Below are 247,825 nucleotides of genomic sequence, written 5' to 3' on the forward strand. Positions count from 1 at the left end.
CTGTGCTGAGCTCCGAGCTGCCTAATGAGGCCGTTTGGATTTCCTGTTGTTCTGGCTTCCCAAGACCCTTAAAGGGCCAGCATCGCTCTAGGAGCGTGCCGGGTGGGACACCAAGCGCTCTGGTGAGGGCGAGCACAGAGGGGCTATCCCTAGGCTTGGCCTGAATGCCAAGGGCAGTGAGAGGGGCTGGTCCAGTACTTCCCGGCCGCCCTCATGCCCTCCAAGAGGACCTGCTCAGAAGTGCCCGCAGCGGAAGCAGGAGCTTCAGAACTGTGTAGCCTGGCCAGAGCATGTGATTGGGGGGAGGGGGAGGCAAGGAGGCCAGGGCTGAGGAAGAAAGGCTGGTGATGTCACCAGTGCCCAGACTGTGAGAACCACTGCAGCACCAGGCAGGAGGGAAACGCCGTGACGTCCTGTTCCCCCCTCACCCTGGAAAATAAACACTTGTTGTCTGAGTGGCCAGCGCCACTTCCGAAGGGGCAGGCTGGCCGGGCTAGAGGCTCAGAAATGGGCCTGAGCCCAGCTTTGAGCAAAGGCCTTCGCCCAAGATGCATGCAGAAAGGCCTGTGGGTCAGGCTGCCCCGAACTCAGCCCCTCTACAGCACACCACCCAAACGGGGCTTACCGGGTGCATTCACCCCCTCTGCACCTTAGGGCTCATCTTTGCACGTGAAGGAGCTGAGAACAGCTAGGGATGCCAGGGAACCCCCTTCCACACTTGCCGGGGGCTGCAGACGGACCGGCGGGGCCGGTGTGGGTGGGGGGCGTCTGCCTCCTGAGTCTCCCTTAGATGTGAGTCACAGCCTAGGCTCTAGGACCTGTCCTAGGTGCCCCTCAGGCTGCCCCAAACTGTGGGTCCCCTGGGCCCCAGGAGGCCTGGCCTGCAGCGCCCTCCCCCACAGACGGGGTGACAACATTGTTGTTCTTATACGGGGCCTTCCGCCTGGAGTTCCGGCTCCGCTAAATGGTGGGAATGAGGGTCCCAGGGACAAAGCCAGCCTGGTTCCCGCAGCCACCTCAGAATGGACGGAATCCCCATTGTGTGCGGGCGCCCTGTGCCCGCCCTCCCCTTGCCCGCGCCGGACATGCCAACAAACAGCTCATTGAGCCCGGGGGAGGGGCGCAGGAGACAACAATGTCCCCCAGCGGGCCAGGGCAGTGAGCTCAGCTGGGGGTGGGGGCTGCCATGGAGGCCGGAGGGCGATGATCTCAGCCTGGGGAGGGCCGGCCTGTGAGACAGGCTGACCCTGGCCTGGCCGCCCCGGTGAGGCTGAGAAGGGATGACGGGGCTGGCCTCGCCCTTGCTGCCCCACCCCCTGGGCCGAGCTGGGAACTGACTGGCGCTTCTCACGCTTAAACTGCCCCCGCCGAGGGCACCCAACAGGCGTAGCAGGGGGGCCCGCAGGACCCAGCAAGCCACCCCAGACCCGAGAGGCTGGTGGACCCTCCCTCTAGCGGTGCCAATTCAGAAGCCCCTCGGCAAGGCCCAAACAGAGCTCTCCCACACCACCAGCCCACACTGGCCACAGCAGGACTTTTGGATCAAGAAGTGAATGCACTTTTCACACCCAGAACCATCTAAAGAGCAGGCAACAGCCTGAAGAGGGAGGGAGGGTCCTATCTCTGGAGGTGTTCAAGCCCTTGGCTATAGAATTTGGGGTTGGTCTAGGTGCCCTTGAGAGCTCACCTCACCCTGAGTTTCTAGGTGTTAAGGCCCCAGCTCATTCCCTTGAGACACCTCTGGATTCCCTTTGTGGGTTTCAGGCCCGAGGTTGGATGAACCTAGGCCTGATTCAATCCTTTATCCTCTTCCAGCCAGGCTGCTAGGCAGGGCCTCAGGACTCTTGAGGGAAAGAGTAGGAAAGTGGCGGGGGGGGGGGGGGGGTGTGGAGAGAGGTATGGCCAAAGCAGCCCCCACTCTCAGTATAGGAGCCAGGGAAGCCCTGAGGCTGGTCGTGTTTGCAGGGCTCTATCTGGAAAGCCAGGGGTGGAAGAAGAGAGTGGCTGCTGGCAAGGAAAATGTGGGGCCTGTCCCAGCAGGTCCTCAGGGGTCTGGCATTCTCAGGTGCCCAGCCATCTCAAGGACAGGACCCAGGCTTTGGTGTATACCTGGCCACCAGCCACAGATGCAGAAGGCTCCTAGTTGCCTCTGGCCTTCCCTCTGTACCTCCCTGCTCCAGACCACCCTGCACCCCACTGCCAGATGGTGGCTGAACACCCTCCTCGGCTCAAGAACCCACAGGTTCCCTAAAGCCCATCAATCAAGTCCGAATTCATCTGTCTGATGGGTCTCCATACCCTACCTGTCTAACCTCACGTCCAACCCTACACATGCGAAGTCTGCTCCAGCTATACCTACTTCATTTCCACTCGTATCCTTTTCCTCTCTCCATTCCGCCTGGCAGGAATGCCCTCTCTTCTCTTTTTCTAAGTTCTGCTCTTTCCTCCAGGTCCAGTGCCTTCCCCTCACTCCCCACAAAGCCTCCCCCATCCCTCTCTGAACCCTGGTTCTGCAGATCATCACATTCCTTTTCATGACCCTCGATTTTACCTCCATGTCCCATTAGGAGATGAATCGGATGTTCCTTTTGGCCTCACTGACCTTAGCCCAGTGCTAGGCACATGGTCAACCTCATTCACAACTGGTTGACTAATGGACCAAACTCTGGATATGCATGTGGCCACACACACAGGCCCTGACCCAGGAAAACTAACCATGGGGGTGCACAGAGCCATGCCCCAAATGGAATGCATCTTTTGACTGTATTCTCTTCTTCTGATGGCAGTTTGATAGACTCACCCCAGGTCTCCCCAGGTTCCTTCTTACCTGGAGAAGGGTTCTGGTAATGGGGGTAAGGGATCAAACCTCTTAGGAGAGGAGGGGAAGCAAGAGACGGGGGAGTTGGCCACGGCCACAGGGCAACACAGGGATCTCAGTGGCAGAATGACACCAGCAATGGGAATGTTCATGATGCCCAAGCAGCACTCATGAGAGTGGGGTGAATGGGCACAAAACCGGGTTGAAGCCTGTCTGTTTCTAAACTTACAGAGACAGCTGAGACTGTTGCTGAAGCCCCTGGTGTTGGAAACCCTGAGTATTCATTTTTGCTCTGGAAATTCTCTGTGAGCTCCCAGACCTTAAATTAAGCCTGTCCCTTTGCTGCAAAGTTAGCGTTGGCTGGACAGCTCCGCAGGGCTTGTTCTGAGAGCAGTAACCAGAGGGCTGGGGGCAGGAGAGGCAAAGTGATATGGACTCACAGTGGCCTAACACCTCCCAAAATCCCCTTGGGGCTGAGAGGAGGCCCAGGTCCTGGTGCCTCTCAGGCCTCTCTGGATTTCTTCCTTGGGGACGGTCCAGACCTAAGGAGAATCCTCTGGGTTGGAGGTTCTTTGCTAATCACAGGCAAGGCAAGTTACTCATTAGCAAGCATCAACATGCAATTCTAATCAACTCCAGGGGAGAGTTCAACTTGGATTAACAACTGGAATACATAATGTAGACACTGTCACAGGAAGTTCTCCCATATGTCTAACCTAAATCCTTCCTGCCACAACTGAAGCCCATTTCCTCTCATTCTGACTGTGGTGGGAGAAGGAGACAGCCGGTCACCATTCTCTGCTTAAGACCCATCACCTACTTGACCATGGCAGTCAGATTCCTCCTCAGCCTTCCTCGGGGAACAGTAACCTGCCTGCTCCGGCAGCTATTCACAGAGCTGGCATGTGTCCCTGGTTTCTTTCTCTGTGCATGAGAGTATTGAAGCACAGCACTTCCTGGTTCTGCCCTGACCCTTCCTCCCAGGGAGGCTGCAGGGGACCATGGCCCATCTGAGTAATCCCCAATCCCAGGTTCTGGGGCCGCAGAGAGGGAGAAGTGTGACCCCATCCGCTATCTCTTACTTGCTTCAAGTCCTGGGTGGCAGCTGGGATCAGAGATCAGAGGTTGTGTGGAGACATGAGGACAGGTCAGAGTTTCTTCCAGGAGATGGCCTGTTCAGCGGAGGAAGGTGAAGTGCACTCAAGGACCCGGAGACATGGAGGGGCCAGGTGCAGCGCTGGGCCTGGATGCTAAAGGGAGGCTAGAGCCAGAAGAGGGGAGTGAAGGCTGAGCAGGCAGGTGGGGCTGGAGAGAGCTTCCCACCTGTCAGAGTTTACAGAGAAGAGAGGTTTCAGGGACAGGTGAGCTGTATGCTGGGGAGGGGACAAGAACAGAGGACAGTGGAGGCCAGCACAGTCAGGGCAGATGATGAGTGGATGAGAAGGAAGAAAATCCTTGGGGTAGAGAAACCAGTCCAAGATGGAGGACTGAGGGGGTGCCTGAACCTTTACTTTCAACTCAGGCTCCGCTCCCCCACCCCACCCTGTCCTTCAGTATGGCTGGCAGAAGGTTCTCTTTTGGCCCCATTGCTCTCAGCAATGCCTTTGCCCTGTGCCCTCTGTCCTCTAGCCCTGTAAGCCCTCTCAGAGTCCCCTCTGTCCTGAGAGACTGGGGCAGGAGGCAAGGGCAGGCTGGGCAAGGCCTGCAGCCTGAGGGTCTCCGCACAGAGGCCTCCCTGAGCCTTCTCTCCCTTCCCCTGGGCCTCCCTCCTCACTTGCTAGGGTGGGGACAGGAAGGAGCTAGGGAAGGGGAAGCCAGGGGCTCTGGGAAAGTTGCCGTGGAGGCTGCCCTAAACCCCGGACTCCTCTGTGGCTGGAAATACCCGCTGCGTGGCTCCTGGCCCTAGCTTTCCAGGTTTCCCCTGGGTTTGGCAAATGAAGCTGGGGAGGCTGCCGGGTCACCACCAATGAAGGCCCTTGCTTCCAGCCAGCAGGTCTCTACCCTGCCCCTCCACTCTCTCCTTCTTTCCTTCTAACCAGCACACAGGAGGCCTACGGAGCACTTCCTTCCTACACAGTTAAAAGAGGCTTCTCAGGTCAGGGGCCCTCAGCTGCTTCTCTCTTGGGCCCATGGTCTCTTCAGGCCAAAGCTGTTCTCATTGAGAAGGAGAGGGCTCAGTCCACAGCAGCTGCCTCAGCCTCAGGCACCATCTGCCCCGGCCTTCTGAGAAGGTAAAGGAGAAGAGTATGGGGCTAGCCCAGGCCCTCAAGCTCTCCTGATCTCATGAGAAGGCAGAGCAGGCACTCTGACTCATGTTTAATGGTCTCACCCACTTGGACATCCTTTCCTTGGGACATTTGGGTCATCAATCATGAGCCATAAGCCAGTGGACAGCCCAGCCCAGTCTGTGTGCCCTCTTGGTGACATGGGGAAGGCTGAGACCCCTGAGCTGCCAGGAGCCTCAATGACCAGGGCAGTTCAGAAGTTGACTTCTCCTCCTACATGCCTCTGCTCTGAAACATCACCATGAAGGAGGAAGGGTGCCAGCTTGAGATCTACATTTGGCCCTGGCTGGAGGGTCATCTGGCCATGGGCAATTGGTTCTTCCAAACCATCTCTTATCCAAACCCATTCTCAAAGCTCCAGTCTTCTCCTTCCAGTTGAGAACCGTGTCACAGCCTCTTCCCACAAAAGGCCCTTCACAGGGCTTTTAACAGTGGAGGTTTTCCAGTGTCCATCTCCTTTCCATGCCCCACCTAGCTTTCCTCTCTTTGTTTCCACCCTCTGCTCCTTTGCCTCATTCTTTATAACCGTTTGCCTTCAGCTCTCCTTTTTCCTTTCTTTCCTCCTGGGACTCATTTGCAAATGCATAGTCAGTCACCCTCCCAGGTGGCTATCATTATTATCCCCATTGCACATATGAGAAAACTGAGGTGTAGAGCTATAGTTAAATTACAAGTCCAAGACCCTAGGGTTGGGAAGTGCCAAGAGCCAGGTTTATGTCATGCTTATTCACTCGACTCAAGCAGAGGGTGGGGAGAAGCCCCATTCCATCTCAACCCTCCTGGGCTGCCTCGCGGAGATTCTTCACAACTCAGTGGCTATCAGCGCCAATGCCCCAGGTGCTACCCCTTCCTCCTTCTCACAGGGGCTCTCACATCTTATCATCAGCCACTGCATTCTGTTCCCCCTGTGAAGCCCCCAAATGAGTCTTCAAGGCCACCACCAAGTCATCATCTTCCTCTCTCCTCCACCAGCCTCAGGCCTGTCCTATGGGGAACCCACTCTGTCCCGCGGGAAAGACCCAGAGCAGGCAGTTCCTTGTAAGGACTCCAGAGAGAGGTGAACGCGGCCCGGCGGGGCGCCGCCTGCCGAGCGGGAATCCCGGCCCTAACCGCTGGCGCCCCTCGAGGGGAGGGGCGAGGGCGGAGGTGGTTCTGCGGCGGCATCTGTCCCAGGCGGGCGGGAAGCTGCTGCATTAAATTGTAAAATCGATTTATTGACCGGCAGGTGCGAGCAGCGGCAGATGGAGAGTAGCGCTGCTGGGGCGCATCTGCGGGGAGCGACGGCATCGATCCTGGCCCCCCTCCGAAACCTGTCGGTCCCTGGTCCTTTCACGTCGGCTCGCTCCCAACTGCAGGGCCAAGGTCCGCGAAGCTGTGGAGCCCGAGCGGCTAGGGTAGCTCGCCGCGCGCCGTCCCCCTCCCCCGCCCGCCCTCGCCTGGCCTCAGGGCCCGGGCTGCGCCCCCACGGCTGCCAGGCCCTGCCAGCCCCACTGCCCCAGTTGGCATGCGGCGGGCCGGGCTGACGCGTGGCAGCGCCCTGCGGCAGATGAGGCACGCGCCGTCCTCATTTCAATGTGAATGGATCGAATGGAGCAGCCATGTGGCAGCAACAGTTTGCAAATCTCCCCGCCTTCTGTGCAGCTCCCCGGCCGCCGCTCCCTGCACGTGGCCCCTTTCCCGCAGCGACCGCAGCGGCGCCCCTCAAGGCTTAAGCGCCCCGCCCTAGCCAGGCTAGCTCCCCCTCCCTTGGCCTGCCCGGCGGGCGCTGTAGCCCGGCCCCTATCGCGCTCCTACCTGGGTGCAGTTCGTCCCGCGGAGAACGCTGTCCCGGGGGTCGGGGTGCAAAATAGCGCTGGAGGCCGGGAAGATGCGACGGCAGCCCTGGGGAGGGCGCGTAGGCTACCAAGTGGGGGAGGGGCCCCGAGGCTCTCCTCGGCCCGAGTCGCACCCTAATCACCAGGGGTCAGCTCGGGTGCAAGGCTGCGAGTCAAACCTTTGCGCCTCCGGGCCCCAGGTGCGGGTTCTGCCTGCTGGGGGGCTGTATGCAGCGGCCAAACGGAGAGGACGGCCAAAGCCGAAGGCCCCTGGGGCGGAGGCTGTGGGCCTGCCTGAAGCCAGGCCTCGACCCTGTGGCTCCAGACGCTGGCAGTATTGCGGGTGCTCGTGGGGATGAGGATCTGTGGACCATCAGAGGGCCCACAGTCAGTCCGGGGAAGCCCAGGTTGGTGGGACCTTGCAATCATGCCCCCTCTCCAGGGCGTGGCCGAGCGTCTGCGGAGGCGTAGGTTCGTCAGACGTCCACGTGGGTCCAATCCCACTGTGATTTGCGGCCTCTGATAGCCTCACAGCCTCATGTTCCTGGGGGTCCCCAGGACACGTGTTGGGTCTTTCCTTCCACAAGTCACGAGTGGGAGAAAAGTGGAGGAGCCCCAGTTGTGGAGCCTCCGCATTTCTATTCCCTGCCTGCAAAGCGACCCTCTCCTGCTCAGCAAATGTGGGCAAAGCTGGACCCCAGCGGGTTGGAGCGCTAGTGGGTAGTCAGGGCCAAGGGCGGCGTCCTAGAGTCATAGGGGAGTAAATGAACTTCTGGGACAGCACCGCATAGCAAATAGGTGCTTCAGGAATGCCGTTTGATGGTGAAGAGAATTTAACCCTTTCCCCCTACAGGTCAGAGAATTTCTATCTCTGGGATCCCTTTCAAGAATTCTTGACTCTGAGGGTAATGATGATACTTTTGTTTGGTCCTTGACTGTTTGCAAAGTGCTTTTGGGCACATCAGTCCGGATGTGTGTGAGGGATAGAGTGTTCCAGATCTACCAATACTGAACGAGATGTCTCCTGTGGGACTGGATGTCTCCCTTGAGGGTCAGGCAAGAGCCAGATCCAGAAAAGGAGCGAGTTTTTTATGAACTCCCAGGCCAGGATTTGGGGGTGGAAGTGGACAGAACTAGGTAGGGCTGGATGCCAGCTCAGAGGAAAGCGAGGGGCACTCTTTGGCACCCTAGGCAGGACTAAGGGATCCGTAGAGGATGGGCAGAGAACCCACTGGTCAGGATCGCTGGGAGGCAAGTCCTGGGCTCCTCCCTCGGGCCTGGGGACTCCGCCCGTCCATAACCTACATTAACTCTGGAGCGCAGCCTGGGCCCATCTGCCGGCCCCCGCCCCACCTCGGTTCCCCACGCCAACCCGTTCGCGCCAGATGGTGGCTGGGAGGGGTGGCCGTGCGTGGGGGACCCCGGAGCCCGTCTCCTCACCTCACCCCTCCCCCAACCCACGCTCCCAACCTCTTGTTTCTCATGCTTCTCCCTCAATCCTTCACCACCACCAAGTTAAAAAAAAAAAAAAATTAGACCATGCTCGGCCTAGGCAGCTGTTGGGCTCCGAGCCGTGCCCCCCGCCCCCCGCAAGACTCCCCCGGGCCCGCGCCGCGTCCCTGCTCCCCCCAGCGCCGATCTTATCGCCCGACGACAACCATCGCTGTGCGGGCGGGCTGACAGCTGAAGCCACAAGGCCCCCGCCGCCCTCAGCGTCGCGGAGAGAGACCGCTCCTCTGCACCCCCCGACACTGAGAGAAGCCGGCCCTCCCCGGTCTAAAGCCTCCGGGGATCACGCCGGTTCCGGGAAAGCAGCTGCACTGCCGCCGCTCGGAGAAGTGGGGCCACCCGGGGGAGCCGAGAAGGCGAGACGGGTGAAGCCGCCTGAAACCCATACGAGTCCGCACGCTTCCAGTTCCACCCTACATTTTGCCCTATGAGGAGAGGACCCGGGTCTGCCCGGCCTCAGCCCCTGGACTCTCTGGTGGCTCGAGCCAACTCTGCAGTCAGGAGAATTCCTCCCTGCTCCAACGGAGCGACAGGACGCGGGCCGAGGCTTGAGGCTGTTGGGGGGTGAAGGTGGGCTCTGGAGCTGAGGCTAAACCCAGGTGAGGAGAGGCGCTGAAGGCGGGGCCAGACCCTTATTACCATACAGCTGAGGACGCGCCCCCCTTCTTCTACCTCGGGGACCACGCCCTCCTACCCCCAGCACGGGTACCACGGCGTCTGGGGACTGGCACGCGCGGAGCCCAGGCGGGAGGCAGAAGGGAGGAGGCACGCGCTGGACACGCCCCCCATAACTGGGGAGGGAGATGCCCAGCAGGTGGAGGGGCCGAGCCCCCGAGTCTTAGATGCTTGGTCCCTCGCCTAGCACGGAGTGGCCACAGAGAGGTTAATGCGTCCTCTGGCTTCCCTGCTGCGCGCGGGGCGGGGGGCGGGGGGGGGGGGTGGACGCTCACAGGTTGGGGGCCGACGACGCCAGGGCTCCCGAAGTTCCGGGAAGGTGAAGGAGACTGGAGTCCTTTAGCACTGGTTTCGCTTTCTGAGCTTAAGTTCTTTTTACCTTCTCCAGGGCTGCAGGTAACTAACGCCGGCCGTGGTCACACCGCCTACGGGGACTCCCCCGTGTCTCCGCCCCCACGACCATCCGGGAACCACTCGCTCACCTCCCGCCCCATTCCCCCTGGCCCTCCCCCTGTCCTCCCACTGCTGGGGTCTCGGCCTGTATCCACGCGATTGCGGAGAACTGGTCACCTCGGCACGCGCTGAGCTGGGGGACCCAGGGGCTGAGAGCGGCACAGAGGGGCGGGGACCTGTGCCTGACTGGCTGGCTGGGAGCGGGGAAGGCGGGGGCGGAGGCCCCCTCCGGGCGGTGCTGGGGCTGTAGCAGCTAGAGGCCCGAGGGGAGGGGAGAGTGACCACGAGTCTGAGTGACAGGCGGGTGAAGAGAGGAGCCAATATATATAAGGAAAGCTCCCGAGAGCGCAGGTTTCAGTAGCGGCGCTGAGCGCAGGCTGGGAACGCGAGGCCAAGAGCTGCAGCTCAAGCCGCCTCAGTGCAGTGTACCCGGACACTAGCCTGCTTACAGCCCCAGGATTAGTCCGAGGACACGTCCTCAGCGCGGCCGCCACCCAGCCGCCCTCACCTGGATTACCTACCGTGGCAGTTGGAGCGGAGCTAGCGAGAAGGAGAGGCGGGAGGAAAACCCCGAGCGGAGCCTGGCTTTTCAGGGACCCCTCTGGCGGTTGGACGCGCGGGAAAGGTTCACAACCGGCGGGTGGAGAGAGCGACGCCCCAGGGAATGGCAGCCGCAACCCGTAGCGCCTCAGGCTGGGCGCTACTGCTGCTGGTGGCACTTTGGCAGGAGGTAACATCCCGCGCCCCCTCCGCCCCCTCCCACCGTGCCCTGGGCCTGAGCCCCTGGCGTCCACCGAGCTGACCGCTCTCCTTCTTCCTTCCCTCGGTCCCTGTGCAATAGCGCGCGGCCGGCTCTGGAGTCTTCCAGCTGCAGCTGCAGGAGTTTGCCAACGAGCGCGGCGTACTCGCCAGCGGGCGGCCGTGCGAACCCGGCTGCCGGACCTTCTTCCGCGTCTGCCTTAAGCACTTCCAGGCGGTCTTCTCACCCGGGCCCTGCACCTTCGGCAGCGTCTCCACGCCTGTGCTGGGCACCAACTCCTTCGCCGTCGGCGACGACAGTAGCGGCGGGGGACGCAACCCTCTCCAACTGCCCTTCAATTTCACCTGGCCGGTGAGCACAGCCTGGGCGCCCTGGGAGGTCACGAAAGCCGAGAGAAGGGGTTTTCCTGGGACCAAAGCCTTCTCCCTAGATTGCCTCGCTCCCCTCCAATAAAAGGGGGGGCACTCTCTCCTGATCCTTCTTTCCGACTCTTTCCTGGGACCTCACCCTCCTGTACGCTCTCACCAGTCTCTCTCTTCCCCGTTCTACGCTCCATCTTCTCCCAGCGCTAGGGATACGACTTTCATCACCTACAACCCCGGGGCGTGCTCCATCTCAGAAAGACTCCCGCGTACATTCCCTCATCCCTCAACTCGCCTCCTACCCGGGGTTCTCTCGCCTTCCTAGCTCGCGCGCGATGCTGAGTGCAGACCCGTTACATAGACCCGGGCGCAGTAACTGTATCCTGCAATTAGATTAATTAAACTGGCTGCCGAAAGGCACCCCCACCATCCCCTGTTCATCTCGCTCTCTCTGTCTTTCCCCGCCCCCTCCTTTCCGTTCCCAGGGTACCTTCTCACTCATCATTGAAGCTTGGCACGCGCCAGGAGACGACCTGCGGCCAGGTGAGTAGCTCGCTCCGCGGCCACAGGGGGGCGACACGGCGCAGCGCCGAAAGAGTTAATCTGTAATAGGCGGGGGAAGTGCGGGGTGGGGGCGTGGGGGGCAGGACGCTTAGCTAGGCCGGGAGCTGCGCCCCGCGCTGGACGCTCGGATTCCGCCCGCTGCCTGGACTCTGAGCACAATTGCGTTTCCTGCGGGTTATTTTTGGCGTGGGAACGCGGGGAGCACGGCGGTGAGAAAGGCCGAAGCTGCCAGCGCCGCTGACGGGCCCCTTCCTGTATTTTACACCTTTCTCGAATTCCGCTCCTTTGGAAAGGGAATAATGGCTTTGGGATGTTGTTCTGACACAGAGGAAAAGGATATTTCAGCAGCACAACAATTCTCACTTTGCAAAGGAAAAAGAAAAGCATTACCCGTCTCTGAGGGCAGAGCCCCTGAATGGGCACCAGAGGACCCCTTGCTCCCAGGGTCCTCAAAGGCCTGGAGAGATTTTCTTTTTCTTTTTTCTCCCCCCCGCCCCCCGCATTTTGACCTCTTTTCCTCTTTCCCCTGCCTATCTGCCTCCAGAACGTTGGGCTATCTTAACATCCTTCTATTGTCCCCTTTTTGAATGGTATCAGGCCCTCTGCACACGCACACACAGCAGCTAAGCAGTGGGACACTTGGGTTCCTCTGGCCTGCGTTTGCTGGCAGGTGGGGTCATCTGGACAACTGGTTTGATCCAGCAGTTGCTGGCACTCTTGGGGACTGGCTGCCCTTCCTTGACCTGGCCCTCTGCCCCTTCAGAGGCCTTGCCACCAGACGCGCTCATCAGCAAGATCACCATCCAGGGCTCCCTAGCTGTGGGCCAGAACTGGTTACCGGATGAGCAGACCAGCCCTCTCACAAGGCTGCGCTACTCTTACCGGGTCATCTGCAGTGACAACTACTATGGGGACAGCTGCTCACGGCTATGCAAGAAGCGCAATGACCACTTCGGCCACTACGTGTGCCAGCCAGATGGCAGCCTGTCCTGCCTGCCCGGCTGGACTGGGGAGTACTGCGAACAGCGTAAGCAGCCAAGCTCCCACCTGCCTGGAGGGGGGTCCCCGGAACAAACACAGTGGCATCTTTTCGGCTGCAGCCTGCCTCCCTTGGAGAGCGGGTCTGTGCTGTCCACTAACTGGGCCTCAGTCACAGCTGGGGATGCTTAGGATGGGCTTGGACTCTGCCCTCCCTCTTCTCAGTGCTCCTGCCCATGGTGCTAAAGCCCACAAAGACCCCAGAATTGCATTCCATCCAGCCTGGATTCTCCTTCCCTGTGCCATCATTTCTCTTTAAGACATCCATGGCTCCTCTGGGAAGCCAGGAGTGGGAAGTGAGCCCAGGAGAGCTGGGGGGCACCCCCAGGGCCAGGAGAGGGAGAGTGGGACTTCAGAGTCATTGTCATCCCACCCTCACCCAGTGCCGCTTTCTCTCCTCAGCTGTCTGTCTTTCGGGCTGTCATGAACAGAATGGCTACTGCAGCAAGCCAGCAGAGTGCATGTGAGTAGTGGACAGGAAGCGGTGACGGGGGGAGCCGTCCCCTGTCCAGGCCCTCACCTCACCCTCAGCTTCTCTTTTGTTCTACAGCTGCCGCCCAGGCTGGCAGGGCCGCCTGTGCAACGAATGCATCCCCCACAACGGCTGTCGCCATGGCACCTGCAGCACCCCCTGGCAATGCACTTGTGATGAGGGGTGGGGAGGCCTATTCTGTGACCAAGGTGAGTCAGGGCAAAGAGAAGGGACGGAGAGCTGGGCAGGGGATGGGAACCAGAGTTGTCACCTGGACCCTTCCTACTCGATGACTGCTGAGTCGGCTTTCCCATTATCCTTCAAGGAGCTTGGGACTGTAAGGATCTTAACAACTGGCTTAGAACGAGATGGTGGGTCCTTCTTCCTTAGGTGCTGGGGAGGAAGGGTGGCTGGAGAAGCCAGGAGGGTGACAAGTTGGCAGCCTGAAGGTTGCACTCATAAATTCCAGCAAGGCCAGAGAGAGGGATGCCGGGCTCAGTTCCTCTTTCTACCTTGTAGTTACCTATTAACCCCCTAAGTGTTTGCTTACCTACCAGAGCTGTTTGAGCAGCTCTCCCCTAAACAGCTGTCTGGTGGGGTGTGCCCACTGGCTGCCCTGAGGCTGTGGGTGAGCTGGGCCTCTGGGCGGAGTGACATCTAACCGCCTTCTCGGTGGGGCAGAAACGGCCTCCCTTGTTTCCCCCAGTAGCACTTGCCAGGCAGCTGCCCAAGCCCACACTGTCTTCCTGGTGTTCAGAGGGCTGGTCACTCCTCTGGTTGCACTGGGGTCTGCCAGCCCCAATGATGGGGGAGGGGGCCTTTTTTCCTTCATCCTCATAGCCAGCTGCAGCACGTGCCTCCCATTTTCAGGGTCAAATGGGGTGGCTGCTGCCATGGAGACACCAGCACAGGCCTGGGTAGGGTGGGCAGGACGCTTGCCAGGATAGAAAGGACTTGCCTGGGCCTTGACTTGCTGGCAACAAGGGGCTTGGAATTCAGCCCCTGTATTCTTTGTGTGTGTGTGTGTGTGTGTGTCACTTTCTACCCCACTGCAATCCCCCCAAACACACACACACACACACACACACACACCTGGTTCCTGCCCTCTCTCTTTCCTCTCCCCACATTTGCTCCCAGGTGACACAGTCATATACTCATCTTATTCAAACAGAGCCCTTACAGTCCCTGTATTTGCTCTGTCTGGTTTTCCCTCCCTGTCCTTCCCAAATAAGAAAACAAATACTTATATTTCAAAACACCCTCGTAACGCATTTCGCTTTAAAAAACGCCTAGCAACCACTTATCGTGGCTCTCGCCTCCCCTCTACTCTTTCCACCTGTTAAAATTGTAGCCCGTTTCCAGGCTTACCTCAGCTGCCCCTCCTCCACGAGGCCTTTTCTGACTTCCTCCTCAACATGTGGTCTTGCTGTGCCTCCTCTTTTTACCTTTATTCTCCCCTGGCTGCAGTGCTTGTGAGCTTACCTTTGGGCAGTTAACTGTGTCCAACTGTGTTTTTTCAACTTTGATTGATGGTACGCCTCAGATGTGGTTCTAGGTGCTTCAATATACCCGATTTCACTGGGGGAAGAGGAAGGGTATTTGGGCCCAGAAGACTCTGAGTTGAACCCTATGGGCCAAACATGGACAGTGAACTTGCACCCCCAGGAGCCTGGAGGTTGGGACCACTCTTTGGCTCTGCTCAGCCGGTCGGTTCCTGTCTCCGCAGATCTCAACTACTGCACCCATCATTCCCCGTGCAAGAATGGGGCGACGTGCTCCAACAGTGGGCAGCGGAGCTATACCTGCACCTGTCGCCCAGGCTACACTGGCGTGGACTGTGAGCTGGAGCTCAGCGAGTGTGACAGCAACCCCTGTCGCAATGGAGGCAGCTGTAAGGTGAGGCCTAGGCCAACGCAGGAAGGCAGAGTTCTGGCCAGGCGACGCCCAGGCATCCCCTCCCCAGGCGGCCAGTGGATGTGCACCCGTGGGCAGGCATTGTGGGCAGGTGGGGCCTAGCCCCCCGCCAGGAATCCCTGCCCCCAAGGGTCTGACTTTGGCCCCTTTCTGCTCTCTTTCCAGGACCAGGAGGACAGCTACCGCTGCCTGTGTCCCCCGGGCTACTATGGCCTGCACTGCGAACACAGCACCTTGAGTTGTGCCGACTCTCCCTGCTTCAATGGGGGCTCCTGTCGGGAGCGCAACCAGGGGACCAGCTATGCCTGTGAATGTCCCCCCAACTTCACTGGCTCCAACTGCGAGAAGAAAGTGGACAGGTGTACCAGCAATCCGTGTGCCAATGGTGCGTCCTGTTGCCTTGCTAACCTGGTGGACTGGCCCTGGGGCCAAGAGAACTTTCTGGTGAGGGAGGGTCAAGAGAGGGGAGAGGCCTTGTCTGTCACTCTGGGCAGGCTGAGACGGATCCCCATCTGCTCCGGATGGTGAAGAGCTTGCTTGATCATCTGGGTGGCTTTGGAAGAGGAGCAGGTTAGCAGTGGGTGCAGGCCTTTGGAGATGGAGCAGTATGCACCCTGCCTGGCTTCCATTCCTATTCCCATGTCCTGACCTGGCTGGGGCAGCCTCTGACCGTCCCCAGGAAGTCCTGGGCTAGAGAGAGGGACCTTGGAGGCCTCGTGTCCCTCCTTGAAAGAGGCTAGCACGGTGAGGGCCCTGCTCCTGGAGGCCTCACCTCTCCCCACGGCTACAGTGAGCCTGGCACAGCATAAGGCGCCTGGAATGTTCAGCATTTTGGGGGGCACCAAGCATGTTGGTTATCTTTGTCTCCTTGGCCTTCTGGTGACCCTCTGTGAGGCAGGCAGACAGCACCGTGCAGGAGAGAAGCCTTAGGAGCTGCAGAGGGATTGGAAGGGCTGAGATGGAATCTGCTCTCTGGCTAATCACTTAGTTAACTCCCTGGAGCCAGTTTCTTCATCACTGAATGGGAAAATATAGAACCCGTCCTCTGTCTTTCATGTTGTGAAGATTAAATGAAACAATAATAGATCTATCTGAGCATTTACGGTACACCAGGCATGTGCTCCTGCCTTCCTGCATCACCTTACCTAACCTTCAGAGATCTCCTATAGAGGAGACAGCATTCTACTCCAATTTAACAAATGAGGAAATGAGGCTTAGAAATAAAATAAAGCAACGGGTGCCAAATCCCCAGCTAGAGAGAGACAGCTGAGATTCAAACCCAAGCATACCTGTTCGATTCTACTGTAAAGCTCTGGAAGATCCTGGTAGTTCTTATACACGAGCCCACTGAGGCGCAGAGGACCAGGCTCACCCTCAACTGCAGGTCTCCTGACTCTTTGTGCAGAGCTCTTTGTAGTGGGATCTGTGAATGCTGGCCGAGTTCCTGGATGACCTTGGTTCCCGGGATGGGGCACCCTCTGCACTGGGGGGGTGGGGGTGGGGGTGGGGGGGTGGGTCCAAGGAGGTTGCTGACTTGTGGCCCACGTGTACCCACAGGGGGCCAGTGCCTGAACCGAGGTCCAAACCGCATGTGCCGCTGCCGTCCTGGATTCACAGGCGCCCACTGTGAAATCCACATCAGCGACTGTGCTCGCAGCCCTTGTGTCCACGGCGGCACTTGCCGCAGCCTGGAGAACGGGTTCGCGTGCACCTGCCCTGCTGGCTTCTCTGGCCGGCGCTGCGAGGTGCGGATGCCCACCGACGCCTGTGCCTCGGGACCCTGCTTCAACGGGGCCACCTGCTACGCCGGCCTCCCCCCGGACAACTTCGTCTGCAACTGCCCCTACGGCTTTGTGGGCAGCCGCTGCGAGTTCCCCATGAGCATGCCCCCCAGCTTCCCCTGGGTGGCCGTCTCCCTGGGCGTGGGACTGGTGGTGCTGCTGGTGCTACTGTGCATGGTGGCAGTGGCGGTGCGGCAGCTGCGGCTCAGGCGGCCCGACGACGGCAGCAGGGAGGCCATGAACAACCTGTCGGACTTCCAGAAGGACAACCTGATCCCCGCCGCCCAGCTCAAGAACACAAACCAGAAGAAGGAGCTGGAAGTGGACTGTGGCCTGGACAAGTCCAACTGTGGCAAACAACAGAACCACACATTGGACTATAATCTGGCCCCAGGACCCCTGGGGCGGGGGATCCTGCCCGGGAAGTATCCCCACAGTGACAAGAGCTTAGGGGAGAAGGCGCCACTGCGGATACACAGGTGAGCGGCACTCAGAGGCCCAGGGCTCACGGTACTGCCTGGGCTCCCCCAGGACAGGTGGGAGGCTAGCACCAGGCCCTTGACTGCTCTTAAGCCAACAGGGGCTCTTGCTGCTGATAGGAGGATACTCCGACAAGATTTCTGCCAGGCTCCCTTTGTCCCTCCTTCCCATTCACTCATTCATTCATTCACAAATGTCAAGTGTCCACACTGTGTCACTTGTGACCCCCATCTTCCCACGGCATGGCTTGCCTCCGGTGGCAAACTGGCCTTTTCCAGGCCTGAGACCCTCTGGGAAGGTTGGGGTCCTGTGGCTCTCTTAAGGCCTGTAGCTAACTGCCCGCCAGGCTAGCACTGGGCATCCCTAGTCCCCATGTCTTCTCCCAGAGTCACCTCTGCCAGTTCCCTTTGGCTTTCCGGGGTCCAGGTTAGTGCCCCACCTCCCTCCAGCCCTCTCTTCATCTCTCCCTCACCAGCCTGTCTTGTGTTCCCTCAGTGAAAGGCCAGAGTGTCGGATATCAGCGATATGCTCCCCCAGGGACTCCATGTACCAGTCTGTGTGCTTGATATCAGAAGAGAGGAACGAATGTGTCATTGCCACAGAGGTGAGTGCTAGGCTGTCCTTCCCTTCTAGCATGTTCCCTCCTGCCTTTAGGGGGTGAGAAAGTGGTCCAGTTACTCTTGACCTTAGGGGCCGCTCCTGAAGGGTGGGTCGGAACCCCTCCTTGGCAGGCTGGGTTCAGTGGCTCTCGGATCCCTGCTGGCCTCGTTGCCACAGAGGGTGTGAAACAGGAGCCGTGGTGGTGAGCCAGCCCCGTCTCTTCCTGCTGTGTTAGTGCTGGGCTGGGCGGCCATGGCACCCGGCCAGCTCCCAGGCGCTGCTTCCCAGCTGCTGGTGGGTGAGGGTGGTTGCCTTGTGCCCCTCCTGCCCCTGCTCACTGGCTTCCTTCACTGGCCCACCTCATGAGCACTGTCTTCCAGGCATGTGTATGTGTTGGGGCAGAAGAGTGGGAGGGCTTTCCCACCTCCTCTTCCCCCCCCCCCCGCCTCACTGGCTTCTCTCAGGGAGTCCCAGGGCAGCCATGGAGGGAGTGCTTGTACCCCAGGGTAACCCACTTTCGTGCTCTCCACATGCTCCCCAGGTATAAGGCAGGAGCCTCCCCAGGACATCCCAGCTTTGCCCCAGCAGCTGGACCTTCCTTCTGCATTGTTTACATTGCATCCTGGATGGGACATTTTTTAATACGCAACGTGCTGCTCTCAGGAGGAAGAGGGAATGGCATGAACTGGACAGACTGTGAACTTGCCAAGAGATGCAGTACCCTTCCACATCTTTGGGTGTCTGTCTGGCATCAGATTGGCAGCCACGCCAGCCAGGGGAACAGAGGAGAGGAGAGGTGCCACTTGGACCCGCCCTGCCAGCAGTGGCCTTCAGAGGGCTCCTTTGGGGCTCTGGCCTATTTTCCAGAGAGAGTGGCAGTGGCCCCGTGGGGCCCGGAGCTGCTGTGGCCTCCACTGGCATCTGTGTTTCCAAAAGTGCCTTGGCCCAGGCTCCATGGCGACAGCTGGGTCCAAATCAGAGAGGAGAGAGGAGGCCAGTAAGGGCAGGGCCGTCTGTGGGCCAGGAAACCATCTGGTTCATCTCTTGGCAGGAGTGTCCCTGCAGGTGAGGTGAGCGCCCTGAGAGGAGCGAGAGAAGCATTTTCTGCCCGTGCCTCCAGCCGCTGCACGTGGGCCTCGCTCCTAACACCATCCCTGCCTCTCCCTGGCCCAGGCTCTCTGGGGAAGGATACTGGCAAGCCTTACCTGGCTTCCACAGCCTCTGGCCCTGGGTGCCTTGGGCTCCTGTGAGCAGATAGGTGGAGGGCCTGCCCCTCTTCCCAGCCAGAGGCAACAGGCCTAACTGGGGAGCTCAGGGCAGTGATGATGGAAATTCCAGTGAGGGAGAAATTGGGTGCTGTCGCCACCTAGGACCTTTCCTCCCTCAAGCCCATTCCTAAGGCCTCGAGCCTGGGCTCTGCCCACACCCACTACTGCCCCCAGACTACCCTTGAAGCCGATCTTCAGAAATCAATAATATGAGTTTTTATTTTGTTTGTTTTTTTTTTTGGTAGTTTATTTTGGAGTCTAGTATTTCGATAATTTAAGAATCAGAAGCACTGACCTTTCTACATTTTATAACATTATTTTGTATATAATGTGTATTTATAATATGGAACAGATGTGTACAGGAGTTTAGTACTTCTTGGGTCCTGTCTTTGTGATGGCAGAGTGGGAATCCTTCTGACTCCCCTTCTCATATTGCTGCCGGCTGCCCCCCATACCCTTGGCACCTGGGAGCACTTGGACTTGGCCTACTGTGCTCTAGGCCCTTGTCCTCTTCTAGTTCTTGGGGAACCTGGCCTCACCCATTTAGTCCCCAGCCTGGGCCAGCCTCCTCTGTCTTATGGCTTGAGGTTGGCTGCAGCCCCCCTTCCCCCTCATGCTCCCACCATTCCTTGGGGGTTATGCCCCCTTAACCTGAATCTATCCCGCTTTTCTCCCTTCAAGTTTGAAAAAGCTTACGGACACCCTAGTCAGCCTGGGGGATACAGGAATTTGGGGGAAGGAGACAAACCTGCCCGTTTTCCTCTTTTCAAAAGGATTCTCTTGTCAGAGAGCAGGGTCTCTGACCATGATGACATCTGGGCTCTTCCTCCTGCTATTGCAGGGTTTTAGATGGACTGGTACCCTGCTCATTTTTAAGCCCCGGCAGGGCACTCGTCTTTGTGCCAGGGGGATCTGCCTTGGGTCTGTCCTCCTTGCAGCTGGGCAAGAGAGCTGGCTCTGGGCGCCTGGTCTGCCTGGAACTGCTAGAGTTGATTGAAGACTGTAGAGAGGGGAGGAGGAAGAAGAGGGAGGCTTCCCTGAGCCCAGGTTTCTCTGGCTGAGGCACTACTGAGAGAGTTTCCAGTCTCTACTTCATGGCTAGCTTCCTCTAAGGCGTAAGATGGTCCCTAGGGTGCCACAGTCTTCTCTCTACAGCCACAAAAATACTCCATGGAGAGCAAGTGATGAAAGAATGAGCCATCGACAGAAAGCTGAGCAGATGCTCCCAGCTCTCAGCCCATCCAGTAAAGCAAAACAGACCCAGCAGATGCCCCCAGTGGAGTCCAAGTATATGCAGCGCTACTTGCCTCCCTTTTCCTTTCTCCCTGACACATAGAGCATGCCCGCCCCTAATCTGGGTGCTTATGCCAGAGACAAGGGAGCAAGAGGCCTAGGCTCATCCACACTCACCCAAGTGCACACGTTCCACGCCTCACCCATTGCTCCCTGTTCCCCTCACTGCACACACAGGGTATCAAACAGGAAAGCATTCAGGGAACGGTTCCCACAGCCTGAGCCGGCAGCAGGGGGAAGAACAACACGACCTCACTCTTCCTGCCCAAAATGAAACAGGAAAGCAGCTCCCGGGCCCTGGGGGGCGGGGGAAACTGGGCTGGGACACGAAGGCGAGATGACGAGGCTCCCATGTGGGGGACAGGTAGGACACCCGCGGGCCTGCACGTCCACACCACCAGGCTGTGCTGGGCTACACAGGCTGCCAGCTCCTCAGAGAAGAGAGCTCTGGAGGGGAGCTGGCTGGCTAAACCCACTCACCGGCTCTGATACCACGCCAGCTTTCTGGGAAAAGAGGGGATCCCTTCATGGACTTGGTTTGGGCAGCTCCAACCTGTAGCTTGTGCCAGGTTCCACCTCTAGTGACATGCAAAAGCTGCGCCGGGCACTTGGGGTGTGAACAGGCCACAGTGGAAGCCCTTCTCTCTCCAGGATTTCCAGGTCACTCCCTGAGGGTCCGGCCCCTTCTCATAGGTAAGGTACCCAAGACTTTCCTGATGGAGTGTGCAGGTGTACAGGAGAGGTCCTAGGCTTGGCAGAAACAAGGCCAGATGATAGGTCTAGACTCACTGTGAAGTGCTCTCCCTGGCTTAGCAAATACCCATGTTTAATCTGCACTGGTATTTCATAAGACAATTCAGAGCGTAGCAGTTCCTTAGCCTGGAAGCAGTGTCCTGTCTAAAGGACAAGTCTGACCCCACGGTGACCGCCAGCTCTGAGGACAGCTGCATTTCCAGAGCCCACTGGCTGGTAACCACCTGGATATCACTGTGGGGCGTCAGGCAGGGAGAGGCTGTGAAGAATGCCTTTATGCTGCTGGCTTAGCTAGCGGTCCCTCTCCTGCCTCAGGGCCAGACTGGTCAGGGGATAGAAGAAAAAGGACAGTGGTTCCTACCTCCCCCCATCCCGGGCTAGATAAGGCCACTAGGTCACTAAACTCAGGTCGCGCGGACGCTCCACCTCTCGTGGGGACCCACAGGGCTCTCCCCTCCTTGACGCTTTCCCCGCCTCTCCCCGCGGGTCCGCAGTTTGGCAACCCAGCCCTCCACCCCACGTGGCCCGCCGCATTCCGGGAAGGGATGGAAGTGATTCACTCAGGGAACTGTGAGTGTCCCTTCCCGGGGAGAGGATGCGCCTGGGAGGTCCCATTGGCCTCCCTCAGGCGGCCGCGCCCTCCCTCGCGCCCAGGGCGCACGGCACGGCCGGATCCCGGCGGGCCTGGAACCCCCAGCGGCGGCGGAAGAGGCAAGTGCGACGCGCTGGCCCGGGTCAGCCCTCCACCTGCCGTCGCCCCGGAGGTCCCCCGGCTCCCCGCCCCCACCCCACCCCCCGCCGAGCTCTTTGTTACAGCCCGACTTCCTGTTTGCGGCCTCCCGACCCCGGCTCACTTCCCGGGCCGGGAAGCCGCTGAAGGCCGCGAGTGTCTCGGAGGCTCCGCGCCCGCTCGGCTCCTCCTTCTGCAGCCCCGAATCCCACCCCCGGCCTGGGAGCCCGCGCCGGGCCGCTGTCGCGGGAAGCCGGCGTAGCTGGCGGGACAGCGGGCGGGACCGCCCGGGCCCCGTTGCCCAGCACCAGGGGGCGCTGCGCGGCCGCGGGGCTGCTCCCGGACCGGAGCCGCCGTCACCCCGCAAGGCACGGGGTCAGCCCTTCTTGGCCCTGGGGGCCACCGGGACGATTCGGAGAGGGAGCAGCCGGATGCGAGTTCAGTGATAGCCTTTGTCGCGCAGAGCTCTCTCCGGCCCCCGGGCCCCTAAGCAGAGGGAGTATACTGGAGAAAGCTCAGAGTGATGCTTTCCCCTAAATATGTTAGAGGATGTCCAGAGAAGCGGCCCATTACCAAACTCTGGGCTGTCGGTGCAGCCAGCGCCCTCCCCACATCGCGGTCCTCTGCGCCCTCTCATCCCAGCCCTCACCTTGAATAGAAGGGAACCGGGTTTGAGTTGGGAGGCTGAAGCTCCCTTCCAGCACCACCTCTCATTGCTAGGTGACCTGGGACAAGTCCATCCATTTCTCCATTCTTTTCGCACTGATTGAGCACCTTTTATTATGTCAGGCATTGGCGATGAAACATGGTCTCTGCCCAAGGAAGCTGGCCGTCTAGTTAATTATCTTTAACCTCTCAGAGGATCATAATACTTCTTGCATATTACTATGAGGTTGAAATGAGTTAGTGTATGAAAAACAGTTTGTGAGCAACGAGTCCCCCCCACAGGTTGTTTAATCCTTATATTTATGCCAGCAAACCACTTTCGGGAGCTTTCACGGTCCAGCTCACAAGATGGGGGTGGGCTAGAGAGGAGCTTGGAGTCTGGCCGGATAGTCCCAGCAGTAGCCCTAGGACCAAGAAGGCAGCTGAGATGCCGGCTTGCCTCCACCCTTTCTTCTCTTTGTGTCCCTGTCTTTAAGGAGCACCACTTGTCTAGGTCAACCTCCTCTGATGTGGGGAGTAGTGGAAGGGAGACCCAGGCTGTGGGAAGTGACAGCAGGACCCCAAGTCCTCAAGAGTCCCCATCCCCTTGGAGATCCGCCACAAGTGGCTTTTGGCCCTAGTGGGCTCAGCACGTTCCCTTCATCCCCAAAGACCCTCTCAGGCCATGATGCAGGGTCCAAAAACAGCCAGCTGCGGCTACAGTCAGACACAGGGTAACTAGCATCTCAGGAGTCTGGATTTAGCAACAGGTCGGCTCTGGGCCCAAGGCTGTCCTGTGTCATGGCACCCCCTGCAGGGCAGAGCCAAAGCCCTGCCAGGCATGGCCAGCTGTCTATCTCCAGTGATCCCTCCTCCTGACTCAGGTTGGAGGCAAAGAAGGCCCTGGGGGTAGGCGGACAGGTGCGTGCCCCTGCACCTGTCGGAGGATTGTTTTCCCTTTCCCACAGGGGCAGATGTCTGGGCCAGGCCCGTCCTACTATGCCTGGACTGTTCAGTTTTACCTCCACCAGTGACTCCCTTCTCTCGGGGCGTCCTCTTCTAACTCTCTGATAAAAGAGATCCAAAAGGTTCTGGGATCTGCCCATTTGCAGTAGGCCCCCGGGGGTGGTGTCCTAGTTGCTGTCATTTAAGGGGCTTTACCTCCTTGGCTCTCAGAGTCTGCCTGGCAGGGCAGTCAGGCCCATTTTGTGCAGTCATACTTCTCCACATGGGCTGTTTTTCTAGGTTCTCTTCTAAAGCCAGGTCCTACCACACTCCAGCATTTCTGTGGGGTCTGATGTTCGACTTTGACTCCATGGGTCTCCCCTCTGTGCAGCCCTGTCACTCCACTGAAGTGCCCCCCACTGCAGTTCTCAGCCCTGAGCCAGCCACTTCCTGCCCCCACAGACTATGCCTTTCTTTCTCCCTGGAATTGGGAGAGGGGCCCCACCATCCCAATGCTCTGTTGGAGCCCTGGCCCCTCGCCTTCCAGGACCAGGCCTGAGGTCAGGGCGCCCTATCAGCTGTGTCTTCCTCCCTCCTTGGCAACTAGAAATGGGCAAGGAGCCAGATTTTCCCACTATCCCATGCACCCCTCTGCCAGGACGTGAGTGAACCCTTACAGCCCCTGCTTTTGTGGGCAGGGGACCAAGTAGTCTTCCCCTGCTTGGCTCTGGATTCAGTTGGCATAACCAGCAGAGCAGCTGTCTTCTCTTCTCTCCCTCTTCTGAGGTGGACTGTATCAAGGCATTCAGCTACTCCTTCCCATACTTTTGCCAGAGCATTGGTGAGACCTATGTCCCTTTTGCACATGGGCCAAGGACCTGAGGATACATTTATTTCTCAGTGGTTTGCAGGAGATATAACTCCTCATAGATGGGGATTGTTTTATTTATTTGTTTGTTTATTTTAGCAATCCCCCCAAGCATACAAAGAAAATCCCTCTCTTTGCTCAAGCAACTCTTCTATTAATAGTGTGCTCGGATTTCTTTACACTAACAATGAAATATCAGAAAGGGAAAGTTAAAAAAAAATCCTCTTTAAAATTGTGTCCAAAAAATACCTAGGAATTGAACTTCCCTGTTGGTGCAGTGGTTAAGAATCTGCCTGCCAACGCAGGGGATACAGGTTCAAGCCCTGGTCTGGGAAGATCCCACATGCCACAGAACAACTAAGCCCGTGTGCCACAACTAACTGAGCCTGTGATCTATAGCCCGTGTGCCACTACTACTGAAGCCCATGCACCTAGAGCCCGTGCTCTGCAACAAGAGAAGCCATCGCAGTGAGAAGTCCACGCACTGCAACAAAGAGTAGCCCCTGCTCGCCGCAACTAGAGAAAGCCTGCGCGCAACAATGAAGACCCAACATAGCCATAAATAAATAAATATAAGGTACTTAAAAAAAAAAACCTAGGAATAAACTTAACTAAGGAGGTGAAAGACCTATATGCTGAAAACTATAAAACACTGATAAAGGAAATTGAAGATGATTCAAAGAAATGGAAAGATATCCTGTGCTCTTGGATTGGAAGAATTAATATTGTTAAAATGGCCATACTACCCAAAGCAATCTACAGATTTAATGCAATCCCTATCAAAGTAACATTTTTCACAGAACTAGAACAAGTAATCCTAAAATTTATATGGAATCACAAAAGACCCAGAATTGCCAAAGCAATCCTGAGGAAAAAAGAACAAAGCTGGAGGCATAACCCTCCCAGACTTCAAACAATACTACAAAGCTACAGTAATCAAAACAGCATGGTTGGGCTTCCCTGGTAGCACAGTGGTTGAGAGTCCACCTGCCGATGCAGGGGACACGGGTTCGTACCCCGGTCTGGGAAGATCCCACGTGCCGCGGAGGGGCTGGGCCCGTGAGCCATGGCCGCTGAGCCTGCGCGTCCAGAGCCTGTGCTCCGCAACGGGAGAGGCCACAACAGTGAGAGGCCCATGTACCGCAAAAAAAAAAAACAAAAAAAAAACCCAGCATGGTTTTGGCACAAAAACAGACATGTAGATCAGTGGAACAGAAAAGAGGGCCCAGAAATAAACCCACACACCTACAGTCAATTAATGTATGACAAAGGAGGCAAGAATATACACTGGAAAAAAAAAAAAGAATATACACTGGAGAAAAGACAGTCTCTTCAGTGAGTGGTGTTGGGAAGGCTGGACAACCACATATAAATCAATGAAATTAGGGACTTCCCTGGTGGTCCATTGGTTAAGTATCCGTCTTCCAATGCAGGGGATGCAGGTTCAATCTCTGGTTGGGGAACTAAGATCCCACATGCCATGGAGCAACCAAGCCTGCATGCTCTAGAGCCCATGTGCCATGACTAGAGAGCCCGCATGCCGCAACTACTGAGCCCATGTGCTCTGGAGTCTGCGTGCCACGACTAGAGAGAAGCCCGTGTGCCGCAATGAAGATCCCACAATTAAGACCTGATGCAGCCAAATAAATAAATAAATAAAATTTAAAAAAATCAATGAAATTAGAATACTCCTTCACACCATATACAAAAATAAACTCAAAATGGTTTAAAGACCTAAATATAAAACATGACATCATAAAACTAGAAGAGAACATAGACAAAACATTCTCAGACATAAATGATAGCAATATTTTCTTAGATCAAGTCTCCAAAGGCAAAAGAAATAAAAGCAACATAAACAAATGGAACCTAATCAAACTTAAAAGCTTTTGCAGGGACTTCCCTGGTGGCGTAGTGGTTAAGAATCTGCCTGCCAGTGCAGGGGACATGGGTTCAATTCCTGGTCTGGGAATATCCCACATGCCATGGAGCAACTCAGCCCGTGCTCCACAACTACTGAGCCTGTGCTCTAGAGTCCATGAACCACAACTACTGAAGCCTGCATGCCACAACTACTGAAGCCCATGAGCCTAGAGCCCGTGCTCCACGAGAGAAGCCACCACAATGAGAAGCCCACGCACTGCAACGAAGAGTAACCCCTGCTCACTGCAACTAGGGAAAGCCTGTGCACAGCAACGAAGACTCAACACAGCCAAAAAAAAAAAAAAAAAAATTTATAGAAAGCTGTTGCACAACAAGGGAAACCATCAACAAAACAAAAAGACAACCTATGGAAGGGGAGAATTTGCAAATAGTGCAACTGACAAAGGGTTAATATCCAAAATATACAAACAGCTCATATAACACAATATCAAGAAACCAAATGACCCAAACAATAAATGGGCAGAAGACCTAAATAGACATTTTTCCAAAGAAGATATACAGATGGCCAACAAGCACATGAAAAGATGCTCAACATCACTAATTATTAGAGAAATGCAAATCAAAACCACAATGAGGTATCACCTCACACTGGTCAGAATAGCCATCATCAAAAAGTCTACAAATAAATGCTGGAGAGGGTGTGGAGCAAAGGAAACCCTCCTACACTGTGGGTGGCAATGTAGATTGGTACAGCCACTATGGAAAACAGTGTGGAAGTTCCTTAAAAAACTAAAAACAGAGCTACCATATGATCCAGCAATCCCACTCCTGGGCATATGTCCGGAAAAAACGAAAACTGTAATTTGAAAGGATACATGCACTCCAATGTTCATAGCAGCTCTATTTATAATAGCTAAGACATGGAAACAACCCAAGTGCCCATCAACAGACAACTGGTTTAAGAAGATGTGAGATATATACATATATATAACACAATGGCATAATAGCCATAAAGAGAATGAAATATTGCCATTTGCAGCAACATGGATGGACCTAGACATTATCATACTAAGTAAGTCAGATAGAGAAAGATATATTATATGATATCACTTATATGTGGAATATAAAAAATAATATAAATGAATCTATATACAAAACAGAAACAGACTCACAGACATAGAAAACAAACTTATGGTTACCTAAGGGGAAAGAAGAGAAATTAGGAGTATGGGATTAAAAGATACAAACTACTATACATAAAATAGGTAACCAACAAGGATTTACTGTATAGCACAAGGAACTATATTCAGTATCTTGTAATAACCTATAATGGAAAATAATCTGATATATATATATATATATATACATAAATAAAACTGAATCACTTTGTTGTACACCTGAAACTAATACAATATTGCAAATTAACTATACTTCAATTAAAAGAATAGTGTGCTCGGGGCACACTATCACCTATTCTGCCTTTTAAAAACTCTCATTTAACATCCTATTTGCTGGTACAATCTGTGAATTGTATGGTAAGAATGGAGGGTGAGAGAGCTGTAGGTTTCCACCACTGAATCAAAAATACTTACCCTGGGGGACTTCCCTGGTGGTCTAGTGGTTAAGAATCTGCCTGCCAATGCAGGGGACTCGAGTTCGATCCCTGGTCCGGGAACTCAGATTCCACATGCTGCCGGGCAACTGAGCCCACATGCAGCAACTACTGAGCCAGCTACTCAAGCCACAACTGCAACGAAAGACCCCACATGCTGCGACTAAGACCCAATGCAGCCAAAAATAAATAAATAAATATTAAAAAAAGAAATTGAATAAAATGTTTAATACTAAAAAAAAAATACCCTGGTCGCTTTCCTGACCCACTCAGTTCTTCTGAGCTGTGTCAGACTGAGAGGTCAGGCAAAGGAAAACACGCTCTTCTGTGCATCTCCTCCACTCTCAATCCCCTACCAGCACTACTTTATTTCTGATACCAGACCTGGGGGTTTTCCACACAGCAAACAATTCTGCAACACCAGCTCGGTGTCCTACAATTTAACTCAAGCCTGGCACTATCTGCCTGGAGATAGCATCAGATCCCACAGATCAATCCCACAAGACTGCCCCCACTTCAGATGCCGATTGCAAGTCCTGGTGTTACCTGTCCTTCTAACTGAATGGCTGTAGATCACAGGTTCCTATGACCCTCTCTTTGGGTTAGATTAATTTGCTAGAGTGGATCACAGAACTTAGGAACACAATTTACTACTAGATTACTTGCTTATTAAAAATGATATAACAAAACCCAAATATATACTTACTATAAATCACCATATCACCTTAGACCATGGTAATACCCTGGATAAAAAGGAAAGTGAAAATTTTGGAGTAAAAATAATATGGAGCAACATGTATTGAGTGCTCACACATGCCAGGTGCTGGCTAAGGTTTCATTTCCTTCAATCCTCATCAGAACCTACAGAGTAGGTACTGTTATTCCCAATTTGACAGTTAAGAAAACTGAGGACCAGAGACAGGGTACCTGGGGTCACCCAGATGGTATAAGGTGGAACTAGGCTCAAATCTGGACAAGCTGGGCTTAGAGCCCATGTCTGAGAAGGTTTTCATCCCTCTGGAATCAGCAGCTTCATGAAGCAACTTCATCATTTAGCTTAACAAATTCGCATGATCCCCTGGCTCCTAAAATGCACCCTTCCCTTGTTTCAGACAGTGGTTCCCACTAACACCAGGAGTTGATTACAGTGACTGGAATGAGGAGGAGGAACAGATCCTAAGGAGATTAGAAGTGACCATCTGAAGGGACAATAGGAAAGATTAATTTGGGAAAGTTTCACAGAAGGAAGACGCCATGTGTACATCATGTCCAAATCATGTGCAACTCTGCAAGGTGGAAATGATACTCTCTCATCACCTCTTGTGAGCTGGTACCTCTGTGGGCATGACATCTGCAGCCCCTCCCTGAGGGGATTTTAGGAGGAAAGATGGGATGGTTGCTGCTGATGTTGGAGAGGAACTGGCTGAGGTGGGTGGTTTACTACCTGGGAGTGTCCCACTGGGAGGGAAGGACATAGATGTTGGCAAAGATAAGCAAGGAATGGGAACAGGTGAGACAAGTTCCTGGGAAGGTGGCCAAGACCTCAGGGCCAACTTTTGTGCAGATTCCTATTTTGAGAGGGTCAAGGTTGAGCCCTTGTCTCGCAGGATTCCTCCTCCTCTGAACCCCAGGGTGCCCTGGCCTTTTCCAAGAGCTTTACTTCTTCTACCTACCTTTGCAGAGAACCTTCCATGAGCCAGGACTGTGTTGGTTCCCCGGGGCCTTCAAAGATGAAGTCTGCTCTCTGGGAGCTCTCAAGTTCGTGGGAGGTAGGATGTCAAATGCTCATCAACAAGGAGGCTCTGGGGTTGGACTGCCTGCCTTGGGCCCCAGGCTATACAACTTGCTGCTGTGTCACTGTGGCAGGTTACCTAAATTTCCTTTGTTCCAGTCTGCTCATCTGTGAAATGATATTTACCTCACAAAGCAGCAGAGAAGTTTATAATTAGAATGGATGTAAAAGCACTTAGCAAACTGCCTAGCTCATGGTAAGCACTCGATAAATGTTTCTGTTATAAGCATGAAGTGGAAGGGACAGAAGTGAGGTAAGGGGTCTGGGAGCACAGAGAAAGGAGTGCCTAACTCTGCCTGGAGCAAGAGCTGGTTACTGATGACCTCACTAAAGGAGTTATTTAAACCAGGGGCTTTGGTCTAGTTAGGAGGAAGTCAGAGAATGGGCATCTTGAAGATGTTGCCCAGGTGATTCTGATATGCTATCTGCCCCTGAGCCACCAAGAACCATTAACTACTCTTTAAAAGTAACTTTATTGTTAAAAATTACATTTCATAAGCCTTGCAAAATAGAGAAAAGAATCACCATCCCCCAATCCATCTCTCATTAGTATATGATGCCCTGTCTTTTTCCTCATGAATTTTGTTTTTGTTGTTTTAATCGTTTTTTTAAAAAATAATTTATTTATTTATTTTTGGCTGCATTGGGTCTTCGTTGCTGCACTAGGGCTTTTCTCTAGTTGTGGCGAGTGGGGGCTACTCTTCGTTGTGGTGTGCGTGCTTCTCATTGCGGTGGTTTCTCTCGTCGCAGAGCACAGGCTCTAGGCGCTTGGGCTTCAGTAGTTGCGGCACGCAGGCTCAGCAGTTGTGGCTTGCGGGCTCCAGAATGCAGGCTCAGTAGTTGTGGTGCATGGGCTCAGCTACTCCACGGCATGTGGGATCTTCCCGGACCAGGGCTCGAACTCGTGTCCCCTGCATTGGCAGGCGGATTCTTAACTACTGTGCTACCAGGGAAATCCCAATCGTTTTAATTATAGTGCATGTGATAGTTCCTGTTTTGCATTTTTGTCTTACTATGCAATCATAAGCATGTTCACTACATTGTTTTCCTAATGGATTTTTACTTTAAACTGTTTTTCCTAAATATAAGTGGTTTATGTTCTCTTAAAAAATTCCCAGTCTGAATTGGTATAAAAAAGAAAGTGCAAGTCTCAGTAGTCCTACTACTGAGAGATAATCACTGAGCATTTTTATGTGTTCTTCTAGATTTTTTTTTTTTTTTTTTTTTGCGGTACGCGGGCCTCTCACTGTTGTGGCCTCTCCCGTTGCAGAGCACAGGCTCCGGACGCGCAGCCTCAGCGGCCATGGCTCACGGGCCCAGCCGCTCCGTGGCATGTGGGATCTTCCCGGACCGGGGCATGAACCCGTGTCCCCTGCATCGGCAGGTGGACTCTCAACCACTGCACCACCAGGGAAGCCCCTAGATTTTTTTGGGGGGAAATAAACACATATATACTTTTTAAGTTTAAAAAGTTATTTTAGGTTATTTTATAATCTGTTTTTTACTTAATTATATATGCATCATAGATAGGTTTCCAAGTCAATAAGTATAGTCATACATAATTGTTTCTAATGACTGCACAGATTTAATCTTATGTCTATATCAAATTTATGTAACTAATCATTTATTGCAGGATTTTTAAGTCGTGTATACATGTGTGTGTGTACTTCTCCACCATGTGGATAATTTACTTAAACATTTAGCTATTTTTGGATATTTAAGTAGCATTTCTTCTTTTGTTTTAGCTATAATAAGTAACAATGCATTGAAAAATCTTGAGGAATATGGCTTTTCCCATATTTTGAATAATTTCATGGAGTGGAAGTATTGGGTCAAAGGGCAGGGACATTTTATGATTCTTGATTTGTATCACCAAGCTGCTTTTTCAAAGGGTTGTTTGTGCCAATTCTGATACTTTCAGCAATGTGTTAGTACCAGTTTCTCACCTCCCACGCCACTATCAAAGGTGGTAGATGGAGGGGGGATATTTTCCCTAAGCAGCAAAGGAGGTGGACTAAAGGAGACAGGATAGAGAGAGGAGAAGAGGGGAGAGTGAACATGGGGAATGGAGGGAAGGAGAAAGAAATAACCAGAAACAACCATTTGCCTGTAATTTTTTCCAGTGGGAAAAGTAATTCATGCTCCTTGTAAGAAACCCACTTTTCCATAAATATTTACATTTAATATGGAAAGTCCTCCTCTGGTGACAGGCTCTGCTAACAGTTTATGTATATTATTCCATATTATTTCTTTTACTAATATTAATATATAACTTGTTTTTAAAGATCTAGCTTCATACTATACACAACATAGTGAAACATTTCTACTGGAGATTATATCTTAGGCAACTTTGGAATGATTCCTTTAAGTGTGCAGATAATTTTTAGTTTGAATATCTAATTAGGATCGAATGAGAAGCAATACTGCCCCTTTTCCCTGCCAGAGGGCTCTCCCTATTCCTCATCAACAGTCCCCTGACCTAAGCAGCAGTCCCTCGGAGCCAGTTCTGCGAGGGCTTCTGCTCCCTCTGTTTCCCTTTCCCCTGGCTGCTGCTTAGGGGGTCAACCCCAGGCGACCTGCGGACCCTCTGTGGGTTGGGAAGCCAGTAGCCAAGGGCGAAGGCCGGTAGCTGCTCACAGCCCTCTGGGGGGCCTTATTGGGCCTTCCTTGCCCTCCACTTCCAGAGCCTCAGTGCCTAAGATTAACCCAACCATTGTTGCAAAACTCTCCTGTCCAGGCAGAACGAAACCCATCGCCTTGGGGCAGGACTGACCTGACTTTTCTGTCTTTATGGCTTCTCTCCGCAGGTCGGGACACCACTGCCAAAGTGACAACAGCAGTTCCAAGCGCTCTGACCTGCTTTTCGCGGAGCCTATTTGGGCTCAGGAAGTCCCACACCTGGCCTGGGGCGTAGCCCTCACGTGACCCGCAAGCTCTGACCGCCCGGTCTGACTCAGTCTTTCAGCTTCCGCAGAACACCTTGTCAGCCCCGTGACTCAGTTTCTCCATTTGCTCACGCGCGCCAACAGCGTGAGGCACCTGTGCGGAAGGCGGAGGTGCCTCGGACGCTTCTCCAGAGTACGTGCTCCCGGACGAAACCCCAGAGACGGGCATTTACGCCGCCCAGAGCCCTCCTTCTGGACGTGTCCTGCACTGGACCTGGTAAAGAGTCCGTGCTGCCTGGGGTGGCAGTGACTCGGCCAGGTGCACTGGCAGGACTGCTTGAAAGACACCCTCCTGGGGCCGGCCCGCCATGGTTCTTGAAGGGCCCAGGCCGTAAAGGGGCTGATGGGGAGACGACCGGTGCCCTCGTCCGTGCCCACTGCCGGCCGCCTGACGCAATCTGTGGCGTCCTTGCTGCACGTCTGAGCTGGGGAAACCTCCCCAGCCGTTGCATCACTCCTGCCGGGTTTGCTACAGAGGTGGAGCCGAACCAATCAGCAGGCGCGCTGGGCCCAGCGCAGGACGCGCACTTACCCATTCAGGGGGCGGCGCGGTCAACCTGGCAGCAAACTCCTAAGGTGATTGGCCAAAATGGAATTTGCCCCGCCCCAATAACCGCGGCAGCTGGCCGCGGTGGGTGGGGCTTCCCGGCCGGAGGGTTTAAAGGGGACCTCGGACCGGGCAGCGCAGCTGGAGCAGCCAAGCAGTGCCAGGCAAGGTAGGTACTTCCGTGGTCCTTCCGTGCCCGCGTCGGAGATCAGCCCCGGAGGCCGCCCAGGCCAGTCCCTGTATCCGGCACCATGAAGCAGGAGTCTGCAGCTCAGAACACCCCGCCCCCCTCGCAGCACCCCCAGGACGACTGCGACCCCCAAGCGTTGTGGATTTTCGGGTACGGCTCCCTGGTGTGGAGGCCCGACTTCGCCTACAGCGACAGCCGTGTGGGCTTCGTGCGCGGCTACAGCCGCCGCTTCTGGCAGGGAGACACCTTCCATCGGGGCAACGACAAGATGGTGAGCATCTGCCCATGCCCGGGTGAATGACGGGGGTGGGGGACAGGATAGTGGGCACCGCGCTGGTGCCCTGGAATGTCAGGGTCTATCTGGGCAGACGGTGACTCCGTCCCGATGGGGGAAATATGTAAACCTTGCTTACATATTTTGGCTTAAATTTGTGTGCCCAGTGGGTCACTGTGTGATGGCTATAGGCTGATCCTGTGGATCACCGTGTTGATGAATATTTCTGATTATCAATCTGGGCCACTGCCATGTGTCTACTCCTGTTACATCTATGCATCATCCCCCTGGATGAGTGGGGGGCTCTCTGAGGCCTGGGACAGAAGGGTTACTAAGAGTTTTCTCTACCAATGATGGCAGAGCTCATTTCTAATTTGTTTTTTTTCAAAATCTCTCTTCCCTCCTCAGCCTGGTCGTGTGGTGACCCTCCTTGAAGATCGTGAGGTAAGTGCCAGAGTCAAGAAAGAGACCCAGCTTGGAGGGGTGCAGACAGACAGAGCTTGTGGATCCTTGGCTGCAGGCTAGATTAGATGCCCCGCTGGCTGAGGGGAAGGGTGGGTCTAGCTAAGTGCTTCTCATAAGAATCACCTGAGGATCTTGTTAAATTACAGATTTTAATAAAATTTAGAGTGGCCTGAAACTCATTCCTAACAAGCTTACAGGTGATGCCATTGTTTCTCAGACCATACTCTGAGTAGGATTTCTGTTCTTTCTGGGGCTAGACCACCTTACCAACCCGTGTTAAGGGAGGATGAGGGCTTGATATATTGCTACTAGAGGGCTCACCAGCGCTCTGCCCACCTCCCTTACAAGCACAGTACTGGGGTGGGACTAGAAGGAGCTGTGTGACTGACCCCAGTGCCCATGTTTTCTCCTAGGGCTGCACTTGGGGTGTGGCGTACCAGGTGCAAGGTGAGCAGGTGAATGAGGCCCTGAAGTACCTGAATGTGCGGGAGGCAGTGCTTGGCAGCTATGATACCAAGGAGGTCACCTTCTACCCTCAAGATACCCCTGACCAACCACTCAAGGCATTGGCCTACGTGGCCACCCCGCAGAACCCTGGTTACCTGGGCCCTGCGCCTGAGGAGGCCATCGCTACGCAGATCCTGGCCTGCCGAGGCTTCTCTGGCCACAACCTTGAGTACTTGCTGCGCCTGGCAGACTTCATGCAGCTCTGTGGGCCCCAGGCACAGGACGAGCACCTAGCAGCCATTGTGGATGCTGTAGGCACCATGCTGCCCTGCTTCTGCCCCACTGAGCAGGCTTTGGCACTGGTCTGAGGGGCTGAGCCCCTACATGGACACAGGGGCCAGGTCCCCACTCCAGTGCACACAGACAGACTTGATATAGCTGGAGCCCACTGAGAAGACTTGGTGGGCCGACAGGGGCCTCTCTTAAGCTCCTGCCTGTCCGCCAGCCCCCAGATCTCCTACCTGACACTGACTTACTACTTGAAACTTTATTTATTGCACCATGTTGGTGTGGTGGGCAGGGTGGGGGGCCTGCCCTAGATATAGGGGCCCTGCTGAGTGGTGCCCCACCCCAGGCGCCTGGTGCCTGACCATATTCCCCCCAGTGCTGCTGCTATCCCCATACTACCCAGGCCTCCACCTCCCCAGGGAGCCTCCAAGAGCCTTGACCCTCTGCCCCCCACTCCAGACCTACCATTCCCTAGCCGCAGAAACAACACCCGCCAAAGGTCCCAGCTTGCTGGTGAGGGTAGGAGGGAGTGAGGAGAGGGGGCCCTACAAGAACTGAGGCCCCTGCCAGCCCTACTCATCCCCCAGGCCCCCAGGGCAGAGCTGGATCTGGAGGCCAGACACAGCTGCTGAGGCTGGGCCTAGACCTCTTACCCATTTGGCTTTGTTTCCCTGCCCTTCTGTCTGTCTGTCTGGGCCACTCCTGTCTGTCTGTCGGTCTATTTCTGGGAAGCTCATCGGTATAGGCCGTGGCACCTTCCCAGTTTGTCCCATACTATAATCCATAAACTGATCTCATTATCGGTGCTGTGCTGGAATGTGGTTTTTTCTTCAGATGGGGGTTTGGGGTGAGTGAGGTGCTGAAGCCCTGGAAGGCTCATAAGAGGGGAAGGGGCTCCCTCTTCATCCCCATGCCTCTGTCCCAGAGAGGGGGCAGCTGAGCAGGCAGGACTACCAGGTTACATCGCTCCTGTGATCGCGATTCACGTCTTAGTGCACACAAAGAATGCCCCCGCTGAGGCATGCAAATTCAGCCTGGGCAGCTCTACTTGGCAGCCCTGTGAGGAGTCCTTGCCACCGACTTGGTACCCGGTGTCTCCTCCCAGCTGCCTTGAAGGGGCTGCTGGGCTTGCAGTTCAGACCAGGTCTTCCTCCAGTTGCAGGGTCAGAAGCTGCCTCTTCCTGACAGTGAGGCTGGACCTCTGGCTTCCTGCTGAAGGAGCCATGTGGGTTAAAGGAGCTTAAAGGGTAAGGTGATGACAACTTGTAAGACCATGCTGACAGTGCAGGCCTGGAGGACCTGGTGGCCCTTTGAATTCTGAGGTCTAGGTGCTCATTCTTGCCTCCTGTGCCTGTGGTGTGGGCTGTGCCTTCTCCGTTACCCTGACCCACCAGGACTCAAGCCCATGATGGGATGAGTTGCCGGGCACCCTCTGGATTGCTGCTTGTTCCCCATCTGCCTGCCCCTGGCTACTCTTCCGTCACCCTGGCCCTCCAGGTGCAAATCCCAGCCCCCAAGGTCTCAGTCTGGCCCTGGGCTCCTCAACTGGGAGTGGCCCCTCAGTGGATTGAGCCTTTACTCCTGGACCTGCAGAATGGGTGCAGGGCTTTTGCAGCAGTAGAGCCTGGCTCCAATCCAGCCCATCCCTCACTTGCCCAGTGACCTCCAGAAAAGTATTCAGCCTCTGAGACTCAGTTTACACTAGGACGCTGTGTGGTATGTGTTGCTGCCCCTCTTGTTGTGGCTGGTGTCCTGGTTTGGTCTGGGTGTCCCCAGCAGGGTCAGCTCCGACCAAGCTGAGTGGCCCTTGTGCCTGGGGAGGGTGCCCATTTGTTGGCAGCCTCATGTTTTGGCCATTGATGGGAGAAGTATGGAGTCCAGCCAGGTTCTTCTGGGAGCTTGGTCAGGACAACACATCCGGAGGAGGCAGCGGGTGGCAGGGAGCCCTGGACAGCCGCCTCCTATGCCACGGTAGGGCCAGACAACCAGTCTGGGTGCTCAGAGCAGAGCCATGCTCTATATGAATGGCGCTGGGGGTTCGGAAGTTTGCTTGCCAGCTGCACATGGGCTCGCATACTTCAAGCCATTCATTCAGCAGGTATTTACTAAGCTGCTGCTACATGCCAAGCACTGATCTAGGCACTGGGGATAGAGCAGAGAAGAAATCCTCCTCCTCAAGGAACTTTGAATCGTGACCATTCAGCATGAAAAGTGTCATGGTGGGAATAGGGCACTCAGCTTAGAAAGGGCTCTTGACCCTGAGAGGTTGAGGGAGGTCAGGGTAGGCTTTCCAGGGGAGAGAATGATGGGGCTGAGAGGGGGTCTCTAGTGATCAGAGGCACGGAACAACTTGTACCAGAGGCGGGTGCAAGGTCAGACCAGCTGGGACAGAGTGGCACGGGGAAGGGGACATGGGGCGGGACAGGTGGCAGGACCTCATCCTGCTGGCTGCTCTGCTGAGCTGTGCTATGGAGGAGGCATTCCTCCTGCGTCGCTGGGGGCCCCTGTGGATTCTGAGTGGGGAAGAGACTGCTTAAAAAGGAATACTGGCTGCTGTGTCAGATTTGAGGAGGAAGGTCAAAGGCCAGGGAGAGGGAAGGTGGCCTGAGCTGAGGGGTGCAGTGGGAATGGACAGGAGGATGGATTTGAGAGCGATTTAGGGAGTGAGGTCGGCAGGATTGGTTGTGGCTGGTTGATGAGTAGAGTGAGGAAGAGGGTAGAGGGCCAGGGTTCCTGGTGCAGAGGCAGAGCTGGAAAGGGTGCAGGTGGAGATCTGTCCTGTGTGAGAGTGTCTGCCCTGCGGGGGCCTGTGGGGCAGTGGCATCCCTGTGGATGTTCAGGAGCAGCTGGATACGGGGGTCTGGGACTCAGGAGAGTACTATGGGCTGGAGTTAGAGGTGTGGGAGCCACACCCATCAAGACGGTCCTTGAAGACCTGGGAGTGGAGAGAAAAGAGAACGAGGCCCAGTCCAACCCTGAGGCCCCCCAGCCCTGGTGGGGTGAGCGAAGCAAGAAGAGTTGGGAAGGGCTTCCCTGTTGGCGCAGTGGTTGAGAATCTGCCTGCTAATGCAGGGGACACGGGTACGAGCCCTGGTCTGGGAGGATCCCACATGCCGCGGAGCAACTAGGCCCGTGTGCCACAACTACTGAGCCTGCGCATCTGGAGCCTGTGCTCCGCAATAAGAAAGGCCGCGATAGTGAGAGGCCCGTGCACCGCGATGAAGAGTGGCCCCCGCTTGCCACAACTAGAGAAAGCCCTCGCACAGAAACGAAGACCCAACACAGCAAAAATAAATAAATAAATTACTAAACTCCTACCCCCAACATCTTCTTTTAAAAAAAAAAAAAAGAGTTGGGAACAAGCAGCTGGAGAGGCAGGAGGAGAAACAGGAAGGCATGGTTTTCTGCGAGCCAGGGTCACACTGCTGAGATGCTAAGGAAAACAAGGACACAGGAGTGTCCACTGGATGAAATGCCAGGCAGTCCTCAGTGGTCTCAGTGAGAGCAGTTTCAGGATCAGTGGTGGGAAACTACAAGGTAGGGCTGAGAAGCTAGTGGGAGGAAAGTAGCTCTCAAGAAAGTTGGCTGCTAAGAGGAGAGAGAAGCAAAGGGGTAACTGAAGGTGTGGGGAGGGCGTAGGAGTCTCAGGACCCCAAGAGCTTTTGTTGATGTGTGATATAGCGATTGACAACATTTAGTGTATTAGGAATTGAGAAGTTTAAAACATATTTATCAATTAAATTTAAAAAATAAATCCATTATATGTTAACATATTTTAAAGGAAAAATGATTCTATTTTCCAGAACAAATTTAGTGAAAGGAGTGGCATTGTTTTATTTTTTATTTATTTATTTTTTTGCGGTATGCGGGCCTCTCACTGCTGTGGCCTCTCCCGTTGCAGAGCACAGGCTCCGGATGCGCAGGCTCAGTGGCCATGGCTCACGGGCCCAGCCACTCCGCGGCATGTGGGATCTTCCCGGACCGGGGCACGAACCCGTGTCCCCTGCATCGGCAGATGGACTCTCAACCACTGCGCCACCAGGGAAGCTCCTGTTTCAAATTTTTAATATCTGACTTTAATAGAAGCAGTTGGATTCTCAGCTGTTTCTGCATTCCTTCTGTGGCAAATTCATATATAGTTCTGGAAAACTCCATTGTACACTTGGAGTCAGTTCTTGGAGGAAGTGTTAGACTTTACCTTGTAGGGAAGTTGAGTTCTGTGGTGATGTTTTAATTTTTTCATGTGTTTTTCCTCCCACAAAAGGGTCTTTGTTTGTTTTTGTTCTTTTTGTTTTGTCTGCTTGTCAAGCAGACAAGTGTTGTGTTCAGGTCTGGGCTTAAGGAGGCTTGTGCTGGTGGCAGGGGAAGGCCGCAGGACGGGCAGGTGCTGGGGAGGCATGAACTAAAAGCAGGAGCAGGGAACATGGGGACGTTGCCTGGCAGCCAGTTGAAAACGGGGGACAGGCAGGAGGGAGGAGACTGGGGAACCCCAGGGTTTTGCTGAGAGGGGGCATAAACAGTTCAGGGGCGTGTGGGCAAACACCACTCTGGCCTCTGAGCACCTTTCTAGGGCTGACAGACTCTTAGGGGTTCTCCAGGTTGCCCCCCACTGGGTTCCAGGAAGGACCACGTTCCTCTGAGGGCTGTCGTTCCCCTGAAAACAGTGGTGGCAGAGAACCAAAGGGTGTGGGGAGATGGACCTCAAAATGGGGAGACCCTGTCTTTCCCCAGGCCTGGCTCTGAGGAGGGTCAGGGTGCTCCAGGGCCAGGTTGGGGTGGCCCTGTCACAAGGAGAGTGTCCCTGAGGGCCAGGCTCAAAGCAGGAGGGTCAGCCTCCTGCCCCACAGCTAGGGTGACCATATATCCCAGTGTGCCCAGGAGGGGCCTAGTTTACTCCTGTTGTCCTGAGGTAATTATTACTTTCACTCTCAAAAGCCTCGAGGTTTGGAGTGTTTAAATGGCATGGTGTCTGTGGAAACTGGGACCGAGCAGGATTGTTTTTTTATTTTGGCTGCGCCATGCGTCATGCAGGGTCTCAGTTCCCCGACCAGGGATCGAACCCCTGACCCCTGCGGTAGAATCGTGGAGTCTTTACCACTGGACCACCAGGGAAGAGGGCCAGGGAAGTCCCCAAGCAGGATTGCTTTATCTGGCGCCTGTCAGAAGAGGCTGACCAAAGCCTCTGACCACACCTGCCCTCTGCCCTCCTTGCCCTGTTCCTGGGCCCTCAACCCCTGCCCAGGGGCCCGTGGAGGCCACTCTCCTCTTCCCTTCCCGGGTGCCTTTGGAGAGTCCCGCCAGGCCTGCCCTTCCCGGTTCAGGCCCGTCCGGGGCATTTCCCTGGGCTGTGAGGGAGAGCGGACACACCCTGAAGGCTCCACCACCACGCCGCTCTCCTGTCACCGGCCCAACCCCTCCAAGAAGGAGAGGGCACCGCGCGCGTCCGCGCCCTCCCCCTGCTGTGCCCGCCCCTCCCGCTTCATCCGGGGACCCTGGCCCGCAGGCGCCCCTCCGGCTCGGCGGCTCCCCGGTCCTTCCCGCCCCCCAGGAAGGTAGAGCCCGGGGTGAGCGCTCCCCTCACCAAACCTTAAACGTGGGCCCAGTCTGCTTCCTCAAACCTTCAGGCGTTCCGCTGTCTTACCGGACCTTGGGGCTCCCTGTCCCGTCCTACCTCCCCCGCCCTAATGCTCACCCTCTTTCCCTGGACAACAGTCATGCTCTCCAAAGGGATCCGCCTTCCCCAGTTTGGTGCCCTCCTGGATATTTATTTCCTACAAAATGTAAAATGCAACTCGGCCCCCGGCGCCTGCTCTCCCCTCCCGCCTCGGCCTCGCGCTCCCCCCGCCACGCCCCTCCATCCCGCCGCCTGCCTGCTGTCTCCTCCCACCTCGGGCTATTTTTGGTCACCAAGGCTTTGCTCCTACTCTTTTCCCCCTGCTAACCACTTTGCCCAGCCCTCTCACATCTTTCTGAACTCAGCGTCGGCCTTGTGCCTGCATAAGCTGCTGTGGACCTGGGCTGGGGCTGGCTGGTGCCCCCCCCCGCCCCCCCTCCCGTTTTGAGCCCAGCCTGTCGTATTGACGTGATCTGCTTGCAGATCTGTCCCCACTAGGCTCAGCACGCCCCCCCTTCCCCAGGGCAGGAACTGAATGTCGCCCAGCTCGTTGCCCAGCTCTGGGGCCCCACGGGAACTCAGGGGACCTATGGGGAACCGGGTTTAATGAGACACCCCTTATGAACGCAATGTCACGTTTCCCCTTGGAGGGAAAGGACCCGTGGAAACCTGTCACCACCAAGGGAGAGTGCCAAGCCGCCTCCTTGGGCTAATATTCAAAGTGAATGTTTCTGTGCACAGCCCAGGAATGTGGGACTGGGAGCCACCGGGGTGAGGGCAGACCCAGCACGTGCCTGACTGGGGCAGTACTGACCCACCCTGGGCTGCCCCCTCTCAGCCCCTCTGTTGGTCTGAGAGAGGTCAGGCCCTAAACACACACCAGAGGAAGGACCGCCCTTTGGCAGGCATGTCAGGGGCAGGGTCGGTGCCCTTGCTAGTCCTCCCTGCTCCGGGCGCTAAGTTGGAGGGCTGTTTGTGCCTGTCTCATGGGAGCTGGACCCTCCTGGGAACAACCTGAGGGTGCTGGTGACTGGGGGAAGAAGGGGACAGTAATGTACCCACCTGCGGCTTCCCCACTGCTGCAGTCAAAGACTCCTGCCAGGCACAGACCCTCCTGGGGCTGTCATGTCCACGCCAGGTCAGGAGGGTGGCTCTGGCTGGGAGGATGCTGAGTCCATGGCGGTGAAAGCTGCTCACGTGGGGTAACCGAGTCATCCATCCACAGGAGTAGGTCCTCATCCGTGGAGGTTTCCACAGGAAGGGAGACCAAGTTCCTGCTCACAGGCTACTTGTACGGACCTGACAGAAGCCTGCAAAACGCCTGCAACATGCAGGGTGACTTCTTGCTTTGTCTTACACCCTCCATTCCCCCACCCTGAAAGCCTCTTCCCTGCCAGCTCTGGCCTGGCTAATTAATCACTCAGACTTCAGCACTCAGTTGAGATGTCCCTCCTCCGGGAAGCCTTCCCTGAACCTTCTCTACCCGACCACCAAGGCCTGGCTTTGGGGCCCTGCTACGCATCTCTGACATCTCTGCTTTTTATCTTGCAGATCTGATGGCACTGTGTTCGTTGTTGGCCTCCCAGTGGACTGTGGGCCCTTGAGGTGCTTCCCAGAGCCTTCACACAGTAGGTGCTCACATTGTGTTTGTTGAACGAAAGCCCACACACTCAGCAAGAAGCAGGCACTGGCGAGGGGAGGATGGGGACTGCGGAGGGCATTCTGTGCTCTCTCCTCACAAAAGGGACTATGCAGCAGAGGTGGGGGGGGCTGGGGGGGGGCGCAGGGGAGGGGAAGAGGCAGACCTACCATGACTACCGCCACCCCAAATCTGCCAGGGCTTCATACCCTGGTCAGGACATTGAACTGCTGTTCAGATGCAAAGAATGAGCACTGGGCTGGGATCCAGAGGTTCCAGTCCTGTTTTAAGTCTGTGTCTTAGACAAGGCACTTTTCTTCTCTCTGGGCCTCCGTCTCCTCAAATGTAAAATGAAGAGCTGCACCAGAAACCCGCTCCCATCCAGTTCCAGTGGCTCCTCTTTTTCAGGAGGGACATGAGCTTGGGGTCGGAGGGACTGAGCTCAAGAACCAGGGCTCCATGTATCCTGTGAGTCCTTGGCCAGGTTATTTAATATCTCTGAGCTGCAATTTCTTCATCTTTAAAGCAGGAATGATAATCATAACTATCTCTTAGATTCTTGGGATTAGATGTGCTATCAGGTGAAAGACTCTTATATACTTTATTTATGTTAAAATATTTATTTAGTTAGTTTGGTTGTACCAGGTCTTAGTTGCGGCATGTGGACTTCTTAGTTGTGGCATGTGGACTCTTAGTTGCGGCATGCATGCGGGATCTAGTTCCCCAACCAGGGATCGAATCCAGGCCCCCTGCATTGGGAGTGCGGAGTATTACCCACTGGACCACCAGGGAAGTCCCTATGTACTTTAAAGCACTATGTGAATGTTGGTTATTGTTTAACACTATTATTTTTCACCAGCACCTAATTAGTTACTGGATTATCTCTAACCTCACTAGAGTGTAATCTCCACAAGGGCCAGAGCCAGCACCTCCCTGTTCATTGCTGTGTCTTTGGTGCCCAGCACTGAGCCTGGCTTATCTCAGGCCCTCAAAAAATATTTGCTGGCCAAATAAATGGATAAATGAAGTTGGCTGAATGACTGTATGAATGAACTCTATTCACTTAGCAGAGCACTGAGGGCAAATCAGGTTGATGGGTAGAGGGAGAAAGGGAAAAGCGGGTGGAGGCAGAGGAGGAAGGGGGTGCTCCCTGGGCTGCCCCACTCTGCTGTGTTGGGGAGGGTGGGTGAAGAAAGGCAGGAGGAGAAATGACAAAAAAAACCCCAAAAACGTGGGGCCATGAGAACAAGGCCACACAATTCTGCTGGGTGCCTTGCAGGTGGCCTCTCCAGATGAGCCCTCTCCCTGGTCAGTGCCCACCTCCACCTCTCACAGCTCCTGCCCTGCCAGCAAGTGGGGAAAGGGACGAGAAAGGAGGACTGACTGAAAGCCAGGCCATTGTGGTTTGTTTACCAATAGCACAGTCCTCCTGGGTCATGATACAGCCAGCAGCATCTGACCCAGCTAAATATATCTCCTCTGCTGGCCTGGACCACACAGCCAGCTCCTGAAGGCCAGGGACCACCCGCTCTTCCCTCTGGTTTGGGCCCTGGGCCTCCTCCTGACCTTTGAGCTCTGTGTCCCCAGGGAGCCAATGGCTAATCAGGTCCCAAACCAAATGCAATTGCTGGCTGAACCCAGGAGGACAGTTTCATTTGGACAGACTCAGGGGACTTAGGGGGGGAAAGTCCAAAATTTCCAGCAATAGGAAACCAAATGGCCCATCTCCCTTCCATGGCATATTTGAGTAATTATGAATGTTTAGGAAGAATATTTATTAATGTTCAGAAGACATTTTACTCTTTTTACAGTATTCCTTAACATTAGTGTGTAAGTGAAAAAAAAAAAGCATACAAAGTTAGACACATAGTATGAATAAAATCATGTATTTAAAAGGCATAGAAATATGTCTGGAAGGAATTACCAGAAACTGTCAACACAGTTTGCCTCCCAGGAGGGGAACTGGGGGCCAGGGGAGGGGATGGAAGAGAGACTTTTTATTCTTATGCCCTTTTGTATGTTTTTGATTTTGAACTGTGCAAATTTATTACTTATTCATAAGTCAGTCAAATATGTAATAAAATGCAGATCTGAAAAAGAAAAGGCCTGGGCACAAAGAGGCTCTGGACATCCCCTCAGAAGTTAAGAGCACTGATTTGGGTGGTGGGCCATGCAGGGTGCTCCCTTTTCTACCCAGAGTTAAAGCTGGCCCCAGGCCCAGGTAAACCGGAACACCAGGCTTGCAAACTGGAGCAGATATTGATGCTCAGAAAAGACATACCTGCCTTAAAATATCTCTCCATAGTGTCTGACATTCCAGTCCATGCCCTTCCCTGAAGTACAGCTTCTCTAAAGTCCCCTTGAAATTATTAAGGTGTATTGGGGGGATGCTACCATTTTATCATGAGAACTGAATTGAAATCCGAAGACACATTGTAAGAAAGCTTTCGTTGTGGGAAATATCTTACTTTCTTCTTGCTTCTGAGTGTTTTCTAAATTTCCCTTAAAAGCATACTTCTTGGACTTCCCTGGTGGCACAGTGGTTAAGAATCCGCCTGCCAGTGCAGGGGACAGGGGTTCAATCCCTGGTCCGGGAAGATCCCACATGCCACGGAGCAACTAAGCCCGTGAGCCACAGCTACTGAGCCTGCGCTCTAGAGCACGCGAGCCACAACTACTGAGCTCGCGTTCTGCAACTACTGAAGCCCACACGCCTAGAGCCCGTGCTATGCAACAAGAGAAGCCGCCGCAGTGGGAAGCCTGCACACTGCAACGAAGAGTAGCCCCCTCTTGCCCCAACTAGAGAAGGCCCACGTGAAGCAAGAAGACCCAACTCAGCCAAAAAAACCCCCACACTTCTGTTCTTTTTTTGTGGTACGCGGGCCTCTCACTGTTGTGGCCTCTCCCGTTGCGGAGCACAGGCTCCGGACGCGCAGGCTCAGCGGCCATGGCTTACGGGCCTAGCCGCTCTGCGGCATGTGGGATCTTCCTGGACCGGGGCACAAACCCGTGTCCCCTGCATCGGCAGGCGGACTCTCAACCACTGCGCCACCAGGGAAGCCCCACACTTCTGTTCTTAAAGTGCTTGTTATAATTATATATCAAATAACACATGATCATAGTAGAAAGTTTGGAAAATACAGAATGGTATAAAGAATTAAAATTCATTCATAATTCCTCCATCCAGGAAAGTTTGCATCCTTCTATTCCTCTTTCTTACTACTCTATTAAAAACGTTTATTAAAAAATAAACTTCAGTTATTTTGTGTCCTACTTTTTCACCTAAGATTAAATTGTGAGCATTTTTTCCTATGTCATCAGATATTCTTAAAGATATGATTTTTAATGGCCACCTAATAGTTCAACATAGTGATGTACAAAATTTATTCAACCCATCCTATATTGTTTCCATTTGGGTTGTTTCCAATATTTTGCTAGGTTCAGTTATGCTGCCATGAAACCTTTGTTTTAGTTGCGTTTAACAGAAAATCCAGTTCCAGTGGGCTCAAGCCATGGACTTATTGGTGAAACTCAAAAGTTATGAGGGGGCTTCCCTGGTGGCGCAGTGGTTGAGAGTCCGCCTGCCAATGCAGGGAACACGGGTTCGTGCCCCAGTCCGGGAGGATCCCACATGCCGTGGAGTGGCTGGGCCCGTGAGCCATGGCCGCTGAGCCTGTGCGTCCGGAGCCTGTGCTCCACAACGGGAGAGGCCACAACAGTGAGAGGCCTGCGTACCACAAAAAAAAAAAAAAAAAAGTTATGAGGAACGGAACTTCTGACAAGGCTCAGTCTGGGCTCCTGCTCCATTACCCAAGGTTCAAAGTTGAGAAGCCTTGCCCTACAGCAAACTTGATTATTCCCTGAAAATAGATCCCTGAAACTAGAGTGGCTGGGTCAAAGGCATGGATATTTCTAAAATTCCTGACACAGATTGTCAGATTGTCCCACACAAGGCCCTAACACTTTACATTCCCACCCTGGATCTGGGTGTGTGAGGCCTAAAGCTTATACAATTTGGGAAAGCCCTCTTTAAGAAAAAGAATACAAATTAAGCACAAAAGTGAATATTTAGAATAGAAAAAGAAAAAGCTTACAAATACCTCAAAAATCATAAAATAACATTATTTATCAATAGATTGAAACATATGAAACTGCCATATTTGTAGATTAAAAAGCAATTTTATGTTGTTCAACCTAAAACTTTTCCTGTATATTTTTGGCTGCATCTCCTTTTTTTTCTTAACAACTTCACTGAAATATAATTCATGTACCATACGATTCACCTTTTAAAGTGTACAATTCAATGGCTTTTACTACATATTCACAGAGGTATGCAGCTATCACCACAATCAATTTTATAACATTTTTATTAGTCCACAAAGAAACCTCACACCTTTACTTCTTATTACCCAATCCCCCAACCCTATGCAACCACTAATTTACTTTCTGTCTATAGATTTGCCCATTCTGGACATTTCACAATCATATAATACCTGGTCTTTTGGTGTTTGGGTTCTTTCACTTAATATAATGTTTGCAAGCCTCATCCTATTTGTAGCACAAATCAGTACTTCATTCCTTTTTATGGCTGAATAATATTCCATTGTATGGATATACCACATTTTATCTGTCCATTCATCAGTTGATGGACATTTGCATTGTTTCCACCTTTTGACTCTTGTGAATACTGCTATGAAGATTCATGTCTAAGTTTTCTTGTAGACATGTTTTCATTTCTCTTGGTACACCTGGAAGTGGAATTGCTGGGTCATATTGTTAGGGTTCTCCAGAGATACAAAACCAATAGGAGATATAGATAGATAGACAGATAGATAGATAGATGATAGATAGGTAGATGATAGCTAGATAGATAGATAGAAATAAATTGGTTCATGTGACTATGGAGGCTGACAGGTCCCAAGGTCTGCAGACCTGCAGGATGAGTCTGCAAGCTGGAGAACCAGGAGAGTCAGTGGTGTAGTTTGGTCCAAAGGCTAGCAGGAAGAGCCACTGTTTCAATTCCAGCTTGAAGGCAGGAGAAAGCCAATGTTCCAGTTTGAAGGCAGTCAGGCAGGAGGACTTCTCTCTTACTGGAGGGAGTGTCAGCCATTTTATTCTATTCAGGTCTTCAGTTGATTGGAGGAGGCCCACTAGCATTAGGGAGAGCCATCTGCTTTACTCAGTCTACTGACTTAAGTGTTAATCTGATCCAGAAAACTCACAGAAACACCCAGAATAATGTTTGACCAAATGTCTGGATACTCTGTGGCCCACTTAAGTTGATACATAAAATTACAGTAACAGTATATGTTTAACTTTTTCAGGGACTGCCAAACTGTTTTCCCAGGCACCTGCAGCATTTTACGTTACCACCAGCAATGAAAGATTGCAATTTCTCCATATCCTCGTTAACACTATTACCGTTTTTTTAAAAAATAAATTTATTTATTTAATTTTTGGCTGCATTGGGTCTTCGCTGCTGCATGCAGGCTTTCTCTAGTTGCTGAGAACAGGGGTTACTCTTTATCGCAGTGCGCAGGCTTCTCACTGTGGTGGCTTCTCTTGTTGCAGAGCACGGGCTATAGGCGCGTGGGCTTCAGTAGTTGCGGCACACGGTCTTCAGTAGTTGTGGCTCGTGGGCTCTAGAGTGCAGGCTCAGTAGTTGTGGCACACGGGCTTCGTTGCTCCATAGCATGTGGGATCTTCCCGGACCAGGGCTCGAACCCCTGTCCCCTGCATTGGCAGGCGCATTCTTAACCACTGTGCCACCAGGGAAGCCCTATTACCATTTTTATTGTAGCCATCCTAGTGGGTGTGAAGGGCTTCAAGAAATAATATTGCAATTTCACTTTCTATAGAAAGAATATAAAGAAAATGTAGTATAGTCTTTTTTTTTTTTTTTTTTGTGGTACGCGGGCCTCTCACTGTTGTGGCCTCTCCCATTGCGGAGCACAGGCTCCAGACGCGCAGGCCCAGCGGCCATGGCTCACGGGCCCAGCCGTTCCGCGGCATGTGGAATCTTCCCGGACCGGGGCACGAACCCGCGTCCCTTGCATCGGCAGGTGTACTCTCTACCACTGCACCACCAGGGAAACCCTAGTATAGTCTTTTTAAAATAGCATATTTGATATAAATTTTTCATTACTGATAGTTTTAGAAAGTGCCCTATTGCCACCTCTGTAACTTCCTCAGAGATGCCTGTTCAGGCTAGGCCTTGCTCACTGATCTCAGGAGGCATGGTCTCCCATGGCAGCTGGTCCAGCCAGCCAGGTCCTCACTGATCTGGTGATCCCACCATGCCAGTCTTTGGGGGCTTACTAGCGATGAAGCCTGGGCCATAGTGGGACAGTGTCTTGTTTAGATCATTCTCCTTAGGGTCAACAATGGGGTCTGGATGCTGGATGAGGGCCACCAAGGGCAAATTGTCACTGGAGGTAGAGGAACAGCCCCAGGACCACCTCTTCCAAGGCACAGAGGGGGTCTCCAAGACTGGAACAGTGTTCCATGCCATCCATGCAAAGGAGGCCTACAAAGTGAGGAGTCCGGAAGCTTAAACTACAGTGTTTCATAGTAAATCAGACTTTGATTCCACCAAGAGTTGGTGCTAAAGCCTGTTTTTGTGTATCTTCCCCAACTCCGGCAGTTTTTTTTTTTAATTAATTAATTATTTGGCTGTGACGCGTCTTAGTTGCGGTATGCGGGATCTTTTCGTTGTGGCGCATGGGCCTCTCTCTAGTTGTGGTGTGCAGGCTCCAGAGCACACGGGCTCAGTAGTCGCAGCACGCGGGTTGCCCCAGGGCATGTGGGATCTTAGTTCCCCCACCAGGGATCGAACCTGCATCCCCTGCATTGGAAGGTGGATTCTTAACAACTGGACCACCAGGGAAGTCCCTGGCAATTGTTATTTAAAAGCAAACCTCAGCCAATCTGATAGGAAAAGCTTGGAATCTCATTGTTTTAGCTCTCATTTCTTTGATTATTAATGAGGGTAAACATTTCCCCATGTGATTATTACCCATTTGCGTATTTGTGTGCATTTTCTATGCATGTACAGTGCCCAGCATGCAGAAAGTGTTTATAAATAGACCTCAAATAAGTGGTTTTGCCCATTTTCCTTTGGGGCATTGTGTTCAAGACTAAGAGCTGTCTGTTCAAAATCTGTTCTCTTCTTCCTTAATTGTATGGCAGCCTCCTTTGCAGTTGGATGGGTCTTTGCATCTAGAGCTCTCTCTGATACAATGTGAGCCAAAGTACTGTGAGCCATTTAAGGGTCTAACTCTTAAGACAGCAGGGGCACCTCCTCTCCAGACTTTCCCCTTCCTATCAGATGTTTCTGCAAACCAGCACTAACCATGCAGATGAGAACAAAGCATGGAGATGGCAGAGAAACAGGATGAAAATAAACTGGGACCTTAAATGATTGTGTAGAACAAATTCAGATTCTTAAGGGAGACATGTGGATTTACATCTGATTTGAGCAGTTGCATTTTGGAGTCTCTCTTACAGAGTGTATGCTGCCCTAACCAATGTAAGCAGTGACATTATTTGATCAGAGGATTTATCGCTCAACCCATGGAGATCTGTAATTGGACAGTCCCTAGGGATGACCAGCCCGTCCCCATAAAGGTGAAGCACGGGGGAGTGGAGATCAGGAGATCAGGTTCAGTGACACTGGCCTTTGAGATCACACAGTTCGTTTTCCTTGCTCTCACTGAACCCTGATGATGGACTACATTTGCTTACATTGCCTTCAGATTGCCTCCAGCTCTTCCTTGGCAGAACTGTTCCTAGGTATGTAAGTTAATCAACATGTTTTTTGGTTTTTTAAAAAAGAGAGAGTAAAATAAAATCCATAAGCTTTAGTGAACTGGTTCAAACCAGAACACGCCTATCTAGAACACTGGGCTTATCCAGGACTCAGGTACTGGAGCCCAGCAGAGGCCAGAGGCACGCACTGAAGGTCAATCACTTTATTCCTAGGAGACCCCGCAGTTCCTCCTTCAGAGTACTTTTCTCTGGTTCAGAAGTTCTGAATCAGGATAAATGGTTTTCAAGCCCCCAAGAATTTGGAAAAGGTAAATTAGAAGAGGGAGGTAAGTTAGATATCAGCACAAAAACACTAAGGGACACAGGTCCTATTCAAAGCAGACTTGAGACGCACACCAGTGCAGCTGCCCGTGTGGTTTAGCATCGGGCACTCGGTAGTCCCAGCGCAGGGGCCTGAGCACCAGATGCTCGTGTGGCCCAGGTTCTCAGGAAAGGTTAAGATACGTTCAGTAGGGTCTGTTTAAGCTGTGATACTCATAAAATCTCTTAAAAAAGAGTCCTAACCAAGATAAATTCTGGTGTTTCAAAGGGTTAAATATCAGCTCTCTGAAAGACTTAAGCTATTCAGAAAGATTCTGCATGATAGAGTTCATGCTGCCCTTTCCAAATCCACGGGGCTGAGGACAAACTGAGACCACTGAAGCCGCGTGGCCCTCACAACCCACTGGATTCAACCCCTAACCCCCGACATGCCCCACTGCCCTCCTCAGACATTCCCAGGCAAGTGGCTTCAAGGGTGCAAGGCATGAAGCTGCCTGGGGTCTTCCAGGACACCTCACCTGGGAAATGTGAAGGGAGCCCCTTCCCTCTTCCCTGGTGAAAGGAACAGCTGCATGTAGGCCTGATTCAGGGTGGGGCTTGGGGTTGTGTGGTGGTAATGGAGGGCATGAGACGTTCTGAGTGCCCTGGGCGATCTCCCAGAGAGTGGCTCTCAGGACCATCAGCCGGGCTGGGGGAGCTTAGAAAACTCCCCACCGTCTCCTGCAACTGTGACCCTCTGTGCCCCTGCTTCCTTTTCCCTTCAGAGGCTGTGCAGCCTAATCCACGGTCCAGGTCAGACCCAGAGAGGCCACCCCAGCCCTTGGTCCAGGCATTCATTCTTGGGCTTTGGGTCCCAGGACCTCAAAATCCCAAAGGGCAGGAGAGCAGAGAGGCATGGGCTCTGCAGGGGTGCCCACTAGAGCCCGTTCCCTGGCCTTTGGGAAGAAACTCTTACCTCTAAGAGAGAGCCTCTCTCTCAGGAATCCTTGTTTCTCTTAACCAAGGTGCCAGGAACTGTAGACCAGGGACTCTGAGAACTGTGGAAAAGATCTTGAGCTTTGTTAACTCCCTATGTCCAGTTCTGCTTTTACCTGGTGTCTTTGTTTTGATGAGCAAGAAAACCCTTAATATAAAAAAAAAAGCAAGATGCTCATTTTTGGCAGCAGTTAGGAGAGGACCAGGAGTACATCCCCCAGCAGCTTGCCGTAAACGGGAAACTGGAATGAGAGTGGATGGGGGCTGTTTTAAAGAGGAAGGGGAAGCCAGCTGAGTCTCAGGACCTGAAGCAAGGAAGAAATAGGAGCACAGGAAGAGTTCAGGGGCCTGGTGACAAGGGAGGCGCCCAGCTTCCTCAGGGACCCAGGAAGTGGGCCTCAGGCTTGTCCTCCCTCCTCTTTCCCTTTCCTTCTACCTCTCCCTAGACCCAGCCCTGGGGACTGTCACCGGGGACTGGCATCTCCGTAGTCCAGCCATGACACTGCCCCAGACACTTCCAGGATGACAAAAGGGGTTGTTTCCATGAGGCCTGACATAGCTCAAGCTCCTGCCACCCCAGAGTCCTTAGAAGCCTCCATGCAGGGGCCTCCCCTCCAGGCAGATGGCTTTCTTAGCAGCACCATTTGCTACCATAGAGCGAGTACCTGGGCACACACAGTTTTAAGACAGCCAGAGGCCCTGCTTTGTCTAGAACAGAGCCTGCCCTCCCTATGCCCTCCACATCCAAGTGGTTTGAAGGCACCATGAAGATGGCTGATTTGGGCAGCCAGCAGTGGCCATGGCTGCCTCCCAAACTGCACGGCTTCCCACACTCTGGCAGTCTCGGAGAAGCATAGGAGACCTGCCAAACTTCACCATGCCCCTGAAAAGGGCTTAGGAGTTAGTTCAGAAAGCTGACTGGCCCTGAGGAGTCTGGTGGTCACGAGAAGGAGACACATGCAGCAGAGAAAATAGCGAGTCCGGGGATCGTAGACCCTCCAGCAATTAAAGAGGCTACAACTTGGTGGAGTCTACACAGGACAGAGGGGCAGCAGCAGATCAGAGATCTTCTCTCTTACCTAACATGTTAACAGAGGTCTACCCAGGGGAAAAAGGCGATGGAGAAAATCATGAATTGATAGGTTTAAAATGAAAAAAGTGAGAAAACATGTATGGGACCTACTTTTCCTGGAAAGGTTAGTTTTTCATTTTCTTTCATCAGGTGGATTGAGTAACCTAAACAATCAAGTTGTGTTTCCTGCACAGAGCTTCCTGGCTGGAGTGGGGGCATACAAGCAGAGATCAGAGTTTATTCTGACTGACATGGCTGGAGGGTGCCCAAAGCCTTGTTATGCCAGGTGTGGTCCAAGGCGAAGCAGCCATCACCTGAGGTGTGTTAGAGATTCAGTTTCAGGTCTCACCCTAGACCTTCTGAAATTCAACCTGCATTTTAAGGAGAGCCGAGGTGATTCATATCTATACTAAAGTTTGATAAGCATTACTTAAAGGGATGATTCAGAAGTTTCAAAAAAAATTTAACTTAAACTTAGTTTAACTCCACACAAAATCTTTAGCTAGCAGTAAAAGCAGAGCTGCTCTGTTTAATTTGGGTGGCCCATATCCCTTTTTGTTTATCACTAACAACAGACCTTGAGGCACATCTGGGGATCTCTAAAACTCCAGGTCCAGGGAATCTCCAGAGACTCCTGAGTGCTTCAACAAAGCCCTAGGCATGGAAACTGTGATAGTAAGCCCAGTGCAGACTCCACATTTCCAGGGCTGCTCATAGGGCAGCCCACAATCTTAAAATCTGCTTACCTAGGGCCCCAGAGCTGGCTCATGTGGCAAGGGAAACCTGTTCGAAAAGATGGCCTCACTGTGATCCAGTGAGATCTGCACTGGAGGACTGGACCTCCAGGCTCCCTGAGGGATGCTCCTTTTAGCAGGCAGGAGCCCTCGCCAGTCTTTTTCTATGTTAAGGGACTGGCTCTTTGGGTTCACAGGTGAGAGCTGTCCATCTCCCACATGAGAGCCGCAGTCTTCAGAGAGTGGACAGGCTAGCATAAGTCATAACTTGGGGACAGGACTCAAGCTGTTAATGAGTTTGAAGCCTTCGCTTTTAAGATTCAAGCCCCATCTGTGAACCCTCAGGTAAGGGAGGGACAGGTGAGGAGGAACATTAAGGCTGCGAGCACCCCTCAATATGAAATGTTAGCTGTGTTTCTACAGGGACTGGATTGAAAATGGGTAAAAGGGGGGTATGGCACCATGTCTGGGGACACAGAAGACTGGAGAGCTCTGATCCAAGACTTACATGCTTTTCAAGAGAGGATACTAGCCTATCTGCAGTTGGGTGAAGCTACGCGAGGATCTGAGTTGTCAGGTCCCTAGAGAGACGACCACTGCTGACCTTGACAAGGTTCTAGAGTCTTGTCACTGGGTAATGAGAACTGGAAAGGATCCATCCTACTGGGCTTGTGGACCAGGAGCCACAGTGGTGACGACAATAGGGCATGGCTAATTGGGAAACTGACACTGGCTTGCTCTGTGTGAGGCCTTGGTCAAGTTTACCAGCAAGAAAAACAAGAGCCAGCACATACGACAGTGCTACTTAAGATCAACAAAATGAAGACAAGGCTCATCACCCTTGTGACGGGGTGAGCAGCAGCTTCTCAGGAGCCAGCCCACCCCAATCAAGGGTGTGCAGGGTTAGCCAAGGCTTGGGAGGCCACACAGCCAGCACATTCGGAACAGCACGAGCCCTGCTCAAAGGTGACGCAAGAGCATATATGAGTGTTTTATTTAACTCAATCAGAGAAACACTGCCAGTGCAGGCTGGGAACTCATTCTTTTCCAGCTGATCAGAGAGCTAAGTTTTCAAAGCCTGGATGTCTTTGGAATCCCTAGTAACATATTTCACTGTTTTCCTTCATGATTCTTACAAGTACAGCTAACTTTGATAACACTGAGTTCGTTTCACAGTTCCTTAGTATTTCTGCTGGCTTAACTGATTGACAGTGGGTACTGGAACTGCAAATGGGGTAGGTTTCTGGGGTTTATATGCACACATCACAGTTTTAGAGGACAATAAAGTTTCTATTAGTTGGGGATTTTATATATTACACACTGCCAGGATAATCTCTCACTTTTGGGTTTTGGGGAAAGAATCCGTCAGTGTTAAGATTACCACTATGTAACTGCCTAATGGTGGACCAGGTCAAGCTGCCTACGCCTAAGTCCTGGAGGCAAGGTCTGGAGTCATAAGGAGCCCACACCCTGAGGGCCGTGGCCCTGGCCTGACAGACACTTGGTCAAACCTCCTCTCTGATGGCTGGAGGCGAATTCCTATGCCCAATTAACGCCCACAGGGCACTCCTCGTCACACTGACCACGTGTCCTGACCACAAGAACGATGATGACAATGTTGGGGCTCTGCTTCCCCTTCATCCTGCCACACTCCCCCAAGAGCCCTACAATGCCCCCAAGGAGAGGCGGCTGCAAAGACCACAGACACCTCAATTTACATAAAATTATCTCACTCCATTTTATTTAAGATTTTTTTTCTCCAGTTAGTAAAAGAAAGATGTGTCTCTCTTTATACATATGTACAAGTTCAGTTATAAAAATAGACAGCACATTCAAAGAGAAAAAAGGCTTGGCATTTTTCTGATTCCCTCTAAATAGCATCTGTACACAGGAGTCTGGGTTTGGGCAGGGGAATCTTATGATTTAAATTAAATGATTCCCCTACCACTCCTACTCCCAAAAAAAAGTTTTAAAAATCAATCTATCTAAACTCAATTCCGCGATTTTCAGGTGTGCAAATTAGAGGCTGGCCCGCCCAGAAGCACCTGCTCCACCAGGGACATCAGGCTGGGGGCAAGCAGAAACACCACCCATGCCAACACCACCCCTTTGCCTCTCCTGGAGGGAAGCAAGCTCAGGCTGGTGGGGCCGGGCTGGGAGGGTGGGTGCTGAGCCTGCCCTCTCTCCATCCTCTCCAGCTCACTCCGCCATCCCTTCCTTTCTCAGTGCAATACAGACAGTGCATACAGCCAAGCAGGGGGCTGAAGGGCAAGGGTGGGGAGACTGTGCATTCAGGAAGGGCAAGGGGAGCCTGCAAGAGGGGCAGTGAGGATGTCCTGCTGATTGAGGTGGCTCCTGGTCTGTTTACTGGCTTCTGGGAGTCCCGGAGTGGGAGCTGCTGCTACTGTTGCTGGTGGGACCTGAAGGTTCTCTGATGCGAACCATGCAGGACAGGGGAGGAAATGCTGGGAAAACAACTGCCTCCAGGCATGCTTCCTCTAGCCTTCTGTCACCCTCACAGACCACTACCTTCTTCTGCACTCGCTGCTCTCCTCAACCATGACACTCTGGCAAATGGGGTTTGGAGACTTGGGGAGTTGCCCACGACTGAGGACGTCACATAAATGATTTCCTCCCTTCCTAGCCCCACAGGAAATCACAGCCCTAAGAGAAGTCTCCACTGTGGAAGGCTCTTCACAGCACTTGCTGAGCCTTTGCAAGGGACATGGCCAGAGCCGAAGAGTGGAATGGGGATGGAGACTGTGGGCCTGAGCATCTAAACAGGGTCTCTGTCAGGCCCTTCCCCAGTATGAGGTTTAAGACTTGCCTATAAATTCCTTTGAGATGCTGTGGGCCTGATCCCTGTCCTTGGGCCTTCTTCCTACAGGCAACCCCAGAGCATTCCTCTTGAGACACAGGTGATCAAAGTGCTCACGCCAACCACCTGCCTGTCTTTCCCTTGCTGCAGCTGGTCATCGCTGCCCTCCGGCTTGGGATGAAAGATGCTGCACTGGGCAAGCCATCCAAAGACCATCTGCAGGCCAGGACTCTAGCCCCCGGTTTGGTTGAAGGAAGCTGGAGGGCCAGGTGGTTACCGTCCTCCAGAGGGGTTGGTGCCTTTGCCCTGTTTCCGGACCAGGGAGTCTGGGGCTAGGCTGCTGGTCAAGTGGAGGCTCTTGGGAGTCCCAGGAACACTATTTCCTTTGCTCAAAGGGGAGCTCAAGGGAGAAGAGGCGCTTGAAGGTCCAAAGTCAGCAAGGCCAGCAGGCCGAACAAGGGACGTCTGCAGAGGACTGCTGGCGGAGATTCCTGTGGGGAGGGAAAGAGAGGCAAGACGAGCGTAAACACCAGTCCTGTCTGAGCGCCTCAGTGCCTGACCTCAGTTGCTGGAGTCTGGTCTGGAGATGAGGTCGTGGGGAAGCCCCCCCCGCCACTCTTCTTAGCATATTTGCTTGCTCTTCCTGTCAACTGTTTTTTCAGTAAGAGAAAAATGATACCTACCCAGCTCTCTCCACATTACCGCATCAACAGGGAGTAAAGATGTCACCTTGGCACTGAAGGGCAGAGCACACATTATATAACATGGGAAAGCCAAGGCTGCAGGATGAGCCGTAACTTACAGGCACTAATGTATTTTCTTACACATTCGTTCTTCCTTTTCAGGACACCACTTGTGATTAGTTGCTTCCCTCTTTATTTTTTTAAAAAATTATTTATGTATTTATTTTTAAATTTTTGGCTGCATTGGGTCTTCGTTGCTATGTGCCAGCTTTCTCTAGTTGCGGTGAGCGGGGGCTACTCTTCCTTGCGGTGCGCGGGCTTCTCACTGCGGTGGCTTCTCTTGTTGCGGAGCACAGGCTCTAGCCGCGAGGGCTTCAGTAGTTGTGGCACGTGGGCTAGGTAGTTGTGGCTCGCAGGCTCTAGAGCACAGGCTCAGTAGCTGCGGCTCACGGGCTTAGTTGCCCCGTGGCATGTGGGATCTTCCTGGACCAGGGCTCGAACCCATGTCCCCTGCATAGGCAGGCAGATTCTTAACCACTGCGCCACCAAGGAAGTCCCAGCTGCTTCCTTCTTAATTTCAGAAGATGCCCTCTACTCCCCAGTCTGGCCAGAGGACGCAAGGCTGCCCACTTTATCCTGTCTACATTCATGCATTCTCCTTGTGTTGGAGGCAGCTACCCCTGCTCTCCAAGCCCTGCCACTTTAAGGACCTGGTTCAAATCTCCCATCTCCAGCAATGGCTTCCTGGGCAACAACTCTTTTGAACATTCCTAAGAATGAATTCTCAGCAGGCAGACTCATGTCTCCTCTCATCCACAGTGGAGCTGTGGGTAATGTCCAGATCAGTCCTTTCCCTTGTTTTCCGTTCCCAGTCACCAAGCACTGTCAATTTTTCTTGTGACACTCTACCCCCTGTTGCCTCCGAGAGAAAGCATGATGAGTGTCATGCTTTGCCCCATCCGTGGGTGAAATCCTGCCATGGCAGCCTTGACTACTGCCATGATTGTTATTTTCCAAGGGTGTGATGAGCTGGCAAGAGATTAAGAAACACTGGGGTAGGCTATCATACTTCATGTTTGTTGAATGAACAGATAAATGAAGGCCGCTATCCCTGGAGGAGGAGAAAGGGGAGGTAGCCTAACACTTACGGAGAACTTTCTACCCAAAAATTCCCCTTACTTGCTGCAGCAGCCCTAAATCCTAAGCCCGCGTTTCCAATGGGGAGAGAGGTCTGTGCATGGTGAGGGTGCCCTTCTCACCGCTCTCAGATGCCCTACATTCCACCGCTACCCTTATCCTCCACAGCTCATGGTCACAATAGCTAGCTACTTCCCTTCTCAAACTTCCCAGAGCCCCTGGTCACACACCGGGTAAGCTCTCGCTCAGCAGGTCCTTCCAACCCTGACTCCCGCTGCTCCTCTTCAGCACAGCCTGACTGACCTGCTCAGTGACCCCCAATGTGCCTTGGTCACTGTTAACTCTCTGTCGCCAGTTTAAATCCTTCACCATCCTTCTCTTTCCTTCTGAATTAGCCTGGCAACTTTGTCATCAAATCCACGGTTCCTCCTTCTTCTGATCTACAACCAGAATTAAGGCCTTCCTTCTTCCTTCATTCAGGACATGCATACTGCCTTGTACTGCTGCTAAACAAATTCTATGCCCAGCTTCCCCTTCTCATTTTCATTATACACTCAGGTGCAGGGTCCATGTGTTATACTCCTATGCACACAGCAGGTATTGTTTTTTTGGTTTTGTTTTGGTTTTTTTTTGGCACCACGCGGCTTGTGGGATCTTAGCTCCCCGACTAGGGATTGAACCTGGGCCCTCGGCAGTGAGAGCACAGAGTCCTAACCACTGGACCACCAGGGAATTCCCTACAGCAGGTGTTTAACCCTAAGGTGATGGAGCACAAGGCTGGGTAAAAGTTAACTTGACTACTGAAATGTAATTATTAAAATGTGGGTCCGGTGGAAAAAAATCAGTTCTCAAAGCAGGAGAAATTCTGTTTAAAATTCAGCTTTCTCTGTTTTCACAGTTACTTACGCTTTGAAGGCAGTACTGTGCCAAGTCACAAGGGCAAGGAGAGAGTCAGGACCACTCAATGCTGAGGCAGAATCCAACATGGGCTTGGGAAGGAGCTTTGGGCCTGGAGGTGTCCTACTTGCTCTACCTGGCGGAATGCTCAGTAGACCCTTCAGACTGTCCCCGACCAGAATGGAGCCCGTAGTCCCCTGGGGCTTCCGCACCTTTAGACACGTTGTACCCGTATGCAGCATAGGCAGCTGCAGAGGCCGCGGCAGCCCCTGCTTTGGCTCCTGCCATTGCAGCAGCACTGCCTGCGGTGGACTTCCGGCTCCGGCCCTTCCCTGCTCCTTTGGCTGTGCTTCCTGAACCTTTGGGGCGGCCTCGGCTTCGGGCTGAATGACCACGTCCTGCAGCTGGCATTTCCTGAATGGAAATTCCTATGGGAACAAATGGGCCAAGAGGGAAAAAAGTTTATTTCTTCATTTGTTAACAGACTCTTCTCCTGGACAGGGAAGATGGCTTTCAGGGTGTTTGTTTCAGGACTCCCAGGGAGGTCTACGCCTCAATTTAATGGCTGGGACACAGCATCACACAGCGTTAGTAAGAACTGTAAATAGCTACAACAGCCTGACACCTCAAGCTGCTTTTCACTTTCTAAGAGTGGTGCCATTACTCCTGAATTTCTTCTTTCAACTAGATCATTACTAAATGAACTCCAGAGACGTGCACCTGTGATTCACCTGCACACTCCAATGTTTGCCTGCCTCGGAGAATCAACTTTTACTCCCAAGGTTTTTTGTTTTTTGTTTTTTTAAATTAATTAATTAATTTATGTTTTGTTTTTGGCTGTGTTGGGTCTTCGTTGCTGCGCGCAGGCTTTCTCTAGTTGCAGCGAGCGGGGACTACTCTTCGTTGCGGTGCGTGGGCTACTCAGTAGCGGTGGCTTCTCTCGTTGCGGAGCACAGGCTCTAGGCCACGCAGGCTTCAGTAGTTGCTGCACACCGGCTCAGCAGTTGTGGCTCGCGGGCTCCAGAACGCAGGCTCAGTAGTTGGTGGCGCATGGGCTTAGTTGCTCCGCGGCATACAGGATCTTCCTGGACCAGGGCTCGAACCCGTGTCCCTGCACTGGCAGGCGGATTCCTAACTACTGCACCACCAGGGAAGTCCCTACTTCCAGGTTTTAAACTTAGAAGTCCTCAAGAAATAGCAGCAACACTGGGCCCCACAGAACAAAGTGAGGAAAGGCCTGGAAAAGCTAACTATAATTAAAAACTGGCAAAAATAAGGGTGAAATATGAAAGACAGGAATGGCTAGAAAACAAAGAAGTTTGAAATCTTTATGAAGTTCTTATTTTTCATTCCCTAAACCTTCTCATTCTCCCTTTCACTTGAATCGACTAATGAAAGAATGAGGCTACCAATTCTTTTTGCTCTACTCCACTCTTCTTTAATGAAAGTAGAAAACAGCATTATCCAAGAAGGAATCAGGACCTCACCCAAGCTGTATGGGACAGCAGCATCACTTACCGTTCACAGTGTCTGACACAGAGCCCGTTATGGAAGCAGGAGAGTTGGTGGCTCGAGACTGAGGGGCTGAGGAGGCTGGGTCATCCACAATGACCAGCATGTCACTGCTGCTCTCGTCGGGGGGAATAGAGCCGGTGTGCAGCTCACTGCTGATGGAGATCTAGAGGCAAAAGGGTCATGATCACCCCCCTCCTAGCACCCGCAGCCCATGGCCCTCGTGCCTACATCAGGATGTGCTTCTCAGGTCTCACCACCATTTGCCTCTCCTGCCTGGCTTCACTCCTGAGAGTTAGACCCCCTGCTTTGGCTCCAAAGAAGGCAGCCTGTCCTCACTTGCTTTTCTTCCCATGGATTCCACATGTAACCCCTTCTATAAGGCAGGAGAACTCCTGGAAAAGCAAAGGCTACCAGGTCAGGACACAGTCCCCACTGCTGTGATGAAGGCATCTAAAAGGAGCCTCACCTCACTGAAAGGGCTGGGCATGGCTGAGTCCACACTAATGAAGGAGTCATCCCCGTCTGCAGAGAGGTTGGAGTTATCAGCCGAAGGAACAAATGGGATCACTAGGTTCACACCCTCCTTTCTCCTTTTCCCATCCAATTCATCTTCCTTTTTCTTCTGGGAACACACAATCAAGAAATATGGAAAAAGGATGAGGATAGGCACCAAGAGAAAAGTGGGGTTGGAGAAGAAAGTGATGACAGAAATTTGACTCTTTGTAAAGTTCTAAGTTTCATTTTATTCAATTAGCATATTATTAAAGGAAGAAAAAATCCTAAGGAAGGAGGAAAGGGATGGCTTAGTAAGAGTTTATGCATATTCTGGCACAATAATACAGAGTTGAAAGGCCAGTCACACTGAACTGGAGCTGTGCCAAACCTAATCCTCACAGGGCGGGGTACATGGTCAGCTTCCAGCACGGCCAAGCTGCAGCACTTCTCAGGGGCTGAACTGATGCAGCCCCACAAGAGGGAGGGCCCGTGCTCTTAGTATATTTTCCGCACATCTGTTTTCACTCTGCCTTCTTTTTAAATATGTATAAGGGGAATGAAGGTTCTTATTACACATAAGGAATACTGAGGTGGCTTTTCATTATTTCCTCAATTTACGCTTAAGGATTGAGCGACTAAGCTACACTAAACAGTTCTAGAGCCAAGTTCAGGAGGGCTTTGTCACAGATGAGAGATGTGGAAGAACAGAAAGTGCTTAGAAAATTCTGGGGATCACACCCATCCACTGCACCTAACGGCATTTGTATCTAGACCTATATTAGGGTTAATACGGTATGTCTTTCTGTAGTTTATATTATCACTGGGTATTTATCTGAAACTTCTTATTCAGAGTAGGGATGGCACCTGATGCAAACTCAGTAAACCCTACAATGTCCTGTTGAAGAAAATCACCCTTTCTTCTTTGACATTGTTTCTGAATAGTAGTAAGCAATGGGTTAGAGATTTGAAAGTGGAGTCATAAAAGAGAACCTGAGAACATGGGTAGAAATAGCAGCCCAGACTAGGAAGAACGTGAGCCTTCATTCCTAAGAATTTTTTTCAACTCTGTAAATATAGTGAGTACCAAGGGCATCCTTCAGGCTAGAAATAGTTCTGCTTAGCAGAAGGTACAATCGAGGGTGTGGATTGAGCTGGTGTGTCTATCAGAAGATGAACATATAATATAGACAGGCTCCTAGGCTGCTGACCATCAGGGCCATACAGCCAAAGGGACACGAGGCCCTATACAAGCTTGCATAAGAGGAAGAAGTGGACCTCCACTTAAAGCACAACCAGCTTTAACATGTGACTAGACAACATGCTTCAGACAAACCAAACAGTCCCGGGAAATGATACATGGACAAATGTCTGACTTGAGGGCCCAGAGCTATGGCAATGTCTGAATTTCAGCGCAACCCAAAGGTAAGCCAAACCCACCAGAAGAAATTAGGAGCCACTTTCTGGAAGGTAATAAAATGGTTTCAAACCAACAGCCTTTATTTATTTATTTTTAAATTAATTAATTAATTATTTATTTGTTCAAACCAACAGTCTTTAGGCATGGTAAGTCTGGGAACCTAGTCAGAACTAATGGGCTGACTCCTGAAACAAGAGTAAGTCCTGGAGACCTCATTTCTGATTTATATATCAGTAAAGATCAGGGGTAAGGATTACTGATATACTTTGGTAGAAACAGCAAGACAGGGAGAAATGTAGGGGAACTACATCCCACTTTGCAGCTAGCCTGGTGGGCTCAAGTAGGAAATGTCAGAAGGGAGACAAAAACAACTCAAATCCTTGGCATGAATTGGAGAAAAAGATGAACAGACTGGCCAGCGATTTATTTTTCCAGTAGTAGATGACAATGAATGGTACACTAGCAGAACTATGGCAGAAAGACTGGATCTAATGACCTCTTAGGTCCTTTCTAAGATTCTACGGAATCTAATAAGGTAACATTCATCTTACATTTATTAGACTTATGCTTTTTAACAGTCCCAACAAATGGTTTCCATAATTACATGTAACCACAAACACATGTAATTATGTCTGTGTGGGGAGTACAGTTCTACCAAGGCTGCATTTCTCCTGCCTGATTCTCTGCCAGGACAGAACTGCTGTATAGCACACGTAGATGGAGCTGGACACCAACCAGTAACCAAGACGACAAGCCTGTACCCTGAAGCCTCTTCTGTAAGGACCACTCTGCACCCCCATCAGTCCCTGTCTACCACCCCAAACTTGACATACCTTCTCTGCGTATTTTTCCCGCTTGCGCTTGCGCTCTTTAACTCGGTTGGTTTCCTCCTGCTGCCGTTTCTCTTCTTGTCGGAGTCTCACTGTCAAGAAAATTTTAAAAAGATCTGATGAAGTATCTGTGGCAATCCTAATCCTCATTCTCTGAAATTAAGGTGGCCATATTCTTTTATATTTATGATTGAAGGTATGACTTCTATCCATCTAAGGCAGATAACTGGTGGTTTTCTAACTTGGAGAATGAACAGAGTTCCTTGGATTCTTAACAGTTTTGGGGTTCAAATCACGATTCAGTGACACTGTCATGGGCCTTTCCTTGCCTTTTATTCTTTTTCCTTTTCTTTTCAGTCTTTTAATATCTCTGCATTGCAGAGTCCTGAAAGGTTTTTAGAAGGTGGTGGCAAATGTGAGCCCCATAAGAAAGGTGCTTCATCACATTTTCTGATGTGATGCTGTCGAAGTCCTCAGAGGTTTACAAGGTAAGTCTGAAACTGAAACCCATTGTTCTCAAAAGCCAGAAGTACTGGGAGAAGCGTTTGTATGTTACATACAGCAGTGTGCTTTTCCAACTTTTCCATAAAAACATTTCTCTGGATAGAATAGAGTAAATTCATTACTGCTGAGGTGTCAAGGGATATAGCCTTCCTGGTACCCATTTATTTGAAGTCATATTACTCTAACAATACACACGAATTTTTCCTTCTACTCCATAATACATCCTTCTTTGGGTTTTAATATAAAATATTAACCAAAAAAATGTTTCTCCCCAGACAGTCTTTGGCTTTGCCTCCCCTTGGCACAGTCAAGGGCGCCTTCCATTTCCAGAAGAGTGGGGCTAAAGAAACATCTCTGTAAGGAGGAGAGAGCGTTAATAAGAGGTCTAGAGTACATACATTTCTTCTCCAATTCTTCATCGTCTAGAAGAAGGCTAACCACCTCTTTGGGTTTCAAGGTATCCGGTTTGAAGTTTCCACCAGAAATCACCATCCGCTGAATCTGAATATCAAAGCAGATCAAAAACCACCACCATCAGGCATCCATTCCCTTATGACAAATATTCAGAAAGAAAGAAACATCTTTCTTAATCTGTTCTCTGGTGAGGCCCCTGGATTTCCTACTTCTTTTTCATTCGTGTGACTGGCTCATCCAGGTCATTTGTCCAACAGAAAGGAGAACTTCTTTTGCTTGCAACTGTTAATTGATAGCTATAAGGTCCAATAATACTGAATCAAGAAGGAAAAGAACCCCAAATAATCATTTCTTTAGAAACCAGCAAATCTGTCACACAACTCAGAGGCCGGTCACACTGAGAGTACTAGGGTGACAGCAAACGCCATTCCTTCTTCCCCTGAATGTGAAACCATGTCAAATAGGAAAAGGCCACGACCTGGGGTCCTCTTCACATGAACAACAGCTGAATGTAGGTTGTAGACACCATTCTGGTAGAAAAGGAGTAAGGAATGGCCAGGGCAGTAGACTGCTTTTGTATGGGACCTTATTTTATTTTCTATTCACAAGAAATTTTAGTGCTTTCATGACCAACGAAAGCCAAGACAGTCTTAGTCTTAGTCCAGTCAATGTGGCTGGACTATTTTCTCTACCAGCACAATACTTCCTTTGCCTTCTGCTTACCTCACTCTTCTCCTTGGCTCGCTGCAGAATGCGTTCTTCAATGGTGCCCTTACAGATGAGTCGGTACACGGTAACCTGCTTTGTCTGCCCCAAGCGGTGGGCCCTGTCCATGGCCTGCTGGTCCACAGTGGGGTTCCAATCGCTATCATAAAAAATCACCTGCATAGGCAGGACGAGAATACAGCAAAAATGAGGCACTCTCAGGGCAATACTAGGAATTCTGACAGCAACCCAGCCACTCATCTATTTCAACAGTCTGATGCCAGATTTTCTTCTACGATATAAAGATGAACAGGTATCTATCTACTCATAAAACCAAGCCATTCCCTCATCTGCCCTGGGCAAAAGAGACATACTCTGAGCGTTTTTCAGGGTTTTCATTTAAAAAGAGGGAGTGGCAACAATATTAATAGTTAACACTCAGGGCTTACTATTTGCCAGTCATTGTACTACATGCTTTATGTGTAATAACTCACTTAAATCCCACTACCACTATGATTTAGGTACTATTTAAAACCCCCTTTTTATAGATGAGGAAACTGAGACACAGAGGAATAAGAGATTTTATCCAAGATCACACTGCCTAAATAAGCAGTGGGCCTGGGATGTGAGGGATGTGAAAGCCTTCTCTTTAACCATAGGCCTACCTTGTAAGAGGCAGACATGGCTTTCCTGGCATTCTCAGGTTCCCATTAACAGGGTCATTTCCTGTCTCTTGAATTCCAGGCAAGAAATGTTTAAAGGGTTCTCTGGAAGTTACTTCTAGTTTGCTAAACAGCAAACACAAACAACAACAAAATGTACTCCCCCCTCCCCTGCCCCACCAGTGAACCTAAAACCAACAGACTCCTGGGTCCTCAGCCCTGAGGCTACTATCAATACAGTAGACCTCCTAAAAGAAAGCCAGTTCAAAATGACCCCTATCTCTCATGCGTCCTCTACATTCAACCAAGTCACCAAATCCAGCCAGTGCTTCTTCAGAAACAAACCTATCCTTTCTACAGTCCACTGTCCTCCTTGACCAGGCCCTCACCACCTACATCTGGCTCACTAATGTTTCTAGACCAGCAGGCTTCTGAGATCTGTCTCTTTCTTCTTCAGTCTACTTTGGGTACCACTGGAGACCACTCCATCTCTCTGTCGATTATGCTGTTACACACCAAGTCCAAGCTCCCCTCAATAATCAGGTCCTGCTATACTAAGACAACTTCATTTTTATTCTTTCCTAACATAAAAGCACCCCTTCCCTTTTGTCAGATAGGTCTCTTTGGTATCCCTCACTTATATTACGTTTGTTTGTACTACTTCTTGCTTAAGCTGATTTTCTGACTAACAATCAATCCTTCAACTCTTCTCTGTTGATTAAGGTTCAGTTTAAGCTTCACCACTTTCAGGAAGACCTCCCTGATTTCTCTTGCCTGTAACAACGTCTCCTTTTCCTATTCCTCATGAATTCCTATTAGAAGTGACACTGGCTGAAACCTTTTGAGCACTTAAAACAGATGTGCATACATATCTCACTAAATTTTCAAAAAAACCTTATATATTTCCTTCATCTTACAAATTAGGAAGAGACTGGCCTGAGTTCACAATCCTAATAGTCTCCTTCCGCAACGTGCACTATTAGCAAAATGTTGCATCACCTATCCTGGTCCAAGTTCCCACTTAACTGCTACCTTCTAAAGGTGAGCAATTGCTTCGTGTGTATTACATATTTTAAAAATCTTCCTGTCTAGTCTTATTTGAGGACAGACACCATCCACCAGTACAAAGTAGAATTTTACAAATATTAGTCAATTGATACTAGAATCTCTAAGGTGTGATCAAAACTAGATAGAGCCTTAAAATGTAGGCTGGGGTTTCTCTGGTGGCGCAGTGGTTGAGAGTCCGCCTGCCGATGCAGGGTACACGGGTTCGTGCCCCGGTCTGGGAAGATCCCACATGCTGCGGAGCAGCTGGGCCTGTGAGCCATGGCCACTGAGCCTGCGCGTCCGGAGCCTGTGCTCCGCAATGGGAGAGGCCACAACAGTGAGAGGCCCCCGTACCGCAAAAAAAAAAAAAAATGTAGGCTGAAGAGTGATTGATTTCTCTTGACACTGTTCCTCTAGATGCTTTTTCCCTTGCTTAACACCATTCCTAAGTAATTTATTTTCTCATTTAAAAATGGAAGCAATTCTTCTGCCATTTTCTTCAGAATTCACTTGAGGTAAAGATGGATAAAAGGCATCAGCATTTTCAATGCTCTTGCCTCTACTAATAAGGACCCCCACTGGCTCTTTCTTCTGGCGCTCCTTTTGTCTTGCTTTCATATTAGGTATAATCCCTCAGTTTTTAGTGTAGGTTAGAATCCTTGAGGAAAAAATTACAAACTGCCTGCCAAAGAAAGAAAATCATTATGAAAGCTTATTGTTAATCCACAGTGTCCACAGATCTAGGATTTGGAAGTACACAATGTTTGTCACTTGTAGAGGAGTTTAGCCACAGGATATTCTGAGCTTCAACAGGATATGAAAAATTTTAGAAAATTCAGTTTAAACTTTCAGGGAGAACAAAGGAAGAGAAGACAGAGTTAATGAAAATGAGACCTCCAGACTTCCCTGGTGGCGCAGTGGATTCCGGGAAGATCCCACATGTCATGGAGCAACTAAGTCCGTATGCCACAACTACTGAGCCTGCGCTCTAGAGCCCACAAGCCACAACTACTGAGCCCACATGACACAACTACTGAAGCCCGTGCACCTAGAGCCTGTGCTCCGCAACAAGAGAAGCCCCCTCTTGCCACAACTAGAGAAAGCCTTTGCGCAGCAACGAAGACCCAATGCAGCCAAAAATAAAATTAATCTTTAAAAAACAAAAAAGGAGACCTCCAATTGGACTGGGGGGGAGGGTCATTATTTGCCCAACATACCTAACATGAGTTAGGTATGAGAGTTGATGTCACATCCCAAAGATAGTACCTTAGTAGTCCAAGCCTAAGGCAATGGTTCAGCATGAATTCACAATGGGGAATTCTATATTATGAATCATTTCATAGGTGTTTCCTCCATATTTACATTTTCTTCCTGGAAGTCTCAGTGGCAACCAAACCTGATTCAACTTGGGTTCTTTTGAGATCATAAACAATAAGATTAAAGCCTAAGAGATAGGCTTGCAATTTAAAGTCCCCCCTTCCCCCAATTTAGTGGCTATCTATCATTCAAATGGATTAAAAGAGGTGAGGAACTGGGAAGAAAGAGAGAATAAAATAAGATTCTACTTAACCCTACCCAATAAGCTATTGATGTTTAAAAAAAAAAAAAAAAAAGATTCTACTTAGAAAAAGACCCAGGGAAAAAGATTATGGAATATGTGTAAGCTAGTGGGTTAAGACAAGAACAGAGAGAACTAAAAACCAAGTTCGATGTATGGTTATTATCTAACTTGACAATAAAATGAACATTGAATCAACCATGACATGAACTCAGGGAGAGGGAGTCAGGGGAGACCATGCCCATTAGAATAGGACAGAGATGACATCTTTGTTTATGGAGCTCAGTGAGACATTCTAGAGAAAATAACAATTAAAGAACTACAACAGCTGACTTAACTAGGAAAGATTAAAGCTAGTCAGTCCACAATGTGTGGCCCAACAATGACTAAGGGGAAATAAATTACTTGTCAGCACCTTTATGAAGTTGTAAACACCAAGCTGGGCGGGCACTGGGAGGGGAAGCAAGGGAAGAAGGTGAGAGCTGAGATGGGGTGGAGGCGCCTGGCTATACAGGTCAATAAGAGGGAGTTTCAGGGGATGAGGGAGTGAAATGGAAAACAGGAAAATTTAGAGGAACAACTGGAAAAAGCTGACCAACACTTGGAGGGTGGAACTCAGTCTTTTTCTCCCCCAAGAGAACAGGTGGAAGTTCAGTCCCTTGGGAGGGCTGAAAGCTGCCCCATGTTGTCTCACAGGACATAAGACTTCTCACACTGTTACTAAGGGACAAAAGCTCTTCAATCTCTCTCTACACATAAACATTTAAAACAGATCTCACACAAACAAAACCAACAGTGCAGTTTATAACAATTTCTCACTAAACAATGTCAAATGCAAAGAGATCCCTACTCCAAGAAGAATACACAAAGAACACCACAGGCAGCGAGGGGCAGTTGCCATTAATTTCACGCTAAAATCATGTTTTTACTACAGAGTGAGCCAGACATAATCCCAATGTTTACAAATACACATTTATAAATGCACTCTCAATCATAAAACATTAAGTTTCTCCTGACATTTTAGGCAGACTAACCTCTCCCTTGTCCATAAATGGTTCTGGGGATCTTCCAAAGCTGAACAAATCTCAGAACAAAGGAAAAATGCCAGGCAGGCAATTAAGCTTATTGTTTCTCTAATAATACACACACAGCAAGTATAACTTAACTCCACACAAAGCTTTATCTAGCAACTCATTTAAATCTTTTGTTTTATTTACTTATTTTTGGCTACATTGGGCCTTCGTTGCTGTGCGCGGGCTTTCTCTAGTTGCAGTGAGCGGGGCCTACTCTTTGTTGTGGTGCGCAGGCTTCTCATTGCGGTATCTTCTCTTGTTGCGGTGCGCAGGCTTCAGTAATTGTGGCGTGTGGGCTTCAGTAGTTGTGGCACACAGGTTCTAGAGCACAAGCTCAGTAGTTGTGGCACACGGACTTAGTTGCTCCGCGGCATGTGGGATCTTCCCAGACCAGGGCTCGAGCCTTTGTCTCTTGCATTGGCAGCTGGATTCTTAACCACTGCGCCACCAGGGAAGCCCACTCATTTCAATCCTGTGGTCTCATTTCTTCTGAGTATTCCAGGAGGTTCTAATTTATGAGTCCCTCAGCCCTCCCCTCAAATTTAAATGTAAATTATTTTGGAACTGGGGACTCAGAATATTCAGAGCCTCTCTCTATGCCCCAGGATATAAAGAGAATTCCTACTTCTACTCCTCTAGCTACGGGGTTAGGGGCCTACTTTGGTTCTTTCTGACTGGCAGGACCAGCTTACCTGCATAAGGCAAACTGTGAAAACCAGAAGCATGATGCAGATCTGCCCCACTCGAACCTGCTTATTTTTTGGCCATTCAAATGAATGACTAGGTGAACTATTCCTTAAGAAACCATAGGCCAAACCTGACATAGGCAGGCTGAGAAGAAGGGAAAGATATTTTTTTTTAATTTATTTTTTATTATTATTTTATTTATTTATTTATTTTTGCGGTACACAGGCCTCTCACTGCTGTAGCATCTCCCATTGCAGAGCACAGGCTCTGGATGCGTAGGTTCAGTGGCCATGGCTCACGGGCCCAGCCGCTCCATGGCATGTGGGATCTTCCCGGACCAGGGCATGAACCCGTGTCCCCTGCATTGGCAGGTGGACTCTCAACCACTGCGCCACCAGGGAAGCCCGGGAAAGATATTTTAATCAAATGAACCAAAGCTAGGCCTCCCCAGGTGACCTCATCCAGCTCCATGGCCTTAAATGTTATCTATGACCTGATGATTCCAAAATACATCTTGAGCCTCAAACTTTCTCTTAAATTCCACGCTCTACCACCTGGGTGACAATGCCACTTAATGTCTGGTTAAGAGTCTTTGAACTTAACAAACCCCAAACCAAACTCTTGATTTCCCCTCTCAAACCCGTTCCTCCCCACACCTTCCCCTTAACCAGTCGTTGGTATCTCCATCATTCCAGTTGCTCAGGTTGAACACCTTGGAGTTCTCCTTGATCCACATGATCCACATCCAATCTAGTAGTAAACCCCATTGGCTGTACCTTAAAAATACATGCAGATTCCAATTACTTCTCATCACCTCCACTGCTTCAATCCTTGTCCAAGTCACCATCGTCTTGTGTCTAATTCCTAACTGAACTTCCTGCTTCTACTTCCTTCCCTATAGTCTTCTCCACCCCACCCCCCTGAAGCCAGAAGGACACATTTAAGCTCAAGCTAAAGTTCTTCCTCTGTTCAAGTTCTTCCAGTAGCCTCCCACCTCAAAATCCTAACCATGGCCTATTAAGCCCCACACAATCTGCTTCTGCCACTCATTTTATACCACTCTGCCCTCATTCATTCTGTTACACCTACAAAGGGCTTGCTTCATTGCTTGATTATGCCAAGGATGTTCTCACCTCAGGGCTTTGTTCTGTACTTATCTCCTTTCCCTGGAATGCTATTCTTTTCTGCCAGATGCATAACTGGCTTGCTTTTCTCACTTTCTTCAGATCTTGGTTCAAATGTCACCTTATCAGAGAGGCTTTACCAGCCCATATAAAACAGCAACCCCTGACCCTGAATTGGGTTTTGAAAAACAATCAGAAAGGGCTTCCCTGGTGGCACAGTGGTTGAGAGTCCGCCTGCCGATGCAGGGGACAGGGGTTCGTGCCCAGGTCCGGGAAAGATCCCACATGCCGCGGAGCGGCTAGGCCCGTGAGCCATGGCCGCTGAGCCTGCGCACCTGGAGCCTGTGCTCCGCAACGGGAGAGGCCACAGGAGTGAGAGGCCTGCGTACCGCAAAAAGAACAATCAGAAGTTTACCAGGTGGAAGAAGACAAAGTGCCCAGGACAAAGATCTATGATGAGGGAGCTGTTAATGTAATATTATGATACAGTATGGTGGGTTCAGGAAACAAGTCAATTGTTATTACCATAACATAAATTTTTTTGTTTTTTCTTTGAAAAATGACGTCTTTGTTTCTGGACAATGCATGCTTTCTTTAACGATTAAAGCACATGTATAATGTATGTTTGAGGCCACAAAACAGGCTGTTGTAGTTAGCACAGAAATCAGGTCAGAGCCAGAATGATTTCCCTGTACCCCAATATGGGAACACTTCTTTCATCCCATCCATCCATCCACTGGACCACTGGAAGTCACAGGCCACAGGCCCTTCAGAGAGCACCGGACACAGCTTTCACCTGTACCTGCCAAGTGCCAAAGGGCACTCCAGATCCCTAGAGCCTAACAGACCCAACCCTTAGCAAACCTGCTAGTCACTGTGAAGTCAGCCCCCGACCCCATCCCCACCCCACCCCCAGCCCGTGCCCCACGCTCAAACAGTTGGAGGGCTGGCTTCAACTCCGGTGAGCTGGTTTGGGACTGGAAAGGAGGGAGAGAGCAGAGGGAGATGGTGGGAAGTAGGGAGGGTGCGCCAGCCTTCCCCTCCTCAGGTTACTGATGTCCCGGATCTCAGAGTCCGTGTCGCCGTCTTTGACCCACTGCCCCCACACTGATGGCTGGACCTGGTGGCAAGACGCCAAGTGGACCCAAATCCGGATCTAGGTGGGAGGTGATGGACTTCATCGTATGGAGAAAGGGGGGTGGGTTGGAATCTGGCGCCTGGTGAGGTGGCGAGTGGCAATGAAGATCTCCGAGTCCCCCCTCAAAATGATGGTTGCATCGCCAGGAAATCCACTGACCCCGAGAGAGAGCAGTACCTCCCCTAGACATAGGCAGAGGCGGCCCATGCCCTGGCGCCACACTGGGCAGGTTCTCACTCTCCCAGTGCCTTGCAGGCAACTGTTGAAAGCCCCTTCTTTTCACCATTCTTCCATGCTAGGCCCCCAACCTCTCCCCGCCTCTGGAACATAAATTTTGGAAGGAGTAACAGTCTTGCAATTAGGCTGGAAAGGGAGATAAAGGCCACAAAATGAAGGGCCTTGTATGTGTAAAAGAGCTTATACTTTATCTTGTAGATGACAGAGACTCCCTGAAGAGTTTTAAGCCAGGGAGTAGCATGGTTAATAAAGAAGGGTATAAAAACTAACAGAGGAGGTATGGGGCTAGGGACTGAGACTGGAGTCCAAAAGATCAGCTAGCAGAAAGTGATGAATCTTGTACTCACATTAAGAGTAAGACTAATTGGGCCCACTGCTGCCAACTCCTAGGCAGCTGTCAGAGAGTCCCCTTTAACCTGGGAGAGAACTTTCACTTTGCTGAATTGAATCTGTGTCTGGGTCAGTTCCTACGTGCTCCTCCCTCTATTTCAAATATGCACTGGCGGGACTTCCCTGCTGGCGCACTGGTTAAGAATCTGCCTGCCAATGCAGGAGACATGGGTTCGATCCTTGGTCCAGGAAGATTCCACATGCCATGGAGCAACTAAGCCCGTGTGCCACAACTACTGAGCCTGAGCTCTAGAACCCGCGAGCCACAATTAATGAGCCCGCGCACTGCAAGTACTGAAGCCTGCACACCTAGAGCCCGTGCTCTGCAACGAGAGAAGCCACCGCAATAAGAAGCCCGCGCACCACAATGAAGAGTAGCCCTTGCTTGCCGCAACTAGGGAAAGCCCACACACATCAACGAAGACCCAACACAGCCAAAAAACAAAACAAAACAAAACAAAAAATATGCATTGGCTTCACTCAGCTGGAGCAAAGCTTGGGATGTGAAGGGGGTTGCCGTGGGGCCTTCCAGACTACATAAATGTAATGACTGAGACCACCCACATGCTAAACAGTGTCTCAAGACCCCTAAAGGAACCAAATAACTCGTCCTCCAATCTGTGCCCAACTTCCCCCATTGGTCACCTCTTGGTATGAGGGAAGCACCCTGGTGCGGCAGGACTACCAGTCTTCACTCCTGGGTTCACGTCCTAGCTTGATCACCACCTGCCTGGCGTTCTCACACAGGTACCTGGGCCTCTCTAAGGATAACTGTGCTTGGGATGTTGAGACAAAGGCTTCCCGGGGTCAGGGGTAGAGGAGGGGAAGTAGGAGATCCAGAGATAAACTCAGGCCCAGTTCCTGGGGGCTGTGCAGAGACACAGGAGAAGAATATCAACCAACCCTGGTGGGGAACAAAGGTGCCAGAGAAGAAGCTACTGCCCCCTGGGAAGCCCCTAAGAGTTTCCACCCCTCTTCCAGCCATGCCTCCAGGACACAGCAGGGCTGAACCAGTGCAAGGCTCTGGAGTACTTCCTCCCCAGTCGGCTCTTCCTCCTCTGAGGCTCCCAATCCCCAACTCTGGCCCTTCAATTCACATCATGTGTGAATTTGTTTTCACCCGCCCTGGGAATCCAGAGCCTTCCCTGGACTCCCATCCCCAGCTTTCCCACAGCAGCAGAGCTGAGCACAGAGCCAGGCAGACAAGGCCTAGGGGAAAGGAGGGTATTTGGGGCCCAGTATAAATAGTGAAGTCCTGGACCTGGCTCTCTCATTTGGGGCTACAAGGGTCACAGGATCCCTGAGGGCTATTAATGTGCAGGCACTGGGGTCACATGTTCCTAGGTGACATTTCACAACCATGAGTGAAGGAAAGATTATTATATTCATTTTACTGAGGAGGAAACTATGGTTTAGAGCAGTCAAGCAACTGTTTCACTTTCACACAGTGAACAGCAGAGCTGGGATTCAAACCCAGGTCTCATTTCTCTAATTTGAAGAAACCCCAAAACTATGGAATCCGCCCTCTATCACACACAAACTGACAACCAAAATAATTCATCAAAAAAAAAAAAAAAAAAAAAAAAGAGTATGACTAACTGGGACAGTATGCTTGAAAACTAGAGTAGAGAACCAAGGGGCAAAGAGAAAGGTTGCTGATATGACACCAAGTGAGCTACCTCATCAGAGAACCCACAAGAACAACACTACCACCAATGACTGCCTTCTCTTAAGATGACTGAGGCTGATGATGTGCACATAAGATACAGAATCTACCCAGTTATGTCTCCAGCAGTCCCCAGGCCCTGGAACCGTGTCCCAGCATGGTTAATTGGCTGAAGTGGTTTAGATGCCGAGGAAGGTACAGCTGAATCCTATGGTTGATATTCTACTTGGTGATGTTACAGAATCTGTTTTTCATTCTTGAAGGCAGGCAGTTCTACAGTGTAGCAGTTAACAAGGAGAAAGAATGAACACAGCCTAGAAGTGGAACCTGAGAAACAGGGGATCTAGTTCCAGCTCTACTGTTGTGAATTTATTCAAGCTTCTTCACCTTTGTACTTCATTCATTTCTCCATGACCCTCCAGAGTTTGCATCCTCCTCATATTTGTGGGGATTCTGATGCTCTGTATTTCGCAGAGAGGTACCACAACAATCACATTAAATGACATTTGCAGAATCATGCCTTCTACAAAACAATTTCCCATTTATGCATTTTTATGTGTCAGGGTTACTGATATTGTTTTTAAATATATTTGTAACCTGGGAATAAATCTGAGATACAAAAGGAATGCTCTTTTCTTCTCCCTTTCAGATGCTGAAGTATTCCTCCAAGAAGATTGGGCATAAAAGGATAGATAATTTGATGGGATGTCTTTTTATTTTATTTTTTAAATCACCAATTTCATTGCTCTCCAACCATGTTTATAAGTTCGGGATACAAAAATATGAGTTTTTCCTATGATGGAATAATGCATAAGAGTAATAAAACAACTTTTTGATTTGTTCACTTATAGCTCCTAAAACAAACACATCTGGTTAGTTGAGTTGACTGGGTTTTTTTTTCCAGTTTGTTTATTCACTGACATATTCCAAGTGTTTAAAACACTATCAGACACATAGGAGGCATTTACTAAATATGTGTTGAATAAATGTGTAAGAAACTTAGAATAAGAGAAGGGAGAGAAAAGCCCAAAAGGAAAGCTAAAATGTTCCAGTTCCAGGCAAAGTGCCACTATTGTCTTTTAACACAATAAGAGACAAAGAAATAAAAAGTCTGTGACATATAATAAAGGATAAGGCCAACCGAACAACGTATTTATAGTAGAAAAACCACATATCCAGTGTATTTTTGTGCTCTTGTTACTTACTGTATCTGCCGCAGTCAGATTGATACCCAGTCCTCCAGCTCGTGTACTTAGCAGGAACACAAAAATGTCATTCCTGCAGAAGAGGGAGGGATATTTTAAGAGGAAAAAATGAAAAAGAAAAATGGCATGTGGCAAAAGAGAGGGATCTCTGGACAAAGAACAGTGTCTAGGCCTAGAAAGAGTTTTGGTGGTTACCCAGACCTGATCCAGGTTTCTCTGACACACTGTACAAAGGTGCTCTGTTGCTAAAATCAAACCATGGTAGTCACCTTCCAATTTGCAGATAAACTCTTGCTGCCCACTAATATTGACTGATAGGGAATATAATTATAAACATTTGGCAAATGTAACAGAAAAATATGCTATGGAAGTAGAGACCTCTCTTTCTGTAACAGTCATATTTTTAGCAAGTCAAACTATTCCCAGTTCATACAGAGGGGACAAATAAGTCAGTATTTCCCCAAAGAATCATGACTTCCAATAATCTGGGAACTAATGATTTTAACTCCAAAGCACTAAAATTCATATGAAGAAAGTTAGTCCCAGAAAAATGACCCGAGGTCAGGAATAAGACTCAGGTTATGACTTCTAAGTATTACGTTGAAGTTAGGATCAATCCATGAAGACAGGCTGAAATTAAAGTACTTTTTGACAAATGCCAACATAACCCTTAACAGAAACAAGACAGTTTTCTCATTTTCCCTCTACATCCTACATCCTATTAAAGAAACCCAGAATTACAAATAAATCAGTAGTGCCACTGTCATTCATTCAGGCAGCAAATATTCACTGAATATCTTCTAGGAACAAGGGCCATGCCAGATCACAAAGAGCAGTCTTCGACTGTAAGATTTATCTATGCATACACATACAACTAGGGGCTTGGTTTGAGCCCAGTTCCTGCAGATAACATAAATATATTTCAAGACTATCTTGCATTTTCATGTTCCTGCCACCTGAGGTTATTTTCCAGAACACTTCTAAGGGAAAGGGACTGCCTTATACTGGTAAACAAACTTTACAGCCCTCTAAATCAAGCTGCTCACCCCCTTTCTCTATGACTATAATGAGGAATAAAAGTAGAAATTCATTTATATCAGTGTTATTCAAATTGCAGGTCACACCTATCATTGGTCAGGTCACACCTATCATTGGTCATGAAATCAGTTTGGTGAGTCTGGACCACATAAATTAAAGAAAGAAATAGAACAGGTTAGAAAATATTATAATACAACAAAGGTCATAAGGATAAGTATTGTTTTGTGATTTCAGATATGGTAGATATGTATTAAATCCCAATGTAAGATGAATTTTATTCTGTGGGTTCCAGTTTAAAAAAAAATAAAGAAAAAAGAAACACACTGACATCAGGATGCTCTCATCCCTTGATGCTGTTCTTCCTTGGTAAAGTCACTTGGCTGCTAAAGGTCTGTTCCCTATGCTATAAAATGAGGATGCTCTGAATATAGTTGAAGTGACTAAATGATGACATATCAATGTCAAACATGAATACCAGTGAAGGAACTATTCTGAAATAAGTATCCTGGTTAATCCCTAAGCTGGGTAGGTCCTAGTAGAAATCTGTCCATTAATTTGCTTTCAATTAAACACAGCTTTCCTAGAGGCAGACATGGATAACAGATCATGTTTGGAGGCTTCTTGTAGGGCATAATTCCAAAAGTATTGTACTCTCATGAAAGTTCTGCTCGTTTATCCTTGAATTTTGTCATAAAGTTTAATATTTCAGAATTTTATTTATAAGATGTCATCTTTCACAGTTAAATCATAAAGGGCAAACCAAAAAGTTAAAAGGCATCTGCCAGTTTACAAACACATTTTCCCATAGATATAGGATGATATAAATGGAAGCTTGATACCTCACAGCCCATGGGAGAATATTTAACCACAATAAGGTTTCAAATAAAAATTGATGTAGCCTTCCAGGGCCATACTAATCTCTATAGAAAAATCCTTCCCACTCTGGCCTTAGGAAGATTGCTCAGTCCCATACATCTCTCTTTCCTGCTCTGTGGACACAGAGGCAGGGGTCAGAGGCTTCTATCCGATATCTGTGTAAGAGCTGATGGAGTCACCCGATGCCTAGGACTTTTTGTTGGTGTGGGGATGGGGGAACAGGGATGGCACAGGGAGGGAGACAGAAGGCAGCTGGGATCTATAGTAAAAGAGTAGAGGCAAAAAGATGGGTCATTTCCATAGTCTGGACAGTCAGAGAGGTAAGTCCCCAGATGTGGTAATCATTCACAAACAAGGACTATATACAGAAAAAAACACTAGAGAAAGGAATATAGATAAAAATAAATTAGTAGCAAAACTTAGAAACATTAACGGTGGAAAATGTTTTTTGGGGGATATTAACTATTTATTGAGAAGATGCTTTTAATGATGAGGTAGATGGTAAGTAGCAACGTTTGGCTGCATTCAGTGTAATTTCATCATACTGTAATGGAAAAATAAGGATTATGGGAACCCTGGGTGATTAAAAATCAAGGAAATTAGTGTCCATCCTGGATCACACTGTTGGATCATATGTAAACAAAAACACATCTAAACTGAACTGTTGAGAAGTTCCTTTCTACTTAATAAATCTAGTATTGATAATGTGAATTAATGTTTTGGGAGCTGACTAAAAGGAAGAAAACAGAATCCCAGAAGGCAACATGATGGTCTGGGTGCCCTCTAGGGGGCTATAAAGGAATCTCAACTCAGGGTCTCTTGGAAGGGGCCATAGAGACCAGGTTTCAGGGGTCTGTGAAGGAGCCTATGAATCATGTAGCAAAGACATGCCTAAGTCTCACTCTTACTCTTCTTTAGTTAATGGCCCCTGAGGCTACTATGCAACAAAATACTCAAATAGTGCTAGGTACCTAGCTGACTGCAGTGAAGACTTGCTGAATGACTGAAAAAGAGCCAGAATTAAAGATACTGGAGCTTTATACTCTCACCAAGAAGGAAAAATCCACACTACACTCATTTTTTCTCATGTTTTCCAAATGGTCACCCGAGTAATCAGATAATCAGGGGGATCCATTTGGCAAACGTCATGGGGTAGGAGGAAGGGAAGCAAAGGCCAAGGCAACCCAGAGCAAAGACCTTGTGAATGGCTTCTAGGATCAGGCACTGGTCACGTGTTCTGAATGTTGCCCAGTCAGGACATCCTGGCCAAACAGTCTTTAGTCTCAGTCAGACTCTTTCCTGGAAGGATCCCTCATAAATAAATCTTGTATAAAGGGAATGTAAATGGCTTTTTATAGGAGTTCTTGTTTACTCTGGCTGACCTTTGAGCCACAGGGCTTTCCAGTTGAAACTACAATTTTTTCTTTTGATGTCTTTTCATTAATAATAATGAAAATATTTGGCAAGTCATGCTTTTTTATTTTCAAAAACACCTGTCTTTTTCTCTATATTGGGCTACTGTTGCCATTCAAATTTGTAAATTTAGATACCATTTGGAGGGACCTGCCTGACAAGCTCCTAATCAGCATAGGCACAGTTCAGATTCTATATGTGAGAGGTAGGAGATTATTTCCTAGCCACAATCCTAACTCTACCATCTAGCTCATATGTAGGAAGGAAAGAAGACTTTAGTCTGTTTTTTCATTTTACCTAATATTAGATGCAGATGAAGGTGTTAAAACGATTGTTACTCAGTATCTAAATAAAACTCATTGCTCCCTAAGTAATTCTTAGAAGTTGTAGAATTTGGATGCTCAAGTAAGGTTTTCCAGGAAAGCAAAAAAACAAGATATTTACTAAGCAGATCTAGTATAATTTAATGGTGAAAATACCCTCTTTTAAAGCTAAGCTTTTCAAGACTAATGTGTGCTACTGTGATTGCCCAAGTAATCACAAGTTAAATAAGAGATTTTAGAAGTAGTAAATTAGACACATCTACTGATTTTTTTCCACTAAAAGGTCACTGTAAAATGTGGTGAGCCCTGGATCTCACAGTCCAGTTTTCTGGGAATTGCTTCAGCTAGAAGAAAAATTGTAGCTCTACAACTCAGAAGCCAAAACTGTTAGAAGTCAACATAATACAGCTCTTATTGGACTCTAAACCAGTAGAATTTTCTACAAAGCAATATGATAATATGCACAGTCTTAAACATTCATATTCCTTTACTCAATAATCTCTCTTGTTTGGATCTCTATTAAGAAAATAATCTAAAATGATGACAAAGCTTTGTAACAAAGATACTCAAGATTTTAACAACAGAAAGGTGGTATATCCAATGTAATGGAATATTGATCATTAAAAATAATGATTACAATGACTTTTTTTAATGATATGTGAAGACCTTTATGATATACTGTTAAGTGGAAGAAATGAGGATACAGTCATCTCTACAATATGGTATCAACATATAAATCTAACTACATACACACATCAAAGACAAGAGGAATAAACCAAAATGTTAACAGTGATGGGATTGTGGGTGATTTTTACTTTCTTCATCAAATATTTCTCAAATTTTCCTCAACAGGCATTTTATATAATATACAATGACCCCAACTGTTACTGGAAAAAAAAAATTAGCTTTGCTATAAATGAGATTCTCAAATGTACAATATCGAACATATTAGTGGAAAAAAACACAAACAGTAATAGGCAAAAGATCTATTACTTAATGGCTTTTCTTCTAACACACAACTCATGCTGCCTCATACCAATGTGCCCAAATCACTGAAGTGCTGGCATTCCTGGAAAAAACATAGGCACCCTGGGGGAAACATACAGTCTATAGATCTTGTATGTAAGATTCTTGTCATTTGGAGCTCTGAAGGTTGGACTAGATAAGGACATAGTGAAATGTAATTCATTTGATTTCAAAATCAAGGAAAGATAAAGATCAGCTGGTAAACTTTTTTGGGGGTGGGGAGAGGTGCACACAGTATGGAGTGCTAGGAGGCACTACTATGATTATACATGTCTCACTCAAATAATCAATTTAAGAATCGGTCGAAAGATTCTGCTAGGTAAGAAGCTAAGTTAGGTCATCTACCACCTGCTTCAGGTAACAAACTAAAATAGGTCTAAAGCAGCTCTTCCCCTCCACTGTTGGTCAAACAGGCACCTGAATGCAGAAGTAGTTTCAACCTAGGAGTTATTGGTCTCAGTATATACTGCAAACCAAAACATCAGGATGTATCTCCTTACCCATGCTGTTATAAAGGACCGTGCAATAGCAAAAATTCTCAATCAGAGGATATTCTATGTTGAACTACGGATTTGTTTTATGCTGAAGTAAAACATGCTTTAAAACTGAAATGAAAGAAACTAAAAATTGCAACCTAAATACAAATGGCTATGTGCTTAATTTTCTACCCAAGAATTCCAAAGTTAAATATTAACAGACTACACAATTAAAGACCAAAAATTCAGAATTGTTCTGACTTACAGAACATTAAGATCTTACTCTATTCCTTAGTTCTCCAGGTCTAAGGAAAATTAAGGGTGGAGTTCAGGAGACCTGTCACTAGCAGACGCCAGCTTTCTCCTTGGAGAGAGCAGTAAGCAGACCCTGCTTATTACAATGAGAACCTGCACTTGGGATAATTACGGCTCTGTAGGCCATCAGCATCCAGCAGGCAGTATCTGAAATTTCATAGGCTCGTTATCAGGTGGGAGAAGTACTATAACTGAGAGCTGCCAGAGGAATAGACTGCACACTACTGCAATCTGTCATACTGCACTGTACTACTACAATATTAGAGGGAAAGCAGGAAAAAGGAGGTATTTTTCTTTAAACTTATACAAAATGAAATGGGTAAGCAAAAACAAAAAGAAAATCAACTGTAAGTCAATACCCAGAGATAGCCATTGTTAACATTTAGGAATATAGCCTTGTGGACTTTTTTCTATGTACATATTATTCACATAAGGATCCTGGTTCATACTCAGAAATCATTTATTTCTTTTATTGCCCAAAGAAACAGGCACTGATTTGGCACTAAAATTACCAACTATTCATTTCCTCTCTCTTTCACAGACACACAAATCTAAACCACTATAAGCAGATCTAGCTACCTCATAAAATAGCAGAAATTATATCATGATTGCTTAACAATCTGAGATGTGTTGGTCTTTCTTTTAACTCACCATCTCAACTAGAGGAAAATCAAATGACCATTTTTGTAATTCCTATTAACATTACCTGGTCTGAAAATCAGCAACCATGTCCCGCCTCTCTGAGATCTTGGATGAGCCATCAAGCCTCATGTAGGTATGCTTCCTGTAAACCACATATTCCTGCCAATCAGAGTAAAAAGATATAATAAGTTTGATACAAATTACTGCATTCTAATTTCCACAAGCATCTACCCACCTCATCCATATTGGGGGCAAGTCATTCTATCCAGAATGAGGAGAAAGCAATCTCAGAAGTATAGGAATTTGGTTCGTAAATGAGTTTATTGTCAGCGTGCGAAAATAGAGAGTACCCTGAAGATTACAACAACTCTCAATTTCATCTTAGAAACTAATCTTATTCCTGCAGATTTCTGTAGGTTTTGTAAAAAAACAAACTAAACAAAACGAAATCTGTAAACCAAAATGGCTTTTCAGTCACTAACCAGATGTCTCTCATGGCTATGGAATAGCCAGTTTTCTTTCAGCAACACCCACCCCAATGGGTTTCTCTCCAGCAAATTCTTGCTGACCAAAGTCCTTGAATTTACAACCTAAGCTCCCTTCTCCCAGCACAGCATACATCACTGTTAAGGGAGGCCTAAGCATCAGAATGAACAGAAGACAAGGTAACTTTCCATGGCAGAGAATGTTCTTGGCATTATCTGTAAGAGGAATTAAAACTTTTAAGAATGGAGAAGAGATTTCAAGAGATAAAATAGAGGGGATGTATCTCCATTCTTGGAAGCTGCAATTCCTCTTACAGATATGTCCAAATGAGCACTGATTTCCTTTCTTTACCCCAATTATATGGATTATGTTTCAAAAAGTCCACTTGCAGAGGGACTGTTACCAAAACCTAATACAGGGACTTCCCTGGTGGCGCAGTGGTTAAGAATCCGTCTGCCAATGCAGGGGACACGGGTTCTAGCCCCAGTCCGGGAAGATCCCACATGCCGCGGAGCAACTAAGCCCGTGTGCCACAACTACTAAGCCCACATGCCTAGAGCCTGTGCTCCACAAGAGAAGCCACCGCAATGAGAAGCCTGTGCACTGCAATGAAGAGTAGCCCCCGCTCGCTGCAACTAGAGAAAGCCCACGCGCAGCAAAGAAGACCCAAGGCAACCAAAAAATAAAAAGCTAATACAGCTGCCTATTTGCAAGAAACACCATGAAGCAGTTTTTTCAGTTCAAAGAAACCTTTTTCCTATTGAAAAAGACTAATCACTTCTACATTTGGCAGATGTTTCTATTAATTAGTTTTCTGTGGTCGAATGTTCTTCCACTGTAGTATCCTCATTATGGACCTCTTATACCTGGCTGGGTACTTCAGCACAGAAGGTTGTTACAGTTTGTTATGACTGGTATAGTGTATGTGGCAGCACTCTTAGAGCAAGTTGATATATGTGTGTGTGTGTGTGTGTGTGTGTGTGTGTGTGTGTGTGTGTGTATATATATATTTCTTTTTCTTCCTTTTTGCACTATTTCCTTCTGTCTCCAGGTGGTTCTTTAAGGGCTTTGGTAATCACAGGGGGGGCAGAAAGTATTCAGTTAAAGCAAGCTTCACATTTAGTGGTAGAGCCCTATAATGGGAATGGGTTAATGGCAGAAGAGTAGGGGGTGTTTGGATGAGGAATACAGGAAAGAAGATGAAAAATGACAGCATGATGATGGTCTTTAGAGGCTCACTATACCTGGGCAACTAATCCAATCTGGAGATGTTGCCATCCAGAACAACAAAATACCTAGATTATAGAGAGACAGTCCACAGATTTGAACTTTAACCAAAAGGTGGGTTTCCTGCATAGGCACTGCACTCTTTTGCCTTTTGAACCAGAACTTCCAACTTTAGTGACAGGACTGATGAATGAACCTTCTTGTAGATCTTGCTGTTCATATCATTTATATATCAAGGTCAGAACAACATTAGAGATATTAATCCTAGGCCATAATCAAACCAACACTGATCATAGACAACCTGTTACTGAGGCAACGGAAGTGAATCTTTCCCATTTGCTGCTTTAAGCCTTTGCTCTCTCACCCAGGGGAATAGTGGGATTTCAGAAGGCTTAGTTGAGTTTAGATCCTATTTCAGTAAATAGCTTCAAAACAACAAGTAAATGGACATGGAAACAGCAGTGAAAAGCAGAACAGAGGAATAGCTATATCCTGACAATACAGAAAAACATCTATAAGATAAAGACTGAGCTAAAAAGGCAATTCAGTATTTCTTTCATTCACAAATTCTGGCTACACCAAAGCTATCCTAGACATCTCTCTAGAACTCTAGGCTATTTGGGAAAGATAGTTAATTTAATCAAATGCTCATCCGGAAAGAAAAGCCTTATTTTTTCCAATTGTTAATTTCAAGAACTGTTCCATTCTTAGTTCAGTTCTCCTATGATCCTAAAAACACCTAATGATTTAACATAAAATGTAATTCTATTTTTTAAAATAAAAAGACAAATTCTAACAACAAATGATTTGATAGTAGTCATAGCATTTTTGAAAAGTTAGTTTAAAAATCTATTTAAAAAAATCTATCCCCACTTAACGATCTCTATATCAAAAAGTTTTCTAATGGTTTTCTAATATCCATCTTAAGAGTCTTGCTTCATATATTCTTTTCAAAGCCAGCAGCTGAGACTGGTTAATTAGTAACTATTTGCTTAGTTTTGCAGTTAAATGTCTTTTATTTCTAAACAAACTTTATTTATTTATGACTGCGTTGAGTCTTCTTTGCTGCTCATAGGGTTTCTCTAGTTGCGGTCAGCGGAGGCTACTCTGTTGCGGTGAGAGTGTTGCGGTGCGCAGGCAGGCCTCTCATTGCAGTGGCTTCTCTTGCTGTGGAGCACAGACTCTAGGCTCGCGGACTCTAGAGCACAGGCTCAGTAGTTGTGCTGCATGTGCTTAATTGCTCCACAGCATGTGGGATCTTCATGGACCAGGGCTCGAACCCATGTCCCCTGCATTGGCAGGCAGATTCTTAACCATTGCACCACCACTGAAGTCCCTTAAATGTCTTTCAAGGATGGCACAGCATTCTCATTCATCCCCCAATAGTCTGATAGTCTGTAAGTAATTCACTCCCATGCCTGAGGATCACTTCTGGATGACTACTGCTTGCTGGATGACTTTACTGTGTTTTGTAGGAACCGTGTCATGTTAGCACTCCTGTGCATTAAGAAGGGCTTATGGTACAGAAAGGCCAACTGTTACCCAGTTCTTCCTGACACTTGGCACTCTGTAGAAACCAAGGGCATTTCTAACCCAAGTCTACTCGGGTTATTTAGGAAAAGCTCAGAAAATGATCCATCAGTATGATTAAATTTCTTGGAACCTTGTAAACCAAGAATTCCTTTCCACTTAAAGCAGCGAAAAGAGAAACCAAATGTAGACCTTCCCCTCCCAGAAGTCTCATAATTTAGTATCCTCCCTTAATTAAATAAATATGAACACCAGTATTCTCAAGTGGATCAATAACCACTAACCAAAGTAAGCTCTAATTCTGCTTGAACTAATAAAATAAAAATTATGGCTTTTAACATTTAGGAAGTCTTTAGACCCATACAGTTCTAGTAGATACTATTTTTAAAAATTATTGAAGAAGTCAAAGGGGTTATGGTCAAGATGTACTCTTGGCATCTGAGTAGTGATTTTCAGCCGGGATTAAAATTCCTGGGTCCCACCCCAGGAATTCTGACTCTGTAGGTCTGGGTTAGGGCCTAGACCGGTTTATTTTTAAAAAGCTCCAAAGATGACTGCAATAGACACCCTATTTCTAGAGCTAAGAACAACCACTCCAGAGGGAAGGCAGGGCAGGGTCCCTTAGAATCATGCTATCTCAGCATGGCTCTCAGATGAGCAACACATGAAGTCTGTTAGAAATGCAGAACTGAGGGGCACACCCCATATCTAGTAAATCGAAATCTGCATTTAAGAGGTGTGACTTGTAAGTACATTTACACTGTTATAGAACATACCCTTATGCTATTTCTAAAGCACTGGAACACTTTTTTCAAGAAAACTCTTATATGGAATCCCTCTAATATAAAATAGATTTAAAAAAAAATTACTATTCTAGCTAACAAAGAAGGGTAGGGAGTCCAGGCCCCACCTGTTTAATGTCTACACCTAGGTCTCCTGTCCTATACCCAACCCCATCAGTTGAAAACCCACTGTCTTAGAATACAAATTGAGAAGACAGGTCAGTTCTGGAACACGTCCCTAAGTCCTACTTTTTAAGCAGTAGCATGTGAACAGAGCTATTAGCATAACTCAAAATAGTTTCAGCAAGTGCCTCTCAATCCTTTAAAGTATACTAAATAAAATCAAACATTCACACACCCAGGGGCGTAAAACAAAGGGTCTAGGTTCACCTTGCAGTAGTGATAATGATGATGACTAGCATCTACTGAACATTTACTAAGTGACAATCACTATTCTGTGTATTTTACCTGGTTTTGCTTATCTAATCCTCACTATAGCCTTTCAGGTAGGTGTTATTATTGTCACTCCCATATCTTACAGATGTTAAGCAAGGTCTCTAAAGTGACACAGGCAGTAGGCATGGAGCTAGGATGGGAACTCAAGTAGACTAGATCCAGAGCCTTTAGCTTAACCCCTCCACCTACTGCTTCCCAGACAGAACAGAAGCTCACTACCACTAGCGGAAAAAAAGGGGAGGGAGAAGCCCCACAAGGTTCTTAATATATTATGACTATAATGATGAAAGGGTAACTGGGCACTTGAAAAAATAAAGGCAAATGTTTATATATCCCTAATGCAAACCTTCCATTCTGAGACTTCTTCTCTATTTCAAAGTTGTCTCTGATGTTCATTTAAACCCAATTTCACTGTCACAAAAAAATTTGAGGGGAAGACTCAGTATGATCCACAAAGCTGCAGACCTAGTGTAACTTTATTTTCCTGGACACGCCCTTTCCATCTTTGGTGTATATCACCAGCAAAAAGTGAGGCTCCCCTCAAGGTCTATTACAACTTCTGTTTTGTCCAAGCAAATTGCACCAAGTAAGTGAAATATGATAGTTATCCTTCCCTTATCTAATATAGAGCCCTCTGGAGCAATCATAAAGCATTCATGGGCCCACCATAATCTGCCTTCACCCTACTTGTTATTCCCCTTTCTTCTAAACCATATGCTCCAGTTACGCTAAACTATTCCCCACTGCCCAATGTCTTGTACCTTCCCACGTCTGTGCCTTTTTACATCTGGCTTCCTTAGTCTGGAGATGCCCTTTTTCCTCACGGTTGAAATTCTATTTAAGTTCAGTTCATATGTTACCGTATGTGAAGCCTTCCCGAAGTGACCCAGTTGGAAATAAATGTATCATCCCTCCTGCTATCTTCAGCTCTCTTTATGCTTTATTTTTGACATTAGTATCAGGGTACACTTGACAGTTATTTGTGTGAGACATATATATACATACATACATAAATCCTTCACTAGATTCATCTCTTAAAGTCAAAGACCACATTTAACTGGTATTTACCTCTGCCTAGCACAGTGCCTCGCTCATAGTTGACATGAAAAAGAAATGGACTAAACAGAATAAATATAGTGTGGTTGTAAGCAAACACATTTATTTCTATTACTTCTAAGACCTAATGAAAATGCTAGTTAACAGTGACCCCAATTTGCTTTTCATTCCACGGAGCAGTTTTAAAATACTCAGTTTCCCTGTATGTTCAGAATCACAGCTCCCAAAGGTTACTTGGAGTTCTAAGAAAAGCCAGCCCATAAATGATAGAATGTCTGTTTGGGATGAATCCTTCCCCAGTGAGGTACTTGCTGACTAGGCAAGTTACACAACCCAGCGTCTCAAATATCATCATTAGCTATGGATTATCTGTATTTAATTCTGTGTTGCATTATTTTCATATATTGGTGTAGTGCAAGATTTGTCTGGGTTTCAGTACTTAACAATCACACATACAGCACCAGTTGGCTGACCCTTTCCAAGTATTTCTGTATCGCATAGAAAATACTGAGGCTTATTTCCTTGAACGACAGACTCAGTTGCTTGATGCAATAGGAATGAATCTCAAAAGAGATGACTCAGAGATAATGTAAGTCATCTGTAGTGAGTTAAAAGCTCTCTGCAACTACTAAACTATGGGGAGGGATGGGGAGTATCCCAAACTATAGGGTAAAATGGTGGTGGGAAAAATTTTGTCTGACATCCAGCTGGATGCCACCATCCCAAAGGCATAGGGGCTATGTCTGTGTCCACAGTACCCCCATCAGGCAAGACCCTGTATGTGACTCAGGAAATAAAAATAAACTTTTAACATAACTTAGTGACCTGTGATATCCTCCCTTATTTATGTCCTTGACTTCTGCCCATGGCACACTAAAAATTCCTGGCCCTGGAAATTAAGTAGTCCCCTTTTTAAATCCCCTATCTGGAAATACTATTTGGATACCATGGGACAAGATGAAATATTTCTGAATATAGAATTCTATTTGGAAGAAGATCTGATATATTCACTTGAAATTTAAATTAAAGTCAGATTTTTGCCCAAGAGAAGGAGGCTATCAATCACTTTAGAAAATACTGAGCAAATACAAAGTGCTTAGAACTAGTATTTTCACAAAATGGAATCCTGGCCATACAAAAGTGTGTGAAGTTTTACTATCTCTTAGTTCTTCTGAGTCACAGAAACAGAAAAACACATAGCCAAGGCTAAGGCACAGAACCAAAAAAACCCAAAAAGCTGTTAGATAAAAGAGATGCTGACACGCTCCACAGCTACACAGCACAGCTTCAACAGTCCCATGTGAGCTCAAATTCCTGCTCTATTGGAAGTTTTTCTTCCATCTTTGATATACAGGGTACAAGATGTCAAGGGAAAAAGAGAATCCTGAAAACATTTTTTTTAATCTAAAAAAACAAACAAGCAAACAAAAACCACAACACTCTGAGAATGAAGAAGCAAGGGTCAAGGTATTTTTTTAAATTAATACTAGGTCATGTTTTAAAGTGGAACATGGCTCTAATGAATGTTTACAATGAAAGCTTCCATCATGAAAGTGACTGAAAAACCCATAATACTCTTTGAAAAGATAATGAAAAGTAGACCTAATCCTGCACTGTCCTAAAATCCACAATACATTTACATTTCTATAAATGATTAGACAAATATTAAACATTGTGGGCACTGTAATTCTATGCCCACAAAATATATTTGGAGGGGTTTCCCTGGTGGTGCAGTGGTTGGGAGTCCGCCTGCTGATGCAGGGGACGCAAGTTCGTGCCCCGGTCCGGGAGGATCCCACATGCTGCGGAGCAGCTGGGCCCGTGAACCATGGCTGCTGAGCCTCCGCATCCGGAGCCTGTGGTCTGCGATGGGAGAGGCCACGGCAGTGAGAGGCCCGCGTACCACACACACACACAAAAAAAAAAATATATATATATATATATATATATTTGGAGGACTAAACTCTTGGAATACAAAATGTGGTTCGTTTGAGTAAATAATATTAAAACAAATAAATAGACTGAAAAAAAGAAACTTTAAAATTTAATGTTGAAGGAAAAAGAATAGTATAGTAGTAAGGAAACTAGACAACAGTTTCATTTTCATTTTTCAGTACAAACAGTTGCAACATTTTCTGGCTTCAACATCCTAGAAGCATGTTACACACATGGCTAAGGAATGTTAGCAGTTGTGAAATTCAGGCTTTGAATCTGCTTTTCCCTAATTAAGAATTCCCCATAGAGCAATGCAACTACATTTAGAGAAGATTCTCAAGCTGCCTTCGTTGCTAAGCCTACCCACAAAGTCCACATCCCCTCTAAAAATCCTGTTGGATTATAGACACACAGGAAGTGACCCTGGTGGGTAGTGTTCACAGCACTCATCGTGAACAAAATCATTATCATACTTTGAATTACTTATCTTAGTGATTCTTGTGAGTACCTAGAAGTGTGCAATATACAGAATAAGGGACTAAAATGCAGGACTGTGTCACTTAACCTACCCACACTTGCCTTCATCTACCAGAGCTAGCTTATTTTTTGGTGGCTCACCCCCTTTTCCTTGGAACTTCCCTTATAATGTCAATCAGCTTTTAAGACTCTATAATATACTGATATATAGCCTTGGGGAAAAAAAAGATTATTAACTCCCTTACAAAATCCTTAGCATATTATATTACCTTTTCTATAATTCTTATCAGTGAAAGATTACTATTTCATCTATACTTTCCTGACTCTTCAGGAAAAGGCAAGTGCACTTTATCTAAAAAGAGTCCCACTGAAAGAAAGTTACTCATATTGTTTTGGCTGTTGACATCATTTAGTTTGAACAAAATTTTTTTTTTGGCTGCATTAGTGTCTTTGTTGCTGCTCAGGCTTTCTCTAGTTGCAGCGAGCGGGGGCCACTCTTCGTTGTGGTGCGTGGGCTTCTCATTGAGGTGGCTTCTTGTTGTGGAGCACGGACTCTAGGTGCACAGGCTTCAGTTGTTGCAGCGCACAGGCTCAGTAGTTGTGGCTCATGGGCTTTAGAGCACAGGCTCAGTAGTTGTGGTGCATGGACTTAGCTGCTCTGCAGTACGTGGGATCTTCCTGGACCAGGGCTCGAACCCAAGCCCCCTGCATTGGCAGGCAGATTCTTAACCACTCTGCTACCAGGGAAGTCCCTGAACAGAATATTAAGGACGCAGGCAGTCCTCTTATTTTGGATTATTGTTGTTAGGACCTTTAACATAGTCAAGATTTACATCAAACACAATGGCTTAATCACCTCTTATGGTGACTCACAGTCACTTATAAGCATTTTTTCCATCATTTAGAAATAGATGACCTACTCACAATACAAAAAGGCAGAAACTTCTGCCTGTTGACAGCATTCCAGAGGCTAAACACTTTTTATTAAACATGAAACAGTGATTAAATTGACCTCAAATATTATTTGTTATGTCTCTTGCTAAAAGAAGTTGCCTGATTATTTAAGAGGCTGCCACTGAATTTAGATAAACTCACTGCAAAATTCAGTGAGCCAGCCTTGGCTTCTGAAGAACCTAAAATTCTCCCCTACTGCTACCCTTCATTCCTTCTGCACTGATAGAATCTCTACTCCCTTATTCCTAGATAGGGATAATAATGTCCAATTTCCACTTATTTATTACCAACTAGTCCCTGGAGTAGCAGGGTTAAAATTTAAAGGCTTATTAAATATGTAAAACACACCAAAAAACATGAGAATATTTATACACTACTGACATCCAGATGCTTTAGCCTCTCAACAGATGGCTTTCCAACTTTCTTGCACGAAAAACTTACTCTAGTGGTCTGTGATTATTTGTCCTCACTTTCACTCCTCTGTTTATATGTCCATGACTTTCTCTCCCTCAAATAATAAGCCACTACTTCAACAAGAAAGCAGAGAGAATGTCAACTCAGAAGTAATAAAAGAAACAAAATCTGCCCTGCACAGTAAGACAGAGCTGTATCTTTCACCATAACCCAATGGCTGTCAACTTTGGTTATATATTAGAATCACCTTGGGAACTTTTTATCCTAATGCCTAGGCCTCATTCCATACTTCTTACATAAGTATCTCTGAGGATGGGACATCAGTATTTTTTAAAGCTCCCCCGAAAGACTGCAAAATGTAGTCAGGTTGAGAACCACTACACTAACTCAGGATGAATAGCTGCTCTCTAATAAGAATTAATCCCAAATCTTGTTTTCCATACAGAATTTCAGAGGACTTTTCAAGAAATTCCTAGGATCTGATCTGCTTTAAAATTCGGGAATTTCTTCACTAGTAAAGGAAGGAAGAAGGGGGATTCTATTTCACTGATACAAGGAAGGAGGAAGGAGTCCTTCGCACACTTTCATATCCACCAGGAGTTGCTTCTCCTCCCCATATAGATGGTCAAATCACGAAGACAAGTTTTGGGTTCCCATTAAGCAGGACTGACATTAGTCATACATCTATGATTCCTACAATTTAAATGTCAAAGCGTCCTAGTCCCCAAAGGTTCTTTCTCCTACCTCCAGCAGGTCTATCATCCTGGTCATCTGGGAGTAGATAAGGACCCTATGTCCTTGAGACTTGAGCCGAGTCAACAGGACATCAAGGGCATACAGCTTTCCACTGTCAGTGATGAGGCTCTCCTTGCCTAGGGAGAAGAAAAGGGGGGAAGCGGGAAATTATATTTAATTGAAGCAGCAAAATCACTCACTGCAAAGCTGTATGCAGCCAAAATTACTGCAACCAGGACGCTTGTCATCACGAGAGCAGGAAAGTACTCTAGAGAAGAATGCAAAGCACTGTTAAATCATATCCAGTAGTGCTCTGGGAAGAAATATCCTGAAGTAGGGAGGTGTAGGTCCCCTCCCAACTGACAGTTCCCAATCAGACATCTGCTGCTAAGGCATCTGAAAGTTTCCCTGCTCCACATTTTTTTTCCCCCGCTCCACATTTTTATTCAAGAGACAGCAGGTACATGTGGACATCTAAGAGTAATATCCATGCCAAACCTGCTGTAAGTGACCTGAGAAATCTGTTTTTCCTTTGTTCATCTTATGTCTAGGTATCTGTTTCTACTAGTCCTGTGGCTACATGGTTTACCTCCCAAAGGCATGAGAATGTAGAGAAACAAGGGCTGCTCTTGCCTGCCCCTAAAGACACTTGAACACCAAGAAATGCACTAAAAACCAAAACCAAAACCAAAATAAAAAAAACCCCTCCCTCTCTTGGATGATTTCAAATAGGTTGGCTGGTAAATGTCATTATCCTAAGCTGTAATTTAATAAAGACACTAGGGCTTATTCAGCTTTTCAGAAAGACTGACTTTGGGTTTCTCTGAAATGGAAGCTGCTTTCACTCACTAATTTGTGCTTCCTCCTTCCTCTTCCTATTAAAAAAAAAAAAAAAAAAGGCATTTCAGCCAAAGATCTTTAGAGAACACTTAACTCACAAATTTTCATCTTATCCATTCAGTATCATTCAACTCCCATCACATTTCAGGAAGTAGAGTTTCCTGTTTGCAGACTGGTCCATAAACATACCCTAAACAATTGCTGCTACCAGGAGGGGAAGAGATGAAACTTAAGGGGCTGGGAGATGTAAGAGTATGTTTGCAAGTGGCTGTGGGATGCAAAAAGAGAGACAGAAAGGCTGGAGAGCTCACATACACAGCTAACTACTAAAAGTAAAAAAAGGAAACTGTTAAGAAAAACATACTGTCTACCTTTAGTTTCAGGTTTGAACCTGTGGTTTTTCCTCTGAACTACAGAAGCTGACTGTTGAGAGCAATCCAAAAGTTTTCAACGGTCATTTCTCTGTTCTCGCCACTATCTGCCAAGTACACAATTAATTGTATAAAACCGAATGAGAACAGATGTGCTGACAGCACCACAACAAATCATCAGCCACTCTGTTTCTGCTACAAAGCTACAGGTCCTGGATGTTTACTCCTCTGCACTGCAGCCTGCCTTTTCCCACCTTCGGAACATTGCCAGGCCACATTTCTTCCTCCACCACCCCCTCCCTGACACTGTGGCACACACCTTTGTTCAGCCTCTTTGTTTGGTCCTGTTTAGATTATTGAAATGCTCTCCTTGTTGGTCTCCTTACCAACGCAATCAAATGACTGCAGCTGGGACAGAACCGATTGCTAAGCCCTCTTGCTGGCACCGGACAAGGAGGCCTATATAAATTCCCAGCCTGATCAGGCAGCAATGCTTTCCTAACAACTTCAAGGGTTTCTTCTTGCCAATTATCCTTCTCCTTTAATTGGGTTCCCTGGGGTCCCTCAATTTTGATAGCTCCTAAACATTCCCTAAAGAGGTACCAATCAGCTTCAGACAGTAAGTTTCTTTTTTTCTCATTAAAAGCATAGGAAAGTGAAAAAAAGAAACCCATATGTTTTTCAGTCACTGAGTGAGAGTGGGCAAGCTAAGCACATCAGATTTCTGCAGCCTGCTTATCTCCTCTTTCCATTCGTATATAGTCCCTCAACACAAATATTTAAGTATATACAAATCTGTCTCGTGCCTGAATATTCAGAAGCTTCAATTTATCTCAAAATCATGATTTAATGGTTTTCATACCTTCCTGCTTCCCACATCTACTTTACTTTGCAAGCAGAACGAACTGATGCTAGGATTAGGAAAACTCAGAGATGAAGATGTACACTTAGAAGAGAACTCTGATGCACCTAAAAGAAGCAAGAAGTCGCACCTGTTGTTAGCTTGTTATTGTTTAGGTGGGGGAGGTGTAAGTGGATGGGCTGAATTTCTTTGGACTTGCCTGAAGGAAAAGGTCCAAGAAGAAAGTGACATCAGCAACAGCCTTAAAACACTTAAGCAGAAAAAAACAGTTTTCTTTCACTGCACACTGTTGCCTTCTGGGCCTGGCATCCATTACCCAATTTTCAGGAGCTACCAAAGTTGCACTGGACAAGAGCACCACCTGTTGCTAAGCAGGGCACAGAGCCAAGAAGAGCACAATTCCCTAGAAATTAGGCTGACTCTGCCAAGTCAAACCTGTGCCCAGCCCCTTCTTTCAAACAGAAGCTCAAAAAATGTTGAAATGAAAAGACCTACGCTACTTTCTTGCAATCTTTCCTACAATCCTACAGTACACAATCTTACAGTATTTTCACTTAGATACAAGCTCTTACTGACCACAGTATAAGATCCTGGTCACTGACAAAATGAATGTATCCAATGGCAGTAAAATTAGGGTAACAGATAAAATAATATCTCCTTTTTCCAAGGAGAGGAGACTTTTGAAGGGATTGTACACACTTCTCTTGGTGAAACACAGAGATTCAAGGTGTGAAATCCAGAAGATTTTGGTCAGTCTCTCAAGGAATATAATAAAACCAACCCTTCCCAGGGAAACAGAAAATGTAAAAGTATAGAGTAAAAAGAGATAAAATACAGGTTCCAATGACCCCTCCACCCCCCACTGCCCTGCCCAGCCAGTCTACCGAGCACAATGGGGTCAGTGAGGAGCTGGTTGGTTCTCACAGTAAACAGCCAGTGAGGCTGGTGCTTTTTATCGATGCAAAAAGAACTCAGACACTTCCTGCTATTTAAACAAGGTCCATTTTTCTTTCAAAGAACAGGAAAAGCCACAAGAGATTCCCACAGCGCCAGCAATAAGCCTTCTCCTTCTGTACTGGGAACTTAGGAGTCAAAATGAAAAAGGGAGAAAGAAGAAATAAGGTGTTATCTTGCTTCTTTTAACACCTGTGCTCATCTTCTGCCGGGGACTCTGTGGTTTCCAAACCTGCTGGCTTCTATTCCTCTATTCCAACTATTATTCAGGCCTGCTTTACACCTGGGCTTTCCCCTTATTTTCTAACAATATACCTTCACCCACTGCTTTCACCTGTTTTAAGTCAGATATGAGGCCATATACATATTGCTCTTGTACACAAAATGGTATCTTCCAGTTCAAAGTACCCCCAAAGCAACTAACAGGTTGACCCAAAGTCCCTCGACGCTTGACAAAGTTAACATTAAATGGAAAAGCCAGGTCTTAAAGCCTTTAACCCAGTTATCTCTTAGAAATAGCAGAGCCTCTTTTGAACCCTTAACTCTAGTTTACGTGCCAGTAAGATGAATACAATCAAAGCATCAGAGAATTTGGACAACTGAAACGAACATGATAGCTTTAAGCTACCACTCCAGTGTGCCTGCAGGTGTAAGCAAGGAACATAAGCCTATGAACCCTGTGTTTGGTTTCCTTAAAAGTAGTCTCACTAAAGCAAAAATGAAAACCTAGTTTCCTTTCAACCCTCGACCTTGACTCTAGTAGGTCTGGGAATCCGCTAGCATTTTGGCACAAAACACTGTTTTTCTTCTGGTTATCATTCAGATCTCTAGTGCTTCGTGCAGGACACTGTTTATGCTACTTAAACTAGGCTTTCTGTGAGTGACGACATTTTCATTCATTCCACTGGCAATGGCACAAGACGACTGTACTCACTCGACCTGAAGCCTTTCCTACCAAGTTTATTTCCCTACACCCCCCGCCCCCACCCCTAAGAGTGGTATTCCTCTCTCAGCTGTAAGCTTGTCACAGGAGAGCATTTAGGCAGAAATCTAAAAAAAATTTCTATTTCCACTCAAGTCACAAATTACTTAAGCATTCTTACCTACAATCACTAAGGGTAAAAGAGGAAATAGAAACCTCAAGAACTTTGAATTCTGAATATCTGAAACCACCACATGGAGTATCTTCCTGGTTCTTCCCTTGCCAAAGCTGGGAACATATGCCAAGAGAAAGGAGGACTCACCTGGAATCCTGATGAAAGACCAGCCATTCTGAGGCCTAATGCTCCACAGTCCTCCAGCTGGTTCTGGAAAGAACTGAGACCGTCGATTTAGCCAGTCTGCCGCCAGTTCAGGGGCCCCATTCAACAAACACTGCTTGGCTGCCAGACTCCCTCCTTCCTTCAGCACTCGCCGCTCATATTCTGCACTTCGGTCATTGCAGTAAGAATCCAATGGCACTGCGGTGACCTGCAGTGAAAGATTCACATGAGATGGCTCTTTCACATTTTCCACACCCACTAAGCCTTTTGGGAACTTTGACTTTGAAATCAGACTAATGTGGATAATTCTTAGACTAGCGGTTTTAACTTCCCTGCTCTGACAAACTAACCTGTCCTTAATAACTGACTTAGTGAGCTTCCCCAGGTAAAAAGCCAACCTCCATAAAATGAATTTTCAACAAACTAAAGATCCAAAGAGTGCTGGAGTTTGCAGATAAACTGGGATACCAGGTCAGGAATAATTCTATCACAAATATATATATATATATAAAATCACTTTGTCATCTCCCTTCATTGCCAGACAGTGCTTTTGGCAAAGTTCTATTAGCCATACACAGGATGGTAAGGCCATAAAGGGAGCTGGAGATAGTCATCATTAAAGAAGTAAAGAGTATCCTCCTGGTGCATCTGAAGCTATCTTTAAGGATTCTGTGGCAAAGCTCGTCAACATTTCTTTTTCCTGTTCCCTGACCAGGTTACTGACTGACAAACGTAATGGAAGATAAGAGAATCTTTCTTTCAGGCCATAAGCTGCGGGGGAGCGTTATGGGGTAGGGATTAGAGAAAGCAATTGCCAGAGAGTAGTGAATTCATTTCCTGGCTAGGGCAGAGGCTTTGCACAAATTCTTATCTCACATTCAAATGCTGCCCCCCAAAGGAACAGAAGGCTCCTGCCAACTTAGAAACACAGGTTTTATCCTTCTTTAATGACCTGGGTCCATTCCCACTATAATAAGCAGCTATGCATTCAGATGTCTGTGAAATCATCTGATAAGGAGTCTGAGGTTACCTTTTGTTAAAATTTGGAGGTTGTGATTACCTGTAAGCCCAGGTTGATAAAAATGTTAAGGTCCCATTATTAGCAGTGAATTGCTCAGAAGAACCATGGAGCTAGACCAAGAGATAGGAAGAATGTGGATATAAGGAGCAAGGGCAGAGGTATGGGAAAGATCAGAACATAAAGTACTGGCTGTACGTAGTTAGGTAGTTCTATTCTTTCTATTACTTATTGGAAGTTAGACATTTAGGAAAATCTACCTTGCTACTAACTTTTATATTTTCATGCCCATCAATATTTAGGGCAATGGTCTGTCAAGTTTTGGTGGGCATAAGAACCTTCTTAGGAGCCTATCTAATGTGCAGATTTTGATCCAGGCCTAAGGTAGGAATCACTAGTTCTAGGGTTTTTTTTTTTTGCGGTACGTGGGCCTCCCACTGCCGTGGCCTCTCCCGTTGCGGAGCACAGGCTCTGGAGGCACAGGCTCAGCAGCCACGGTTCACAGGCCTAGCCGCTCCACGGCATGTGGGTCCTCGGGGTACGAACCCGCGTCCCCTGCATCAGCAGCTGGACTCTCAACCACCGCGCGACCAGGGAAGCCCGCAAATGCAATCATTTCTTTTTTTTTTTTTTCAGTACACGGGCCTCTCACTGTTGTGGCCTCTCCCGTTGCAGAGCACAGGCTCCGGACATGCAGGCTCAGCGGTCATGGCTCACAGGCCCAGACGCTCCACGGAATGTGGGATCTTCCTGGACCAGGGCACGAACCCATGTCCGCTGCATCGGCAGGCGGACTCTCAACCACTGCGCCACTAGGGAAGCCCTAGTTCTAGGTTTGTTTTTTTTTTTTTTTTTTTTTAGTTCTAGGTTTTTAACATGCACCCCAGCATCTCAGGCCAAGCCTTGAGAAATACTGCCTTGGGGTACATACACAATCAGCTAGCTGACTGTGGGGCTGCAGGTACCTCTGCTGGAAACTGGAGGATACCAAAACTGGAGAAAGAGCATCATTTACCAATAACCAAAGACTACACTACTCTGGCTTACAGATGAAGCTAAATTCATTTTGCTAGGGAGCAGTGCCATCTATAGTCCAGATGCAAAACTACAGTGGGTCACAGCAAGCTGGGCCCCTGGCGCTCCAAAACCCAGAAAAGCTCACGCAATAAATCAGCTTACTTAGTACTAGGAATAGGTTTTGGTAGTCTCATACCACATTTACCCACTCCAAAAGGAGTTTGTTCTCTTGCTTCCAAGTTATTCATCTTTCCCACCGAAAGTTGAGCACAGGCAAATAAAGACTGAAACACAAAGTAGGTGATTAAAAATTGGGTCACGACTTCTCTGGTGGTGCAGGGGTTAAGAATCGCCCTCCAATGCAGGGGACTCGGGCTCGATCCCTGGTCAGGGAACTAGATCCCACATGCATGCTACAACTAAGGAGCACACATGCCCCAAGTAAGACCTGGTGCAACCAGGATAAATTAAATAAATAAAAATAAAAATAGGGCTTCCCTGGTGGCACAGTGGTTGAGAGTCTGCGTGCCGATGCAGGGGACACGGGTTCGTGCCCCGGTCTGGGAAGATCCCACATGCCGCGGAGCGGCTGGGCCCGTGAGCCATGGCCACTGGGCCTGCGCGTCCGGAGCCTGTGCTCCGCAACGGGAGACGCCACAACAGTGAGAGGCCCACGTACCACACACACACACACACACAAAAATAAATAAATAAATAAATAAGTTGTGTCTTTCACTCAGGCCCGTGGCACTGGCAGGATGGGCAAGTGTTGCAGTCTTCGCACTACCAGGAAGCTCCATAGCCACCGACGAGACCAGAAGTGGCATGATAAACAATACAAGAAAGCCTATTTGGGCACAGCCCTGAAGGCCAGCCCTTTTGGAGGTGCTTCTCATGCCAAGGGAATTGTGCTTGAAAAAGTAGGGGTTGAAGCCAAACAGCCAAATTCTGCCATCAGGAAGTGTGTCAGGGTTCAGCTCATCAAGAATGGCAAAAAAATCAGAGCCTTTGTACCCAATGATGGTTGTTTGAATTTTATTCATCATTTAGGAAAATGATGAAGTTCTGGTTGCTGGATCTGGTCGCAAAGGTCATGCTCTTGGTGACATTCCTGGAGTCTGCTCTTAAGGTCATCAAAGTAGCCAATGTCTCCCTTTTGGTCTTATACAAAGGCAAGAAGGAAAGACCAAGATCGTAAGTTTTGATGTTAAAAGCAGGATAGCAATAAATTTCCATATGCCAAAAAAAAAAAAAAAAAATTGGGTCTCTCCCGCCATGGCTTGTCCTGGCAGTAGCCCAGCAGATACTAAACCAGAGCAGACATCTGCCACCTAGGATATGAGTTTCAGAACGTGACAATCAATAGTGGCTATACTTCCACAAAAATGGTTTGAGAAGCAGTGGTCTGAACCACAGAAGCATGACCAGTTCTATATAGCTCAAACAGCAAGCACTCTTGGATGAGTAAGCATACTTAATCTTTTCTAATTAGAGACTCATACGGACAAATTTTACACTCAAAGGTAACTGCTTTTTTTTAAAAATCTTATTGGAGTATAGTTGATCTATTATTGTCGTGTTAATTTCTGCTGCATAGCAAAGTAACTCAGTTATACATATATATATTCTTTTTCATTACTGTTTATCATAGGATATTGAATATAGTTCCCTATGCTATACAGTAGGACCTTGTTATTTATCCATCCTATATATAAAACAGTTTGCATCTGCTAATCTCAAACTCTCAATCCTTCCCTCCCTCCCCCCCACCTCTTACTTTGATTTTTCTTTTTTTGAAGAAAAGCAGAACATATACTGGAATTATATGTAAAAACTTTGGGGCCATATTCTCGAGATGAAAAATCAAAAGCTAGCAAATCATGAAGGAATAGGGGGAGAACAGTGACACAGGAAAGAGTGTCATTTCTAGACACTCTTATAGTTTAAAAACAAAACAACTTCTCAAAAAAGCTGAGAAAAAATAAAAATTGCTTTAATCAAAAAAAAAAACACACAACTTTTTCCAGTTATAAACTTTCACCTATTTTCCAATTTCATTTTGCTGATAGCCTTCAAAATCCAGGATTAAAAACTAGGAGGTTTGCAAGGCACAGCTCTTAGTAAAAATTAAAAAAAAAAAAAAATATATATATATATATATATATATATATATATATATATTTTTTTTTTTTTTTTCCGGTACGCGGGCCTCTCACTGTTGTGGCCTCTCCTGTTGTGGAGCACAGGCTCCCCGCGCGCAGGCTCAGCGGCCATGGCTCACGGGCCCAGCCGCTCCACAGCATGTGGGATCTTCCCGGACCGGGGCATGAACCAGTGTCCCCTGCGTCGGCAGGCGGACTCTCAACCACTGCGCCACCAGGGAAGCCCAGTGAAATATTTTTTAATGTTTTGATAAGCTTATTTGGCAGGAGCCCTGGATCAAGATATATACAGAATCATACAGTGCCATGTTGTAAGTACGTAAGCAGTGAACTCATGAGGTCCAAAAGGAGGCAAACAAGTCCATTTCTACTTAAATTGTGCTTTCTAAGTCAGCTCTATCCTAAACAGCCTCCACCCATTCTGCTAACCCCAAGTGGCCTTCCTGATTGCTCAGAAGCAGGGGGAGATGGAGCATGACATACTCATTCTTGCCTCCCCACAAATGGAAATGCATACTCCCTTTAGTCCCACATGAGCAAACCCCTGTTTCTTGCTTCATTAACTTCCTAAACTATAGCATCTTCAGGGGCTGTCTCCTCAAGCATTCAGCGCGTCCTTCCTGAGGACACGTATATTCCTGCTCTAGCTCTAGGAAGCGTGACCGCTCCAAGCGCTTCAGTTTCTTGGTGTGATGAATTTCCAGGGTCTTAGCTTATTAACCCTGCAGAATGATTTCTTAAGCTAATGATAATTCCTTCCTTAGTGACACAGTTCTTCCTGAACTGACCCTAAAGTTTTCACAGCACATGCCATGGAAATTAATTTGTGTTAACTCAATGCCAGGGTTGAGACGTCAAAGGAAATCAGTTTCTCTCCACTGCAGATGGGTTAGAAATCAATATAAGATCATTAAAATACCTCATAAAATGTTGCCTTATTCACACCCCCAGCCTTATCTACAGATCTTGTGTGTGTATAAAACATTCAGACATGTTTAAAACTCTTCTTCCTGTCCTCCTAACTATGGGGTGATTACTCCCATTTCAGATTTAGCACATGCTACGTGAAGAAACTCTACAAATGTGGGGAGAAGGGCTGAACAGGAAAGGGTGCTGGGGAGGAGCCCCTCAGCCAGATGAGAAAAGCTTCCTCCTGCTTCCTGCCTGCCACCACACCTTTAGGCTAACAGTCTTCTTCAAGTTACTATTGTTTTTTTAGGGAAACATCAGTACCAGGCATGAGAGTTTAGACTTCAGGCTCCTCAGAAACAATACGTAAGTAGTACAGTGGGGGTCTGTATATGTAAGTATGTCAGAAGAGTGGGGTTATTCTTCAGAGTGGTTGGCTATAGAGCTTTTATTTTTTTTTGCGGTACGCGGGCCTCTCACTGTTGTGGCCTCTCCCCTTGTGGAGCACAGGCTCCAGACGCACAGGCTCAGCGGCCATGGCTCACGGGCCCAGCCTCTCCATGGCATGTGGGATCTTCCCAGACCAGGGCATGAACCCATGTCCCCTGCATCGGCAGGCGGACTCTCAACCACTGCGCCACCAGGGAAGCCCCGGCTATAGAGCTTTGAGTGGTATAAATGAAGAATTTTTATGTCTATAAATGCAGTTACAGTCCAGGGCAGTTCACTTTTTTTTTTTTTTTGCTGTACGCGGGCCTCTCACTGTTATGGCCTCTCCCGTTGCGGAGCACAGGCTCCGGATGTGCAGGCCCAGCGGCCATGGCTCATGGGCTCAGCCGCTCCGCGGCATGTGGGATCTTCCCAGACCAGGGCACGAACCCGTGTCCCCTGCATCAGCAGGTGGACTCTCAACCACTGCACCACCAGGGAAGACCGGGCAGTTCACTTTTTACTGGCTCTATAAAACACGGGGAATATGAGAAGTAAAAAATGTCTTGACATCCCTCTCTCAAAAATCTAGGCTTCCTCTTATAGGCCTCTCCATGTACATAACAGATTAGGAGAGTAAAAAGGAAACAACCATGCAACTATGAAGCCTGAAGGCTGATTTCTATGCAAGCCCTTGGCTTTAGATATTTTCTGGAAAAAGTGCTTTTCCCTAGATCGACTTAAGCTTCAAAGACCAAGAATGCTTTGGAAGAACTGGGTACCTACAAAACCCAAATACTTTCTGGAGAATCAATATAAATCAAACAAAGTTGATAATGATAAGAGAATCAAGTTTGTGTAGCACAGGACAAGCAGAGAAATCTAGGCAGGCAGGAATCAATGGGACTCTACTGTCATCTCATTTCCATTCATCATCTTTCTTTGGATCCTCTGCCAGATTCTGACCTTTGATAACTTAATAAAAGTTAAGGATGTAAGCTGATATAAATAATGGTAGAGAAATATCATCACAAAGAAGAATTAAAAGTCTCCACCTTCTTTGAATGGAACTGTGAAAACAGTAGACTTGCTAGGATGAGTTAAGAAAACAAGATAAAAACACAGAAGGGTAAGAAAAGTCAACCTCTTAGAGTCTCCTAGCTAAATGAAAGTTGCCCTTAGAGCAAATGGAAACAAGCTGGAAAGACAAACTTGTTTTTGCTCTAATTGCAGTCTGGCCACATCTCTACTCTGCCTCTCCCCCTTCATGTACTGCTTCATGGTTGTAAGAGAATTTCTGTCTGGCTCTGATCAGAAAGACATGAAGAGTGGAAGATGTAAGCAAAGTAAACAGCCACAGTGTGCCAAGGGGAGCCTTTGCAGCGACACTGTCGGCAATCACCAGAGTGCGCTGTTTTGATAAACAGGGTATCAGGAAGGATCTAACAGCTGTTCAAAGTTGAAACCACAATAGAAACTACTCCCAATCTGCGAACAAGACTACTACCACTGACTGGTGGATATGGCCCAATAGTCACTTTTCAGAGGGAACATACTTGTGAACCACAGTCCAGGCAGAGCTGCTGAAGAAAGCTAGAGAATACCATCTAAGAAATTTCTTGATGCTGGAGTGTTATATTTCCCTTTGTTATTTGGAGACTGTACTGAGGCGATAAGGCCAGATCAAATCTCCCTCCCAATCAGGCCCCCTCCTCTGAAAAACCCTCAAAAACCTCAAAACAGGTGACAAATGGCTCCCTCTTCTATTCAAATATTCCACTGTTCCTGTCCCTGCTATTGGGTGATAACCTACCTAGTAACAGATGGCTTGCTCCCATGGTAGTTTAGAGCCCCAGGCTAAATGAGAGGAACTACACGGAAGCAACATCAGGGAGAGAAGTCACTTCTATTACCATACAACTGTTCTCAAACCAACACCATTCAAAGTGAGGAGTGCTGTCTTGGGAAAGCCAGGACCACAGATGCCCTTTCTAAATACCGAGCATTTATATGTTTCTCAAGGTCCAAATAGCTTAAAACAGTTCTGGTTAAGAAATGGATCCCTTGAAAACTGGTTTATTTCTTCAAACACCATCTATTTTATCTCTTCCCTCCTGCGGCACTTACTCGTGGACTGGCCACACACAAAAAAGATGGCAGCTCAGTGAGCAGGCAGCAACGAAGCGAGGAGGTAGCTGATCTCCGCTGATGGATGACCTGGTCTGAGTAGCCACTCACTGCTTTACAGTGGCTGCTGAAAACCAGAGACTACAAAACAAAAATGCAAATTAGTGCTACTGACAATTATTTAATGTAAGCAAAACAGAAAAAATATCACATATAATCAAGGTTCATTCTAATTTCAAACTGTGCTTTTATTAATGTACCTTAGGTAAATGTCATCTCTAATTCTGCCTTTTTCTGGAAGAGATTCTGTTTATTATAAATAGTTACAGCAAAATTTTCATTAGACAAAACAGCATTTTGTGTATGTCAGGGGAAGTTTGGTTCATTTGTTAAACTGTGGATACAAACCCATTTGTCTTGAGTTAAAAAAGATGACCAATAATATTTCCTCCTAAATTTTTCTTTTAGGCAGATCTGTTTAGTATTTCATGTGTGTACAACAGTGCAGTACAGTTCTAGCAAGGTTAGAAGTTCTATTTATTTGGAGACATCAATAAAATTGGTCAGGAACAGTAAACAATCTCTCTTTAGTTCCTCTAACCTAACTACCATTTAAAAAATTAAAAACTTACATTACTGTATCAATTCATTTTAACAGACTTAAAGCTCATGTTAAAGCTTCAGTTTGCAGCCATTCATATGAAAGATTTTCAAGTATGGAATGTTCACATACAAAGAATTTGTCAGTGGGATTACAGTGTTGTATCAATATATTGCAGGTGCAGTTCTTTATTCAGTTCAATATTAGACATTTTATCTTTGGATCTCCATTCTCGATTATTTCATTTATTTGTCTTACTGGTTTCTCAAGGCAGGCTGGTAACCTAAATAATCATATGAATGAAGATAATACAAAAACTGCAAGAGGAACAGTAACCAGGACCCTCTGCAGGAGAGTAACAGTTATAATTCCAATACCGAAAGTGTCCAGTACCAAATCTCCTCAAAGCTTCTTTGTTTAGTATATATTTCCTCCTGAAGTACATGGGTTCTTCAGGATCACAGTTTGAAAGAAGCCATCTCAAGTTGTCTAGTAGGACAGGTGTATCATAATCTGCTTTCATGAAGCAATCAGCACCTTCTAAATAATGGGCATGAAAAAACTGAAAGGCTTTAAATGTTTCCCGCAGAGTTAGGACGTCTTCAGTGATTTCTAATCACACTGTATGGAAGTCTTTACAACACTTCAGTACAATGCTGGACTCATGTAGCTTTGATATGTTTGACATTTTTCTCCAGATGTTTAGGTCCCATCATTAACCACAAAAGAACATTAATCTTCTGATATCGTTTTTCAACAATATCCGTGTTCTCATCTTTATGTTGGGTAGCATCTGCACTGAGATTTATCCACCTCTCGACACGTTTATCTCCATTATCACCTGAATGCCTAGTGTGAGGATCATTATGAAGATTAATAGACCAGGTGTCACCCTGTTCTTCCAGTACTGAATACTGATGAGCTAGGATCATTACTAAAAAAATCCTGTTGCTGATACATAGATGAAAGTAAAAAAAAAAAAAAAATGTAGCCAATTTTCTTGTTTTCTGAAAGTTCACTTCTGATTATTAGTAATAGCTCTTCTTTCCCCTCCTGAGGGTGAAGAGATGACACAAGCCTAGCAACCGCTGCTCGTATCTGTCGTAGTTCAGGGCTGCTAGCTGGGGTGTCCACTGCCACCCGGGTGGCTGAGATAGCAGCAGTGGCTGGCCTAGAGACTTCTGAATTCTTTACTAACTTCTAAAGAGCAGTATCCGTTATCACTTTATCTTTGTAAAAGGAGCTTCTTATACTCCTATTTCTTATACTCCTAAAGAGCAATATCTAAACAATGTCTCAGGGAGGGATCTCTTAAAGTCAACCTCATTTTCAGTATTCTTAAATGGCAAAATCCAACAGATAAGAGATGAAAGAATGACCATTTCCTTCAATTATTTTCTCTCCAACATTGTAGTTATTAATAAGGGATACAACAATCACGATAGGGAGTCATTTTAACACAATATTTTGCTTGTGGTACCTTTCTGGAAAAAGTCTAATGATAATTTTATTTCCGGGGTGGTCATTCCTAAATTAGAACATGTTCACTTGTCTTATATCAGCTAGGTTAAGACAGACTTCTCATTGGCAGTCACTAAATCAAGGTGATTTGTAGCTGATTCGATTTTAAAAGTGATTCACTAGCTCAACATACACAAGCCTTAGCTTTAGAGAAACCCTGACTACCCCCAGTACACTTCACTCAATCTATACTTTTCTAGATCATTTTCTCTTAACACTGGTTCCATCAAATCTTCCTTAGCACAGGTGGTCCTTGGTACCATACTATCCACATTCCCTTCACATAATGACATGAACTGCTAGGTACTGCTAGATACAGAAAATTTTAATGCTTAATAGAGAAGAACACAAAGGACACCTTAGGCACCACTGTGTAGGATGCAGGGGGCAGGGGGGAGGGTGCAGAAAAGAAGATTCATTACTTCTTTAGTCTACTTTGGCCTAAAACAAATTAGAAAAAAAGAAACAATGTCACACAATGAGAGATGTGACTTGGTAATAATGTGGTTACAGTTTTTGCTCTTCTGTTGTCTCCTCCTCGTGTTCTTGAGTATCTTACTACCCTGTAGGCACTGGCAACTGTGTGTCTTGCTGCCAGTACTGCAATATACACACAGCAGCGAAGGAAGGCTTTTGTAGAGTCTTTTGGCACCATGCAAGTCTCAAGTGAAAAATAACAGGGCAGTATGATAGGCCCCTCAGCTGTACACTACCTGCCACAGTGGAGCACAGAGAACACACAGATGTTTTCCCCTCAGATACATACTTGTCCACTTAACAAGGGGCCATTCTTTGCTTTCCATTGCCTTATTTAAAATTAAAAAGAATACTTATGCTAACGTTAGGTCTTCATTACTTAGAAATTAATTTTCTGTTTTTGCTCTTAAAGAACACGTCAAACTCAGATATAGAGAAAAGGTCTCACTTAAAATGAAAGGGTGTAATGTTTATAGATCAATTGCCAAGATTGCATGGATTCTATTTTCACAGATATTCTAAGTAACCAAACAAAAAGGGGGAAATAAAATACAGAAAAACTCTGAAAACAATGGCTTCCCAGAGCTTTCCACAAGGGGTACTGGCAGCTCTCATGATCTCAGGAAATGATGATACAGATACTGCAGTTGCAAATTAACCTCCAGTGGAAGAGTTTTTGGAAACTTCCTGTTTGGGGGATTCTTCATCAATAGCCATTCTAAGCTCTCTAAGCATTTAATAGAGTATAGTGTTTAAAACTTAAAACACACACCACTCTTTTCAAAATAACTTTATATTTAGATTCTTTTGTATATATATTTTTAAATCTTTTTTTTTTTTTTTTGACTGTGCTGTGTCTTAGTTACGGCCTGCGGGATCCTTTTTAGTTGAGGCATGCAGAATCTAGTTCCCTGACCAGGGATCGAAATTGGGCCCCCTGCACTGGGAGCGCAGAGTCCTAACCACTGGACCACCTGGAAAGTCCTGTATATTTTAAATTGCAAAATCTGAAATTCCCTCAATTTCTACGAGTTAGTTGGCTCACTAGAGTCGTAGAGTATATAAAGCTTTCAACACGTACAATGCCTAAGCAGACCATAACCATGACAACAGTTTCACTAAGACTGGGACAGGAAATGAAGTTAATGCTGGTACTGTTTCCGCCAATTATCATTTTTAACATAGTATTTAACTGGATACAGTATAAAATCTGTTCTGCCTCCCCAAAAGATGGCTAAATGGTGTATTTCCTACAGATTCTGGTTTTTGTCTTTATTCTTCTGAGCAAAATAAGATTAAAAAGAAAAAAATTCATATGTGTGAGACTTGCACTCTAACCCTTGTAAAACTGTACAAGAAAGGAGCTCTAGTCAGAGCCTACAGTGGGGAGGGAGATGTGTGAGAATGAATTCATAAAATTTTTTAACTAAATGCTATTCCTTCTTGAACTCATCACCAGTAAAGCAGGGTAGAGAACAATGAGGTTAGGACAACACAGAATCATGCTGGCTTTTGTTCTACAAGCATCACAAGAAATCAGAAAAGCATTCACGTCAAGTAAGAGACTTTAAAAGGCCCTAAACATCGTTCAAAGTACCCTAAGTGTCATTTGATCCGCGTCCTTAGCCTAGTTCCTAGTTCCTTGATGTTTTTGTACCATCCCAAAGCCAGCATTATGAGAATGGTACTTCCTTGAACTCTGTAACACAGAATTCAAATTTAATATTCACTGCAGGGTAATATTCACCGCAGGGTAAGAAGAAGAGTTTTATAGGCACACTCAGTGAGGGGAAGAGCTTCTCACTGTTCACATTCATTCACGTCCATGGGTGGCAAGGAAGATGAGAGGATTGGGTTAGACTGCTGAATATAACTCAGGTAGTATGTGATTTAAGATAGCTTACCACGAACAAGATGACAACATGTAGGTAAGTCAACATTCATTAACTATCTCCTCAGAGGAATAAGAACAAAGCCTTCACCTTGATCTGATGATAGGAAGCTGTATTTAGGAGACAGGCTGCTGGAACAATACCTACTACTTTTCATAAAACAGATGAAGGCACAGCTACTTTTCATAAAACAAATGAAGGCACAGAAGAGAACAGGATGAAGGGTTTTCTGCAATAAGAGGATAAAGGTGAATATGGAAAAATTAATTCAAAGTTAATCTGGTAGCTCCAAAGGAATTTTACTCAAAATTATTTTTGAATAGTACAAGAGACCTGGCACTCGCTTCCAATTTTAGCATTTCCCCTTGTCTCTTCTCTCAGGTTTGTCTGCTTAAGAATAATCCCCAACTTTACTTTTAAGACTGATCTTGAACATGGAAGCCGGATTCATGTTCTCCCATCAAAACACTGAAACATAAATTTGTGTTTACTTTACGTATTAAACAAGGCTACTCTACTCCACAGTATCACAAAAGAAAGCAAAACAAGGATTTGGAGAAACAGCATCTCTTCACCATTATGTTTACAAATAATCAAAGTTACATAATCAGAACTAAGTTGGCAAATCAAATGAAAATGCAAGATACAGAAAAAAACAGAGCTTGCAATGAAAAAAATGTGCTCACAAGGAGTTAGGGCTTATGAGCAATGAATTCCAGTTGAAGATGAATGGCACATATTATACTGCATTTGCAGTAGCTAATAAAACTGTGAACAGACAGGAAACATGGAGAACAAGGAGAGGTGATACCAGCATCCCTTCCAATTTATGAACTTTCATAGCGTCACAGTCAGAACCCATCTGTTGCCTAAGCCAAAATCTCAGAACAGGGAATACCAAAACAAACGTGGTAATGAAGTAACTAATACAAAAGGCATTGAGGCTCCTCCTTGCTCTCTCTCTTGAATCACTCACTCTGGGGGAAGCCAGCTGCCATGCCATGAGGACACTGAAGCAGCCCCATGGAAAAGTCCACACATCGAGGAACAGAGTCCTCCAGCCAACAGCCAGCACCAACTTAACCAGGCATATAAGTGAGCTAACCTGGAAGCAGAAACTATGGCACCAGTCAATCTTTCAGGTAACTGCAACCCTAGCTGATATCCTGACTGCAACTTCATAAGATTTTCTGAGTCGGAATCACCTACCTAAGCTGCTCCCGAGTTCTTAACCAACATAAACGATGAGATGTTAAAAATGTTCATTGTTTTAAGCTGCTAGATTTGCGGGCAATTTGTTATATAGGTATAGGTAACTACTACAGGGGCTAATATCCACAATTGATACCCTCTTTGAAGATGTCTAAAAAGTAGCTTCTTTCTGCTGGTATATTTCTCGCTCCCAAGAAATGCCTCTAGTTCTCAGCTCAAATGCAGGGCAAAAATAACTAATGTGCAATGAACTCAATGCATGATCAGACAAATTAGCAATGCCACCCATATTTCCCAACCTCCAAGGAAAAGTTAGAACTCTTCACAAAATTCTATTTTAAATAGAGGAAGACTATACTTCTAATTTTAGGGTGGAGGACATTCCCTCAGATAACAAAACACAAAGTTCCAAAGGGAAAAACAACACTAATACAATGCACCAAGACTTACTAAGTCATTCAGTAAACATTTGTTTAACCTTGTAAGTGCAAAGTGCCTAAAATAACCCGACCACAAAGACAAGAGGGACTATGTCCACACATCTAAATTCTGTTCTCACACTTGGGGGGAAAAAAGAAATGAAGAAAAAAAAGAAAGAAAAAAAATGACAGAATTGTGGGGGTTTTTTGGCCCTGACACGCAGCACGTGGGATCTTAGTTCCCTGACCAGGGACTGAACCTGTGCCCCCTGCACTGGAAGTGTGGAGCCTTAAACCACTGGACCACCAGGGAAGTCCAAAAATGACAGAACTGTTTAACAGCACTTTTTTTTTTCATGTTAAGTTTGGTTTCAGTCTTTCTGGACATTGTAAAATATTCTTTATATTAGAGAAGTATCTTTCTATTAATTATAGAGCTCCTACCTGTATTCACTGGTTTTCTACCATACAAAAAGGGTAGTTAACCACTTTTGCATCCCCTATCAATCATCTTTCTTGCATGTTTGATTTCCCTCTTAGCTGCCTTTTCTTCTTTTTTCGGCTTCAAATCTGAGTCTCCTCTCTCTTACAAACTCAGCTTTTAGTTAAAACCAACTGTCCCTCCTGAAATGTCTTCCTATTCTTTTTAACTGTCACACTTCATTATCTATTTCCTAACCAGAATCCTTCTCCTTGTAAATCCCTGCACCTGGGCCTTCTCTGTTATATCTGCACTCGTAACATCAAAGAGCTCCTAATTCATTCCTAAATGTTCACTTTAAACTTGATATAGAATTCAGCACTCCCTCTGAATCCTCTCTTGAACTCTGGGTTTTGGAAGTTATTCCTTCACTGCCAATGCTCATCCATATCCAAATCAGAGTCCATTCACCCTTTCTTCACCATCTTTTGGTTACAACTATTTCTGTTGGGTCCTTTGTACCTGATACTTGGAACTTTAGTTTAATACCCTCCTTAACATGGATTCCCACATCCAATCTTTCTTGTTATCACACTCTTGAGATTAGTCATCAAGTACCAATGGCAGAGATCCCCACTGATGTGCTGTAATGACTTGAATGATTTAACAGCCTTCCTAAAACCAACTACCCGATTATTCCTTCCCATGGCTTGACAGTAGCCACCAAAACTTTATTCCCCCAGGATTACAACAGTAGCATCTATTGAAGAAGGTAAGCCAAAAAAGGGCTGAAACTCCTGGTTTAGTATCTAAACCCCAATAGACTGGCATTCAAAGATTCCTTGGGAGAAAAGGTGACTTACCTTTCTGGCCTTTTTTCTCACTACTGCTCTGTATTTTGGCTCAAATCTTCAACTTGGAAAATTCTTCCTTCTACCCAGGGTCCCTACCACTCAAGATCCAACTTAAACAATACCATTTCTATAAAAGAGTTTTTTGTCCATTTTAATCTAAAGTGATCTCCTATCCTGAACTTTACCACTAATCATCTACCATTATTTTGGCAGCTAATTATGTTTTCTTTCATCTCTGATCTTGAATCATTTCTATTTTTAAAGTCCTTTTAACTTTGTGCATGTCTTTTTACTATATACATGAATGAGTTTTCAAACCAGAAAATAAGAGACCATGACTGTTAACACACCTTGCCCACAATAGGCACTGATGCGTGACAGGTTTGTAAACAACATTAATTACAAGTGCTTTTTCTCTGTGGGAGCAGACTGACACTGGGAGGAGGCTATTATGAAAGAACATTAGAAAAACCCCAACTCTTAAGCCAAGATCACATTCAACCACTGCAGATTCATTCAATCAATAAGCTCTTCTGATATACATACAAATTAATGGACCCATTCACTCAATCCCATTGGCCCTTGGGATCAAACAAGTGAAAACAGCAGGAGAGAAAGAGTGAAGAGTATATGGAAAAAAATAGTACTTTCTCCAGTAAATAGTGTGTCCTCCCCTCTATTAACATTCCTTACTCAATTAGCCTTCTTTTAACTGCCCGGATCAGTGGTCTCCAGAGAAATTACACGCAAGCATCACAATGTAAATAATATTAATATGCTATTATTTATGTATCATTTTAAAAGAAATAATGCATAGGTATTGGCAAAATGGATAAAGAATGTTATAATAATAGGAGACATAATCAGAATACATGGGGCTATTGGCATTGCTGAAAAGAGTTTAAACTAAGATAGATAAGCTGATTCAAAATTTACATGAAAATGCAAAAGGCCAAGAACAGTGAAGGCAATATTGAAGAAAAACAAAGCTAGAGGACCGGTGCTACAAGTTATCAAGCCTTATTATGAAGCTATAGTTATTAAGATAAAGTGGTACTGGTCAAGGATAGACAAATGGACTAATGGAACAGAACAGGGTCTAGAAACAGACCCACACATATACAGCCACCTGTTTGACAAAAGTGATGCTGCAGTGCAACAAGGATGGTCTTTTCAACAAATGAAGTTGGGTCAAAAGGATATGGATATCTGTAAGTAAAAAAATGACAACCCATAACACAGACTGAAAACCCAGTTTCTTGTAGGTCCGAATGGTAAATCAAAACAACCTTTGGAGAAAAACAATTATCTTTATGACCTTGGTAAAGGCAAAGATTTCTTCAACAGGACACAAAAAATGCTAACGATTCAACAGAAGACAATATTTAGAGTGATAAAGTAAGCTACAGAGTAGAAGACATCTGCAATACATAAAGAACTACAAAACACCACGAAAAATACAAACAGACTAACAGAAAAATAAGCAAGGGTCTCAAATAAGCACTTCATAAAGGAGGTTATCCAAATGGCCAATGAGCATTAGAAAAGGTACTCAATATCATTATTCATAAGGGAAATATAATTTAAAGCCACAGTGAGATACTACTACATAGAAGGACTAAAATGAACAGACAAAACAATGTCACATTCTGGCAAGGACATGGAGCAACTAGAACCTCTTATACACTGTTAATGGGAATGAAAATGGGCACAACTGCTTTGGAAAACTGTCTGGCATAACCTATTATAGATGACCATATGCATACCCTATGACCCAGCAATTTGACTACTAGATATATATACCCCACAAAATACATATGAATTTTCATTAAAAGGTGTGTGCAGTAATGTTCACAGCAGCACTATCTGTAATAATAAAAACTATAAGCCACCCAAACATTTTGCCTATAGTAACTCTTACGGGGAGGACACTGAAGAGGAACAATGAATGGAAGTGGGCACAAAGGGGCCTCTGAGGTAGAGTTCTGACAGTGTTTTGTGAAGTTATCAAGCTGTATGTACACTTATGATTTGTGCACTTTCCTATATGTATGTTAGTATCTCTAGAAGAATAGCCAAGGCAATAAGAAAAAGGTTTATATTTTTTTAATATATTACACCTATTATTTCTCTCTGTCTCTCTAATTTCCTTGGCCTGTTGTTTACTAAAGGAAAGCAAATGGTCATATTTTCAGAATCAACTTAGCTGCTTCTTAGACTTATGAATTCAAACGGTTATTAATTAATTTCATTAGAAAAAAATTTTAACTCTCTAATAATTGATTAGGGTTACTGGTTATCATTTCCAAGTTTTCCTCCTACCTCTTCAAGCTTTAAAGATGGACTCACATTTATATGTCAGTCCTTTTCTAATCTTTCAAGACTTTTCTTTGTCTTCCTGAGGTTCTAATTCACCATATGAATGATAGCAAATACCTCTCAAGTCATATTTTCAGGACATTTCCTAAAACTAGTAAGCACAATTTTAAGTTTGTTTTCTGTGAAAATAAAAAATTTTCTCTCTGATTCCACAGTAGCATCCCTGTATAAGCAAAGGAATCTTCCAGATGATCTGTAAATTGTATTAATAATGCCAGAAGTATTTTTGTAGATCTCAATGACAACAAACAAGTCATGTCAGGAAAAGGCACAAAGCACATACATGATGAATTTATCCCACACAAAGCAACAAACAAAAAGAATCCAAGACCCTGTATCTAAATCCAACCGACAAATCCAAACATCAGCAAGACAGATAATTATTACATTTAAGTCTCACCACTGCTGTCCATACTTGAAGAGTTACCTTTGAAAAAAGACTCATTTTTGTCAATCATATTTTTGTGAAAAACTGTAAACTGGCAGGATTACAGCAGACTATGAAATCTGGAAGTGTGTTTCTGATGTGTGTATGTATGCTAAAATACCATGCATCTTAAGTTTTAGCTTTTACTTTATACTCTTAACAAAGGAATTTTGGAAATCTGTTGTAAAGGATTAGGCGTTCAAAATTTCCTTCTCTATCCTTCTTTGCAAAACAGACAATGTAATATTCTCTAAAATACTTCTTGAATAAGAAAAACTCAATTCGGGACTTCCCTGGTAGTGCAGTGGTTAAGAATAAGCCTACCAGGGCTTCCCTGGTGGCGCAGTGGTTGACAGTCCGCCTGCCAATGCAGGGGACACGGGTTCGTGCCCCGGTCCAGGAAGATCCCACATGCTGCGGAGCAGCTGAGCCCGTAAGCCATGGCCGCTGAGCCTGCGCGTCTGGAGCCTGTGCTCCACAACGGTGAGAGGCCCGCGCACCGCAAAAAAAAAAAAAAAAAAAAAGAATAAGCCTACCAGTACAGGGTACATGGGTTTGAGCCCTGGTCCAGGAAGATCTCACATGCCGCGAAGCAGCTAAGCCCGTGTGCCACAACTACTGAGCCTGTGTTCTACAGCTCGCGAGCCACAACTACTGAGCCCGCATGCCACAACTACTGAAGCCCACAAGCCTAGAGCCCGTGCTCCGCAACAAGAGAAGCCACCGCAAAGAGAAACCCATGCACCGCAATGAAGAGTAGCCCCCGCTCACCGCAACTAGAGAAAGACCATGAGCAGCAAGAAGACCCAAAGCAGCCATAAACGGAAGGGAGGGAGGGAGGAAGACAGAAAGAATGACTGTTTGGAGAAATCAGTGTGAGAAACAGTACAACAGTGGTAAAAGGCATATTCTAACAAAGCCATTCTTGGGGGACAGTTCTCATAATAAACTACTTTGCTCAAGTCTGAATTGGGTTTTTTCAAAATTACTTAACTTTATTTATATTATCTCTGAATAGGAGGGATATAACAGGTACATGCCAAAATATACTAAGACAGAGATGGACCTTGATCACTAATTACATGTCAGGGTAACTCTGCAATGAAATGTGCATATTGATCTCAGAGTGACTTCTGGTGGTCTCTTTCATATTCAGGAAGTGAGACCTTCCTTAAGTCCCAAAATGTCAGTTTCTTTCCTTTCTTACTATTAAAAAGAATGATCCAGAATCTTTCTATATGGTGACTTTCTTTACCTAGTCCCCTTGCTATTCTAATATCATGCAGTCACTGAATGCTGTATTTTTCAAACTGTGAGTAGTAGGGTCATGAAATCATTTTTTAGTAGCTTCCAAACTAACATTAAGAAAAACAAAAGGAAAAAACTCTGTGCACTGAAGGAGGGTAAATACTGTTTTGTGAATATTCTGTCTTAAAAATTTATGGATGTGTAATATTTATATATGTATGTAATATCTGATATAGCTATATAACTACAGGTGGTATAAAATATTCTTGTGAGTCATGGTCAGACTTCAAAAGCCACAGATATAATGGGCTTTATTATATTTTTATTGTTACACATGGAGCTTCAACAAAATGATTCTTCATTCAGAACCCAGTCTAACCTTTAAGGCTAGATATCATGTAAAGATTATTCTGCTTAGTTGAAAGCAAATATTTCTTAGAACAGATATATCAACCAACTCTGGCAAGATACATTGGTATTTCAATATATGTATTTTGGAGATAAGGATGGTGAGACCAAAAGCAGAACAGCATCTCTACACATACATGATTAGCTTTCAGCTACCTGTGGCTCAGTAACTCAGTGTACATTCTAAGCCACTACAAGAGCAAAGGTCTATCTATAACACAAAATAAAAGTAAAGAAGAGGACATGGAAGTGAATCTAACTTTGGAAAAACCAGTTTCACATAAAGCATATTGTCCACATCTAAATTTCTCAGGAAATTAACTGATATAAGGACCTCACTGAACAGGTGCTCTGAACACACTGTTGTATTTTCATAAAGCAGAAGACTACAAATAAGTGATGCATATCTTTCAGTGTTAAGTAAGATGCAGGTATCTATATAATAGAGCATAAAAAACCCCTGGGAGAATGGTGTGCTCTGTACCAAAAATAAAACTAGTAAAACAATTTTAACTGTAGTAATATAGAGTACCAAATGTAAGGAAATTGGTCTACAGAGGTTAAGCAACTCTTCATTAGACATATCAGTATTCACTAGTAGGAAGTCACCTTGCCACAACTGACTATATTATTCCAAACAGGCTGGAACCCAATTCTATTCTCCTTCTGCATTAACAATCTTATCTTCAGAGTCCAAAAAAGTATATGGAGCAATGCTTGAGAAACCAACTGGGAAAACAGAAGAAAAGGAAATCATACGGGTCCTTCAGTATACAGGGGGCAAATAACCAGATGCAGCCAAAGAACATCCTACATTCAATAGCTGTATGACTGATGACACATTAAATTTTCTAGAGGATACAAAGAAAAAGTTCTACCTTCTAAACTTTTAATCTAGTTGAAGAACTACAACATATAAACATACAAGTCTCTTACTAAAACTCTCCAGTGTTACACCCATTTCATTCAGAATAAAACCCAAATCCTTAGCATTAACTTATGAGGCCTCACATGATCTGTATCTGCACCTATCACCTATCACTTATTTCCTATCCCTTTTCCGCTTACCTACTATACAATGGCAAACAGTTATATGAAAAAGTGCTCAGCATCATTACTTTCCATGGAAATGCAACTGAAAACCACAAATTAAAAAAAATGGGCCAACAATACCAGGGGTAGGCAAGATTTACAAGAATAAATCTCTCACATTGCTGGTGGGAGTTTAACTTTGAAAAACCATTTTGGAAAAATGTTTGGCAGTGGGAACTAAATCTAAACATACGTATACGTGATGATACAGCAATCCCATTTAGTTGCATGCCGCAACTAAGACCTGATGCAGCCAAATAAATAAATAAAAACGGTACAATAATAAATTGTGATTAGAAACAGACAATGGAACACTTCATAGCATTAAAAAAGAATGCTACAGTGCAACATGGATGAATCTTACAGACATAATAATTGAGGGAAAGGAGCCAGACACAAAAGAGTACACACTGGATCATTCCATTTACATTAAGTTCAAAAACAGGGTAAAATAATCTAGGATGATAGCAGTAGAATAGTGATTACCTATATTTGTTGATTTGTTCTGAACTAGAGGTTTGAAATGGGAAGAAGTATGAGGGAGACTTCTGGGTGCTGGAAATATTCTATACCTTCATCTAGGCAGTTGTTACACAAGTATATACACATGTACAAATTCAAAGAGTTGTACACTTAAGATCTGTGTATTTCACAGTAAAGTCATATACAAAACATATATTAAATATATATATATATATATATATATATATATATATATATATATATATATATACACACACACACACACATAAAATGTCTATTAAGTGATATGTAATAAGCTATAACACTACACTGCTCCCACTCCTCTGGGAACTTTTTGACTCCCTCAGGTCTTCATTTACTTTATTACTTTTATTGATTCAAAGAAAAGGGAAGGGAGTACTACACAGATAACTGATGCTGAAACAATTGCTTACCTTTAACAAAGGGCAGCTGGAAAGGTTGGGAAAGGAGAGTGGAAAATTAACCCCAAGAAGGAAATCCTTGTTTCTCAGATATTTCTGCCGGCTCTCCCCTTCTGGCTCTCCCCAGGAGCGCAGCTGATGGAGCCTGTAGGAGGCTTTCAGAGACAGGAAAAGAGCTAACCATCTGAAACAAACCACAGCAGACATGCTTATTCAATGCTCCATGGAGGGCTGAGGGTAGTTCATAGCAGTGAGGAACCTTGTCTCTCATTAACATGTCTCTTTTGTAAATCTTGAACATTTTAGACACAGCTCTTTCCTACTTTCAGATAAAGCCAGTTCATACTTTTGTTCTATAAATTCTATCTTTGGCATGAATTGGTTTGCTACTATGAAAACGAAAATCCTCTGTAAAGCTCCTCTCAGAATTAAGGAATATTCAACTCTATCACAAAAACTGTAATAAAAACATCCTTATACTAAGGAGACAGCCTCTCCTAATGAGGTCACTATTTTTTACACAGATACAAAGTAATAAATTAAGTAACAGCCATTATTCCAAAGAATAAGAAAAGAGAACTAAGCTTCCCTGAATATGTAAGGCAGGCTATGCTGCAATCACTACTAACTAAAGGAATCATCAGTCATCATTTGCCCTGTAGAAACAAATAAAACAAAGTAGTCTACCTAGAAATTAAGAAGAATTGAAGACCTTCTGGTAGCATTTGGGAGAAGAGCCTAAATAGTTTTTATTTAAGGTATATCACGAAGCATCATGCAATTATTAAAGGATCAAAAGTATGATTTCCTTATAAAAATTTTAATTCTTAACAATACAAAAAGAATGAGAGGCTCTGTAAGATGATATAATAGTAAATATTTAATTTCACAGTATTCGACCTTCGCCCCTGTTTATTCCCAACTGCTCTCTCAAACAATGAGCAAACTTCTCACCTGGCCAAAAGTCCCTGAAGCATGAGGTTTGCCATTTCAGCTGGAGATACATCAATAAAGCGAAGGAAAGAGAAACAGCTTTCTTCATTAACACCTGGAATATCAAAGGACAAAGTTAAACCCAACAGAAAACCAAGAGGCAATACTCAACTAAAGCCTGCTGAACTGCTGAATTTTGACTTAAGAATCAAAAACTATTTTAAAGGTTCCAATAAAGCCACTTTGATATTAGACAGTATGTCATATTTTTGTATTACAATCATAAGTAGAAAAGGCAGACCTATGAGATATGGCATATATGGGCCAGAGTGGAGTTGGCTCATCAGTTACCTCTGGGGTTTTGGATTCTTGGCTAACTGCCTTCCTCTTTTTATCATGCCAGGGAAAAAAAAGAAAAGGAAAACACAGAGGTGTTTCTGAACCTCTGCCTTAATACTCTGGACAATGCTCAAAGTTGAGCAGCTTCCTTTCCTTAAACTAAGGAGGAGGGACCTAAGAGTCCCACACTAACAAGAGTCCTGCATTGTCTCTATCACACCTCTATTCAGAGGTTGTAAGAAATTCTTAAGAGGCAGGTGTAAAATAAAGATGGAAGGTCAATCAAAATGGAAAACAATTAATCCAAAAAAATTTTTATTGCTTCCTGTTATAGCCAAAAAGCCTAGCATCTATAGATGAAGACAACTAATTTACTTAAATCTTATCAAGACTTTATAAATAAAGGCCTAGAATTCACGCAAAGCCACTACTAGTTCCAACTTAGCAAAACAAAGAGCATCCTGATAAATCCTTGGCACTCTTCCCTTCTCAAAGATCAAAACACCTACCTTTTCTGTGAAACAGAGACTGCTGGACATAGTCTGGTGCAAATGGAGAAAGAAGAACCCTTAACCACCTGTAAAGTAAGTAAATAAAATAAATCCAAACCCAAATATAAATATCAGGAACTTAACTAAACTGGAGGTTCCAAACTAAAAGAATCATTTAAGGTTTGAAACTGTCTACTTCTGAGAAGTTTGTTGCCAGACAAAATCATAACATATATGTCAGAAAGTACTAAGTACTTAATAAAGGTAGTAGATTATAATACAAGTTCAAAGTGGTCTCATTTTATTTCAGAGAAGCACAATTCTAGCACTGCAAGTTGCTATATACTATATTAAACAAAAATCACTACAACTCTGGTTGTTTCCCCCTGCCCATCTAGTTAAGTACTAGCCTGGAGCTATCACAGACAAAGAATTCCTAAAATTAAACCCAAGAAATGTGTCTCAATTTCAATAGTATCAGGCTAGATGTTGTTGATGATTATTTTGAAAGTACTGTTTATATTGTCTCTCTACAGAAGGAGCGTTCTAAATCTATGGTTCTCAAGTGCAGGTGTGCACAAGAATCCTTTGGGAGCTTGTTAAAAAATCCAGAAGCCAGGGCCACCCTCACTCGGAGGTGCAGAATGTACATACACAGCCATTTTCTGAATGGAAATGGTTTCTAGCATATTACCATTAACAATCACTTCACTTTTACCAAATCTGTGACTGCTGATTCTGGGAAGAAGATAAATTTGATTAATTTGAAATCCAATCAGTTCTTCCACAAGTGCTATTCGAAGTGTATAAACCGTCGCAAAGCAATTTCAGTACTGAGGCAGAGACATTTGCTGATCTCTCTTGGTACAGGTACATATTTGCACACAGGTGCACATTCCTCACTCAGAAAGGCAACTGGAAGTGCCAGTTAAACTCCTGATAGTGCACAGATCCTATCACAAGATCCCTCAACAAATAGTGGTCCACCCATTGCTTAAACACCTCGTTGTGAAACTCACTCTCAATTAAATTTATCTAAGCCACAAAACCCCAAATTATACAAAAACACTCTTAGAGCAAACAGATATTAATATTTGCTCACCTGTCTCGAGAATGGTTGAAGACCCTGATCTGTCCATGACGGTAGATAAACTTTGAAATCTGGTATGGCTTTAGGGAAATATGAAATGGAGACCAAGTTTCTTGTCGTTCAAATAACTCTGGGTGATTACACACCTAACAGGAAAGGAAATGATAAGACAATATTGTCATGTGCAGACATCACTCTATGAAACGTTGGAGGAATCCCAAACCCTACATGTTTACCTTTATGAATATATACTTTCCCATTTTCATCCTTTTTTAACTGCCTTTGTTTATTTGGCATCAAGGCAAGATAGAGCCTTTTTTCTTGAAGTGGGTTAATAATAAAGACAACTCCAAGGCAGCTGACCTAAGCTCTTACCTTCCTAAACTGCATGACCAGATTCATGAGGCTGCTGGTGGTTGTCTGTGCTTGCTGGGTAGAGCCCATAGAAGACTGCAATAAATCCTCAATGGAAATTTTGTTCTTTAGTGCCTGATATAGCAGCTTCTGTCGGCTGGTCAGTTGGCAATACATTAGAATCTCAATCTAAAAATCAATAAGGACATTTATATTTTGAAAAGAGTCTGTAAGAAAACTCAGTATCAGCATAAAGTTGGAAACTCATGCAAGGCAGATTATGATTGGAAAAAACAATATACATATTTCTAGAAACTCAGTATCTCTATAAACCTGTGATATGGTTAATTATCCAGAAAAATGTGCCTTCTTTGACCCTCTTCCCTTGTCACTCACTCTACATGCTGTCCCTGGGCGACCTCTTCCATTTCTAATAACCCCAACTACCATCCATCACAGTGACTTGCAAAAATATATTTCCCAACATCCCCAGCCCAATATTTCCAACTACCTACCATAATAGTATCACTCAGAGTCTGCAGCAACTGCATTTGTGACATATCAGAAAAAAATTCTCTTTCACAATTTACTTAATTTATTAACAGCATTATCACTCAGTTGCCCAAACAGAAACTTCAGTCACCTCTGATTTTATCTCTCTCATACCCCATGTTCTATCATTTCCTAAGACCCTCAACTCAACCTGGAAATCTACCTCTAACCACCTTTTCTGACCATTCCCATTGCTTTAATACAGGATCTCATCATATCTAATCTATACTGCTATTACTGTGGGAGCTTCCTGCCTCTAGTCTCTCCTGGTTCCAAGAAACTTTCTATACAATTCTTATAAGGTACTCAACTGCTGAAAAACCTTCAATGTAAGTTACTGCCTATAGTAAAATATTAAAAATTCTCCTGTAGGCAGAGGCCTCCCATAATCTAACTCAGCATATTATCCCAATCTCATCAAGTCCTCCTATATATATTAGCTACAACAGTCTGAATAATGTTTGCGAAACATGCTGCCTATTTGAATATTGCTCTACCTTTGTTCACTCTTGTTGCTTAGCACCCCTTCCTACCATGTTTTCCTAGTAAATGCCAACTCATTATTCCAGATCTAGCTCACATGTCGTCTCTGCTTTGATACCTTCTCTAACCTTCCCTAATAGAACTACTCCCTTACCTATGTTCCCATTATATTTCACATAGATAATCATTGCATATCTTATGATACAGTACTAGCTATTTATGTATTCATCCCCCTTGGAAATCTGAACAGAACCTGGAAGCTGCATCTCTACGGACCAGTTGCTGGCAGACAGTAAGAGTTCAATAATACTACTGAACTATACTATTGAACTATACTATAAATACTATTGAACTATACTATAAATACTATTATTTATTATATTATAAATAATATACTATTTAATAACAGATTAGAAACATTACTGATGTTTAAGAAATTTATACTCTGCACAGTGGTTAAGAACCATACCTCTTTTGATCACCTCCCTAATGACCACTAAATAACAGACATTATGATATTGCTATTGTTTTTAAGCTGTTTCTGATATAAAAGCCTCAAGGATCCATTTTTTTTATAAAGTACTTTCTTTCTATCAGGTACACATCTGTGTGAACTGCTATTCAGTTAAAATCAGCCAGTTTCACAAAGCAGCCATAAAGATTTTTTAAAAGGAATAAAACAAAGGTACACTTCTATTCCTCTCTTTGAAGGTGTACATCTCCACCACAATCTTGTAAGAGAGTTACTAATTTCAAAATGATCCAGCCTTCTGGCAGTGACAGAGAGAATCACCTGATATTATCAAGAACCTGGAAAGATGCTTTTTATATAGACAGCAGAACTGTGAGGAACAGGTGCAATCTATGGGAGATGGGAACATACCCCAAAGGACTGGGAACTGGGTGAAAAAAGAAGGAAGGAAAATATGGGGAGGATTCACAAGAGATAATAGAAAACTACAGAAGTCTGGTAAGATCCAAAAAACATTATTTATAAACCAAAATTACTGACTTTTTATGAGAAAAAATATTACAACCCAAAGCACATTAAACTTCTAAATCTATCTCTCAGTCTGCAGAAATACAGGAGACAGGGGAACATGTTAGACAACACCACAATGATGCAACCAGCAAAATCCAGTATGTGGGATAATTCTACAGGACGAGCAACTCGGTTTCTTCAACAAAGAATTCCAAGGGGAGAAAAAGTAGGGTGGGACTAAAAGATGCTTAAGAGACATAGCACCCAAATACTATGTGTGGACCTTGCTTGGATTCTGGTTTCAGAAGCCGAATACTTTTTCAAAGAGAGAGAAAGAAAAAAGCATACACAAAGACAACTGGGAATATCTGAGCACTGACTGGGTATGTGATACTACAATGAAATAACTGCCTTTTTTTAGCAGAGGTGATAATGATATGTGAATATGTATTTTAAAAAACACCAAATCTTTTAGAGACACCCATGAAAATATTTATAAATGAAACAAAAGACATCTGGGATCTGCTTCAGAATGTAGAGGGGTGAAAAATTGTCATGAGTTGATCATTTAAACTATATGAAGTTCATTATACTCTTTTTTCTACTTTTGTAATGTTTCAAACTCTCTGTAATAAAAAGTATAAAACAAGAAGAAGAAAAAACTATTACTTGCCTTCATTATTTGACTCATTTTAAGTCTTCTTTGACCCTCTCAAGTTTAAAGGTCTCCTATCAATCAAACTAATTACCCTTCAACTAAACATCTACCAAGGAATTTCTTTTCACCCTGGAACCCTAGGTTGGTGCCTATTAAGGCATAAACTCACAAGGTCTTCTTTCCTTACCTTGTCAGACAATTCATTTTCCACATCTTTCTTGATTCTCCTCAGCATAAATGGCTTCAAGATCATGTGTAAGCGAGAGAGTTGATCTGAAATGCCAGGAGCCCCACCGACAAATAATACATTATATCAATTTAACACAAACAAAAGAAATATCATGACCACCCTTCACTAAACCATTCTAACACCTTTTGGCTCAATGATTTTCTAAAAGAAGACAAACAATCGCAAGGAGGAAGCCAAGGGATCTGAACTTTCCACAACACCTTCCTGGAGTCAATTGTGCAAATGCATTTTGCTCTCATTTACTCAAACCAGTAAGGATGGCTTTATTTTTATTTGAATTCACCTTTAGAGTGTTTTAGGAACATTCTATCAATAATAGGGTTCTCAGACAGGTCTAATGCAAGCTATCTGGGACTCCCAGTGTTCCCCAAAAATCATTTTTTCAATGTATATCAGCAAATTAACAACATGTAGTATAAGAAATTACTTAAAGACTTTTCTAATAGCTAGTAGGTGGCACTTCATGTTATGTAATAAATACCTCATAACTCTCTTAAAATATTAGTCAAGAGGTAAAAAGAAATTGATAAACGAGGTTAAAAAATGTTTACAGGAGAAACAAATCCTAATATATAGAGAAAATAACTAAAATTATCCTTGTAATATTTTCTGGTTTTATCACAGGCAAAAAGTCTTACCCCATTCCACAAAGAATATAAAATTTTTCAGGATCTACGTGGAAAATGAGGATTTCGCAATCCAAAATGTGAATTTTGCCTGTTCTGCCTTGATTAGTCAACACTACAGGAGCATCACTTGAGTTAGTCCTTTTTGGACTCTTTTAAATATGTACAAAGCACATAATTATTTTAAAAGAGAAAAAACTTTTCTCTCAGATCCTTCTATGCATACCAGAAGAAAAATTCTTCATATACAAGAAAATACAGAATTATGTAGTTGCCTACACTAATAGGTAGAAAGAATGAAAGTTCATAAAAGTACTCACTCTCATCTATGGCAGATTTGTTTTCAGCGTGGCTCTCAATGTCCTTGGAAAACCATTCATTAAATTCCTCATGTGAATCAAATAATGTTGGCATAATGAAATGCAGCAGAGCCCAGAGCTGGAAACAAACAAAAAGCAAAGTAACTATAGAGCAACAAAACAATAGTATGTGAAGACATGATGAGAGTTTGGAGAGAGAAAGAGTGAAGTTGCAGGTCTGTGTATCTGTGTCTAGGAGCATGTGTATGTGTGAGTAAGTGAGAGAGAATGAGTGTGTAAGCACACTGCCTCATCGACCAACTCTAATTCTATAAGGTACTATAGCAAAAAACTATTTTTCAATTAATTTCCCACTGAAAGTCTGAAAGTGCAAGTCCGGCTCAGCTTGTGCAGTGAGATAGTTTTAAAGATCTTATATAAAGATCCATTCCACAACTGAACACAGTCTGAGGCAGCATAACTTGCTAATAATAACTCTAGATCAGGGGTCAGCAAATTACGCCTTGTGGTGCCAAGTCTGGTCTGCCATCTATTTTTGTAAATCAAGCTTTATTGGAACATAGTCACACCTATTCATTTATATCTATATATATATAGCTGCTTTCACATTACAATAGAAGGTTGAGTAGCTGTGCAGTGACTATACGGCCTATAAAGTCTAAATATTTATTATCTGGCTCTTTACAGAAAGTTTTCTGACCCCTATTCTAGAAGATAAAATTATCTTCCCCAAACAAAGAATTTTAGCTCCTCTCAGTGTCAAAGAATATTACCTTTTTATTCTAGTATAAAAATATCTCTGCATTAGATGAGTAGCATTCTTAATGTGATCATGATTATATAAGAAACGAAGGAATAAAGAAATTTATTTGCCTTTTGCCAGAGAATGAGAAAATAGTAATGATGCCCCCCCCAAAAAAACCACTTAGGGCAAGCCATGGTCAAATTCTTCCTTTTATGTGGGGATTGTAATTTATACAAAGCCGTAACACTCCAGGTAGGCATGGGTAAAGAATTTTATTCTGTGTTGGAGCCACTCTGTTTAATGCAGACATAAAACTGAGGTCTTTACTAGTGCCTACCTCTGCCATGGTGTTCTGAATGGGGGTCCCAGTTAGCAAAAGCCGATTCCGACACTGAAACTGCAAGAGTATCTTCCAACGAACACTGTCCAGTAAGATGAATTACAAATTCCAAGTTAGCAGTAAATATTCACCCTATTGAGACCCCTTATTTCTAAAAATGCTTTTCAAAAAAATAACAAACACTCAAAATCAAGTATCAATACTCTACCATGAACACAATTGAAAAATATTACTCAACAAAGCTGACGACAGGAAATTTCAAAGGAACTGACTCTATACTGAAAACGTGGTATTAGGGTATATATTAAAAAAAGCCCTCAAATAGCAGAGTAGGATCCTTTCTGGCTTGATAAAAGTCCTCTACTACCTTTGGTCAGTTTTGTTGATACAGACCATATAATTATAAAGTATTATCTACAGTAGTAGGTTTTAAAATTATTACTCTATGCGCTTCCAGTGTGAGTTTGGAGGGAGCAATGGAGAAAGAGAAAGGGTGTGAGAAGAAAATGCAACGTGAGTCTACTGCTCCTGGCCACAAGCATGCCCTACTTCAAAAGAATAAAATATGAAATAATGCTCGTTAGAGGATGGAAAGTTCCACGGAAAATACCATCCTGCCAGTTAACATGGACTTCTAAGAAAGCCCTATGGGCTCACCAAGAGTTAATAAAAATCCATCAAACCCAAGGTCTAATACCACTGAACACTTTCTAGCCAAGCACTCATTTACTATTCAGTTTGGGAACTTAAAGGTATTAGAACATTTTAAACATGTAACTTCCAATAAAAGGGTTCTTGGGCATCTAATAACCATTCAGGGACTAGGATAACCTTAATAAAACAGTAGAAGCTACAATCCACATAATGTAACATTCTACTTCCTACTACGATCTCCTGTCTAAAATAATCCCTGAAGCAATGAGCAGACACCCCTTCCTCCACAGAAAATTTCCTTGAAGAACAAAAATCGGTTAAAATGCCATAATTACTGAATAGGGAGAAAAAAAGCTGAGGAAAATCTTTATACTCTAAACATTAATATGTATATTCCATGAAAATGCTGAAGAGAATTTATGCCTTCTGGTCAGATATATGGCTTATGCAGAGACCATAAGACCATATATAAGCCATATACCATGTTTTCAAATCTCTCTGATCTTCATTCACATGTGTGTGTATATGAGACACACATATCTATGTATCTATATATCCTCAGTCCACAGGCTTTATTTCTACTACTCATGTTACCTGGAACTACTCTTGAGCGCCTGAGCCTCATCCAATACCATGTACTGCCACTTGACTCGCTGGAAATACTTTACATCCTGCACCACCAGCTGGTAACTGGTGATAACCACATGGAAGGGGGCATCCTGAGTGTAGAGGGTCTTCTGTAAACATAAGAGGGCAAGGGTGAAAAGAGATACCTAATAAGTCATAATAAGACAATGAGGAATAGAATTCATTTTCTAAGGCCAAGAAGTTTAAGATAGCTCTAAAGATATACTTCTCCAATGTAGGAGATGTGCAGTGAATTAAAAGCATAACTGTTTTTAAGGTAGTTACCTTAACCACAAACCTTGTTAAAAACTAGTCTTCAGCTTATTAAAGAAAAAAGTTCTTACTTAATCCTGGACTTCAAGTCCAGCTGATTGTCTATAACAGGAAAAGCATTGTAAAAGAAAAAAAGTACACTTGCCTAGTGTCCAGAAACATATAAGAAGATTTTATGTAAGTGAAATTACTCAAATCAACTGGAGAAATAATGACTGCGCATATGTGTGAACATGTATATGTGTGTGTGCATGCGTGTACAGTAAGCTGAAAATTACCTGACTCCAGAACCTCCTGATAACTTTTCTATCATGAGGATTTCCCCAATATGGTAGCACCTGGAAAAAGGACCAATATACAGATTATTTCCTAGTGATAATCTTAAAAGTATCATCACAAATACGTTATTCAGAATGATTTTTTAAAAACCTAATAGAATGAACATAAGAGCTCCTCTTCTGTCACTGCCGCACTAGGTGCTGGACTAGCACTCCTCCTACTGACCATGTTAAAACACAGATACAAAACATTTGTTTGAAGGCTTCAGAGGGCTACTGAGCCAGTGGAGAATTATACAGCCCAGATGTAGAAAAGAGAGGAAAGCCTGGCATCTGGAACATGTTCCCCCTGTGGGTGCTGATCCTTCCCAAAAGTTCTAGTTGAGAGGCTGAGAAACAGAAAAGTTGTTTTTTGTTTTTGTTTGTATTTTTTTTTTAAAGAGACACAGGACCACAAAACAAAAACTGTAGTTCAAGGAGGAGGGATTCTGATAACCACCCACCTCCCTGGCCTTAAGTTGGGAATCAAAAGATAGATACACAGGGTTCCCTGGTGGCACAGTGGTTGAGAGTCCGCCTGCCAATGCAGGGGACGCAGGTTCGTGCCCCGGTCCAGGAAGATCCCACATGCCACAGAGCGGCTGGGCCCGTGAGCCATGGCCGCTGAGCCTGCGCATCCGGAGCCTGTGCTCTGCAACGGGAGAGGCCACGACAGTGAGAGGCCCGTGTACCACAAAAAAAAAAAAAAAAAGATAGATACACACCTGTAGTAAAGGTAAACTATACATACACTTGCTTTATCAGGTACTGAATCCTGGTTTCAAATCATCTCAATTCCTGACTAGATTAAGGGGGCTTTGGATTATTATTGCCCCAGAAAAAAAATTACTATAGGCAAAAAAATCCACAACAAAACCCCAAACACACATTAATCCTCTCTCAGGAAGAAGAAAACAGTATCCAGAGCCCACAATTATCTCTACAATTTTTCCTATACAATGTCTGGCATTAAAACAAAAACAAAACAAAACAAAAAAATCAGCTATGGAAAGACTAGACCACATAACTGAAAACCAACATGAAATATAGATAAAAGAAACAAACCCACAGGAGATCTAGATAACAAAAATTTTAGAAACAAACTTTTAAAAAAATGCTAGTTTTGGGCTTCCCTGGTGGCGTAGTGGTTAAGAATCTGCCTGCCAGTGCAGGGGACATGGGTTTGAGCCCTGATCTGGGAAGATCCCACATGACGCAGAGCAACTAAACCCGTGCACCACAACTACTGAGCCTGCGCTCTAGAGCCCGCGAGCCACAATTACTGAGCCTGCGTGCCTAGAGCCCGTGCTCCACAGCAAAAGAAGCCACCCAATGAGAAGCTCATGCGCCGCAATGAAGAGTAGCTCCAACTCGCCATAAGTAGAGAGAGCCTGCGTGCAGCAATGAAGACCCAACGCTGCCAAAAAAAAAAAAAAAAAAAAAAAAGCAAGTTTGTTCATTGAGTTAAAAGATTGAGAATTTCAGTGGTATACTAGAAACTATAAAAGAATCAAAGGGGGGCTTCCCTGGTGGCGCAGTGGTTGAGAGTCCGCCTGCCGATGCAGCGGACACGGGTTCGTGCCTCGGTCCGGGAGGATCCCACATGCCGCGGAGCGGCTGGGCCCGTGAGCCATGGCCGCTGACCCTGCGCGTCCGGAGCCTATGCTCCGCAACGGGAGAGGCCACAACAGTGAGAGGCCCGCATACCACAAAAAAAAAAAAAAAAAAAAAAAAGAATCAAAGGGAATTTTTAGAACTGAAAAAATATAATTAAAATTAAGAATTCAATGACGAGGGCTTCCCTGGTGGTGCAGTGGCTAAGAATCCACCTGCCAATGCAGGGGACACGGGTTCGAGCTCTGGTCTGGGAGGATCTCACATGCTGCAGAGCAACTAAACCCGTGCACCACAACTGCCGAGCCTGCGCTCTAGAGCCTGCGTGCCACAACTACTGAGGCCCACGTGCCTAGAGCCCATGCTCGGCAACAGGAGAATCCACTGCAATGAGAAGCCCACGCACCGCAACAAAGAATAGCCCCTGTTCGGCACAACTAGAGAGAGCCTGCATGCAGCAATGAAGACACAACGCAGCCAAAAATAAATAAATAAAACAAATTAAAAAAAAAAAAAAGTAGCCGGGGGGGCGGGGAAGACACATAACATACAGGAAAACAACCATAAGAAGTAGAACTGGAAAACACAGAACATCTTTAAAGTACAAAAATTTTTTTAAAAATTAAAAACAAAAAAAAGAATTCAGTGACGAGTTTAACAGCAGATAGAATCAGCTGAAGAGCTGATTAGTGAACTTGAAGAGAGGTCAGAAGGAAATATCCAGACTAAAGCATGGAGAAACAAAAGAATGCAAAATTCAGCACTTTTCTGTGATGTTTCTAGGTGTGACTTTCATTTTTTTTTATTGTTATGGGGCTCAAAGTGCTTCTAGAATCCATAGCTTGATGTCCTTTGTTCTTTTGAAAAACGTCAGCCAAATGAAAGCACAAATATGCAAGGAGGAATGAAGATCAATGAGCAATGAATATGTAAGTAATATGAATAAATCTAAGTAAGTTTTAAATGTATAAATAATAATGTGTTCTGGGGTTTAAAATATAAAATATATACAAAAACAACAGCATGTAAGTCTAGAGAAGGGGGATGTAGTTACAGTACTCTACTAAGGTCTTTGTACTGTCTGGAAAGTATTAACAGTACTAATTTATATTACTTTTGAAAAAGTTAAGGGTGCATGTGGTATTCTCCTGGGTATCTACTGAATAACAGAATGAATATATAATTAGCAAGTTTAAAAGGGAGAGGGAAAAAAAAGGAATGATAAAATCTAATCAATCCAAAAGGATTCAAAAGGAAAAAAAAGTAAAGCTGAACAGGTGAAAGAAGCAGAAAGCAGGGACTTCCCTGGTGGCACAGTGGTTAAGACTCTGCACTCCCAATGCAGGGGGCCCGGGTTTGATCTCTGGTTGGGGAAATAGATCCCACATGCATGCCGCAACTAAGGAGCTGGTGAGCCGCAACTAAAGACCCAGCACTATCAAATAAATAAATAAATATTTTAAAAGTAAAAACTAAAAACCATAAACACAATAACAACCCTATTTAAAAAAAGAAGTAGGGCTTCCCTGGTGGCGCAGTGGTTGAGAGTCTGCCTGCCGATGCAGGGGACACGGGTTCGTGCCCCGGTCCGGGAAGATCCCACATGCCGCGGAGCAGCTGGGCTCGTGAGCCATGGCCGCTGAGCCTGCGCGTCCGGAGCCTGTGCTCCGCAACGGGAGAGGCCACAACAGTGAGAGGCCCGCGTACCACAAAAAAAAAAAAAAAAAAAAAAAGAAGTAAAGAGCAAGGCAGCAGTTTTAAACACAATATATCAATAAGTACATTAAAAGTAAGCACAGCTATTCCAAATAAAAGGCACGAAATACACCTTAAATGTAAGGCTATAGAATGGTTAAAAGTAAAAAGACGAAAAAGATACCATGCAAATACTAACCAAAAGAAAGCTATTTAATATCAGAGAAAATAGACTTTAAGGCAAAAGTCTTAAAGGAGGAATTTCATAATAATAAAAGGTTCATTCACCAGGAAGATAAAATTATAAATTTGTATACATCTCACAGCCTCAAAGCAAAAACAGAAGAAAACAGAATGGATAAATCCATATTTGTTGCAAATATTAACACACCTCTTTCAGTCAGTAATAGGAGAGGCAGACAAAAAAATGAGTAAAGATACAAAAGAGCTGAACAAGTTAACAAACTTGACCTAATCAACATATATACAACACTGTACTCAACAAGTACAGAATAACTATTATTTTCAAACACACACAGGACATTTATAAAAACTGACCATATGCTGAGCTATGAAAGCAAAGCAACAAATTTCAAAGGATTAAAATAATAAAAAGCATGTTTTCTTATCAGTGGATTTAAGCTATAAATAACAAAGATAACTAGAAAACCATCATTTGTGTACAGAGTAAAAACAACACTTTTAAATAACCCATGAATCAAATAAGAACTTACAGTAGAAGCTGACAGTATTTTGCATTGTAAGATAATGAAAATGTGACACATCAAACCTTTGGATGGCTATAGTCATGCTTAGAAAGCAATACCCTTAAATATACATTAGAAAAAGCTGAAAATCAACAATCTAAGCTCCATCTCAAGATGACAGAAAAAGAAAAAAGTTTACAAAAAAAGTAGACAAGAATAATAAAAGAGCAGAAATAAATGAAATAGAAAACATACAGAATAGCCAATTTCAGGAATGAAAAGTGGTACATTAACTAGAGAAAAAATGTATATCTTATTTCATGAGGAAAAGGAGGTCAGAGGCACTAATCATACTAGAACCATAAAATGAGTGTTACTCAGACACCTGCCAAATAAAATGAACTTTGTGATGTTATCATCATAGATCTAAGTATCTTTTGAATGTAACCAGATTATAAATCTGAGCAGAGTCTACTTCTAACTATGTTCTACAGGGAAGCAAACACATTTCTGACAATTCAAAGGAGTAATGGTAATAGAAACAATGAATCAACAGAGCAGAGGTCATTAAACTTTTCCTATAAATGGCCAGATAGTAAGAATTTTAGTTTTGTAGGCCACACAGTCTCTGCCACAACTACTCAACTGTGCCTGTTGTACTGTGAATGCAGCCATAAATAATAAATAATCAAAGGTGTGGCTGTATTCCAATATACATGTATTTAAATTTCATATATCATTTGCTACGAAATTTTTTTTTTTAACGAAATATTTTTTAATCAACAATTTTAAAAAGTAAAAACTATTCTTAGCTCATAAGGTGCACAAAAGAACACGTGGTGGATTCCTCAATAAGTTAAATATAAAGTGACTTAGCAATTCCACTCCTAGGTCTATACCCAAAAGAACTGAAAACAGGACAGGTGTTCAAACAAAAACCTGTACATGAATGTTTATAGCAGCACTATTAACAATAGCCAAAAGGAACAACCAAAATACCCATCAACAGATGAATGGATAAACAAAATACAGTATACCCAAATAATGAAATATTATTCACTATAATATTATGTTATAATATTATGACTGAAATATTATTCAGTCATAAAAGGAATGAAGTGCTGATACATGTTACAACATGATGAACCTTGAAAAACCTACTAAGTGAAAAGCAGCAGCCAGACATAAAAGGCCACATTCCAGGTATACAAAATATTCAGAATAACCAAACCACAGAGACATAAAGCAGATTTGTGGTAGCCAGGGGCAAGAGGGAAAGTGAAATAGGGAGTGACTGCTTAATGGGAAGGAGATTTCTGTTTGGTATGATGATAAAATTCTGCAATACAATAGCAGTGATTATTGTACCACACTGTAAATGTACTTAATACTACTGAATTGTACACTTTCAATTGGCCCACAGGCCATATTTTACTGACCCCTAGACTAGAGCTTCAAAAGGAAACTCCACGTGCAAATGGAAACTCAGTTTCAGGCATGGGTATAAAGTCAAAGGAGAGGTACCAATGACGTAAGTAGTACTACATTGCCATCTATCGGCCAGTGAAGGAAATATTGAAAACTTTAGTGGTTTGGAAGAAAATTTTAAGACAATTTTTCAAGCTCCTAATTGTTTGACATGTACTAAACGACAATAACAACAACAAGAAAGCAGAAAAAAGATGAGGGGCTCCTTATTCAGTGAGAAAAAACCCTAGAGAAAATATTCAATAAATTGCCTTAGAACGATCTCACCTCCTTAGAAAGTTAAGAATGAGTCAGCCAAGCTAAAAGCCATATACCTAATGTGCCTTGTAAACAGTTCCTAAGTCTATTAATTCAGCCGCAAAGGTGGGGCCACAGACACAAAGGTGCCCCAAAGTGGAATATCCCAGACATGTCCCTATTCCTTATGAAGTATAAGCCAGAAAAACACCTCCCATGACCTCTTAAATTGCATGGAACCCATGATTATTATGGAGACCCAAGATCAGAGATCATGTCAATATCTCTCGATACATATCTCCAAAAAATCCTCCTTACCATGCAACTTCATTATCATTATATTCCTTTAGGGACAAAACAAATATTTAACTCATTTCCTTCTTTTTACTTGCAAATAATATAAAAAATCCTACCCATTCTTTCTTACATCCCAACAACTCTGCATAATTAAACCCCTATTTAAATCTTGTCCATACTTGATGCAGCATATTTCCCTGCTGATCACATCCTACCTAAATCTCAATTCTTTTCCTCTGAATTAGTTAAATGCAACTCTCACATTATCTACCTTAGACATTATAATCTGGACCAAGACTGAAGAGCTGGCTTTGGAGTGTCAAGAAAATAGATAATCTATGAATAAATTTGAAGGGGGAGGAGTGTGGACAACAATGCCATATATTATAGTATATGTACCTTGATTTATCAAAACCTGTATTAAGCCAGCAAGGTAGACATTTTCTATTATGGCAGTACCACTAGGAGCTACAATTCATGTCATCAATGCAGCAAATCACTCAAACTGGACTTTGTCTTTCTCATAAAACATAAGGATGTAATATGCTCTCTTACTGCTCCCATCAGTAACTTTGATAGGAAATGTATGCAAGGTTATTTTGAAAAAAAAATGCAAGAAATTAAAAGCTATTATGAGCAATTAAGTAAGTAAGGCAGCAAAAAAGGAATCAGAAAGTTTATTTTAAAAAGCAAGAGAATTTTGTTGATTTTTACCTTAAATTTAGGAACAAATCTAGTAAACTCCTGGTGCCAATTGTTAAGTGTAGAAGCAGGTGAAATTATTAAGAAAGGTCCCCAAATGTTCTCTCTCTGAAACAGAAAAACTGGGTCAACCAACTGCAGGAAAACTGAAGAAATTTAATTCAAAATTATAATTAACAACAAGAGGAGTTTAAGAATAGGAGATGCATTACAACAAGAGAAATGGTTCGTATCTCCCATACCTGCACACTCAATGATAATATCCTATGTCAAGAAAAATAATATTCTATGTTAATAATAACACAGGCAAGGAAGTTGCTCGCACACACCTTGAGAAAAAAAAACCAAGCAATTACTCCCCACCTGCCCTTACAGGTCTTAGTTTATATCATTCACAAAGCACTTATGACATACTGACTTGTATGTGTTGCTTTTCCTTATACTAGATGATCACAACTATTTTACTATTATTTAATTGGTATAGAGTTTTCTGCATTTTTCAAAATGCTTTCACGCATTTCTTCTCATTTAATTCTCATAAATTTCCTGTAAGGTAGATAGTATCCCCACTTTGCAGAAGTGGAAACTAAACCTCACAGAATTAAAGTGAAGTCAGGTCAAAAGAGGCTAAGTGAATTGTCCAAGTTTACACTGCTAGTAAGCACAGAGCTGAGATGTGAAACCAGGTCTTTTGATCTAACTAACTACAGTGTTTTTGCCACTACGATGGTGGTTCTCTACAGAAGTGGGAGATGGGGAATGAAAACACACATGCTTAGAAACTGTCCTAGTCTTCTTGAAAACCAGAATGTTTCACCACACTGTATCACCCTGTAAAGGCCTTGAAGGCAAGGAGCAAGTCCTACTGTCTTGGTATGCTACAGAGTCTAGTGTACTGCTTGATAATGGCTGATTCTCAATAGAAAATGACCCTAGGATGGAGAGAGAGGAAGAAGAAAAGACTGCATGCATCTACCCACCTCAGCCAGATGGGCAAGGAGGGCAATGCTCTGTACTGTCTTACCAAGTCCCATTTCATCGGCAAGAATGCCATTAATACCCTGGAAAAAAAATACACATAGTCAACACCTCTCACATTGCATTACACAGGGTTCAACTTACTGTCAAAAAGAACTATCCAAAATGTCAGACTTGTTCAAACGAAAGTGACTAGAGATACCCAGCTTTAGCACTATTACTACTGTAATGATTCCTTTTGCCAATTCCACAGCTACAACTCTGAATCATGAGACAAACACACCAAAGCCAGTTTTTCAGCTAATCTAATCCAGGTACAAGTGCAATCAGGTTTATTACTAAGACTACTTAAGACAAACTTTATACATGATGCAAATAATCCCCAATAAAATCTCCAGGTTAGAAATATAGAGATATCTTTCTGATTCTTGTCAAACGATAAAGTTTTTTAAAAAGGATGAAATCTAAAAGATTATCTTGTGCTCATTTCACAATACACTGAACCAACGACTTTAGGAAAACAGATAACAAAACAGAGTGGGTATGAATAGTTCTAAAATTTACCTGTTCATAGAGATTTGCCAACCAATTCATGCCTTTCAGCTGATAACCTTTTAATTTGCCATTAAAAATTGTAGGCTGTGGAATATCCTCACCAGCCCGGATAGATGGGTTTGCCAGGCTATAACTCTCCCCAAACCCAGTGCCAGACTTGTTTGCTGCCCGTAGGGCAGCTGCTCGACTTTCTTTTGCATCTTCATCGAATGACCTTGTCTGGAAAATAAAAATATATTAGAAGAAATATATAAGAGGAAAATAATTAAATTCAAATAAAATTCATAATGCCAATATATCTAACTTGTGCTAGTTGGAACAAACTTTCTGATAATATAATGTAATATATTACATGTAAGCATAATACACTTGATTCTTGAACAACATGGGTTTGAACTGTGTGGGTCAACTGATATGTGAAGTTTTTTCACTAAGTATGTGCAAGAGTACTACTTGATCCTGTGGTTGGTTGGATATGTGGATGTGGATCCATAGGTATGGAGGGCTGACTGTAAAGTTATACAAAGATTTTTGACTGCAGGGTGGGTCGGCACCCCTAACTCCCAGAGTTACTCAAGGGTCAAGCGTAAAGTATATTACTAATATTTTAAAATTATTTTAACAATTATATTGAGAATACACTTCTGATAGACAGGCACTAAGCCATATTACACAATTACTTGCTTCATCAATGAATTTATTAAAGATCTGATATAAAACCTGTTTGATTGGTTGGGGTTGGTGAGGAATAGGTTGAGTTTGTCTCTATCCTTGACTTGGACCCTGTCAAAGTTACACAGGGGCTCCTATGCAGTATATTAAACTGTATTTTCCTTACTTAATTTGATCTAACTGCAGTTTCTTTCTGATTTCATTAAATGTCACTATATCATGAACAAGCAAGTTATTACTAAAGTAAAAGAAAGTGCTAACTTAGCAGTTTTAACACATGATATAACTTTCTTAACATGCAACAGTGTGGACTTTTTCACTAAACAACCATGATGCACTTCATTCTGTATTACCCATGATTACCAGGGAGGACAGAAGAAAAAAAATAGACAAACTGTCTTAGCGTCAATCAACACATTCTTAAAGCTCAGACAAGTAAATGCTCGTTTCCCATCTTTCCTCAGGTATTCCTCTATTACTCTAAAGTAAATAGAGACACACACACCCCCAATGCAGTCACATACACATGTACACATCCATTAATGTTTTTAACTGAAAATATGATTAAGATTAAAGGAAGACCACCTAAGTAAAAAGTTGTATTTCCAGGGCCCAACATTTCATTTTTAAGACTCACCCGAGCCTGATGAATATGGTAAGCATTTTCAGCATTCTTCAGGGCCTGGGCTTTGAAATGGTTACTATCTGAAAAGGGAAAGGTGTAGATTATAACACCTCATTAACTGATCTCCTTTAAGGATGCAATTTATACTACCATATGTGGATCCCCGACGCCAACATTCTATTTATCCCTAAGTTCACAGGGTGAGGGAGAAGAAAGGCCCAAATTACTCGACAGAGGTAAGGACCTGGAAGTGGCAATGGAGGCAGAGGGCTGCCATGGTCTCTAGGAGCCAAAGCCAGCTCACAAAAGCCACGAGGAGACTGAGCCCCAGTCTCCCAATCCTGCGTTTCTTGCACGAAGCAATGCTGATGCCGGGAAAAGCAAGACAATGAGGATTCAAAATTGTAATATATTTATACCAGGTGATTCCAAAAGAAGAAACAGAGACTGTGTAAATCCCAACATAATCTGAAGCACTCTCATTTTCTCTTATTCTTACTCAACATGATCTTGACCACTATTCTCTGTGAACTTCCTCTCAAATTTTACCCCAATTCCTCCCTCTCTGTGTGGTCACAAAAATACCAAAACAGTCTCTTCTCATGCTTTACTCACATCATCAAGAATCCTGTTACGTGAGAGATGATTTTCTCTAATTAGATATGTTCACTGAATTCTTCTGATACAATACCTTTTATTTCTACGAACAAATCAACACACAAAATATTCCCAAATTTGCAAGATCATATAACCACACCCTCTCCTTTTCAAATTCTTTAATAAAAGTTTTTTATATGCTTATTTTATACAAACATTCACACTTCCCCTACTCCAATAAAATAAATCCCCCTTTTGATCAATATTACCTATTGATCAAGACAAAACTTGCAAGAATTAATGATGAGTATAACCTGAGATATGAAAAAATTTTGGGTATCTCCTTCCTCCTATTCCTGATTCAGGACTCACCATAATCCTCCTGTGTGATGTTAACTACCACCCCTCCGCCAATGTCAATTTGTCTCTGTGTAGAACTATCTTCCAGTTTCCTTAAGATTTCTTCCTGGATCCCATCGTGACCCATGTCTCGTTTGCGACTCATGAAATGGGCATACAACTCTGTCTGGGTGATGAGGAAGTTCAGTTTTCGCTGCTGCCTCTTGGCCTAAAGGGGAAAAACGATGAAAGTGAAAAGAGTCAAATCACCAATCACATACAAGGGTAGTCAACAGAATTCACTATACATAGTTTGCAAACAATTCCTTTACAAAGTATTTACCTTTAGAAAGGTAAAAATTGTTAATGAACAAATTTTATTATAACTAAGTCAGTGGTACTAAAAGCAAGGAATAATCTTCATTTATAGCCAAATAATAACCTATGTTTTGCTCTCCTTTACAAAATAAAATCTTTTTTCCACTAGGCTTCTGTCTAAAATGCTTATTTCTTTACTGTATTACTTTTCTTTAATGGCACTGAGATACCAACTAAATTCAAACAACATGCTTTACTTAATAACTTGGGTGATAAATACACGTGTACAGCTTTATTATTTTTAAAAACATAAATGTGTCCAAAACTCTTCTTTAACACCGAAACGCAAAATAAGTGACAAAGAGCTATAAATTATTCTGAAAGTCAATGCAGGAAGTATTGAGAGAATAAGAAGCCCATGAAAAAAAGAAAATGCTCCCCAAAACAGCCTACTGTTCATCTGGGATAATGATAGCTATAAAACATGAATATAGACCAAATACAAAATCACAAGCACATATACCTTTTTTTAAAATATGAGAAAGCTAAATTCAAAGTGCCTCTGAAATAACCTAGTAAGAAAAATAATCATTGTCAGTAAAAATCATTCTTCAAGATAAACAATAAAATGAGTAAGCAAATGATTCAAAAGACTGAATTATATGAAATAGCAGCATACACAATAAGTACCAAATCAAAGAATCATTATTCTGCATGAACTATTTTATAATAAAATTCATATGAAGTATACTTGATTTATCCTTGATCCACCTCCACAAAAGAAAAACAACAATAAAATAAGGAACATGGCCAGGAAGGACATAAGTCCCAAAGTATGCTACGCAAAACTAGACTTTTTCCTTAAGGTTTTATAACACTTTAGCCAAATTCAGATTAGAAAAAAAAAATCTGAGAGTTTGAGAGAAAACTGATTTATTTTCATAAAGGATACAGATGTTCATGTTCTAAAGCTAAAGTACTGTCAAGAAAACCTTTCTAGGAACTTCCCTGGTGGTCCAGTGGTTGAGACTCCATGCTTCCACTGCAGGGGGCACGGGTTCATTCCCTGGTGGGGAAACTAAGATCCCGCAAGAGGCACAGTGCAGCCAAAAATTAAAAGAAAACCTTTCTAAATTAAACCATAAAAGGTAACATTTCCTTTAACTTTAAGGAAGTCAACTACTATGTGCCTAAATGAAGAAGGCAAATTAAGGGAACAAGGATACATCAAAAATGTCTTAATTCAAAAATTCAGAGAAAAAGACACATAAGTCAACATAATCACAGATGAAAGCCTCATCAGTTAGCTATCAACAAAACTGAGAGAATGTCTCACAAACCTAGATCATAAGCCAAGTCAGTTTCAAACCTTCAAGATCTGTGACTAACTCAAATGCCTCTAAACTCAGTGAGCAAATATTTCCATTAGCATCAAAAGTTTACTAACTCAATAATATGTTTATCTTCCAGGCAAAGAAACAAGTCACCCAGGGACTTAAGAGAACTGGGCAAAATCCATATTCCCGCTCAAAGGCATGAGACAGGAGGGAAGAGAACTCCAAAGAGTCTCCATGGCTCTGCTTTGACAGGAGTACTACCTATACCCAAAAGAAAACATTCAATCCTGATTCCCTTCCTTCTCCAGACCTCAACTGTCCTTCCACTCATCCCAATGGGCTTACCAATGGCAACATAATAACTCTGTCCTCTTAATCTCTCCTCTTGCTTCCCTGAATAATACTCTCAGCTGATATCAAGCTTAGCAAGAGAACTGACTGCAAGTTAAAACAGAAAAGTAGGCAGCAGCAGGTGGGGAGGGGGGAGGTGTCTCAGAAAACTGAGCTAGTTGTCCATTGTCCCTATCTGGCCCTAAATTTGGCAACCAGCCCTCACCTTCCAACAAATCGAAATTACAGCCAGCATCTGGAACCAAGCCCAGATAAGCTCTAAGCTGTTTTCTTTTTCTTTCATTCCTTTTCTTTTTTTGTGGGGGAAGGCTGGGGAAGGGTGTCCTCCAGAAATATTCAAAAGAATAAGGCTACAAAGAATAGAGGAAACGGGGACTTCCCTGGTGGCGCAGTGGTTACGAATCCGCCTGCCAATGCAGGGGACACACGTTCAAGTCCTGGTCTGGGAAGATCCCACATGCTGCGGAGCAACAAAGCCCGTGAGCCACAACTACTGAAGCTCGCACGCCTAGAGCCCGTGCTCTGCAACAAGAGAAGCCACTGCAATGAGAAGCCCACACACCGCAACGAAGAGTGGCCCCCACTTGCCGCAACTAGAGAAAGCCCACGTTCAGCAACGAAGACCCAACACAGCCAAAAATAAATAAAATTAAAAAAAAAAAAAAAAAAAAAGAAGAGAGAAAGTGAGCACAGAAGAGGGGTGAAGGCCAGGGAGAGAGCCTTACTAAAAGAATAAAAGCAGAACTGATTTACTGGACTAAAATCACTATACTCAAAGTTATGTCTTAAAATATGTTTTCAACCATTTCATTGGTTAGATTAATAACTTATGAAATGCTAACCAATCTCTTAATATGGCTGCAGCAATTATGGTTTTCAAAATTTCATGCTATTGCCCTACCTCCCGCATTTCTTCATCCAACTTCCGTTGCTCCAAGGCTTCCTTCTCTGCACGTTTGCGGTGTTCCTTCTCCACCTTCTCATACTTCTTCCAGTACAGAAGCATTTCCTTGGTGAGGCGGCGAGCACGAGGTAAGGTCTCCTTACAGTTTTTCTGGGCCTGCAAGGCAGCTCGACGCACCTCCTTCATGCATTGGTGGGCGAGCTGCAAGTGACAACAATGTTATCACATTGGAGGAGGACCAACACCAGAGCCAGTTCTCCCTGGACTCTAAACCACACCATCCCTCAACCTGTTCAGGGCATATAGTCCTCCTATGGCCACATCTCTTTCTCCCTAATCTGATTAACATCTCTATACAGTCCTGTGAGCCAGTCCCAGACCACAAAGTAATATCAGGGATGAGATATCTACAGACACATTGCCTTAGAAGATGAAAAAAAAGTATAATAACCTAAGATGTTCTGGGAAGTTTTGAAATATTATCATACACATTAATAATAAAAGCTTTTGGGAATTCCCTGGCGGTCTAGTGGTTAGGACTCTGCACACTCACTGCTAAGGGCCCGGGGGTTCAATCCTTGGTTGGGGAACTAAAATCCCACAAGCCGTGTGGCATGGCCAAAAAAATTTTTTTAATAATAATAATAGCTGTCAGTGTTTATTATATGCTAGGCACCATTCTAAGCTTAACATATATTAAACTAATTCATTCTCCACAAAAACCCAATGAAGTTGATATTTTATATATAGATGAGGAAATGAGGATGAGTGACTAGCCCAGGGAAACACAACTAGTAAGGTTACCTCATCTAATTCTCACAATACCCAAAGAAAGTTGCATTAATTCCCTCTAAGGGAAAGTATTAATACCATCATTTCTTAGATGAAGAGACTGAGCACAGGATGACAGCATGATTTGCCCAAGGAATTAGCAGTTGGCTATGGTCTTACCCCCAAAAATTTGAAAACCAGAAATGCGAGGAAGAGCAATTTTATTTTTAAAATAGATTGAAAAAGAAACGGAACTGAGTTATTTGTAGTGAGGTGGATGGACCTAGAGCCTGTCATACAGAGTGAAGTAAGTCAGAAAGAGAGAAACAAATACCGTATGCTAACACATATATATGGAATCTAAAAAAAAAGGTTCTAACGAACCTAGGGGCAGGACAGAGCTAAAGACGCAGACGTCACCACCTAGAGGGGTGGGATAGCGAGGGTGTGAGGGAGGGAGATGCAAGAGGGAAGAGATATGGGGACATATACTATATGTATACCTGATTCACTTTGTTATAAAGCAGAAACTGACACACCATTGTAAAGCAATTATACTCTAATAAAGATTTTTTTTAAAAAAAGAAAAAGACACAGACGTAGAAAATGGACTTGAGGACACGGGGTGGGGGAAAGGTAAGCCAGGACGAAGTGAGACAGTAGCACTGACATATATACACTACCAAACATAAAATAGATAGCTAGTGGGAAGCAGCCCCATCGCACAGGGAGATCAGTTCGGTGCTTTGTGACCACCTAGGGGGTGGGCTAAGGAGGGTGGGAGGAGACGCAAGAGGGAGGAGATATGGGGATATATGTATACATAGAGCTGATTCACTTTGTTATACTGCAGAAGCTGACACAACATTGTAAAGCAATTATACTCCAATAAAGATGTTAAAAGAAAATAGATTGAGAACATTTAGAAACTCTCGTAAGTACTATTAGATTAAGTATCAACAGGTCACAAGAGACAAGAGCAGCAACCACAGATCTAAATAATAAGAACACATTCCAGCAAAACATAAAATGGGAAATATAATCGTACCTTGCGGCTATTGGTGAGAAACAGGTTACGAGCTGAAGCTTTCTGCTTGTTGGCCTAAAATAGTTAAAAACAATACTTCATTTAGGATTCTTTTTTGAAATATGATTGTGTAGACTGGCACCGTACTTTACTGATCTCCTCAAAGATTAAAAAATAAAATGCCAAACCAAGCGTAGTCAAAATACATCACTTCTTTCAATTAAAATAAAATATATTACTTCTAAGAATCACCCAAATGTACCAACTCAGAACCACACATAAAGCTCCTAAAGCCTCATTAAAAAAAATAAACTGGTGTTGTATCTGCCTTAAATTGAGTCTTCTGTATCCTTCTGGAAAGAATTTAAGCTATATTTAAGGCTTGAAGTGAACTAGGAAAATGTAACAACATACCCTAATCCTAGCACCACCCTGATTAGAACACTGCTTTCTAGGGCCAATATGCAAAGAAGCTGAGAGAGCAGGGCACTCAGATACAAAAATCATTAGGAGAAAGGTAAACTAGCTTCTTAGTTTGTGATTCTAGCCCTACCTCCAGCCAAGGCAAACCCACTGCCACTATTACTTAATTTTTACCACCACCTGACCTCATCTTCTTCAACAAAAATTCCAAGGCAGACCTAACACAATATGACTCAGCAGCCCACAACCAAGTCTCAAGCTGCTTATTATGTCTACCACTTCAGTTAAAAAAAAACTAGCTTCAATAAAGAAACCTGATTTTAACCATGATGGTCCATTTATTTGATGTGGGAAAGAAGAGGCAGAGCTGAGTGGCTCTCTGACTATTAAAGCGATCTCCCCCAGACTGTAAAGAAACAATGGGTGCGAAGTTATACAAAGGGCCTGAAAGCCATTTCTATAATAATCCCACCTCAGACTGTCTGATTAAGGGAATTTTTACAGCTTTTAACAAAAACTTTCTCTAATTCTAAAGCAACTATTGCCACTTTAAAGATAAAAATCTCAAATATTCCCACTGAATTCCTTATCATCAGAGGGCATCATCTGAAGCCTCTTCAAGTATGAAACAAATTTTTCTGTAACTTTTCCCATCACAAATGTTCATACAAAGTCAACAGGCACATGAAAGGTGCTCAACATCACTAATTATCACAGAAATTCAGTCAAAATAAAAATGAGATATCACCTCACACCTGTCAGAATGGCGACCATCAAGAGGACCACAAATAAATGTTGGAGAGGATATGGAGAAAGGGAACCCTAGCACACTGCTGGTGGGAATGTAAATTGGTACAGCCACTATGGAAAACAGTATGGAGGGCCCTCAAAAAACTAAAAACAGAACTACCATATCGTCCAGCAATTCCACCCCTGGGAATCCAAAGAAAACGAAAACACTAAGTCAAAAAGATACACGCACCCCAATGTTCACAGTAGCACTATTTACAAGAGCCAAGATATGGAAGCAACCTAAGGGTCCAACAACAGAAGAATGAATAAAGAAGATGTGATACACACACACACACACACACACACACACACACACACACACACAGTAATATTACTCAGCCATAAAAAAGAATGAAATTCTGCCATTTGCAACAACATGGATGGACCTAGAGGGTATTATGTTTAGTGAAATAAGTCAGAGAAAGACAAATACTGTATGTTATCACTTACATGTACAATCTAAGAAATAAAACAAATGAATATAACAAACCAGAAACTGTCTCATAGATATAGAGAACAAACGAGTGGTTACTAGCGGGAAGAAGGAAGAGAGGGAACAAGATAGAGGTATGGGATTAACAGGTACAAACTACTATGTATAAAAAATAAATAAATAAATACATAAATAAATAAATAAGCAACAAGGATATATTGTATAGCACAGAGAACTTAGCCAATATTTTATAATAACTTTAAATGGAGTATAATGTATAAAAATTCTGAATCACTATGCTGTATACCTGAAGCTAATATAAATCAACTATATCTCAATTAAAAAAAAAGAATGCTCAAACATATACTCTCTCTCCAGAAATATTTATTAATTGCAATGGAGGGAGGGGAAGTAATTGCACAATGCAGAGGCACCATCATACTAAGGGATCAAAGCTAATATCACAATATAGGGACAGATGTGTCAAGTGCCTCTTGATGAGATATGTCAAGAACATATCACTCTCTAGTAATATTGCCAAAAATGCATAATTCAAATCTAATCCCAAGGAAACATCACACAAACCCAAATTCAAAAATATTCTACAAAATGATATACTCTTCAAAATAACAATGTCAGGAAAGATGAAGGCTAAGGAATTGTTTCAGAATAAAGGAGATTAATGAGACATGACAATTAAATGCAACATGTAGTCCTAGATTGATTCACGGGTGGGGAAAGTGCTATAAAGGACATTATTGAAACAAGTGATGAAATATGAAAACCTATGGGTCAGATAATAATTTTTAATATTGCACTGTGGTTATGCACTAGATGATTTCCTTTTTCTTCGGAAACACACAACTATTAGGAGTAAATTTAGCACAAAATCTCAAACTAACCCTTAAAGTGAGTGAGGGAAAAAGTATGCATTTATATGGCAAAAGCAAATGAGGCAAACAGGTGCTAAATACAAGTAAAAGATACATGGCAGTTCCTTGCATTATTCTTGCCATATTTTTTCTTTTTTTAAATTTTTAGTTAATTTATTTATTTATCTATTTTTTTGGCTGTGCTGGGTCTTTGTTGCTGTGTGCGGGCTTTCTCTAGTTGGAACTACCATTCTATTTTTAGTTTTCTGAGGGACCTCCATACCAAATTACATTCCCACCAACAGTGTGCTAGGGTTCCTTCTTCCCCACATCCTCTCCAACATTTGTTATTTGTGGTCCTTTTGATTAACAGCCATTATCTCATTTTTGTTTTGATTTGCATTTCTCTGATGATTAGCAATGTTGAGTATCTTTTCATGTACCTGTTAACCATCTACATGACTTCTTTGGAAAAGTGTCTATTCAAGTCTTCTGGCCATTTTCTGATTAGGTTGCTTTTTTGATACTGAGTTGTATGAGCTGTTTATATATTTCGGATATTAATCCTTTGCCAGTCATACTGTTTGCAAATATCTTCTCTCATTCTATACATTATCTTTTTGTTCTGTCAATGGTTTTCCTTGCTGGGCAAAACCTTTTACATTTAACTAGGTCCCATTTGTTTACTTTTGCTTTTATTTCTTCTTTTGCCTCAAGAAACAGATCCAAAGAAATACTGCTACAACTTATGTCAAAGGTTGTTCTGCCTATGTTTTCTTCCAGGAGTTTCATGGTTTCAGATCTTATCAGATCTTCTCAGGTCTTTAATCCAGTTTGAGTTTATTTTTGTATACGGTGTGAGGAAACTGAACTAACTTTAGAGTTATGGAAAACATGCAAAAAATAGTAGAGTTCCCTTACTACTCCCCACCCACGCTTTCCCTAATTTTAGCAACTTATATAACCATAGTGCAATTATTAAGAAAGGAAATTAACTGCCCTCTAGAGCCCATGAGCCACAACTACTGAAGCCCGTGAGCCACATCTACTGAAGCCCGCACGCCATAACTACTGAAGCCCATGTGCCTAGAGCCCATGCTCTGCCACAAGAGAATCTACCGCAATGAGAAGCCCACGCACTTCAACAGAGTAGCCCCCACTCACCACAACTAAAGAAAGCCCATGCAGCAACGAAGAGCCAATGCAGCCAAAAAGAAATAAATTAATTAAAGTTCCCTTTAAAAAATAATAAATAAAAAGTGATGCTTCTTGACACTTACGAATCAAAAAAAAAATAGCAAGGAAATTAACACCAGTAAAGTATTAACCAAATTATATATAGATCTTATTTGAATGTCAACAACTTTTCCACTAATATCCTTTCACTGTTCCAGGATCCTACACAGGATCTCACAATGTGTTCATTTAGTTGTTCTTCTCCTTAATCTCTTCCTGTATGTAACATTTCCTCAATCCTTCTCTTTCACGTCCTTGACACTTTTGAAAAGCACCGATCAGTTATTCTGTAAAGTGTCCCAAAATGTGTGGTTTTCCGCTGTTTCCTCATGATGGGAATGACATCATTTACTATGGCAAGAATACCAGAGAAATGATGTTTTGATAATGTGCTCCTCTCAGTGCATCACATCAAGGAGTTCATGATATCAAAATTTATATTACTAGTGATGTTTACTTTGATCATTTGGTTAAGGTCCACTCTGCCAGTTTTGAAGCTATGCAACTTCTGTTTCTCCTCTACCTTTTGCCCTCTAATTTTAGCATTCATAAATGGATGTAGTCTGCAACAATTATTACTGTGGTATTTGCATAAAGATCATTTTATTTCCTTCTACACTTTCTAATTGGAATTCCTACTGAAAGGAAGAGTTGTTCCTTCTACACTTTGTCTATTCAAGTATTTACTTATAACAGTATGGACTGACAAATATTTCTTTTATTCTATGGGTCAAAATCCAGTATTATTCTTATTTATTTTGTTGCTCAAATTATTCTAACTTTGGCCATGAGGCGCTCCTTCAGGTTGGCTCCTGTGTTCTTTTGACAAGCCCCACCTCCCCCCGATCTTTCTTCAGAACTTCTTTACTTTCTGGCACCACTTAAAAATGTTTTTCATTTTGTCTTTGGCTGCCCTGCACGGCTTGCGGGATCTTAGTTCCCTGACCAGGGGTTGAACCCGGGCCCCGGCAGTGAAAGCACGAAGTCCTAACCACTGGACCGCCAGAAAATTCCCCAAGGTTCATTTTGTATTTTCCCTGCTGAGTTCTGGAATAAAGTACTTCTTCAAGGAGCCTTGGTTCCTCTTATTAGAGAATAAAAGTTGTTTAGACATCAAGACCCAGGGACTTCCCTGGTGGTGCAGTGGTTAAAAATCCGCCTGCCAATGCAGGTGACATGGGTTCGATCCCTGGTCTGGGAAGATCCCACGTGCCACAGAGCAACTAAACCCGTGTGCCACAACTACTGAAGCCCGCGCACCTAGAGCCCGAGCTCCGTTACAAGAGAAGCCACTGCAATGAGAAGCCCGCGCACCGTGACGAAGAGTAGCCCCCGCTCTCTGCAACTAGAGAAAGCCCGCTCGCAGCAATGAAGATGCAACACAACCAAAAACAAATAAATAAGTAAGTAAGAAATCACGACCTGGTTGCCAGGTATCTTCATTGTTACTAGGGTGTCACTGCTTCTAGGCCCTCTCAGCAAACAGAACCAGAAAAAATATACATATACATGCTAATCCATGCATACACACCCAAGTATATTTCAGTTATCTATCTGTATGTGTGTATATATATATGAAACCATGAATTTATACTGATACCTCTGATCCCAGTCAAACTTCATGGGCTTCATTTTAGCTTTCCCCTTCTCCTTACTTATAACTTCTTTCTCCAGCAGTGAGAAACTGGCTCATCTACAATGTATTTACTTATTTGTTCAATCCTAGTATACACATAAAGTAGTTTCAAAATTGCTAACCTATTCATTCCCCTATGAGAAACACTTTTACTATGTCAATCATGGCATTTACGCATAGTTCCATCAGTCTTTAGCCTTACATAGCCAATCAAAATAATGTTCTCCTCAGTTACTTAGAATCTGAGTTCTTTCTTCCCCACTCCCTGCAACTTGATCATGTTACTCATTTCTAATACAGTTAAGTTCATTTGTTCCTACTTTTATTCCATTTTGACCACACATCCCCCCAACCTCCCTCTCCACCCACATCCTAGTTGGCTTAATACTGGAGGTATATCAGAAATCTGTGAAACATTACTAGGGTTCTAAAAGTCAGCCTCATACAAAATATACTCAAAGACTCCTTCCTCCTCATCCTTGCTACCCTGTTCCCATTCCTTCCCTCCTTTCCACCCTTTTCCCACTTGCCCTCTATAAGGAATCAATCACTTTAATTTCTGGTTCATCCTTCTTGAATTTCTTTTGAACGAATGAGCAGATATTTGTGTACTTTCTTGTATTCCCTTTATTCTTACATGAAGGGTATACTTACTTTTTTGTGTTTTGCCTCTTTCACTTAACTGTATGTCCTCGAAATTACTTCATATCAGTTCAGGGAGGTCTTCTTCATTCTTTATTTTTAACAGCAGTATAATAATCCACTGGATAGATCTACCATCGATTTAATTCAAGCCCCATGTATGAACATTTAGATTGTTTCTGTTATTTTGCAATTACACATAATGCTACAATGAATAACTTTGTTTACATGTATTCATGTATGGTTGCTTTAGCTTTAAGGTAGATTCCTAGAACTGGTAGTGCTGATTTTAAAGGTAAGTGCATCTGTAGATTGCTAGGTGTTGCCAACTTTCCCTGCAACACAGTCCTAATTTGTATTCCTATCAGTAATTTATGAGAGCACCTGCTTCCCCACAGGCTCCTTAACAGAATGTGTTGTCATATTTTTAAATTTTTGCCAGTGTGATAGGTGACAAATAGTGTCTAAGTGTTATTTTAATTTGTATTACCCCAATTATGAGAGACTTTGAACCTTTTTAATATGTTTTAGAGCCATTTTTATATCTTTCTTTGCTAACTGTCTATTCCTGACATTTTCCCATTTGTCTACTGAATCTGTGGTCATTTGTCCCTCCATTTTTTTTTTAATATTTATTTATTTTGGCTGCACTGGGTCTTAGTTGAGGCATGCAGGATCTTCGTTGTGGCATGTTTAGTTGTGGCATGTGGGGTCTTTAGTTGCGGCATGTGGGCTTCTTAGTTGCGGCATGTGAATTCTTAATTGTGGCATATCTAGTTCCCCGACCAGGGATCGAACCCAAGTCCCCTGCATTGGGAGCACAGAGTCTTACCCACTGGACCACCAGGGAAGTCCCTGTCCCTCAATTTTTAATAGTTCTTTCCATATTATTAGAGGTAACAGCCCTTTGACTGTAGTAATGTAAATAACGCAGACTTCCCTGGTGGCGCAGTGGTTAAGAATACGCCTGCCAATGCCAGAGACATGGGTTCAAGCCCTGGTACGGGAAGATCCCACATGCAGCAGAGCAACTAAGCCTGTGTGCCACAACTACTGAAGCCCGCACACCTAGAGCCTGTGCTCTGCAAAACGAGAAGCCCACACACCGCAACAAAGAGTAGCCCCCGCTCGCTGCAACTAGAGAAAGCCCGCATGCAGCAGCAAAGACCCAACACAGCCAAAAATAAATTTTAAAAATTAATATCTCCCAGTTTGTCAGTTGTCTTTTTTTTTTTTTTTTTTTTGCGGTATGCGGGCCTCTCACTGTTGTGGCCTCTCCCGTTGCGGAGCACAGGCTCCGGACGCGCAGGCTCAGCAGCCATGGCTCACGGGCCCAGCCGCTCTGCGGCACGTGGGATCTTCCCAGACCGGGGCACGAACCCGTGTCCCCTGCATCGGCAGGCAGACTCTCAACCACTGCGCCACCAGGGAAGCCCCTGTCAGTTGTCTTTTGTCATGCAAAAATTTATTTTTATGTGGCCAAATTTAAGAGTATTTTTTTTATTACCTCTGGATGTTGAATCATAGTTAGAAACTCTTTTCCTACACAAACGTTAGATAGAAATGCAGTCGTTTTATTCTAATATTTGTATGATTTCTTTTTTTTACACTGAGATGCCAAATCCATTTGGAGTATATGTGTGAGATACAGACCTAATTTTATCTTTTACAAAATGGCTATCTAGTTGTCCCAACACCATTTATTAAAGGTACTACTGGTCTATCTGCCCATTCATGTATCAGTACCAAACTGTTCTAATTGTGGAGATTTTATAGTATGTTTTAATGTTTGGGAAGGCTTTTTTTACTGTTTCCCTAGCAATTCTCGCATACTGACTTTTTCCACATTGAGTTTAGAATCATCTTCTCTAAATTCATAAAATATCCTGTTCATATGTCTATTAAGATTGCACTCAATTTATAATGAAGCAATTAACTGGGTAAAATGCAAACCACTGGTGAATCTAAGTAAACAGTATAAGGGGACTTGGTGGTCCAGTGGTTAAGAACTGGTCTTGCAAAGCAGGGACGCTGGTACGATCCCCGGTGATTGGGGAACTAAGATACCACATGCCTCGGGGCAACTAAGCCCACACACCACGACTAGAGAGCCCGCGTGCAGCAACTACAGAGCCCACGCACTCTGGAGCCTGCACGCCACAACTAGAGAGGAGCCTGCACACCACAACAAAGATTCCGCATGCTGCAACTAAGACCTGACACAGCAATAAATAAACAAATAAATAAATAAATAGGGTATACAGACATTATTCCTGCAACTTTTAAGTTTGAAATTAGTATATCAAAACATTCAAGCAAATTAAAAGAGCAAAATGAATGCTTATATGTTTTTCCTAAGTCATTCACATTTTCTTCTAATACCTGTGATTATTCAGTAACATCCAAATGTTTATAAAGTCTAAGAAACACACATCCATCATTTTATTTTAATTTCCTGCATTATGACCTATCAATTTGCTGTCAAATTTCTATTTCTTTATGTAAGAAAACTGCATTCCTCAAAGAGGTTTCCCTCCATTTTTTTGGCCCAGGAGCATAACACAACAATTATCTCATGTATTTTGATCAAATTCTAGAAAATCAGTTAACTGAACAGAGTATTATTCAGGATTTTCCTAATTCCAAAAGATTAGTTTTCTTTCTGAACCGTGTGAAGGTATCTACCTCTCACAGCTTCTCTCTGGAGGGCAGGCAGAGAAAACATTCTATCTGGAGGCACTCACTTACCTTTGGTAGTTCCTTTTTCACAATGCTGAGCCATACTTTCCTGCGACGGGCATTGAGCTGCTCAATGGATAAGTGCTTCTTCTTGGTGCCAGGAGGAGGTGCATCATGAGAGAACTTGGCAAAGACTTTGGTCTGGTGGTGGTGGCGACGAGGGGATTCTTCAGAGGAAAGTTCTTCATCTCTTCGCCTTTTTTTCTTCACTTTTTTCAACTTAGCTGCAAAGGAAACAGACTCTCAGAAGGTTGCATTTCTTCCCTTCCACAGGAGAAAGTCACAAAACAACCTCATCACTTGAAGAAAAATCAAGGTTCTTTTCTCATTCCACTGAGACTGGCAATGTTTTTCCTTTTATCTATTCAGGTCCATGAATATTCCAAGAAGAAGCTAACACTACCTCAAAAAAGAACACTGGATACTCCCTCTGTTTACATGAAAGAGAAATAGAAGAGAACCTAAGAACTGTATTTCTTTTGAACCCAACAATAGGAAAGGAGGCTTATGAAGTATCATGAACTCAAGTCATGATCAGAGGAAGGAAACTTTCCTACTTGGTAGCAATGTAAGGTGACTAAAGAAAAATAACAGAGAAAGAAAAAAAATGCATTAACTGATATGACACTAAGACCTGTGAAAAGAAAACTGCACATGAAACAAAAATCTAGTTTGAGAGGGAGGGTGGAAGGATGAGAAAATACTGAGATAAACAAGGAGGATGTGGAAGAAATAAGGGAAGAAGGCTGAAAAGAGTGTTTCTGTACAGAGTTCATATCTTTAGGGGAATAAAATCTGCCTAGTACAGATAGTCTAAAACTTTCCTTTCCTATTTCCTTCCTGACTTCCAGCTGCTTGGAACTCAGAGAGGAAAAGACATTTCCTGGCAAACGTGCAAACAAGCACTACAGAAGATCATCAGGAGGTGTCTATTTTAAATCACTACATACAGCAACAATGATAACTTATTCCAAATACTTCAGGTGACTTTTCATACTTCCCTGTGTATAACTAACTTCTTTCTGTCCCAGAACATTTCCAACATTTGGAGAGTATGTAGAAGAAAAAAAGGAATAACCTAATTGGCTTAAATCTCTGGCAAAGAATCTATAGTTCTCATGTCTTCATAATTCTAGAATAGATCATAAACCAAATACAAAATAAATTTAATACTATTTACAACTAGTAATCGGATAAGGGAGACTAGGGTTTTTCAGATAAAGCAAATTTCTACTACATGGATTATGTTCAAAGCCCAAACGTACCTGGAACTAAGAATGAGTAAAGGTAGAAGGCAGGTCAATATCCTCACCTTTAAGTTTCTTTTCTTCCTTGAATTTCTTTTTTTTGGGTCCAAGAAGGTGCCGTTGCTGCTCATAGAAAGGGTCATATGTGGAGAGCAGTCCTGCACTGTAGTATTGGTATTGCTGCAACTGAAGTAGGCAAAGATAGTGATGTTTAGAAGGGCTTGTCTTTCCTACAGCACAGCCTTCAAATTATCTTTACTAAAGAAAGCTGATCCAGAGAAAAACCATAATTCCTACATACAGTAAACGTTTAATACATCGAAGTGAATTATTTCCTTAACTTCAGAACAAAATGGGTTCATTGGCTATGCACATGGAAAGTTATTAAAAATAACTTAACAAATAAAAAAAAAACCCTTCATGATTCTGATTCTCCACCAGAATATTTACTTTGTCCTGACACATAATTATCATTGCAGAAAGGTCTCCTCTTCAATTCATCAACAAGAAATAAACCATACTTCTACTACCGATAGGTCCCCAGATTTACTAAGGTTTCTAATGCCTGCTTTCCCAGCTCTTAGTCTTATATTTAGTTTGAATAGTCCCCAGCCATGACAGTTCTTCAATCTTTGAAGTCTTCTCTCTTCATTTCCCACTAAGAGTCTGACAATATTATACATAGTGTCTTTGTTACCAGAATTCTAACATATGAATAATCTATTTTTTTTCTGTCCAGAGAGTACTTAATCTTTTCAAACATTTCATTCAAATTGACCTCCAAAGCTCAAATTCTGTCTGACCTATTACTAACGGGTAAATACGAAGATAAATAAAATTAGGTAGTCCACTGCAGAATCTCTTTCCTGAATTACAGGCAAATGAGTTGTTCAAGACTGGAACTAGGATAGAAGAGTGACATGGAGAACTATTACAAGGTCCTCTGTTAAAGCATTCACACAGCTGTAAACTTAAAATCTGTGGACTTTCCCACATGTGGCTTTTACTTCAATTTTAAGAAGACCAAATATTTTGAGCACCAACTGGCTTAGCACTGTACTTTAAAAAGGAACTCCTTGTCTAAGTCAAAAGTCATACATCTTCATACATCTTACTATTTATTACTTCTACACGTTTATAACTTTTAGCATATTATTCAAAGCTTTCTGAACTGACTTTGGACCTTAACTAACTGCTGGAAAGTTTTAGGTCTTCAAATATTCTATTGCTCATTATGTACGAAGTGCTACACTCCTGACAAAAATCAGAAGGCATTTGCAACACCCTTCAAATAGTTGCCACATAAACCTATCATCAATCTAATGTTAGTATGTGAAGAAAGGGAGTTTTTCCAAGATAGGAACACTTCCAAAGAACAACTGCATTAAAAAGCAACCACAAGAATTTTAAATGGTGCAGCTGCTTTGGAAAACAGCCTGACAGTTCCCCCAAAGGGTAAGCATAGTGTTATCATATGACCCAGCAATTCTTTTCCTTGGTGTATACCCAAGAGAAATAAAAATACCTGTCCACACCGAAAATCTGCACACAAATCTTCAGGGCAGCATTATTCATACGAGCCAAAAAGTGAAACAAGTCACTATTCATAGCTACAATCCATAAAACCCAAAAAGTAGAAGCAATCCAATTAGTTCATCAAATGATGCATGGATAAATAAAACGCACTATGTCCATACAATGGAATATTATTTGGTAATAAAATGGAATGAGGAAAAAAAAAAAAAAAAAAAAAATGGAATGAGGTACTAATACATGCTACAACATGAATGAACCCTGAAAACCTTATGCTAAGTGAGAGAAGCTGGATACATGTTGTTCCATTTGTATGAAGTGTCTAGAATAGGCACATTTATAGAGACAAATGGTGGACTGATGACTGTCTGGGGCTGAGGGGAATGAAGAGAATGATGGGGGGGAGTTCCCTGCTGGCCTAGTGGTTAGGATTCCAGACGTTCACTGCTGTGGCCCAGGTTCAATCCTTGGTAGGGGAACTGAGATCCTGCAAGCCACACGGCAAAAAATTTAAAAATGTAAAAAATTAAAAAAAAAAAAAAAGAAAGAAAGAGAATGAGGGGCAAGAGCTAAGAGAAATGATATTTCTTTTTGGGGTGAGAAAATGTTCCGAAATTAGAAAGTGATGATAGTTACAAACTCTATGAATATACTAAAACCAACTGAACTGTGTACATCAAAAGGCTGAATTTTTTTGGTATGTGAAGTATATTTCAATTATCAGAACAACCACAACCACCATCTAAATATAAAGTTAAAATGATGTATTTTCAATTAATATAAACCAGAGGGTAAATCCCCAGCATGAAAATCTGAGATTTCTCCTAAAACCCTTACCTCCTTGTCTTTACTATACTTATTCTGGTGAAGTTTCTTATATTTGTGCAGTCGCAACATATTATGAAGTTCTTCTCTGCTGAGATTGAGTTCTTCTTCTTCTTCTTCTTCTTCTTCTTCATCATTGTCTTCACTCTGAGAATCTGCCTCACTGGATTCATCACTTAGCAGAATGCTCTGAAAAAGGGAGGAAATGGAAATGGAACCTCTGATATGAAGCAATTCCTTTTATAATCCAAGGGTTTTTTCCAGATCCCAAAACAATGACAAAAACAGCTGGAGGATAGTCATTCCAGTTTCCCTTATACTATTCTTTACCAATTCATCTAAAAAACAAAAACATACCAATTAAACCTAGTAGTCACGAATGAAAGAGCGCCAAAACATGAGAAATGCTATCAACAGCAACAAGGCTAAATTTCACTTAGTACATACGCTACACATAAGATAATTTAAATAAATGTCAAATACCAAGGCAAAAAACTAAACAAAACCTAAAAAGCTACTATAGGGCATAAAGGTATAATATAGAAAGCAAGCTGTGATGCCTAATAAAGGGGAAACAACCCCAAAATCCATTAACTGATGAATGGATAAACAAAATGTGGTATTATCCAGATAACAAAGAATTATTCAGCCATTAAAATGAAGGAAGTAGTACCGACATGTGCCACAACATGAATGAACCTTGAAAACATTATGCTAAGTAAAAGAAGCCAGACATAAAAGGCCATATTTTATGTTTTCATTTATATGAAATGTCCAGGATAGGCAAATCCACAGAGACAGCAAACAGGTTAGTGGCTCCCAAGGGCTGGGGAAAATAGAGAAAGGGTGACTGTTAATGAACAGAGTTTCTTCCTGGAGTGTTGAAAATGTTCTGGAATTAGATAGTGGTAATGGCTGTATTAACTTTATGAAAGTACTAAAAATTATTATACACTTTAAAAGGGTAGATTTTATGGCATGTGAATTACATCTCAATTTTTTAAAATGTGATGGCCAAGCATAAGGTTACTGCATTCCCAACAGTTTAAAACCTCATTGATGTGAAGCTAATCAGGCCTTTTCCACATGAGCGTTTTAAAGGGGCTAGTGATAAAAATAATAGACTACCTTTAAATTACTTTGAGCTCTTCATAAGAAAAGTATAAAATAGAGAAATAATTAGTTTCAATAAAAGAAATGCTAACCTTAATTCAGTCTAGCTAATGACAGTAATCTTGTAAGAGTATAAATGAGATTGTCACTGCCTTGCTTACAAACACTCCAACTGCTTAGCACTGTAACAAGAGTTAAAATACAAATTCCGTAACATAGTGTACAAGGCCCAACGTGATCAGCTAATAACCTCAGTTTCTACTATCCTCTCATTTACTGTGCTCCAGCTATACCAACCTCCTTTCTTCCCCAAACATACCAAGTTGCTTCCTTTCTCAGGACTTCTGCCATTGTTCCTTCTGATTGAAATGCTCTTATCTTAAACCTTCACATAGTTCCTTCTGATCATTCAGCAATCAGTTGAAATGTTACCTCTTTAAAGAAACTGTATTTATTTCTTATTTACAGGCTTACTCACTGCCTCCCTACGTTAGAATGTAAGCTCCTCAGGCAGGAACCCTATCTATCTACAATAGTATCTCCCAAGGCAGTATGTGCCAATCAACACCTGTTGAATGAAGGAACTACTCAGTGACTAATAAAAAAAAACAGATTAATAGTCCTGATTACAAGCCAGTGAGAGCAAGGATCTTATCTGATATATTTCTGTACTCCCTTGCTCAGTATAGGGCTTCATTCCCAAAAATGTTTGCTAAAATGAACTTCGTTGAGTCCTCTAGATTTTTCTCTATAATCTCTTAAAAAACCACACCCAGAATAAAAGACTCATGTCTAGGAAAATCTCTGCCAATGTGCCATAATTAGTCAGTAACCTCTCCTTCTATTTGTAATTTTAGTAGGATATTTGAATTATAAACATTCTGCCTTATCTCTTACCTTTAGCCACTTTCTGCTTTTCTTCAACTTAGAGAAGTTATATAAATTCCCTTTGTCAGATTTTGTTTCTGTGTAAAGAAACATAAAGAATAAAAAAATGAAAGGACACTTGCCCCCAAAGAACTGATAGTCCAAAGAGGGATCTCACACCACACTAACCTGACTGTAGAACTCCATTCAATGAATATGTGTTTAACATTCCAGAACTACTTGCTCCAGAAGTCTCACCAAGCAATGAATTTGGAGGTTCTTCCTTAACTTGTATCAAGGGATCCCCAGATTGGGGTAATAAAGGATTATTGTCATCCAGTCCATCTTCACTTTCATCACTATAAATTGAAGAATGGTGAATCCACAATAACAGCTGACCCAGCAAAATATTATAATTTATGGTTAGTAGACTGAACACTTTACAGAAGAAACTGATCCTCTGATTAAGCTGACTGTATTTTATTTGAAAGAAAGAAGGAAAAAAAAAAAATCAAACATCCCAAAACCCATAAAAGATACTTTAACCATAAAATCTACAGGAATGATGGGAATCAGAAATGTGGTGAAACGTTATATTGGGAAGATGGGATACCATACCTAGAAATATTCCTGTTGAAGATGGCTGATGTTTGTCGCAGGAAATGGTCCAACCGGAGGGCCCTCTCCAGGTACTGAAGATAGAGGGGCTTTGCCAGCTCAGTGAAGCCGCCATCGTCCCCGGCACCCAACTCCGAGGCCATAGAACAAATCTGTCTTCATGCACAAGGGTTTCCGACTGCACGGCTGCAGAATGGAGATAAGTAGTGAAAGATGAAATGCTATTCATTCTCCCTTTATTTTGCCTGCTTGCTATCAATATGAAGAGAAATCAGACCTTCTAGACACAAGAAGAAAATACAGCAGTCTACAGAAAGACCATGATGAAGTTCTTGTTAGGCATTGCCTCCTAATGCAAATGCAGAAGTTAAAAGGATGAGAAAAACACCAAACTATAGAAATACTGTCACCTGTCACAATGAAAATTCTTGATACTTTTTTGAAGCAGTGCCTTAAAATATATATTCAATTCTCTTTCATCTTACAATTAATAATTACTCACAACTATCTAAATCTGTACCACAGGTTCACTGTTGTACACCTCATAGAGGAGCACATGTTCTCAGCATCACCCTTCAAAACAGCTGCTCCCTTTTTCACTTTGTATTTACATTCATACATATGTGTGAGGTAGTCCACTTACAAGGGAACAGATATACTGGCAGAGTATTTTACAATCCCTTATAAACATGTCATAAAGTATAAAGATTTAGAGATGATTTAGAAAACTGGAACAAAGAGAATAAAAGTGAGGGTGAGAAACCTGAGCATTCTCTTTGCTACCTTATGTTGTTAAGGACAATGTTAGACTAAGAACATCTTCACTAGAGAATCAATCAGTGTTAACAACCTTCCCCCCAACTGTCTTTTATGTAACATCTTCTACCTTATAACTGGTTATCTTTAAAGAGTTAAGGGGCTGAGCCAAGATTAAATAATGGGACAACACAGAGCAATTAGCCCACCATCTGACATACAGTGAGTACTCAATAAATAGTAAATTACTTGTAAAAGTTCATAATCTAATAAATTAAGATATAATCTTTAAAGGAAACCAGAACATCTTTATCTCGAGTTATCTTCTCTTTTTATTACAGATTTTTAAAATTTCCTAATACAATCTTTCTCCTTAAGAGAATGTTAAAAATTCTCTCCCAATTCAGCCACAGATTCAACATAATCCCTATTAAACTCCTAGTAGGCTTTTTTTTCCCCAAAAATTGACAAGCTGATTATTAAATTTATATGGACACACAAAGGAATTAGAATAGTCAAAATAATTTTGAAAAGGTACAGGGCTTACTCACTTATACTTTCTGATTTTAAATATATCATAAAGCTACAGTCACCAGGACAGTGTGGTACTGGCATAAGGATAACCACACAGACCAATGAAATAGACCTGAAATATCCAGAAATAAACCCTTACATTTATGGTCAATTAATTTTCAATGAAGGTGCCAAGGCAATTTCAATGGGGGAAAGGACAGTCTTCAACAAACTGTGCTGGACAACTGAATATATAACACATATAAAAGTTGAATTTAGGGGCTTCCCTGCTGGCACAGTGGTTAAGAATCCTCCTGCCAACGCAGGAGACATAGGTTCAATCCCTGGTCTGGGAAGATCCCACATGCCGCGAAGCAACTAGGCCCGTGAGCCACAACTACTGAGCCTGCACATCTGGAGCCTGTGCTCCGCAACAAGAGAGGCCATGATAGTGAGAGGCCTGCACAACGCGATGAAGAGCGGCCCCCGATTGCCGCAACTAGAGAAAGCCCTCGCACAGAAACAAAGACCCAACACAGCCAAAAATTAATTAATTAATTAATTAATTTAAAAAAAAATCTGCACAGTGACCAATGAAATAGGTCCTTTTCTCACTTTAAAAAAGTTGAATTTAAACCATTACCTCATACCATGCACAAAAATTAACTCAAAATGGATCAGAGACCCAGGTGTAAAACCCCAAAATATAAAACTTCTACAAGAAAAAAAAAAAATCCTCATGACTTTAGATATGTATTTATAAAGAACTCTTACAACTCAAGTAAGAAGATAACTAAAAAATGGGCAAAAGACTGTGAACAGACATTTTACCAAAGAAGATATACAAATGGCTTAACAGGCACATGGAGATGCTCAACATCAAAAATTGCAAATTAAAATTACAGAGGGATACCACTTTATACCCACTAGAACAGCTACAGTAAAAAGACAAAAACAATTGTTGGGGGAAGATGTGGAACTGAAACCCTCATACATTGCTGGTGAAAATGTAAAATATTATAGCCACTATAGACAAGTTTGGTAGTTGCTTGAAAATTTGAATATAGTTACCATATGACCTAGCACTTCCTCTCCCAGTTATCTATTCAAGAGAAATAAAAACACATGTCCACCACTCAAGGCCTTTTATGTGAATGTTCACAGCAGTATTATTCATAATAGTCAAAAAGTGAAATAATCTAAATGTCCATCAAATGGTGAATGGATAAATAAAATATGGCATGTCTGGACAATGGAATACTATTCAGCAATAAAAAGGAATAAACAATTGATACATGCAATAACATGAACGAACCTCAAAATTTTATGTTAAGTAAAAGAAGTCAGACACAAAAGACCACATACTGTAGAATTCCATTTATATGAAATACCCAGAAAAGGAAATCTATAGAGACAAAAGGTAGATCAGTGGTTCACTGGGGGTACAAAGGGGGAGTGACTACCAATGGATACTAGAGATCTTTTTTAGGGGAGGTAGAAATGTAAATCCACATTGTGGTGATGTTTGCACAATTCTGTAATTTTGCTAAAAATCACTGAATTGTACATTTAAATGAGGTGAATTTCATGGTATACAAAATATCGATCTTGGGAACAGTTAAAGAAAAAAGAGGTTAAAAAATACTTTAGGGCTTCCCTGGTGGTGCAGTGGTTGAGAATCCGCCTGCCAATGCAGGGGATATGGGTTCGAGCCCTGGTCCGGGAAGAACCCACATGCAGCTCCATGCGCCACAACTACTGAGCCTGCATGCACTCTAGAGCCCGTGAGCCACAGCTACTGAAGCCCGCGCACCTAGAGCTCATGCTCCACAACAAGAGAGGCCACTGCAATGAGAAGCCCACACAATGCAAGGAAGAGTAGCCCCTGCTTGCCGCAACTAAAAATAAAGCCCGCACGCAGCCTTTAAGACCCAACACAGCCAAAACTAACTAAAAGAAAAAAAACTTTAAGTACTTTTTATAAAAGTCTTTATAAAAGAGTTTTTTAATAAAAGTCTTTTATAAAGGACTTCAATAAATTCTACTTTTCAAAATGAGACCTAACAGGTACCCATTCCAGAAGATTTCAAAGAAACTTGGTTTTAAAAATAAAGCAAAACTACCTTAGAGAATACATATAATTCATCTTGATACACATACATACAAATTAAAGCATATAAAATTGCTACTTGGAAGACCTAAATAGACACTTCTCCAAAAGAGGCATACAGATGGCCAACAGGAACATGAAAAGATGCTCAACAATGCTAATAATTATCAGAGAAATGCAAATCAAAACTACAATGAGGTATCACCTCATACCCATCAGAATGGCCATCATCAAAAAGTCTACAAATAATAAATGCTGGAGAGGGTGTGGAGAAAAGGGAACCCTCCTACACTGTTGGATGGAGGTTCCTTAAAAAACTAAAAGTTACCATATGATCCAGCAATCCCACACTTGGCATATATCCAGAAAAGACAAAAATTCTAATTCGAAAAGATACATGCACCCCAATGTTCATAGTAGCACTATTTATAATAGCCAAGACATGGAAGCAACAGATCAATGGATAAAGAAGATTCGGGGCTTCGCTGGTGGCGCAGTGGTTGAGAGTCCACCTGCCGATGCAGGGGACGCGGGTTCGTGCCCCGGTCCGGGAAGATCCCACATGCCGTGGAGCGGCTGGGCCCGTGAGCCATGGCCGCTGAGCCTGCGCATCTGGAGCCTGTGATCCGCAACGGGAGAGGTCACAGCAGTGCGAGGCCTGCGTACCGCAAAAAAAAAAAAAAAAAAAAAAAGATGTAGTATACATAAACAATGGAATATTATTCAGCCAGAAAGAGTAAAATATTGCTATTTGCAGCAACATGGATGGACCTAGAGATTATCATACTAGTGAAGTCAAATAGAGAAAGACAAATATTATATGCCATCACTTACACATGGAATCTAAAAAATAATACAAATGAACTTATTTACAAAACAGAAACAGACTCACAGACATAGAAAACAAACTTATGGTTACCAAAGGGGCAAGGGACATAGAAAACAAATTTATGGTTACCAAAGGGGAAAGGGGGGAGGTGGATAAGTTTGGAGTATGGGATTAACAGATGCACACCACTAAATTAAAATAGATAAACAACCAGGATTTATTGTGTGTGTGTGTGTGTGTGTGTGTGTGTGTGTGAGTGAAACTGAACCACTATGCTGTACACCTGAAACTAACACAATATTGTAAATCAGCTATAGTTGAATGAAAAAATGAAAAAAAACTGTTGCTTGGCACCCTCCTAAGATTTTATTACAAAATAACTGATATTATGCTCGGGCTTCCCTGGCGGCGTAGTGGTTAAGAATCCACCTGCCAATTCAGGGAACACAGGTTTGAGCCCTGGTGCGGGAAGATCCCACATGCCGTGGAGCAACTAAGCCCGTGTGCCTCTACTGACCCTGTGCTCTAGAGCCCGCGAGCCGCAACTACTGATCCTGCGTGCCACAACTACTGAAGGCCGCGCGCCTAGAGCCCGTGCTCCGCAACAGGAGAAGCCACCGCAATGAGAAACTCACGCACTGCAACGAAGAGTAGCCCCCACTTGCCGCAACTAGAGGAAGCCCGCGTGCCAAAAACAAAGACCCAGTGCAGCCAAAAATAAAAATAATAATAAAATAAATTTATTTTAAAAATTGATATTATGCTCTACTTAATTTAGCTGATAATAAAAATGGTCCTAATTAAGGCAGTATGAAGGTATGACTACAAAGAAATACTGGGTGATTCAAAAGGAACTACTTTTTTTTTTTTTTTTTGCGGTACGCGGGCCTCTCACTGTTGTGGCCTCTCCTGCTGCGGAGCACAGGCTCCGGACGCGCAGGCTCAGAGGCCACGGCTCACGGGCCCAGCCGCTCCGCGGCACGTGGGATCTTCCCGGACCGGGGCACGAACCCGTGTCCCCTGCATCGGCAGGCGGACTCTCAACCACTGCGCCACCAGGGAAGCCCAAAAGGAACTACTTTTTAAAATAACTCCTCAGTATCTGGGCTGCATAATAACATGAAGTCAAAACCAATTTGTCCAGGAAAGGTCAGAGTTACTTGTATGGTCTTACAATGCTCAATGTGCCCCCCGTGACACCAAGTCCACATCAATCCTATAGTCTGATTCTCCCAGAATCACCTCTGTAGCATATCAGCATTGATAGTTGAAATAGCAACCATGAAATAGCACTTTCTTATTTCCACAAGGCTAAAGGAGGAGGTGCATGAAGTTCATGACATATCTCCACAAGAAGAAGTCTTATGATGATATCTGGAGAGTCAAGGAATATTTTTAAAGTGTCTGATTAGATTTTTACTGTTGTAAAATATACATAAAATTTACCACTTTAATCATTTGTAAGTAGAAAATTCAGTGGCATTAAGTACATTCACATGTACTCACACACCCAGACTACTGCTGCCTAATCTGGCTTCCCACCTCCAGGTACTTCTCCCTCTGATCCATCTTTGCAGCTACTTCCAGATCAGTATTTCCAAAACATCACTCTGATTATGTTGTTATCCTGCAATAGCTTTCCAAAATCCAATGAAGTCTAAATTCCTCAACCAGAGATTCAAAGACCTTTATCATCTGGCTTCAAGCTACTTTTCCAATTTTACTACTTCCCTATACTCGACACAAATTAAGAATACCCTGAAAATGTCTCTTAACTTCCTCTCAGATCCACCCCAATATTCACGTGAAGAGCTCTTTAAAACTCCTCCAACCACATGCTCTTACTGCCATTTCAAAGGATTAATACATGATGTTAGAGCAATTCACCATTGATTGGCCTGGTCCATACCCTGAACTCTGGCTCTTTAATCCTGATTATCCTGCAACTGGACTATGATCCCCCTTTAGGTCCCCTGACTAAGCTTGATATCCATGGTAAAGTGTCTGCCTTCAAATCATACTCAAACTTACCTACCTGTATCCATATATGGTCCTGGACTGAACTGCTTTGCACTCTCTAATTACTGCTATGCCTTTATGGATGCTGTCTTGCCCTTATCCTATGAATAACATCTCTGAAAGAAAAGTCTCACCAAGCTGAAATGAAATCCTTCAAAGACAAAATGAGTGAAATACACTGTTCCAGGAAACACTTTTAGATTATTCTTAGCTAAGACTATTCTCTTCTTTGAACATCTGTATGGTTATTTATGGAAAGCATGGCACTTATATGATTTTACAGTCTATTAACTGTATACATGCACACCTTAGCTCCCTTACTAAACAAACTTACTAAACTATTTGGGCAAAGAGTCCCTATCTCATGAATCTATTTGGTTCTGATATTTACAAATGACCATATTAATTTGCTTTTCAAAGCACAGTCTTAAATGTCAAGGCTACAAAACTCTAGTTCTAATGTCACTTTCTGTATAAAGACAATCTGTAGTCAATGACCATAGGTCTCTACTCATATCCTGGACACGATTTGGGGACAAAAGTTTAAATAAGACAAATCAAAAGATAACAAAAGTCAGGTAACTTAAGCAGAATGTGTTCAAACATTCATTATCCATCCTTGTTGAACAAGAATAGGAGAATGCATGAACTGAGTATCTTTCAGGGAATCCTCCTTAAAATTTGTCTCTCAGGCAAGCCTAGATAAATATAGGGAGGTGAGAGATCAAGGTGTTACTTCTAGACAAGAACCTGAAGGACACCTGCGTCAACTGCCAGTTCTTAGCTGAGGACAGAATTTCCATCTTCCTCCAAATGAAAAGCCTAACAAAGATACCTACTTGGAGGAAAAGCCACCCTATCGCTGAATAGAGATGAGCTAAGAGGCACCGTTCAAACGGTAGCCTAGTCTAAGAAACTGTTTTTAGCTTGGATTTTAATTTTTTTTAATCTTTTTTTCCTAACAGCAATAGTTAAGAACGTGATATATCATGACCACCTAATAAAATACTCAGTCACAATTATGACCATTAAGTATCTGTCTTAAGACCTACACATTTAGACTTTCCATACTTAACTCTATTTTCACTTCTGATTTCTCTTTATAAATGCTACCCCAAATTGGTTTCATACCAATCATTTAGAGAAGCATTTCCCAAAGTTTGCTTCTCTGAGTACGACCTCAAGATATTAACAAATGACCATGAATATTAAAAATATTAATGCATTGAAGTCAGGCTTAAGATTCTTTAGTCTTCAATATGCTAATGTGCTCTTAGTCTGTCTCCAAGAGAAATTCCCAATTTATTTGACCATTCTACAGCAAAATACTCATTGAAATATCTCAGAGAAGACCAGATTGAGAATCACTGAATTAGTCAGATATCTAAAGAGAGTTCAATCATAACTGCCTTTAAGAAGTAATTCCTGGCTTCCCTGGTGGTGCAGTGGTTAAGAACCCACCTGCCAATGCAGGGGACATGGGTTCGAGCCCTGGTCCAGGAAGATCCCACATGCCGCGGAGCAACTAAACCCGGGCGCCACAACTACTGAGCCTGCGCTCTAGAGCCCGCGAGCCACAACTACTGAGCCCACGTGCCACAACTACTGAGCCTGCACTCTAGAGTACGTGCTCCTCAACAGGAGAAGCAACCGCAATAAGAAGCCCGCGCACCGCAAGGAAGAGTAGCCCCTGCTCTCCGCAACTAGAGAAAGCCGGCGCACAGCAACGAAGACCCAGTGCAGCCAAACATAAAATAAACTAAATAAAAATAAATAAATTTTTTTAAAAAAGAAGTAACTCCTAAATTTATCAATACTAGCACAGAAAAGGCTGAGTAAAGGTACAGCTCTTATGGGAAAAACTATAGCTTTAAAGCATTTAGAGGACTAAAGACAGTCTGTAGCAGGTTATAGGCTGTAGCTCACATTAAAGGCCAAGTATTAAGGTAACAAAGTAACTGGCATTCCCACCTGCACTCCCCCATAACTCAGGCAATCTGTAACCCAAACCTATTACGACTGAATGTGATTTACTGAATCAGAGCTACAGGCTACACTGATAATTTGCAGAGCTATGGCACAAATAGCAGGATCAGGCCAAATAAATAAACTCCATAATATTTTAAAAGACAGAAATAAGACCAAAAAAAGAATGGAGATGCTATTTTCACATGAATATTAAAGCAACATTTCACTCATTCAGCTATTCAATTGCTCAACTCTAAGTGTAGTATAGAAAAACATATTTCCTTCAGAGAATTTAGTCTAATAGGGAATTTAAGGCTCAAACATAAATAACCACAATAAAAAGCACACATGGGAAGTCACTTAAGAGACATACAGATAAAGTGCCATGGGAGTTCAGGAAAAAAGTATTACTCATGGGGCTTCCCTGGTGGCGCAGTGGTTGAGAGTCCACCTGCCGGTGCAGGGGACACGGGTTCGTGTCCCGGTCCGGGAAGATCCCACATGCTGCAGAGCGGCTGGGCCCGTGAGCCATGGCCGCTGGGCCTGCGCGTCCGGAGCCTGTGCTCCGCAACGGGAGAGGCCACAACAGTGAGAGGCCAACGTACTGGTAAAAAAAAAAGTATTACTCATGAGTGTCAGACTACGTTTAATGTTAAGTGAGGAATCTGCATTATTTACAAACACCTACAACTCTGAATGAGGAAACAGCAGGTTAGGATATGGATCCTTCTGTATGATCAAATGAACAGAAAATGAGAAGTGTGATGCATACAATCATCTAAAATTTAATGCTTCCAACTCCCCACAAAGAAAAGCCCATGCCTAATGGCTCTACCAGTGAATTTTACTGAACATTTAAAGTAGAATTAATACCAATCCTTCACAAACTCTTGCAAATAACAGAAAAAAAAATTCTATGACACCAGCATTACCTTGATTTCAAAACCAGGCAAAGACATCAAAAGAATACTATAGTCAGCCCTCCATATCCACAGATGCAGAGCCCACAGACACGAAGAGCTGACTCTACCATTTTATATAAAGGACTTGAGCTTACACAAACTTTGGTATCTGCAGGGGGTCCTGGAACCAATTACCCATGGATACCGAGGTATGACTATACAGACTAATATCCCTTTTAATAGACACAAAAATTCTCAACAAAATACAGGTGACCCTGGAACAACATGGGGGTTTGGGGCACTGACCCTCCTTGCAGTTGAAAATCCACATATAACTTTACAGTCAGCCCTCCATATGTGCAGTTCCATAACTAAGGTTCCATATCCACAGTTCTGCATTCATGGATTCAACCAACCATAGATGGTGCAGTAAGCAGTTATTGAAAAACAATCCACATATAAGTAGACCCATGCAATTCAAACCCACATTGTTCAAGGGTCAACTGTATTATATGCTGAAAGCAGCAGCATATAAAAGGAATAATACACCATTACTAAGGTAGAATTTATCCTAGGAATGCAAGGTTGGTGTAATATCTGCAAATCAGTCAATGTGCTATACTGCATTAAAGCATAAAACCCACTTGATCATCTCAACAGAAACAGAAAAATAATTTGACAAAATCCAACACCATTCCAAAATAAAAACACTCAACAAACTAGGAACAGAAGGGAACTCCCTCAGGACTTCCCTGGTGGTCTAGTGGTTAAGACTCCGCCCTTCCACTGCAGGGGGCACAGGTCTGATCCCTGGTTGGGGAACTAAGATCCCACATGCCACAAGGTGCGGCCAAAAAATAAAAATAAAAAAAAAAAAAAGAAGAGAACTCCCTCAACCTGATAAAGGACATTTATGAAAAACTCATGGCTAACATCAGACCTAATAGTGAAAGACAGAATGCTATCCTCCTTAAGATCAGAAACAAGACATGGTTGTCTGCTTTCACAACCTCTATTCAAAACTGACTGAAAATTCTAGCCAGGGCAATTAAGAAAAGGAAGGAAGGGAGGGAGGGAGGGAGTGCAGGCACCCAGCTTGGAAAGAAAGAAGTAAAATTATCTCTATTTATAGATGACATGATCTTGTACACAGATAGATAATCCTAAGGAATGCACTAAAAAAAATGATTAGAACTAATAAATAAGCTTAGTAATCTTGTAGGATATAATATCAATATACAAAAATCAATTATATTTCTATATACTAGTAATGAACAATCTGAAAATGAAATTAAGAAAATAATTCCATTTACAATATCATCAAAAAGAACAAAATACTTACCCAAAGAACTACAAGACATTGTTGAAAGAAATTAAAGAACTAAATAAATGAAGACATCCCATGGGTCATGGATCAAATGATTTAACATTTTTAACATGTCAAAAATATACAGATCAAATGTAATTCTTACCAAAATATCAAAATCCAAGCTGTGGGCTTCCCTGGTGGCACAGTGGTTGAGAGTCCGCCTGCTGATGCAGGGGACACAGCTTCGTGCCCGGGTCCGGGAAGATCCCCATGCCGCGGAGCGGCTGGGCCCGTGAGCCATGGCTGCTGAGCCTGCGCGCCCGGAGCCTGTGCTCCGCAACGGGAGAGGCCACAACAGTGAGAGGCCTGCGTACCGCAAAAAACAAAACAAAACGAAACAAAATCCAAGCTGCCTTTTTTGCAGAAATAGACAAGCTGATTCTAAAATTCAGGGAGTGGTTGGCAGTGGTTGGGAATCCGCCTGCCAGTGCAGGGGACACAGGTTCGAGCCCTGGTCTGGGAAGACCCCACATGCTGTGGAGTAGCTAAGCCTGTGCGCCACGACTGCTGAGCTTGCGCTCTGGAGCCCACAAGGCACAACTACTGAGCCTAAGAACCACAACTACTGAAGCCTGCGCGACTGGAGCCCGTGCTCCGCAACAGGAGAAGCCACCACAATGAGAAGCCCGCGCACCAAAGCGAGGAGTGGCCCCCGCTCGCTGCAACTAAAGGAGGCCCACACGCAGCAACAAGGACCCAATGCAGCCAAAAATAAATAAATAAATTTTTATAAAATTCAGGGAATTGCCTGGTGATCCAATGGTTAAGACTCAGCACTTTCACTGCTGTGACCTGGTTTCTATCCCTGGTCAGGGAGCTAAGATCCTGCAAGCCATGGCATTGCCAAAAGAATAAATAAAAATAAAATAACATTCATATGTAAATGCAAGGGACCTAGGACAGCCAAAACAATCTTGAAAATGACAAAGTTGGAGGATTCATACTTCTGATTTCAAAACTTACTACACGGGGCTTCCCTGGTGGCACAGTGGTTAAGAATCTGTCTGCCAATGCAGGGGACACAGGTTCGAGACCTGGTCCAGTAAGATCCCACATGCCGTGGAGCAGCTAAGCCCATGCACCACAACTACTGAGCCTGCACTCTAGAGCCCGCATGCCACAACTACTGAAGCCCAAGCGCCTAGAGCCCGAGCTCCGCAACAAGAGAAACCGCCGCAATAAGAAGCCCATACACCGCAATGAAGACTAGCCAGCCCCCACTCACCGCAACTAGAGAAAGCCCGCGCGCAACAACGAAGACCAAACGTAGCCAAAAATAAATAAATTTTTTTATAAAAAGAGAGAAAAACACAGGTGGAGACAGAACTCACTTAAAAAACAAAAAATTTACTACACAGCTGTAGTAGGTATTAAGATGTGTGGTGCTGATGTAAGGCTAGAAATATAAATCAGTGGAACAATTGAGAGTCCAGAAATAAACCCTTACATTTATAGTCAACTGATGTCCCACAAGGGTGTCAAGATAATCCAATGGGGAAAGAACAGCCCTTTCAACAAATGGTGCCATGACAACTGTACAGTAACGTGCAAAAGAATGAAGTTGGAACTCTTCCTTACACTACACACAAAAATTAACTCAAAAGAGAACACAGATCTAAATTTAAGAGCAAAAACTATAAAACTCTTAGAAGAAAACATAAGGGCAAATCTTCATGACCCTGGATGAGGTAACGGCTTCTTAGATACATACCAATAGCAAAATCAACAAACGGCAAAACAGATAAACTGGACTTAATATCTTTAGTGCTGTGAATGATACTATCAAGAAATTGAAAACTCACAAATAGGAGGAAATATTTGCAAATCACATATCTGATAAGGGACTGATACCCAGAATATATATATATATATTTTAACATCTTTATTGGGGTATAATTGCTTTACAATGGTGTGTTAGTTTCTGCTTTATAACAAAGTGAATCAGTTATACATATACATATGTTCCCATATCTCTTCCCTCTTGCGTCTCCCAGAATATATTTTTAAAAGCTCTTAAAACACAGTAACAAAAAGACAAGTAACCCAATTTAAAAATGGGCAAAGGGGACTTCCCTAGTGGTCCAGTGGTTAAGACTCTGCACTTCTACCGCAGGGGACGCGGGTTCAATCCCTGGTCAGGAAACTAAGATCCCATGTGCTGTATGGCACAGCCAAAAAAATTTTTTTAAGAAATTAATTAATTAAGAATGGGCAAAGGATGTGAATAGATATTTCTCCCAAGGGGCTATTTCAATGGCTAATAAGCACATAAAAAGATGATTTAACATCATTAGCCATCAGGGAAATACAAATCAAAACCACAATAAAGGGCTTCCCTGGTGGCGCAACGGTTAAGAATCCACGTGCCAATGCAGGGGACACGGGTTCAAGCCCTGGTCCAGGAAGATCCCACATGCCACGGAGCAATTAAGCTCGTGTGCCACAACTGCTGAGCCTGCGCTCTAGAGCCTGCAAGCCACAACTACTGAGCCCATGTGCCACAATTACTGAAGCCTGCGTGCCTAGAGCCCATGCTCTGCAACAAGAGAAGCCACGACAATGAGAAGCCTGCGCACCACAACGAAGACTAGCCCCTGCTCACCGCAAATACAGAAAGCCCGCGCACAGCAACGAAGACCCAACACAGCCATAATTAAATAAATAAATTTATATTAAAAAAACACAATAAAACCCACTAGAATGATTATAATAGAAAAGATAGATAGTAACAAGGGTTGACAAGGATGTAGAGAAATTGGAACACTCATACATTGCTAGTGGGAATGTAAAATGGTGCGGCCATGTGGGAAAAGTCTGACAGTTTCTCAAAAGGTTAAACATATGTTAACCTTTGACCGAGCAAATCCACTTCTAGGTATACCCAAGAGAAATGAAAACATAGGTCCACAAAAAAACTTAGACATGAATCTTCATAGTAATATTCACAATAGCCAAAAGGTAGAAACAACACAAATGTCCACGAACTGATGAATGGATTAAGTAACATGTGGTATATCCATACAGTGGAATATTATTTGTCAATAGAAAGAGATGGAATACTAACAGATGCTATAACATAGATGAACCTTGAAAATATTACGCTAAATAAACAAGCCAGTAAACAAAGGCCTCATACTGTATGGTTACATTTATGAGCTATCCAGAAAGGCAGCTCTATAGAAACAAAAAAATGATCAGTGGTTGTGTGGGACAGAGGGTTGGGACAGGGGTAAGTGGGGAACGGGGTGTGACTGCTAATAAGCAGGAGTTTCTTTGGGGGCTGATGAAAATGTTCTAAACTGACACTGAAATTAATTGTTGCAACTCTGTGAACATATTAAAACCAAAAAATATACTAAAACCATATACATTTTAAATGGTGAATTTTATCAACTGGGAATTATATCTCAATAAACATGTTAAACTGTGTCATTTCTGCACAGAAAAAAAAAATACAGTTAAAAAGTAAATGATGGGGCTTCCCTGGTGGTGCAGTGGTCGAGAATCCGCCTGCCAAGGCAGGGGTCACGGGTTCGAGTTCTGGTCTGGGAAGATCCCACATGCCGCGCAGCAACTAGGCCCGTGAGCCACAACTACTGAGCCTGCGCGTCTGGAGCCTGTGCTCTGCAACAAGAGATGCCGCGATAGTGAGAGGCCCACGCACCGTGATGAAGAGCGGCCCCCGCTCACCGCAACTAGAGAAAGCCCTTGCACAGAAACGAAGACCCAACACAGCCAAAAATTAAAAAGAATAAAAAAAATTAAAAAGTAAATGATAGGGCTTCCCTGGTGGCGCAGTGGTTGAGAGTCCGCCTGCCGACGCAGGGGACACGGGTTCGTGCCCCGGTCTGGGAAGATCCCACATGCCCCGGTGCGCGTCTGGAGACTGTGCTCCGCAACAAGAGATGCCGCGATAGTGAGAGGCCCACGCACCGTGATGAAGAGCGGCCCCCGCTCACCGCAACTAGAGAAAGCCCTTGCACAGAAACGAAGACCCAACACAGCCAAAAATTAAAAAGAATAAAAAAAATTAAAAAGTAAATGATAGGGCTTCCCTGGTGGCGCAGTGGTTGAGAGTCCGCCTGCCGACGCAGGGGACACGGGTTCGTGCCCCGGTCTGGGAAGATCCCACATGCCCCGGTGCGCGTCTGGAGACTGTGCTCCGCAACAAGAGATGCCGCGATAGTGAGAGGCCCACGCACCGTGATGAAGAGCGGCCCCCGCTCACCGCAACTAGAGAAAGCCCTTGCACAGAAACGAAGACCCAACACAGCCAAAAATTTTTAAAAATTAAGAAGTAAATGATAGGGCTTCCGTGGTGGCGCAGTGGTTGAGAGTCCGCCTGCCGACGCAAGGGACACTGGTTCGTGCCCCGGTCTGGGAAGATCCCACATGCCCCAGTGCGCGTCTGGAGCCTGTGCTCCGCAACGGAAGAGGCCACAACAGTGAGAGGTCCACGTACCGCAAAAAAAAAAAAAAAAAAAAAAAAGTAAATGATAAATTGTGAAAAATATTTGCAACACTTTACAAATTTAAATCTCATATAGAGGGTTCTTACAAAATTCTAACAGTAGCATAATACCTCCAACACATAGAACCCACCCAACAATTTTCTGTTTAAAAGGACTGTTACTATTATTATCCCACTTACAGATAAGGAACCAAAGGTTTACACATGTTAAGTAACTTGCTCAAGGTCATACCACTTAATACGGAATGTGGATTTGAATCTAGACAATCTGACTCCTGAACCCTCACCTGTAACCGCTATAAGACTAGAAATTTATTATATAAAGGGAATCATACTGCATGTATACTTTTGTGTCTGGATTCTTTTTCTTTTAGTATGCTTTTGAGATTCATCCATGTTTCTACTTATAGTTCACTCCTCTTTGTTGCTGAATCAGATTCCATTACAAGAATGAATATAACCACAATTTGTTTATCTATTCTCCTGTTGATGGATATTTGGGTTTTCGTTTCTCTTTGGGTAAATTCCTAGCAATGGAACTGCTAGGTCATAGGTAGGTATATGTTTACCCTTATAAGAAACCAAGCAATTTTCCAAAGTGGTTCTCCTATTTTACACTCCCACCAACGAGCAAGAATTCTAGTTGCTTCCCATCTTTGTCAACACTTGGTATTATAATATCTCACTGTGGCTTTCATTTGTACATCCTTGATGACTGATGAAGTTTAGCACCATTTCACACGCTTAATGGCCATTTGTATAAATTCCCTTGTGAAATGTCTGTTAAAGTTTTTTGACCACATTTGAGAAAATTTTAGTCTTCTTATTACTGAGTTATAGAAGTCCTTGATGTATCATAGACATAATTCTTTTGCCAGATATATGTATTACTATTACATCCTTCATGTACATTCTCCCCTAATTCACGTATAGAGTTTTCAATCAACTCCCAGAAGGGTTTTTGAAGAAACGAACAAGCTCTGTCTAAAATTTATATGGGGACTTCCCTGGTGGCACAGTGGTTGGGACTCCATGCTCCCAATGCAGGGGGCCCGGGTTCAATCCCTGGTCACCAGGAACTAGATCCCACATGCATGCCACAACTAAGAGGTCTCATGCCACAACTAAGGAGCCCGTGAGCCACAACTAAGGAGCCTGACTGCTGCAACTAAGACCCAGTGGAACCAAATAAATAAATAAATATTTTTTAAACGTAAAATAAAATAGGGCTTCCCTGGTGGCGCAGTGGTTAAGAATCCACCTGCCAACGCAGGGGACATGGGTTCGAGCCCTGGTCCGGGAAGATCCAACATGCCGCGGAGCAACTAAGCCTGTGCACCACAACTACTGAGCCTGCGCTCTAGAGCCCGCAAGCCACAACTACTGAGCCCAAGCCCATGCTCCGCAACAAGAGAAACCACCGCAATGAGAAGCCCGCGCACCACAACGAAGAGTAGCCCCCACTCACCGCAACTAGAGAAAGCCTGTGCACAGCAACGAAGACCCAACGCAGCCAAAAATAAAATAAAATAAAATAAAATAAAATTTTTATGGAAATACAAAGGATCTAGAATAGTCCAAACTAGTTTGGAAAAGATGACCAAAGTTGGAGTTTACACTGATTTCAAGACTAACTAAAAGTTTCAGTAATCAAGATGGTACCGCGTTAGTGTAAGGATAGACAAATCAATGGTACAGAATAGAGTCCAGAAAGAGACCCACACTTACACAGTGACACTGTTCTTGACAAAGGCACTAAAACAATTCAACAGAGAAAGGAAAGTTTTTCTGACAAATGGTGCTGGAACACTGGACATCTATATGCAGGAGGGGGAGGGGGAGAGATTGAACCTCAAACCCCTACACCTCATACCATACACAAAAGTGAAGTGAGAGATGAATCAGACTTAAATAAAAAGTTAAAATGATAAAGCTTCTAAAAGAAAACGTAAGAACATATCTTTGTGACCTTGATGTAGGTAAAAATTAGGATGCAGGAAGCTCTAACCATAAAAGAAAATATTGATAAACTGACTTCATCAAAATTAAAAACTTCTACATTAAAAAAATTGTTAATCATTCTTTGCTTGTTTTATCAGTTTGCAAGGGTATTAAAAAAATCAGTCTGTAGAGAGAGTATTACAGCAAATTATATGTAATCAGGGGTAGTGGCCCTCTCTGCCATATCCATGCCAAATAAAGGTGCAAATTCCCTTTAACACAAACGTTGTAACCTTACCAGGATTCTCATGAAGTCTGATGGGTTCCAAGGCCACCCAGAATTACTCCAGCAGATCCTGATTACACTTGCCCTTTTGCAGCTTAGATTAGGATTCAATTTCTAGCCATGGCACTTAAAAGTAGTTTTTGTATTTCTCCAGTACCAGGATACTAAAAGCTACTATGTACTAAAAGTAAGTAGACACTAAAAGCTCCCATAACACATGCTGTGCTTAAACCAGCATCCCTTGCTGTTAAAATTAGCAAATCTTCCCTAACTCTCCAGTATTTTACAGGCAGCAACAATTTATTGTATACTTAAATGGACATACTAAATAATCCCCATTTCTCTTAGTTTTCTTAGTTGTATCTATTACCGTTGTGATTGTTCTTTACCCTAGGTCTTTCTGCATTACCTTATTATCTGTTGTTTACTAAGTAAGGAATCACATGCAATACCAGAATTAGTTGGAAGTTTTACTACCACAATACTTCCCTTTGGTTCACAATGTAGATCTTCGTATTAATGCACAAAGTACAACAAAAACTGCTTTAGTTTCCTTTTTTAAAAACCACAAGTAATTAGGGTTTCCCTGGTGGCACAGTAGTTAAGAATCCACCTGCCAATGCAGGGGACACGGGTTCGATCCCTGGTCTGGGAAGATCCCACATGCCGCAGAGCAACAAAGCTCATGCACCACAACTACCAGGCCTGTGCTCTAGAGCCTGCGTGCCACAACTACTGAGGCCACGTGCCACAACTACTGAGGCCACGTGCCACAACTACTGAAGTCCGCGTGCCTAGAGCCCATGCTCCGTGACGAGAAGCCACTGCAATGAGAAGCTCGTGCACTGCAGTGAAGAGTAGCCCCTGCTCGCCACACTAGAGAAAGCTGCACAGAGCAACGAAGACCCAACGCAGCCAAAAATAAATAAATAAATAAAATTTTAAAATCAAAAGTAATTAAAATGGGTTAAACTAAGAAAATATGAAAAATACGGGGGAAAAATAATTCAAATTCCAAAAGAAAATACATAATTCTGTACGGTATAAATATTGACAAGAAACTTAATAAAATTCTCATTTAAATCATTTTTTTCTAACCAAAAAAACTTACTTGTATCATTCCATTTAGCTGAAATAAAGGTTACCAGTGACTTCTTTCTATTGCTATTAAATATTATATAAGATAGTTTATATTTTATAAACTATTAAAATATCTTTTAGCAATTCTACAAAAAATAATCGGGGAAAAAGTTTTTCATGAATGTTTTGAGAAAGAGTAAGAGTAACTAGGATCTATTATTTCCTGCCCACCATAATTATACAACTTTAACAAAAAAATAAGCTCAACGGCTCAGCCAAAAAACAGTTCTGCATTCACTGAAATGTTTCACATAATCTTAACCATAAAAAAAGCTTTCAAAGCCAGTCTCAGCTGAAAGTAAAAAGTCTCGTTATGGCATGATGAGAGGAGAGGACAAGGGACTTAACACTGAATAAGAGCACACTAGTGTGAGTTTTCTGTCCTAGGTGCTTTAATACTACTAGATTGGGGTCTCCCCTGGTGGCGCAGTGGCTGAGTCCGCCTGCCGATGCAGGGGGACACGGGTTCATGCCCCGGTCCGGGAAGATCCCACATGCCGCAGAGCGGCTGGGCCCACGAGCCATGGCCACTGAGTCTGCACATCCAGAGCCTGTGCTCTGCAACGGAAGAGGCCACAGCAGTGAGAGGCCCGCGTACCGCAAAAAATAATACTACTACTAGATCGTTTAATCCTCACAGTAATTTAAACCGTGTTCTCATTTTAGCTAGGTTAATTAACTTGCCCAAGCTAGAATTAGAACTCGGATGTATTATCAGTGACTCAAAAGCCCCAATTCTTCACCACCCAATTCTTTACCACAGACTCTGCTATGATAAAACAACAAAAAGACTAGGGTGACCCTACTTCCTAGTTGGTTTGCCCAAGACAGTTCAAGTTTATGCCTGTTGTCTGAAACATAATTACTAATAGTCTCTCTCTTCTCACTTCCAAAAGTATCCACGTTTTGTTTGAGCACATTACTGTTAGAACAATAAACTTTTGGTCACCCTACATGTGGAAAGAGGTAAATAAATCATTAAGCACTCTTTAAATATTCTAGCTGAACCTAAACTTTCCATTCAAACCATCCATATTCTCTAAGAAGCTAAAGAAGCTACTGTGTACAAGAACTGAACTAAACAGCAGGAGGGAAAACCTTGCCTTCAAAGAGCATAGGCTGATAGAGCCCTCAACTTGGAGGCCAGAAACCACCTCCTCAACCAAAGGAACGGTTCCTTACTGTAAGAGCATAGGTACAATAAGCCCAGAGTTCCCCAAAGCACAAAGTTTTTTTTCTTCTTTTAAAATTTATTTATTTTATTTATTTATATTTGGCCATGTTGGGTCTTCATTGCTGTGTGAGTAGTTTCTCTAGTTGTGGCGAGTGGGGGCTACTCTTTGTTGAGGTGCGCGGGCTTCTCATTGCAGTGGCTTCTCTTGTTGCGGAGCACGGGCTCTAGGCACACAGGCTTCAGTAGTTGTGGCACGCGGGCTCTAGAGCGCAGGCTCAGTAGTTGTGGGGCACGGGCTTAGTTGCTCCGCAGCATGTGAGATCTTCCTGGACCAGGGCTCGAACCCGTGTCCCCTACATTGGCAGGCGGATTCTTAACTACTGTGCCACCAAGGAAGCCCAAGAACAAAGTTTTCAGAGACAAAAATTACATCTGCATTTTTTTGGCCGCACTGCACGGCTTGCAGGATCTGAGTTTCCCAACCAGGGATTGAACTCGGCCACGGCAGTGAAGCAGAGTCCTAACCACTGGACTGCCAGGGAAGTCCCTACACCTGCATTTTAAATGGAATGAAGAACTCCCGGCTAAAAAAGGATGGCCCTTTCAGTGAGTTCTAAAATGGCAAAGAGAAGATATTTTGGCTTACCTCATAGGTACATTGTGAGAAAGAAAAAAGTGCTTATCCACATTTTCCCTTCCCTACTTTTCTTTCCTCACTGAAATCAGAATACATACCAAATGAAATGTTTCCAAGGATGCCAACAACAAAAAATCAACTACAATGCATTTGCTTTCTTCTAGGTAAGAACACTTTCAACTTCCTAGAAGAGTATCTTCACCAAGATGGAGAACAAATTACTTTTTATCAGAATAATAAAAGAAATAGCTTACTAGCACAACTGCCTCCAGGGAGTTCTGTAGTATACACCACAGACACAGCATCAAGTTTAATCTCCATTAATTAAGCATCTAGGGTGTAAATATTATTAAATCAAAAAATATAAAAGAGGGCTTCCCTGGTGGCGCAGTGGTTGAGAGTCCGCCTGCCGATGCAGGGGACACGGGTTTGTGCCCTGGTCTGGGAAGATCCCACATGCTGTGGAGCGGCTGGGCCCATGAGCCATAGCTGCTGAGCCTGCGCGTCTGGAGCCTGTGCTCCGCAACGGGAGAGGCCACAACTGAGAGGCCCGCGTACTGCCAAAAAAAAAAAAAAAATATATATATATATATATATAAAAAGGAGGAAATGTTTCCTGAGGTAGCCAGTGGACCTTTCACATGATAATTTTTTTTTTAAAACTTGTTTTAAGTTAGGCTATGTTAGAGGTCCCTAGTATATTTCATAACTCTTCTGGTGAATAGCACCCAATCTGAATTAATAACAATTTATCAAATTAAAAATTTGAAAACACTGCTAAAGATCCCTCTTACTGAAGAATCAGTGACTTCAACAACTTGTACAGCTAAACGCATGAAAACACTTACCTTTTTGAGGGAATGAGATAGCTGAGAAAAATATGCTCCTGTAAAAGAGAAACTAAAGGACTGAATCCACAGCCCAAAAATCTTGAGTAAATCAGTTCATTCCTCAGTGAAGTTAACATTAGCTTATTTGATAGATATTTGTGAAAATACAGATTCACACAAAGAGCTGCGCTCATTTAGTTATCAGTTCCATATAGTTAACTGTCCACTATTACAAAAGTGATGGTGAGAGTTTATTATTTAGAATAAAAACTAAGAGACATTCATAAACAGCCAATATTACAAAATTCACTTTTCTATTTAGTTTTCCTATACTAAAAGTCAGTTTTCATTTTTGCAGTGAAGACACTAACTAGCGTGGGTGGTAACAGAGAAGTTGTCTAAAACTGTGTTCTTCATAGGAAGTCTGAGAAATCAGGGTTCAGGTAATTCATCCTGGGGATGAAGCATCTGTAAATAAGCATGAGTTGAATTGTACACTAAATAGAGCTTGCTTTTCAATTGTCAGATATTTTGGTCACTTAGGCATGTGATGATTTTATTAACACCATATATAATTACTCTCATTGTCTTCACTATATAATATACACAGTTAATGTGAACAAGGCAGGTATGTTTACATCAAACTAGGCATTCAATAAACACTTTTTCCACTATTCAAGAAGCCTGGGGGTGGGGGGACTTTATCACAAAGTATTCCAACTGGGAATCCAAATTTTTGATTTTGTTGTATCAAACGCAACTGTAATAAGGAGACTACGTACACACTTTCTATTGCGAGCCACATGCCAGAATATTTTATTTGCATATACACTTCATATATACGTTCATATATTTTATCCTTTTATGACATAGATACTATTATAACCCCTATTTTACAGACAAAAAAGTTAAGCTTAAGGTCCCCCCAAAGGTCACACAGCCGAAAGTGACAAAGCCAGGATCGGAATCCAAGAAGTCTGACTCCAAAGTCCCACATACTTAACTACTCCAATATTTAATCTGAAGGACCTCCCACAAGCCAGAGGCTCCCAGGGCATAAAAAGCCATGCTGATGAAGTATATTACAAGCAGTATATTCATTTATTCAATCATTTATTTAGACCAACACAGATTCATAAATATCGATTTTATTTTATGGGTTATAATTCAATGATGCTTTGTTCATTTTGCTGCTCAAATCGTTCCAGTTTGGGCCACTGGGAGCTCTTTCAGTTGGCCCCTGTGCTCCTCTGACATATCCTCTTCAATGTGGAGTTGTGGTGGTAGTAGTAGTAGCTGGAGCACTTCCTTACCTTCTGGCACAAGATGCTCCGGGCTCATCTTGTATATTTCCTGTCCCAAACCTACAATTAGCTATTTCTCCAAGGAGCTCTAGCTCCTTCTATTGGATAATGGTATTAGAAAACAAGATTTGGGTACTAGGTATGCTCCTGGATTTCTTTTAACCTTCTCAGCTGACAGAGTACAGAAATACACCTGTGTGTATATAAACCCATGTATGTACATGTCTATAAATGTTTCAATATGCAACCATCTGTGTCTGTATTAAGCTAAACACGGTTTCATACTGATGTCTCCAACTCTAATCCATCACCACAAGGAACACTGTAGCCTCCTCCCCTTGCTTATCTGTAAATTCTCACTCTAACAGTGAGAAGCCTGTCTCCAGCCATCCATTTACTTAATTTTTCAATTGTGGTATATATGTATTTCAGTATCAGAATTAAGTGGCAATCCCATAGAATACAATTTTATGAATTAGACTGCAGTGCTCATGTGCAGTTCCTTGTCTTAGATTCCACTCATCTCCAAGGTTACTCAGGTCAGGACTCCCTTCCTCCCCATTTTAGTAAGGTTGTTTCATACATTTGTAATACCATTAGATTCTCTTGTCACAATCTGCATTCCTTCCTGGAATCCTTCAACCTCCTAAATGATTTTCCCTTAATTTGGACACATTAAACTTTACTCTTTGTGCTATAAAGCCCTATGAGTTTGGCAAATGCATAATGTCATCCATCCACCACTACTATATCCAATTGAATAGTTTTATCAAGCAGCATTTTAATTTAATTAAATGGTATTACAATCCTCTATGGAAGCAGCATGGTTGGGTAGAAAGAGAAGCTGAAGAGCTATACGTTTAATGCTATTGACAAGCCACAAACAGACTTTAGGACTAACAGTTATCCTTTCAGAGTCCCAAGAGCCTCACTGTAAAATGAGGGGGATTCAACTAGATAGTAATAATTTATAGCATTTATTAAACACTTACTTTGTGTCAGGGATGGTGCTAAGCACTTCACATGGATTATCTCATTTATTCCAACAACTCTATATATAAAGTAAACACTATTATGTATTATCCCTATTTAAAAGATGGAATTAAAGGCTTAATAATATTAACTAGCACAAGATCACCTAGTCAGGGAGTTGCAGAGCCAAGACTGTAGAGCAAGAGTTGGCAGAGTGGGCTTCCCTGGTGGCGCAGTGGTTGAGAGTTCGTCTGCCGATGCAGGGAACACGGGTTCGTGCCCCAGTCCGGGAAGATCCCACATGCCACGGAGCGGCTAGGCCCCTGAGCCATGGCCGCAGAGCCTGCGCGTCTGGAGCCTGTGCTCCGCAATGAGAGAGGTGACAACAGTGAGAGGCCCTCGTACCGCAAAAAAAAAAAAAAAAAAGAGTTGGCAGAGTATGGCCGGCATGTCAAATCCAGCCTGCTGCCCATTTTTATAAATCCTGACAGCTAAGAAATAATTGGAAAAAAAACATATTTCAGGACATATGAAAATTATATGAAATTAAAATTTCAGTACCCATAGAGTTTTATTGGAACACAGCCAGACTCATTCATTTACATATTGACTATGGCTGCTTTTGCAATACAATGGCAGAGTTGAGTAGCTGCAACAGAGAAGGCATGACCAGCAAAGCCTAAGATTTATTATTTGACCCTTTATAGAAAACTTTTCGCAAGCCCTGCTGCAGAGTCTGGTTTACTAGTATATTCTAAGAATGATTCTAAAAAAGGCAAACTATTACTAACATTAGAATGACAACCTGGACAGAAATATTTAAACCCTGAACTAAAAAGTTTAATGTTGTAAACCATCACCTCTTTGAGTTATAACCTTAAATAGAGAGACATTTCTATCTATTACATAAACACAAAGGTTAATGCATTATAATGAGTTTCTTTATTGATGTATTTTTACCTGCGTTATCTAAAAAATGATTTATTTTCTACTCATAATAAAAAGGTTCTGATTTCAATACTTTACAAACTAAAACTCTAGATCAAACTGTCAAAACAAAATAGTACTTATAATTATAGCTAACACTTGTTGAGAGCACTATGTGCCAGGTACCATTCTAAGCATTTTCAGGCCTCTATGAAGCAGGTATTACTATTATCTTAAATTAACAGATGAATAAACTGAGGCTTAAACAGCTCTCCAGAAGCCACACAATTAATAAGAGGAAGAGCTAAAATTCAAACCCGGGTCATCTGGCTCTAGAACCTAGAAGGGGTCTGGCTACACTAAAAGGCCACTGGATTACAATGCTTCTGTTAACAAGGCAGATTAGGGCCTTTAAACAAATGAAAAGAATCTCTCAATATATTTTAAAAAAACAAACAAAACTAAGTACTAGTGTAATTTATATCAGCACTTCAAGAGAAACATTTAGGTTTATATTTCTCTATGGCACTTAGAGTTTGCATAATTCTGTTTCTCTTTGCAGAGCAACTCTGTACTCTCCATACATATACATACAACTGGTTTAACTCATTTGTACACCCCTCACAGAGTCTACCACAGTCCCTTGAGTGTGGCAGATGCTCAACAAATCACTGTTGGGAGATCAAAGAGCATTCACTATGTGTTCAATAAATATTTATTGAGTGAATGAATGAAGAGAATAAGGAGTTTCATAAACCATTAGGTTCAAGTATCATTAAATGGTTTGTTGACCTGAAATGAACTAGGGCTGGAAAAAAGTCTCTGGCTTTGTAACCTTTAAATTGGGTCTGGTCTGTTCTTGAGCTCTAACCACTTTCTGTGCTATTAAGTTTCATAAACAAACCACTCATTACACACCTGTCAAACAATATTCATCTTTCAAGCTAATTCTAATTTTCAGATTATTCTTCACGTTTTTCCTAATTTAATACAATTTAATCATAGTCCATCTCAGTCTTCATCACTCCACTGCGGAGTCAAATTTCTTTATCTTCATATGAAAGCATCACCGTTGCCTTCATCATTTATACTGGAAACCTCCCCCCTGCTTAATTTGTTCTTCACTGAGGTGCAATAATTTAATAGTCTAAGAGTGGATGTACTGTGGTTTCCTACCAGGATAACACAGCCCATTTCTAAATTTTATTTTTCATACCTCTCTCAGGAGTGACTAACATTTTGATGGACTTTCTGGTAATATTCAGGCAACGATCTCAGCGATAAACTGACCACTTGGCCTAGTATGCTTTTTACCACATTGATGTTCACTAGCCATTTTTCTGTTCATGCACAAGGAATGAAAGATTTACCCACAGTTTATCCTACCCAGCTACTAACTTCTTGCCCAGAAAAGGCAGCTGTCACATGCAAAACCAGAGGCAGCTTACTTGTTCATATTTGCAAGAAATATGAATAATTTTAGTATCATTACAAAAACTTGAACACTATACATGAATACTCTGAGAAAACCCTATATGACATACATGTTGTTCTTTCCTAGTGTAAGTTTCCCCTCTTCCAAATCAAAACTAAATGTATGTCAAAGTTTTGATATGTTCTTCAAAGATGAAAATAAACTAACATTCCTCAATATGCTGTCTTATAGTTGATGTCATTTAATCTCAGAAGTGAAATTCTCACATAAGGAGAACTGAAACTCAAAAAAGTTCACTGAGGGCTTCCCTGGTGGCGCAGTGGTTAAGAATCCGCCTGCCAATGCAGGGGACACAGGTTCAATCCCTGGTCCGGGAAGCTCCCACATGCCACGGAGCAACTAAGCCCATGCGCCACAACTACTGAGCCTGCGCTCCAGAGCCCATGTGCTGCAACTACTGAAGCCCACACGCCTAGAGCCCATGCTCTGCAACAAAAGAAGCCCCTGCTCACCACAACTAGAGGAAGCTGGCGTGCAGCAACAAAGACCCAACGCAGCCAAAAATAAATAAATAAAATAAATAAATTTGTTTAAAAAAAAAAAAAGTTCATTGACTTACCCAGTGCTAAGCGGGACTCTAACTCAAGTCTTTTGAAGTCCAAGACCAATCTCTTTCTATTACACTACCAAGTTTCTCTTCAACTAGATTATCACTTGCTCTTCCCCTAAGAAGTCCTGTTCATGTGAACGTGAATTTAAGCCAATAATCCTACTACTTCTTACGGAAACCCCTGGTTTGCTGCATATGAAATGACATAGCTATGTGTCCGGGACTCTCCAGGGCAAAGGCTCTTTAAACTGGGGTCCAAGAATTTGGATGGAAAAAAACTTACATCCTTATTTTCACTAACCTATAATTGAAACTAACATTTCCTTCAATTCTGAATGTAGGTAGCATACCACAGCAGTACTAGCAGGACTATCACTAGTTGTTATTTAGTAATAAAAAGCAAATTTCTTACATCATAAATTTTTTTTAATGTGAACTACATTTCACACAGTTAAAAAGCCATATTCTTTTTATGAAAAGGGGTTCACAGGTTTCTTTAGACTACAAAGGAGTTTAGGGCACATAAATAATGTAAGAATGCTACTCCAGAGACCATCACACAATCTGTCAATCCTTGGTAACGAAGGTTTACAAAGGCATGTCACACAGTTTACTCATTGTCCTCTAGTTTGTTAAAAATATGGGGAATTCCTGGGCTTCCCTGGTGGCACAGTGGTTGAGAGTCCGCCTGCCGATGCAGGGGACACAGGTTCGTGCCCCGGTCTGGGAAGATCCCACATGCCGCGGAGCGGCTGAGCCCGTGAGCCACGGCCACTGAGCCTGCGCGTCCGGAGCCTGTGCTCCGCAACGGGAGAGGCCACAACAGCGAGAGGCCCACGTACCGCAAAATAAATAAATAAATAAATAAAATATGGGGAATTCCCTGGTGCTCCAGTGGTTAGGACTCTGCGCTTTGCCTGCCAAGGCTGCAGGTTCAATCCCTGGTTAGGGAACTAAAATCCCACAAGCTGCATGGTGCAGCAAAAAGGATATCATTTAGACCCAGTGATTTTTTCATATCTAATTTGTCAATTACATTTGCTATTACTGATCTCCTACTTCTAACCTAACACACATGGAAATCTCTCTTATGTACTTATTAAACCCAGGCATTAAACTTCTTTGTGACCAACTTTTCAACCCTAAGCAAACCTACTGTATTATGATTAGCAAGTGAATCCAGTGCTTGTACAAATGAATTTGACTTAATGTACAGCTATGGTCCAAATGTTTGTGTCCCCCCACCTCCCCAACTCATGTATTGAAATCCTAACCTCCAAGGTGATGGTATTAGGTAGAACAGAGGCCCTCATGATTAGGATCAGTGCCCATTTAAGGTGTTTAGTAAGTATTAACAAATAAGCTCTTATCTTCTGCAAGCTACAGCCTATCGTATCAAAATCCTTATGCTTAAGATGCAACTTTAAAACTTGTCATCGGGCTTCCCTGGTGGCCCAGTGGTTGAGAGTCCGCCTGCCAATGCAGGGGACACAGGTTCGTGCCCCGGTCCGGGAAGATCCCACATGCCGCGGAGCGGCTGCGACCGTGAGCCATGGCCGCTGAGCCTGTGCATCCGGAGCCTGTGCTCCGCAACGGGAGAGGCCACAACAGTGAGAGGCCCGCGTATCGCAAACAAACAAACAAAACTTGTCATCAACTTCACTTATTTTCCTTCACAAAGGTTCCTATTAACCTTATCCCATTCTGTCCACTCTAAAATTCACTGCATCCCAGCGTTTGTATTTTGTGTGAACTTTTATGTTGACATGTTAAATCTCCAAGCCAGTTTTAACATTGTGGGCAGAAAAGATGTCTATTAGTACTTCCCTAGTCCTATGTCTACACAAGTTAACAGCAAAGGCTATTATGATACCTTCCCTTGGTAGTACTATGACAAACTTTCACTAAGTGAAGCTGTAACACCATAGTTTATGGTCTGTTGCTGAGACTTAATCACATTTCCACCTTGATGTACTCAAAACGTTTTCATTAGTCATAAACTTTCTAATATTTGTGCTCTTTACAGTTAGTTATTTCCTATTAAAAAACACAGACCTGGGCTTCCCTGGTGGCGCAGTGGTTGAGAGTCTGCCTGCCGATGCAGGGGACACGGGTTCGTGCCCCGGTCTGGGAAGATCCCACATGCCGCGGAGCGGCTGAGCCTGCGCGTCCGGAGCCTGTGCTCCGCAACAGTGAGAGACCCGCGTACCGCAAAAAAAAAAAAAAAAAAAACCACAGACCTTTAAAAATTGATTCTGATTCTTCTGAAACAAAATGTAGAGGAAAAGAACATAGTAAACTAAAATAATGGAATTTAATCCTTAAAAATACAAATTCATTTTAGAATCTGGTAAGTATGCAACGTTTACCATATATAATAATCTCAACTTAATGTTTTATAGGAAGAGCTTGAGAATTAAGCATAAAACACAACCAGAGTCGGAATACTATTTGGCAATAAAAAGGAACGAAGTGCTGATACATGCTACAGCATGGATGAGCCTTGAACACATGGTTAAGTGAAAGAAGACAGCCACAAAAGGACACATATTGTATGATTCTGTTTATACGAAAGATCCAGAATAGGCAAATCTACAAAGACAGAAAAGAGACTAGTGGTTGCTAGGGGCTGGGGGAAGGGAAGTGGGGAGTAACTGCTAAGGGGGCCTTCTTTTTGGAGTGATGTTACAGAGCACTGACAGCCCTACAAATCTATCAGTATACTAAAAATCATGGAACTGTACACTTTAAAAGGCTGAGCTTTTTGGTATGTGAATTATATACTTCAATAAAGGTGTTACTTTAAAGATAAATAACAAAAAGCCACCACTTGTAAACCACAGTGAAAATTTCCTTGGGAAAGGAAATTATGAAAGTCATCGACTAGAAAAGTAAGTTGGTTACCTGTGATGTTAGCAAAATCAACCTCCTATTTTTTCTCCCATTCTACCAACAAGTACGCGAACATAAAACTAGACAGTGTTCGAATCAAAGAATTCGGCACAGTTGGCCGTTAAACTAAAATAGTGAGTGCCTTCTTAGAATCTCCCACTCCTAAACTGTAGGGGGCTTCCACTTAAGGAAGTAGTTTTCAACAGCAAGCTCAAGAAGGAACGTCAAACTGGATGACATTTGCCTAGACGCCCTACAAAAGCCAAAAACACTAGAAGGGGTGACACCTACACACTCCTAAGTCTGTGCACGTGTTAGGCTGCCCCCACCCAATACCTACAAGCAGCATGCACCATTCACCCAGATCCCAACTTGCTCACCATAAACTGACACACTATCAAGCCCTTTAGTTCATTTGTTTAAAAGGACAGATACAGCAACCCTCACCAGGTTCCCACTCGAGCCCAACCAGCCCCCGCCCTGCCCCTCCCCATCCCAAACCCACACACGTGTTAGCCCGACACCGCCCCACCGGGTCCCACGTGCACCTGGTCTAACACACTCCCCACGTGTGGGCGCCCCACGGGCTTCCTCAGCTGTCTGAGGTCACCGCGTGACCCTGGGTCTCCAGAGGTAGGAGAGGGGAAGGACGAGGCCCAGGTCCCTGAGGTCCCAAGCCTTCGGGGAGTGTCCACACCCATCCTCCCTACTAACCCCAACAAATCCAAGGGCCGGGGGCGACGGCCCCTTTAAGACGCGGCCCAGTCGTCGCCCACAGAGAGGGGCGCAACGGGGCCTACACAACGCCCCCCCTCCGTTTGCCCGCCCACGTCTAGTCGCCTCACCTCGGGCCGCCGGGCCCCGCCGCCGCGGCGGCGGCGGAGGGGGGGCGGGGTGCGGGCGGGGTCCGGAGGGGGGGGTCGCCCCGCCAACGATGGAGCCGCGGTTCGCTCTCTGAGGCCGTGGGACGGTGACTGCGTTGGGCGTGGACGCTCCTAGCTCGCTCCCTCGGCGGCTCCTGGGACCCCAAGATGGCGGCGGCGCTGAGGCGGCTGCGGGCGCTGGGCCGGCGGCGGCGGCGGCCACTTTCACTCACTGAGAGGAGCGGAGCAGGGACACGGGGAGCCATGGCGGGGGGGAGGAGAGGCGCCATAGCCAGGCCAGAACAATCGAGCCGCTACTCAGCGGGCTTACCCCTGCCCCGCCCACGCTCACTGCTCGTCGCCAGCCCGTGGCCGTCCGCAGTGCAGCTGCGGTCGGCCTCGTGCAGCTCGCACCCCGCCGCTACAGCCTGACGCCCCGCGCGGACCGGAGTTCGGGGGGAGATCCTGATCCATGCCATCTGAGTGCAGATTGGTCGGGGCTGGGACTGCCGAAGATTGCCGAAAGGCGGCGGGGAGGAGGAGGAGGATGTCACCGCTAGAGTGAGCAAGCAGATCTCGCGGGAGCAAATGTCGCGAGACCTCTCCAGGTCTGCAACCGCCAAAGAAAGGTTACTTTTCCCGGAAGTAACGTCAGTCGAAACCGCCCGGGATCCTGGGAATATTCGTTCCCTCAGGCAGGAGGTTGGGGGTTGCTTGTGATTAGTTTGTTAGGGGCTACCAAACACTGCTGAGTTCACCTGAGGGAAAGTATAGGCTCGGCTGTGATATTTTATCCTGTTTTTGGCCCCTTTGGGTGGGGTTGTGTACTGTGGGGAAGTGCATGCTCCGTAGAACCTCTCGTAACAGTAGTTTGGGGCTCCACTTTAGGCTCAGCGACCAAGACTGCGATTCTGTGGCATATTTGTGCAAGGCGCCAAGGTGAAGGCTTTAGGATTCAAGTACTTGTGAACACACAGACCTGTCATCAGAAATGCCTCCCTATTCTATCACTCACCCAGTGAACCTCTGAAAAGGGAATAATTTGACTTGTCTGTACCAACTCCATAGTTTGCGCCCCCTACTACCCACATTTACTAAAGTTAATGCAATTCAATTACCAGCATCTGTGATGAGAAGTACCTAGTGTAGAGCCTAACTGCAGATAAGGATTAGAAGAACTTACTGAAAGTTAACTATTCTATTTCTGTTCCCTTATGTCTCATGTTTTAATTAATTTCAGCCTGGCCCTTAGCACGTAAGCAGAACAGCATTTGCTTAAGGTCACTAAGTAGCCTTCTTGTGCCAAATTCGCTGGACTTTGAAAAGTTAATTTTGCTTAAAGGCAAAAGTATAATATACACCCTTTGTGAAAGAAAGAAGGGGACATAAAACACACAAATACCTGCTCATTTGTCAGGGGAGGGATAAACCAGAAGTTAAGGTGAATGATGTCCTATATGAGAAGGGTGGCAAGAAGGGGAGGATTGGAACAAGGTAGCAAGATCAACAAAGGAGTGACAGATATTTTTATATAGGACTGTCTCTTAGAACCATATGTTTCACATACCCAAAAACATAAACACCTAAAACCAACTACGATAATATTTCAGTAACAACCAGCTGATTGGAGCATAAATCAAAAGGAAAAGAATAAAGGGGGAAAAGTCAGTGAGCTGCGGAGGGACCGAGTTGTATGGTCCTTTAAAGTTCATACGTACAGGTTGTCTGTTGTATTTGTTTTCTGTTGTGCTAACAAATTACCACAAATATAGTGGCTTAACACAGACTTACTATCTTATAATTCTGTAAGTCAGAAGTCTGACTCGGGTCTCAAACTTGGCTAAAATCAAGGTGTTGGCAGGGCTGCCTTACTTTCTGGGGGCTCAAGGGAAGAATTTGTTTCCTTTTCCAGCTTCCAGAGGCTCCTTGCATTCCTCGGCTCCTGGCTCCCTTCTTCCATCTCAAAGCCAGCAATGGTAGGTTGGGTCCTTCTCATGTCATATCTGACCAACTCTTACCCTTTTAAGGATCCTTGTGACTACAACAGGCCCACCCAGATAACCTAGGATAAGCTCCCTATTTTAAAATCAACTGATTAGGAACTTTAGCTCACCTGCAACCTTAATCCCCCTTTGTCTGTAACCTAATATATTCACAGGTTTTGTGGACATCCTTGGGGTAAGGCTGTTATTCTGCCTGCCCCCCCCAGTTCCGTTCTAGAACTTTTGATGTACAACTCTCATCTTTCATCTATGACTTTCACATTAAAGTCCAGTTTTTTCTAATCTCTAATACAGTCTTGCATTCTTTTTTTATTTTTATTTTTTTTGGCCTTGCTGCGTGGCTTGTGGGATCCTAATTCCCCGACCAGGGATCAAACCCGGACCTTCTGCAATGGAAGCTCGGAGTCCTAACCACTGGAGTGCCAGGGAATTCCCTGATCTTGCATTATTGATTGAAGGTGTTTGTACATTCTTTGCCTCAGAGATTTAGTACCTCACATAAAGTTTAATCCACAATTTCTTTGTAATTTGGATTTAAATTGAGATTTAATGTTTTCTAGAAATATCTTGATTTTATTTTACAGTTCATTGTAACATTTTCTGTTTTCTATCCAAATAAAGGAATCTCTTTGGCTTTCTTTAAAAACTGTTCATAATATTAAGAAAAATCATTCAATATGCAATATTTAATTTTATTAGGGTAATGTTTAAAATACATTAGAAAATAAAGAAAACAGATCATTTAATGATAATTTTGAGGGAACTCTGCAATTTAGGATATGTATTTTATTTCCAATAATAAAGCAATAAACAAAAAGAAAACCCACTATGTGTCAGGGTAGAGGAAAGACCCAAAACTGAATATAAACACTAAGGAATGAACTTGACTGTTTTACAGATGAGTAACACAGCGACTCTACAAGGGGTGGGGAGGAAAAGAACTCACCTAAGTACTGAGGGAAACAGTATCTTGACTGGATACCTAAGAGTAAACCAACTGAACTGTACATAAATTCTGTGATCCACATCGTAAGTATTTCTCTCCAGTATGCATGTTAGAATTAAGCAAATATATTGTAGATCATGAGCTGTGTTTCTCACTGTTGGAGAAAAAAGTTATTAAGTAAGGAAGAGGGGAGAGCTAAAATGAAGCCTGTGGTGTTGGATTGGATTCTGAGGTATCTGTATAAACTCATGGTTTTTAATATATGTAAAATAGGTACAGAAATATAGATTGGTGTGTATGTGTGAATTGATAAACATATTTCCTAGTTCTGTCTGCTGAGAGTATTTAAAAGCAATGAGGATACCTAGCATCCAGATCTTGATTTCTAAACACCATTTTCCAATAAAAAGAACAATGAGAACCTTGGAGAAATAACTGATTCCTAGGCTGAGGCAGGGAAACTACCAGATGAGCCTGGAATATATTGTGGTGCCAGGAAATAATGCTTAAAAAAGGATGTCACAAGAACACAGCAGCCAATCTGAAAGAGCTCCTAATGGCCAAAGCAGCAATATAAAAATGACAATATTGCATTATGACCCATGGACCCATGGTATTTATTTTTAATATTCATGCATCCATACTGATACAAACAAATAATTGGTTATTTAAATGGATGGGAGAGAAGGGACAACTCTTTCTTAGAGTAGAATTCCAATTAATAAATGGAGAAGGAAAGAGGGATGACAAAAATCACCACTAGGCAAACATTGCAGTAATAACTTGCAGACACGATCCACAGATGGATGCTAAATTAGTAGGTGAAAATTTGAGGAGAAACAGGATTTACATAGATTCAAAGTGTTTCACCCAAGATACATTTTAGCACAAAGGGAAAGATAGTAACTTAAATAATGGTGAGGGACTTCCCTGGTGGCACAGTGGTTAAGAATCTGCCTGCCAACAAAGGGGAAATGCGTTTGATCCCTGGTCTGGGAAGATCCCACATGCCACGGAGCAGTTAAGCCCATGTGCCACAACTACCGAGCCTGCACTCTAGAGCCCATGAGCCCCAACTACTGAGGCTGGGTGCCCCAACTACTGAAGCCCACGCACCTAGAGCCTGTGCTTCTCAACAAGAGAAGCCACCATTGGGCTTCCCTGGTGGCGCAGTGGTTGAGAGTCCGCCTGCCGATGCAGGGGACGCAAGTTTGTGCCCCAGTCTGGGAAGATCCCACATGCCGCGGAGCGGCTGGGCCCGTGAGCCATGGCCGCTGAGCCTGCGCGTCTGGAGCCTGTGCTCCGCAACGGGAAAGACCACAGCAGTGAGAGGCCCGCGGACCGAAAAAAAAAAAAAAAAAAAAGAGAAGCCACCACAATGAGAAGCCCGCACACCACAACAAAGAGTAGACCCCACTCGCCGCAACTAGAGAAAGCCCACGCACACCAACGAAGACCCAGAGCAGCAAAAAAAAAATAATTAATTAAAAAAAATAATGATGGAACTCAGCAAACCACCTTAACCAAGTGATCAAGATAAACATCATCAGTAACAAGACATATTTACATCATGAACCCCTTGATATTTCGCATTGAGAAGGACAGTATCATTTCTGTGGTATTCTTGCTGAAAATGTATAATCTCATTCCAATCATGAAAAAAGCATTAGACAATCTGAAATTGGGGGACTTTCCAAAAGAGAATTGATCAATACTCTTCCAAACTGTCAAGATAATGAAAGACAAGGAAAGACCTGAAGACAACTGCAGACTGCTAGAGACTGGGAAGAAATAACAAGTAAATCTAATGTAGAGTCCTGGAAAGGATCCTGTAAAGGAAAAGGGACATTGGTGGGAAAACTGGTGACATTTGTATAAGGTCTCTGATTTAGTTTGTAATATTGTACTAATGTTAATTCCCTTGTTTCCATAACTATACTAAGGTTATGTAAGATGTTAACGCTGGGGAAGCTGGGTGAAAAATAATACAGGAAATCTTTTTTGCACCTTCTCTGTAAGCCTAACATTAGTTCAAAATAAAAAGTTAAATTTTTTTTAATTCCACTTAACTTTTCAACTGCATTCATCTCCATTCTTGAAATACCGTCTTCCCTTAACTTTGGAATCACAATGTTCTCCTGGTTTTCTTCACTTTGGACAGTTTTTTATAACCACAGTAACTAGTCCACTGGTTCATGGATTCTGGTCTTGACAAAATTAGGGATATGCAGGAACTTACATGAGAGTACAAAACTATTTTAAGACACACTCTTCTCAAATTCCTTAGCTAACTTGAAATCACAGGAGACATAGGGGGACTTCACTTGAGAGGAGCCAGTACTATCAACATAACCTTTTCTCAGATGTAGCGGACATGGCCACTATATGAGCAGTAATAACCGTGAAACTGCCCCCACCAACCATCAGCTCCATCCGGAAAAGGAAGAGTTCCCACCGTCCTAACTGCTCTCTGGAATTCCAGGGAAAACAGGGAGGTGAAGAGCAAGTGCATTCTGCCTGGTATCTGCAGCATACACACTTTAAACATTAAAGCAAGGGCCAGAAACTGGTGGTCTTTGGCCATAACCAACCTCTAGGTGTGTGTTTTGTTTTGTCTGAGGTTTTTTTCTTTTTGAAAACTAAGAGTAACAACACTGGTCCAATAGCTGAATGGAAGTGAACTGTAGCTTCCCCCTTTAAGCATGGTATATGCTTTCCTGTTCACCAGAGTCCCTATTACTACTGGTGACACTACTTAAACCCAATCCACTGACACTGTTTCCACAACTGCCCAACTTCTGCAGATATTTGAGCTTGCAGTTCCTACAATAAAAGATTTTTATTTGAATTTGTCACTCTTGCTGAGATGGTTTTTGTTCTAATTAGCATGGGTGAGTAAATGCTGTTTTGAAAGCACAAAAACATAATAATAGCTAACATTTTGTCAGCACCTATAGGCAGTGCTCTAGGAGCAATACACATTTAGCCTTCATGAAAGCCCTTCATTTCCATTTTGTGAAAAGGGAACTGAGGCTTAACTTGATTAGGTAATAAGTAACTTGTTCATGCTCACACAGATAGTAAGTGATAAAGCAGGGACTCAAACCCAGGTCTTCAGAGGCCAAGTTCTGTATTCTTACACTATACCAAACGTCTGCTCTTATCAATTTAATTTGCTTTACTGACTTGGTTGTCTATCTGTAATCTTTGATGCTATCACTCGTTTATTTTAAAATTATGAAATATATACCAGCACAAAGAAAAATATAGGGAAAAATATAACAAATATTTGTGTACCCACCACCAGATTTGTCAAATCTTAATATTTTGTCATATTTGTTTTTATTAATAAAACATTACAAATATAGCTGATGCCATATGTAGCCCTTTTTATTCCCTTTCTCCTCTCTCACCACTCCCAGAGATAACCACTATCCTGAATTTGTTATTAACAATACCCATCCATGTTGTGTATATATATATATATATATATATCTTCATAAAAATTATATATATCTTCACTTGCTCTTTTCAGTCAACATTATGTTTTTGAGGTTTATCCATGTTAATATGTGTAGCTTTAATTTATTTTATATTTTTATTTTTTTTAATTTGGGGGGACTTCAGATTCACAAAAACAGATTGATCATAATCTTTGGTTCATGACACATCAGAAGTCTGTCACTGGCTTCTTTCTATTTAGTTTACTTTTTTTTAATTAAAAAATTTTTTTTATTATTTTGGCTGCATTAGGTCTTCGTTGCTGTGCACGGGCTTTCACTAGTTGCCGTGAGCGGGGGCTACTCTTCGTTGCAGTGCATGGGCTTCTCACTGCGGTGGTTTCTCTTGTTGCAAAGCACAGGCTCTAGGCACACGGGCTCAGTAGTTGTGGCGCACGGGCTTAGTTGGTCCGCGGCATGTGGGATCTTCACGGACCAGGGCTCGAACGTGTGTCCCCTGCATTGGCAGGCGGATTCGTAACCACTGCGCCACCAAGGAAGTCTGGGTATCCTGTTATATGTAGTCTTTTGGAACTTACCTTTTCCACTTAATGTTGATAAAACTGTTAGGTGTCACTGGAGCTGGTAGGTTTTAAAACAGCTTTATTGGGATTTCATTCACATACCCAAAACTGTATCCACTGAAATGTGTGTAATTCAATGTTTTTTAGTATCTTCACAGAGTTGTGCAACCATCATCATAATCTAATTTTAGAACATTTTCCTTTCCCGGAGAAGAAATGCCCATCCCCATGAGCTATGAGCTTCACTCCCCATCCCCAAGCCCCACCTCCACCCATGTAACCACTTAACCTTTCTGTCTCTATAGATTATTTAATTAATTTTTTTTTTTTTTTTTGCGGTACGCGGGCCTCTCTCTGTTGTGGCCTCTCCCGTTGCGGAGCACAGACTCCAGACGCGCAGGCTCAGTGGCCATGGCTCACGCGCCCAGCTGCTCCGCGGCATGTGGGATCTTCCCGGACCGGGGCACAAACCCGCGTCCCCTGCATTGGCAGGCGGACTCTCAACCACTGCGCCACCAGGGAAGCCCTATTTAATTAAGTTTTACTGTTGTATAATATTACCTTGTTTATACCATAGTTTATTTACCCACTCTCCCACTAATGGGCATTTGGGTTGTTTTCCAAGTTTTCACTGTTATGAATAGTGTTGGTCTGAACAGTCTTGTATCTGTCCTGTCTTGCGCATGCATGTCCAAGATGTTTTCTTTGGCATATACATAATAATAGACTTACAGGATCATAAATATGCAAGTGCTCAAGTAAAGAAGATAATTAAAACTATTTGGAAACTATATTCCCAGGTAGTTGTGCAATTATACACTCTCACCAGCAATAAAAAAGAGAGATTGTGGATTACTATCTCTCCAAAATTTTATAAGGTTGAACAGCTCCTCAAACGTTTATCGGCCATTTGTATTGCTCTTCTGTGAAATCCCTGTTCATGTCTTTTGCCTCTGTTTCTATTGGGTGTGTGTGTGCGCACGCTTTTCTTATTGATTTGAAAGAGTTCTTAATTTATTCTTGATACAAATCCTTTGCTATTTCTGCCTATTGTGAATATCTTTCTCCAGTTTGCTACTTATCTTTTGGCTTTCTTCAATGTCCCTTAAAGAAAAGTTCTCAATTCTAATAGCCAAATTTATCAATATTCTCTTCTAAATCAAATGCTTTTAATGTTTTGCTTAAGATATCTTTCCCTATTCCACAATCAAAAAAATATCCACCAGTATATTCTACTGAGGTGTTTTTTTTTAACACTTAGATCTTTAATCCTGGAATTTTTTAATATGTTGAAAAGTAAATATCCAATTCATCTTTTTCCATAGAGAGATCCATTTTTTCCAAATCCATTTATTGAAATGTTGGTCCTTCCTTTCTCACTGCTTTGACATGCTGTCTCTGTTTTTTTTTTTTTTATTAATTTATTTATTTTGCTGTATTGGGTCTTCGTTTCTGTGCGAGGGCTTTCTCTAGTTGTGGCAAGTGGGGGCTACTCTTCATTGCATTGCGCGGGCCTCTCACTATCGCGGCCTCTCTTTTTGCGGGGCACAGGCTCCAGACGCACAGGCTCAGTAGTTGTGGCTCACGGGCCTAGTTGCTCCACGGTATGTGGGATCTTCCCAGACCAGGGCTCAAACCCGTGTCCCTGCATTAGCAGGCAGGCTCTCAACCACTGCGCCACCAGGGAAGCCCTGTCTCTGTTTTTTACTAAAGTTCTACATTATGATGGTCTGTTTCTGGACTTATTCTATTCCATTGGTCAACTTGTCTGTCCCTGTGCCAATGTCACATTGTCTTAATTAGTACAATTTCAAAATAAGTTCTGATACTTGGTAGGCAAGTCACTCTCCCTTCATCTTCAGAAATGTTCAGCTATTTTTTGGTCCTTTATTCTTCCATTTAAATTTAATATCATTTTATCAATTTTAATGAAAATGTGGTTGGCAGTTTTATTGTATCTCATTGAATCCATAGATCAATTCAGAGAGCTTTGACATTTCATGATATTAAATCTTCCTATCTGTGAACATAGTAGCTCTACATTTATTAGTTTTGTTTAGACCCTCTTTACTATACCTCTTAATAACATTTTATAGTTTTTCCTGTAGGAGCCTCAGGCCACTTTCGTTAGATTTATTCTTAATTACTTGACATTCTCAAATATTGTTTAACCTTACATAGTAATAAACAAACTGTAAGAGTTGTCTTCTCTTTTATATTGCATATCTTTCTTGTGCACCTACGGGAGTCTTTCTAGGGTATACACTTACTACTGAAATTGTTGAGTCATAGGGTATATGCATCTTCAACTAAAAGTGCTCTGTGAATAATAACAGCCAAAAAAACTCCACACAAATGTAAGTTGGTAGTGAACACTTAAGAAATATTTGATGAAGAAACTATCCCAATTGAAATAGTGAAATGAATTTTACCTCATGGTAATCGTGGTACAGCCAAAGTTATACTGGAAGAGAGGCATATTCAGAGTGGAGGATGGAATGTCCTGACAGTTTTAGAATGAGTGTCATCAGGAAAGTCCTTCCTCTGAAAAGGAAAACAAAGCAGCGGTGGGAGAATCTTTGAGAAATATAAAGAATTAATTAGAGAAGCTCATTACTAAAAATATTTGTTTTCTTTCTAGAAAAGCAATCTGGCCAAGTTGAGGGAAATAGCAAACAACTACTAACCCTAAATAGTATCTTCCACATTAAGTTTCTCAGCATTTAACATCTACAGATAAGACAGGCAGAGCTAAACTGATTGCAAGGAGAGATTTAAAAAAAACTTCACATATATCTGGTATTAATGTTATATATTTGCGTTTATATTCATCATCTCATATGATATTATAAAGGTGATAGTATGAACATCTCCGCTTTATAGATGACAAAAAAGAACCTCAAGGAGATTAAGTCTAAAATCACAAAACCAGTCCGTTAGTAAATCCAGGACTTGACTCAAGATATGTGAAAGAAATTCAGAGCATTCTGGTGAAAAGCTCTGAGGCATAATGCAAAGATTTTTAACTCCTTAGGGCATGCCAGAATTTTAAGACAGTAGGTAAAACAAAGTACCAAAAAAATTCAATATATTTAGTGGTAATGACAACAGACCCCTTTTAAGTTGGTGCTAGAGTCAGAAGCCTGGCAAGAAGGATGATGTAAAAAGGATAAATAAATTTAGCCATGAGTGTATAAAACATGAGTGACAGAAAGTTTTACAAATAGTTTTACATATTTAGCTTCTTTTCTCCTTTGTGGTTATTTTGTAATAGGAAAGATATAACAGGGAGTGTTAGATTGTTACGAGGATGTGTTCAAATATCTATAGAAGGATAATTTTTAATATTGCCTTAGAGGTAGGTGCAGCGGATAGTTCTGATGCCGATAATATCTTCCATGTAGTTTGAGCTTTCATATATCTTATCTGAAGTGGCAGCCTCAGTTTCTACCTTGAAGTCGGAAGAATATGAAAACTTACCATGAGGGTAAGTGGGACACAAGAAATAAAGGACAATAACAGTGTGAAATGGTGGGGCCACTCTGGAAACATTCTGGCAGTTCTTCAAAATGTTAAGTACATTGCTACCATTTGATCCAGCACTCCACTCCTAGGTATAGACACAAGAGAAATGAAAACATATGTCCACACAAAAACTTGTACCCAAATTTTCATAGCAACATTATTCATAATAGCCAAAGGTATACCTAAATGTCCATCAACCAATGAATGGGTAAACAAATGTGGGGTATCCATACAATGGAATATTATTCATTAATAAAAAGGAATGAAGTACTGGCACATGCTGCAACATGAATGAACCTTGAAAGCACTACACTGACTGAAAGAAATCAGTCACAAAAGACCACATATTACATGATTCTATGCGTGTGAAATGTCCAGAATAGGAAAAGCTATAGAGATAGAAAGTAGATCAGTGATAGCTTAGGGCAGGGAAGGGTGTGGGAAGAGTCGGTAATGGCTAAAGGGTACGGAGTTTCTTTTCTTTTTTTTTTTTTTTTAAATCCCTCCATCCAGATACCCTATGTCATGTTTTGTTTTTTTTTCTTGGTTGGTTTGTTTTTGCGGTACGCGGGCCTCTCACTGTTATGGCCTCTCCCATTGCGGAGCACAGGCTCCGGACGCGCAGGCTCAGCAGCCATGGCTCACGAGCCCAGACGCTTTGCGGCATGTGGGATCTTCCCAGACCGGGGCACGAACCCGTGTCCCCTGCATCGGCAGGCGGACTCGCAACCACTGCGCCACCAGGGAAGCCCCGGAGTTTCTTTTTTGAGGTGGTGAAAATATTCTAAAATTGATTGTGGGGATTTCCCTGGCGGTCCAGTGGTTGAGACTACGTGCTTCCACTGCAAGGGGCACAGGTTCGATCCTTAGTTGGGGAACTAAGTTCTTGCATGCAGCGCTGAGCGGAAATAAATAAATAAATAAATAAATAAATAAAATTGATTGTGGTGATAGTTGCATGTAACTGTGACTATACTAAAACTGCTGAATTGTACACTTTAAATTGATGTATTGTGTGGTATGTGAATGTATCTCAATAAAGCTGTAAAATGGAAAAGGAACAGCATGAAGAACTTAGAGACCAGGTCTCCCCAGCAGCATCCTCCAGGGCCCACTTCTTTTTCCTAGACAATGCTAAAAACAAAACAAAATGAAAAAAAAAACAAAAACTAGAGGTGTTCTTAAATTTATCTGTTAGTGGATGTGTCCACATTTTAGCTGTTCAGAATAATCCCAGCAAGGTTATCACTGAACTCAAATAGAAAGTGATAATAGGGCAGCCCAGAGACCAGTCTGGTTCTAGCCCAAATCTAAAGGTCCTGTGAGGCTGAGAGAGTATTCCTCAGTTGGTCCCTAGCAACCTTGAGTACCTGTACATGTACCAGGCCTATCCTTATCTGAATTCTTACCCCATAAATCTGGACCATATCTGGACAGATGTCAGGGACAGGATGAATAACTACTCATCATCTCTTCTCTTTGCCAGTGCAGGCAATGTATGCCTGGGGAATGTTGTGTGTCAGATCTAACAAAGGGGAGAAACCAGTTTGACTTCATGCCAGTGCTAGAAGTGACATGACAAAGAAGGCTGGAACTGAACCATGCATGGCACAATGGACTCTGAAGGAGAAGACAGGTTCCCCTCAAGTTTTAAAGCAAGAGACAAACTCAATCAAGGGTTCTAGGTTGTTTCTACCACCAGACTGTTTTCTTTCCCCATGTCGGGAGCATACTGGGCAGGGTCTAGAAGAGCTTCTATGTGCTTGTCTCCCATTGATATGTGCTCAAGCCAAGTCCCAGGGAGAGCAAACCCCTTGCTCCAAGAGGACCAAATCCAGCTAGCTCTTAACAGGTCCACTTATTCTATGAAAAGCATAATAAACAACAAGGTCCTACTGTATAGCACAGAGAACTGAATCACTTTGCTGTACAGCAGTAATTAACTATACTTCAATGCTGTACAGCATTGTAAATCAAGTATACTTCAATTTAAAAAAAAAAGTGAAAAGCATGAAACATTCAGGCAGTTTTCCAGCATCCTCTCCACCACAGTCAACTCTTAGAAGTCCTCTCTGTTTTTCAGGCCCTTCCTTCACCAGAGAGATGGCAGTGCTAGGCCTCGCCACTCAAGGAGACACTTCGTTCCATTTCAGTCAACAACACACTTTCCACAGTACCCTTTGCCCTACCAAACTCCATTTTTGGGATTGTAAAAACATATTGGAGCAGAGTTCCCAGAGGATGGGGACATTAACCAGAAGGAAGCATCTGTGTGTTCCATCTTTTTCCTTAGGAACTGTGGTTCTGTGGTTCTCTGTTTTCTTTCCTTTGCACTCAACTTGTAAATTTGAGGGAAAGTTAGTGAAAAGGAGTCAGTCAATGAGAACCAGGTCTGGAGTGAGAGGCACAGGGAGACACTGAATTCATGCTGGTAATGGGCTATCCAGCAGACTGAAAGGTCAGTGCAGCCTTGGTTTAGACCTTTACTCCCATTTTTCAAGACTTCTGACACAGGCAGAACAAAGCTATACCATTAAAAAATAGTTAAAGCATACATTAATGCATTCAGGGAGAAACCCAGAAGCTGACTGGAAACTACTGGGTATCTATAGTTATGCTGGGGTACTTTTCCTATATATGTACAGGATCTTCTGGTCCCCAGCTGGCTGAACTGGAATAATGGACTCTTTTTTTTTTTTTTAATATTTATTTATTTAGGCTGCGCTGGGTATTAGTTGCTGCATGCGGGATCTTTTAGTTGCGGCCTTTGAACTCTTAGTTGCAGCATGCATGTGGGATCTATTTCCCTGACCAGGGATCAAACCTGGGCCCCCTGCATTGGGAGTACAGAGTCTTAGCCACTGGACCACCAGGGAAGTCACTGGAACAATGGATTCCGATAGACATCCACTACCAGCACATGGGCTTGTAGAGGGGGAAGGAGATTTTCAAAAAGATGGGGTGTTCCTCTGGGTAGCCAAAGCAGCAAAACTGTGTCAAATGAAAAAATAAAATCATAAAGGTACTAGAAGAAACATAGATTATTTTTTAACCTTGGAGTGAAAGATCCCTTTTGAGCCTGCCATAGAATCCAGAAGTCATAAAGGAAAAGACTAATTGTAAATCAACTATACTTCAACTTAAAAAATAAATAATAATAACATAAAATAAAATTATTCCAGAATTTAAAATTCACTAAAAATAAACAGATAAGTATGAATTTTTTAAAAAATAAAGGAAAAGGCTGATAAATATAACAGAAACAGTTAATGTAACAACCTAAAAATCACAAGTCACATAAAAAAGCCAATTTCTTTAATATACAGAGAGCACTTATACACCAAAATTTAACAGCCCAGTAGGAAAAGAGGCAAAAAAGAAAATCAATTCGGTTGTTTAATAGGTATTTACTAAAAAAAAAAAATAAAATAAACAAATAAATAAATAAATAGGTATTTACTGAATGCTTAGTGTATTCAAGGCATGGTTCTAGGCACTGGAGATGTGGCTTTGAGAAAAACAACATAGAAAAACAAATATCAAAGGTTATTAAACATATTAAAAGATTCTCAACTTCACTTAGAATAAATACAATTTTTTAAAAAATTGAAATAGTGTTTTTCACTTACCAAATTGGCAAAGATTAAGCTTAGTACAGGCAGTGTCCAAGGGACATACACACCACTATACACTAATGAAGAAGTCTAAACTGGCAGCATCCTTTTAGAGAACTCTTACCTCTCACTTTAACACGTCTGATTTGTTTGAGTTTTTTTTAACAAGGATCTACTTAACCTTTATAATTTAAAAGGATTATATTAAAAATGAAGTCATAAAATATACCTATCCTTTTGTAAGGGCCTTTGAAGCTTTCTGATTTCTATGTGTGTTGAAGTTAGAAGACAGTTTATTTATAGAGGCACACTCTTCTGGGCTTAAGTAATCTACACTAACTCTAGCTCTGTATTTTTATTATTCACTTTTTCATTCAGCAGACATCTACTAATAACTGCTTTATGCCAAGCAATGTGTTAATCACTGGCTATTTAGTCTGATGAGGGAGACATCAGATTAATCACAGCATAACAAGTGCAACAAAAGAAGTATGTACAAAGTACTTAGGAAGCAGACAGGAGGCATCAATAACTGTCAACAGACTTTAGAGAAAACTTTCCAGAGGAGAGATATTTAAGCCAGTTCATGAGAGGGGTCTTTCTTCTCATGGGTTTGCCACCCAATAAACAAATGGGAAATGAAAAGAATACATTAACATCAAAGTCAGAAGAAAGGTAGATTCAGATAGGGCCACCATACTTGAATTACAATGTGGTGATATCAAGAAGGGAACCACTGAGCGTTGGAGGAGGCTGCTGAGATGGAAGACACCTGAGTCCTGAAACTGAAGGCTGAACGTAAACATGATATCATCATAAATATCTCCCTTATGAAATTTGAGGGATCACAGGCTCCTCACAGAAAACATGATTACAGGAACATTTCGGGTGGACACTGTTGTTCTGATTATTGCTGTTGATAATGGTGAATACTAAATATTTCAAGGAATGGGCAAACTGGTGAGCTTGGAATATTGGTCTGTATTTTTCTTTTCTTGAAACGTCCTTTTCAGATTTTTATATGAGGGTAATGTTGCCCTCACAAAATGATTTAGAAGTGTCTTCTTTGTCCTATGAAAGAGTCTGTGTGATTATTTTCTTAAGGCCTTATTTGTTAGAGATATACACTGAAATATTTACAGGGAAATTATATGATGTCTAGAATTTGTTTTAAAATACTTCAGAAAAAAAAAGAATAGTTGAAACAAGAATGATAGAATGTTGATGTAATGTCTGGGGGTTTATTATACTATTTTCTGCACTTTTAAGTATGTTAGAAATTTTCTGTAAGAAAAGGTTTTTTAATTTTTTTAACTTTTAATTTTATATTGGAGTATAGCCGATTAACAACGTTATGATAATTTCAGGTACACAGCAAAGGGACTCAGCCATACATTATATGTATCCATTCTCCCCCAGACTCCCCTCCCATCCAGGCTGCCATGTAACATTGAACAGAGTTTCCTGTGCTATATGGTAGGTCCTTGTTGGTTATGCATTTTATTTATTTATTTATTTTTATTATTTTTTAATTTCAAACATATAATTTATTGTGTTTTTATTTTTTCAACATCTTTATTGGAGTATAATTGCTTTACAATGGTGTGTTAGTTTCTGCTTTATAACAAAGTGAATCAGTTATACATATACATATGTCCCCATATCTCTTCCCTCTTGCATCTCCCTCCCTTCCACCCTCCCTATCCCACCCCTCTAGGTGGTCACAAAGCACTGAGCTGATCCCCCTGTGCTATGCGGCTACTTCCCACTATCTATGTTTAGTAGTGTATATATGTCCATGCCACTCTCTCACTTCGTCCCAGCTTACCCTTCCCCCTCCCCGTATCCTCAAGTCCATTCTCTAGTAGGTCTGCATCTTTATTCCCGTCTTGCCCCTAGGTTCTTCATGACCTTTTTTTTTTTTTTAAATTCCATATATATGTGTTAGCATACGGTATTTTGTTTTTCTCTTTCTGACTTACTTCACTCTGTATGACAGTCTCTAGGTCCATCCACCTCACTACAAATAACCCAGTTTCGTTCCTTTTTATGGCTGTGTAATATTCCATTGTATATGTGTGTCACATCTTCTTTATCCATTCATCTGTTGATGGACACCTAGGTTGCTTCCATGTTCTGGCTATTGTAAATAGAGCTGCAATGAACATTTTGGTACATGACTCCTTTTAAATTATGGTTTTCTCAGGGTATATACCCAGTAGTGGGATTGCTGGGTCATATAGTAGTTCTATTTTTAATTTTTTAAGGAACCTCCATACTGTTCTCCATAGTGGCTCTATCAATTTACATTCCCACCAACAGTGCAAGAGGGTTCCCTTTTCTCTACACCCTCTCCAGCATTTGTTGTTTGTAGATATTTTGATCATGGCCATTCTGACCAGTGTGAGATGATATCTCATTGTAGTTTTGATTTGCATTTCTCTAATGATTGATGATGTTGAGCATTCTTTCATGTGTTTGTTGGCAATCTGTATATCTTCTTTGGAGAAATGTCTACTTAGGTCTTCTGCCCATTTTTGGATTGGGTTGTTTGTTTTTTGATATTGAGCTGCATGAGCTGCTTGTAACTTTTGGAGATTAATCCTCTGTCAGTTGCTTCATTTGCAAATATTTTCTCCCATTCTGAGGGTTGTCTTTTCGTCTTGTTTATGGTTTCCTTCGCTCTGCAAAAGCTTTTAAGTTTCATTAGGTCCCATTTGTTTATTTTTGTAGAAAAGGTTTTTTTAAAATGGAAAAAAATACTGTCTAGTATGTTTCAGCACACTCTACTTGTGTGTGACTGCTCTTGGAAACTCAGTCTTCACTCAACGTACAGTGATGCGACCAATCCACCCTTCCCCTGGAGGATAAGACATAGGGATTGTCAACGTGACTAGTCGGCTGTAGAGGCAACGCAAGGCTTCAAACAGTGTTGTTTCAGTGGAGAGCCCTTATGGGTGACTTTCTATGCCTTGATCCAGGGCGTGTTAGAGTTTGACTAGGGCAACTTGTCCCCACTTCAACCAGGAATGCTACTGGATCTGGGTTTTAGCCAGTTTTCTTATTATGCATAGGTACTGGCTTCAACAATTTCCTATTTTATCTTCTGGCTGTGGGGTGGCTCAGTGGGATCAATTTTGTTAATACCATCAGTCAGTTGTTTCATACCTGGTATTATTACCGATGCTTTCAAGTCGGGCCCCAAAAAGTGTCCTCCTGCCCGGTGTCATTTGGGACAGTTGAAAAAGACAGAGTTTGGTTCATAAGCAAAAGAAAGCTTTATTCTTTGATCAGAGAATGGAGAGGTGCAAGCTTCTGCTCTAGAGCACAGGCTCTCCCCGCAGGCCATGGGCGGGGCTGCTTTATAGGGTTCTGGCCAGCAGGGAAGCTGCAAGCTCTCTCCTGTTGGTCGCAGCTGTGCCTCCAGACTTGTAAGGTGCAGCGTCTCTGCACACAGCACGCTGCCGCTGCCACCATCTTGAATTGCCGTGTCATGCAGGCAAGGGCTTCTGCTCACAGCCCGCCCATCGAAGCCATCTGGCACCAGGAACTCTGGTCTGAAATGCCAGGTGCAATGCCTCTGCATGCGGCAGCCTGTGAACAAGTGAAACTAGAGTAATGACAAATGGGAAAAAAAGGTTAGATTTTATTTTATTACCCAGACTCTATTTTTATTTCCTGAGCACTGTTAATGGTCTTTGCCAGTGACAAATCCCTCCTCTGATTTTTGTCTTGCTCCTCATTCTTGAGGGGTGCTAATGGGGAGAAGGTCCGACTTCTGTAGCTTCTTTCGGCTGATCAGGGGAGTCGTCATAACCCTGGGTAGAGGAGCAGAACTTCTCCCCAGCTACCTTTACATATGTTTGTCACCAAGCCTTTGCCCTGACTGTGCATATCCCTGAGTGACCACCATTTGTCTAACCTTGGGTTTGCTTGTTTTGTTTTGGCCGTGCCACGCGGCTTTCGGGATCTTAGTTCTCCGACCAGGGATTGAACCTGGGCCCCAGGAGTGAAAACACTGAGTCCTAACCACTGGACTGCCAGGGAATTCCCTGTCTAACCTTTTGGAGACAAGGGACACCAGACAATTTAAGGTACATGGCCCAATTAAAATACATAAATAAATAAATTAAAAAATTAAAGATACATGGCTCAAGTATTAGCAAGAGCAAAATTTTCCTAAAAATGCAGGTATCTAGGTCTTTTGACTGTAGGCAAGTGTGCCCTGATGTTGAGGCACACTACTATGGCCTGCATATCCCTGGTAACACTTCTGTTGTTTTTCAGGAGAGAAGCTTCAGGTCAGAGAGAAGTTCACAGGAGTACCCAAAGGGGTCCGTTGCCCCAGGTTGTCTCTCCAGAGTTTGGGGCTCGGGGTCCTCTTTACTTGAGGGTCATGTAACCACAGTGTGATAACCTGCAACTTCAGGAAAGAATGGGTGGTTAGCATTGTTGCAGGAGAGGAAAATGTCATGTCCTGGGACCCACAAGAGTCCTTAAGACAGACCACCAAGTGAGGGTCGTTGGCATCACACAGGAAAGAATTCAAGAGTGAGCCAAAGAAAAGTGAAAGCAAGTTTACTTAGATACACACTCCACAGGCTGAATGCAGTCTGTCTCAGAAAGTAAGAGTGGCCCAGGGCATGTGGTTGTTGGTTTTTATGGGCTGAGTAATTTCATATGCTAATGAGTGGGAGGAATATTCTTGCTATTTCAGGGAAGGGTAGGGATTTCCCAGAAATTGGGCCACTGCCCACTTTTTGGCCTTTTATAGTCTGCCTTGGACTGTCAAGGCATAAAAGGGGGTATGATTTTTTAGTATTACAATGAAGATATAATGAGCTAAAAGTCAATGACCGGACTATTCTCGAAGTCACCTTGGTTCCAGCCAGTTTTTATTGCATCCTAATAGCTGCGCCCCTTCTTCATTTATCTAGCTGTCATGTCCTGCCCCTTTCCCTCCTGTCTCAGAATCACCAAGTGGGGTCCATTCCACTAAGGAGTGAGCTGATCTTGCAGGCTTCCAGTTTTCCAGGTTTTTAGATACACTTAGTCTCCTGGTGGGCAGGAACAGAACCTGGTTACCATGTTCCAAGAGAGCTTTCATGGTTTCTCCTACCTGGAGGGCATACTTGAGTTGTTCCATGGAGTTAAGGTGTCCTTTCAGGATTGGCAAAGGGGTCTACCACACATGAGTTCAAATGCACTTCCATATAGTGATTGGATTGTTTAGAGAAATGCAACCCTGAGTAAGAGGTCCCAGTTTTTGAGCTAATACCCCAAGGGCCATTCCCCTTTTCTCCTGAATGTAAGGGTCAAAGGGTTTAGTTAAATCTAGGAGGGCCAGGGCAGGGACTTGAAGTAACTGCTTTTTCAATTCCTGAAAGTCCCCTTTACATTCTGAATTCCATTCAAAAGGATCATCCTTTCCTTTCAACTCTTCATACAGAGGCCTCACTATTAGACCATATTTAGGGATCCAGATGCGGCAAAACCCAGCCATCCTCAGGAAACCCCTAAGCTGTCTTCCAGTTTTAGGATGGGTGAGGCTGCAAAGGGCTTCTTTTATTTTCTAGGGTAGGCTTCTCTGACTTGTGAGAATGAAGCCTAGGTAAGACACCCTAGTTTGTGATATTTGAGCTAAATCTGGGACTGCAGTGTATGTCCGGGTTTTAGATGGACTATCACGGGACTGGCTCCTACAGCTAGTCCCACCCGTCCCTGTGCCTAGACCTCAGGATTTACTCCAAGGAGGTCACTTGCTCTGTCTAGGGAGGTTTTTCCTCAGCCATTACCATTATCACCTTGTGCCCCTGTCTAGGGGAACACCCATCTCGTTTGTCTCCCATTAGGTGGATAGTTAGCCCCCAACATACGTAGGACATCTCTTCCTAGCAGGGGTATAGGGCATTCAGGGACATACAGGAAGGAATGAGTGAGAATGTGTTCATCCACTTTACATTCGAATGGTTCTATGAATGCTCATTCTTGGGCCTTCCCTGATACCCCCATGATTTTACAACTCTTGTGACTGAGTTTGCCTGATCTGGTGCTCAGAATCAAGTAAGTGGCACAGGTGTTGATGGGCTTTCTCCCTATGTCCAATGTCAGCATGGGTTCCTTAGGGGTCAGTTGGAGTGCCAGATTAGGAGTCCTCTGGCCCCATCATTCTTCACCTATTTGGATCATCTGCCTTCGAAGGTAATGGCTGGTACCTGGCATTACTGTCGCTTTTTGGGGTGGCGAGGGTATTCTCCCTTCCAGTGTCCCTCTTGTTTACATATGGCACACTGATTGGGTCTGCTTTCCTTGCCTTGCTATCCCTCCGTGTGGGCCAGCAGTCACTCACTGGAGTTGAGAGTTTCTGAGGGCAGTTAGTCCAGATCAGTTGACATTGGAGGGCAACAGCCAGCAAGTGGACTTGCCTCCAGACCTTTTTATCCTCTGAATTTTCCTCCTCTGTATCTTGGTTATTAAACACCTGGTAGGCAACCCTGACCAGGCGAGAGGCAGGGCTATCCGGTTCTATTTCCAGTTTCTGAAGCTTACGCCTCATGTCCAGGTCACTTTGAGAAATTGAATAGAACCTCAGGATTGCATTCCCTTCCAGTGACTCAAGGTCAGTGGTGGTATAGATTTGGAGGCATTGCCTGAGGCACTCTAGGAATGCTGAAAGGTCTTCTGTTGGCTCCTGATGATTTCCTTTATCTTACTCCAATTGACAGGTTTTTTTCCTACTGCCTGGTGCTAGTTCCTCTGAAGTAGGCAGGGGAGCCCTGTGAGCCCTTTGTAAGACCAGGACCCCCAATATCTGGAAGACCTGTGAGCTGCTGGCCAGAACAAGAAACACCCACTGCCCCCCCGCACCGCAACTTGTGAGGTGAACCTTGGCTGATTATCGACCGAGGTTCCACGAGCTCTCCTCCTGGTATCAGCACAGAATACCAGCTGCCCCAGCGGTCTGGTGAGTACCCCATGGGAATCCCTCGTGCTTTTAGCTCTCACCTGGTAGGAAGTCTGAAACACCTTATTTTTGGCTGAAAGGAGGAAAGAGAAGACCCCTGACTCAGAGAGCTGTGCCACTCCCTAACAGACCAAGTTGGTTAGGAACTAACGTGCCTAAGCTGCTCTGGACCAGAGGCAGTCCAATCTTACCTCCTGTGGGATATTCTGACTGAGGAGGGACTGTTTTAAGCACAGGCTGTTACAAATTCAAGGCAGACCCCCAGCTATATCAGAGTCTGAACCATTTGGATGGCTCCTATTTTGGTCTTTTGAGCAATCCATTAACAGTTTGGGGCTGGTTCCAAATCTCCTGAACAGAAATCATATTTGGGTCGAATCTGGTGGTATTTGTGTGACTAAATTCCCAGCCAGGGTCCAACAACCTTCCAGGATTCCCTTTGAGGCAGGTCCCTGATGGAGAAGGAGGGCTCATCCAGGTATACGTCCCCTTTACGAAGGCCTCTGCACATGGCACACAATGAGCAAGTGAAACTAGACTAAGCACAAGGGAAAAAAAGTTAGTTTTATATTATTACCCAGATTCTATTTTTATTTCCTGGAAATTGTTAATGGGCTTTGCCGGTGACAGTATGTAAGCCAGAACACCAAGCTGTAACATTGGAGGTATACCTCAAAACACACACACAGCCCTTTGGAAAGGTCTGGATTATAGGTTCAAGGCATTTAAAGTTTTCTCTGTCTACTCATAAGCTGACTACTAAGCTAACTAAGAGGAAATATCAAACGGACACTTAGGTTGTTTCCATATCTTGGCTATTATGAAAGTGCCACTGAACATGGGAATGCAGGTATTCCTTCAAGATCCCATTTTCATTTCCCTTGGGAATATACCCAGAAGTGGGATTACTGATAATATAGTTCTATTTTTAATTTTTTGAAGCCCCTCCATAGTGGCAGTACCAATTTCTGATCCCACCAGCAGTGCACAAATATTCCCTTTCCTCCACACCCTTACCAGCACTTGTTAGCTCTTGTCTTTTTTATAATAATCATTCTAACATGTAAGATGATATCTCACTGTGGTTTTTTTTTATTTTTAAATTTTATTATTTATTTTTATTTTTGGCTGCATTGGGTCTTCATTGCTGTGCATGGGCTTTCTCTGGTTTCAGTGAGCGGGGGCTACTCTTCGTTGCGGTGCGCGGGCTTCTCATTGCAGTGGCTTCTCTTGTTGTGGAGCACGGGCTCTAGGTGCGCAGGCTTCAGTAGTTGTGGCATGCGGGGTCAGCAGTTGTGGCACGTGAGCTCTAGAGCGCAGGCTCAGTAGTTGTGGCGCACAGGCTTAGTTGCTCTGCGGCATGTGGGATCTTCCCAGACCAGGGATTGAACCTGTGTCCCCTGTGTTGGCAAGTAGATTCTTAACTACTGCGCCACCAGGGAAGCCTCTCGCTGTGGTTTTGATTTGTATTTTCCTGCTAATTAGTGATGTTGAGCACCTTTTCATGAACCTATTGATAATCTGTATGTCTTCTTTGGAAAAATGTCTATTCAGCTCCCTGCCCATTCTTAATATCTGTTTGTTTGTTTGTTTGTTTTGATCTGTTGCAAGGCAAGGGTCAAGGTTTATTTTTTAGCATATGGATTTCCAATTGTTTCCACAATATTCTGGATCCTTTGTTTTTTCATATTAAATTTTAGAGTCAGCTTACCAATTTCTATCCCAAAAGGCTCCTGGGATTTTGATAGGGTTTATGTTGAATCCATAGATAAATTTGGGAAGAATTAACAGCTTAACAATATTGACTCTTCCAATACATAAACAAAGTATGTCCCTCCATTTATTTAAGTCTTCTTTAATTTCTGTCATCAATGTAGTTTCAAAATACCAATCTTGTATATATTTTCTTAGTTTTATCCCTAAGTATTCTGTGATTTTTTGCTATGTAAATGGTATTTTTAACATTTTAATTTCCAGTTGCTTATTGCTATTATATAGAAATATGATTGATTTTTATATATAAATCTTGTGTCCTACAACACTGTAATATTCACTTATAGTTCTAGTAGCTTTTTGGTAGATTCTTTGGGATTTTCTACATAGACAATCATGTTGTCTTTGAATAAAGATACGTCGCAGAGAGACAGGAGGTAACTAAAGGGGGGATCCCACTGGTCAAATATGGGACAATTTGAGCATCAAAATAAATAATAATAGTGAGAGATTATTATTTACAATATAAGAATAAATAAGCTGATATAAATGGATATATAGATAAATGAGGGAATGAGTGAATGAATGGTGGAGAAGGGAAAGCTCTTCTTTAGTTAAATGTAAATTAATAAGTGAAGAAGGAATGATAGAATTGGAAAATCATCATTTGAAACCTATCATTTACACACTACTATATATAAAATAGATAACCAACAAGGACCTACTGTATAGCACAGGGAACTATACTCAATATCTATAATAACCTATAATGGAAGAGAATGTAAAAAAGAATATATATGTATGTTTATATTTATATATATGTATAACTGAATCACTTTACTGTATACCTGAAACTAACACATTTTAAATCACCTATTTTTCAATAAACATTTTTTAAAAATCCATCATAATAATTGATTCAGGCAAGTGTCATCAATGTATGTTTTTCAGACTGGCTGGTGAAAGTTTGAAGAGTAAAAAGATATTTACACAGTCTCAAAATATCTCCCTACAAAATACTTATTAACTATAAAAAGTAAAAAAGTAATGTCATAGTGGAGAAGCCTGGCAAACAACACCTTAACCAACCGATCAAAGCTAACAAAGTTAGTATCACTGGTAACAATGTTAATTGACAGCATGTGCCTTCTGCTGTGATGCACTTCTGTGGAACTGTGGCTAAATTAGTGTAACCCAAATGTAATCACGAGAGAATATCAGAGAAACTCAGATAGAGAAACATTAACTCACAAAATAACTGGATTCCCAGAAAGGTGGAATAGATAAATTTCCCTATTCCTTGTACTAATTACAACTAAAACCCCTAAACACTATATAGAAAACAAACATAAGATTCTAAAACATGGAGAGAACCTCAGGACCCAAGGAATGACATGTTGGCAAGTTCCCTGGATTTTCTTTTTGTCTCATGGATCAGACATGGATCTGAAGAAGCTGGCAACCGTGAAACCAATGGGTGCAGATAAGAAAGACCCAACAAAAGCCTGCTTCGTAGCTAAAGGACCGGGAAAGGGGCCACCTAGCAAGACTGAAAATTTTTAAGCAGTAACCATTTAACTCCAGCCAAATACCACAGAAGAAAATTGTGGCCCGGCCTATATTCTTGCCAACAAAGCCTGCGGGGAGTCTAGACTTCCACCCTTGCAGCCTGTAACAAGGTGCCTCAACAACCCTGTAGGGTGACATCAGAGAAAGCCAAGTAGGGAGCCAGAACTTTCATCCCCATCTGGGAATAACAAGGATCACTACCCCGAGGCATCAGTGGAGACGGTGAGAAGATCTGGAACTCCAACCCCCCAATCAGCACTAATGATGAGCCCCTTCATTTAATATCAATGGAAACCAAGTGAGGAACCTGGATTTCTACCTCCACCTGGAGATAACAAGATGGCACCCCCTATGTTTTCTTCCTGGAGTGGTGTCAGAGAAGGCCAACTAAAATAGATTTAGGGCTTCCCTGGTGGCACAGTGGTTAAGAATCTGCCTGCCAGTGCAGGGAACATGGGTTCAAGCCCTGGTCCAGGAAGATCCCACATGCTGCAGAGCAACTAAGCCTGTGAGCCACAATTACTGAAGCCTGTGTGCCTAGAGCCTGTGTTCCACAACAAGAGAAGCCACCGTAATGAGAAGCCCGTGTACCACAACGAAGAGTCTGCTCGCCGCAGCCAGAGAAGAGCCTGAGCGCAGCAACGAAGACCCAACACAGCCAAAAATAAATAAATAAAAAAAATAAATTTTAAAAAATAAAATAGGTTTAGATAAGACCCAGAATCATATTTAAAGACATAATATGAAAATGTCCAGGTTTCAGTGGAGAATCACCAAGAACCAAGAAGATCTCAAACTGAATGAAAAAAGACAATCAATAGAAGCCAACACTACGGTGACAGAGTTGACACATTACCTTTTAGAAAAAAATAATTCGAATAAGAGTAGATTTCTTATCAGAAACTGTGGAGGCCAGAAGAAAGTGGTACAATATTTTTCCAGCGATGAAAGATTGACAACTCGGGAATCCTATACCCAGTGAAAATGCCCTTCAGGAATGAAGTGGAAATCAAGACGTTGTCAGATGAAGAAAAACTAAGAGAATTTGTAGTCACCAGACCTATCCTAAAAGAATGAGTAAAGGAGTTCTCTAAACAAAGGAAATTATAAAAGAAGGAAACGTGGAAACTCAGAAAGAAAAAGAAAAAAACTATGATAATTAAAAATATAGGTAAATACAATAGGCTTTCTTTCTCCTCTTGATTTTGACTCAGCTTTTGTTGTATGTTTGTCATACATATTTCTCTTGATTATGTTTCACAGTTGAAGCAAAAATTATATCACTGCTATGGGCTGAATGTTTGTGTCTCCCCAAAGTTCTTAAGTTGAGGGACTTCCCTGGTGGTCCAGTGGTTAAAACTCCGAGCTCCCAGTGCAGGGGGCCCAGGTTCGATCCCTGGTCAGGGAACTAGATCCCACATGCTGCAACTAAGAAGTCTGCATGCCGCAACTTAAAAGATCCCACATGCCACAACTGAGACACAGTGCAGCCTAAATAAATAAATAAATACTTTAAAAAAAAAAAAAAGCTTTATAAAAGAGACTTCACAGAGCTCTCTAGCCCCTTCCACCATGGGAGGACACAGTGAGAAACTAGCGTCTGCAACCCAGAAGAGGGTCTTCACCAGATCCCAGCCATGCTGGCACGCTGATCTTGGACTTTCAGCCTCCAGAACTGTGAGAAATAAATTTCTGTTGTTTATAAGCCACCCAGTGTATGGTATTTTTTTACAGCAGCACAAATGGGCTAAGACAATCACTGTCTGATGTTCTAAATATATGTAGAGGAAATATATAAGACAACAGAGTGCTGGAAGTTCAAGAAATGCAATAAGGCAAGTAATGAAAATAAAAGGCATTCCAATTGGAAAGGAATACATAAAACTGTCCCACTGGGGCTTCATTGGTGGGGCAGTGGTTGAGAGTTTGCCTGCCAATGCAGGGAACACGGGTTCGTGCCCCAGTCCGGGAAGATCCCACATGCCGCGGAGCAGCTGGGCCCGTGAGCCATGGCCGCTGAGCCTGCGCGTCCGGAGCCTGTGCTCTGCAAAGGGGGAGGCCACAACAGTGAGAGGTCCGTGTACCACAAAAAAAAAAAAAAAAAAACTGTCCCACTGGAGATGACATGATTGTCTATATAGAAAAACCAAAGAATCTCCAAAAAAAAAAAAAATCTAAGAAGCAATATGTGAGGTCATCAAGGTTTCAGGATACAAGAAAACCATAAAAAAATCAACTACATTTTTATATACTAGCAATAAACATATGGACACTGAAATTAAAATACAATACCATTTAAACCACTCAAAAAAAAAAAGAAAGAAATACTTGGGTGTAAATCTAGCATTTTATCCTATGAAACACAAAAGATTTTAATTTTGATAAAGTCCAATTATTATATATTTTTTCTTTTGTTGCTTGTGCTTTTGGTGTGATATCTAGGCAAGCATTGCCTAATCCAAGATCACAAACACCAACTGAATTGCAAAAAGCAAATCAATGGAAGAAAGAGTCTTTTCAACAAATGGTGTTGGTGTAACTAGACATCCATAGGTAGAAAAATGAGCCTTGACCTAAGTTTCACATCACATAAAGAATTAACATAAAGTATATCATGGACTCAAATGTAAATTGGTTTTTTAAAAAATATTTATTTATTATTTATTTATTTATTTTGGCTTTGCTGGGTCTTAGTTGCGGCATGCGTGCAGGATCTAGTTCCCCCAACCAGGGATTGAACCTGGGCCCCCTACATTGGGAGTGCAGAGTCTTACCCACTGGACCACCAGGGAAGTCCCTCAAATGTAAATTGTAAAACTATACAATTTTTAGGAAAAAATATTGCTGACAATCTTTGGGATATAAAATAAAGCAAAGAGTTTTAGACTTTAAACCAAAATTGTTATCCATAAAATAAACTGTTAGATTTTACTTCATCAAAATGAAAAACTTTTGCTCTATGAAAGACCCTGTTAAGAGGATGAAAAGACAAGCTACAGACTGTAAGAAAATACTTACAAACCATATATCTGACAAATACAAGTACCTAGACGATAAAAAAAATTCTCAAAACCCACCAGTAGCCTTTTGTCTTGTTGCATCCATGAAAACAAGATGTGTCGGCAGCAGTTCTACTGGAGTTACATATGAAAATTCAGACAAGATTCTCACTGTTGCTGCTGGGCTCCCTAAACCTGCACGGTTTGATCTGGAAATATCATGTGTCCCACCAGTGTCTACGTCAGTACACAAAGGATATGGACTTCATCAAACTGGAATAAACAATCTTCCCTGAATGGATCATTCTAAGCATCTACCAGTCAAAAGAAAAAATGCTAGCTCCACAGTAAAAAGCAAACAATCCAAATAGCAAACAATCCACGGACAAAAGACATGAAGAGACATTTCAACCAAGAAGTCACACAGATGGCAAATGAACACATGAAACAATGTCCAACATCACTAGCCATTAAGGAAGTGCAAACTAAAATCACAATGAAGTACTACCTCACCCCACTCACACTGCTGAAATAAAAACTACAGACAGTATGTACCAAGTGTTATTGACAGTTTGGATTACTCATACATTGCTGCTGGGAAAGCAAAATGGTATAGCCACTTTCAACAACAATCTGGCAGTTTCTTCAAAAACTAAAATATGTGGGACTTCCCTGGTGGTCCAGTGGTTAAGACTCCGCACTTCCGATGCAAGGGGCGCGGGTTTGATCCCTGGTCAGGGAACTAAGATCCCACATGCCGTGCGGTCATAAAAAAAAAAAATTAAATATGTAATTGCCATACGACCAGTTGCACTCCTGGGCATTTATCCCAGAGAAGTAAAGACTTAATGTTCACATAAAAACCTGAACACAAATGTTTATAGCAGCTTTATTCATAACATTAAAAAAATTGGAAACCACCCAGATGTCTGTCAACAGGTGAATGGTTGAACAAACTGTGGTAGATCCAAACCATGGAACACTACTCAGCAAGAGGGAACTACTGATGCATACAACAACCTGGATGAATCTCCAGAGAACTATGCTGTGTGAAAAAGACCAATCCAAAAGGCTGCACACGATGTACAGTAGTTATATTTATATAACCTCATTGAAATGATGAAATTATAGAAACGGAGAACAGATTACTGCTTATCAGGGTAGGGGTGGGAGAGAAATGGGGGTGGCTATAAAAGAGCAACATGAGGGATCTTTCCTCATGTTGGAAATGTTCTGTATCTTGACTGTATCAGTGTCAATATCTGGGTTTTGATATTGTGCTATAGTTTTGCAAGATGTTACCATTGGGCCAGATGGGTAAAGGATATATGGGATCTCTTTGTATTATGCCTTACAACTGATGCAACTCTACAATTATCTCAAAATAAAAGCCTAATTTAAAAATAACTTGCCTATATTCTTCAAAAGCTGTCAATGTCATGAAATACGAAGAAAGACTTAGGAATTGTTCCAGAATGAAGACTAAAAAGACATTATAACAAATGCTACACACATTTTTAGATTTTCTTTTGCTATTAAAGATATTACTAAGACAACTGGCAAAATTTGAACAAAGTCTTTAGCTTATAAAATAGTACTATACTACTCTCATCTCCTGATTTTGTTAAATGCACTCTGGTTATATGAGAGAATTTCTTGTTTGTTTTTAGGTAATATACACTGAAGTATTCAGGAGTAAAGGGATGTCATGTCTGCAACTTGACATGGTTCAGAAAAAAAGAGAGCGAAAGAGAAGGATAAAGCAAGTATAGGTAAATGTTAACATTTGGAAAATCGGGATGAAGGATATCTAGAATTCTTTGTACTACTCTTGCAACTTTTCTATAATCTGAAATTATGTCAAAATAAAAAAATATTCAAACCAAAAAATATAAGCTGTGGTATAAACATAGGATGAAATGCTGTTCTTCAACAAAAAGCAACAAATTACATAGGACAACGTGTATAAATCTCAAAAACATTGCACTGAATGAAAGAAGCCTTACACAAAAGAGCACATGATAGGGCTTCCCTGGTGGCACAGTGGTTAAGAGTCCGCCTGCCAGTGCAGGGAACACGGGCTCGAGCCCTGGTCTGGGAAGATCCCACGTGCCGTGGAGCAACTAAGCCCGTGTGCCACAACTTCCGAGCCTGCGCTCTAGAGCCCGTGAGCAACAACTACTGAGCCTGCATGCCACAACTACTGAAGCCTAGACGCCTAGAGCCTGTACTCAGCAACAAGAGAAGCCACCAGAATGAGAAGCCCGTGTACCACAACAAAAAGGAGCCCCCGCTCACCGCAACTAGAGAAAGCCTGTGTGCCGCAATGAAGACCCAATGCGGCCAAAATAAATAAATAAATAAAATAAATTCATTAAAAAAAAAAAAAGAGCACATGTTGTATGATATGTTTCCATGAAGTTCTAGGATAGGCAAAACTAATCTCTGATGGAAAAAACAGAAGTTGCTTCTGGAAGGTGGAGGCAATGTTTCTGAGAAGGTGTATGAAGGAACTTTCTGGACTAATGCTCTGGATCTTCTGAATCTTGATAGAGGATTTTGGTTGCATAGCTGTGCATATTTGCTGTAACTCATCAAATGGTACATTTATGATTGTGCATTTCATGGTATGTAAATTTTACCTAAACATAAATAACCAAATGCTGAACACTGCTTAATATTATGTATGTTCAAGTGTTTGGGGTGAAGTGTTCTGTTGTCTTTAACTTACTCTGAAAACCATCAAAATATAAAGTGGCGGGCTTCACTGGTGGCGCAGTGGTTAAGAATCCGCCTGCCAATGCAGGGGACACAGGTTTGAGCCCTGGTCTGGGAAGATCCCACATGCCGCGAAGCAACTAAGCCTGTGCGCCACAACTACTGAGCCTGTGCTCTAGAGCCTGCGAGCCACAACCACTGAGCCCGCATGCCACAACTACTGAAGCCCACACACCTAGAGCCCGTTCTCCGCAACAAGAGAAGCCACCGCAGTGAGAAGCCGGCACTCCACAACGAAGGGTAGCCCCCACTGGCTGCAACTAGAGAAAGCCCATGTGCAGCAATGAAGACCCAAGGCAGCCAAAAATAAATAAATAAATAAATTATTTATTTATTTTTAAAAAAAGAGAAGGATTCGCCTGCCAATGTAGGGGACACGGGTTTGAGCCCTGGTCCGGGCAGATCTCACATGCCATGGAGCAACTAAGTCCACACGCCACAATTACTGAGCCTGCACTCTAGAGCCGCGAGCCACAACTACTGAGCCCATGTGCCACAACTACTGAAGCCCATGTGCCTACAGCCCATGCTCCGCAACAAAGACACAACGCAGCCAAAAATAAATTTAAAAAAAATATATATATATATACAAGGTGGCAGTTGTAGAATCTAGGTGGTGGATGTAGTATTCATTGTAAAATAACTTTTGTGTATGTTTGATATTTTTATAGTAAGATACTATTACAGGAGAAGGGGGAGCGAGAGAATGGTCATTTCCCAGGTCTCAGGTGAGTTCCTGGGATGGGCCACCAAGTGAGGGTGTGCTTGACTTCACATAGGAAAGAATTCAAGAGCGAGCCAGAGTAAAGTGAAAGCAAGTTTATTTAGAGAGATACACATTCCATAGGCAGAATGTGGTCCCTCTCAGAAGGTGAGAGTGGGCCCTGGGGTATGGGGTTGTTAGTTTTTATGAGCTGGGTAATTTCATACAGTAACGAGTGGGAGGATTATTTTAACTATTTTGGGGAAGGGGCAGGGATTTCCAGCAATTGGGCCACCGCCCACTTTTTGGCCTTTTATGGTCAGCCTTGGAACTGTCATGGCACCTGTGGGTGAGTCATTTACCATGCTAATATATTACAGTGAACTTATAATGAGTCTCAAGGTCTACTGAAAGTCAAACCTGCCATCTTGGACCTAGTTGGTTCTAACCAGTTTTTGTCATATTCTCAGCAGCTGTGTCATTCTTTTAACTGTTGTGTCCTGCCCCCTTCCTTCCTGTCTCTATACCAGGAAAAAAAAGTCACTAGAATAAAAGAGTACATATTCAGAAATTGTTACCAAACAGAAGTTTGTGTTACACAGTGAGGCCAAACAAACTGTCCAAACTGAGTTTGGAGCAGAGAAAAGTTTATTGCAGGGCCAAGCAAGGAGAATGGTTGGCTCAGGCCCCAAAACCTAAACGCCTCCAGTGGTTTTCAGGGAGGAGTTTTTATTGGCAAAATTTGAGGTGAGGGCTGCAGGGTGTGTGTGACTTTCTTCTGATTGGTTAGTGGTGAGGTAACAAGGTGGTGTTCCAGGAATCTTGTGCTCAGTCTGAAGTTACCATCCTCCACCTGGGTGGGGGCCTTAGTTGCTGCAGAACTCAAAGATATTGTTAGGTATATTCGTTTGGGAGGAACCACGACCTTGCCCCATCATGTACTATTGTTTCTTGACTGCTCTTCCTTTGTTTCTGCATCCCTTCCCTTCCATGATTAGCAATTGTTTGAATCTGCCCTTTGGAACTCAGGGAAAGTCTAGGGGGCTGAAGCCTATTTCCAACAAGAAATGGGGAACACAGAGAGGATTTATACCCAGGAGGGCCCCATGGGGTCCTGCTCAGTTTCAGGTTTTTGAAAAATTCTAGGATTCAATTACATACAAATAATGAAAATAATTTAACTCTGTCACTAGGCCACAATTTTGATGAATTGCTACATAATTTTAATCATAAGAAGGGCTCCAGATGTGACCTTGTTAACTCAGACCAGTAAGTTTCATTTTTCAAACTTAGCATTGATTTCTCAAGCTCTTTTCAAATTTTCACTCCTCTGTGAAACTCTTTTTGATTCCCCCATCTCTCTTGTTAACTCCAGTCAAATTGGATCTATACCTCTCTTATGCAAAAGTCCCATTCTTACATGAACTGCTTCCTGCTTGTTCCAGCCCATCCCAGACATTTGTAGGCACTGAGAGCCTGCTACTTGCAGACTTTGCCCCACCAGCCCCAAACTAATGAGGACCTTGCCTGGCACAATTTCTGTTCTTTTTCCTCCAATGGGGATGTGTCTTCTGCCCTCGGCCTTGTGTGAACAATCTTGGATGTCTGCAGGAACACTGAATTGAGTCTTCCTGTTTACTCCTCCAATGTGCAGTCTAGACAAAGACTTCTGGCCTAGGTCCCTGGTTCTCACTCCAGTTTCCTGCCAGGGTTGCAGCCTGCCCCTGGAGCGTATTTCTCAGCCGAAGCTCTGACCCCTTACACAGTTTCAAACTATCATTTGTTGCAGTATTGCTTACACTGACTCATATGATTCTCTCTTTTCTACTTGTTGGCCAGTATCTGCACTGATAAGAAATCCTGCAACCATGTCCTGACCCCTCACTTTGGGATCTTCAGAGATCAACCCCAAAATTATGTTCTTTGGACTCAATGATGGGGCTTCATCCCAGCACCCCCTGCTTGATCCTGATCTCCCCCATTCTTAGATCCTTACTAGAAGGTCCCAGCATGTGAATCTGAGAGCTGTGTTATTACAACAATTATTTCCACACATCTTATTTTTCCAATTATAAGAGCCTTTAACGTAAAAGCTATGTCTAATTTCTCACAATACTTAGCACATTTTTTGCATAGAGTAAATAAATCACAGACTGGCCAAAATATATAACAAATTAGAGGGTTCCGAGAATATTTTCATCAATCGCTTGGGAAAAAAATTCTCACCCCAAGTGAAACTGGACACCTAGGTATGTCCAAATACATTCTGTGCTTGCTGGGCTTGCACCTACTTTTTGTGTGTGTGTGCCGCTCTGTGCGGCATGTGGAATCCTAGCTCCCCAACCAGGGATCAAACCCGTGACCCCTGCAGTGGAAGCACAGAGTCTTAACCACTGGACTGCCAGGGAAGTCCTTTTTTTAAAAATTTTTTTCTTTTATTTTTGGTTGCGTTGGGTCTCCATTGCTGCGAGCTGGCTTTCTCTAGTTGTGTCAAGCAGGGGCTACTCTTCGTTGCAATGCACAGGCTTCTCATTGTGGTGGCTTCTCTTGTTGTGGAGCACGGGCTCTAGAGTGCAGGCTCAGTAGTTGTAGCACATGGGCTTAGTTGCTCCGTGGTATGTAGGATCTTCCTGGACCAGGGATCAAACCCATGTCCCCTGCACTGGCAGGTGGATTCTTAACCACTGCGCCACCAGGGGAGTCCCTACACCTACTTTTTAACTACATGTATTCTCAGGATTCACCCTAAACTCACTGACGAGCAATCTCTGAGGGTAAAATCACAGTGTTTGTTGTATGGGTAGGGGCTTCACACACAGTTTTACAGAGCAAATTATTACAGGGGCTCAGATGCTAGCACTAAATCACTTACTCCAGAGTCCCCTCATTTTAGGGTACCACCTGGGGAGCTTTTCAAAGGCAAATTCCTTAAGCCCAGTTCTGAAAACTGGAAGGGCTTGACAGGAGGCCCAGAAATCTGTATGATAAATCAGCACACAGTGGTTGTGTTGCTGGCAGTGCTGGGACAGACTGAAAAACACAGACTTGAGAAATTATCTTTTCACCAGTAGAAATTCCTGTCATTCCCTCTTGGCTGGCGTCATCACAAGGAATGCTTTCCATTGTCATTTGGTCCATCTGAGAGTCTCACCTCTAAAATCTGATACACATTCCCTTAACTCCCCAGTGTGATCACCTGCCAAATCCCCTCTCTGATATAGCATCAAATCCTTTTCCACTGTACCAGCCTGCCATCTCCTACAACCTGTTCATCATTCATTCATTCGCTCCCTCTTTATTCATCAAACATATCAAATATTGACCATGTACCAGAAAACTGGCCTACAAAGTTGAGCAAGACCTGGTTCTTGCTTAAAGATTGCAGCTTGAGGAAGACAGACCCCAAAACCAATCAGTATGACTCAATGCAGTGAGTGCAAAGATAGTGATAAGCATGGGGAGCTAAGTGACACTCCTAACTCAATTGGGGGGGGTGGTGGGGGAGGACATCAGAGTTCTCCTGAAGGACAGAATACCTGAGTAGGAGTTGTCAGTTCTCCCTCTTCCTCAGGGAAATCACTTTAGAAAACCGACTATATCACTCTCACTCAAGAACTACCTCAGTTCTATCAACCCAGATAAAGAGGCTTACCAGCCTGAAAAACATTAGCAAATCAGCCATCATAAACATCCTAAGTGTAGAAGAGAACAGCTGCAATTCCAATCCCAAGGTCTCTCTGGAACATACTCTACAATGACTTAAGAATTCCTTCTCAGAATGTAATGAAATGGGGAACTAAGAATACATACTTGACATTATACACTTCTTTCCAGGTTTTAACACTACCTGCAAGAGACATGAATTTTTTTTTCAGTACACACTGCTCTTTTTCAAATTCAAAAAGTATTACTATGTGTTCATTACTGAAAATTGGAAAAAGAGCTTAAAAAAATCAGCCATAATCCCACAACACAGAGATGACCACTGATAGTGTTTGGGTGCATTTTCTTCCCATCTTGTTTTACTATAGATTTTCAAAAACAAATTTAATTTGTAATGCTGATTATTGCTTTCTAAAACATAATGTAGTATGAGTATTTTTCCACATTATTAAAAATTCTTCATAAACATTTTAACGGATGCATCATGTAGATTTACCATAATTAATTTAACTCTTCTTATAATGCCTAAGTTATTTCTAAATTTTTCATAATTAAAAATAATGCTGTGGTTAACATGTGTCTACATTTCAGTTTTTTAAAAAAAATTATTTATTTTAATTTATTTATTTTTGGCTGTAGTGGGTCTTCATTGCTGCACGCCGGCTTTCTCTAGTAGCCAGCAGGGGCTACTGTTCGTTGTGGTGCGCGGGCTTCTCATTGGGGTAGCTTCTCTTATTGTGGAGCACGGGCTCTAGGCGCGCTGGCTTCAGTAGTTGTGGCACGTGGGCTCAGTAGTTGTGGCTGGCAGGCTCTAGAGCACAGGCTCAGTAGTTGTGGCACACAGGCTTAGTTGCTCCGCGCCATGTGGGATTTTCCTGGACCAGGGCTCAAACCCGTGTCCCCCGCATTGGCAGGTGGATTCTTAACCACTGCACCACCAGGGAAGCCCTACATTTCAGTTTAAATTCTTAGATTTGATTTTTTAAAGTAGAATTACAGAACCAAAGGGCTCAAACATCTTTATACCTCATATTATTGTTGACTTCTCAAATTAAAAATTTTAGATATAATTTATGTATAAAATTCACCCTTTTACAATGTATAATTCGGTGGGTTTTAGTATAGTCACAAGGATGTGCAATCATCACCACTATTTAAATCCTGAACATTTTCATCACCCCCAAAAGAAACCCTGTGTCCATAAGCAGTCACTTCTGATTCTTCTTCCCCATGAGCCCCTGGCAAATGCTAATCCACTTTTTGTCTCTGTGGATCTACTTACTCATTGATACAACAAACATTCACAGAGTACCTCTTATAGGCCACACAATCTTCTAGATACAAAAGATGTGTAGGACTTCTATGGGAAGAAGTATTAACCTTTTTAGAGAGGTGTTAAAGAAAACCTAAATAGAGAGGTATGCCAAATTCATGGTTTAGAATTTATTATTTAGTAACAATGTCAGTTCTCCCTAAAGCAATTTGTAGATTCAATGCAATCCCAATCAACACTCTTAAAAGTTTTGTGGCACTTACAATCTTAACATGTTTATGGATATACAAAAGGCCAAAAAGAGCAAAGATTCTTTTGAAGAAGAACAAGAATGAGTTGTTTTGGAATACCAAGATCTATTATAAAGCTATAATAATTAAGACAGTGTGTTATTGACATAAGACAGACAAATCCCTGATAAACAGAAGAGAGAACTCAGCAACAGACATTGACATTGGATGCACAGAGTATATCAACACTGGATATCTGATAGTGGGAATAATGAGCCTTACCAATAAATGGTGCCAAATAATCAGGAATCTGTATAAAAAAACCCAGTAAAATTGGATCCATACCTCATATTATATTTAAAAGTCAATCCCAGGAGCTTCCCTGGTGGCACAGTGATTAAGAATCTGCCTGCCGGGCTTCCCTGGTGGCGCAGTGGTTGAGAGTCCGCCTGCCGATGCAGGGGACACGGGTTCGTGCCCCGGTCGGGGGAGATCCCACGTGCCGCGGAGCGGCTGGGCCCGTGAGCCATGGCCGCTGAGCCTGCGCGTCCGGAGCCTGTGCTTCGCGACGGCAGAGGCCACAGCGGTGAGAGGCCCGCGTACCGCAAAAAAAATAAATAAATAAATAAATAAATAAATAAATAAATAAATAAAAGAATCTGCCTGCCAATGCAGGGGACACGGGTTCAAGCCCTGGTCCGGGAAGATCCCACATGCCGCGGAGCAACTAAGCTCGTGCACCACAACTACTGAGCCTGTACTCTAGAGCCTGCAAGCCACAACTACTGAGCCTGCATGCTACAACTACTTAAGCCCACGCACCTAGAGCCCGTGCTCCGCAACAAGAGAAGCCACCACAGTGAGAAGCCAGAGCACCGCAAGGAAGAGTAGCCCCCCACTCACTGCAACTAGAGAAAGCCCATGCGCAGCAATGAAGACCCAAAACAGCCAAAAATAAATAAATAAAATAAATAAATTTTTTAATTATGAAAAAATAATAAAATTAAATTAAATTAAACGTGAATCCAGGTGTATTATAGACCTAAATGTGAGTGGCAAAACCAGAAGGATATAACAATGGAAATATCTTCAGAAAGTTGGAGTAAAAACGTTCTTAAGACAAAAAAGCACTAACTGAAAGAAAACAATGATATACTGGACATTATCAAAGTTAAAAACTTCTGTTCATCAAAGGATACCTTGATAAGCGAAAAAGGAAACAGCAGAGTAGGAGAAAAATGGGCAAAAGATCTGAACAGGCATTAAAAAATTCCTAGTCAATTAGTATGTATAGCAGTGTTCAATCTCATTAGTATTTAGGGAAATGCAAATTAAAACTACAATGAGCTATAACTATTTACTTTCCATATTATGTTACCTAAAATTCAAAAACTTTTACCTAGAGTCAGTAAGGATGCGGCACATTTGGAACTCTTGTACACTGTTGGTAGGTATGTAAAACCATTTTGAAAAACAGTAGGCATGCCTAGTAAAGTTGAAAACACATAACTAGCAATTCCACTCCTGGAGAAATTCATGCACATTTGCACCAGGCTACATATACAAGGAAACTCATAGTAACACTGTGACAACCAAATATGGGAACATTGATAGTGGTGATGAATTGTACCACATTTCCTTTTCAAAGAACTATATGTCTTTCCCCACCATGTGACTTGTCATGCCTCCTGGTATACATACCACCTAATTAGCTTTTGATTTGGCCATAACATATGCTTTGGCCAATAGACTGTGGGCAGAGTAGACATAATATATATTATATCCATGAGTTTCTGTCAGAGCTATTGCTTCTACCTCTTCCACAAAAAGTCATGTCCCAGAGTTTGCTCCTTTACTCTGTGTCCTGGAATGAGAAAACACATGGAAAAGAACCAAAGCTGATACAATTTACAAGCATCAAGAGCAAGAAACAAATGTTTGTTACTGTAAGCCAGTGAGATTAAAGGGTTGTTTACTGCAGCAAAACTAATACACAAAAATGGCATAGATAAATTGTGGTATATACCAAAAATGGGATACCATATAGCAATGAAAATGAGACATACACACACACAATATATAACAGCAAAATAATTTTGAATAAAAAGAAGCCAGATACATGGGAGTTTCCTGGTGGTCTAGTGGTTAGGATTCAGTGCTTTCAGTGCTGTGGCTGGAGTTCAATCCCTGAGATTCCACAAGCCACATGGCATGGACAAAGAAAGCCATATACAAAACAATATATCCAGTATGATTCCATGTATATAAAGTTCAAAAACAGGCAAAGCTATTCGTCTGCTGGAGAATTCATAGGCAGATGGTGACACTGTAAAGAAAAGCAAGGACATGATTGCCATAAAAGTCAGAATAATGGTTATCTCTGGGGGTGGGGAAGTAGAAGGGAGTTGTGACGGAAAATGATACAAGGTAAGGTTCTATGTTACTGGCAATGCTTTAGTTCTCGAACTGGGTGTTCATTTTAGAGTTTTCTTTAAACAATGCATTTTCATTATATACATGTCTATGAATATTTCACAACAAAAAAAAAAGTTTTAAAAAATTCCCTGTCATTGCTCATTTGTTCCTCTAAGCCTTCTTTGAAAGTTTCCAGTTACCACTCTCACCTGGAAATCACTATAAATTAATCTCGTAATTGAGATTTCACAAGATGCTAGCTCAAAATGCTTTACTGATAGTCCAATCTAGAATATCTAATACTTCTCTTCTTCTCTTGTTCCTGGAATTTTAAATCCAAAAACCCCCCAGAAAACCACTCACGCCAATCTGGCAAGGTCCACTATTTATGATTTATCATTGCTGTTGATTAGTCAGCATTCCTTCATTCTTTAGAGGCTTACACAGTTTTTCTTTTTAAATATTTATTCCACTATTTTATTTAAGGTTGAGATCAGAGTTGCATGATGATTTCCAGGAACATTTTTTGAAATTCATGTATTTATTCCTCATTCTTCCCTAATTCCTATTACTTATTCAGCACCTGCAATACAGATGGAGATGAATGAAAATAAAATGATATATTGTTGAGATTTTAGAAAAATTACAACAAAGAGAATATTTAACCCATGCCATATAATGAGAAGCACTATTAATGGGCAATGCTTTGATTTCCATGTTTTTTTGTTTTGTTTTGTTTTTTGCGCTACGCGGGCCTCTCACTGTTGTGGCCTCTCCCGTTGCGGAGCACAGGCTCCGGACGCGCAGGCTCAGCGGCCATGGCTCACGGGCCCAGCAGCTCCGCGGCATGCGGGATCCTCCCGGACCGGGGCACGAACCCGCATCCCCTGCATCGGCAGGTGGACTCTCAACCACTGCGCCACCAGGGAAGCCCTCCATGTTGTTTTTTAAACATTTGCAATGAGTCATACGACAGTACTGCTCTTTGCAGTCCATCGTGACTGGGCCTTTTCTCCCCTTTACTGAAGGGAGATTTTCAATGTACATTCAGCTTTTCGGTCATCTGCCTGACTTTAATTTTCTAATTCCTCCTTGGTTATCAAATTTTGTCTAGTTTTATTTATTAGATATCACTCCAAAGACCACTTCCTTTCCTACAGTTACAATTCATTAATATACCATTTTCCAAAACATCCTTGCAAGTTTTCCTCATCTAATTCCAACTGCATCTCTGAAAACAGGTTTGTCTTATACCTCCAGGCATTACATGGGTGGCAGGACACAGATAAGACCACACAAATCCATGCAATGTAATTTTCTGTCTCTGGGAGAAATCACAGATGATTGCGGTAAGCACTACAGTACCCTCTTAGGACATATCTCAAAAACTATGTGGTACACCCCTATATCAGTCAGGATCTAACAGGGAAAGCAGAAAGCACAAATATACAGATATAATATGGTTATCAAAAATTGTGGAGACAGGACTTCTCTGGTGGTCCAGTGGGTAGGACTCCGTGCTCCCAATGCAGGGGGCCCGGGTTCAATCCCTGGTTGGGGAACTAGATCCTGCATGCTGTAACTGACAAGTCTGCATGCTGCAACTAAAAAAAAGATCCTGCACGCTGCAACAAAGGATCCTGCATGCCACAACGAAGATCCCACATGCTGCAACTAATACCCGGTGCAGCCTAAATAAATAAATAAATATTTTTTTAAAAAATTGTGGGGAGGATGGGGACAATATATGCAGAAAAAAATTCTTTTCAGTAACCATAACTTGGTGGTGATAATTACTAGTGATGACTAATATCACTATTATAACACTTCAGCATGTATAAAGTAGATAAAGCAAAGGAATAGTTATAGGATATTCTAACATCCTCTGTATCTTTCAGAACCAGAATTCTTTATGTGGAAGAGATACAGATATAATATGATTATCAGGATTGTGCTTACTTTTAGAGAGAAGTTAGGGACTGTGATGGAGTTGGGATGTGTGAAGGATCTTTTGAGATGGTAAGCAAAGTCCTACTGCATGACCTCGGTGGTTTCTACAAAGAGTGTTCACCTTATTTTAGTAAGCTATAAAAACATATATCTCCTAAAAGTAATTACACATCCAAAGTATTAGCTAAAGAAATATTTAAAATAATTTGTGGTTAATGATGCAGTCACTTTGGAAAACAGTTTGGCACTTCCTCAAAAAGTCAAACATATAGTTACCATATGACCGCACAATTCCACACTTAGGTAATGAAGACGTGTCCACGCAAAATGTTCATAGCAGTTACACACAAATGTTCATAGCAGCTTTATTCATAGTAGCCAAAAAGTGGAAACAACCCAAATGTCCATCAACTGATGAATAGACAAATAAAACATGGGATATCTATATAATACAATGTGATACAGCAACAAAAAGGAATGAGGTACTGATACATGCTACAACACGTATGACCCTTGAAAATCTATGCTAAGTGAAAGAAGCCAGCCACAAAATAACATGTGGTGTATGATACCATTTAAATGAAATACTCAGACTGTTGGTTGTTTAGGTCTGGGAGAGGTATGAGGGAGGTGTGGGGTAACAACTAATGGGCATGGTATTCCTTTCAGGAAAGAAAAGATGTTCTAAAATTAGATTGTGATGGTGGTTGCACAACCCTGAGAATATACTAAATAAAACCTGAATTGTATATTTATTTATTTGGCCGCACAGCATGAGGGATCCTATAGTTCCCCAAGGATCGAACCTGCGGCCCCTGCAGTGGAAACGGATTCTTAACCACTGGACCGCCAGGGAAGTCCCTGAATTGTATACTATTAAATGGGTGAATTGTATGGTATGTCAATTATATCTTAGTAAAGCTCTTAAAAATAATTTGTGGTTGATATGTTCACAATGTGTTCATCAAACCACAGTGAATTATCTTCTGGTTTACATGAATGTTCTTCCTATTTGTCTGCTCCTTCTTGGTATCTGTGTGTATCTCTTTCTCCTTACCCTCCTTTTGGAATGTGATTCTCATTCCTTTTCTCTTGTACTCCATACTCAAAGCCTTGAAAATATGGTACATGTCCATGACTTCAAAGACCATTTACATAGTGATACATTCCAAATCTCTCTAGCTCAGATCTTTTTCTTGCTCTATATCCACATATATCCAACTGCCTATTAGATACATCCATTTCAAAATTCCAAATGTATCCTTAATGGGAAACATGTAAAATTCAACTTCCTATGGAATCACTGTTCCTCTAATTGACCTCTCAGTGCAACCTGTCTATAAATGGCACCAACTTTCAAACAGATGTTCAAAACAGAAACCGGGGAATCAACCAAGACTCTTCCTCTTCTTTACCACCCATATTCAATTGGTCTTTTGATTCATTCTACTTACTAAATATCTTTCAAAAATGTATTCCTCTTCAGATTACCAACTTCCATATTCCTGTCAAATGCAGGCATTCAACATCTCCCCCAAATCAATGCAAGAGTTTTTGTACAAGTCTCCCTCATACTAGTCTTGCCCCCTTTCAGTCCATCCTCCAATTTAAACCAGGATTATCTAAAATCTACATTTCTGATCATCTTAGTTTCTTATTCATAATTCTTCAATGGTCTCCTTTAGTCTATAGGGTAAAACATAAACTCAACAAGACATATCCTCAGTGCGCTTACATTCCTTTGGGAATTACCTTTTCCCCACTGTGGACAGTGTTGCCTGCCTCAGTAGGATGACAAATCAAGGTGCCCTGGATGGGTGGGTTTATGAGATAAAGTCAATTATGCCCTCTCAGATTTTTGAATCCTGAGTCAAATTATGCAGGGATGGAAAAAAGAAAATGTACTGGCACTCAGTCACTCTGACAGAAAGTTGAATAGTTCCTGCTGCCTAGAGTTCTGCAGCTGCCCTTGATCCTATTTCCAAGCCTAGTTCTCCAGCTTTCCCATCAATTCTGTGAGCCACTCATCTTTCCAATAACTCCTTTTTGTTTACATTAGCCAAGTCAATTTTTTTGCTTATGACCAAAAAACCATAACAGAAACATGGACCCTATTTCCCAGCCTTACCTCTCATAATACACCCTACATGTTTTCCTCTCTTGTAATAGTGAACTCCTTGTAGTTTTCTTAGCCAAAATGCACCCTTCCCTTACCTCTTTCAAAGCCCTTTGACACACAACACAGTTGCAAGGGCAAGTGCTATCTCCTCTCCAAGGCTACTCTGCCTCCTTCATCCCAACCCCCACCAGCAATTCACTGGTACACCTTAAACACAACTATTATTAAGCAAACTATGGATGGCATCCCAACAAGTTACACAATAATGAAGAGAATTTCTTTCTCTTTTCTCCCTCATTCCTGGAACTTGCAATTTTGGCTCTTCTTAAGGAATGTTTTCTTTAGAATGTGTTTCCATTGCAAAGCTTTTATTTAAAACATTCAGGGTTTAGCCATCAGGTGCCTTTCAAGTTATAAACAGTAATGCTCTTTGGGGAATTTGAGAACTCCAGAATGTGGAAATATCTCATATAAATCAGAGGGGCTACTGTTGCAATGTGGAGAGATCAGCAGCATTGGGCTTAAGTTACTGGCTTTTCTGGTTTACACTACAATTAAATGCTTTTCATCAACTGCTCCATATCTACCAGTTTACACTCTAGTTCATTGAGGAAAGAGAGGGGAAAATAAAATATTAAAAGTGGATGCCTCTGGGGAAAAGTACTAAGGTCAGGAAAGGATGGGGCAGGGATATTTATTTTCATTATAAGCCTTTCTCTATCATTTATTTTATAACCATGGGCATATATTACTGTTTCTTTTAAAATTTGTTTAAATTTTATCTGACTATATTAGCAACACATATTTGCTTATTTTGTCCATTGATATCGTTACCAGATTGTTGCAGGAAGGTGGACCCCTTCCAGGGCCTGAGAGTGGGCTCTCGTCTAACACTCGGAAATGAACTGTCCGAGGAGACACAGGTGCTGACAAAGCAAGAGACTTTATTGGGAAGGGGCACCCGGGTAGAGAGCAGGAGGGTAAGGGAACCCAAGAGAACTTCTATGACACACATGGTCACCGTCTTGGAATTTATGGTAATGGAGTTAGTTTCCAGGTTGTCTCTGGCCGATCATTCTGACTCAGGGTCCTTCCTGGCTCTGCACACATCACTCAACCAAGATGGATTCTAGCGAGAAGGATTCTGGCAGGCTGGTAGGACATATGGACTGGTGTCTCCTCTCTCCTTTTGACCTTTCCCGCATTCTTGGTGGTAGCTTGTTAGTTACGTCTTCCTTACCAGGACCTCCTGTTGTAAGATAACTCATGTGAGTGGTAATTATTGGGCCTGGCCAAGGTGGGCAGTTTCGGTCAGTGGTTTCCCTAACAAAATTAGTCAACTGGACCTGCACTGGGGTCCTAGCTTGGGCAGAGACCCCCTGTCTCAGCCAGGTGGGTTTTTTTTCTGATTGGAGTCATGCAGCCAACAATGAAACTGATGCTGAGGCTGGAAGAGCACAAAGAATGGCCAAAGAATGGAGAAGCAAAGAACCTAGTTTGCAAAGCAGCTTCTCAACTCAATTTCTGTGGAGACATCAAATATACAGGAAGGTCGAGTTAAAAAGGAGGGAATTGGAAAGAGTGGGAGGAATATTCATGAGTTATCCCAGAACAGGGGTGTGGTTTGGACCTGGAACTGATGCAACTCTCCTTTTCAGTCCTTGTATGGGCTTCTCTGGTTGTGGTCATGGCAATCGTCAACTGTGATGGCTTTGGTGGATTTAGCATGGTAATGTATTACAATGAGTGTATAATAAGGCTCAAGGTCTACTGGAAGTCAAATCTTCCACCATCTTAGGCCTAGGTGGTTCTAACCAGTTCTCGTTTTTTCTCTTTGCAGCTTCCTCCGAAAACTTTAGTAAGAGTAATTAGTTTCTATTCAAGGGAGGGGCAGGGTTATGATTCTGGGGCTACAGCCTTGGTAACAATATCATTTAACAAAAGTTGCAACTCTAATAATTATTTCCCCCACACCCAGTAGACCAGTGGCTTCCAAATGTTTTTAAAATAAACTTTATTGAGGCATAGTTTATGTACAATAAAGTGCACATACATTTCAATGAGTTTTGACAAATGTATACATTGGTGTAACCACCACCACAATCAAGATATACAACATTCATATCACCTGAAAAAAATTCCCTTGTGCCCTATCGCAGTCAATCCCCAACCCCTTTCCCTAGCCCCAGGCAACCACTCATCTGCTTTCCTGTCACCATAGACTAGTTTTGTTTTTACTAGTTTCATATAATAGAATCATGCAGCATGTACTCTTTTGCATCTGGCATCTTTTGCTCAGCAAAATGTTTTCAGATTTGTCCATGTTATGTGCATGATAGTTTGTCCTTTTTATTGCTTAGTACTAGTCTGCTGTATGGATATACTGCTTTTGGTTTATCCATTCACGTGTTGCTGGAAATTAGGATTCCAGTTTAGGGCTATTAAGAATAAAGTCGGGACTTCCCTGGTGGCGCAGTGGTTAAGAATCCACCTGCCAACGCAGGGGACACGGGTTCCATCCCTGGTCTGGAAAGATCCCACATGCTGAAGGGCTATGTTCTACTTTGGTAGAAATAGGACTGAATTAATGCCCTGCCATTAGGCCGTAGTGCTGCTAGGATTGCATCGATCTTCCTGTTTGTACTGTTTGTAACTATGGCCCCATCTTAAGTATTCCTAATTGAAAAACAAAGCCTCAGGAAACCGAAACTTAACCAGCCGCTCTCGCTTCTGTAACTATGCTTGCTGAACCCCCTTTTGCAACCATCCAACCAATCAGACGGTGACTAGTGTCTTTGTTTAAAAGTTAACCAATCAGTGACTAATGTCTTTGTTTAAAAGTTAGCCAATCAGTACCCCCCACCCCTGAAGGTCGCGAGCTTGTTTGTACCTGTCTATAAAAGAGCTGTACTAAACTCCATCGGGACCTCTTAGCGTCACCGGCAACGAGTGCGCGGAGGTCCAGGTTCGAACCTGCAATAAATGACCCTTGCCGTTTGGCTTTGACTCTTGTCTCTGGTGGTCTTGTGGAGGGGTCTCGTGACCGTGGGCATTTCATTTGGGGGCTCGTCCGGGATGCCCCCAAGCCCACCAGACATCAGGTCAACGGGTCATCGCTGACAACCGATCGGTAAGTAAGCTGGCTCAAGGTACCTTCTGTTTTGGGGACTAGGACAGTCCTGGCGGACGCGCTATAGGACACCTAGTCGGGCGTGGTTGGAGACGTCCACCGCGACCCATCTGGGGGTTGATAGCCCATCTGAAGCGCGCACGCGATAACCTCCCTTCCTCCTTTTACAGGCTCCGCTATTGCGACTGCTCTTAATCACTTTTTCGTTTTCAGAATAACCTTTTCTAACCAACCTCTTCCAGGACCTAAACATGGGCCAAACACAGAGTACCCCTCTCTCCCTCCTTCTCACTAATTTTGGGGATGTGAAATCCCGAGGACACGATCTCAGTCTGGACATCCGGAAAAGAAAACTTATTACCTTCTGTCGCTCTGAATGGCCAACTTTCGGGGTTGGTTGGCCCACCGAGGGTACCTTTTGTCTTCCTATAGTCCTAAAAATTAAATCTAGAGTTTTCTTACCAGGGAAAGAAGGCCATCCGGACCAAATCCCCTACATCTTGGTATGGCAGGACCTGGTAGAAAACCCACCTCCCTGGATGGCCCCCTTTTTGTCATCAGGGACATATAAGATCCTTACGGCCCGACCAACTAAACCTCCCAAGCCTCAGACCTCAACCGCACCCATACTTTCTGAGAGCCAAGACCTCCTTCTCATAGAACCCCCTCCATATCAACATCCTCCTTTGGCCCCACAACCGGTCCCCCTTCCTGCTCCTGACCCTGCTCCTCTCCCCTTGGAAGAACCTCCTGTGGCCCCTCCCGAGAGGCCACCCAGGTCAGAACCGGAGGAGCGAGAGGCAGAGGCACTGCCGGCCCTCCTGCCCAATGAAAATAACTCCCCTGGGCCGGCTGGACGCACCCGTGGACGCACTCAGCGCGACCCAGGGTTCCGCCATCCAGATTCCACCACAGCCCTACCCCTGCGAGAAATAGGCCCTCCCGATGAGACAGGGAACCCCCGACTCCAATATTGGCCATTCTCTACCAGTGACTTATATAATTGGAAAACCCAGAATGCTCGTTTTTCTGATAATCCTAAAGACTTGATAGCTCTTCTAGATAGTGTTATGTTTACCCATCAGCCCACCTGGGATGACTGCCAACAGCTTCTCCGGATCCTGTTCACTACCGAGGAACGAGAACGAATCCAGCTGGAGGCAAGAAAACTGGTTCCTGGAGATGATGGTCAACCCACCGCTAACCCTGATCTTATTAATGCAGCCTTTCCCTTAACTCGCCCCCCGCAGGATGATTGGAACTACAACACCGGAGAAGGTAGGGGACGACTGCTCATTTATCGCCAGACTCTAATGGCGGGTCTCCGGGCTGCCGCGCGCAAGCCCACTAATTTGGCCAAGGTATATTCAATTGTACAAGGTAAAACAGAAAGTCCCTCCTCTTATTTAGAAAGATTAATGGAAGCCTTTAGGCAATATACCCCTATGGATCCAGAGGCCCCCGAAAATCAGGCTGCCGTTGTAATGTCCTTCGTTAACCAGGCAGCCCCTGATATTAAAAAGAAACTCCAGAAGTTAGAAGATCTGGAGGGCAAACAGATACAGGACCTACTCCGTATTGCTCAGCGCGTCTTTAATAACCGAGACGCCCCAGAGGATAGACAACTTAAAGCCACTGAGAAAATGACTAAGGTCCTGGCCGCCATTGTTCAGAAAGATCAAGGGGGCCCCCCAGCCACTCGACCTCCCAGGCGACCATTGGACAGAGATCAATGTGCCTATTGCAAGGAAAAAGGCCATTGGGCTCGGGAATGCCCCAAAAAAAGGCAGCCGCGCCCCAACCAGGGGCAATGGCAACCGAAGGCCACCACCCCAGTCCTGTTTACACATGATGCAGAGTAGGGGGGACGGGGTTCGGACCCCCTCCCCGAACCCAGGGTAACCCTACAAGTGGAGGGGAAACCAGTCCAATTCCTGGTGGATACAGGGGCACAGCATTCGGTCTTGGTTAAGCCCCACGGGAAAATTTCTGACAAAACCTCCTGGGTCCAGGGAGCTACGGGAGTTAAACGTTACCCCTGGACCACTCAGAGAACTGTAGACTTGGGCACGGGAAAAGTAACCCACTCCTTTCTGGTCATTCCCGATAGCCCTTGCCCCTTACTGGGGAGAGACTTACTTACTAAAATGGGAGCGCAAATTCATTTTCGGTCAGAGGGGCCGATCATAACAGACCCTCACAACCAACCCATATCTGTGCTCACCCTGAACTTGGAAGATGAGTACCGACTTCACCAGGAACCACCCTCCCAAAATCAAGATATAAAGTCATGGCTTCAGCAGTTCCCCGAAGCATGGGCAGAAACAGGTGGGATGGGACTAGCCAAACATCGCCCAGCCCTATTCATAGAAATCAAACCAGGGGCAGATCCTGCACGTGTCCGACAATATCCCATGCCCATAGAGGCCAAAACTGGTATCACTCCACATATTCGCCGGCTTCTTGACCTAGGTATACTGCGTCCCTGCCAGTCGGCCTGGAACACACCCCTGCTGCCAGTCCGCAAACCTAACAGTAAAGACTACCGCCCAGTACAGGACCTGAGGGAAGTTAACAGACGAGTCATAGACATCCATCCTACCGTACCCAATCCATATACTCTTTTGAGCGCCCTTAGTCCAGAAAAACAATGGTATACTGTGCTGGACCTCAAAGATGCCTTTTTTAGTTTACCCTTAGCACCCAAAAGTCAAGAACTCTTTGCCTTCGAATGGTCGGATCCCGAGAGAGGCATAAACGGACAACTCACCTGGACCAGACTTCCCCAAGGATTCAAGAACTCACCTACCTTGTTTGATGAGGCCCTACACGAGGATCTCAGTGAGTACCGGAGACAAAACCCCAATATAACCCTCCTGCAGTATGTTGATGATCTCTTAATAGCTGCTGGGACCACTGAAGCCTGCCTGCAGGGAACCAGAAACCTCCTACAGACTCTCGGCACCCTGGGATACCGGGCCTCTGCCAAAAAGGCGCAGATCTGCAGGCCTGAGGTAACTTACCTGGGATACCTACTGAAAGGGGGGCAACGATGGCTCACAGATGCACGGAAAGAGACTGTCCTCCGCATCCCCAGACCCACCACGCCTCGACAGGTGAGAGAATTTTTGGGGTCAGCTGGGTTCTGCCGTTTATGGATACCCAAATTTGCTGAAATGGCCAAACCACTATACTTAGCCACCAAAGAACAGACGCCCTTTGAATGGACAGAGGAGGCTGAGCAATCGTTTCAGCAGATCAAAACTGCCTTGCTATCCGCACCCGCCCTGGGTCTCCCTGATGTCTCCAAACCCTTCCACCTCTTTGTGGATGAAAACAAAGGCATAGCTAAGGCCGTGTTGACCCAACCCCTCGGTCCTTGGACCAGGCCTATCGCTTACCTATCGAAGAAATTGGACCCCGTGGCTGCAGGCTGGCCTCCTTGCCTCCGGGTGATCGCCGCCACAGCCCTAATGGTAAAGGATGCCAACAAACTAACTATGGGACAGGAATTACATGTCACCACCCCCCACGCCATCGACGGGGTTCTCAAACAGCCTCCCGACCGATGGATGAGCAATGCTCGATTGGTCCACTACCAGGGTCTACTGTTAAATCCTCTCAAAATCAGCTACACTCCACCACGGGCTTTAAACCCTGCCTCTCTATTACCTGACCCAGACTTAGACTCCCCACTCCATGATTGTGCAGAGGTACTGGCTCAGATCCATGGGGTTCGGGAAGACCTATGTGACCAGCCCCTATTAGATGCACAAGTCATATGGTTCACTGACGGCAGTAGTTTTGTCCAGCAAGGTCAGAGGTATGCGGGGGCAACGGTAACATCGGAAACTGAGGTGATATGGGCAAAGACTCTCCCCCCAGGGACCTCAGCCCAAAAAGCTGAATTAATTGCCCTGACCCAAGCTCTTAAGATGAGCAAAGACCAAAAAGCCACCATATATACAGACAGCCGGTATGCTTTCGCTACCGCACACATACATGGGGCAATATACCGAGAGCGGGGACTACTCACAGCAGAGGGCAAAGACATCAAGAACAAAGAGGAAATCCTGGCCTTGCTAGCGGCCATATGGGAACCCAAAAAGTTAGCCATTGTACATTGCCCGGGGCATCAAAAACCCACAAATCCAGTCGCCCGGGGCAACAATTTGGCAGACCAGACGGCTCGAAAGGCGGCATACACTCCAATACCATTACTTCCCCTACAACTGCCGGATCCAGGGCCCCGGGAATTACCGCCCCAACCCGACTACTCGGAAGATGACATTAGATGGATAAACAAACTCCCTCTAACCCAGGTTAAAGACGGATGGTGGCGGGACGCTAAGAACAATATCCTCCTTCCAGAAAAACTAGGAACCTTGGTCCTTGAACGGATCCATCGTAGCACCCACTTGGGCGCCCGACGGCTACAGGATCTCATCAGACAGACTGGACTTAAAATTAAAAATGTCTCCGAAAAAACTGAACGACTGGTTGCTGGCTGTGCAGTCTGCCAACTCCATAATGCTAACACCCACCCACCAACCGCTGGCATCCGGGAGAGAGGGAACCAGCCCGGAGCCTACTGGGAAGTGGACTTCACGGAGGTAAAGCCTGGCAAATATGGATATAGATATTTACTGGTGTTTATAGATACCTTTTCAGGTTGGACCGAGGCATTCCCGACCAAGAATGAGACAGCACAAATAGTAGCTAAAAAGCTACTAGAAGAAATCCTGCCCAGGTATGGCTTTCTAGTTATGATAGGGTCAGACAACGGGCCGGCCTTCGTTTCTAAGGTAAGTCAGGATCTGGCTTCCATACTTGGGGCTGATTGGAAATTACATTGTGCATACCGCCCCCAGAGTTCAGGACAGGTAGAAAGAATGAATAGAACTCTAAAAGAGACCTTGACTAAATTAACCATGGAGACTGGCGCTAACTGGGTAGTCCTACTCCCCTACGCTCTGTTTAGGGTGCGAAATTCCCCCTATAAGCTAGGATTTACCCCCTACGAAATAATACATGGTAGGCCTCCTCCTATTATCCCTAACCTAAAGACTAACCTTATCCAATCGGACCCAGAAAATAATCTCCTGTCTTCCCTCCAAGCTTTACAGCGGATACATGAGACAATCTGGCCCAAACTAAAAGAGCTATATACAACAGGACCCCCGCCTACTCCACACCAGCTCCGACCAGGTGACTGGGTCCTTGTCAAACGCCATCGACAAGAGACCCTAGAACCCAGGTGGAAAGGACCTTACCAGATCATCCTGACAACGCCGACGGCCATCAAGGTGGACAGCATAGCTGCCTGGATCCATTACACCCACGTCAAGCCGGTGGACCCACTTTCTGACCTCATCAAGTCCACTAAAGCTGACGTCACCTGGACGGTTGATCGGAGTAAGGACAATCCCCTCAAACTGACCTTACGCCATACCCTCCCCCATGAGGACCAAGGTACTGCTGATAGCTCTAATGACAGTCCTAACCCTCAACCCTCGGGCCACGAGGGGAGGATTCAACGCCCCCCCCAATAAGAATGCTTTAATGCAACAACTATATGGTGCACCCTGCGAGTGCAGGGGAGGTACTAGCGAGACTCCTGTTGTTCCCCGAAGGTATACTCATATGCAGGATTGCGGGGGAATAACTGCATACCTTGTTCAGGTATATGGAGGCACCGGGGTCAAAACCAGCTGGCAATGCCACCATAAGCCTAAACCACTCCCCCCCCGAGCTATTTGTCCCTGTTCTACTTTTCAGGAATCAATGCATAGCACGTGCTACTCCTCTTACCAGCAATGTACAGGGACCAATAACAAGACTTATTTCACAGCCACACTACAAAATAATAAAAGTCCCACCATTAGTGATAATAATAAATACCTTCAGGCTGGATGCATTGGCACTCCCGGGACCCCGGTGTGCTGGAATACCAGGGCCCCCATACATATGTCAGACGGTGGAGGGCCCCAAGACGAAGTGCGCCAGATAGAAACCCGAAGACAAATAGAAAAGGCCTATCAGGATCTGTACCTACAGCTCAGCTACCACCCCCTAATTCGCCCTAAGGTCAATCCCTCTGAACTGGACCCCCAAACCACGACTATACTAGAAGCTACTTTTGCGCTTTTAAATACCACCAACCCCAACTTAGCACAAGATTGCTGGCTCTGCCTTCCTCAAGGACCGCCCCGCCCTATAGCCATCCCCATTTTCGCCAATTTAAACATCAGCAAACAATGTAACCCAACTTTACTCCCGGAGCCGTTTCCCATACAATTTTCAAAGTTTTCAACTACCTTTAATACCTCATGCTTTGTCAAGAACGATTCCCTCTCTAACGCCAGTATTGACTTGGGAATCCTTTCATCTACTGGATGTAGTCAGTATATCCCCGTAAACTCCTCCCTCTGTAGTCCTAACACCACTGTCTTTGTCTGTGAAAATAACCTAGCATACACCTATTTACCCCAGAACTGGACAGGGGTCTGCAACCTAGCCACCCTCCTCCCTAATGTAGACCTGATCTCGGGAGACACTCCATTGCCCATTCCCAGCTTTGACCTTTGGGCAGGAAGAACCAAACGAGCCATTACAGCCATACCCCTCCTGGTAGGACTAGGAATTACAGGAGCTGTGGCCACAGGGAGTACAGGTCTTGGGGTCTCCCTTCACTCCTATAATCAGCTATCTAGACAATTAATAGAAGATGTAGAAGCCCTCTCTGGAACCATTCAGGACTTACAGGACCAATTAGATTCGCTGGCCGAGGTGGTCCTACAAAATAGGAGGGGCTTAGACTTGCTGACAGCTGAACAGGGTGGGATATGCCTCGCTCTAAAAGAAAAATGTTGTTTTTATGCAAATAAATCAGGCATTGTAAGAAACAAAATTCACCAGCTCCAGAAAGACTTAGCCCGCCGTCGGAAAGAATTAGCGGACAATCCCCTTTGGTCAGGATTTCATGGGATGCTTCCCTTCCTCCTCCCCTTCCTGGGCCCTCTACTATGCCTCCTTCTCCTCCTCACTATAGGCCCCTGTATATTCAACAAAATCATGGATTTCGTCCGAAAAAGAATAAACACAGTTCAGCTAATGGTATTAAGATCACAATATCAGCCATATGAGGACTTAGAAAATGAAGAAACTGAGCCTTGAGGACCCAAGATTGGCTCCTCTGGTTCATGAAAGAAGGGGGAATGAAGGGCTATGTTCTACTTTGGTAGAAATAGGACTGAATTAATGCCCTGCCATTAGGCCGTAGTGCTGCTAGGATTGCATCGATCTTCCTGTTTGTACTGTTTGTAACTATGGCCCCATCTTAAGTATTCCTAATTGAAAAACAAAGCCTCAGGAAACCGAAACTTAACCAGCCGCTCTCGCTTCTGTAACTATGCTTGCTGAACCCCCTTTTGCAACCATCCAACCAATCAGACGGTGACTAGTGTCTTTGTTTAAAAGTTAACCAATCAGTGACTAATGTCTTTGTTTAAAAGTTAGCCAATCAGTAACCCCCACCCCTGAAGGTCGCGAGCTTGTTTGTACCTGTCTATAAAAGAGCTGTACTAAACTCCATCGGGACCTCTTAGCGTCACCGGCAACGAGTGCGCGGAGGTCCAGGTTCGAACCTGCAATAAATGACCCTTGCCGTTTGGCTTTGACTCTTGTCTCTGGTGGTCTTGTGGAGGGGTCTCGTGACCGTGGGCATTTCAATGCCGTGGAGCAACTAGGCCCATGCACCACAACTAGAGAGCCTGCGTGCCAAAACTATTGAAGCTTGCACACCTAGAGCCCATGCTCCGCAACAAGAGAAGCCACCGCAATGAGAAGCCGGAGCAACTCAATGAAGAGTAGCCCCTGCTCACCGCAAGTAGAGAAAGCCCACGTGCAGCGACGAAGATCCAACGCAGCCAAAAATAATTAATTAATTAAAAAAGAATAAAGTCATCGTGAGCATTTGTGTCCAAGTCTTTGTGTAGATATATGCTTTCATTACTCTTGGAATAAATCCCTAGGAGTGGATTGTGGGGGTGAAACTGGCAAACTGTTTTCTATAGTGGTTGTACATTTTATTTTACTTTAAAGGGTGGTTTTTAGTTTCTTTTTTAATTAATTAAAAAAGACCCTGTGCGGCACACAGGGTCTTCGTTCAGGCATGCAGGATTTTTCGTTACGGTGCACGGTCTCTTCGTTGCGGCGCTCGGGCTTCTCTCTAGTTGTGGTGCACAGGTTTTCTCTTCTCTAGTTGTGGCGTATGGGCTCCAGAGTACATGGACTCTGTAGTTTGCAGAATGCAGGCTCTCTCGTTGAGGTGAGCGGGCTCAATAGTTGCGGCGCGCAGGCTTAGTTGCCCCGCATCATGTGGGATCTTAGTTCCCCGACCAAGAATCAAACCTGTGTCCCCTGCCTTGGAAGGTGGATTCTTTACCACTGGACCACCAGGGAAGTCCCGCCTGCTTGGATTTTGACTGTGATTGTAATGAATCTATACATCAATTTGGGGATAATTTACATCTTAACAATACTGAGCTTTCCATGGTATATTTCCCATTTATTTACATCTTCTTTAGTTTCTTTCAGAAATATTTTGTAGTTTTCAATACACAAGTCTTGCATGTATTTTATTGAGCATATCCTTAAGGATATCATGTTTTTGGACATTATTGTAAATGATATTTTAAAAAATTTCAGTTACTGATTGACCATTGCTAGTATTTTTTGTATACTCACATTTTTTTATATTGGCAGTGTACCCTGTAACATTGCTAAATTCACTTATGGGTTCTAGTAGCTTTTTGTAGATTCCTTAGGATTTTATATGCACATGATCACGTCATGTAAAAATACAATTTTACTTTTAAAACTTCTAATCTATATGCTTTTTCTTTATTTTTTCTGGCTTTATTCCACTAGTTAGTACCTACAGTGCAATTTCGAATTGAAGTAGTGAGAGTAATTATCCTTTCTTGTTCTCTGTTATATGGGGGAAACATTCAGACTTTCACCATTATGAGTGTGATGTTAGTAATAGTTTTTTCCCCCAATTTAAAAAAATGTGGGGGCTTCCCTGGTGGTGCAGTGGTTGAGAGTCCGCCTGCCAATGCAGGGGACACGGGTTCGTGCCCCGGTCCGGGAAGATCCCACGTGCCGCGGAGCGGCTGGGCCTGTAAGCCATGGCTGCTGAGCCTGCGCGTCCGGAGCCTGTGCTCCGCAACGGGAGAGGCCACAGCAGTGAGAGGCCCGCGTACAGAAAAAAAAAAAAAAAAAATTAACATCTCATTCATTTTTAAATGTGCTGTTCACTGGTATTTTTAAAAATAAATTTATTTATTTACATTTTATTTTTGGCTGCATTGGGTCTTTGTTGCAGCGAGCGGGGGCTATGCTTCGTTGCAGTGCATGGGCTTCTCATTGCAGTGGCTTCTCTTGTTGCAGATCACGTACACTAGGCACGTAGGCTTCAGTAGTTGTGGCGCACGGGCTCTAGAGCGCAGGCTCAGTAGTTGTGGCGTACGGGCTTAGTTGGTCCGCGGCATGTGGGATCTTCCCAGACCAGGTGTCGAACCCATGTCCCCTGCATTGGCAGGCAGATTCTTAACTACTGTGCCACCAGGGAAGTCCTGTTCCCTCGTATGAAGTACCTTCATATTGCTGTGCAACCATCAATCTCCAGAATTCTTTCAACTTGCAAAATTGAAACTCTACAGACAATAACTCTCCACTTCTTTCTTCCAGCCCGAGCGACCACCATTCTACTTTCTGTCTCTATAATTTTGATTACTCTAGATACCTCATATTTATTTTTTGTGACTGGCTATTTCATTAACCATAATGTACTCAAGTTACATCCACATCATAGCATATTGCAGAATTTCCTTCCTTTTTAAGGCTGAATAACATTCCATTGTATGCATATACCACATTTTGCTTATCCATTCATCTGTTGATGGACACTTGGGTTGCTTCCACCTTTTGGCTATTGTTAATAATACTGTTATGAACATGGGAAACAAATATCTCTTCAACACTCTGTTTTCAGTTCGTTTGGGTATATATCCAGAAGTGGAACTGCTGGATAATATGGTAATTGTTTTCAATTTTTTGAGGAACACCATGCTGTTTTCCATAGTAGGCGCACCATTTTACATTCCCACCAACAGTGTACAAGTGTTTCAATTTGTCCACAACCTTTCAAACATTTATTTTCTGTTTTTCGATAGTAGCCATCCTAATGGGTGTGAGGTGGTATCTCGTTGTAGTTTTGATTTGCATTTCTCTAATGATTAGTGATGTTGAGCATCTTTTCATTTGCTGATTGGCCATTTGCATATCTTCTTTGGAGAAATGTCTATTCAAGTCTGTTGTTTGTTTTTGAATCAGGTTGTTTGGTTTTTTGTTGCTGAATTTTAGTTCTCTATATATTCTGGCTTTGAATCCCTTATCAAATACATGATTTGCAAACATATTCTCCCATTCTGTGGGTTGTCTTTTTATGCTTTTTTTTTTTTTTTTTGGCTGAGCAGCATGTGAGATCTTAGTTCCCCAACCATGACTCTCGAACACGTTTGCCCTGCAGTCCTGTAGTGGAAGTGCGGAGTCCTAACCACTGGACCACCAGGGAATTCCCTTTACTCTTTTAATATTGTCTTTTCGTGCACAAATTTTCACAAAATCCAGTTTGTCTATTTTTTCTTTTTTTGCCTGTGACTTTGGTGTCAGTAGTAGGTTTTTTAAAAAAGAACTTTATTAAGTAGAGTAAGTCCCCTGCTAATCCTAGTTTGCTGACAGTTTTTTTGTTTTTGTTTTACCATGAATGGATGTAAAATTTTGTCAAAAAAATTTTTTCAGTAGCTACTGAGATAATCACATGGTCTTTCTCCTTTATTCTGTTAATTCGATGTATTACATTTTCACATTAAACCACACTTGCATTCCTGGGATAAACTCCATTTGGTCATGATGTATTATTATTTTTATATATTTCTGGATTATATTGCCAACATTTTGTTACTGTTGCAACTTTAGTGTCTATGTTCATAAGATATATTTATCTGTAGTTTTCTTTTCTTGCAATTTTGTTGTCTGCTTTTGGTATATGGTAATGCTGGCCTCTTAAAATGAGTTGGGAAGTGACCCTTCCTTTTTTTTTTCCTGGAAGGATTAGTATTATTGCTTCCTTAGATAGAAATTCACCAGAAAAGCTATCTGGGAACAAAGTTTGTCTTAGGGAAGGTTTTAAATCATGAATTCAATGCATTTAGTTGATTTTGGACTATTCAGGTTTTCTATTTCTTCTTGAATCAGTTTTGGTATTTTGTGTTTTTCAATGAATTTGTCCACTACAACTAAGTTTTTCAATTTGTGGGCATAGAATTGTTCACAGTAGTCCCTTGTTATCCTTTTTTTTTTTTTTAATATTATTATTTATTTTTGGCTGCGTTGCGTCTTTGTTGCTGCGCGTGGGCTTTCTCTAGTTGCGGTGGGTGGGGGCTACTCTTCATTGCGGTGCTCAGGCTTCTCATTGTGGTGGCTTCTCTTGTTGCGGAGCACAGGCTCTAGGTGCACCGGGTTCAGTAGTTGTGACACAAGGGCTCAGTAGCTGTGGCTCGCAGGCTCTAGAGCACAGGCTCAGTAGTTGTGGCACACGGACTTAGCTGCTCCATGGCATGTGGGATCCTCCCAAACCAGGGCTCGAACCCGTGTCCCTTGCATTGGCAGGCGGATTCTTATCCACTGTGTCACCAGGGAAGTCCCTATCCTTTTAATATATTTATACAGGATCTGTAATAATAATCTTTCATTTCTGATATTGGTAATTTGTGCCTTTTTTAAAAAAAATCTTGGTCAGTATGGGTAAAAGTTTAACAATTTTACTGATCTTACAGGTTTTGGTTTTATTGATTTTTTCTCTCCACTTTTTTTTTTTTTTTACAGTACGCGGGCCTCTCACTGTTGTGGCCTCTCCCGTTGCAGAGCACAGCGGCCATGGCTCACGGGCCCAGCCGCTCCACAGCATGTGGGATCTTCCCGGACCGGGGCACAAACCTGTGTCCCCTGCATCAGCAGGCGGACTCTCAACCACTGTGCCACCAGGGAAGCCCTCTCCACTTTTATTGATTTCTATTCTCTTTTTTTAAATTTTATTTATTTATGGCTGTGTTGGGTCTTCATTTCTGTGCAAGGGCTTTCTCTAGTTGCGGCAAGTGGGGGCCCCTCTAACTCGCGGTGCATGGGCCTCTCACTATCGCAGCCTCTCTTGTTGCGGAGCACAGGCTCCAGACGCGCAGGCTCAGTAATTGTGGCTCACGGGCCTAGTTGCTCTGCAGCATGTGGGATCTTCCCAGACCAGGGCTCGAACCCGTGCCCCCTGCATTGGCAGGCAGATTCTCAACCACTGCACTACCAGGGAAGCCCGTTGATTTCTATTCTTATCATTATTTGTTTCATCCTACTTAGCCCAAGTTTAATTTATTCTTCCTTTTCTAGCTTAAGATGGAAGCTGAGATCACTGGTTTTAGATCTTTCTTGTTTTATTGTGTAAGTATTTAAAGATATAAGTTTCCTTCTATGCTTATCTTGAGCTGCTTTTTACTGCAACCAATAGTAAAAGTACACATACTCTAGCATACAACAGAGAAAAAATGTTTCACAAAATGATACTTTTCTTTACTATGTATAACGCACTCTGATATTCTCTATACTATTCCATTGTTTAAGAAATGCTGTTCATGACTGACTAAATTGAAGCATAGTTTCGACATTTTTTTTTGACATTTTTTGTTTGCAATATATATATTAAGATTGGGTTGCTAATTATACCCTGATTACAATTTGACAGCTTTTCCTGTTTAAGGAGATCTACTAAATTACAGAGTTACAGGCTCAACTCCTGTTGAGTATGTGGAATAGAATGTATTAAATTTTGTCTTAGGGTAAACCTAGCAATTTAGCTAAGATTCTTTCTCATTTCGTATAACAATAAATATCATTTTCTATGACATCCCTGATGAGAGTTCCAAGACATTTCAAAGATGTCTTTCATCATGAGTATATAGACTTTGGTTTTATTTTAGGGTTTATATGATTAAAATATTTTACCCATAATAATGTCCTTACTTAGAGATCAGGGACATTTATCAGAATTCAAATATTCCCAGTATGTATGTTTTCATTAATCTTCATGGTATCTAATGCAGGTAAGTTACAAAAAATGACAGGAAACCTTTCAGGTTTATGGATAAAGAAGTTAGAATTTTGAAAGTCAAAAACATGCAATGCCTCTCAAGAAAAAAATCTAATGCTCTCAATGGTGCATCATTACTACAAAAATTGGAGTGGCAATATAATTGGTTAACACTTTTGAAAAGTAACTTAGCAAGAGCTGTAAAAAACAAAACCAAGAAAACCTCTTTGACCTACTTCTGGAATTTCATTCTGACAAAATGATTCAAAACATGGAAAATGCAGGAAATAAGGAATGGAAACACCCTGAATATACCAAAACAGAGCTAAGTAAACCATGGTGTATCCCCTTAGAAATATTATGTAGTCATAAATATCTTGGGAATTCCCTGGCGGTCCAGTGGTTGGGACTCTGCGCTTTCACTGCTGAGGGCCCAGGTTTGATCCCTGGTTAGGGAACTAAGATCCCACAAGCCATACAGAAAAAAAAAAAATCTTGGTACTTCCCTAGTGGCACAGTGGTTAAGAACCACCTGCCAATGCAGGGGACACGGGTTCGATCCCTGGTCCGGGAAGATCCCACATGCCACGGAGCAACTAAGGCCGTGTGCCACAACTACTGAGCCTGCGCTCTAGAGCCCGTGAGCCACAGCTACTGAGCCTGCACACCACAACTACTGAAGCCCACACGCTTAGAGCTCCACAACAAGAGAAGCCACCTCCTGTGCACCACAAGGAAGAGTAGCCCCCGCTCGCTGCAACTAGAGAAAGCCCACGTGCACCAATGAAGACCCAACGCAGCCAAAAATAAATTTAAAAAAATATATTTTAAAAATCTTCACAAAGGGCGTATAACAGCATAGGAAAACATTCATAAAGTAGAGTGTATATATATAACTATGTAGAGGATAAAATCTATGCATAAACACTGACATTAACAAAAATATTACCTGATTTTTCTGTTGGGTTAGAGAAATGAGTAAATTTTTTCTTATTTTCCTCTATTTTCCAAATTCTATTTAATAGCATATTAATTAAAAAATGAAACATCTGTTTAAAATGTTGGTTGTTAGGATTATAAAATGGAGAAATACTTGATATAAAAAACACAATAAACGTATTTACGGTATGGTTGTGATGGTGTGTGTGTAGAGATAGAGAATGAGAGAGGAAAAATTGAAAGAAAAGTGCCAAAATGCTAGGAAGGGTTGTATAATGTAGGATGATAGTTGAGTGTTTTTTTCTCATTATTTTCTAAATTTTTCTGTAAGGTATTTATTTATTTATTATTATCTTTTTTTTTTTTTGCAGTATGCGGGCCTCTCACTGCTGTGGCCTCTCCCGTTGCGGAGCACAGGCTCCGGACGCGCAGGCTCAGCGGCCATGGCTCACGGGCCTAGCCGCTCCATGGCAGGTGGGATCTTCCCGGACCGGGGCAGGAATCCGTGTCCCCTGCATCGGCAGGCAGACTCTCAACAGGGAAGCCCTGTAAGGTATTTATTGATGTTACCTTTATAGTAAATGCCTTTTTGATAAGTACACCTGGCTAATCACCCTCAGCTCCCCAAGTATGCACCAAGCCTTATCTTGGCTTGCTGCTGTGACTTGCCTTGTGTCAAAACAATGACAGGGCTATAGTGTATTAAAATTCTTTTTTTTTTTTTTGTCTGCGTTGGGTCTTCGTTGCTGTGCGTGAGCTTTCTCTAGTTGTGGCGAGCCGGGGCTACTCTTCATTGGGGTGCACAGACTTCTCATTGTGGTGGCTTCTCTTGTTGCAGAGCACAGGCTCTAGGTGCATGGGCTTCAGTAGTTGTGGCACGTGGGCTCTAGTATGCGCGGGCTTCAGTAGTTGCAGTGCACGGGCTTAGTTGCTCCACGGCATGTGGGATCTTCCCAGACCAGGGATCGAACCCATGTCCCCTGCATTGGCAGGTGGATTCTTAACCACTGTGCCACCAGGGAAGTCCCAGTGTATTAAAATTATATTGTGTCATGTTAGGCTTTATCAAGCTCACAGCCAGACTGGAGGCAAAGCTGCTGCAATGATTTTTCATACTATAGTTGAAAGAACA

General features: G+C 43.6%; 4 protein-coding genes and 1 pseudogene across 5 annotated transcripts; 4 read left to right on the plus strand and 1 right to left on the minus strand.

Annotated features, from left to right (window-relative positions):
• Positions 1–9,908: 9,908 nt before the first annotated feature.
• On the plus strand, positions 9,909–19,157 carry DLL4 (delta like canonical Notch ligand 4). The gene is made up of 11 exons (XM_065871317.1): positions 9,909–10,284; positions 10,396–10,665; positions 11,162–11,219; positions 12,004–12,267; positions 12,681–12,741; positions 12,829–12,959; positions 14,477–14,646; positions 14,830–15,049; positions 16,222–16,924; positions 17,421–17,529; positions 18,067–19,157. The coding sequence occupies exons 1-11, from the start codon at positions 10,219–10,221 to the stop codon at positions 18,070–18,072; spliced, it is 2,058 nt and encodes a 685-aa protein (XP_065727389.1). The 5' UTR covers positions 9,909–10,218; the 3' UTR covers positions 18,073–19,157.
• A 13,791-nt stretch (positions 19,158–32,948) lies between these two features.
• Positions 32,949–34,551, plus strand: CHAC1 (ChaC glutathione specific gamma-glutamylcyclotransferase 1). 2 transcript variants are annotated; one of them, XM_065872730.1, is made up of 4 exons: positions 33,059–33,268; positions 33,680–33,715; positions 34,150–34,191; positions 34,327–34,551. In XM_065872730.1, exons 1-4 carry the CDS (start codon positions 33,059–33,061, stop codon positions 34,549–34,551), a joined length of 513 nt encoding a protein of 170 aa, XP_065728802.1. The 2 variants fall into 2 exon arrangements, with proteins under 2 accessions (XP_065728803.1, XP_065728802.1); XM_065872731.1 differs by having other exon boundaries at positions 32,949–33,268; positions 34,150–34,551.
• Positions 34,552–54,306: 19,755 nt separating this feature from the next.
• Positions 54,307–187,496, minus strand: INO80 (INO80 complex ATPase subunit). The gene is made up of 36 exons (XM_065871283.1): positions 186,918–187,496; positions 156,988–157,173; positions 156,559–156,728; positions 156,400–156,467; positions 154,402–154,578; positions 152,097–152,217; positions 150,794–151,008; positions 142,033–142,086; positions 140,211–140,414; positions 137,337–137,532; positions 136,380–136,447; positions 135,080–135,289; positions 134,518–134,598; positions 133,550–133,645; positions 126,759–126,818; positions 126,175–126,317; positions 124,924–125,008; positions 123,842–123,959; positions 122,833–122,918; positions 119,992–120,159; positions 119,629–119,762; positions 118,545–118,612; positions 117,718–117,811; positions 116,776–116,947; positions 102,908–103,048; positions 95,228–95,453; positions 90,966–91,093; positions 80,969–81,063; positions 74,796–74,868; positions 64,027–64,185; positions 63,288–63,390; positions 62,389–62,477; positions 60,110–60,265; positions 59,647–59,806; positions 58,341–58,556; positions 54,307–55,902 (listed from the first exon to the last, which is right to left on the minus strand). Exons 2-36 carry the CDS (start codon positions 157,128–157,130, stop codon positions 55,685–55,687), a joined length of 4,695 nt encoding a protein of 1,564 aa, XP_065727355.1. The 5' UTR covers positions 157,131–157,173; positions 186,918–187,496; the 3' UTR covers positions 54,307–55,684.
• Positions 98,039–98,478, plus strand: LOC136119105 (small ribosomal subunit protein uS12-like; annotated as a pseudogene).
• A 30,280-nt stretch (positions 187,497–217,776) lies between the features above and the next one.
• Positions 217,777–237,357, plus strand: LOC136118441 (uncharacterized). The gene is given in 5 exon segments (XM_065871707.1): positions 217,777–217,798; positions 230,261–230,403; positions 232,796–232,964; positions 233,298–237,278; positions 237,281–237,357. Coding segments are annotated over 5 exon segments (4,392 nt in total).
• The last annotated feature ends 10,468 nt before the right edge of the window (positions 237,358–247,825 follow it).

Source organism: Phocoena phocoena, chromosome 2, assembly GCF_963924675.1.
Source record: "Phocoena phocoena chromosome 2, mPhoPho1.1, whole genome shotgun sequence".
Taxonomy (NCBI): Eukaryota; Metazoa; Chordata; class Mammalia; order Artiodactyla; family Phocoenidae; genus Phocoena; species Phocoena phocoena.

Excerpts from the sequence above, each read along its gene's own strand:
- DLL4 (XM_065871317.1), top strand. The coding sequence starts at position 10,219 with ATGGCAGCCGCAACCCGTAGCGCCTCAGGCTGGGCGCTACTGCTGCTG. Across the intron at positions 10,285-10,395 it reads TGGTGGCACTTTGGCAGGAG|CGCGCGGCCGGCTCTGGAGT; the intron begins GTAACATCCCGC and ends CCTGTGCAATAG. Across the intron at positions 10,666-11,161 it reads CCTTCAATTTCACCTGGCCG|GGTACCTTCTCACTCATCAT; the intron begins GTGAGCACAGCC and ends TTCCGTTCCCAG.
- INO80 (XM_065871283.1), bottom strand. The coding sequence starts at position 157,130 with ATGGCCTCGGAGTTGGGTGCCGGGGACGATGGCGGCTTCACTGAGCTG. Across the intron at positions 156,729-156,987 it reads TTCAACAGGAATATTTCTAG|TGATGAAAGTGAAGATGGAC; the intron begins GTATGGTATCCC and ends TTCAATTTATAG. Across the intron at positions 63,391-64,026 it reads GAGCCAAGGAGAAGAGTGAG|ATTCAGCGGATGGTGATTTC; the intron begins GTAAGCAGAAGG and ends TTTGATATTCAG.
- CHAC1 (XM_065872731.1), top strand. The coding sequence starts at position 33,059 with ATGAAGCAGGAGTCTGCAGCTCAGAACACCCCGCCCCCCTCGCAGCAC. Across the intron at positions 33,269-33,679 it reads ATCGGGGCAACGACAAGATG|CCTGGTCGTGTGGTGACCCT; the intron begins GTGAGCATCTGC and ends TTCCCTCCTCAG. Across the intron at positions 33,716-34,149 it reads CCCTCCTTGAAGATCGTGAG|GGCTGCACTTGGGGTGTGGC; the intron begins GTAAGTGCCAGA and ends GTTTTCTCCTAG.